The following is a 288,358-nucleotide window of genomic DNA, read 5'->3' as shown; positions in this document are numbered from 1 at the left end:
TATGATGGAAATAACTCTGGTTTTAGAGTCAGAGGGCCTGGGTTCAAGTCCTGTCTCTGCTACTTAGTTTGTGAGACTTTGAGTAAGTCTTAAGTTCCCTGGTCTTCCATTTCCTCATTTATAAATCAAGGGGTTTGGACCAAACGGAGGTCCCTTCTAGCTCCAGATCTATGATCCTCTGTGAGCTGGGAATTAGTGACATGAAAAAGAATGCCTGGCGATCCAAGATCTGGCAAATGTGTTAATAGTGATAGATGCTGATATTGTATCAATTCATGACATTCAGTCAAGCATTATTGTCAGAGTGACTTAAGCAGTCAGGAGGGAGCTGCTTTTTCTTCCTTATGTCCAGAGTCAGTGTTTTGGATACCATGGTTAGTCTGATTTTTTTTTTCTACTATACCATGTCCCTGAAGAATGGCTATTTTGTCATTGATCAGTCCTAGCCATCTGAAAATCTTGAGGCTTTGAAGATTTTGGGAAAACCTCTCACACTGTTCCTGAATTTTACATTTTCTGAAAGGGTAATAACATTCAGAGGAAAGGTAAGGGGTATAAAAAGGAGTATTTCTCTCTCTACTGTTCCCTCTTCATCTCCTTCCCATGATCATTCTGTTACACAAACCCTTGTATCTGCCATAAAATTTGAAGAATCAGGCTGGTAGAAGATTGCTTTTTAACAGAAGTCTAAATATTTTGAGAGTTCACAAGGCCTTGCTCTTGAGTTCATTTGGGGGCAGAACCTGTGAAGTCCTAATTAAAGAAACTTATTTTCCATGTTGATCAGCAGCTGTTCTGCAACTGATAGTCTCTAAGAGTTGCTTAGGTTCTCAAAGGGTTAAATGTCTTGCCTAGAGTCACTCAACTAGTACCAGGACTTGAACCCAGGTTGTCTTGCCTCCAAAACAAGTTCTGTATCCATTATACCACACTGCCTATTTTCACAAAGTTGAATAAAAAAATGAAAAAGAAATTACGTCTTCTCTTTTTGTAAACAGAATTTTTAAAATTACCTCGGAAAGAGAATATTTAAACTAAAAAGTAGCTAGTTCTGGCCCAGTAACAACTAACCATGATGCTTCAGTCTCGAAACTTCCCATTAACATGGAAAAAGAAACCACACACTAGTTTATAACATACATGAATTTATTTCATATGAAGCAATTTGTAAAGTACAGCCAGATCCCATATATTAAGCCAGCATTCATACAGGTGTACAATAGGATAAAATGAACCTCTGCTATGTATATGTATATATATATATATATATATATATATATAGAGAGAGAGAGAGAGAGAGAGAGAGAGAGAGAGAGAGACAGAGAGAGAGAGAGAGAGAGAGACAGAGAGAGAGAGAGAGAGAGAGACAGAGAGAAAGAGAGAGAGAGACAGAGACAGAGAGAGAGAGAGAGAGAGAGAGAGAGAGAGAGAGAGAGAGAAAACTTCTGTATCAACTATAATCTAATTAATTATGGTTTTAAGGTTTTTTAATTCCAAGATCTACCTAGCTACTTTTCATTTTACTTTTGTTCTACTATTGAGAAATTTACATGTTTATTATAGGAAATGTAAATTGTGGTAAATGGGTCCATAGAACCCATAAACAGAAGTTATCAGCCATTGAATCACTCATGGATTTTCCACCACTGCCAGCCAAAAAATAAAGGCTTTCTCTTGTTTAAACAATAGCCTTGGGACTTTGATCCTGCTGAAAGCCCACTTCCTGTTACGTATTTGTGGTACAAAAGTTATTTTATTCCAGTGCTAGAAAAGCTCAAAGTATAAACTATATATATGTAGATATATAGATATATAGATACATAGACAGGTTAAGTCATAAATCCAATTTCTTCATTTATCCTGATTTGGCTTAAGACACATTAAATTGCCATTTACAATAATTCATTATTGTAAATAATTCTTTCCCAAGATCAACTGAGCCTTCCCTTTGGACCTATGTCTACCATTCAGCTCCACTTTCAAAATGCTTTTTCTGTACTTTCCCTAAGTAGTTCTGTCTTTCCCTAGAATTTGTCCAGCATCTCTTCAACAAGTTTCTTTTCTGTTTTTCTCCACCATCACTTATAATTTCACAATAAATGGTAGCAATTTATCTCTTAGTTTCTCAGTCCCTGAGGAATTAATCCTTTCTATCTGATTTCTCCAACCTTTAACCATTGAGTTAAGGCTCAACTACACTCCAGGGAGCATCCTCATCCTCTGAACTCCCACTTACAGTGATTTCTCAGTAGTCTTTCTTTGTCCTGGGCATGTGACCTTCACTGAGCTCTCCCTGAGCTTTTTCTGTTCTTTTCCTACTCTGCTGACTTTTCTTATGGATTGTTTTGTAGTCTTACAATTATAAGCATTTCCTATTCTTTCTCTGATTTCCCAGTTTTTCAAAAACAGGTCCACATACCTACCTGACACTATATCTATCTATCTATCTATCTATATCTATTTATCTATCTATCTATATCTATTTATCTATTTATCTATCTATCTATATGTATATGTACACACACACATATATACATACTACATATAATATATGTGAATGGATGGATTGATGAATGTGTGTGTGTGTGTGTGTGTGTGTGTGCGTATGTGTATGAGTGAGTATTCCTAGAAAGACTTCTTCTTTTCTTTTTTATCCCTCCCTCCGTCTTTTAGAATTAGATGTAAGGATGCCCCATCGGGAGCTTTTTCTACTATTGCCTCTTCTGGATAGCATTCTGATATTAGTATTTCTACGGCCTACTCTTACTCTTGATCATTTTTGTCTTCAGAGAAGAAACTTGTAACTCAACTCATAAAAATTTAAGGAGGAGCATCACCACATATTTATTTCAGTAATTTTTTGGCACCCTTTTAAAATACCTTTTAAAAAAATATTATGACAGTGAATTTATTCTGATGAATTATTGTACAAGTTGTTTTTAATTGACAAGGCTGTGAGTTAGATTTTAAGATCTCAAGAACTTGCACCAGCATATTGAGAAGGATTAATGTACAACTTAATGTTTAATGTTCCTAAGCAACAACAGTCAGACAAATATGCACAACATTTGGTTTCTGGGTTTACAGTCATGTATTTTAGTTATATTGACATTAGAAATGTTTTATAAGTAAGAAATATAAATCTTATCAAATGGAAAACATATATAAAAACTTCATTCAACTTGAAATAGTAAATTATTCTAATTGTATGACATTAATAAACTGAATTTTGAGGATTTCTAGACAACTCAAATTCATTTTAGATGTCAACAGATCATGAGTATCATCAGATGATTTTCCTGGAATCTTTTCAAGACTGATAGTACATACTTCTGTGCTTAGTACATTACAGATGTGCAAAATCTGTGGAATATAATTTTCCTTTCCACATACAGAAGGCAGATTGTCCTAACAATACATTAGCCTTCATCAAACAACTGTGGCTTCCTTCAGCCAAGATGCAGGTTGAAAGAGAAGCTGAGACTGCCTTACGAGTTACCATTGCATAGGGCATGGCACAATAAAGCCTTCTAAGGGCAATTTTCACATCCAGCTGTTATTTACCTTTGCAATCAGTTTATATATATGAGAAGGATACAACTTTTTAATTCCTGGCAACTATATGACCAAAATATATGTTACAAGCTGTCTGTAACAACTCTACTCTCAACCCTTAATTCTCTCTGTTCCTCAGGGACTGAGAAAAGTCTAGTAGAGAAAAGATCAGAAACATATGATTCTTTATGCATGTGAGAGAATGCACATACAAAGATTTTCTGATTCTAAAAGAGAAAGCACTGTATAAATACCCAGGACTGTCTGTGTGGTATGACTTACAGGTGATCAGAAATCATCACAACCCCAATGTATCTTTCCCCATCATTATTTTAAAACTATCATTTTGGGCTCTGTCTCATAACCTAAAATTCCAGCAGTTAAAAATTCATTTTGATTGGCAAGCATTCTGTTTTTAATCAACTGAGAATACTTTTTGAGGCTCTGTTCATTTGCAAAAGACTGTACTAGACACTGTGAGTGAGATGTGATAAAGACATGGTCTCTGCCCTCAACCTTACCACACATTCTAGTCTAACTCATGTGGAAAAGATCCCAGATCATGTCAAATGCACCAATAGTGTGATACTCCTGCTAAAAAGGACAGCTGGTGGCTCAGTGGAGAGAATGTTAGGCCTGCAGTAGGGAAGACTCATCTTCATGAGTTCAAATCTGGCCTCAAACACTTAATAGGTGTGTGACCTGAGCAAGTCACCCTGTTTGCCTCAGTTCCTCATCTGTAAAATGAGCTGGAGAAGGAAATAACAAATCACTCCAGTATGTTTGCCAAGAAAACCCCAAATGGAGCCACAAAGAGTTGACACAACTGAAAAACAACTGAACAATAACTTACTTTAAAAAAAAATAAAAAATAAAACAAAATCAATCAAACAAAGAAAAAAACCCCTGCTAATACAGTCCTAAGCTATACTTAATAGAAGAAGCACATTCAGATAATAGGAACAAGTAGTGCCATTTTATTCTATGCTTCTTAGACTGCATCCAGGGCATTATCTGGAATTTTTGGTGTCATATTGTCAGACTAATCTTGACAAATTAGAATGCACCCAGAAGAGAGCAAAAATGAAGGAAAAGGACTTGGAAACAAGAACATAAAAAGAATGGCCAGAGGAGCTGGGTAAAGAAAAGACTAAGGAATTCAGCTTATTATAATAACTAAGAATCAAAAGATTTGGTTCTGAATTTTGGCTAAATTATTTACTATGTAATCTTCACCTTGTTTTTTTTTATTTTTTGGGGGGGGCAATTGGGGTTAAGTGACTTGCCCAGGGTCACACAGCTAGAAAGTGTCAAGTGTTTGGTCTGAGGCCAGATTTGAACTCAGGTCCTCCTGACTTCAGGATCCACTGCGCCACCTAGCTGCCCCAAGATTGAATTATAGTAATTGGAAAGAAAAATTGTTAAAATAGTGAACAATTAAAGATAATGAAGTTAGAGTATTCCCAGAGGAAGACAAACAGGAGGAAGAGTACAGCAAAGTAATTGGAAAGTCAGCCTCACAGGTAGCACTTAAGTTTCAAGTAAATATTGACTTTGGGACCAGTCACTCAAGCCTCCTAGGGAAGAGGTTATATAGCATTTCCTTTACAGAAGGAAGAGATTCCTTTGATCAATAACATACAAGTTCGACCAAAAATAATAATGATGATGATGATAATTGATGTGAGATGATTTGTATTTATTTGTATTTATAAAACAATGTTTTATAGCAATTTAAGAAAGAAAAGATCAATGAATAATGTCAGTCATTCAATCAGTATTTATTAAGCATCTACTACCTAACAACAAGCACTGTGCTACTAGGGATATAAAGAAAGGCAAAAATAATTCCTCATCTCAAGGGGCTCACAGTCTATTGGAGAAAGCAAATATATTATTCATGTGGAGAAAGTAGGCCTTGAAGGGTCAATCAATGTCAGACAGATGAAGGGGAATTTTTTTCCCCATGTAAATACAAGCACCTTGAAAATAAATATTTGTGCTTCCATTCTTCATGATTTAATATCATTCTGGGGAGACTCTCTATCTACAAAACATGTAAATGGTATGCCCTATTTGTATAGACTGTTTTTTTTTCTTTCCCTGTCTTGGACTTGGCAATCTCCACTGAAGATTGTTTACATTTTGCACATGATGTTAATTATAAAAGCAGAACTAACAGTAGCATGTGTTAGTAAAAGAACACTGAAACAGAAGATGGAAACTGTTTTGCTGCTACTCCATAAATTAGCTGGGTGATATTCAGCATGTCTTACTTCACTAGCTCCTACCCCCAGCCTCTACATATCAAAGTAAGTCAACATATCAGTTAAAAGTGTTTGATTCCAATTAATAACTTTGCAGGGTTGTGCATGGAAGTAGGTCGTACCAGCTCATAGACCTAATTATTAAATTATCAGTGTAATCATTTACACTGCAGAAATTGGCAAAAGATAGAAATCAGGACGTGATTTATGTTTCCTTGACTGTCTTAAGAAAGTGAAGAAGAAAATGTTAATAGTGCAGATTAAACTTCAAAGTGTGTTGTTTACACATTTTACCTCTTTATGCATTTATACATACATATGTGTGTACATGTGTGTGTATCCACACCATCCCCCCAAGAGAGCTAGCTGTTAAACATTTTCCATTATGCTCCTTTAAGACATAGGTGATATGCAGCTAGAGTATTGAGATCCTTAGAATCAGTATTACTTGGATTCCTCTGACCCCTAATATTGTATGATTCTGGTCAAGTCCTTAACTCATGTCTCAGGTAATCCTCTCTAAGATTTATCTACTAATTTCTAAAGGTATTATATTTTTGTCTGAGTTAGAGGGACAGAGTGACCCATATTGAGGAAATCACAGATTTCTTTACTTGTTCCCAAGCAGACACATGCTGAAAAGAAGTAAATAAATTAAACTAAGGAAATTCTTTGTGGAACTTTGATTCCCTGAATCTGACCGTAGACTCTTGGATTTTGTGATCTAGGTACTGACTCGTTTCTGATCTACATTCATCCTTCCCCTTCTGATGACTCTGCTTAGCACCTAAAATCCTTATTTACAAGCTTTTTTCACAAAGCTTCCATTCCTTCCTATAGAGACATCTTAGCCATGTTCTTTCTTCAATTCCCAAATGGGACACTTCAGCCTATGCCATAGAAATCCCTTAGCCTGAGTCTAAGGTAACTTTCCTGAAAACAATGCAATCATTTTAGAATTCAGGCCAATCCTCACCCACTAGCTCTGGGGCAGCTGGCAGCCATGGTGGGTACTTTATGACAGTTGGCTGTCAGAACCACAAGTCCAGAATGCCATACTCCAAAAGGACCAAGGTCAAGCAGAAGCTCAGAACATGACTCATTGAGATAAAGTGGTGACAGTATAGGATGAGACTGCTTAACTTTGAGCCCAGTTGAATATCACACTTGAGGAAGAGTAGCAACTCAGCACCTCCATGAGGTTTTCCAGAAAAATTGTCAGTTTCCCTAGGCTCTTTGACCACGTAAAGCTATTTACCAACCTCTGAATTGTACAGTAATTCCACTCTAAGAACGTCAAAGAAATATCCCCTGTCTCCAAATTGAGAGTAGTCAACTACCCACTGCTCCTTCCTGGCACTTACCTAGGCTACCCCCTGCTATCCGACTTTGTTTTCCTATCAGAACTCTGAGATGATTCAAATTCAATTCAATTCAACAAATATTTATTAAGTGCTAATAATATGCATTCTCAGGAAAGGAAGGAAGGAAGGAAGGAAAGGAAATCTTTGTATTCAAGGAGCTTACATTCCATTAGAGGGAAACAATATGTACACCAATATATAAATTCAAAATACATAAATATAGTCATATAAGATTGTAGGGAAATTCTAGCTATTGGGAGAAATCAGAAAAGGCTTCAAATGAACGGTGAATTAAACTGAATTTGACTTCGAAGGTTTTCTATGAAACCTCTGAGATACTTTCACTATTTCTTGTACAGAATTTGTCAATCAATAAATAATAGCACTTAGCTATAGCAGAGTTTACCTCAATGGGTCAATTTATGGAGGACATGGCTAATCAGGTCTAAGATGAATTGTCTAAAGCAAAACTGACATAACCTAGCAGCTCTCATTAAACAGTCAACCTATCTCAGACCATAGTCAAGTCACCTACAGCCTTCCTATGAACCACATCTAACCCAAACTCGAAATTTTCCTTAGCTGGTTGAACCAGAAGAACCCATGAAGTTATGAGGCCCAGATTTAAGCAAGCACTAACTGAATAGACCTCACTGGGAGGCTTTTTATGCAGTGGTCTTCTAACTCTCTACCCAAGGTTCTATGGTGACAGTACCTCTATTTAAACTCATCATCCCCCTTATTCCAGACAATTCAGATTGGCACTTTACTTGTTCATGCCCCTTAACCAGTAACTCCCAGGAGTTTGGATGTTCTAGGGTCAGGGTTGGATAGACTTAGTATCCTCAATCAATGTTCTGTTCTTGGAATGGAAAAATCCCATTCAAGTCAATAAGTATTTAAAATAAGCCCTCCAATGTGCCAGTTTCTGTGTCAAGCACTGAGAGCACAAAGACAAAAACAAAGAAACAATCCATTCCCTGCCCTCAAGAAACTTTCATTCTACTAGGATTTGGGAATAGTGAGAGGCAAACAACATGTGAAATCTTCTCTCCATAGTCAAACATTACAACCTTTGTTTCCATGTCTGAGATGTGTTCAGTGGCACTGAAGCAAAATGTTGCCTCTGCTTAGACCCTGCACCATGTAATTGATTGATCTCCTGTATGTCAGTTTCTTTGGGTCATCTTTATTCCTGAATTCAAACGAGGAAAGAAACATTCCAGAGTATTCTAGTGAAAAGAAACAAGTATAGAATGTTCCTTCCCTGGCTCCATATGTGGCCTTTGGGCTGCTTGTGGAGAATAGGAAAGGCCTTGTCGTGATTATTGCCCTTCGTGGCACAGCAAATATAAAGTTGGAATCAGGAAGACTCTAGCTCAGATTTGACTTATACACTTAGCAGTTGTGTGACTTGGGTAAGTCATTTAGCTTGTGAGATAAATTATTATTTCTCCCTTGTATTAAAACTAATTATTGAATCACAACCAAGGTTTTCCCCCCTTTTCTACTTCCTCATCCACAAATCAACCAGTGTGGGAAATCTTTGTCAAAGATTTATCCAAGCCAAGAACTAGTCAGACGGTGAAAGACATTTTAGGTTTGGGCTAATGGGATGATTTCTGCTCATTGTGTTTACTCAGGTCTGAGAAAATGTTGATTCTCCCTTTATTCCAACAAGTGATTATGGAAATTGATAAGTCTCTGACCAAGATTTGGGTGAGCCAAATCACGTACCACCAAAACCATCATTGAAATATAGTCTAGCCCCTCATTATAATATTCACTCTCATTAATTGTTAACCAATCAGAGTTGATTGACATCCTCAGGAATACCTATTCTTCCAAGGGCATACAAACTATGAACCCACCACCAGGAGGGGTTTTTGGTATTGAAAAGTATCACTGACCTATTTTTATTAATAAATATGGTAGCCTAATTAATAAAATTATTAAATTACCCAGAAACTGTGTCTCTCAAAATTTTTAAATGCCACACTTCTCTGTGTCTCAGTTTCTTCATCTTTAAAAGACAGATAATAATAGCACCTACCTCTGAGGGTTGTTGTGAGGCTCAAATAAGATAATATTAGAAAAGCATTTTGCACACCCTGAAGCACTGTGTAAATGTTAGCTAATTGTACAGTAGAAGTTTGGTGCCCTCTAGTCTTAGCCCTCAATCAATTATACCCTATTACTTGTAGATCTAGCTCAAATTTGAGTTAGACAGTTACCAGATGTGTGACTTGGGTAAGTCATTTAGCTTGTGAGATAAATTATTATTTCTCCTTTGTATTAAAACAAATTATTGAATCACAACCAAGGTTTGGTGACAACAGAAATTTTCTGCATCTGTTGCAGTCATGAGATGTAAAGGACAATTCTAAGTAAAAGTACAATAAAACTTTAGCTTATCTAGAGCCCTCAGGGTGTAAGTTTCTCAATAGTTTATAGGTTCATCTTATACAGGGCTAAATTTTTGAAATATTTTTTAAAATGTATGCATCTCTTAGTCTTCTTGAGCAGAGGAGAGTACATAATTTTAACCTTTTTTCAAAATGAATTAGCATTATCCTTATAAATGGTTATAGTGTCTATGATTCAATGACACCACAGGGTCCACAAAGATATTTAGGCCTATTTGCTTCTACCATAAATGACCTCAAACAACTTTGTGTGAATTCCTTTGTTTTTATAACTCACTTCTTTCCCTCATTTGCACTTTTGTAAAATGAACCTGTACTTTTTTTTTTCTCAGCAATTTATGAACTCAATCTTTCTAGTGTTTCTTACATAGACGTGGTTTCATATCATGTTTATAGGTTACCTTGATGATATTTTAACCTTTTTTTCTGGGGTCAGGGAGCACATCGCCTTGGTTAAAACACAGTTCCCTACTTCTTTGGTCTGAACCATCTATTTACAAAGTTAAATAAATGCCCAGTGGAAGAGAAAGAGCTAGCACTTTTGAAACATGCAACAGGATACAAGGGAAATGTGGAGGATTCAGTGAAAGGTAGAAGAGGGGGCAGCTAGGTGGTGAAGTGGATAGAGCACTTACCCTGGAGTCAGGAGGACCTGAGTTCAAATATGACCTCTGACACATAACACTCACTAGTTGTGTAACTCTGGGCAAGTCACTTAACCCCCCTTGCCTCACCAAAAAAAAGAAAAAAGAAAAAAGAAAAAAAAGAAAGAAAAGAAAAGAAGGAAATGTAGAGGAGGTCATAGAAGGAATAGAACTCTTAAAAACTAAAGAATTGGGCATCTGTGTCTTATTATCATTTATCCTATATTTTGTGACACTGATAATACTCTTCACAGGGTTTATTCAGGCATCCAAACCTTTGATCATTGCAGGAGAAACTGCCTTTGTGGAACTAAAGGACTGATTCAGTTCTGCTTTTCTGCTAACATATCCAGTTGGATATGTTGGAAACATATTCCTTTAATATGGTACAAGAGCTACTCTATCCAAAGGCAGTATACATCCCAATATATTATAGTTTGGAACTTTTTTTTTCATGAAAAAAATTAAATAACCTAGAAAAAGAGTGATCAGCAATTAAGGTTTTAGACATTTAAATATTGCTGCCATCACTTGAAGAGATCCTTATCATAGTCCTATAGAACCACACAAACTTTAAGTACATCTAGCACAAACACAAAAATGAAGAATTGGCAGGTAGATTATCTTCTGGTATTTTTGTCAGGTTGTTAAACTTTTCCATTGTATGAATCCTAAACTACTGAAATAATTTCCCCAAAACACATATACATGCAAATACTCAAGTATATATGCATACATATACACATATGTATATCTATTGTACATATATGCATATGAGTGTGCACTTGTGTGCATAAACATCTATATGTATATATTATGACCAGAGAATTTTGTAGACAAAATCTCAACTAAGTCTTATAAAACTGCTCTAATAACAGTATGTCCAGAATGACTGCATGCAGACCCAGGTGTTTACCAGACAAGCAATAAGAATCCCACCACAAGACTGAGGGCCAGAGGAAAGGGCAGTGTTGAATAGATTGTTCCATCTTTGATCTAAGATATATGTTTCTCCTAGGGAGGTCTGGTGGATTGTGGTAATACAACGATATCCAAATGGTGAGCACATGGGCTTGTTTAAGGCACTCTACACAATTTCTTATGTTTTTTTTTATTAGTCCTGTTTCTGGCATGAAGTCAGCTGGTATGTGTACCAAAAGGGTCTGCATCAAAGGACCTAAGGGACAAATGCCTTAAACTTTTGAACAACCATCCTAACTCTTCAGTGCTTTGATGATATAGTGATAATGGATTCTATCACACACCTGATAGCATCCTGAAAGTAGAATTATATATAGGTGATTGCAAAGATGTTCACAAATATGGCTGACTACTCTATAGATCAGCTTCCCTACTGTTCCAATAAGTTTAATATTTGTGAAGTGCTTAGCACATGGTAAATGCTATGCAAATGCTTATTACCTTCCCCTTTCCCTTCAATGAACCCAGTAGTGCCTGATTATTGCTCAAGGGGAATCTTTTGGCTGTATAGACCCATCAAGAAATTGTGTTGAATCAGATCACACAATATTTGTCATAGTTTTGGTCTTTGTTCATTGTCACTTTTGAACCAAATTGAACTGAACTGGATTGGATTGATTCAGATCTAACTGTCATTCTGAGAAAATCAACCAGGTATTAAAGTGACCCCTCTGCTTTTACCCCTCTTGTCATCATGTAGAACAATCCACCATTCTGCCAAACACAGAGTTTGGTTATAACACAACCTTGAATATGCCCTTTTACTCAAACCATATTTGGTTTTCTTTTTGTACTCAAACCTACATACATTGTTGGGTTAGTGGGTAAACAATAATTAATTGAGGTATAAGAAACTGGGGCTGGGCAACCAAAAAGAATCACAGCAAAGAGCCAAAGATGGCTATAAATGTCAGGCAGAACAGCCATAGAATCTAAGATTGGTCCTAGAAATGAGCTTCAGCCTAGGCGAAGCTGAGCTTCCCAAATCTTTGTGCAGATAAGAGCTCAAGGAAGCTAACACATCATTTCAAAAGCAGGCTTAGGGCCCTGCTGATTGGAACTCCAATAATTAATTTACCTCATGTACCTACCAACTCCTGCTCCATCACAGATACATAGGTCCAGAGCTTTAAATAGCTGTTTCTTATACATTCCCACTCTCACAACCCTATGTTTCTAGTGCTTTAAAAAGAGTTTCTCAGTAAAGAAATTTTCTATTTGTAAAAATATTGGGGTTGTCTCTGATAATTGGTGGGTTGGGAAAGATGTGGGCAGAAAGAAAGAACCCAGAAGCCATGATATCTTCTTCATGTCCCTGAACTGGTGGATGCCTCTCACTGATGGAATCCCATTAAGTCAAGGCTCTCAGGCCCAAGGAAAGGAGCAGTGCTTTCTTTCTTTGCTTAGATATTTTCAAGGACAGTTATGTCAGTAGGACTATTGGGAACTATTCAGGGATCTCCAGAATCCAGCAGGAGCCAATTGTTGAATGTTCAATGCAAGCACTTACCTCTCAGAAATCAGCTAATTGTACAAACTTTTGCCCAATATGTTGCCTTGTTCATTTTCTAGACTTAAGAAAGTAATGAAGAAAAGTTTAATGATGCAAATTAAATTTAAAAGTGTGTCATGCATAACTTTGCCCCACTACTACCAAAGAGCTAGTATTTAAACATTTGATTGGAACATCACTGGAACAAAGCCAAGAAGGTGGAATAAAGTCAGGTAATCAATCAACTGAGCTCTCTTTCAAAAGAAAAAAGTTCTATTTTGGCTCCATCCCAATTTTGATATGTTGTCTCATTGTATTTTCTTTAATTAAGTTATTGATTGCAAATATGATTTGTTCTTTGATCCACTGGCTTTCTTGGATTTGATTATTTAAATTCTGATTAATTTTAAATCCATGTTTCTATAGCCCTTTACTGAATTTCATTTCATTGCATTATGATCTGAAAAGTATGCCATCAATATCTTTTGCTTTTTAGCACTTGTTGTGAAGTTCTTATGTCTGAATACATGATCAATTTTTGTGTAGGTGCCATGCATCATTGTTAAAAAAGTATATTCCTTTCTATTCCTATTAAATTTCTCTCCCAGTGGTCTATAATAGTTACTTTTTCTAACATTTTATTCATCTCTTCATTTCTGTCTTGTTTGTCTTTTGGTTAGACTTACCTAGTTCTGAGAGGGAGAAGAAAGCCCAGAAGCAAGAGACAGAAAGAGAAATTCCATTTAAAATAGCTGTAAACAATATAAAATATTCGGGACTCTACCTGCCAAGATAAACACAGAAAGGATATGAACACAATTATAAAACCCTTTTCACACAAATAAAGTCAGATCTAAACAGCTAGAAAAATATCAATTGTTCATGGGTAGGCTGAGCCAATATAATAAAAATGACAATTCTGCTGAAACTGATTTATTTATTAGGGGCAGATAGGTGGCGCAGTGGATAGAGCACTGGCCCTGAAGTCAGGAGTACCTGAGTTCAAATCTGGCCTCAGACCAAACACTTGACACTTACTAGCTGTGTAACCCTGGGCAAGTCACTTAACCCCAATTGCCAGAAAAAAAAAAAAAGAAAGAAAGAAAAATAATTTATTTATTCAGTGCCATACCAATCAAACTACCAAAAAAAAAATTTCGTAGAGCTATTAATAAAATAACAAAATTCATCTGGAAATAAAGGTCAAGAATATCAAGGGAATCAGGAGAAAGGGAGAGGTAGAATGGGGTATATTATCTTGCACAAAACAGACAAGAAAAGTTCTTACAGTGGAGGAGAAATAGGGGAAGGTGAGAGGAAATGAGGGAATCTTATTCTCATAGGATTTGGCTTAAGGAGGGAATAGCATACACACTCAGTTGGATATGGAAATCTGTCTTACCCTGCAGGAAAATAGGGGAGGAAGGGGACAAGAGAGCAGGGGGATGATAGAGAGAAGGGCAGATTGGGAAAGGGGTAATCAGAAGGAAGTACTTCTGAGGAGGGACAGGATCAAAAGAAAGAATAGAATAAGTGGGGGGGGCAGGATTAAGGGAAATAGAGTCAGTTTTTTGCAACATGTCTACTATGGAAGTGTTTTGCATAACTGCACATGTATGGCCTGTATTGACTTACTTGCCTTTTCAATGAGGGTGGGTGGGGTGGGAGGAAGGGAGAAAATTTGGAACCCAAAGTTTTAAAAACACGTGTTTAAAAAAGAAGTTTCCACATGTAACTGGGAAATAAGAAATACAGGAAATGAGGTACAGAAATCTATCCTGCCCTACAAGAAAATAGAAGGGGAAGGGGATAAGAGAAGGGGGCAGGGAGAGATAGAAGGGAGGGCAGACTAGGGGAAGGGGTATTCATAATGCATGCATCTTGGGGTGGGGGAGGTGCAAGATGGGGTGAAAGTATGGAATTCAAAATCTTCTGGAAGTAAATGTTGAAAACTAAAAATAAATAAATTATATATATATATATATATATATGAAGGGAATCAATGAAAAAATGCAAAGGAAAGTGGCCTAGCAATATCAGGTTTCAAACTATATTACAAAGGAGTAATCATCAAAACTATCTGGTACTGGCTAAGAAATAGAGTGATGGATCAGTGGAATAGGTTATGTATGCAAAACACAGTAGTCAATGACTGTAGTAATCTACTGTTTGACAAACCCAAAGACCCCAGCCTCTGGGATAAGAACTCACTATTTGAAAAAAAAATTGCTTGGAAAACTGGAAAGTGATTTGGCAAAAAGTAGTTAGAGACCAACATCAATACCATATACACAAGAGAAGGCCAACAATGGGGTACATGGTGTAGACATAAAGTTAGATATCATAAGAAAATTAGAGAAGCATGAAATATTTTATTTGTCTAATCCATGGATAAGGGAAGAATGTATGACCAAACAAGATAGAGAGCATTACAAAATGTAAAATAGATAATTTTGATTATATGGGATTATAAAGGCTTTCCACAAACAAAACCAATGCAGCCAAGATTAGAAGGAAAGCAAGAAACCAGGGTGTTTTTGAGGGGGTATGTGGAATTTACAGCAAGTTTCTCTGATAGAGGCCTCATTTCTCAAATACAGAAAACTGAGCCAAAATGATAAGAATATTAATCATTCCTTACTTGATAAATGGTCAAAGGATATGAACAGGCAGTTTTCAGAAGAAGAATACAAGCTATCTATAATCATGAAGAAGTATTTTAAATTACGATTGATTAGAGAAATACAAATGAAAACAATTCTGAGGAACCACTTCATACTTATCAGATTGGCTAATATGACAGAAAAGGAAAGTGACAAATGGAGGAGATTTGGAAAATTGGAACACTAATGCACTATTGGTGGACTTGTGAACTAAGCCAACCATTCTGGAGAGCAATTTGGAACTATGCCCAAAGGGCAACCAAACTGTGCATATTCTTTGATCCAGCAATATCACTGCTAGATTTGTATCCCAAAGAGATTTTTAAAAAAGGAAAATCATGTGTATGTACAAAAATATTTATAGCAGCTCTTTTTTGTTGTGACAAATAATTGCAAATTGAGGGCATGTCCATCAACTGGGGAATGGCTTAACAAGTTGTGATATACTGATTGTGATGGAATATTGTTGTACTATGAGAAATGACGAGCAGGAGGATGCTTTCAGAAAAACTTGGAAAGACTTACGTGAACTGATGTGAAGTGAAATGAGCAGAACCAGGAGAACATTGTACACAGTGACAGCAATATTGTACCATGATCAACTGCGAATGACTTACCTTATTCTTAGTAATATAACGATCCACCACAATTCTGAAGGACTTAAGATGAACAATCTTACCCAACTCCAGAGAAAGAACTGATGAAATCTGACTATAAATTGAATCATACTTTTTATAAACCTTCTTTCTTTTTCTGTTTTTTTTTGGGGGGGAATGGGTATCGGGGAAAAGGAGTGGTTCTGTGCTTTGCTTCACAACATGGCTAATATGAAAATATGTTTTCCATGATTGTACACCTACTCAAATTGCTTGAGAAGCGGAGAGAGGGAGGAATTTTGAAGTCTGCTTTTAAATGAATGTCAGTTGCTTTACATGAATTGTGGAAAAATTAAATATAATTATTTTGAAGAACATCACTGCCTCTGAGGTCTTTTCTAGATCTAGATCTATGATTCTATGATCCTTCTGCTTCATTTCACTCAAAGTTTCACTCAACAACAGCAACCATTGGTGTCAAAGATGATAAACTTAGAAATAATGTGTCAGTGGAACAAATCACTGGACTTGTAGTCATAAAATGCTGGTGCAAATCCTAATTCACAGTGAGTCTATGGAAAAGTTCATAACTTTGTTCTCAATTTTCTTATCTATAAATGGGGATGCTTTCACTCTTTACCTTAAAGGCATGAGAAAAATGCTTTGTAACTTACAAACCACCTCATAAATATCACCTATAATTATAAAACTTGTCATAAATCACTTAACATATTCATTATCTAATTCTGAAGCATAATAATAATAACTCACAATTGTATAATGCCATAGAGTTTATGAAATACTTTACCCACAAGGACTCTGTAAGTATTTATGATGTTATTAATCTTTTTACAGATAAGGAAATAGAAGCTTCAAGAGGTTCAATATTTTGCCCATGGGTCACATAGCTAATAAGTATCTGAGACAGGATAAAAATCCAACTATCCTAACACCTGGTCCAGCATTCTTTCCATTATGCCATGTTGTTTCTCATAGTAGATGTCATACTATAGATTTTTTTTTTAGGCTTGAGGGAATGTAGAGATCAACTGAGCTAAACCTGTCATTTTTCAGAAAAGGAAAACAGAATCTGAAGAGACAAAGTCATTTATCCAAAGTTACATAGCTAGTTAGGGGCATGTGAAAGATCCATATTCTCAATCCTTTGTGATTTTGCATACAATACTTGTGGCTTTTACGTTTTTATTTTAAAGAAACCAGCTTTTCATGAAAATTATGGAGATCCTTACTCCACCACCACGGGGAAAAAAAAAAGCTGCTAAAAGTCAAACTGGAATTTTCCAACATGGAAAGAAAAATGTTCAGGGGCATTAATTCACTCTCAAAACTTCTGATTGTTCTCCTTTGCTTTTTCAATCTCCCTGCTCATAAAACTCTGAGTTTTATATTTTTATATCTTGGCCAATGTTAATAAGTAAAAAAAGAAAAAACACAGGATTCTCAAAGACTGCTGTTTGTTTGCTCTCTTCTGAAAATCTTAGAAATGTCAATCCACTTCGGTTCAATTCAATGCAATGCATTGTAATATCCCCAAACAGGTTTAGAACAAAAGAAATTATATTTTTTTATTTCATATATATGATAGGTAATAGTTGTATCATTGGCCTATGAAATAATCTTGAAAGATTCAAATCCTATTATAATCCTGTTAACTAGGTGATTATTTTATATTTGTGCTCTTGAATTTTGTATTTTGAATTTGTTTTTGTTTCTCTTACATGCTGGCTTAACTATCAGGGATACAACTGATACTTATTTAATTTCTTGCAGCTCTTGCCCTCCCTCCTACCTAAAGGACAAGGAATTTCATGCTAAAAGAGTGATAAAGGTCTACATCCCAAATGACAAATTCCATCAGTGAGTACAGACCACTTTAGACCAGTGTTGCAGAAATGTTTGGGTTGTTGGCCTAGGGGCCTAACATTGGAATTGCTAGCTGACACTTTTACCTGTGAATCACAATAATAAATCCCATTCTATAAAGATACATCCCTTTTGTGCAGTCATTTCTTGAACCCCATGACCCAAACACAAGTCTTAATGGGCTTGTCCATAAAGCTCATGCATTGTAAAAAAATATAAAAGTTCTGATAGTTCCTAAATAAGCTAAGGTTTCGATTTGCATGCATCCATCTTTAGTATATATGCTAAGAAAGGTTTAGGATTCCCTGGTAGGAAAGGTCTTATTCTCTTGGGAAGGGTGAATGCAATTCAATTCAATCCACAAATTCAATCTTCCCATGACGATACTTTCAAATGTAAATTATCTTAATTTTGGAATACTTCTTTGGTTTTAGTACACAAGGAACAATCCTGTAAGGTATGCAGCACCACATGGCAGCAAATTCCTAGTGAGATGTCAGATGGCTGAAGGACATCTGTTTTCGTCAAGACTAGTAAGTAATCAGTTACACATGCAGACTAAGGAGATGGATTCTAAATTAATACACTATATATGCCACCCATGCCCATCCATGCATACACACACACACACACACACACACACACACACTCATCCCATATTCCACTCTTGCCGCCATATTCTCACTCTTTTCCCAAAGGGTAAAACAGAAAGGAGTGCAGCTAGGAGCTACAGTAGAGTGCTGGTACAGTCTCAGAGAGTTATGTGCTGCCCTAAGAAGAATAAATCAATTGCCTGGGGTCATAGCCCAGAGTCACAAAGCCAATAAGTGTTTTTTTTTTTTAATGAGGCAATCAGGGTTAAGTGACTTGCCCAAGGTCACACAGCTAGTATGTGTCAAGTGTTTGGTCTGAGGCCGAATTTGAACTCAGGTCCTCCTGACTTCAGGGCCGGTGCTCTGTTCACTGGGCCACCTACCTGCCCTCAAAGCCCAATAAGTATTAAAAACAGATCTTGAACCCAGGTCCTTCTAGCTTCAAACCTTATTCACTATCCACTGTGCACACTACCTTTGACTAGATGTAGATAACCAAGTGAATATGACACCATCTATTTATCTACTCTGGGGCAGCTAGGTGGCACAGTGGATAGAGTGCCAGGCCTGGAGATCTTTCTGAGTTCAAATCTGGCTTCAGATACTGACTAGCCATGTGACCCTGGTCAAGTCACTTAACCCTATTTGCCTCAGTTTCCTCATCTATAAACTGAACTGAAGGAGGAAATGGCAAGGTACTCCAGTATCTTTGCCAAGAAAACCCCAAATGGGATCACAAAGAGTTGGAAACAACTGAAAACAACAACAACAACAACAGCAACAACATTTATTCACTCTAGGCATCACAGAGAAGAGAATTAGTTAAGAAAGAAGGGGAATTGGTCTGGTGTAAATAAATTACCAGTCTCTGGTAAGCTAAAAAGCTTCTCCTGCGTGTAATTAAATGGCTGCATGTTCTGACTCTTCTTTACTCTGTTTCCCTTCACAAATACCTTAACTGGCAATCCTAAAGGCCTAGATCTCCCTTGCAACCTAAAGAAACTGTACTCAGCATATTTTTCCTTTTTATCCCTTGAATGGATCCTAGGGAGAGCAGGAAGCAGCTGCCTGGCATCCTTCCACTTTCTAACTTGCTTTCTCTCACCTGAAGTCTGGATTCATCCCAAACTTATAGCTTGGTGAGGAACAGAAATTAAAAAGGTAGAGATCAAACAACTTTCATGATTACTTAAGGCAATTTACAGGGTCATTATTTTTATCCATGGCAATATGTCATGGTCCCACCTAAGTGTTAAAGATTACAGAGCCTGGAGAAATCTTTGAAGGTCAATTTAATTGGAAATGCAACTATTATTCCTATTAGTATTAAAAAAATTATTACAAAACTTAATAATCTATATGATTGCTTTTATTGCCATTATGCTTTCTTTAATTTCACAAAATGATATCAGATATAGGACACATAGAAACAGGTACATTTTATGGGAGGAAATGCAATCACTTCAGGATATTTTGCTTAAAACAAGTAGTCAAATCAAATTGTTGACCTACTTTTTTTCCAAAAAATATTTTCTCTTGTTTCTAGAATAAAATATAAATTTCTTAGCTTTATGATTAGAAATTTTCAGAACATATCCCCAACCAACCTTTAAAATCAATCAATCAAACATTTATTAAGCAACTAGCCTCTATCATCTTTCACAAATCTTCAAATTTTCCCTTTCTACTCACTGATATCAGCCTGCCTACAAACATTCTCGTATATCCTCTATCTTCAAAAAACCTTCACTTTATCCAACTCCACTACCTATTGTCTTACATCTCTTCTCTTTTTTATGGTTAACTTCTTTGAGAAGATTTTCTACAATCAGTGCCTCTACTTCCTTTCCCCTCACTCTCTTCTTAACTTTCTGCTATTGGCTTCTAACAGTATCATTCAACTGAAATCATTCTCTCCAAAGTTACCAGGGGCAGCTAGGTGGTGCAATAGATTAAGCACTGGCCCTGGATTCAGCAGGACCTGAGTTCAAACCTGGCCTCAGACACATAACTTACTAGCTGTGTGACCCTGAGCAAGTCACTTAACCCCATTGCCTAGCCACAAAACAACAACAAAAACAAAGTTACCATGATTTCTTAATTGAAAAATTGAATGGCCTTTTCTCACTCCTCATCCTTCTAGACCTCTATGCAGCCTTTGACACTGCCAAGTACCCTCTTCTCCTTAACATTTTATTTTTGTTAGTTTTCTGTTACTCTACTCTTGCCTGGTTTTCCTCCTACTTCTCTGATCACTCCTTCTTAGGCTGCTCTGCTACCTCTTCCTGCAGGTTGTAACTGATAAAGATGAATATGCCCCAAGTCTCTATCCTGAGCTCTCATCTCTTTTTCCTCTATACAATTTCACTTGGTGATCTTATTAGCTCTCATGGATTTAATTATCATCCCTATTCTAATGATCTATTTATCCAGTATAAACCTCTCTACTGGCCTGTAGGCTTGAATCTCCAAAGGTTCTATTGTATATCTAGATGCTCTTTAGACATCTGAAACTCATTTGGTACAACACTAAATCCATTACCTTTCCTTTAAAATCTTCCCCTCTCCTTAACTCCTTAACTGCTATTACTGTTGTTTACCCAGGCTTGTAACCACTATTCATTCTCAACTTCTAACTCTTCTTTCACCCTCATATCTGATCTGTTGGCAATTTCTATTTTGCCCTCAATATCTCAGCTAAGATGCTACCTTTAGCAAGAAGCTTTTGCCAGACCTCCTTAATTTTAGTGCCTTTCCTCTGTTAAATATCTCCAGTTTATCCAGTATACATCTTGTTTGCACATAGTTGTTAACATTTTCTCTTCCCGTTTAGATAATGAGCTCCTGGAGAGCAAGGACTGCTTTTGCCTTTCTTTGTATCCCCATAACTTTAGCATAGTGTCTGGCACATAGCAGGCATCTAAAAAATGTCTGTTGACTTGACCTATACAGACTTACTCCTCAAATGTTCCAATCAAACTGAACTATCTTCTCCCTAAACTTATCATTCCATTTACTGACTCTGTGACTTTGCACAGGTGTTTTTCATTTTGGTTTATTTATTCATTTATCTATTTATCTATCTATCTGTTTGTTTGTTTTGGCACCAGATACATTCTCTACAATTCATGTCAAATTACTGACACTGGTTTCATATTTATATCTATGAGTTCTTTCTGTATTCTGGAATTTAAAATGCCTAAGCCCTGATATATGAGACAATGTTAAGCGATCAAGTGCTTTCTTACTGTTCTCCACTACTTGGATCAGGAAGTGTCAATGCTATTGGCAAACAAAAAGGCAGAACAACTGAACTATTATTTTTGTTGCATCCTCCATATCGAGGAAAACAACAAATGAAACTGGAAAGGTAGAATGTAAATTATCAAATCAGGACTAAATAAAAGATAAAAGATAAAAGAACTAATAGAACCAAGATAAAAGAACTAATAATAGGAAGAGAGTAAATATGAAACCACTGTCAGTAATTTGACATGAATTGTAGAGAGTATGATTGGTGCCAAAAGACTGAGGACATTCCAATTTTCAAATTAAAAAATAGTCTGGCAAACTCCCAAATAGCTTGAGAGCTGTTAGAAAAGAGAACCATAATTTCTAGAAATCAGCATATAGTCACCAAGAACAATTCAAACCACATTAAAACATTTTCTTTTCTTATAGAATTACATAATTGACAAATAAGAATACTATTGATACAATGCAGCTCAATCCCAAAAGGGTATTTGAAAAAAAATATATGATGACATAATGATGGGCAAGGACAGCACCTGGTTCATAATAAGTGCTTAATATAAGGTTGTTGATTGACAAGATGAAAAAGTATAAATTGGGTGAGGGTAACATTATGCTGTGTGACCCTGGGTCAGTCTCTTAACCCTGTTTCCCTTGGTTTCCTCATCCTTAAAATGAGCTAAGAAGGAATTGGTAAACCAATTCAGTATCTTTGCCAAGAAAACTCAAATCTGGGTCATGAAGAGTCAGACATGACTAAAATGACTAAATAACAACAACACAGTCTATGGGGATCAACATGTGGTTAAACAATAGTACCCCAAGAATTTTAATGTAATGATGTCATGCTGGAGAAAGGTCTCTGTAGTAGGTTATAGAGCTTTCTATTCATCTTTTTACAACTCAACATTTTTATTTTAACAAGCTGAATGAGAAAAAATAAAGAAAGTCTAGCTTATCAAGTTTTCAGAAGACAAAATGTTGGGAACAGTAGCTAATACCTTGGATGACAGAAACAAAATTCAAATAACCTTGATTATATGAAAAATAGGCCAAAACTACTAAGAAGAAATTTAATAGCAGTAACATGAAGTCCTATACCTGAGTGCTTAAAAAAAAAAGAAAACTAACTGCACATGTATGAGACGTGAAGATTTGATTTAGCAGGACTTTATGTGAAAAACTTAGTGATTTTAGTTGACTACAAGATCAAGACTAGTCAACAGTATGATATAGCTGACAAAAAAAAAAGCTAGTGTGATTTAGTAGACTGAATTCATAGAAATATAATGTCCAGAACAAGGGAAGTAATTATCCACACTGTGCTCTGAAGTGGTTAGAACACATCTGGAGTACTGAAAGCTGTTTTCAAACACTAGAAGAACTATTTTCTGGAGGAGGAATGAAACTTATTCTATGTAGCTCAAAGAATAGGCTAGAATCAAAAGGTGGAAGCTACAGAGAGGCATTCATATGCTGATTTTGGGGAGAAAACTTCCTACAAAGTTATCACAAAATTGAATGGGTAGCTACATGAAATAGCAAACAACTTATTACTGAAAGTATCCAAGCATAGGGTGGAAAACAACTTTCACACACAATGGTGAGTATAATGGTGAAGATCAAAAGAGTTAAAAATAGAATGATTACATCATTTACATATTCTAAATCATCTAGATAGAAGAAATAGTTGAGGAGTTTGGGAAATATCATAAGGCTGACACAGAGGTATGATATTATTGTATGGGTAATTTCAGTTATTCAAACATTCGCTACAGTTCTCTTTCTATAGAAAAAATAGGGCTTTTTGATGTGCTTTAGAGAAAAATTTAGGAACCAACAAGAGGAAGTTCTATTCTGGATCTGATTCTCATTAATAGAGAAAAACTGATCACTATTATGGAAATGAGGGGCATCTAAGTGGCACAGTAGATAGAGCCTGAAGTCAGGAAGTCAGGAAGACGTGAGTTCAAATCCAGTCTCAGGCACATACCAGCTGTTACCTTGGGCAAGTTTGGTCCATATAGCAATAACAAAACCCAATAACCCAGTTTGCCTCAGTTTCCTCCTCTGTAAAATGAACTGAAGAAGTGGCAAACCACTCCAGTATCTTTGCCAAGAAACCTTCAAATAGAGTCACAAAGAATCAGAAATGACAAACAAGTGAATAACAAGCAGCAAAATTATGGAAATAATTGGAAACATTCAGCAATCATCAGTAAACACTTGGGAGTTGATGACATCACAAAGAGAGCAGAGGGCCCATGATATATCTGGCAAGATACCCACACTTACAGAGCATGATCTGAATGATAAATTAGAGGAGACTGGGAAGGAATGGCTAGACACGTAGAAGGAGAATCAGGAAAGAGCAGTGTTTTACACACACACACATACACATACAAGTTGAGAACTGAGAAAAAATCATCAGATTTGGCAGTTAAGGGATCACTGGTAATTTTAGTGAGAGTAATTACAGTTGAGTAGTGAAGCCAAATTGTAAAAAGGTGAAGAGTAACACAGCAGCACTAGATGTCTATCTAGGGATTTAGGTCATTCTTTATTTTGTTGAGGAGCATTTTATAAATAAATCTCTACAATTATTGAGTTGTTTTGGTAGACTGACTTCCAAATATTTTATTCATTTTGTGCTTATTTTAGATGGGTCTTCCTTTTCTATTATTATCTCTTGGATTTTGTTATTGATATATGGAAATACTGTTGACTTTCATTGGTTTATTTTGTATCCTGAAACTTACAAAGTCTTAGTGTCTTTACTGAGTCCCCACAATTTTCCAACAGACCAATCATGTCAGCAAATATTATTTTATTATCCTCTTTTGCTTATCTTTATGCCTTTAATTCTTTTAGCTTACCTTAATGCTAGCATTTATATGCATAGTATAAATATATATCATACTATATGTAGTATAGTATAATATATTAGCATAATGTGTTGTAATATTGTATATAGACAACAAGAAGTTAAAGAAATTGGCCTGGCTCAGTCAATCTCTTGTAGTGAAACAATTGAACGCAGTTAGTTCTTCCAAAGTCAGGTCTTTATACAGTACCTATAACATTGTCTTTCATCTATGATGTCAATCAATATATATTATGGTATATAGATATTTGTCAATCAGTATCATAGATGAGATTTTATATGTATATATATTAAATGCACATGTATACATATATTATCTATATTTATTGATCAACTATTATTTGTCTCTATCATCTATATATCCCTTCCTTCTTTGTGGACTGACCCTCAAATTCCATAAGTACAGAATACAACTTTACATGCTAACTTCACTGTTAAGATAGCCACTTCTTAATATATAACAGTATCTGCTGTTGGGGAAGGGATCTGTTACATAAATTGATGAGGTAGATTTCTGTTCTCTCTCCTGGGTGTTCAAGCAAGGCGCTATTAAAAGCAGTCAACTGAGTACTCACCTTTTCTATAACCACAAAATCAGTTCTCTAATTAAACCCACAGCAACTTTGGCTGTAAATTTTACAAAAATTTTACAGGATCACTTATGTCCTCACATTAATACAATAGAGTAGGGGCTGGTTCTTAACCTGGAATCCATAGGTCCTTGAATAGATTTCAAGGGGATCCATGAACTTAGATGGATGAAAAAAATCACATCTTCATTTCAATCTGTTTAGTTTTCTTTGTAATCTATTTCATTCATTTAAAAACATTATTCTGAGAAGGGGTCCATAGCCTTCACCAAACTTCCAAAAGAGTCCATGACACAAAACAGGACAAGAACCACCTCAGTACTTTCTCTGTCAGTGGGATATGCTGCTTCAACTGCTTGGTTACCATTTTAAACTGGTACAAGCTTTTTACCTACACCATCAGGTGTATTCTTCTTAAACCCTTTAGGATGACTTGGAAAGGTAACTTTCATGTGTACAAAGTCAAAACTCAATCTACCATCTTGGCTGAATCAGCAGGATGGAAAGAAGGAACTGGAAAGGACATCTAGACCATTCTTATCTAGTATGAAGCTGTTTACATAAATATGTTCACAATCTGCCTTATGCAAAAAGGTTTCACACATGTTAATGGGCTTTTGTGAAAATTTCTCATGAAATAACTGTTAGTTTGATGTGAATAGCCTTGCAACTTAGGATCCAGCCTTGTAGATCAATGCCAAATTAAGCAGATAATTTCTCTAAACTAATGCCAATTTTTTTTTCTATACTTCTAGGGGAAGAAGAGAAGATGGGCACTTTAAATTTTCTTTTGACTCCTTCACTGAAGGCTTTTTGCATCTTTGTCTAAACAACTACAAACTAGAATGCGATTTTGATAACATATAAGTGTAAGCTTAGAGTTGAATCAAATGTTTCAGATTTTTGTAGGATTTTATACAACTCTGTGTGTGTACAACTGTGTGTGTATGTGTTTTAACTGCCATGACCATGTTCAGAATTAATTTATAGACAACTAGGCAAAACTGCTTCTCCTTTTGGATTAGGTGTCATGCAATGTAAGAACCTTATTGCAATCCAGCATTTTCACATGTGACTGGAATCAAAACATGCCTGAGATCATTTGGCAGATTTTCACTTAGATCATATTTAGGGATTATAGGAAGAGCATAGGAAGCAAATGTCATATTCTTAATTCTTAGCTGAAAATAGGATTTTTTTGCCTTCAATTATCTGATGACACTTCATACAGACCTCTCCTTTTTCCTTATCACATTCAATATTGTATTTATTTTAAACATCTTATTTCCTCTATTACAGTATAAACATCTTGAAAGCAAGTGCTGTGACATTTTTCATCCTGATATCTCTACCCTTCTTGGAATGGTGTCTTGTTACTTAATAAATGTTTGTTAAATTGAATAACAACAACAACAAAACCTTGTTAAATGAGAAAAATGTTCAATTGCAAGAATTTATTAAATTATGTTTATTTATATCTTTTATATGGGCAAATGTGAAGAAATGCATCTTATTTTCATACTTTGATCTGTGGTTTCTCAGGACAGGTAATTCTACCAAGGTCATAGCTCACTTGTGCCTGTTCTCAGTGTTCTATGCAACTCTCTCTAAGACTATAAGTTGCAGAAAAGGTATTGACCTACATAGGTAAAGGAAGCTTCTTCATCTTGGAATTACCTATACTAATGAAATATTTCAGGTCCAGTCTCTGTCAGTAAGGATAGCTACGTATATATCTATTAATACCAGTTTGTAATGACTCACTTATATATAACACATACATACATAAATATGTGTGTGTGTGCATGTATGTATAGAAAGAGAGAGAGATGGAGACAGAGAGTTATATTTAGATTTCTTATCCATGAGATGTACTTGGGAATAAAATGTTCTAAAAAGGTCATATATCCTCTAGATGTTAGAAATGGTTTGGAGCTGGTATCTTTAGATCATTATTGTTGCTTTATTTTTGTAAATTTCTATCAAATCACACTAGAAAAGACCTATGGATATTATGAATCAAGTATATTTCCTTAAAAGGTTCACCTGGAGACAAAGTAAAAAAGTGAGGATCAAAAGACCTAGGTTCTGTCCTTGCCCTTTCGCTTACTTTCTGCTTGAGAATTTCAGTCATTCTGTTTCAGTGAGCCACTTGATATTAGTGAAACTTCATCTTCCTCATCTGTAAAATGAGAGGATTGGACTCAACTATTTCATAGACCTCATCCAGATTTAGGATTCCGTGTGTGATCATGTAATCTAGCCATGTTAAATGCTTCTCAGTCATTTGGGCTGAGAAGATACAAACAGTTCCAGGGGGTTCTTTTACTGAAATACAATGTGGTAATAAGCCCTAGTGGTATATGTGAGTAGTGTCTGGCAATGGAATGTTTCTGTGGGAAATAGCTGCCAAGGCTGAGATGAATTTCCCCATTTCTAATTCTCTATGCGTCCATCTGCCAAGAAAAACTGAACAGCAGCAATGCCAGCTGCTTTTGTTGCACCACAGATTTCAAGCCATGTTTCCTAAATTAACATCTCACCAACACTCATCCATTGAGTTTGGAAGAGACAGGAATTGAGTTAAGCTGTGACAGTCAGGAGGGGAAAGCAACATTCAAGTCTGATCAAAAATTAAGGGATTATCACTGATTTCAAGGAGCTGTCTCTGTAAGGGACTGAACTTCCCAGAAATTACCAAAAGGTCAATTTGTAGAGTCAAAAAGGAAAAGTGGGAGCAGGTGTTGGAGAGACTAAACTCATGTAGTAAAAATAAAATTGTTCACTCTTTGTTTAAATTGCCTACCACCACCAAAAACAAACAGGATTTTAAGTACAATTTACAGTTCCTTCGGTGAATGTTCAATACAAACTGATCGTATGCATTGATATCTACTCATGTTAATATGCATTTAAATTAGCTTGATTAAATGGTGAAATAATCTAAATTATGACTAGGCAATGTTCAGTTACTATTTATATTTTCTCACTTATCTCTGAAATAATAAATTAAATTTCAATTCATGCGCCAAGTTGTACTTTTGTGCAATCATATTGTTTGCGGGGTAATATATTTCAATATATTTGTAATTCATTCTAGCTTAAAGTGGACAATAATAAACTTAACAGCACTCATAAAACTGTATTATGGTGGAAAAAGCCCTGGATTAAGAGCCCAAAAACCTAGGTTCAAGTCCTAGATTGACCACTAACCAGCCCTGTGACCTTGGGCAAGTCACTGTGCATTGAAAGCTCTTTTTAACTTTTACAATCTTCTTACACCTTGTTCTTCAAGAATGAAGGACAAACCCACATCACACCTATCCAACTGGCTCACGTGACAAAACAAAACAATGATAAATGTTGGAGAAGGTGTGGGAAAGTTGGAACACTAATGCATTGTTTTTGGAGTTGTGAAATGATCATACTATTTTGGAGAGCAATTTAGAACTATGCCCAAAGGGCTATAAAACTGTGCATATCCTTTGACCCAGCAATACCACTTCTAGGCCTGTACCTCAAAGAGATCATAAAAATGGGAAAAGGACTCACAAGTACAAAAATATTTATAGCAGCTCTTTTTGTGTTGGCAAAGAATTGGAAATTGAGGGGATGCCAATCAATTAGGGAATGGCTGAACAAGTTGGGGTACATGAATGTAATGGAATACTATTGTGCTATAAGAAATGATGAACAAGTAGACTTAAAAAAACTTGGAAAGACATTTACATAAGGGGCAGCTAGGTGGAGCAGTGGATAAAGCAAAGCCCTGAAGTCAGGAGGACCTGAGTCCAAATCTGTCCTCAGACACTTGGCACTAGCTGTGTGACCCTGGGCAAGTCACTTAACCCCATTGCCTCATCAAAAAAAAAAAGATTTACATGAACTGATGAAGAGTGAAATGAGAGAATCAGGAGAACATTGTACACAGTAACAACACATTATGGGATGACTGACTTTGATAGACTTGGCTCTTCACAACAATGTAAAAATCTAAGACAACTCCAAAAGACTCAGGATGGAAATTGCTATCCATACCCAGAGAAAGAAATATGGAGTCTGAATGCAGAAGGAAGCATATTATTTGATCCCCTTTTCCTTTGTTGTTTTGTTTTATTGCTTCATTCTCAAGGTTCCTCCCTCAGTTCTAATTGTTCTTTACATCATGACTAATGGGAAAATATGCTTAACATGAATGCATATGTAGAGCCTGTATCAGATTGTATGCTGTTTGGGGAGTAGGAAAGAAGTTGGAGGGGGAGAAAAATTTAAATTCAAAATCTGAAGGAAGTGAATGTTGAAAATTAAAAATAAATTAATAATAATAAAAAAAAGAATAAAGGACAAACAACAACACCTACTTTGCTCAGCTCCACATACTTTGCAATCTAGCAACACCAGATTCTTAATTATTTCTTGCTACTCCAAAAGTTGTCACTCAATTTCCCTCATGCCTGCAATTCTCTCCCTCCCCATCTCCACATCCTAGATTCCCTGGTTCTTTCAGGTCTCAGATAAAGTCTCACATTCTGCAACAAACCTTTTTGGATCCTCCTTATTCTTACTCCCTTCCTCTGAGATTATCCCCAATTTACCAGAGGATGTGAGAGAAAGAGACAGAGATACAGAGATAGAGAGACACAAAGGGAGACATCTTGCTTGTACATAGTTATTTTGCACATGTCTCTAATAGCCTGTGACCTCCTTGTCAGTAGGGATTGTTTGTTGTCTTTCTTTGTATCCTCACTGCTCAGCACAATGTCTGGCACATAGTAAGTGCTTAAAAAAATAACAGTTGACTGACTCACTACCTACAAAATAAGGACATTGCACTAAACAATCTCTGAGGTCCAACTTAGTTCTAAAATTTTATGATTCTATTAAAATAAAAACTAACCGAGTCTAGTTACTAAATAAAGGATAATGGGGAAACCAGTTCCATATTTTTCATTCTTGCTATTGTTCAGTCATTTTTCAGTCATGTCTGACTCTTCATGACCCAATCTGGGGTTTTCTTGGCAAAGATACTGTAGAGGTTTGCCATTTCCTTCTCCAGGTCATTTTACAGATGAGAAAACTGATACAAACAAGTTTAAGTGACTTGTCCCAGGTCCCACAACTAGTAAGTGTCTGAAGCTGGATTTGAACTCAGGAAAGATGAGTCTTCCTGACTCCAGGCCCCATACTCTATCCACTTTGCCACCTAGCTGTACAATATTTTCCCTTAGGATCTTAAGATCACAGATCTACAGGTTGAAGAAATTTGAAACACCACATTTTACAAATGAGGAACTGAGAACCAAAAAGGTTAAAAATGACTCATCCATGACCATACAAGCAGCAAGAGGGAGCTTTTAACCAACACCTGTGCCCCAGCTACTATCACAGCCCTGTAGAGATGACCTCACAGGGTATTAGTACAGAGAGTTCCACATTTTCCCTTAAAGCAGAAGTGAAGTTGCCAGGAAAGGAAAGTGTTTCCTATCATACTGTATATCTGGTTAATGTTCAGATTTCTTCTGAAAGCACCTTCTTGGTTATGGATAATAACAGCAGGAGGATCATCCTAATAGCATTTATAAATTATGACCCTGTTACTTCATCCATTACTTTGGCTCAGTGGAGAGGTATACTTACACCACAGTAAAGTACAAATAAAAACTATTAGAAAAATACCCAAATTAACTACAAAGAACATATGATTCTTTTTTTTGTAAGATCCCTCAAAGTCATGTGCAGCCCAGAAAGAGAATCCCTGTTGGTAGTTACCTTCAAAAATGTCTATGAGCTCTCTCACCTCACTTTCATCTGCACCTTATTGGGATCCCATTGCTACTGCCTGACAGTATGTTGATTTTTGGTAACAACACACTTGACAATGGAGGAAAGGCATAAAGAGATGATGTCAAGGATTCATCTTTCACTGGCCTTGGGATACAAACATCATCACCCATCCTTTTGGTGCATCCTGCCTAAGGCAGATATCTACACAGTTAAATGCATCTGATTTTTCTCCAGGACACAAAGGATGAACACAGATATGAAAAGAAAGTCACCTAGGTCATCAGAACCCCCAGAGGCATGTTATTCAACATGAATAAAACATCACTTGGATCTTTCATGACCCCTCCCACTCCTGGAAATGTTTTAAAAATACTATTCTTTTTAAAATTTAATTTAATTTTATTCAATTTTCTTTCTCTCTCCTTCCCACCCCCACCTCACCCCCACACATGTATACACTAAGGGGGAAAAAACACTAAGAACAAACAAGCATGTATAGTCAAACTAAACAAATGCATTCATTGGCCATGTCCTAAAGATAAGTTTTATTCTGCCCCTTGAGTTCATCACCTCTCTGTCAGGTGGTAGGTAGCACGTATCACCATCATTCCTCTTGAACTGTCTTTGGTCATTGCATTGATCTGAGTTCTTAAGAACCCTGACACCATATTCAATCAGGTAGAGCAAACATATATATTACTGGAGTGAGACAGTACATAGAGTGAATACAAATTAAAGTCTTTTATTATTTTCATTATACTGATTATTTCTTCAGCCTCAATCTCACAAATATTAATTGGAGGAGGCAGGGTGGTGTAATAGAAGTCTTTCTGTATCCTGGGACATGAGGTTGGGTCCTATACATTCACCATATGTTTAGAGTAACACCAGTATCTCATTTCTTAACCTATGTCCTGCTCAATCCTCTCTTCCAGAAACCTCCATGACCCAATCAGCCCTCTACTTCTCCATCCATATAGTCCTGAAAGGTATAAACTCCTCCTCAGAGGTCTCCTGAGGTGCTTACTTACTTCCCCTAAACAGAATCTGACTTAAAAACCCTGGTGGTGTGTGTGTGTGTGTGTGTGTGTGTGTGTGTGTGTGTGTGTGTGCATGGGCACGTGCTTGAGTGCACTGATGCACACGAGCGTGTGTGCACAAACCCGCCCACCTATTTTTCTTGTTCCTTGACAATTCCCTACAGCCTCATATTTTAAAAAAACAAGTTAGTGTATTAATTACGGTTACTGACAGCTAGCCTGTCTTGCCTCTAGGTGTTACTGTCAAGACCTATCTCTTATCCACACTGGAAGTGAAGAATGGCTTCAGAGTTTAGAAAATGTTACTCTCTGCTCTTGCTGCTACCCTACTATTCTCAGCAGGATTGCATACTTTTCCAATATGAGAACATCTTTTTTTTCCTTTTTTAAAATTAGATTTAAATTTTTTTCTGATATAAATCAGAATTATAATTGTCTCCTTCTCACCCTCACAGTTACAACTGAACAATAAAAAAAAGAAAGAAAAAAACTCTTATAACACTTATATCACTAAGCAAAACAGATTCCCACATATGTAGAAACTTAGGCAATGTAAAAACAAAAGATAAAAATATAGCTTATTTTTTAAAATATAATGAAATAAAAATATAATAATATATAATATATAAATAAAAATGGAATATACAAACATTATTTATATATAAAACTTTATATGTATATATAGTATATAATAAATATATGATAAAATTTTTTAAAAAAATTTACAATATCATGTAGTTCTCCAGTTCTTTCCTAGAGTTCATTTGGAAGAGAAATAATCAAAATGCTTTTAATTTAATATTTAACAATATTTAATTTTAATTTACTATTTACGTCTACAAGGCATACGTTGCAATAATTAAAAAATCATAAATTTTCTACTTTTAGATTAAGGTGATGTTTGCTTGTGCTTCCTTCAATTCTTCTTCTGCTAATCTTTTCTTCCCCATTGACATTTCTCTGAGACTATGCTGGAGTTAGATACTCATTAACAGCATACACAATCAACTCTTAAACTGATTTCCACATTGGTTGTGTCCAAAAATGTATGTCTTATTTTGAGTGCATTATGTCTCTGGAAAGAGATAAGTAACATGCTTAATCTTCAGTCCTCTAGAATCATGGCTGGTGGTTGCAGTGCTGAAGGTAAATAGCAACTTTTTCCACAACTTTACCTGGTGTTTGTTTCTCTACCCAGGATCAGGTCATCCCAGGGTGCAACTCAGTACTTGCTCTGTGGCCTAAGGTATACATACTCCACCTATTTTGACAGGATGTAAAATTGTAGAGGTGTAGATGCTAGGGGTGCTGAGACTCCGAAATCAGGGCACAGGGATCCTGCCCGAATGAGTTTGCCCCAAGTCTTCTTTCAGCCAAAGAGAAGGTTTTATTAGAGATGAACCACACAGGCCAGACTCTTAAGGAATCTGAACATTAGTGATGCCCAAAAGGATGAACAGGTATGAGAAAATCTAAACATTTAAATGGAGGCAAGGATGGATCTTATATCCAGCCAAGTAATTTGGGATGACTTAGAGGAGTTTAGGGAGAATCCTGATGGGAGTGTCCAGGAGGTTGAATAGGGTCATCTGGGAATAGATAATGGAGGGCTAGGTTCCATTAGGGTAATAAAGAACTGGAAGATAGGGAAGGAGACGTTGAATGGGATCTGGATAAGATCAAAGATGGGAAATACACTAGGTTGCCAGAGGGTAACAAAGGGAGATTGGGCCTAGGAGATAGGGCCAGTAGATAGGAATTAGAATAAGAATAAGAGATAAGGAAAGGCCAGTTGAGTGGATTATAGCCTTAGGCAACTGCTTGAGATCAAGCAAGTGAGTTCAAAGAAAGCTTAAGAGTTTTCTAGGGCCCATAGACAAATTGGGACTCAAATTCTTTTTGGAGTGAGGAGCAAAAGTCTTGCCTTCCGTCCATACTTCATCAAAATCAGTAAAAATCGTTGGAGGACTGTGCATAGTGGCTGCTCTCACTTCATAGGAATTTGGCCAGTCTCATTTGTTAAGAGACAGTGCAATCCTGCCATTTGAATAAAGTTCAAGTGATTTAGTTTAAAAAGCTTGTGCCTTAGTTCATAGGATGTACCATTTCCTCTTTCAGTGACTTCAAGCAAAGTACATTTTCTTATTCTTGCTGTGATTTTCAGTTCTAGATGGAAATGTTCAACTGCTCCAAAATAGGGCCCTGACAGCACACACCTGCCCTAAATCAATAATGCGATTAAAAACAAAGAAATCCTAAATTGCTTTTGTTTGCATAATGGAGATTTATGTCCAAAAATGAAGCAATTGAATTCTCTTTCAAATGTATCCCTTAATTCACCAAACAATTCCTGTTTTTACTAATTAAGTCAATATGTTCTTTTGTGATTATTTTTGTGAGGATTATAAACAAAAGGGATATCTTATCTGTTTTCTATTTTAGGAATTCTCAGGCCCAACCCCACCCTGTTTTTAACAAAGCCAAATAAAGCATATATCACTTACTTTCACCCACATCTAGATTTGGGATTTGCCCAGGAGGCATATGTGATGTTAATTAAAACATTCTAAATTCTCTACTTTTAGATAAAGGTGATACTTGCTTGTGCTGCCTTCAAACCCCTACCAGCCTTCAACTTTTACTCTGCTATTGACATTTTGTTGTCTGAGACTATGTTGACGTTAGAGATACTCATAAACAGGACACACATTCAATTCTAAGAACAAGAACAAGAACAAAAAAACCCTGTAATATTCTCAGCACTTTCTTCTGGAAATTTTCAAGAAAAAGATAACTTCTGAGGCCTGATCAGTGTTCACAGAGAAAATATTAGGATTAAAACTGATTTTCCTTTCTTTCTGTCTTCCTCCTCACATCCACTCCAGTAAAGAAAAAAAAGAATGTTTCCCTTTAACTCATAAACAATAACTAAAAAGCATTTGAGGGGAAGCTTTGTCTAGTTACTCAAGTAAACCTTTCTTAGATTTTTTTTTCTAGTGACTAGTTTCTCATTTTGTTCTACAAATCAGTATCAAAGATTTGCATATTGATTTTCAAAGACTGTTTGCTTGTGGATAGGCAGCAGAGGGAACTAGAGAAAGATGATAAAGTAACTTGAGTTGAATTCACTTGGGAAATGTATATTCATTGTGCCATATTATGCTTTGGAAATTCTTCAAAAGATGATGAGGTCTTTCATCATAAGACAGGGATCTTGTTTTCAAACAAAAACTCAAGCACTAGAACTATTTTATACAAATGCTAGGCCACCAGTGCAAAATGAAGTAATGATTTGCTACAGTTATGCAAGTAATTATTTTCACTTGAAACATCAATGTAGTGCAATAGTGGTCAAGCTAACCCAGGATAGAAGACAGAATTCACCATTGTCATTGACACAGACCTATGATACTCTCTTATTCCTCAAATTGCAATATCTGCAATTCATTAATTGTAATGAGCAAAATTGAAATAAATTTAAATTACTCATCTGTTACTATCATTTTTCTTTTAAATGCTATAGTACTAATGATTTCACATTCATTATATTGAGGTTTAAGGGTGCTAGGGCCCTTGGGTCCTGCCTGAATGAATTCGACCCAAGACTTCTTTCAGCCAAAGACAAGGTTTATTAAGGATCCGCCACATTGGCCAGACTGTTAAGATTTGTGAGCGATTGACTAGATTATAAAAATCTGAGACTTTGGCTAGACTCTTAAGAGTCTGAGTACCTTAATGGAGACAAGATGCACCTTATATACAGGAAGACTATGAGAGGGATTTAAGGGGAATCTTGATGGAAGTGACTAGGAGGTCTAGATGGGAGAATGGGGTCTAGATAAGGTCATGGGTGGGAAATAGCCAAGTGCCATCAGGAGATAATAGACCTTGGAGGTCTGTGCTAGGTTAAGGGTAACAGAGAATTAGGAGATTGGGCATAGGTGATAATGAAAAGCCAGTTGATGGGATTATAACCTCAGTGGAAACCCAGAGATTTGGCCATATGGGAAAGTTTTTCCTATCTGGGGTCCAGATCCCAAAGACATGATATCTTCCTTTTAGGGGTTCAGATCCCATCCCCATCAATTACACACACGTATATACAAATATAGGTGTTTCTCCAATATTCTGTTCTGACATCATGAGTTGGCCTAGGGTCATCAATTGGCCATTCCCTCAGGAATCTATATTAAGTAAATTCAAAGGAAATGGCATTATAATGAGGTTTTATTTCTCTATAATCAAACTTATTTAGGCTCAAAAAAAAATCTAGGTCTTTAATTCTGAAGGAAAAATTGCCACATTATAGCAAGGCTTCAGTGTAAACTGAATCTCAAAGGTAGCAGAAGGTTTTGCGTGAATATTTGGGAAATTGGAAAAGGAGTTTTACAATTAAAACCATTTCAATTATTTCTTCTCCAAAAGAAGTTCTGGTATTAAGATATAGTGAAAGTGTTCCATAAATAGAAAGGAGAATTGGAGAGTTACAAGATAATCTAGGAGGTTTATTTTTTTTAATAAGTTATATTTTTATCTTTTGTTCTTACACTGCTTGTTTCCCCTGTATCCCTCCTCTCTCTCTCTCCTTTTCTTGGTGAGGCATGACTTATAAGAATTTTTTTTAGAGTAAAATAAAAATTTTTAGAGTAAAATAAGAGGGAGAAGAGAAAAAAAAATTAAGTAAAATCAATCAATATATTAAAAATACCTGACATTCATTTTCAATGTTCTGCACCCATGGACTCAGACTCTGACCTATGTAAAGGAGTGGGAGGAGATATATTCTAATATTTGTTTGCTGGATCAAACTTGTTCTTTTTAACTTTCCAACATTCATTTTCCTATTGTGTGTGTGTTTATGGTCATTCTGGCAAATTACATTGCTGTAGTTATTGTATATATTGCTTTTATAGTTCTATTTGCTTAAATTTTTATCAGTACACTGTCTTTCCATGCTTCTTTGTGGTCACATTCATAATTTACCACATTATGTTTACATATTATCCATTGTATGGGCTTTTACTTTGTTTCTAGCTATTAGCACACAAAAAAGTGCTGCTATATGCATATGTTGGTTCATGTGGAGGTCTGCCATTTTTTCAATGATGTAGGTGCTGTATTACAGGGAAAAATATATATTTTTTAGCTATTTGAATTTCAAACTTCATATTTTTATATGAAGTAATTTCATTTGCCATAATTTGCCAAAGGAGTTCAAAACATGAATTCATTTGACCTTATTACCTACTCACTCTTCTACTAAGGGTCTGCATAAATACTCATTGTAATCTGGAGCTGTTGTAAGGTTCTCAAAGTATATGTCAATGTAACACAAACTGTTGCAGGTTGTACCAAAATAGAAATGTCTGTCTTTTGAGAACCACCCTAGCTAATGTAATGGAGACTGCACATTTTTTTTTCTTTTCCACCTTAGCAATGCCAGACAATATGCTTAGCATCCTCTCATTTAATTGTCCTACCTTAAAGCAGGGACAGATGATTTGGATAACTTTATCTAGTTAACTGAGGGGCTCATGGAACCGAAAGTAGCAACAGGAGAAGAGTCAAATGCTTTTTCCAAGTCTGTAGACACATTTGATGAGCTATCCCAGTAGGAAGCTGATCACCTTAGTGATGGGGATAAGAGGATGTAAAACTATGGGGTAACCCTTACTCAAACTGTTACCAGAGGTGCAGGCAACTGGGTGGCACAGTGGATTGATTTAGAGTTAGATTTAGAGTGGATTTAGAGTTAGATAAATCTGAATTGAAATTGTGCCTGAAATATTTAATAATTATGTTATCCTGGGCAAGTAATTTGCTCTTAGCTTTCTCATCTGTAAAATGAGGGCAGTTGGACTCTATATCCTCCAAGGTAAGCTCTATCTGTACATCTATGATCTCATGTTCTATAATCAGCTTAGCCATTTTCAGGGTCAGTATGTTCCTGGCTACTCAATGTATCTCCATGAGTGAAGAAGTCAGTAGATGCATAAGTGGGAAATTCATTTGGAGGAGGTACTTTTTTAAACACTGCTTTAAAGCTTGATGCAAAAAAAGCCAAATAGCACCATATAAAACAAGGACATTCTTGAATATTCCTTAGAGTAACAGGAGAGGCTTCTCTATGACTGGGATGCTGCTGGTTGAAAGCTACAGAAGACAATTAAAACAATTTACTAAAGAAATCTTAACTGTAAATGAGGGAGGAGGATGATGATGATGATGATGATGATGATAGTGATAGTTTCTACCTTAAAAGGCAATGTAGCATAACACATACTGAGTCACAGTCAAAGTCAGGAAGACCTGGATTCTAGCCCCTTTCATTATATACTAGCTGTGAGACTCTGGAAAGACAGCACTCCAAGACTAAGAGTTGCTCAAGAATTGTTAATTTTTATTATTAAAGGGAGTCTCCTTACCAGGAGTTTTCTAATCCAATGAAATGATAGGTCTAAACGAGTCTTCCTCCAAAAAAAAAAAAAGGGAAGTACCTACCTAATAGGGTTATTGGAAGGATATATGTGTATATTGACAGAGATACATGTACATTTGCATATAAATATGCATGTATATGTGAATGTAACATATATACACATGTATGTACATATACAAATTATATATATATATATATATATACACACCCACACACCCACATGTATCCATACATTTTATGTAAAGTTTTTGTAAATCTTAAGTTATTATCTGCATATGAGCCATATTTGGCACTTTGCATAGCGTCACATAGTGAAGTTCCCAAACTGTTAGGAAGGGAACAATGTACTAGAGAAGTGTGAAATCCTCCAAAGTATTCCCAGACCCTTTTATGTCATGTTAGAACATTAGACACAAGGGTTATCCTACATTTCAGAGGTTCAGTAACACCACCAGGGTGACCACTAGATAATGAGTTGCTTGGTATATAATAACTCAGTTTCCTCATCAGTAAAATGAGCTGTGGAAGGAAATGACAAACCACTTTTGCCAAGAAAATTCCAAATGGCATCACGAAGAGTTGGACATGACTAAAAAACAGCTAAACAACAACAAATTCATGAAAACCATCTATTAAGGTGTACAAGGATTACAACTTCTACTAAGGGAAGGAGTGCCCACACAGATAATTCACAGTTTATGGAATGGAATTATATGTCACTTAGTCTATATATGTTCCAAATAACTACAGAATTTGTTCTTATTAAAATGTAATAATTTTTACTTTCAAAATGTCACTGTCACTATTGTTTCACAACTGATTAAATCTCCTCCAAAGAAGGAAACATTTAAAATGGAATGAATGCATTTTTGTTCCTAAAATTAATTTAAGTGTATAGAGAGAGCTTTTTAGCAAGTATTATGTTCCTAGTCCTGCAGCAACTGTTTCAACAGGAAATTTGAACCAGTGGAGGAACCCCTTCTCAAGTATTCATTCTTACATCTGGAATGTGTCATATTTATGCATTCTCTTTCTCTTTTCTTATTTTATGGGTGTTTTGGAGATAAGAATGGGTGGGGATGCTTCTAAAGTGCTGAGAAAATACTTGGAGAGGTCACTAAATGCTATAATGAAATGATTTACTGTTAACATAGTGCTATCTTACACAGCAATAAGGTCTGGAAAGAGCATATTTTGAAAAGCAATAATCCCAGTTTCCAAACACTAGAAAGAAGGGGAAAGAGAATGAATTTTTTTTGTCCACTTGACCACATCAGGCATTCTTCCAATTTCCCACCAATCAGTTTCATTATCTTTACCACTCAAGCATGTTCCATTAAGGTAGAAAGAATTCTCTACTCTGGCTGAGACTCATTTGGGGAATGACTGATACCACCACAAGACTCTTAGTAGCCTCATGACCCAACCTATAGGTCTGTGATTGAAATGTTCTCCTTTTTACAGTGTACTTACTATTCTGTACGCAGGATGGAATTCTGACAAGGCAGCTTTATCTATGATTCTTGTAACTCCTATGAGCTTTTGCCTCCACAGGTTCCCATGTGATGAGTTATCCTACCAAGGTTATGCATTCACAGATTTAAACCATTGATCAGTTGCTGTGATTGGAGATAATGTTAAGTAACTCTATCAAAGGAGACACTACAGCTCTTCTCCCCAGTGCAATTCAATCACTCTCTGTGATTGTTACGCACACAGTGTCAAGATGCCATTTTAACAAAAACTTCTGCATGTTTCATAAGATATATGTTACCTGTTATACCAAACAAGAGAACATGGATCTTGAGCCATTAAGTGAGGCTTAAAAAACTGATGAGAATAGAATAGTCATTAGTATGCTTTAAGACTGATGTTTATGTCTTCAGGGCTACTGAAAAGAATGTCTGCTTTACCATTCCATATTGGGGGGAAAAATCCACTCAAAGGGAAAAGATAGTTATAAATTAGCCTAAAAGAATAAGACCTAAGAATTATTCCTCAACCACCAGAGACCATATTTGGTATTGTGGTGACCTGAAGAAGACTGAACACTAAGAATCTTGCTTAAAAGATCTCCATGCTTTTTCACAGCCAGTCCTCCACAATCAGGATACACTACCTTCTTTACTGTTTTCTTTCATAAAATTCCTGGAAGACTAGACCCTTAACCCCACTCCTCCAAACACACACACACACACACACACACACACACACACACACACACATACACAATTAGTAGTACCTTCTACCTAGAAATTTCTTTGTATCTATAGTTATCCCTTCCACATCATGAGAGTTAGGCCCAAGGCCCTTGCAATTTGGAAAATCTACATAAAACTTTTTGGTCCTCCCTTTGTACCAGAGGAGAAGTCTGAATTTTTTCTCTTTCATGAGGGGTTTACAGTATCTTATTATAATATTTGGTCATAGTATTGTGTCATCTGCTGGCCTTCACAGGTCATCTGCAGCTTCCACAAAACTTCCTCAAAAATTGCCATTTAATATTTTATGTCCACCCTGTGATATATTGAAACCATAATGGGGAAAGTTGTGGTATGGAAGGGGTAACTGTACTGTGAATATAAATTCATATTACATTCTCTTAGAATATGTTTCTCCCCCCTAAAATATAAGCTCTTTGGGGTCAAGGGTTTTTGTTTTGGTTTTTTATGTCCCTGCAGCTAGCATGGTTCCAGTAAATGCTTAGTAAATGAACTGCAAGAAAGTGAATGATCTTCTTTTTTCTGGGCACAAAACAAAAAGGGAAGCAAAGACGACAATGAAAGCCCTGCTGGTTTTCAGGGATTAACTACTTTTGTGCCACACACAAGCAAAATATTTAGGAGAAGCATAGTGGATAGTGTGCTCCAGCTAGAATCAGAAAGAATTGAATTCAAATCCTCCCTCTGATACTTACTACTCGGGTTGCCATAGGCAAATGACTTGCTCACTGAGTCTAAGTTTCCTTATCTGTGAAATGGACATAATAATGAGCCTAATTAGGTTCATTTAGGTTAGGTCCAAAAAGAAATAATGATTGTAAAATGCTTTGAAAACCTTAAACAATATACAAATATCAGGCAATATTATACATGCTATGTGATTTAATTTCTCAGGGCTCTAGGAAACTCTAGACTCTAATTACTTGCATTGATAAGTTTATCTGCACTGGTAGGGAAAGGTTCCTCACCAGGTTTTCCCTATACCAATGAAGTCACAGGTCTGGGCTATGTTTACATATTAACATGCATATGTACATATACTCTAAGTTACATATACCACAAGTACAGTACATGGCATATATGGTATAGGTAGCAAATACACAGCACATGTATGTGTTTATACATATATATACACTATGTATATATTCATATATACCTACATGTATACATATACATCTATATGCACAAATATATAATTCATGCAGCTGATTAATGTAGGGGAGTTTAGAAGCAGATACTTCAAAACCTTTTATTCAAGAAATGAAAGCCTAATGATAAAAATGTATACTTTAGAGAGAATAGTGCAAGAAATCAGATTTAAAAGGCAGCGTTAGAAGATTAAATGAAATGAATGTTACATGAAAGGGACAGACAAAAATGAATCATTGTAGATGTCTGTGGCAAATCATGAATGGACATAATTCTTCAATTCTTTCTTAACTATTAACGCCAGATGCACCAGTCTCTATTTTAATCAGAATGAAATAAGCCTGGGATGCTTATTGCTGCTCTAAGTGTATGGCTTATTGAATTAGAGCATATGAGAAGTCTCTTTAATGTAATAACCGAGACATTCTACAAAGTTGCCCAATTGGTTAAACAGAGCAACTTAGAAAAGATGTGACAGGATGAGTCTGTAGGAGGTAACTCTGAATAGGAGCCTGTGGTTCACTGAGGGTAAGAGTTACCAAGCAAGGAAAAAGGTGGCAAGGTATAAGTAGCCCTTTTAATTTATATTTATGCTGATAGAGCATCAGGTTGTTTTGTCTTTTGATTATTTAATGTTTTCCAAAGTCTTAGTCAGTAACTAGGAGACAATCCCATGAAAATAAAAGATCTGTTTGTGGTGGACTGAGCCAGGTAAACTAGCCTAATCTTTGTCATCTAATAATCAAGGAAAGATTTTTTTTTTTTAAATCAGAACCATACTCTGAAATGTCAGGTAACTCAATGCATCTGATTTACTAATTGTTTGAAGTCATTGCTATGGAAATGGGAGCAGAATTTTTTTCTTCAAACCATAACTAATTGTTATCATTACATTTGTGGGAGTCCTAGGTATATTAACATAGCAAAGATACCATGAAGAATGCAGTATTGTTCATCTGGTTCATTGTTCATTCCCATTCCACTTGGACTCCAAACATAGAAAAAAATTTTTTTTTGTATACTCAGTGGCAATGCTATTGAACATGTCTACTTTTTTTTTAAATAAAATGAATACAATGCTAATGGTAGGAACTCCAGCTCTTACTTCTGCATATTGATGGAGGCTGGGTGGGAAAGATTAGAGCTTTTTGATCATCCAGACCCAATCCCTCTTTGCAATTCTACTTGTAACTTCTTTTCCTCAAAGTATTATGGAAGTAGTAGAGTTTCTAAATTATTTAAAGGATGCAATTTATTTTCCATAGCTTAATTTTTAGAAGTCAAGCACCAAAATTTTTATAGCAATTATTGGATCCTCAAGCATGCACGGAGAGTTACAAGAAATAAAACCTTAGCATTTTGAGGAATTTCCAGAAATCACTTAGTGTAATCAATCCCTTGTCTCCATCCAGAAATAATGTTTCTAAGTAATTGCAAAATACTTTTAGCTTAATAATGCAGACAAAACTCCAGTATGGGAAATGCTGAAAAACCAATAGCAAAGATATACCTTGAAAGATTCCATGACCAGCCCTTCTTTAATACTATTGCATTAAAATTAATTACTTCCCAAGGAAGGTTGTAAGAGCCTGGATGAAGTGGGTGGGAGATGAAGTCTAAGCTAGCTGACAATCAACAAAACACCAAAAAAGGGGAAACAAATCCAGGCTGAATGGGATGAACAATTGTGGTTAGTGCTAAAACCCAGGAAAAAGCAAGTTTACCAGCTGTTGTAGATACCAAGAGGTCTTCTCTACTGAAAGTAACATAAGAGATCCAATGAATCTCAGGGAAAGACATAAACAGAGTAAAATAGAAGAGTACATGCAGATGATCTAAGCTGAATAGAACAGATGAAAGAGAAGGCCAACTGGTCAAGTTGCTTACACTGCCATAGCCACCCAGAAACTCTTTAAGATTATAAGCTGCTGAAAAGGTATAGATGCTCATAGGCAGAGAAAGTTCTTTATTGGGAACTTGCAGGTCAGGTTTACAAAACAAACAGAAAAGGTTGGTGTGGATGGACCAACAAAACCTGTGAGCCTAAAGTGTTTTCTAACATACTGAGATGATCAACTGCAAAAAGGGAGGACTTCAAGGCCAGATCAGGAGGCTAAATATAAGCAAGCTGGAACAGAGGGTCCAGGGTAGCAGACTAGTCAAAACTAATTAATGATGTCAGTGTTTCAAAGATCCCAAGCTATACCCACTTCCCATTGGAGTGCTTAAAAGGGTCCTGAATAGGCTAGACTGGTAAATGTTTAACAAGTAGCTCTCCAAAAATAAAAAAAAAATAAATATTGATGGCACACTTTTAGGTTTAATCCACATTATTAACATTTTATCCATGACACAGAGTCATCAAGCAATCAATGCAGCACTTTCCAAGATATAAACATTCACAATGAAAATTTAATACTCAACTGTCCCAAGCCAGTTCAAGCTGGCAGCAGCATAGCCCTGCTTGCCCATTGTAGCTCTGACCTCCTAAGCTCAAGAGATATGCCATCTTCAGACTCTCTCTCTGTCTCCTACAGAGCTGATAGTGGTGGCATACCCAGATCCAACCTATATTCCAGACTTCACGCTATGCCTCACCATTCATTCTATGTTTTAACCAAACAAGACTACTAGCTGCTCTATCACAGCTTTTGGAACATGGGCCCCTTTGGCAGTCTGGTGAAGCTGATGCACAGAATCGCAGAATAGGTTTTTTTTTTAAATTCATAAAAAATATACATAATATTACAAAGGAAACCAAATACTTTGAAATACAGTTAGTATTTTTTTAAAAGTTCATGGACCCCTAATGAGAATCCCTACTAGTTTATTATTCTTTGTATTCTCTAGCCTCTAACTATGCATTAGGGCAGGTTGTCCCACATGCTGTCAAGAAACTTTTTCTCCTAGGGGCAGCTAGGTGGTGCAGTGGATAGAGCACCAGCCCTGGATTCAGGAGGAACTGAGTTCAAATCCAGGGTCAAACACATAACACTAGCTGTGTGACTCTGAGCAAATCACTTAATCCCATTGCCTAGCCAAAAACAAAAACAAAAGAGAAACCCTTGCTCCTCTCCAACTTTTGAAATATTTCTCTCCCTCAAAGGGGCATCTTATATACCACTTCCTCCAAGACTCCTATGCAACCAAAAGGTGTAATTATCCTTAACTTTTTCTAGAATATTTCATCTAGGATTCTAATTTCTCTTTGTCATATTCTACCACAGAACATATTTATGTAAAACTTCTATCTTCCTATTAGACTGCAAGTTTCTTGAAAGCATGATTGTGTCATTCCTTTTTTTCTTTTTCTTTTTTTTTGTATGCTGAGTATCAAGGACTCATTATATCTTAAAAAATAGCAGTTTCTTAATAAATATCTACTGAATTGTTGATTTTTTAATTTTCTTTAATCCACATATCAGTACTGTCTCAATAACCTAAACAAAAAGTTGGCACAATTGTCTTCAAAGTAACAGGAAAACAAAAGTTAAATTTGAGAAACAAATTTACTTTTTACTCAAAAAAGAAATACTTGACCTGCTAAGAAAATCTTTCTCTGCATGGCTGACCACAAATATTGTTATCATACCATGACTGGCATTTTTCCAAACCAGTGTCATCCTGGATCTCACTTGAATAAAAAAATACTGTCTTCTTGAAATTAAAAACTTGATCGTCACAGATGCTATTAACCATACCCCCTAAAGAGAGAGTGAACACAGATGTCATACACTTCAACAAGTCAAACCTCTCTCTCTCTGTCTCTTTTAAATGCATTTTTTAAATTTTTAACATCATTTCCTTTTTAAATTTTAGATTCCAGTTTTTCTCCCACTGTATCACTCCTTCTTTACACACTGAGAAGGCAAACAGTATATCAGTTATACACATGAAATCATGAAAACCATATTTCTATATTAGCTATGTTGCAAAAAAAAAAGAAAGCAAGAAAATAATATTAAGAAGTTTGTAGAAGTTGGAAAAGAGATGAAAAGTTGGGGCTTAATTGTGTGATAAATAGGAATTCCTGAGGAATTATGAGCATTTCAATTTATCTACCAAAAGGCCCTGGAAGAGCAAATGTTGCCAAGCCAGGGGTATTCTGCCTGCCTTGATGCACTCAAGGAGTCTCACCATTTAATTTATTTTAATTCACTAAGCTATTAGTAAGCATGTACTATGTACTTGACACTATGCTAGGCCTTGTGGGGATAGAAAAACATATATTTTAGTTTGCTATCACACTTTATCAGTTCTCTTTGGTGGTGAATAGCACTGATTCAATCCAAGCTTCTCATGTTGCAGATGAATGCACTGAAGTAGTATAGTGTAGTAGAGAGAGAGCTGGCCTGAAAGTCAGGAAGACCTGGATGAAAGTCTGGTCTCATACACACTGATTCTAAACCTGGGTAAGTCACTTAACCTCAATGACCCAGGCAACTCTCAGACTATAAATTGCAGAACCAATGCTAAGTTGCATTTCTAAAGGAAGTTTCCTCATTGACAGTTCCCTATATCAAAGAAATAAATCACTGGTCTGGATCCAAAAAATTCTACCAGATTTGAAGTTAAGATACACACATGATACACTGTGTGTATACTTGTCGTATCCTGCCCCTATCACTCCCAAAAGATTTTAAATTCCCAGTTCTGTTAATTTCTTCTAAATCTTCTAGATGTGTAATCTTAAGCAAGTTTCAATCTATTTGGGCTTCATTTTCTTCATTTGTAAAACAACTGGCTTAAACTAAATGATCCTCTAATTTTCTTTTCAGTTCTAAGTTTCTGAGTCTTTTAATGTGGAGTCTATACTATATATTCTATTAAATAAGATAAAGAGTTTATCATTGAAGGTATCAGAAAAAAATTTAAGAAGAAGTACTGTTCTCTTCCACCTGGGGAATGTGACACCCCAGTGCCCCACACCATACCTTGAGGATTTCTATGGGGCATCAAATGTCTACCCTATTCAACAAAATTAGATCTCAGGAATTTTGCCAAAGAGTCTTTCCAGAGGTTATGTCATTAACCTTCCCTAGCCCATAATCAGGAAAAAAATAAAGTTGTTTAAGGCTTTTTTTAGACCTTTTCTCCTGATAATCCTTGATAAATTCTCATTTTGCCATAAAATATTGTTGATAAAAGGACCTAGGGAGGCCATCTAGTCCAACTATCTTCCTCTACATAGACATCCATACATTTTACAGATGAAGAAACTGAGGCCCAAAGAAAGGAGTTGACTTGTCCAAGGCCAGAAAGTGATAGAACTTAGACTTGAACTCAGATCTCCTAATTTTCAGTCTAGGGCTCTAAAGAATTGAACAAACAAAGAGCAAGTACAAACAGTCCTACCTGTATTCCTTTATTTATTTGTTCATTCATTCAACAAATGCTTAGAGAGGCAGCTAGAAGGCACTGTGGTTAGCATACTGGACCCAGAGTCAAGAACACCTGTGTTCAAATCCAGCCTCAAACATTTACTAGCTGGATAAATCAGTTAACCTCTTTGTATCTCAGTTTCCTCAACTGCAAAATGAGGATAATAAAAATACCCGCCTCACAGGTGTAGTGAAGGCTATTTCCCATGTATAGCATGGGCATGTCATTGTGTGGCTCAAAGGGAGGAGGAAGAAACATTTCTAGCCTTTTCTTCCCCTACTCTTCTCTAAGAGAGACTTCAATTGCTGCCAGGAGGGGAAATAGAAGGTTGAAGCCAGAAGCTTAGCAACTCTCCTCTCCTCAGAAAGAAGGGATGATACCAAGATTAGAATTATATCTAACTGGTCCCTTAAATACTATTAGTCTAGTGAATGTGGTTTTCAAGTTCAACTGAAGCTTCTGATTACTATTCATTATTGGGGGAAGCAGCATCACAAGCTTTGTATCCAAGGATTGATTACTTTCCCATCAAATACTAGTTTCACAATGAACACACATTAAATAGCAAAGGAACCCATTTATCCAAGTCCACAGTTAAATAGAACTCAGAGAAGGTATACATAGGAGGGCATACACCAGATATCTCTCTTGAGGCTGGAAGCCAGAAGAGTCTGAAGTGACTACAGAATCCAAAGAGACTTGAAGAGACTCTGGAGCAGAGAGAGTGAATCTCTCCTCTCTTCCACTCTCAACAACTCTGCTCCAACACTCATGCCAGTAGGAGGCGTGGATCTGTATTAATAAAAAGAGAATTACATAACACTGGGCTTTAGGACTCATATTACCCAGGGTTGTAGTAAGGATCAAATGAAATGATATTTGTAAAGGGTTGGCAGATGGTAGGTATTTAATAAATGTTTGTTTCCTGACTGCCTGCCTACCAACTCTATATACAATCCTGTGCCAAGCACTCTTGAGTTGTCTATATGCACAAATTAGAAAGGAAAAGACTTTTAAAATTTAAGCTAGTAAGGGAGTTTTAACGCTGAAAAAGGAAAATTTGAATGTACAGTACTCCAGAATCTCATTAAAACAGCAGTAGAGTAACAGAATTCTTTAATAAAAACAAATGGATAGGCTATTCATATGCAGCTTTGAGGAAAACTTCAAAGCAAAAGTTCAATTCTGAAATGCCATTACCCGTTTAAAGAGTCATCCAAAAATCTTATAACTAGCTATTTCTTTGTTGAAGACAAGTCTAATTTTTTTTAAGATTGTGTGATTGGTGCTGCTAACAATCCTTTTCACTTCTTAAAACTATCTTTCATGCAAAATTGTTAAGAGATGTGTGTGTGTGTGTGTGTGTGTGTGTGTGTGTGTCTGTGTTTGTGTGTGTGGTTTAAGGCATTATGTAATCCTGTGAGTCCTGGAGCACATTTATGAAAACAAGCATGATGTGAGAGTCTAAGTATTTGGTCCCACTATTCTGGTAGGAAAACATTTGCCAAAAGAGGTCCTGTTGACTTTCTGGTACAGCTGGAGAAATTATAAACAATAGATTAAAGGAATGAAATGGAATATTTTAAAGGTCAATTTAATTTAATAAATCAATGGAAGAGAAAATAAGAACTAAGATTAGATAGAAAAAAACTGGTAGTAGGGGATCACTCATGACTAGAGCCTAATCAAAAGGCTTTCCTCAAGATCACCTTAGGCTACTACTAGAATGATATCTACAATGTCAATAGAAATGAAATTGCTTTCCTGATCCCCCAGTTGCTAAAGTTCTTCTATCTCCTCCCAAATGATTTGTTTTGTCTTGTGTATATTTCTTATTTATTCATTGTCCATATGATCTCCTCCACTGCCCTCAAAAAGGCAGGGGTTGATTAATTTTTGTTTTGCTACCCCCACAAGGCCTAGCACAGTGTCAAGTAAGTAGTACATGCTTACTAATAACTGAGTGAATTAAAATAAATTAAATGGTGAGACTCTCTGAGTGCATCAAGGCAGGCAGAATACCCCTGGCTTGGCAACATTTGCTCTTCCAGGGCCTTTTGGTAGATAAATTGAAATGTTCATAATTCCTCTGGAATTCCTATTTATCACACAATTAAGCCCCAACTTTGCATCTCTTTTCCAACTTCTACAAACCTCTTAATGCTATTACTCTAGTTCATTCTAGCTCCTGATTTATTTCACAACAGCAGTGGCATCTTAGAATGACAAATCTGGTTCCTTCGGCCCCAGGAAAGCCTAAGACAATATAGATGTATTTCTCCTGTAGGGGAAATCTTCAATTAAGGAAATTCTATAATAATCCTCTATAGCCCCTTCTAATCAGAAAACTTAGTGATTTTTCACATCTAAACCAAATTTTTGTTATTGAATTATAGTCCAAGTCATTTTTATTTAAACCTGAGGGGAAAACATAAGAACAGCCACGGACTTCTTTATGAGAAATCTTAAAATCTCACTTCCAGATTGTTCGTTCCTGCTCCTAGGGCATTCTGCTCTGTGAGTTTTTCATACAGAACAGTGGTATTTCCAAGAGAAGAATCTGATGACTTGAAGGGTAATGTTACCCCCAGGACTGTCCACTCTGGAAAGTAGCATCTTCAGGAAAAGGCATCAATTTTCTGACAGTTTTCAGATTACCATCAAGCCTATTAGGATTGCTCAATGTGACCAATTTCTCATCACATTGACCAAGAGTGTTTGTGTTAAAACTCTAATAGTGATAGTAAAATAGAGATAGTAATGGTACCTCCCTCACAGAGCTGTTTTGATGATCCATTGAGATAACATATATACACTGTATAACAAAACCTTAAAGTACTATGTAAATGCTGGCTTTTATTATCATTACCTTTAATATCTCTCCTGAATCTAATTCTCATCATCTTCCCACTGAACCACTCTGCCTGCCATACTTATATTATTCTCAGGTGAGCTGCAAGCAGAAGTTCAAATATCATGCTGTTGGATATATAAGAATAAAAATACATGACACATCACCACCAGGCTAGGAATAAGTAGACTTAGTTGCTGAAGGTACAGAGCAATTAAGCAGCTTGTCCAGGGTCACACAGCTAATAAGTATCAAAGTCTGTGTTTGAATCCTATACCACTCTGCCTCTATACAATAATGAAAATTTCATTAATGATTTAATTTGAAAACACAACACATCTTGTATTCCCAGTGCTTAGCATAGTGTCTGGTACATAGCAGGTGCTTCATAAATGTTTATTGATTGATTGATTGATCTTCAAATATAAGATTAGCTCCTTTCACATTATGCCCTTCATTCTGGATATTATTTGGTCCTTTATGTAACAAAGAGATAACAATACCAGCTCCCTCTTAAACTGCAAGTGGACATTTTAAAGACCTGACAACTAATCCTCAGGAATTTGAAAGGAAATATCAAGGGAGTGTTACTTATCCACATGTAAGGATTTTGGGGGAAACCAAAGGGAAATTATTGCTGGAAATTCACTTTACTGTTCCTTGTACTTCTCCCCAGTGTCTAGCTCAAATGATTTAGGAGATTATGCTGCCATGTCTTGATTTAGAGCTAAGATCAAAATTGTAACATATTCACTCCCATGGCAGATTTTTCTTGTTATCTTCATGCAGATCTCTGCAATAACATTTTTTCAACCCCTCCTCACTCTGACAGACCCTCCTCACCACTTTCTGTCCTTTTAGAACATAGGTTTCCAGGCCATGAGGAGGTGAGACTTAGGGCTTTGGGGAACAGGTGGTAAAAGGTCCAACTGAAAATGAACTGCAGAGAATGGAAGAACAATGTGAGTTAAAGCAATTAATTTTATCACAGGGCACACTTCCTCCTACTAATCACAGCTGCTGGCTGTGCACTCTGCTTATTAACAGGAAGATCCCCTGCTAAGCAGATATGTGTCACATTATGAAAAATCCGCCTGATCTCCAAGTTGAGTAGAGGGCCCCATTAAGAAGAAAAAAGTGTAAGTAGTTTAAATTGCAGCTCTAGGGACACATTAACATTTTTTTTCTAATACATGTGCTAACAGAGGTCTCCAGGTCAAATTGCATGTCAATTCAACATTTTATATGAGGTAGGAAGCATTTCCTTAACTCTTTTAAGTTTCTGTGAAAATGTATAAATGTGAAAGATGGGGAAATATAAGTAATCACTATTTACACAAAGAAGATAAAATTGGAATTGTCAGTGTCACTAGAAAGCTAGGAGAGGGGACAGGAAACCATTGAGGAATGCATGAAGAAACTATTTGGTATTATTTGGTAAATAATACAACTCATCCTCTATATTTGATGAATGATAATTGCTAATAATAATAGCTAACATTTATAGCACTTTTAAGTTTTCAAAGCACAATGCAAATATTGTCTCATTTTACCTTCACAAAAACATGAAGGTTAAGATGATGAAAAAAGTACTTTACAATTTATTAAGCACCACAGTATTTCTGAAATTAAAGGGAAATCAGGAGAGGTATGTTATATTAGGGGGAAAAAACACATCATTCTCATATTAAGGTGATTTAGAGACAAGAGTAGAAAAAACAACTGAGGAAATCTGAGGTCTAGTCCTAGCTCTGACACTTAGTAGCAACTTTGGACACAATCACCTAATCTCCTTGGGTAACCTCAATTTCTTCATATGCAAAATGAATTAGTTGGCTTATAAGTTTTCTTCTAGTTCTATGTCTATGATCCTATTATTCTTAGTCACTCAACTGTTATAATTCCCAATTTCCTGATGTGTAAAATGGGGCTGATAGAGTATTTGAGATTTAATCAGAGCAGGATAGACTACTGGAAGATTCTAACTTCCCTAATTTTGAATCCTATATCTCTCTTAAAGTAGCCTAAACCCAGAAGCTATCAAGCAAAGCCAAGATGGTGGAGTAAAGGCAAGGACTTCCCTGAATTCCCCCCTCAAACCTCTCCAAATAGCTTCAAAAATTAGTCTAAACAAATTCTAGAGCAGCAGAACCCACAAAAAGATGGAGTGAAACAAATTTCCAGCCCAAGACAACTTGGAAGGTCAGCAGGAAAGGTCTATTACACCAGAGTGAGAGAGAGGTTCAGTCCAGCACAGGCCTCTCCAGCCCAGACCCTGGCCCTCACCAGAAAGCCGAGCATGCCCCCGGGTAACTGAATCATTGGCAGCAGTTGTGCTTTCCAGACCTCTCAGCCCACAGACACCAAAGACAAGTTAGGTCAGCAAGAAAGTTCTGTAACACCTGGGTGAGAGTGGAGCACAGTCCAGCACAGATTTCACCAGCACTGCCTCAGCCCCCAGCAAACTGGGAGCAGACCTTGGGAGTGACTGCATCAGCAGCAGCAGTGGCAGTGGCTGCATCTGGAGCTCTCTGCCCAGACAGTACGGGTGTTAAAAAACTGATCACAAGATTACAGAGGCTTTTTTGCAAGCACTGAGGCAGGACTCTGTTGCTTTGCCCATACTCGGATCCAGATCGCAGTCCTGGGTGGCAGTCCCAGGGTGAGGAGAAGTGCTAGCACAGCAGAACTTGTGGCCACAGTGGAGGGGGAACACTTTGCACAGCTCCAGGGCAGAAAAGAGTGCTTGTGGTCACTCAGACCAGAGAGCAGGCCAGGAAAGGAGTAAACACAGCTCTCCTTACATCATACCACCTAGGAAGAACTGAAAAACTTACAAGTCCCTAGAAGTATGTCTGAAAACATCTGCACAAAACCCCTAAAACTAGGGACAGTGTGCTCTCCACCCTGGAAGCAGAGCCCTTCCATCAACTAATAGGCTTGCAAAATGAGCAAACAAAGGGGAAAAAAAACCTCTGACTATAGAAAGTTACTATGGTAAAAAGGCAGATCAAACATACTCAGAAGAAGACAATAAAGTCAAAGCTCCTACATCCAAAGCCTCCAAGAAAAATACAAATTGGTCTCAGGCCACGGAAGAACTCAAAAAGGATTTTGAAAACCAAGTAACAGAGGTAGAGGAAAACTTGGGGAAAAAAAGTGAAATTGATGCAAGAAAATCATGAAAAACAAGTCAACAGCTTGATAAATAGAGACACACACACAAAAAACAAAATACTGAAGAAAATAACAGCTTACAAAATAGTCTAGGCCAAATGGTAAAAGAAATCCAAAAAGCCAATGAGGAGAAGAATGACTTAAAGAGTAGAATTGGCCAAATGGAAAAGGAGGTCCAAAAGTTCATTGAAGAAAATAATTCCTTAAAAATTAGAATGGAGTAAATGGAAGCTAATGACTTTATGAGAAATCAAGAAACAAACAAAAACAAAAGAATGAAAAAAATAAAAGACAATGTGAAATATCTGATTGGAAAAACTGACCTAGAAAATAGATCCAGGAGAGATAATTTAAAAATTATTGGACTACCTGAAAGCCATAATAAAAAAAAAAAAAGCCTAGACATCATCTTTCAAGAAATTACCAAGGACCTGATATTCTAGAACCAGAGGGTGAAATAGAAATTGAAAGAATCCACTGATAACCTCCTGAAAGATATCCCAAATTGAAAACTGCCAGGAATATTATAGCCAAATTCCAGAGTTACCAGGTCAAGGAGAAAATATTGCAAGCAGCCAGAAAGAAACAATTCAAGTATAGTGGTGCCACAGTCAAGATAACACAAGATTTAGCAGCTTCTACATTAAAGTATTGGAGGGCTTGAAATAGGATACTCTGGAGGACAAGCAGATTACAACCAAGAATCACCTACCCAGCAAAACTGAGCATAATCCTTCGGGGGAAAAAAGGATGTTCAATGACATAGAGGACTTTCAAGCATTCTTGATGAAAAGAACAGAGCTGAATAGAAAATTTGGCTTTCCAACAGAAGATACAAGAGAAACATAAAAAGGTAAACAGGAAAAGGAAATCATAAGGGACTTAATATGGTTTAATTGTTTACATTCCTACATGGGAAGATGATATTTGTAAATCATAAGAACTTTCTCATTATTAGGGCAGTTGGAAGGTGTGTATATAGACAGAGGACATAGGACTGTGTGGAATATGAGGAAGAGATGATATCTAAAAAACAAAATGAAGAGATAAAAGAGAAATGTACTGGGAGAAAGAGAAAGGGGATGTAGAATGGAACAAATTATTTCAGATAAAAGAGGTGAGAAAAACTGTTTACAGTGGAGGGGACAAGGTGGGAGGTGAAGGGGAGTGAGTGATCCTTACTGTCATCAGAATTGGCTCAAAGAAGAAATAACATATACCTGCAATTGGATATAGAAATCTATCTTACCCTACAGGAAACTAGAAGGAGGATAACTTAAGTGAAGGGGGGGGTGGTGATAGAAGGAAGGGCAGATTAAGGGAGGGGGTAGTTAGAAGCAAAATACTTTTGTGAAGGGACAGGGTAAAATGAGAGAGAGAAAAAGAATAAATGGGGGGAATAGGATGAAGGGAAATACAGTTAGCAATAATAACTGTGAAAAAAATTTTTGAAGCAAGTTTCTTTGATAAAGGTCTCATTTCTCAAACTTATAGAGAAACGAGTCAAATTTATGGAAATGATAGTCATTCCTCCATGCCATATTTGTGCTCTGTTTGCACCTCATATATTTCCTCATTCCAGTACATTGGTTTGTAGTATACCTCCATAACAATGTTACTTCAAGTTTTTTCTCCCTTGTTTCTTGCCTAAATTATATGTGCTTCTCTCTTTGGATTCCAGGACCTTCTCACATTCAAATGTCTATTTAGTAAGCAATTCAATACTGCATTTTAATTGTCTGTTTCTTTTGAGTAAGGTTTAGCATTTCCAGAATCAAATTGTACAACTTAAGTCGAAGTGGTACCTATGGAATCAAAATAGCATCTAGTTGCCCTTGTTTATTATCAACTCTAAACATTTGGGTACACATCTAAAGCTGTTGGTTTTGTTGACAATTCACTTTTTACACGCCTTCTTTAAGTTCCTGTTCCTCTAAACTACTATTCTTCCTATGTTGTACCTGCTGCTCTATATAGTATGTAGCTTAGTAGTGTAAAGAAGAGGTTATTTATCCACCCACTTCCCTCTTCCCAGCTCAACTTCTATTAATTACAGGATAATGGGCCAATAATGATGTGTTAAACTAACTATAAAAGTGTAGTTAGGGCTAACGATCATTTTATTAAGTCCAAACAAGTTCTTTGAATAAGAAAGGAAGCTAGAAGCTAGGCCATTAGACAAAAAAAAAAATGAGCCTTTAAATAATTCAATCTGCTAGCCATAGAGTCAGTGAACATAGTTCAATAATTCAATAGAGCCCAGTTAGACAGCACTTATGTGGAGTTCAAGTCCTAAACATGTTGCAAAGGGCAGTGGAAGGCTGAGCGGATTTTTTTCTCATCCTTCTGCCCCCAGTGGTGATGGTATCTAGCAATGGAGCTAAATTTTTAGAAGGAAATGACCTATCCAGCTGTTTGAGAATTTGTGATATGGTCAAGATGCATCCAACAGGGAATGGAAATGCACACTCTCCAGACAAACTTACACCATGAGAGGCAATCACTTAAGAACCACAGCCTTTGGTATCTTAGAAGAGAGAAAATCAGAAATACAAGGAAGAATTACCCTCAGCAATTTAGAGTTGAACTAGGGAAAGAACCAGCCTGTGGAAGCTCAGTGAGTCACACAGCAGATATGCTGCATTTATTACAGGGAGCAGCATGAGAACTCCTTGAGGACAGAAAAGGCATAAGGGGGGCTACAACATGGAGTTATGTGTTCCTATGGACATACATGTTCCCCATGTGCATATCTAAAAATCATTTACACTAACTTCATGCTACTCTTCCTTTAGATATTTTTGGGAGGGAACTCCACAAATTTTGGAGGGAAGTACATTGTAGTCACAGTTACTATACCACCTTAGTAAATTATCTTCCTATGAACTAACTGTGTCTGCTGGCCTGACTTTTAAAGAAAACACAATGGCTGGGGAGAGAGAGGGAGACACTTATGTGCTATATAGTAATAGTGATAGTTTAGGCCCACAGATTAACCATGGAACCCTGGGTTCTCCATTCTAGAGACGAAGCCCATGAATATGAGTAGAAGTTGGGAAGTAACACAGAGGAGGTGCTACAGTAGGTAGACACAGACATAGGCACAAGCTGAGATACAGCTATAGATATAAATGTAGATTCAGTTGTCTTTTTGCCCCTTTCATTTTCAGTTTAAAGCTATCTAAATTAGATTTACAAGACTACAGACAAAAGTACTTTTTATAAACTCTTATCAGATACATTCCATCCCTGGTCAAGAATCCATAATTTTTATATCTTAATCCTTGGTTTAAGAACTCAAAACCACATGCTCAGACACATTCTTTAACCACTGGTTAAATCTCAAATCTACCTTTTCTCTCAAATTACTTATTTTCAATCATCAGTATTATCTTTGTCCTACCCCATATGCAAGGATGTACCTCAAAGCTCTGTTCCAAGCTGCCTTTTTTTCTCTATATATACTCTCCTGGTGATTTCATCAGCCTCCATGTTTCCAACTATTATCTCTGTACAGATTAAGTCTCAGGTTCTCTCCTGGACTACAGTTTCACATCACCAACTGCCTCCTTTACATATCCCATTAATGTCTTATAGGTATCTCAAACTCAGAATGTACAAAATAGAAAGAATTTTCTTTCTTTCTTTTTTTCAAAAACTCTCCTCTCTTCCTAACTTCTCTATTTCCGTTGTGGGCACCACTAACTTTTTATTCACCCAGGCTCACAACCTTAGAGTCATACTTAACTCTTCCCTTTTCCTCATTCTTCACATTTAATTAGACACTAAATTGTAATGATTCTATTGCCTTAATATATTTTGTGCCTTTCCTCTTCTCTCTACTCGCATAGCCACTACCATAGTTCAGACACTCAACATCTTTCACCTAGAATATTACTATTGCCTACCAATTGATCTATTTGTTGTCATTTCCCCCTACTTTAATCTTTCTTCTCTGAATCTGCCAAATTGATAAGCTTAAAGTGTAAGTCTAATCAATGACGGGGCTACAGGTGGCTCTCTAGATGGTTCCAGAGGTATGTACCTTCAAGCTCTAAATCAATGATACAATGATGTTTCTATGATCATATGTCTCAATAAGTTCCAATGGCTTCCTCTTGCTCCTATGATCAAATACAAATACTTCTGTTTGACTTTTAAAGCCTTTCTCTATCTCACCTACTGTTCCAGGATCATTGTGAACTCTTTCACACAATTTATCATCCATCTTTCCTCTCAGTGCCTTTAAGCATACTATTGCTTATACCTGTGATGTACTAACCCCTCTCCATGTGTCTTATACAATTTGTAGCTTCCTACAAGGTCATTTCCTTGTCATCTTCTATAGGAAACCTATTCTGATCTCTATACAACACCCACTAACATCCCCAAGATTACTTTGCATATATTTTACATAATTTTCTATGCACACATAACCTTCTCCTGTCCCTCCTAACATAAAATAAGCCCCTGGAGGATAGGGAATTGTTTGTGTTTGTCCTTGTATCCCAACGGCCTAGAATAACACCAGGTATATAAGAGACAACTAATAAATGCTTGTTGAGCTTAATTGAATTCCTGACTCCAAAGATAGCTCTCTCTATACTATGCTGTGTTGCCTTACTAGCAAGCTTTATATAAAAATAGTATAATTGAAGGCATCAAACAGCTATCTTACAAGGAAACTTCAGATTGATGAAATAATGTTCATATTGAGAGCTGAAAGGCAAATTATAATTAGAAACCATTGATTATTAAAATGTAAAGTATATTATTTTCAAACACAGAAAAAGTTCGCCACCTTCTACGTGTATGCATGTTTCTCAATTAAGAAAAATGTGGACATAACTGGAGATGTGATTTTTTTTAAAAGATGAGGATCATTAGCTCTTAAATTTTTATTCCAGAGTATTTAGTTGACAATGTATTATATAGATGATGCCTTTCATTTTTAAGTAAGACTTAGAGAGTTCAGCTGTTATTTGAGATTCTCAGTATTATAAAATACTTATTAAAATATATAGTTTTGAAATAAAATAAAATATGATTGTCAATTTCTGTGAAATGCCAAGAAATTAAGACACTGGATTTTCCATTTCAACTGATAGGGACAGCAAACTAGGGTTCATAAATCCTGTTCTCACTTTAACAGAATTATTACCTTAACCCCATCCATACTGAAAATATAAAGGTAAAACAAATCTAGGTATGATATAGAGTTTTATAGAAAAATCTATAACACATATAGTCACAAATAATGACAAGTTTCTGCTCATCAAATTATTATTCTATTCTAGGTTCCTTCTAGTGGACACTAGACACTAGAGTGCTTAGCATATTGTCTTGCACTTTGATTAAAAGAAATTTGTTGACATATTTTACAGAACCACAGAATTTCATAGTGGGAAGGATCGTTAGGGGCCATCTAATGCAACCTATACCTGAATCTATCTAACAACTTCTACCATAAGTAGTCATTCAACTTTTACTTAAAGTCCCTAATGAGGGGGAACCTACCATCTACCCCAGCTCATTCCATATTTGGATAAATATAATGCTAGAAATTTCCTCCTCATGTGACCTAAGATCCAGGGAGCTCACCTTTCAGAAATGGAGCTCTAGTTCTGGATTCACATAAACTGAGTCCAGACTTAAGAAATCTTGACCCTGATTATATGGTAAATAGAGTTTTTCTTATACATTCTGGCTCATTACTTCCCCATTTTTTGTGGTCCCAGAGAAAAATATATTAAACAAAGCTCTTGTTAAGGCTTCCCCTAAAATGGATCATTAGGGTCTCTTATAGGAAAAAAAAGTACTCAATGTACAAAGTAGATGTCAGGTACAGAGCAGCTCTTATTTTTCCTTCCAGGAAAAAAATGTTTAAAACCTTAAAAACTCAGAATTACTACTTACCAAAACTTAAAATACAAAATAATAATTCATCACATCTATTCTTTCAAAAAGAAAAGTACTTTGTGTGACAACTAAATAGATAATTGTGTATTTTGTATAATTGTGTATATATATTGAATATTTCACTTTCATCTCACTCTGCACTGTCCAATCAACTCAAAAGGCTAAGATTTATTGTATAGCTCAGGGGTGGGGTACCTGTGGCCTCGAGGCCACATGTGGACTTCTAGGTCCTTGGGTGTGGCCTTTTGACTGAGTCCAAGTTTCACAGAACAGATCCTTTTTTTAAGTGAATTTGTTCTATGAAGTTTGGATTCAGTCAAAGGACGGTACTTGAGGGCCTAAGAGGGTCACATGTGGACTCAAAGCGACAGGTTCCCTACCCCTGGTCTAGCCAAATGTGATTCTTTAGTCCTTTTAGGTTCCAAATAATTCTAATACTAGTCATCGCCAAGAAACAATGTATTTGAAGAAAGCACCTCCACCAGGGCAGCCATCACTAACTCAGCAATTCAGGAACTCTTGAATACATGAGGTAATTTTTCATCCCTCAGGATGATAGTTCAGTAATCTGTGCTACTAAAACAAAACAAAACAAAAGAGAAACATATAGAAAGAAACAAAATTCAGGGACCAACCCAGAGAAACTAATTATGCATGTCCCTCAGTAAGGGGTCAGTCAAGTCACCAAGAATTCATCAAGCACCTTCTACATAACAGATACTGTGCTAAGTGTTGAGGATACAAAAAAGACTCCCAGCTCCTCTTATCATCCTCATTACAGTGTTACTGAACTACTGACAGCCAAAGAACAAATCTTTCACTACCCAAACAATCCACTTGCTCATTCTCATCTTTCTCAACTTTATATCCCCAATGTCTCAGTCCGGATCTGCCCATCCCTCCTATTAGGTCAATCAATCTCCTAGCATTTATTAAGTGTATACTATGTTCCAGGCACTATGCTAAGCACTGGGGACTTGGGAAAACTTAACCTCAATAAGAGATGAATAGAACTTTTCTCACATTCTCTGGCTCATTATTTCCCATTCCCTAAAAACAAAGATAAGAAACAAAGAAAGATTTTTTTAAAAAAGTCACTGCTCTCAAGGAAGTCTACTGTGAGCTCACTATGCATTCTGGAACTTCTGCTTTATAGTTAACACTCTTCATTTAGACTCTTCTTCTTTCTCCCATATACTGTTAGTCACTGATCCCTGGGTCCCCCAGGTTACATTTCTTGACTTGCCATCCTCTCCAGTACTGGTTGTAGTTTTTCTCACACACTATTCTTTACTATTCAATCCCTTGCTCTCTTGTCCTATCACTTTTCATACCTTACTAAACCCCAGGCCTGGATCAATGTCTCCATCTGACCTACACTCTTTGTCCCCTATTGGCTTCCCCCATATCCACCGTATACAAAGGGTAATCATCTATCTCAATGCACGGCTCATGAAAACCTATTTCAACTGATTCTTCCCCCTGACAAAGTCAAGGTAAATAACCACAATATATTAAAGGAAAAGACAATTACTTAAAACCAAATACAAAGAATAAAACCATATTATAAATGCTCTGCCCATCATTTCTCAAGAGTATCAGGTATCAAAGGGACTTGAGGCTGTGATTCTACTCCCTCTGTAATTCCTCACCCTCTTAACTGCCATACATTCACCTGTATCATCAGGAGAGAAATACCAGTGGTTTTACTACCTACCAATTAATCTCTCTCCCATATGAAATGTGAAAGGAAATAGATTAATTTCTAAGGAAGAGGTAGGGAACCTCACTGTAGCTGTTGCAAGTGATGGGCTTTTCAGTACACAATGTAGATGTTCATGGACACTTTGATTGTTCTTTGTGACATTTCCATATAGCTGCTATCCAAATCTCTGCCCATAATACTCAGCTTCTAATCACCCTGATTTTGTTCTACCACTTCCCTAATTATCACTACAGCTAGACTCTAAAAATTCCATTGTTTTGCCAGCCTCCAATTCATGACTTTCTTAACTGGGTGGTCATGACTATGCTATGAAACTGCTGCTGTGCCTTTTAGAGAAGGAAATTTCCAAGAAGAAATGCAAGAAAAATATATACAACGACCACAACAATATTAATAATGTAAATATCAAGAGGCAACCAAACATGGTTTAAATAAAAAGGATAATATTGGTAACAACTTCACAACTATAAGATGAAAGAGGTGTGACTAGTGCCACATGGATGAGGCATGAGTGCTACTCTCTCTCTCTCTCTCTCTCTCTCTGAGCTAGAGTTGGTTTCCCCAGAGGAGTGTGGCCACATGACTCCAACTCACTCTGGTCTTAGGATATTCCTAATGTGAGTCCCTTGTGGGGGCCAAAAATGTGTTTAATATTCACAACTGTGACTCCTGAGCCCTGGCCAGTGTGCTTTCCAATTAAACTAATCAATCAAGGTATCACCATTAACTCTTATTTATTAGTATTACTTTTTAAGGACTGGGCCTCCCTATCTCTCTTAAACAGGAAATACAGGGTGGGTATTCATGGGCCTAATCCTACTAGTAATCAGCTGCTGTTTCCAACCTAGACCAATTCTCCCTTCTTAAAGCAACCTGGTTAGCTGCCCACTCCTAGGCACTCACCATATTGATACTGAATTTAGTGGTGAAACCTGATTGGCTCAGTCCACTGTAGTTCAGAATTTCCAAGTTATCTGCAAGCCTCAGTCTTCCTGGTCATTTTAATTACAGCCAAGTGCCACCATACCTACCTAATATCATTAACTTTTAATCATTAAACATTTATTAATAGAAGGCAAAGTGATAAGAATCATAACAAAATAGTTGACTCAGACACGTGCTTTCACTAATACATACGGTGTTCAATAGTGAAAGTTGCAGAAAGCTAGCAGTGAGGTACAAGAATAGGATATTTATGTGCCATGGGTAATTCATATTTCTGGGCTATGGTCCTTCATGTCATTGGTTTTAAGTCTGTACCACACATAGCCTACTGTACAATTATCACTCCTCTTAAGAGTCTCTCTCCTGATAAACAAATATGCTTCTCTACTCTCAAATCAATGGAGACATGCTAATGCCTATGAATAAATAGCAGCCTTAAGCCTAGTATCTGCAGAATTCTCAGGCTATTTCATTGACTGGACTTGAGGTAGCATTACATTCTTTTTAAAGAGAATCAATGTCCTTAGCCTGAGAACTGAAGATTTTTCTAGGAAGATTTTTCTGTGACTGAGCATTGAGACGTTGCTACCTGCTCAAGGCATAGCACACAGTAAAAGGCAATACACACAAGCCTCTGCAGGATTTCCCTTGTCTCAAACTGAAGGTGGAACTCAGCCTTTCCTCAACCAGCTCTTTAAAAAACAAGAGGATTTTGCTTTCTCCAACATCAGACCTTTACTCCAATCAGATCAGCTCCCTGCATCAGCTGCAGATCTTTTGTCTCAACTCAAAGAAGCTGCAATTATCTTCCTCCCATTTCTCTGCTTCTGTCAAATTCTTTGCTGATTTCTGTATGTAGCTTCTAACCTCAGCTTTTCCCTTCTAATTCCTAGATTCTCATAGACTTCTCATGTCTCGCTGATCTCAAAATCAGGGCTTCAGGAGTGTGGCTCAAATGTCAACACTCTCAGTGCAGGTTAGATATAGGGACAAAATGAAGCACTTAGAAGCCATTGAACATTTAACACAAGGTTTACTTTGCTCTCAATCACCAAGGATATACAGTGACGATATAATGGTACTTAACTTTCCCTTAGAAGGTCCCTTTTTATCTTTATGTGTAAAGACATCTGGTCATCAGGATAGGATAGATTTGCTCACCTGGGCTTCAGAAATCCATCAAGATTGAGGAGCCTACACTCCATATAGCTAAGACTTTGTATGCCCTTAAATGACCAAGAAATTTGCCAAGGAAGCTTGGGTCAAATACATAAGCTAATCGTGTTCCAGGGGCAGCTTTGTGTTCTTTTAGATAAAGCCTCCCCATATTGTGGATGGGAAGAAAGAAACTTCATCAGGGAAATACTGGTCTTATCATACAGGGCCTCCTTGCGTGTAGCAACCTCAAATTTACATTTTGTTGGGTGTGACACAAAATGTCAATATGCAATTGTTCCATTATCCCTAAATAGTTCTTTGATACAGTTTCCCAGACATAAACATCAAAGTATTAAAATAGTCATGTAAATTAGCTGCTGGGAAACCATGCACTGCAGCCATCTTTACCATTAGTCAATATGTTTGCTCTGAGGGGCTGCTTTCACTCAGATAACATCAGAATACCCTGTGTCTCTCTTTAAGCAAGTTTACCTGAGGAATTGCTCTTCCTTCAAGTCCAGTAAGAATTCTCCTTAAGCTAGTTTCTCTGTGTTTCTGACACAAATGTCTTTTTTCTTTCCCTTTGAGTAAATTAAATGTTCATATGATATAAGAGGAGTAATATACAGCAGTCACCAGTTTTCGGGGAGAGGGAAGAATAGGGATTTGGAGGAGAATTAAAGCTCATTATGAATTAATTTTGTGATGTGGCAGGCAAAAAAAAAAGTTAATGTAATATTGGCATGAACTAAGAGATTCATGGTGCCCTAGACTAAGGCATAGTCCTACTGTGCTCTACCCTGGTAAAACCAAACTTAAAGTATTATTTTCAATTCTAGGTGTCACATTTTAGGAAGGATGCTAACAATGTGAAGAATACTGAGGAGATATTCTCAAGAAATTTGGTGAAGAGCCTAAAATTCCACCTTAGGAAGTCAGTTGAGCTTAGGGAAGAATACAATAGCTAATTAATTTCAGGTCACCAGAAAGAGTGACTAGACTTATTCTACCCCACTATTGAGGAGAAAATTTGGAGTTACAGCTGGAAATTGCATAAACAAATTTAGCCTTGATGTAAGGAAGAACTTTTTAACAAGTAGAGCTACCAAAAGTGCAATAGATTGCCTCAGGCTCCCCTTAATACAAGTTTTCATGCAAAGGTTAAATAAATGACTCATCAAATATGTTGTAAAGGGCATTTCCTCCCCATTTTAGGTTTACTAGATGGCCTCTGAAGTCCCTCCCAGCTCTGATTTTCTTATGCCTTGCTACCAAAATGAAAGCACACATCCTTCTTTTATGTAATTAGTATTCACTACAGCTATAACTAGTAAACTACAAAAGTCCACTAGTTGCAATCACTCTCCTAGGCAGTTTTTTTTCTTAACTCTCATCAATGATTGTACATTGTACTGGGAGACAAGTTTGGGTGATTTTCAGGAAATGTCTATTATGCCTAGACAATATGTTTCAAAAAAATTTTTTTCAATTTCTTCTAACATAAACATTTCAGATGATGTTATTTTCAAGTAGGGTAATGCATAATATATTCTAAAATACTGGGCAAAACACAGGAATAGAAAGAGGTATGGACTTTGAATTTAAAAATTAGGTTCAAACTGGATTTGTGATTTACTAGTCTGTAACCTTGAATAAGTTGGTTAATTTCTCAGAGCTTCCCTTTGCTCATTTGTAAAATGGAGACAATAACAATTGTCCTATCTACTTCACAAAGTTGAGACAGCTTTAATGCTAGATTACTGACTTAATAGAAAGTAACTACCACCCAAAATATTTGGCATTTCACAGTAACATTGGATATCATCCTTAGATACTGGCCTCCTTACTGATTTCCTTAATTTGTTCCTAAATGATAGACAACGAATTCCATCTCCCAAAGAGATTCATATGAATTGGGATTGGTCAGACAACAATGTTATTTTTTTTTCAGTAATTTATGCCTAAATTATTCCTTGAGACTAAATCAGATGCTTTGTTAAATATTTTGAGATTCTTTAATATACAGCTATGAAAGAGCTAATATATCTTCCAAGATATCTAACATGAACAAGGAGCATTTGTAACCCTGAATCAGGTTCACTATAGTCTAAATCCTAAAGAAATAGTTTTTTTTAAAATATATGTGTGCATATATATATACATATATATATATGTGTGTGTGTGTGTGTGTGTGTATAATATATGTGTGTATACATATATACAGACACTTAGATACACACATGTGCTAAGTGAATATAATCACACTTATTTCTAGAAATCTATTAAGGTTATTTACAGCTATAAAATGCTTCTCATAAAAATCAACATTATTGTCCATTACAGGCGTCAATTTCAAGTTTTTCCCAGCTCCTTGACAGTACTGGAAACAACCAAATACAGTTTCCAAAAATGAAGAAAAATATTTTTTTTAAAAAAGAGCTCTTTAATTGTCATAAGTGCAGCCTTTCAGACATAATCAGATGGAGAAACAGTGACCTACAGTGGCCGTTTTATTGAAAATATCAAGATAGCATATAGTAATATGACTTCTAGCCAAAGCTACCTTAAATCATCCGGCTAACTAAAGTACTTAACAAAAAAACATTAAGCAATCCCTCTTTCTTTATCTTTGTGTCTATTGTAAAAGAAGTTTGCTTTACAGTTTGGAAGCCTACTGAATTTATAAAGTGAACTAAGTTGAGGTACAATATATTTGTAAATATTTAACAAAATTATATTTATTAAAAACTATTGTAGGACCTATTTCATTAATAGATAGCAAATCTACTTTGGACGAATTCCTTTGAATTGATTCATACGTCCCTTTTGGCTTCATTGGAAATTACCCAGATAAAACTTTGGTAAGAAATAATTTTTCAAATAATCTCACAAAAATGTTAGTCATCCTAAAGGTTGAGTTTCTTACTAAAATAAATCATAATACCTCCATTTTGTATAGTGATATAGCGTCTGCAAAAAACTTTGACAGATACTATGTAATGTTATAATACTATATAGGATAAACCCAAACCAGGAAAAAAAAACAATTTTTTGACTGAATAATAGAGACACAAATTAATATTTCCTTTTGGATCAAAGTGCCATAAACTTGAAAGTACTTACAAAGTGGAAACAGGTGTTGTCAACTGTTTCAGTCCTTTGAAAACTGTTTGACACATTACAATAGTTTGATCCAAAACCGAAACTCAACAGTACTATAAGCAAAGAAGCATCATAAATCACTTTAGACAGCGCACTGTTGTTTTAGTTATTTCACACTGGAAGAATCCTGTGACTGAATATTGTAACATGTTAACAAAGCAATATAATATATGAATCTGGTAAAATAAAATATTTGAGAAAATTTAGTTCAGTACCCAAGTGCACTATAAATCACATGAATAATTTCATATTATTTAAGTACCTAAAGATTTCCTTCTGCCATAAAATATTTCAGTTAATTCATTTAATGTTGGGTGATTTGGATGGATAATGATGAATATGTTTATATTTTCATTTGCTGATCAGGTATTTATATTATGTGATTGTGGTAGGCATTATCAAATTGCAATTACAAAGAAACAGGAAAGCTGATGATTAGCTGACAATGTTTTATAATAAAATTAGTTATATAAATATAAATTAATCACATCACTCAGCCTAAAATGTCAATTTATGTTACTGTAAACTTCTCTTGTTCCTGTCATGTCCAACTCTACAGACAGACAGACAGACAGACAGACAGACAGACACACACACACACACACACACACAGAACCAGAAATGGAGAACCTGGTTCTTCCTTCTGCAATCCTCTGCTCTAGGCATTCTATTCTTTTGTTTCTGCATATGCTCCATTTAAGCCATTACTCTCAATTACAACTTTCTTAAAAGGCTAATATTCACACTGCAATTGCTTGGCCTTGATAGTAGTCTAGAAGCAATTTGTTATTGATATCTGGCATGTAGAATAATAAGAAGAATAGTAAAGTCAGCTCAGATTCTTAGAATCTAACCAATACCTCACAGACTCTCAGATTCCTTAAGAATATGGCTAATATGGCAGATCTTTAATAAACCTTGTCTTTGGCTGAATAAAAAAAAAAGAATAGTAAAGTCCATTTAATTCTATCTGAAGTCAGTATTTTAAAAAATGAATACAAAACCATTTCTTTTTCAGGCACTGGGGCATTTTACAAAGCCATTTGAGCTTGGTTAGCCCAAAGGTTGTCTTTTAAGACTTTAAATTTGGCATACACACAGTATCAAGTCTTCAGGGAGGAATAATGTATGGGTTGTTAACTTATTTCAAAATCTTATTTCCTTTCACAGTGTTCAACTATTGGTTTCTGATTGCAAGCAAAGCACTATTCTTTCAATTTTATTCTCTTCCTCCTTTGCCACCTCCAAGCTGCTATTCTGGGAGACATATATTATATATATACACACACACACACATACATATTAAGGATCAAGAACAGACATTTTACTTTCCATCACACAAAAAAATCTCATGTTCTTTCATCATTCAGTTGTGCTCTCCCAAACAACAGTGATACTTCAGTAATATTTTGAACTGATTTAACTGCTTTTTCCCTTTTCTAAAGAATTCAAAATTCTTAACATTTGTATAGGGAAATTAGCATATTGCATAGATTTATGGTTATGCTGTGAATGTCCTTTTAACAAAAAATATTGGCACATTGTCATTTTTTTATTAAATGCACATATTAATTATTGGGATTTAAAAAAAAAATGGAAGGAGAGACAAAACAAAACAAAAACCATACTATAAATCTTTGCAAGTCTTCTTATTCATAGCTCAGAAAGAATGTTATCCTTTCAAAATCTATCAGATCATGCCAAACATTATACCAAGTTTAATACTCAGGTACTTTGAAGTCACTGCCTTTGAAGTCCGTTTAGGTTTTGGTTTAAGTTGTTCATTCTCTAGAAGGTTGTAACTCCTGTATTGTGTCTGTGTTGCTCTATCTTTCCTTTGGTTCATTAAACTACTTTCTGCTTTAATGTGAAGAAAATTTTAATTCTGTTCTTTGAGGAATAATCTGAAAACTTTAGAATGTTTTGCCTAACAACTACCAAAGGATATATAAGAATTTTCATAGAAGCATTCTTACAGGAGAAAAAAAAGGAACAAAACAGGTGTCCTTTTTTTGATTTCTTAAGTTTAGAATAAAATATTTTTTTAAAAAATCAGAAACTTATTCATCAAATCAAAAGTTTGAAGGCAGAAATAAAGACTTAGTACCAATTTTAAAAAAAGGATGATTCCTGTGAGGAACTTAGAGAAATATTGGAAGACTTGTATAAAGTGTTGCAGGATGAAGAAAAGAGAATCCAAAAAATAGTGTTCACTGGGATTAAATTAATATAAGTGCTAAAAACACTAAAAAGTATTTAGATTGCTGAATTGCACTGGATAATCTTGGTCCTAAAAATTGATTAGGAAATGTACCTTCCTCCTGTCAATAGAGTGAAGACTACAGATGTGAAATATGATAACACCCTGTCAGATGTTCTTCCTGCGTCCACTGATTTTGTTTAAATGTAGTGGTAGTGGTGGTTGTTGCTGCTGTTTTGTTGTCATTGTTTTTATACAGGCAATGCTTCAATATTTTGGGGTGGAAGGTGGAGAAAGTTTCCTTTAAAACTAGCATAAGAAAGTTTCAGATATGTTTAATATGAATGCATATGTATAGCCTATATCAGATTGCACACCATCTTGGGGAGGAGAAGAGGAAGGAGGAGAAAATTTAGAATTCAAAATCTTATGGAGGTGAACTTTGAAAACTAAAACTAGTTGGGGGAAGAAGAGGAAGGAGGAGAAAATTTAGAACTCAAAATTTTACAGAAGTGAACTTTGAAAACTAAAAATAGATAGAGATAAAAAAATAAAAACAGTAAAAAAAATTTCTTGGTAGTATAGTTCACTTTGACTGTAGTGTTTTCATAAGCAAAATCAACTAGTTTATCTTTAGTTCCATGACACATTCTCCTTTTGTTTGTTTTCTGTCCTTTTTGATACCCCTTCCTCAGGTGCCCTCTGTCTTCATGGAATATCAGACTGTCAACAGCCTCCAACTAAAAGCAACCTGAGAAACCATTGAGAAAGATGTTTAGAGAATGAGGAACCTTTCCATAACCCTGCACCTCATGAATATTACCAATACACATGTGAATAAGGCTTGTCCAGTCAATAAACAGTGAAACTCATAGATACTATTTTTATAGAAGACACACTACTATCATATTAATAAGAGTAATCTTAACATAATAATATCCACTCAAAAACTATAGAGTTTTATCTTCCTTTTTTCTCCTTGACACATAGATTTTTGTTACTAATGTAGGAGTCTTAGCTCATATACTTGCCCTATGTACAGAGCATTAACATCTAACTTTGATTGTAGCCATGAATATTTCTACATGCATCACTCACATGGGTACATTTCTATTGTTTAAAGAAAATTATTCTTTCTCAATCTTCAGTGATATTTCTTAAATGTTTTGCAAACCTTAAAGTGCTAGCTATTACTACTACTACTACTACTACTACTATTCCTGCTACAATTACTACCTAATAGGCCACACTACAAATTAATGTAAAGTAAAATTTAGTGCAATGTGTCCTTCTAAAAAAAAAATCACCGCATTTAATCACCTAGACATTGTAAAGAACCCAACTCTGCAACTGCAAAAATTGTTCTAATTCCTGAAAAGGCCATAAAAAGGCTTTGATAGAAGAAGACTACAGGCCAGATGTTAATCAATCATTTTTGAGCTGAACTTTTTCTCTTTGGGGGTGGTGGTAAATAAAATGCCTGAAGCTAGGCTTTATGCTTTGGAAATGTGAAGACAGTAGCTTGCATGCTTCAAAAGGCAAACTTGAGACATTGAACATGCATGCATGCTTAGCACCCACCTGTCAGCAGAATTGACTTAACCACTTGAACTTTCCCAAAAAAGAGCATGATCAAACAATAATGTCATTTTACCACATCAGCAATTAGTACATAACTGGTTTTCATTAGAGTTTTTGAACTATTAATTAACTTTTCAGTTACTATTTAAATGGTTACCTGAAAATCATTCCCACATTTTAAGTTTCTTCATTCAAAGGAAGTTTTCAAACAGTGTTTTTTTATTGTATAATGAGCTTAATGTATGAGAATAATAATGATGCTTTACTTTCAAACAGAACATGAACAAACAGGCAATTTAAGTTATAAATATCTATCGGCCATATAATCATAATATGATTGATATAAAACCACAAGGCACCATAAAGAACGTCAAGTCCAAATTCTCCTTCAGAATTCAGATTTTATAGATTAGGAAAAAGAATCAGGGAGAAGTTAAATGGCTTGGCCAGAGTCACAGTTTCTGTGGCAGGATTTGAACGCAGGCTTTCCTGACTGAGTCCTGCATTTTATCCACTATGGCACTGAGTCAATGATGGAAACAGAGTTAAAGTTAAGACATCTTAATTCTCAGCCAAATGTTATTTCCACTGGATTACACTGATTATAATAAATGGTTCTAGCATCTTACTAAAAAAAGTTCCTGTTATTACATTCAAATGCCTGGCTACACAAAGAAATAAAATAAATACAGACGTAATTGGGTAAAAATTAGTCCCAGAATGTAATTACTGCTTCTAGACATCTTTCTCAAAGTTCTATACCAATGTCTCATCCTGGAATGAAGGTGACCATGACCTCAAACATGCATAAGATCTAGAAGCTTCTACCAGACCAGAAGGACTTCATATGACCTTGACAACAGACTGAATGTGCTTTTGAAGAAACATTTCAGAGTAAGCATGGAGAGGCTCATCACAACACTGGTAGTAGTGGGAAGAGTGGCAGAGAGTACTATGAATCATATAGGTTTTAGGCTATCTAGAAACTTTAATTCCTATTGACACTCTAGACGTGAGATCCTTTGCTACTGTCATAAAAGGGGAAATCATATAAATCTTGATACTCTTGCTATAATTGAATCCAGTAGAAAGAAGAAAGTTGCAACCAAATACAAGCATGGATCACTCCAATCTCCTTCATCTCTATAACTAGAAAGAAAATATCTTCCCCACTCACATACACACATACTTAATACTATTTAATTTTAACTCCATGGGATGGTTCAGGCAACTCCCAATGGCTTACCCACAAGAACTGTCATAGGAGCTTTTGTAAACACCCACTATTCTTCCCTAATTAGCCACTAGAACTTAGACCCAAATAAGGGATTTTCCACCACCTCCTGAGCTTCTTCCTGCAGTAGTTTTCCACTTAAATCCATAATGGAAACCAGGGTAATCCTACTGTGATAGATCTAATATCTACCAGAATTTTCTTGACTCAGTCCTTTTCCCTTTACCTACAAAATGGGATAGACCCAGGCCCCTCCTCTTTCTCTCCTTTATCAAGAATTAGCTTTCTCTAAAATGAAACAAAGCTGTCCCTATGACCTGATTGGTCCTGTCAACTACCTGGTCACTCAAGGGTGTAAAAAACTGCAGCCACATGGATTCTGGGCCCCAATGAGTTAGTAGATTTCTGAAGACTATGCAAGTCACCATAATCTTTACCACACCTTGCCCTGATGACCATGAGTGTTTCTGCATAGAGATAAGGAGTTCCACGATATAGAAGTTAAGTTCCACTGTATACTTGCTGTATATCCTTGTTGTGTTAGGGCAAAGTAAGCCTCATTTTGTAACTATCCAATGACTTGTCAGTACTTCTTTTTGTTCCAAAATCAAACTTGAACTGAGAGTGCTGGCATTGAGCTGCCTCCAATATCTATGGACTCATGCCTTCTGTAACAATCATAACCTGAGTGCTGGTATCTATCAGCCCTTTGTATATTTGGTGCCCTACCACATTTCTAAGCCTTAGTGAACTGATTAAATGGTCTGCAGTTCCCCTGCAGTCCTGTAGCCAAAACAGCCTGAATGTTGGGGACACTTTTGATCTTGCTGTCAGGCAACTCATTCTCTCATATCCTAATACAAAGAGTAGCGGCTAGTAAAGTAGGAACCTTCTGGAATGACCTAACTTTGGGCAGAGTAGAACAATCCTTACTTACCTATTCTGGATTCCCCAATACAATTTTACTAGCATTGTCTAGGCTTCCCATCATTCATCTTTTTGTCCTTCAAAAGGTATACCCAAAGCTCTTTTACAAGAAAGTTTATCTTCATCCTTGACCCATCCTTGCCTAATATGGCAGCAGGCACAGTGCCTCCTCTCACCATCCCCAAAATTGTGTGGACAGCCCTATTTTCCAGAAAAGTTGCTGGAATTGCCCCAATCTTCTACTCAAACTTCATCCAGTCCTATATGGTAGTCTGGTAAGGAAAATTCATAGCTAAAGATGATTTCTTTCAGGTAGAACTTTGCTTAAAAAGGGAAACCTAATTATATCTGAAGCAGGCTGGTCATAGGGAATATGAGAGAAAGCCTGAGAAGTGGGCATAAATCCAATCTACCAAATCCACCTCCTTAAAAAATTTCACTTCTACCTTTGTAGTCCCATATCAGGTAACTATGTAAAAAGGAATTTATCTCTATGGGGCCAAGTATATAGAACCTCACATTTTAGCCACCCAAAAAGAGACAACTGGTTCAACTGGCTTTATAAGAATAAATCTTTGGTAAGGTCTCCAAAGAGCTCTGTAACTAAAAGAAGAAAAAACAAACAAACCTAGGTTTCCTATATTAGAACCCACACTCATTAGCCATTTTTCAAATGATTCAGTAGCTAGCAGTTAAAATAAAAACAAAAACCTTCGATTGCATTATCCTCATTTCCTTAGTGATGAAAGCTCCTTCACTCTCTGACTCCCTTGTAGAGGAAGAAATCATTCTCCAGGAGGTCATTGGAGGGTCAGGAGTAGATGGCAATGGGATAGGCCCAAAGGTTTTCTTCCCACTAGTAGCAGTTCCTAATCCTCATCATCACTTAGTCTCCTTTTTACTTCCCTTATAGCATTAATAGTAGAATTTAACACATTCTCTAAGTGAAACTTCTAGATCAGAGATCATGTTTATCACCAGTAGCCTATCAGTCCTTAGCATTGTTATTAGATCCATAAACTGCTTTTTTACCTTCAAGGCTTAATCTTAAAAGATTAACAACTCCTTCATTTTGACTCTAATGAATAGATGTACAAAGAAAATTAATCTTCATTTTTTGATGCCCATTGGTAACCTACTTTTTAAAAAACTATTAAAATGATCCAAGATTTTGATCTCATTTTGATATCAAGCTCCTTAAGTATCTATTGTGTTAAACCTACAGGGTGAATGCTAGCATCCTCATCATCTCACATGTCACATCTCTTAGCCCCCAATGATACTGTGGTCACAGGACCACTTTGCACCACCTTTCCCCTTTTCAACAACAAATTTAGCAATGAAGTCATTTCAAACACCTGCTAAACACATCAAATATTATAGGTCAGGTCAAATTTTGGCTGGTCTAGTAATTTAGACTAGAGATTAAAACAAAATGGGACACTTGTGAACCATAACATCAAGTTTTAAAAAACCACTTTATTAATAAGAAAAAAAGGATACAATTCCTAAGGTTAAAAAAAAAACATTTCAGGAAAAATAGTGTTTTTGCCTCTGGCAACCAGAAAGAGTAGGTCAGGAAAGCATTCCTATGGGACAACAGGGATTCAGATAAAATATCCCACCCAAATTCCCTTTATGAAGGTCTTTTAATTTTAATACCTGCCAAAGCAACGAAACAAAACAGCCTTCTCACCCTCTTAAAGAACAGGCCAAGCCTAAAAGAATGAGATACCAATGAATTATAAATTACACAGGAGTATATGGGGTATTCCAGGAGAACTAGCACCTTTGGTGTGAAGTCTTGCTGAGCTCTTTTTTTTCCATCTACCTTTCACCCAATTCTCACCTATGGCTCCAAGAAGTTGTAACATGGGCAGTGGCCATAGCTTGGTAAAACTTTCTTGACAGATGGGCTAAATGGACCAAACCAGGTTGAGGGTAACCAACAGGCCTCAAACCCATTGGTGAGATAGGGGATGTCTACCCAAAGCATGTGAAAACTTCCCCCAGTGGAGTGGGCAGGTGAGAACAATTTGTTTCACTGGCCATGAAGGCAGAGGAAGGAGGCACTGTGGAGCACTTTGAGCTTGGTCAGACATCAGAGATGCCAAGGTCATCCACTGCATCCTGGACCATTGCCAGTTGTCTTGACTTTTGACATGCCACTGGACTTCAATGACTCTGGAAGAAAGAGTGAGGCTAATGATTTTGCTTCCCTTAAATCTTATTCACCACTACCACCACCCACCCTGCATCATGATGTCATTGGTGCTCTTTGAAAAATAAAGGACAAACAAGAAGAACTCTTAAGCTTTTATAACATGAATGCTTTCTTGGGAAAATAACTGGTGTTGAACATGGCCAGCATTAAATAATATTTTTAAATGAAATACTACATTTTAAAGGACAAGAAAAGATTTGTTGCTGATAGGGGCACTATATATGTATAATCAGATCCCAGATTTGTTAGAGCAAAGACCAGAATTGGTTAAAAAAAATGAGGAGAAAAGTATAAAAAAATATATTTTAAATAATTCAACTTTGAGCTATTTTAAAAAGTAATTAACAAGGGGAAATGGAAAATGGACCTCAAATAATATCATCACTGATTATAGTAAATTTACACGTAAGTTTAATTACTATTGTCACAACGAGGATGCCAAAAGATCCCAGAAAACACTTTATTTAGCAAACAATTTGCTTACTTGACAAGCAGAGAGAACTAGTGACCAAAGGGGACACTGATTTAGAGGATAAATTTATTGTAAAATCTTACCAAGAAGAATTGTGGACAATTATGGGCAGTATCATCTCATAAAGTAGAGAGAATTAATGGATAACAAAACAAACTTAAAGAAGGCTTGTCAAGACATCCAGCAAATTCATAAAATAAAAATAAAAAGAGGCCAATATAATAATAAGAACAATAATAACAATAATAATAATAATAATAATAGTAATAATAATAATTACAACTCATTTTATCCTTAAGAAAACCCTTTAAAGTATGTGCTATAATTATTCCAATTTTAAGGAAAACAAATACCAAAACAATGGGAAGGAGCTATGATAATAGCCATAATAAACTATTTTTACCATCATGGCAATGTAATCACCAAACTTGACCTTGACATCACAATCCCAGGTGTGTTTATGGGGGGGGAGGGTGTAGAAATGGTCCTAAAGAGCACAGAGATGGGGAAAGAATCCAGATTAGACCAAGTATATAGAAAGAAATCTGTGCTGAAGGAGACACAATTGTGAGAGCACTGAGGGATTTTTATGTAAGCTCTCTGATGAGGGGAAGAAGTCTAAGGCATAAAAAACAAAGACTCCAACATTATTAATACCTCCCCCAAAGGCAATCAACCTATAGGCTTATCCTGCATGGTTATTCTCTCACTATACCAATTGCTTGTGTGTTACACATACACAAGTTGAGGGCATTCTCAACAAGATTAATTAGGAGGGAACAGGCAGGATTGTACAAGTGGTATACAATCATGAAGCACTCTTTACTATTTCAAACTGTCTGAAAGATATGGGGAATATAAGGTCTGACTGTAGTTATTTGTTGATTTTTTTTGGGGGGAGGAATGATTTGGTAGAGCAAAATGCCACCTTATAGGCTTTTTTTCCAACAAGGTGTTTCCTAGATAGATAGATCATTCAAGATTCCTTGAAAGACATAACCTGATCACATATATATATATATATATATATATATATATATATATATATATATATATATATATATATTATATATATATATATATTATATCTGGCAATGAAAACAACAAGGAGATAAATTCATACCAAACATGTTCATCACTGTGATGGAAGAGATCAAGTATAAGCTTTAAGTTGAAGAAGGTTACTCTATGGTTGGTGAGGTCAGTCAGTAGGTCAATAAACATTTATTAAACACCTATCATGCCCCAGGCACTGTGCTACAGGATGCGGATACAAAGGCATGTCTTTGGTAAAAGACATCCTTTGCTCTCAAGGAATTTACAATCTTATGGGATTAACATGCAAATGGCATAATATGCAAATAATAGGTACAAACAAAGCTAACTACAGGATAAATCAGAAATAATTAACAAAAGGAAGACCCTAAGATTAAGAAGGACTGGGGAAAGTTTTCCAGGAAAAGGTGGGATTTTAGATGAGCCTTAAAGGAAACCAAGAGGGAGAAATGAAGAGGGAAAGCATTGGGGGTATGAGTGACAGCCTATGAAAATGCCCAGAGCCAGAGACAAAATCCAGTGCCACTGGATCGGAAGGAGATGGGGGTATAAGAAGACTGGAAAGATAAGAGGGCCTAGGCTTTGAATGCTAGAGGATTTTACATTTGATCCTGGAGGTAATAAGTAATTCCTGGAGTTCACTGAGTAGAGTGGGTAATGCAGATAGTCCTGTGTTTTAGGAAAATAACTTTCGCAACAATACATGTTTCCAAAAAGTTTTAAAATGAACATCACATAAAGTGAGCTGGCCACAAAATCTAGCATGGACTCAAATCCTGAACTCATATAGCCCAAGTAGGTTATTTCCTGATTTTTCAAAACTCATAAGGTCTCAAAATAAAAAAAAAAACACCTCATAAGGTCTCCAAATTAATCTCTTTCATTTAAAATTAAATAAACATCAATGCAAAAAAAAGAAAAGAGTCATATTCCTGGCATCGGAAGGAAAGGACAGCCTAATGCAGCCAGCCCAGTAGAAACTCAGAGAAGATCTGAAATGAGTGCCTTTGGAATACAGTCTCAATCCAAGTTCTCAGGGGGTTGTCAATCAAAGAAGCTACTATTTACTAGTTGGTCCCCAGATCAGCATCAGTTAGAAAATGTGGACACTTGCACCAAATTTCTCCAAGGCACTTCCATTACATATCATCACAACTGTCCCAGAAGCAGGCTCCCCAGCCTCTTCCACCTGGGTCTTTATATCAGCATCTACACATGCTCATAAAGACTGCATTCAGCAGCTATTCCACCATCACACTAAAAGCACATAGCAGATGGGATTAAAACTTATTTGAATTGATTCCCAATCTTCCCACTATAAAATACGCCCTCAAATTGATACAGTCTTTGTCAGAATAAAAGTTTAGTTAAATGGCAATTTATGTATATAGAGGGGATCCCAAGACAATGAAGTGAGAAACAATGTACAGGTTTAGAAATTAAAGTTAGGTTATCTCATTTCACTGATTAGATTCTAAATAGGCTCGATATTATATCTCAAAAAGACAAATGGTGTGGGTTGCCCCAAATGGTATAGCAACCCAACACACTGATGATGGTATGGAGTTACTTCTGGGAATATAGAATTATAGTGAAGGGAATAGACATTCTTATGGGTTATATAAATATAAAATTTTTAGGATGAATTATCCATCTTCCTCAGTGGGAGCTTTTATTCCCAAAATTAAAGATCAACCAGTGAAAACTGCTACAAAGGAAGCAAAATTCTACATCAGCAAATGATGTGGAAAAAATGGCAGATGTCACATCAAGGTTAAGAAAGTTATTTCTCTTTAGGCTGACTTTGCAAATGATTGGTTTCAGAAACTTTATTCTTTCATTTTCAAAAACAAGGACTAAATTCTGTCCAACAAAACATACACAAGAATTGTGTGTGTCTGCAAACAGATTTTAGCCAATGGAATTTAATTTTCTCAAACTGTTTCATAGAATGAAAATCTGAACCATTGTGTTTTGTGTTATTGGCCTTACTTAACCAGCAGAGTAATATAATACTCTCTTATCGAAAGTGAAGATCAGGAAGTTAATAATTCTGTGGGATTTCATTGGTAAATTAATAATTTACTTTCCTACGGATTTTGCTTTCTTCCTCCCTTTGTGACTTCCTTTCCTCAGTTAAATGTCATGGCATATTGAAATATATTAGTATCTAGTAAAAAACTAGACTATTCTTTGGTTAGAGATCTTATTTCTTTGGGAGCTTAAATTTAATGTCTACTTCATTGGTCAAGCACTTTTCATTAGATCACCTATATGAATTGGTAACAAATTTGCATTTGTAACAGGTTTGGAAAGCCATTATTTCAGAAGTGAACACTTATGGAATCTATAAAGATGAAAATTGGGAATTAGAATCCAAATACTTATTTTTGCACATTTTTGTATACAAAATGTTGATCAAATCATTAAGCTTACTGTCTAATATGATAAATAAATTTTCTTAAGAATTTTCTTTCAAATTTTGCTATTTCTACCTTAAGAAAGAGCAATGCTTCTTTTCCTCTTTTACTTTGTTAACTAACTAAAATAGGCAAGTTCTTTACCTCATTATTGTATCAGCATGTTAAATTAACTGTTAGGGAAAAAAGGAACTGTTTTTGACAATTATTCTTTAAATTTCAGAAGCTGACATCTTCAGATACTCTCTTTCATAGCAATATGCATTTTAATTTGAAAAATTCAGCTTCTGTTTGGGGTACTTCAAAGCTTATTTAAATGCAAATCATAACCTTAAATAGTTTTACCCCAAAATACTATTTTCAATTAGGGACCTGAGTATTTTAATAAAACTAAACTGCTGTGCAATTTATTAACTGGGGATTTTTTTCTGAGTTCATGATCTTTCTCAGGATTGTTTTAATTGAAATGCACTTTATTCTATACAAATACATGCTTTTCGTCAAAAAGAAAGTCAAATATGATAGCACACCAAATTGTAAGGTACCTGAAAATAATTTTACTCTCAATATAATGATAGGTACCCATTTGTGACTCTTTTTCAGTGGGCTATCAGTAAAATTCCATGAAGGGAAAAGATAGTAGCAAGGAGACTGGAGCCTGTACACAGTATTTAGAAGGTGCTCAAAAGATTGCTTACTTGCTTCTCTTGAGTAATGACTGTGTCAGGTATGGAGAGATAAGGTCCAGCTCTTTAGTTGACCTGAGACTGCCAATGCCATAAGTCCAATGAATGAAGATATACAACTTCTTTGAATTATACAATTTGGAACTACCTTAGCTCTCCAGGACTTTGGACTGACCCTGGAAGAGACACCTGCATTGTGTTAAAATTTTGAAGAGACATCTAGGATCCTAAGAGTAAATGTTCCTTTGAAGTTTCAGCCCGGGAATGAAGTGATCTATATTTAATTTTGCAGCTACTGACTTACTCTGTGACCTTGGGCAAGTCATTTAAACACATAGGGACTAGATGACCTCTATGCTCCCTTCAAGCAAAGAACATGCTATGAGTCTGATTCTAGTTTAAAATGTTTGTCAGCTTCCCAAGTCTATGTTCTTACCTGTAAACAAAATTTTCTTCTGAAATCTCATGATGAAAATGACAGAAAAAAAAGGCAAATTGGGCTCTAAATTGCATAAGACAATTTCTGTGTTTTGCACCTGTGCCTAGCTTTTGTGGATCCAGCCTACAAATGCTAGGTGGTGGCCTATTGTAAAATAGATAGATAGTATATGTTGCCATTCCAGAAGGACAGTGACTAATAATTCATTTTTTTAATGGAAACCCATAAACTTAGGTCATCTGGTCAGTCTACCCCTGCGGCATTGCAGAGAGTGTGTGCAATTTGTTTTTTAAATTGAATACATGCTCAAAGTGAGAACAAGGTTAGAAAAACAGCCTGCCCTGGAGGACTTTAATATTTCTTCTAGCCAAAAGGGGGGGGAGGCGGGGGGGGGGGGAGGAAAGAAAAGGAAAAGGTGAATAGGACAGGAAACACATTTTTAAAAGGCCTGCCTAGAGGACAAGTTCAGGTATACAAAATTCCAATCTACATTGAAAAAAAGCAGGGATCCAGTGAAAATGTGTTACTTTAGAGCAATCCATTTCAGTAAAGATCATTCAAATAAAGAGTAGATTTACCTTATTCCTAAATAAAATCAATGGTTTCTATTAAAATAGATCTAATATGCATAGTAGCTGGGAGAAGCTGATTCTTAGGATGTAGAATGGAATGGGAAAGTATTTATTAAGCTCTTATTAAGCACCATATACAGTGCTGAGACCTGAGAATACATACAGAAAATTGAAACATTCTCTGCTTTTAAGAAGCTCACATTTTCACCAGAGGAGACAACACATAAGGGAGGACACATAGAAAAGACAGGTAATATTTAGACAAAAAGTCTAAACAAAAGTAACAGAGCAAGTGGAAAGGCCCAGCAGATCTTGGGGAGCATGGTCACGGCAGATGGTTCTCCATCAAGAATCAGTGGATTAAAGTTAGACAGGAGGTAGGCTCCACCAGAGATAGGAATGACAGGGAGGAAGTAGGTGTTCTGTGCCTAGTGAATACTGGGCAGTGGGACAGTAAGTGTGTAAGGGGAAACTGTCCATGGCAATTCTTAGTTGCAACCAAAGTTACACTCTTTTCTTGCTGCTTCCCATTGGTGGGATAGACCAGAGAAAGAGAAGGTCCTTGGTTCCTTGTCCAAGTGGATATAGTTGGTCCTAGTCATCAGTTTCACAGAGACGGTTGTTGGGGTCCACCCTTAGTGGACCAATGTGACTATCGATTTCACAGAGTGCTCCTTATGTCACTCATAAAGATGGCCTCAGGAATTACATACAGATCAGCTGTAGAAGCTACCACTAGGCCCCTTGCTTTGAACCCCTTTTCTCTTATGTAGGAGGAGAAAGAAATTAAAAGCTATTTGAAGACCATCCTGTATAAATTCTGCCTGAAACGTATCATGGGAGGTTCAAGTCTCACTGATGAAGCATGCTAGCTATATGGGTCTGGCTAAGTCCTTTAACCTTTTAGTACTCTATAAATTGCAAGGAAGGTTCTAACCTGCAAAGGTAGAGTTTACTCACTTGAGAGTTCCCTGAACCAATATCTTGAATATACAGATCCAAATGAGCATTACAGTTTGCACTCTGGGAAAACAGATGAACCTTGATAGAAAATATAATCCAATTTACTATGTTTGAAGCTACAGTGAAAACATGTTATGAGGCTAATAATTAGAAAACTAGACTAGAATGGTGAAAAAGGTTCAACCTACTAATGTCACTGTTGGCATTACATATACTGCCAGCTCCCTGGACTGCTGAAGTAGGAAGTATCGTGACCTGAATATTTTCAAATGCCAGACACAAAACATTTTCATTTGGATCTAGAATCCATCATTTAATTTGAGTTTATCTGATCCAGGAAATCAGCAGTTTATACCAGTCGACCAAGTTTAAATTCTGAGGACCCCCAAGCCAAAACAAAACAACCCTAAAGATTGTCTTCTTTCTCCTTGGTAACTAAAAGGTAAACAGATTTTTGGCCTTTCTGGAGAGAAAAGGCCACATGAGTGTTAGCTATATTTCTCATTTTCCTTTCTTTGTTCTCATTTACTTTCTTTGTATTTGGTTTCATCCCATTTTCCATGAGTAGAAGAGAATGATTTCTCATCTTGGTAAGAGATAGCTCTCAGTGTACTGAGCAATATGCTTCTTAATTTTTAGCAAGCTAATCAAACCCCATAAATTTTAAAGTTTTAGGTACATTTGGTATTTTATTCATTACCTATGGTCAGTAACCCTGGACTCCACTCCCAAAATGCTCATGGACCAACGCCCAGTCTGGTAGTGTGATGCAAGATGGCCAGTCCCTACCTGAATTTTTTGAGAAAAATTACTAACTAAATCATCTGTATATCTCATATTTAAATTTCAGCAAATATGACTAAGACATTTCCCTCTTGTAAAGAGATTCAGTGCACAATATAGATATAATATATGAGGGCATTTTTCTTTCTCCACCTCAGGAGATGTTTAAAACACAATGGATTTGTATGTGTGAGCAAATATAGGCAACAGGAAGCACTTAAACATTTAGAGTTATTAGACTTATTCTGGAAGGTAAGGATACTTTGGAGAACAGCTGGACACATATTCTCCAGTCACCTTAGTCCCACACAGTGTGAGCAACTACAGCACAGTTATACAGGATAGCATGATGAAACTTTCCTGTACCACCACAGTCTTCCAGCATTGGTCCTCCAATTATGTATGACAATCTTCCATTCTCCAACAAGCATGTTGTCAAGAAAATGTCCTTTTTGGAGACTAGTACCCAAATCTTGAACTCAGAAACTTCCAAACTCAATGTCTCGAGCTCAAAATTATACAGAAGATAACTCTCAAGGCTGAAAATTTCCATTCTCAGATTTGCTAATCTTCGACATGTGTCATAGAATTGTAATCTACATTGAGCAAGGGAAGATGGAGGCACCGGTACCCACAGGTGGACAAACTTTTCCAGCAACCCTGTACCCACACCCTTTTAAACTCTGAAAGGTTTCAGACTTTGAATGAGGCCCAACTATGCTAAATGCTACTTGACCTTAACCTTGAAATGGTCTTTGTGGGTAAAAGAAGCCAAGCAAGTGACCAAACATGGAAAGTAATGCATGCATGACTAATGACTGAGATCTGGTTGGGGGAGAGATAGAAAATGTCAGTGGTTTTGAGACAGAGCATCCCAGAATCTCAGCTGTAGTCTATACGCTAAATTGCACTGCTGTAGGTTGAGGTGAGTGTCATCAAGCACTGCTGATCCCCAGCGACAAAGCAAGCCCTGAAGAACCAGAGGCAGAATTATAGTCCCATCCAGTAACCAGCTGAGATGCAAAACAAGGTTGGGAAACTGCCTTGGGGGCTGTTTCCCCTATGCTTCCTCAGGAGACAGATCTCATCTGTTATCTTCCTCAGCTGCAACCTTTATTGCCTAGTTCCTTAATGGAGAAATAGATAGATGGCAACATAGCCATACTGGTCTCTTCTGTGTTTTTTTTTAATGATTCATCAATATTCTTCTCTTTTCTCCTTTTTTAAATTTGTCTATAAATAGCCTGCTTTACTACTCCCAACTCCTACCATTATCCCCACAAAAGGCTTTTCACCAACCTTGTTTAGCAAATAGTATGCTTCAATCTGCATTCAAAGTCCGTAATTCTTTCTTTGGATATGGACAGCATGTTCCATCAGGAGACCTTTGAAGATGTCTTACATCCTTGCATTGCTGAGAAGGGTTAAGTATATCAATATTGATCATTGTACAATGTATTTTCTATCTCTGCAGGAAACTGCTGATTGGAACATGGAAAACTTTTCCATTGAATTGAGATGATATGGCAATATTAATCTAATAATTATTAGATTATCTGAGTTTCACAAAAACCAAAAGTTTGTATTCACATTAGTGAATAGTTAATCAAGTTCAGTCTCAGTAAAGTATGCCTGTGCATACTTTACATTTAGTCTATCTTCAAAATATTTAGAGCTATATTGTTGCTTAGTCATTTGTTCAGTCACCTCCAACTCTTCATGACCTGTTTTAAGGTTTACTTGGCAAAGATACTCAAGTGGTTTGCCATTTCCTTCTCAAGCTCATTCTCCAGATGAGGAAATCAAGGTAAACAGGTAAACCTGACTTGCCCAGGGCTATACAGCTAGTAAGTATCTGAGGTTGGATCTGAATTCAGGTCTTCTTGACTTCAAGCTTGGCACTCTATTCATTGCACCACCTAGTTGCCAATTATAAGCATAGCAAATGCTATGGAAGGCTTTTCTGTTGGTCTAGATCAGAGGTTCCCAAACTTATTTGGCCAACTGCTCCTTTAAATAAAAATTACTCAACACCTCCTGAAAATCTAATTTCTTTAACACTTTATTTTTTTAAATTTGCATCATTTCAAAAAAATACTAAAAATTGCATTCTGTGTGTTTATTTGGAAAATAATGCAATTACTATGACTTTAAGTCTGTTACACAACAGATGAAGCATGTATAAACAGTTTTTCCATATTTTCATATCTTCTCTTATTTCCTTATGCTTCTATTGCTGCCTTATTTTTATTCAATGCCTCCCAGTTGCACCTAAGCCTACTACTGCCCCACTTGGACTGTCCTAGTGCCACCTAGGGGCCAGTATTGTGGACTTTTGGAACCTGCGTTCTAGATCTATGATTTCATCAATGTTGTAATCTTCAGATGTGGAAACTACAGCTGCCAATGCACATTAGCATTTCCTCTCCAATTTATAGTCTTAAAGAGTTGGCTGGGGCACTGACAGTTTAAATGATTTGTCTAGGGTCACACAGGTGACACAATGTTGTAATCTTCAGATGTGGAAACTACAGCTGCCAATGCACATTAGCATTTCTTCTGCAATTTATAGTCTTAAAGAGATGGCTGGGGCACTGAGAGTTTAAATGATTTGTCTAGGGTCACACAGGTGACACAGTAGTTCGAGCATCAAGAGTCAGGAAGACCTGAATTTAAATCTAGTCTCAGACACTTACTAGCTGTATGAACCTGGGCAAATCACTTAACTCTGTTTGCCTCAGTTTCCTCATCTAGAAAATAAGCTGAAAAAAAAAATAAGCTGCAGTAGGAAATGGAAAACCACTCAAGAAAACCCCAAATGGTGTCACAAAGAGTCAACACCACTGAAATGACTAAACAAAAACAACAATAAAGGGTTATAGAGCTAGAACAGAATAATTAAGAGATGGGATTGAACCAGCCATCCAGATCCCCAAAGGGAAACTCCTAGGAATATTATAGCCAAAGTTCAAAGCTCCCATGTCAAGGAGAAAAATAGTGGAGGAGCCAGAAAGAAACAATTTAAGTATTGTAGAAACACAATCAGAATAATACAACATTTAGCAGCTTCTGCATTAAGGGACTAAAGGGCTTAGAATATAATAGTGTGGAGGTCAAAGGAGATAAAATTACAACCAAGAATCACCTATCCAACAAAACTGAGTTTAACCTTTAAGGGGGAAAATGGAAATTCAGTGAAATAGAGGACTTTCAAGCATTCTTGATGGAAAAACAAGAGCTGAATAGAAAGTTTGACTTTCAGATACAAGACTCAAGAGAAGCATGAAAAGGTAAACAGGAAAGAGAAATCGTAAGTGACTTATTAAAGTTGAATGGTTTATCTTCCTACAATGAAAAATGATATTCATAACTCATGAGATGTTTGTCAGTATTACGGTAGTTGCAGGGGGAAAAAAATTATATGTATATATAGATAGGTAGATAGATAGAAAACACAGGGTGAGTTGAAGATGAAGGGGTGATACCTAAAAAGTAAAATTAAGGGGTGAGAGAGGATTACACTGGGAGAAGGAGAAAGGGAGAGGTAGAATTGGGTAAATTATTTCACATAAAACAGACAAGAAAAAGTTTGTACAGTGGAGGGGTGATGGAGGAAGGTGAGAGGGAATGAATGAATCTTACTATTATCAGATTTGGCCTAAGCAGGGAATAACATACACACTCAATTGGGTATAGAAATCTATCTTAACCTACAGGAAAATAGGGAGGAAGGGAATAAGAGAGAGGGGGGTTGATAGAAGGGAGGACAAATTACAGTGGGTGTGGTAATCAAAAGCAAACATTTCTGAGGAGGGACAGGGTTAAAAGACAGAACAGAATAAATGGGGGGGTTGGGATAGGATGGAGGAAAATATAATTAGTTCTTCACAACATGACTATTATGGAAATGTTTTATATGACTACACATATATAACATGTATTTAGTTGCTTGCCCCCTCAATGAGGGAGGGAGAAAGGGAGAAAATTTGGAACCCAAAGTTTTAAAAACAAATGATAAAAATTGTTTTCACATGCAACTGGAAAATAAGATATACAGGCCATGGAGTATCGAAACCTATCCTGCCCTACAGGAAAATAGAAGGGGAATGAGATAAGGGGTGGGGGTGTGATAGAAGGGAGGGAAGATTAGGGGAAAAGGTATTCAGAATGCACATTGTCTTGGGGTGGGGAGAGAGGGGAGATGGGGAGAAAATTTGGAACTCAAAATCTTGTGGAAGTGAATGTTTAAAACTAAAAATAAATACATTTAAAAAGATAAAATTAAATAAAAAAAGATAAATTCAAAGACTTTTGGGACAAAGGATTCTGGAATAAGAACTCAGTATTTGCAAAAAATGCTGGAAACACTGAAGAATAGTATGGCAAAAACTAGGCCTAGACCAACTTTTTTTTTTTTGCTTAGGTAATTGGGGTTAAGTGACTTGCCCAGGGTCACACAGCTAGTAAGTGTTTGGTATCTGTGGCTGGATTTGAACTCAGGGCCTCCTGACTCCAAGGCCAGAGCTCTATTCACTGCACCCCCTAGCTGCCCCATACACCAACATTTTACACCATATACCAAGATAAAGACAAAATGGGTACATGATTTGGATATAAAGGTTGATACTATAAGCAAATTAGGAGAGCAAGGAATAGTTTACCTGTCAGATCTATGAATAACAGAAGATTTCATGACCAAACACGAGATGGAGAACATTATTAAATGCAAAATGGATAATTTTGATTACATTAAATTGAAAACATTTTGCACAAAACCAATGCAACCAAGATTAGAAGGGAAGCAGAAAGCTGGGGAACAATTTTAACAACCAGTGTCTCAGATAAAGGCCTCATTTCCAAAACATAGCGAGAATTGAGTTAAATTTATAAGAATATAAATAATTCCCCAATTGATAAATGGTCAAAGGACATGAAAAGGCAATTTTCAAAGAAGAAATCAAAGCCATTTCTTGTCATAGATTTATTGGTGGAGTTGTGAACTGATCCACCCATTCTGGAGAGCTATTTGGAACTATGCCCAAACAACTACAACACTGTATGGGAAAGGCCCCTCTCTCCCTGGGAGGGGGGAGCAGCACAGAACTGGAGTCATCCCAACAAGCTAGCAGAAAACCCCACTTCAGCATACCAGAGGGAGATCCTGAACCCCTGGTAGTGGAACAGGCAAGCACCAGGACCCCAAAGTGCCTCAGTACAGGCAGAGGAACCAGTGAAAACTGACTGAGAAAACTACTATGATCCATGGATGTTCTATGGCAGCCAAGTCTCCCAGTGCCTCAGCAAAACTCTTGAAAGTGCAGCTCCAAGGGGGAAAGCCTCAGGTGGAGAAACATCCATCTGCAAGCAGCCAAAGAGAACAAAAGGAAAGACCCAGTTGAGCAGGCAACCTCCAGGGGCCAGACTACCGAATCCTACCCTGAGAGTTCCAGTGTTGCTGATTTCAGCCCAACACCAGATAAGCTACCAGAATCCTACAGCCTCCACATGCCAGCGTAGGAGGCCCCAGCACACAAAGCTAGTGACCAGGACCTGGATTTCCAGCACAAGAAGCTTGGGTCAGTGCCCCCTGCTCCCCAGCAGGAGAGCTCAAGGACATCCAGGAAATAAGCAAACATCATGAGCAAAAAGAAATGCACCATAGATTCTTATTATGGGAACAGTGAAGATCAAGGCAGGAATTCTGAAGAGGACAACATTGTCAACCAACCCACAACTGAAACCCCAAAAGCAATATGAACTGGTCTGAAGCCCAAAAAGCCTTCTTGGAAGAGCTTGGAAGGATTTTAAAAGTCAAATAAGAGAGGTAAGAGAAAAATTTGGAAAAGAAATAAGAGGTATGCAAGAGAGTCAATAGCTATGAAAAGGAAGGTCAAAAAATAACTGAAAAAAAAACAACTGCTTAAAAATCAGAATTGGCCAAACAGAAAAGGACACACAAAAACTCACTGAGAAGAATTCCTTAAAAAATAAAATAGGCCAAATGGGAAAGGAGGTACAAAATCTAATAGAAGAAAATAAATTGTTAAAAATTAAAATTGGACAAATGGAAGCTAATGACTCTATGAGACTGAGAATGAGTCAAACAGACATAAAAGAATGAAAAAAAATAGATGAAAATGTAAAACACCTCATTGGTAAAACAACTGACCTAGAAAATACATCCTGGAGAGAAAATTTAAAAATTTATTGGTCTACCTGAAAATCATGAGAAAAAAAGAGCCTCGACAACATCTTTCAGGAAATCATCAAGGAAAACTGCCCTGAGGACCTAAAACCAGATGGTGAAATAGCCATAGAAAGAATCTACTGATCATCTCCTGAAAGAGATTCCAAATTGAAAACACCAACGACTATAGTAGCCAAATTCCAAAATTACCAGGTCAAAGAGAAAATACTACAAGCAGCCAGGAAGAAAAAAATTCAGTATCATGGAACCAGTCAGGATTACACAGGAACTTGAAGCTCCTACATTAAAAGATTATAGACCAATTTCCCTAATGAATGTAGATGCAAAAATTTTAAATAAAATGTTAGCAAATAGATTACAGCAACTTATCACAAGAATAATACACTATGACCGTATAGGATTTATACGAGGAATGTGAGGCTGGTTCAATATTAGGAAAACTATCAGCATAATTGATCATATCAGCAAGAAAACTAACAGAAATCACATGATCATCTCAACAGATGCAGAAAATGCTTTTGACAAAACACAATGCTCATTCCTATTAAAAACACTAGACAGCATAGGAATAAACGGAGTGTTCCTTAAAATATAAATAGCATTTACCTAAAACCTTCAGCAAGCATCATATGTAATGGTGACAAGCTAGAAGCATTTCCAATAAGATTGGGGGTGAAATAAGGATGTCCATTATCACCACTGTTGTTCAATATCGTACTGGAAACATTAGCTTCAGAAATAAGAGAAGAAAAAGAAATTGAAGGTATTAGAATAGGCAAAGAAGAAACAAAGCTATCCCTCTTTGCAGATGATATGATGATATACTTAGAGAATCCTAAAGAATCAAGTGAAAAACTACTTCAAATAATAAACAACTTTAGCAAAGTTGCAGGCTATAAAATACACCCACATAAATCATCAGCATTTCTATATATCAGCAAGAGATAGGAAGAGAAATTCCATATAAGTTACTGTAGACATTATAAAATAGTTAGGAGTCTACTTCCTGAAACAAACCCAGGAACTATATGAACACAATTACAAAACATTTTTCACACGAATGAAGTCAGATCTAAATAACTGGAAAAACATCAGTTGCTCATGGGTAGGTCAAGCTAATATAACAAAAATAACAATTCCATCTAAGCTAATTTACTTATTCAGTGCTATACCAATCAAACTACCAAAAAATTGTTTTATAGACAGAAAAAATAATAACAAGATTCACAAGGGAACTAATGAAAAGAAAGGCAGGGGAAGATGGCCTAGCCATTCCAGATCTTAAATTGTATTATAAAGCAGCAATCATCAAAAGTGATTGGTACTGGCTAAGAAATAGAGTGGTGGATGAGTGGAATAGGTTAAGTGTGCAACACAGTAATCAATGACTATAGTAATCTATTATTTGATAAATCCAAAGACCCCAGCTTCTGGGATAAGAACTTACTCTCACAAAAACTGCTGGGAAAACTGGAAGAGTATGAAAGAAACTAGGCATAGATCAAAATCTCATGCCATATACTAAAATAAAGTCAAAATGGGTTCATGATTTAGATATAAAGGGTGACACTATAAGAAAACTGAGAGAGCAAGAACAGTTTACCTATCACATTTATGGAGAACAGAAGAATTCATAACCAAACAGGAGATAGAGAACATTACAAAAAGCAAAATGGATGACTTTGATTACATTAAATTGAAAAGCTTTTGCAGAAAGCCAATGCAAACGAGTTTAGAAGCAACGTGGAAAATTAGGAAAGAATTTTTACAACCAGTCTCCCTGATAAGGGCCTCATTTCTAAAATATATAGGGAAGTAAGTCAAATGTGTAAGAATACAAGCCATTCCACAACTGAAAAATGGCCAAAGGATAAGAACAGGCAGTTCTCAGATGAAGAAATTAAAGCTATCTACAGTGATATGAAAAAATGCTCTAAATCACTATTGATTAGAGAAATGCACATTAAAACAACTCTGAGGTATCACATCACACCTATCAGATTGGCTAACATGACAAAAACAGGAAAATCAGAATGTTGGAGAAGATGTGGGAAAATTGGAACACTGATACATTGTTGGTGGAGTTGTGAAATGATTCAACCGTTTTGGAGAGCAATTTGGAACTATGCCTAAAAGGCTGTAAAAATGTGCATACCCTTTGACCCAGCAATAACAATTCTAGGGCCATATCCAAGAGAGATCATACAAATGTGGAAATAACCCATATGTACAAAAATATTTATAGCAGCTCTTTTTGTGGTGGCAAAGTATTGGAAATTGAGAAGATGCCCATCAATTGGGGAATGGCTGAACAAGTTGTGGTAAGTGAATGTAATGGAATACTGTTGTGCTATAAGAAATGATGAACAGGTTGACTTCAGAAAAACCTGGAAAGACTTGTATGCTCTGATGCTAGGTGAAATCAGCAGAACCAGGAAAACATTGTACACAGTAACAGCCATGTTGTGCAATGACTAATATTGATAGACCTAACACTTCTCAGCAATATAAGGATCTAAAACATCTACAAAGGCCTCATGATGGAAAATGCTATCCACAAAGAAGAAAAAACCATGGAGTTTGATTGCAGATGGAAGCATAGTATTTACTATTTTTTTTTCTTCTGTTGTATTTTATTTCCTCTTTCTGGTGGTTCTTCCTATTGGCTCTAATTCTTACCTACAACATCACTAATGTGAAAATATATTTAATAGGAATATATTTAATAGCCTATATCATATTGCATGCCATGTTGAGGAGGAAGGTTGGGGAGGGAGGGGGAGAAAAATTTAAAACTCAGAAACTTATGAAAGTGTTTGTTGATAATTCAAAATAAATTAACTAAATTTTTTTAAAAAAAGAAATAGCAACTATCTCAAGTATGCAGACAATACTACCCCGATAGCAGAAAGTAAAGAAAAATTAAGAAGCCCCTAGAAGAAGGTGAAAGATAAGAGTCCAAAAGCTGGATTGAAGCTTAACATAAAAAAAAATAAGCAAGATCTTAGCAATTGGTTCCATCACTTCTTGGCAAATTGAGGGAGAAGAAATGGAAGCAATGTCAGATTTCATATTCTTGGAGTCAAAGATCACTGCAGATAGCCATTACAGCACAAAACTAAAAGACACTTGCTCCTTGGAAGGAAAGCTATGGAAAATCTGGACAGCACATTAAAAAGCAGAGATATTACCTTGCTGAGAAAGACCTATGTAGTCAAAGCTGCAGTTTTTCCAATAGTAATGTATGGCTGTGAGAGTTGCATTGTAAGGAAAGCTGAGTACCACAGAACTAACACTTTCAAATTGTGGTACTGTGTGAGAGTCCTTTAGACAGCAAGGAGATCAAATCTGTCCTGACTGTAATATGGCAGAGTAGGTCAGAAATTTCCAGGCTTTGTGGATTTCTTCCACAAACAGAAAATCTCTACAAAATAATGCAGAACAGCAAAAATAAAGGGGGTAAAGCAGTTTTCCTACAAAGACAACTTGAGAGGACCTCAGAAAAAACAGGACTTCCATGCACTGAAGTTTGGTTGAGTGTTAGACTATAGACATCTACAGGCCATCTCCATTGAATCAACAAACAGCAGGCCTTGGAACATCTCTGTCAGGAGGCAAACTAAGCCTCAAAATATTTCACTTCATGAACTTTCACCTCATAAACTTTTAACTCACAAACATCTAAGGATCAGCAGACAGCTGAGTGGGGAAAGACTGAAGCCCCATCCCTGCCCCTTCCCTGTTTCCAAATTAGTCAATAGTTAAAGAAATTAATTTAGGATATTTGCTGGAAGGTCAAATACTGAAGCTAAAGCTTAAATACTTTGGCCACATAATGAGGAGATGGGACTTAAAAAAAAACCCTGATGTTGGGAAAAATTGAAGGAGAAAGGGATAGTAGATGATGAGATGGATAAATAGTGACATGTGAACAATGAACATGAATTTAGACAGACTTCAAGAGATGGTGGAGGATACAAGGTCCTGCTGTGCTATGGTCTACAATTTACCCAACACTCAAGCTAGTTATCCATCCCTACTTCTTAATGGCTTTGCAAGAGATTCAACCAGTTGGATGGCTCAAGAAAATAAAGCATGGAGATCCAATGGTTTACAGAAATTCTCTAGTATAAATTAGCATTATAATAGGATTATAATTTTCAGCCTACTGCTTGACCTATTGAGCTGTGCTAAACCAAATGAACCCTTTATGCCATGCCAAAGAGACCAGAAAAAAAAAATGTTACAAACAGACTATAACCTCAAGTGAGTTACATTATACCCTACAGACTTTGCAACCTTTTGCAGGATATGTAAACATACTATGACTGTTTACTTCCAGTAAGTGAGCATTCATTGTTCAAAGGCATATAACCATACAAGTGAAAGTGTCTGTACTCAGCACTGGTATTTAAAGGACTTATGTTTTAAGGTCATCCATAAAATTATTTATAAAATGTTTATAATTTGGTCCTTTTCCAGAGCTGAAGTTGTTTAAAGTACATTTCATTCTTCTTGGAATGGATAAAAGGAATATGTATTCTGGGACATTTGAGTGTAAAGACCCAGTGGGGACACAGGTCTTAAGAACAGCTGTTTTCTGGGATTGCCTTCTTGTAAATATTAAATCTAATTTTTTCCAATTACAGACCAGCACATATGGATGTAATATAAGTAGGGGCATCTTATTTTAAAATATCAGTATACTTAATATATTGGAGTTCATTTAAAGTTTAGAGTCCTAAAGCATAAGGATGAAGATTCATACTTTGGGAGTCCTCTAGTTGGCAAACAGCCAAGTCAGATAATTCAATTGGTTGCTGTTGTGACCCAAAACAACTCTTGTAACCAAGCTTTTGCTGTTGCTAAACATGAGAGAATAGGGACTTATTCTATAATTGCCACTCTTAAGAACCTATTAAGTGACACAAGAGAACATTTTTACTCATTTTATCCACCAACGTAAAAAGTTCAACCACATGTTACTTTAATTATTTGTATTTTAATTTAAATGCAGTATATTGAGATTCTACCTCCTCCCTTTTTTCCCGTTATATGTAGAGAATTGAAAATCAAGTTATAAAGAAATGAAAATTCTTAAGCCTGGTATCAATTGCGAGTTTGTGGAGTTTGGTTTTTTGTAACAATCACAATGATAATGCTTATTTAAACTGTTGACCTTTTAAAATATGATTCATGAACTATAAAGTAAAAACTATATATCACCAAACTGCATTACATATGTGTGCAATAGCGTTTGTAAGGAAAAACCCATTTGGGTTAACAGGTACCTGTTTTATGAAAGTAATAGTTCAATCACTCCATAATTTTGGAACTGTTGATAGGTAGATCTATTGGTAAGCTTCCCCTTTGGGGGTAAAAAAAAAAAAACAAGGCAAAACTTGCATCAGTCAGATCCACTCATTGTGAAAGTTATTTCCAGGTGAGAAACAAATCACTTCAGGTGTCTTTAGCTCTTCCTAAACACTGGGACATCTTTTAATAATTTTTTTCAAGTCCTTTAAACAATACCCAAGAGATCTAAAAGAGATAACAAAACCCTCAAAATGGAGAGCTTATTAGTTGAGCAATTTATGCAATGAAGAAATTAGTACTGAGCTTGATTATCCCATGGTTAGTATAAGGATTCAAATGGTCACCGGGGGGGGGTAAATATATGTATATAGTTATGTATATGTATATATGTTTAATATACATACATACTACACATATGATTTACACACGTGCATATATCCCATTAGAACATTATACAGATTCATACCTGTTTCTAACACTTTTGGTTTATGGAATTACTCTGAGGTGATTATTCCTCAAAATGTGAGATTAAAACTGAGTATTTCTAAAATATATAACCACGATTCTGAAATTATGGATTGCAAGAATAAACTTGTAGAACCAAGCTACTAAAAAGAAGTTCTCTAAGAGAAAAGGAAAATAAACTTCAGACAGGAAAAGATGTGTATACACTATACTGTCTGCACAGTAACTATCTATGATAGTTGTTGTTGTTGCTGCTGTTGCTGTTGTTGTTATTTCCATTTAATTATTTCATTTTCATTACTGACAATGTCACCCCTCTCCTCAATAGGATCAAATATAAAATCTTTATCTGGCTTTCAAAGTCCTTCATAACCTGGCTCCTTCCTACTTTTCCAGTTTCCTAACTCTATACTTCCTTCTATGTAGCCTACAATCCCACAACACTAATATTCTATTCCTCACACATGACACTCATCTCTCAGCTGCATGCCTAAAATGCTCTGTCTCTTTGCCAACGCATCCTGCATTCTCTGGCTTCCTTACAAGACCCAGCTGAAATCCCACCTCAGGCAAGAGGCCAGTCCTAATTCTTCCCACTCTTGGACATCTCCCCCACCACTGCCTTCCCTTAGAAATTACCTTCTAATGGTCAAAGGATATGAAGAGGCAGTTCTCAGATGAAGAAATTGAAGCCATCTATAGTCATATGAAACAATGCTCTAAATCACTATTGATTAGAGAAATGCAAACCAAAATAACTCTGAGGTACCACAACACACCTATCAGATTGGCTAATATGACAAAATAGGAAAATCAGAAATGTTGGAGAAGATGTGGGAAAATTGGAGCACTATTGCATTGTTGGTGGAGTTGTGAAATGATCCAACCATTTTGGAGAGCAATTTGGAACTATGCCCAAAAGGCTGTAAAAATGCTCATACCCTTTGATCCAGCAATAGTACTTCTAGGGCATATCCAAGAGAGATCATACAAATGGGAAAAGGACCCATACATACAAAGATATTTATAGCAGCTCTTTTTATTGTGCCAAAGAATTGGAAATTGAGAAGATGTCCATCAATTGGGGAATAGCTGAACAGGCTGTGGTACATGAATGTAATGGAATACTATTGTGCTATAAGAAGTGATGAACAGGCTGACTTCCTGCTTTTTGCTCTGAACAAAGCTAGTGAAGGACCAGAAGGAACTGTAGGTCCAGAGGACTATTTTCTTCACCTGGAAGTACCCCAAAGAACTGACTGTTGTCAGCTTCAGCATTCCCTGTACTCCCTATCCATCTGAGTCTCTGGTTAGCTTTAATACATGTCCCTTAATAAATCCTACCCAACAACGCATGTGAATTGTGTGCTGGGTTTTGCTTTCAGCTTTTAGTGGTTTAGGGTTTGCCTCACCCATCATTTACCATATAATAATTCATTTAGAGAACATTAGCCGATGAGGAATGGTCAGGGAAATGAGATCCCCTCTCCAAACTTTGCAATTATCCCTGGAACCTAGGATAGGGCACAGCTCTGAGAAACTCCCAGTCATTTCTTATGAATGTGCACTTCATTTCAGTTGGGCAATATCATAAGTTTGCGCCAGGGCAAGGGGCCACTGTGAAGCAGGGCCCTGTGCTGATGGGAAAGATACTTATCAAGGATCTTCATCTTTCCATGACTACAAGGTTCACTTGCCCCAAAAGAAGGGGGAAAGTCAGGTTTGAAGGGTTGTGAATCACAGAAAAAAAGAGATCATATCTGTCTTTTATTCCAATCAAATTATTCCTAAAATTTCATAGCTTCATCTTTCCTAAAATATCTCTATAAAGTAAAATGCTCCATTTCCCTTAAGCTAACTATGGAATACATTCATGCTCCTTGGACCTATATATATATATATCTCCTCTTACTACCGGAAGGAGAAGGTTGGATAGATCCTCTTACTACCGGAAGGAGAAGGTTGGATTTCTCCCATGGTCCTGAAATCTGCCTCACTTCTTTCCATTGATGAAAACTGGTTTTATGCCTGGAAAATAGTTAATATTTTTTGACAACATTCAATTTTATAATTCTAATCTAAACACAAGTTTGTAAAGGTATTCATTCCCTATAGTTGATCAAATTAAAGTCTATTAAGTTAAGAAAATCTGTGCTCAAATCCTGCCTCAGACTCTGATTAGTTGTGTGATCCTAGGAAATTCAATAATCTCTTTCAACTTGCTTTGTTATCTATTGAAATAGCCTTGATTTCAGGACTACTATGAGGATCAAATGAGATAACTCATGCAAGGAATTTTGAAGACCTTAAAGAGCTATATAAATGCTAGCTATTATTATTATTAATAGCTATCATGTTATTGAGAATTATATCCTTGGAAGCAGTAAAATAATAATGATTACTTGTACCTGTATATGTATCTACAAGACAGGCAGTATGATGTGATGGGTATGCAGCCATCCCTGGAGTCTGTGCCTCTGGAGCAAACTACACATTTTACAATGGACAAATAAGTCATTTGACCTGTAGTTTGCCAGATAAGGCATTTAGACTATATGTATGAAGAGTTTCTATACTAGGAGTTCTCCAGAAAGCATAAAATACAAAATTGCAGTTCTGGATTTTTAAAAATGTAAACAAAAAAATATCCCAATCCCTGGTGGCTTGAAAGACAAGTGTACCCCTAAATTTGATGATGATGTCATTCTTGCTAGGTAGTATCAGAGCTGGCGGAAAAAAAATGCAAATACAAGGAAGTGAGAGGCTGATCTATGATCACACAAGAAATAAATAGTTCAAAGACCTTGTTATTAGAATTCTTATTTACCTCACCCAGGATGAAATAAAACATCTTTGGGATAAATTAATGCAAGATGTATAAACTGAGTGGAGTGTTGAGGTACACTGCACAGTAATTAGAACTAATTTCCTCTCTTTGAATCTTACATTGACATTTATATAAGTTCAATAAGGATCCATTATGAACTAACTGCAACCTTTCACTGAAATCCAAAAAGAACAAGAAACTGTTTCTAAATAGGCATGCAAATTCATAAATGTGACATGGTGTGTTGTAATATTCAGTACTATTCCTAGCAGCATCTCTCAACTGACAAAGTCAGTACAACCAGGAAGGCTACCCTAGGTTCAAGGTACTCTGTGGGCCTACATTCAGTATAACCACTGTTAATATGAACCCCACTGATAGGTTTACCTTTAATAAAGAACAAAATTAGTTCAAAGCAAAAGCATTTAGCAAAATGGAATAACAAAAATGTAGCAATAAAAGATTTACCTGGTAAATCTGGAGCACACAATTACACACACCATTAGTGAGAAGAATGAAAACACATAGAAAATACGTGGAGATGCTCACACAGGAAATATATGTGGCCAGAGCACACACATGGTGGGGCAACTAATGCCACATACCTTATTTCCAGGAGTGTGCTGATAAATGTTTAACTGGATCTCTGGGGAAAAGAACGTAGACACTTTTAAGTTTAATCTGCCTTATAGCTAGGGCACAAATAGTGAGAATAATGAATCCCTTGAAGTGGTTGCATGAATTTAAATTTGCACTATTCAGTTATAACTATGTAAAGTACAGTAAATGGTTCCAGGCCAATGGAAATATGCATTGCAAGTTAAAAATAATACAGACTATTTCATGATATTCATTATTCACCCTCACCAGGATCTAGTATTAACAGTCTCCATTACTATTATAAATCTAGACAATCAACAAAACAATAAATCAAGTTCTACTATGCAACATTTTGCTGATTTCCAGGTAGAAATGCTCACATGAAATTTTAACAATCAGCTCTCAAGAGGTGGCTAAAGCACACCTCTGAGATTTTATGTCTTCCAGAAATGCCATCTCATTGCTTCCACTGCACCTACTCCTTGCTAGTTTCTGTTAGACACAAAGACCTTGCTGGGTACAGTCCACTTTACACATAATCTGCCAGATGGAGTTAGGCATGGTCCCACTGGCCATACTGTTGTGAAAGTTTTCTGTATTTCTACCTTCCGGGTTCCACTAGTTTGTTGTTTTGGGGTTTGTTTTGTTTTTTACCATATTTGCTATTCTCCCAAGTACCATCTCCTACTTGCAGTCTTTGCTGATTCCCCAGCTGCTAATGCTTTCCCCTCATTCCCTGCTTCCCCACTTCTCTACCCCTCCCAAAAAAATTACCTTGTATTTATTTTGTATATATTTGGAGTCGGAGGACTTGGCTTCATACCCTATCTCTGACAGTGCCATAATGGTTGACAAGACACTAAAATTCCCTGAGACTCAGTTTCCTTATCTTTAAAATGAGGAGATTAAGCTGGATGTACTTTGAGTATTCTCATAATTTTTTTTGTATTTTCCTAGGCAAAGGGGTTAAGTGACTTGCCCAGGGTCACACAGCTAGTGAGTGTTAAGTGTCTGAGGTTGGATTTGAACTCAGGTCCTCCTGACTCCAGGGCCAGTGCTCTATCCACTGTGCCACCTAGCTGCCCCGTACTTTGAGTATTCTTCTACCTCCTGATCTATGAAACCAAAATCCTATACTTCTATCTGTTATATCTTCTGATAAAATATAAGCTCCTTGAGGACAAGAGCTATTATTTCAGTTTTTTTTCTTTGTATTCTCACTGTCTGCCACATATTTTTTGACTGGACCTGCAATTTCATTTTCATTCATTCAATTCATGCAGGTCAATGAACACATTGTCTGCCACTGATACTGAGAAGTCAACTGACTTGCCCAGTCACATAGCTATTATGTGGCAGAGACAGGGCCTGAATCTAGGTCCTCCTGACTTCACAGTCAATTCTTTAACCATTGAGGGTTCTTAACCTTGGGGCCATAAACTTTGTTTTTTGTATGTGTATTTTTTATAAATATATTTCAATATGATTGGTGTCCTTTGTATGCAAATTGGCCTATAAAATTAAAAATATTATGCTGAGAAAGGTTCCATAGGCTTCATCAGATTGCCAAAGTTATCCATGACATACAAAGGTTATAAAACTCTGTACTACCCCATATTACCACTCTACACTTGGCACAGAGTTGGTGCTGTTCTGAGTTCATGTGATAGATAATTGCTGCTGAAATTTACCAATCACAACACAGAAAGCATAGAAGTTAAAAACTAGGCTTTCTTAAGCCTAAGCATAGGTTCAGATCTCAAACAAACAAAAAACAATTGAATAAAGATTTGGATTCTAACAAGGCCTCTTACATCAGAGTAACAAAGAAATAATTATTTTACATATTGCAATCTTGTGTACTCTTGGCCATATAAGTTAAAGATCGTTTCAGTCCCATGCTTCCTTCAATGTTATAAAAGTTGAACAAATTTAAACAGTCAATCTTATACATAAACAAGTCTAGTTAAACAGATTTTATAGGTAAATTAAATCAAGTTACAGATTAAACTGCATTTAAAGAGTTCACAACAGGCCAATTAAGGGTAGAGATTTACATGTTACCAAAGAGTCTGGGGCAGTTGAGATTCTTCTGGCTTTTTTTCTAAAAAAAATCTAAGGCCTTAAGTAAATTTTTGTATCTCATGGGACAGGTTTTGTTCAAGTGAGGTTGATATTAACAGAAAACAGGCTTTAAATTAACCAAAAGTTTCAGAAAGAATAGCCTTGAACCCCAAATAATAAAAATTAATAAAAGGGGAAAAAATTTTTAATTACCATTACAATGCTTAACAAATGCTTATGGATTGCTTCCTTATGAGAAAAGAAGGCTCTACCATGATCTTTTAGTTCAAAAGCCATAGGTTCTTTTCATTGTTCTTTTAGAAAAGTAGCTTCTCTTGCCCCAGACATAAGATCAGTTCTTACCTATTCTAAAGGTGGAGAGAAAGGAGGAACCCTTCTAAGCTTTTTTTTTTTCCTTCATAGAGTTCCTATCTTTCTTGTACTTTCCAGTTGGTCTTTCACCTCAGTCAGGAGATATTTTGTCCCAGATATGTTCATATCATACAGAGCACTTAGCCCTCAGGTTTAATTTTTCTTTGAACTGAACAAGGCTTGGTTCTCTATTAGCAACCTCAATCTAGCTTATAGTGACATTCCCTAAACCTCCCCCCACACACATCTTTTTAATTGCTGAAGGCTAGAAAACTGGATATTATACATGTAAAAGCTATTTACACAATCATTAACAGACTTGCCTAAGTATTGGTCTTTTCCATTTTTTTTCAACTTCAAACTCCTTCAATTCCCTCACAAAATGCACAGCAGAGAAAGGCCCTGAGGATAAGATCACTTTTCCCCTCCTACTTGAGCCACATTCTATGTTCTTTGTGGACATATATAGCCATCAAATTCCTAAAGGTACTTTTTAGTCACCTTTAAAATAGGTAAAATGGAGATCTGGGGACCAATGTAAGAAGCTGTCAATCCATGGCATTCCCTTGATGTATATTTGATACATATCATTTGAGCTAGAATCTCATCAAGGTAGCAAAGTCAAACACAAACTAAAGAATTAAAAATTAATCATTTTAAAATATCTCCCCAAAGTAAGCTAGATATGGTTAGTTGTAAGAACATCTCCACCCCCCACCCTTTATTAGAAAACATAAATCTGCCAGCGATAGTCCCCCAATTTGCATGAGAAACCAGATGGTCAATTTGCATAGATAAGACCCAAGCAAATGTGTACCACACAAGGAAAGAGGGGAAGCCTATAAGGTTTCCTGTAAGGATCAGGACAATGCAACATGCTTTTTATCTCTGCTTTGCTATTTCAGACAGCATCTGCATGTATGAACTGGGCCCACATTGTCTCTTTTCTACATTCATTTATGACTATCCAATTGCACCAAATGCACCAGAATGCATTCTAATAAGGAAGAACAGATTCGCGTTCTCCATTAGATTATGTGAAATAAAATAGCAAGAGACTGAGAAAGGCCGAGTTCATAGCTTAACAAGAAATGTGTTCTTGCCTAAACCAAAGCAAATTCTTTCACAGATCAGAAAGAGCATTGGCTTTATTATTCAGGGTAGAAAGGTAGTTCTTGTGCATAAACTTGTTTTGACTATATTTTAAGTGATCTCATATTAAATATGTTAGAAGAACTTGATGATCAGTTGTAAAAGCAATACTCACCTATCTTATTAAAAATTGGTAATGATTTATATGAAAATGATTCAGCTCCTTTTTGACATAGTGGAACATTATTTATAAAGCTGATGCTAAGAGAGAGAGCTGGGAAAGGATTCTGGGAAGATAGCAGGGTAGGTCAGAAAATTCCAAGCTCTCAAGATTTTCTCCCACAAAGGAGGTGAAATAATGTCTCAGGGCAAACACAGAGAGGTAAAAATAAATGAGTAGGAGCAGAACAGGAGTCCTCTTGGGACAATCTGAGAAGATCTGAAGAAAAATACCAGGATGAGGTTTGGCCCTGTGAAGAATAAACACCTCCAGGCTAGGTCCTAGGTCCTCATAAACAACAAATGGCGGCAGCAGCGCGGCCAGTTAGGTGGGTTGGGATGCTGCCCTAGACCCAGTCACAGGAACTTTTACCCCCAAGACAGTAAAGGGAGTTGGGTATCTAAGCTGGGGAAGATTGAGGAAACCTCTGCTGACAAGGAACACCAGACCCCGTTGTGCTGCCATGAGGCAGGGACACCGCTGGCTGTGGGCACTTACAGGAGGCTGGAGATCTTTGTTTTGGTTCCAAGTCAGAGAGAGAACTGAAGGAGGATCTGAGGCCAGAGGCACCATCCTCCATATTCCAGGACTGGAAGTGATTACAAAAACTAAGCTACTAAAAGGAAAAAAATGCACAGGCAGAGAAAAAATCCAACCATAGAGAGTCATTATGGAGTTCATCTTCAGAGCATACTGCAGCAAAGAAACCCTCTTCTATCCCCCAAAGAGTAATGTCAAATGATCACCTGCCCAAAAAGAATACATAGAAGAACTTTAAAAAGACTAAAAATCCAATGAGAGAAATTAAGGAAAGCCTAAGAAGGAGGAGGAGGAGGAAGGGGTATGGAGCAGGAGAAGAAGGAGAAGCAGAAGGAAAAAGAGAAGGAGAACAATCCAAGAAAAACAAGAATATGAAAAGAAAGGCAACCAATTAGAAAAGAAGATCCAGAATCTTAAGGAAGAAAATGACTCCTTCAAAATCAGAATTGGGTAAGAGGAAGCCAGCAAAGTCTGCAGCTTTTTGTATTACTTGCTCTTTGTCACATTGTCACATTATCAAATTGTCACATTCGTGTTACCTTGCAGAGGAACTAAGGTGCAAGAACCCAATTTCTTTTGCTGAGGTGGACCTATCTGTATTATCTTAAAGTCCCCACCTTGAAACTATTGCTGATCTTCAGTGATCAAACTGTCAACATGTTGCTACCTTGATGTACTTATAATAAACTCCTTTTAATTCTTTGTACTGAGTTTTGCTTCATTAATCAAAGTGAAGAGCCCAAATGAAGAATTTTCCTTTCAACAACACACTCAGCCAAGTCCAGCCAAGTTTGCCTTATTGCCATTCCTCACATACCATACTCTACCTCCTCTTTGTGTCTTTACAATTGGTTGTTCCCATTTTTGCAATGCACTTCCTCCTCACTTCTACCTCTTAGGAATAATCTGTTTCCTTCAAAGCCCAATTCAAGTACCACCTTCTGCATGAAGGACCAGACTCAAAGGGTTTATGGTGACTAAAATGGCATTAAGGCAACATATTCTCCAGGAGGGCAAGATAACAGTTTATTAACACTGATGCACATAGCTGTTAATAAAGTGGGGCAGTCAGTCAGTCAGGTCACCCCCTTCAGTTGGATCAGCAACTCCATGAGACTGAAAAGACCATGTCTATGGGGGGGTGCCTGGCTAGTTCAAAAGCCTTATGATTAGCTATAGCTGGGTGCAGAAAGTGGGTAAGTGGGTTGGCCTTCAGGTATGGCTGATTACCCCCTCTCTGAAAATTAAAGAATGATCATTGCTTTATCGGCCTCAGATGCCACTGGTAATTTTTGCCAGAAAATTAGAACCACCCCAATTAGGATCCCCCTCCTCCACCCTTGTTAGCCTTCCCTTTGGAGACCAAATCATCCCTATTTTTGACACCAAGAGGCAGGGACAGGAGAGCCATCCCCTGGGAAGCAGCCCAACCCAAGCAGATTCTTTCTTTACAAGTAAATGAAACAAGGTTCCCAGGCTAAACTGATTAGTAAGCAGATGTCTTGGGGACTAAGAGTCCTCACATGATTCAATTATGCTTTTAGTCTGGACTGGGAGAGACTGTCTTTTAAGCTAGACTGAGAAATGGGGTTCAACAAAATGGGGGATTACATAGTAAGAATGATTATTAAATGATACAGCATAGTATTAATTTTCCTCAGGTAGTTATAAGGATCAAATGAGATAATATTTGTAATGGATTCCTAGCAAATAATAGATACTTAAAGAATGCATACTCCTCAGCTCTCCTACCCCTCAGCTGCAAATGGCTTCTCCTACATCCTCAAAAAAATAATTACCTTGAATTTATTTTGTATATATATTTGCATTTTCCATATGTATGAACATACATGCATATAAATATGAATGTCTATATGCTTCACATTTTGCATGTAACATATAAATATAAATGTGTACATGCATGCATATGCACTCAAATACATAGGTGCACGCATGCATGCACATCCCCCCCACATACACATACTTACACACGTGCACATACACACACACATAAATGCTCTTTCTGGGCTACTCCTCCAAACTCACACTTACAACTTGTGTCTCTACAAGTTTCCTACTTAATGAGGATTAAGTCACTCTGTGGGTCCACACTCTTAAAACTGTAATTTATGAGCCCCTATCAGTGCATTTATCTTTAGTAGTCAACCAGTAGACATATTTACCCAAAGCAAAGGCAATTACTGAGATGGCATCTTAGGAAAAATAATGACAAAACATTTCTCTCATAAACCTGGAGGGCACTCTTCCATAGCATCAAACTTTCACAGAGTTTGTTCTAAGAAAGAGACAAACAAATTATGCTGTGTGTTCACATTCTAATTTCTCTCACAAGCTGGTGACATGCATTGCATGGGAGTTACAGTCCAGAATTGTGTCCTCCTAAGGGGGCCAGTCCAGAACTGGCTTGATTTGGGAATTGGGATGCCCAGTGTATATACCTTTTCAACAGGGGCTGATATCACCCTGCCATCATTTACCTCTGGACAAAGGAAATACCAGTTTTGTCAGACTACCTCCCAACCAAACCAGACCACTCCCAGCCTTGGGCTATCTAGGCAGAAGAATCTGTTTCCACCCAAGCCTGAGCAGACCTTTGATTAAATTAATTCAGGTTAGGGTCAGGTTTGACCAGGATAAGAAGATTCAGTGCAAGCTCATTATCAGTAGTGTCCTTCTGAAGGACTTTGACAGAAGGGGGCTGAGGGCAGAAGTTCTGAGTCTAAAAAACATTTTTCACATTCCTCCATCTTACTCTGAGAAACATAGCCTTCTCAATGAATCACTAACTGATATATGGGAGAGGGGAAAGGGGAAGAAATTGATCTATGCATTGACAAAGCCAAGGGGGTAGTCCCCTTAGAAAATAAACAGACTGTACAGATAAAAAGACCCAAAGGGAAAAGGTAAATAATGAGTAAAACTGTCCATTAGGGCTCAGAAGTCTCATCCCATACAGCTGTCTGGTGGTCGGGACATCATAGATTTCTGGCTGGAGCGTGGTTTAAGCCATCTCCAGCAAACTGTCTTCTTTAAGATTCCTTGTAGAGATCCTCTTTTTGTTAAAATCTCCTACAAAATTGATTTTAACATGATTTTAAATTACTATGCAATAATCAGATCAAATAATGAAAGTTAACTCAACCCTGATGTCTTTATTATTATGAAATCAAGATTGGAACCTTAGCCAATTGTCATTTTTAAGAAACTCAAATAAAAACAGAAAAATTACAACTATTTTTTTTTAATACTTAGCTTTTATGCTTCTTATTATCCATTCCCCCACAGAAAAACTACCAGATTAACTACCATTGTAACAAATGTTCAGGGATGGTATACATAAATACATCGAGTAATCAATTTCAAAACAGCACATATCAAGTAATAAAACAATTTCATGGTCAAATAAATAACCCTTAAAGTAAATGCTTCTTTTAAGGCATTTACAAGACAGACCACATGCTATTCTTCTAAAATTAACTAATCATAGCAGAACTGAGACAGATATATTAACTAAGTAACAGAATAATATCCTGGTTTCACAAGACCTTAAATCTAATTATCCCCATATCATTAGGACCCTAACCTATACAGGAGTATATACTAGTGACAAATGTCAAGGCTACTTAGGCGCCAATCCCAGAACTGTAGGGGAGGAAAGTCCAGTCTCCAAATCCCAGTTCAAATCTCAGTCACGGAATCATTTAAATGTCAAGCTTTCATAGAGTTTGTTCTAAGAAAGAGACAAACGATTTTTCTAACAAGCTGGGAGCTAGTCCAGAACTGGCTCGATTTGAGAGTTGGGGTGCCCAATTTATATACCTTTTCAACAGGGGCTGATATCACCCTGCCATCATTTACCTCTGGACAGAGGAAATATCAGTTTTGTCAGACTACCCCTCAACCATACCAGACCACTCCCAACCTTGGGCTATCTAGGCAGAAGAATCTGTCTCTGATGGGGTGTGGCCCAAGCCACATTGCCCCAAAGGGAATCTGGCTCCCCTTGTCTACAGGCCCCAGCCCCTCATCTCCCTTTGAAAGCCTTAACCTACCTTTTAATCTCATTCAGATGCCTTTCAGTTCCTTCATTATCTAGTCCCATTGTCTATTCAATCTCTTAGACATTCCAATCTCTGGGAATTCACACCCAGACCCTTTTCCCAATCCATTTTCCCAGACTCTTCCCTGGTCACCCAAAGTGTATTAGATCTACTCAGGCTGTCATTCGGGGCTGAGAATCTCAGGCCCACAAGGGTGAGAAACCTCTTATGCCCACCTGTCCTTACAGGTGTCACCTGGCCTATGTGTTTTATCAGTAATAAACTTTTCCTCTGGCTGAAGAAAATTTGAGTTGGAATTCTTTCAGACAGGGCCCAGTACCATGATCTTGGGGTTGTAGCAGCACCCTAAAAGTCCTAGACCTCTTCATATGGTTCCCTGACTGGGAAAATAACTGCCAAATGCTTCTTCAGGCACAACTGGTAAGCCTCCCCCTCTCCAATTCCGCCTGAAGCTCTCAGGCTTTTCAGTCCAGTGCCTCTGCTTGAGCACTTGGACCTGGGTATATACCTTCCTTAGCATAGAGAATGGACTCCCTATCAGGAAGCTTAGGCTCAGACTTCTCAGTTCTCTCGGTGCTAGGGAATTGGGAAACTGTTAGATGTATATATTTTTTTTTTGCTTTTGCTTTTTTTTCTTTTCCCTAAGCCCACAATAGGTCAATCCTTTTCATTTCCCAAGAATTCATCTTTTAACTGTCTTTTACTAAATTGGAAAAATCTTAGCTTCTGTAAAGAACTTAAAAAGAAAAAGCTGGTGCATTTTTTAACAACATTTGTCCTCAGTACCATGGGTAAAGACCCTCTCAGAGTTAGAAAAATATTGTTGCAGAGAAAGAAAATGGGTGGAGATTTCTTACTTAATGGCTTTTGTTGAGCTTTCTAGAGATCCCATTCTCAGAAAAGATTGCAAGATGCTCGGAGCTAGAGGCACCCCACTAGCGGTGAGTGGGGACCAAATGGACCTTTCGGATGATCCTCTTATGGTTCCTAGGGTTATGGCATTCCCCTCTTCACAACCTCCATTGGCACCACCTCCCCAGCACCTATCTCCACCCCATTCTCCCCAGACCCCCTCTTCTGCTCCTCTAGTCCCTCCATTTCCTCCCCAGGCCCCTACTTTAGAGGCCACTTCTACTCAAGCCTTGAGCAAGGGCCTCGCCCCAGCCTCTACTTCCAGAGAGACCTCAGCTCAAGCTCTGGACAAGGTTCTCAACTCGGTGCCTCCTCCCCAGACCTCTACTTCAGATGGGACTCCTCCTCAGGCTCCAGACAAGGGTATTGCCATGGTGTCTTCTCCCCTGATCCCTCCCCCTCCTCCAGTGTCAGTATCAGTGCCAGCCAGATTCCTCGGCCTTGCCAGTTCAGCCAGCACTTTCTAGTCCCTCACTCAGGAGAAGTGGGACTTCCTACCTCCCTCCCCCACAAGCCCCTGCTCCCTCAGGGCCTTCAGGACTTTTTCCTTTAAGGGAAGTACCCGCCTCTCCTAATGGGACACTTAGGGTGCATGATCCATTCTCCATTTCAGACCTCACCCAGATTAAGGAAAGGTTGGGTGATACTCTGAAGATCAAACTAAATTTACTGTGGGCTTCAAGGATGTGTCCCTACAATTTGAACTTTCTTGGGGTGATTTGCATGTCCTCTTCTCCACCTGTTGTACCCCTGAGGAGAGGAAGAGAATCTGGGAACAAGCCCAAAACTTTGGGGATCGTTTTGCTAGCAATGACCCCACAAAATATCCCCCAGGAATAGCTGCTGTTCCTGCTATTGATCCGGGATGGGATTATCAGATGAGTGAGGATAGGGGAAAGAGAGACTACATGATAATTTGCCTCTTAGAAGGCCTGAAAGCAGGTAAACTTTCAAAAGATTAAGGGAATTACTCAGGGAGAAAAGGAAAACCCTGCCCTTTTCCAAGATAGGCTAGTAGAAGGCATTAAAAAGTATTAAATCCTGACTCTACAGAAGGGGCAACAATCCTTAGCATGTATTTCATTAACCAATCTGCTCCAGATATTAGGAGAAAACTACAGAAATTGGCAATGGGACCCCAAACACCACAGGCTCGGTTATTGGAGATTGCCTTTGGAGTCTTTAACAACAGGGACCTAGTTGCAGCAGAGGAGAAAGAACTCAGGCAGAGGGCTAAAGACAAAGAACATGCTCATGCTGTCCACATCCAAAGAAAGAACTATGGAAGTCAAATCGCTCTCACTTATTTTTACCTTCTGTTGAGTTTTGTTTCATCTTTCTGATGGTTCCTTCTATTGGTTTTAATTTTTACTTACAACTTCACTAATGTGAAAATATGTTTAATAGGAATGTAAATGTAAAACCTATATCAGATTGTGGGCTGTCTTGGGGAGGAAGGGAGAGAAAAATTTTCAACTCAAAAGCATATGGAAGTGATTGTTGATAAATCAATAAATTAATAAAATTGGAGGGAAAAAAAAGAACATGCTCGATTCCTGGCTGCTGCCACCATCAGGAAAAGACCCAAGGGTATTCCTGGCAACTTGAGCAATGGGAAAACCTGCTTTCAATGCCACCATGAGGGTCACTGGTCCAAGGAGTGCCTCTCCAGTGCACTCCCTTGGAGGAAGCCCAGCGACTTGGGCAGGGGAGGCCACTGGGAGGCTCACTGGTCCAAGGAGTACCTCTCCAGGGTGCCCCCTTGGAGGAAGCACCCAAGACGGACACCTCCAGGGCCTTGCCCAAGATGTGACCAGGAGGAACATTGGAGGAAGGATTGTTCCTGAGGTAGGAGAAGTGGTAAAGCAGCCCCCCAGTACCCTGTCCTCCAGTCTTCTCAAGACTGGGGAGGACAAAGGAACCTGGGTCTGGGCAACATTCCCACTTTCTCCATCTCTCTCGACAAGCCCCGGGCAGAAATCAAGGCTGAGGGTAAGGTTACCCACTTTGTCATGGCTAAGTTCTTTGCTTTAACCAATTACTCTGGCCCTATTTGCTCCTTGACCCATCTGGTCATGGGCATTGGAGAGGTAACTGAGGGATGTCTCCAGACATACCCCTCCCCCTGCCTATTTGAGAATCTGTTGTTTAAACACTTCTCTCTTATGTATTCTTCTTGCCCTGCCCCCGAGTTGGGAAGGAACCTGATGGTGAAGTTGGGGAGCCAATTTTCTCTAGTTAAGCCTCCCATTTCCCTTTTCCCTCTGTGCCAGACCTCCCCATGTTCCCCTGGAAGTGTGGGAGACAATTTGGGATACTTTTGCCACCCCAGCTGTTGCTCACCTCCAAGACCCTAAAGTATTTTCCCTTTGCCGTACTTGTAGGGGCCCCCCCCCAGGCTTCTTTGTCCACTGCCTCAGGAGTGCTTAATCTCCTGGGAACTCAAGGCTATAGGGTCTCTTTGAACAAAGTCCAGATAGCATGCCAGTCTGTAAAGTTTCTGGGCCACCGACTCCCAGTCCCAGCCACTAAGAAACAATTTTGAACTTTTCTAGGCATGGATAGATTTTGTAGACTCTGGATCTCTGATAATAGTTTGATTGTTAAGCCCCTTTATGACTGTCCTCTGGGCCCTGACTCATTCCCTCAAGAGTGGGGCCCAGACCAGGCTTTTGGGATTTTAAAATCTAAATTGACCTTCACGCCCCTAACTCAGTCCTTAGGAGCCGCTGGAAGGCCTGCAAGCTTCCTGGCAGTGGCTGCTCATCTCCACAAAGCCCCCCTTCCCAATATGACTTTCTCAGAAGTTTATGCCACTCCATTTATGCTTGCCACTTCTCTATGGGCTACTCTTTGTATATTTACACCTTGCTCCTCCACAGGGGAATATTCCCTTACTTGGGAGACAAGCTGTAAGGCCACTAGACAAGTTACCACCCCTGTGGAGGGAGGGCTTGTTTCTGCTAATATTTAGACCTGTACTACCTATGCAGATACCACTAGTGACAAGAATTTTGGGAAAGAGGTGAAACTAAGTGCCAACAGATGGCAAGACCCCAGAACTACTGTTTTGGTCACTCAGTGTTTGACACCCTACAAGGACTGTGGGGTGTGTACCCTCGGATTTTTAGCACTGCCCTTCTCCATTTTCAACACCAAACAGCCCACAGTCTCTAACTTAAAGGCAAAACATAGATTTTGGGGAAATGTCCTCTGGTCTCTTAAAAAGGGAGCACACTATCTTATGTCCTGGTATAATTTACAGCATGAACATATTCTCTCTAAGCTTACAGAGATTATTCACCAGTTGGCAAATGTGACAGCTTATGGTCTCAGGAAAATCCAGCAATCTTTGGATTCCTTAGCAAAAGCAGTTCTAGGTAACAAAATAGCCCTAGACTACTTGCTTGCCTCCAGTGGGAGTGTATGTGCTTTAGCAAACACATTTTGTTCCATGTATAACAATTCCTGCACTGCTCATATTTTGGAGAAAGCTAGTTGGATGCAAGAAATTCACAATAACTTCAGTGCTCCAAAATCTTTTTCATGGGAGTTGTGGCTTCTTTCTATATTGGTTCCTATTCTCATTCCACTACTGATTATATTTTTGTGTTTCTTTGGTCCATGTTTACTAAATATCCTTGCCAGATTCCTTTCCTGTAGGGTAGGAGCCATCAAATTCCAGATGACTTTTCAGGCTATACCTGCTGAACCTGATATTAGCCAGGTTTTGACGTTTGATGCCTCAAACAGGTCCCCAAAAGGCAGGGACAGCTCTATGCCCCTTGCCAGCAGGAAGCAGTTTCAGAAGCCTAGACCTTTGCCCCTTTTTCCAAAAGAATTTGGGTTAAAATTTTTTGAGGGGGGAATGATGGGGTGTGGCCCAAGCCAAGGTCCCCTTGCCCCAAAGGGAATCTGGCTCCCCTAGTCCACAGGCCTCAGTCCTTCATCTCCCTTTGAAAGCCTTAGCCTAACTTTTAATCTCATTCAGATACCTTTCAGTTCCTTCATTATCTATTCCCACTGTGTATTCAATCTCTTAGACATTTCAATCGCTGGGAATTCTCACCCAGACCCTTTTCCCAGACCTTTCCCTGGTCACCAAAAGTACATAAGGTCTACCCTGGCCCTCATTCGGGGCTGAGAATCTCAGGTCCAACAGGCTGAGACCTTCTCATGCCCATCTGTCCTTACAGGTGTCAACTTTTCCTCTGGCTTTAGAAGATTTGAGTTGAATTCTTTCAGGCAGGGCCCAGTACCATGATCTTAGGGTTCCAGCTGCACCCCAAAAGACCTAGACCTCTTTACTAGTGTATTCTATATATGTTGATACTCTTCCTGCTGATATGGTGTATAGCTATTGCAAAAAAAAAAAAATGATTTCCAGAAGCAGAGCTTCAGTCTCCAGCCCCCTTCTGTCAAAGTCCTTTAGAAGGACATTACTGATAATGAGATTACAATGAATATTCTTATCCTGGTCAAACCTGACCCCAACCTGAATTAATTTAATCAAAGTTCTGCTCTGGTTTGAGTGGAGATGAAGAGGTCTAGGACTTTTGGGGTGCTGCTAGAACCCCAAGATGAGGGACTGGGACCTGTAGACAAGGGGAGCCAGATTCCCTTTGGGGCAAGGGGTGAAGACTTCAGCTTGGGCCACACCCCATCACTAGTAGAAAGGCTCATGTATAGGCAATACATGTGACTAAGGCTTTCAGAATTGCAAGGGCCTGTTTCCCTTCTCATACTGGCCTAATGCTACTCTGCTTGGCATAATATTTCTTCTGTCAGGTTGCTCACCTACATTCCTGAGCATTTTCCTCTCCACAATTCAATTCCAAACAACCAGAGGCAGTTCTAATCTCAATTCACAGAGATTAAACTCTTTAAATCTGTTTCCTGCTAAAGAGTGTCTCATTTTTTTGAATGCAAAATGACCTTTGGCCTGTCAATAGTGAGCTGCTTTTTAAGTCCATATATAAATCATATATAACAAAGTATAAAGCCAATTGTATAGCTTTATTTAAGACCTTAACACATAGTCTCTATTATTTGCCCCTTTATTGTCTATTGATTTCATCACTTAGGCAGGGGAATGATGAATTAACAAGGATGTCCTCATAAACTTTTCCCACAAATCCTCATACACATTGCCTTCCTCAATACAATTTGAACTCCTTGAAGGCAGGAACATTTGTCTTCAGATCCCTGGAGCCTAGTCCAACATCTGGCATTAGGTACTTAATAAATGTTTGTTGGTTGTTGGTTGACAGACTTGGTAAACTTAATTAAAAGAATGAAAGGCTTTAAAAAAACATCAAGAAGGAAAATATTTTCTATAAATTCAAAATCAAAATTCAAAAGCCTTAATATTTGCTTTTAAAGTTTTCTTTCACAGTATGTGGATATCTCCCATCATAGAGGTACTTCAGGTTGGGCAAGGATCTCCACTTACTCATGCTTATTCCCAACTCAGTGTGCCAAAAAGCATTCTTAGGAAATACATAGATTTCCATCATTTTCCTTCCAACACATAGGTTTTCATTTTAGCATCTGAAATAAAACAGCACCCAGAGGCTTGTTATATCTATCAGCAAGATAAATAGCCTGGTCTGACCAAGTGTTAAGCTGGTCTTTGAGGGCAATTATTTACCTTTCCTGTTGCTTTTATGTAAAGTAGCTCTTTCTATTCTAGCTCCAAGCTCCAGATATTAAACATCCCCTGCCCTGAATTTACTTGCTTTTACTCCTTGGTTTTGATTCAATCCCAGGTTTACTTAGCACTGACAGTCCTACAACTTGCCTTGTTGTTAATATGATACCAATCATTTACTGTCATATTGTCACTCAGTATATTGGTGTCAGTGTCACTGAGTATAAACTAACATGGCAAGTTAGAAATCATCAAGTGCTAAAGCTAGAAACAGAAAGTGGCACACCAGGCCTTCTTTCTGGAATGTCATTCTAGGACTTTCGTTTAGCATTATTCCAAGTAGGAGGCAGCTAGATGGCACAGTGGATACAGCACCAGCCCTGGATTCAGGAGGACCTGATTTCAAATCTGGCCTCAGACTCATAAAACATACTAGCTGTGTGACCCTGGGCAAGTCACTTAACCCCATTGCATAGCCAAAAGAAAAAAAAAAAACATTATCCCAAGTAACTTTGTCTTTTCTGGGTTTGCTTCTGTTCTTCATCAGATAGATGGGCAACTGAAAGTGTGTCCCTGAAATTAAGCCACCTTTGAAGGCCTTGGCATATATTCAATCATCACCTTGTTAAACAATAAATTAAAGAAACTGACAAGATTTAATTCTTGTTAAAGATAGCTTAATTCCTTTCTTATTGACACAGTGATATAAGGCAGTCCCATCTTGGTCAATAATTCAGCCATTCATTTATTTCAATGAACAAATGTTTATGAAAAACTTATTTGATGAAAGACACTGTGCTAATGTGAAAAAAAATGTATAGTCCCTCTTCTCTCCCCACACTCCCCACCCCTCACCCTCCCACCCCCCTAGAGTTTACAGTCTAGTAGAGGAGATAAGACATAGACAAAATAACAGTAATACAAGCAGAATTTGACAATTCAATGAAAGAAGCTTAAACAAAAGACAGAAAGATGATATCCAGCTAAAGGAATTAAGAAATACTTCACAGAGATGGAAGATGAGATCATTGGTCATCAAAGGTATTTTAAATTACTAACATACACACTTTGCACTTTGTGTTCCCTAGTTTCCTAGTTTGTATAGTCTAAGTTTCTTGAGGGCAGGGACTGTCTTTCCTTTTGCTCATATTTGTATTTTCAGGGCTTACCTAGTAAGTGCTTAATAAATGCTGGCTGACTAACAACAAATCTTTGTTTCTTAGGATTTTGTTTTATAAAATACTTATGATTTTAAAAGTCCATTTAATTAAGATGTTAGTTAACTATTGCATTATTCATCTATATATTTCAGTATTCAAATGCAACTGAGCAAGACAGTAGACATGTAATGGCTGAGAAATAGATTGTTTTATTATATTTATTTACCATGACAATTTTCTCAACCAGAGGCTCAGACATACATGTGAGAGAATTATTGATTCAATTTTACCACTCCCCACTGCAAAGATAGAAATGTAAACTCAGACTTTTTCTGGACAGAAACAGTGAACATTTTTGTTTGAAGGAGGGTTTGTTTGATAAATTAGGAATAGTGTGAGAGATGTTACAAATTAATCCTTCCAATTATCTTCCAGTTTGAAAAGAAATCTATTCCTTAAAAGGGAGTAACTAAAGACAATGTAATAGTCAAGGACAGGGAAAGAGTGGTACCACATATCACTTACTATTATTGACCACTACTGGCCAATAGGAGGTAACCAACTTTTTACCAGGATAGCATCCAACTACCCCAAGAACATGGCTTCATCCAGGAAGTATAGGAATAAAGAGGAAAGGCTACATTTTTTTCCTACCCTCTCAGCTTTGTCTTTATGGCCCAGTTTCCCCTGTGAGCTCCTTAGACAAGTCAGTGGGAGATTAGCTTTAATAAAGAAACTTTGGATCCAAAATTCCCATTAGAATATCTGAATCCCTTAAAGACTTTAGAATAGGTCAAGATTGTCAAAAACGAAGGTGAATCATTCTGAGAGACAAAAGCCAAATTAGAAAACTAAAAGTATTGCACAACTTCCCATGATCTTAATCTTTTCAAGATGATGTTCCAAACAAAAAACACCTACGATAAAGATAAAATATTGCATTTTTTCCCCTCTCATTTAAGCATTTGTCTGTGTGGACATAAATAAAAATAGACTCTGAAGCCAGACTGCACATCTGGGAACATTTTGTAAGCTGGATTAGAGCCTGATGAGGACTCAAAATGTATTATATTATAAGCTTAGTTCAAAATTTCAGCTTAATTAGACCCCTATTTTCCTGCAAGAAGTCATGTTTCAGGATTAGACTGTTATCAGAGGCATATGGCTAACTAAATGTGTGAAGGAAAGAAAAGGTGGCAGAGAAAACAATGAACAGAATATGTGCAATTGATAGTGAAGAGAGAGGGAATAGTGTGTACTCCTGTACATGTGTTTTAACAAGTTGCCAACTCTCCACCATCTCACAGAATCATTTCAGTTTAATGGAGAGGGCCCAACTGTGAAGAGTTTGGGAGTTCAGTGGATGAAACTTTTTATTAGCTGAATGAACAAATCTTGGTACATCAAATATCTAATACTTTGCATGGCAGTGTTCACTCTGGGGGTCAAAGGTACAGCCTCATCTTTCATTCTTTATAAAGGATTTATAGCTGATGTCTTTCTTTTATTATTGGTTTCAGTTGTTGCTGTCAAAGACAAAGCCTGATGTCTAGGCAATATAAGGTATTAGCTAATGTTGAGCAAACAATTCCATATGCTATTCCAAGTCTGTTTAAGTTTAATAGGTGCAAACTCTTACCATCATTGGCTCCAATTAAATCTTAGTTCAAGAACTGAATATTTTAACATTCTTCTTTTGACCTTACATTTAACATAGATTCTAAAGATAGTGGAAATTGGTTGGGAAATTCATACAGAATTCATTCCTAGAATAATTTTGAAAAGAACTCTTGCTTCCAGATGCCCAACTAATCATCTCATTGGACATAGAAACACTTCAAACTGGCTGTTCTGTGCCAGCCTGATAATCCTTGTGTCAAATTGACAAATGTAAGACTTCCAAAAGACCTTTTCTTTAAGAGAATCCTACAACTGACTTTCTAAGGTAGAGAAAGGTAGGTGAGACTAGAAAAGCAGAAGAAATCTTGAAGAATCTCACTTTATGTTGACAGGATGCCCATCAATTGGGGAATGGCTGAGCAAGTTGTGGTATATAAATGTAATGGAATACTATTGTGCTATAAGAAATGATAAACAGGCTGACTTCAGAAAAACCTGGAAAGACTTGTATGGTCTGATGCTGAGTGAAATGAGCAGAACCAAGAGAACATTGTACACAATAACAGCCACATTGTGCAATGACTAATATTGATAAACTTAACCCATCTCAACAATACAAGAATCTAAGACATCTCCAGAGGCCTAGTGATGGAAAATGCTACCCATGTCCAAAGAAAGAACTATGGCAGTTGAATCACTATATATTTTTTTCTCTTCTGATGAGTTTTGTTTCCTCTTTCTGATGGTTCCTCCTATTGGTTTTAATTTTTACTTACAACTTCACAAACGTGAAAATGTTTAATAGGAATGTAAATTTATAGCCTGTATCAGATTGTGCACCATCTTGGGGAGGGTGGTGGGGAGGAAGGGGGAGAAAAATTTTAAACTCAGAAGCAAATGGAAGGTAATTAAACCCTAGAAATAACTAAGATGCCATAACAGAAAAGGATTTGGAGTTGGAAAATTCCTTAGAAATCATCTAGTCCCAGCCTGTCACTTTATAATTGAGACACAGAGAAGTTAAGTGACTTTCCCAAGGTCACATAGATAATAAATGGCAAAGCTAACATTTGAACCTAGACCCCTTGACAAAAAAAAAAAAACCTTTCCATAATACTATGTTGTCACAACATAGCCAAATCTGAAAAATTATTTAGAAATACCCAATGCTTACTTGGAACAAATTTCCCAAATACTGCCTGTTAACAATAAGAGGTTAAAAGTTGTCCAAGTTATAGGCTAAATGTAAATACAATTATAATTACAATTCAGTATTGTTCTTGGATAACTCCAGTTCAAACAATTAAAATTCTAGAAACTAAGGACTTGAGAAGGAGGTAGGGCAAAGAGGTAGAATAGCTTCCCACTGACATGATAACAAGATTTTTTTTCCCCACTACCCTGCTATGATCAGGTAGGTGACACAGTGGATAGAGTGCTAGGCCTGAAGAATCAACTTTCTGAATTCAAATCTGGCCCCAGACACTTAGTTGTGTGACCCTAGGAAGTCACTTCACCCTGTTTACCTCAGTTCCTCATCTGTAAAATGAGATAGAGAAGGAAATAGCAAACCACTCCAGTATCTTTGCCAAGAAAACCCCACATGGGGCCCAAATAACTGAACAACACCATCCTCACTTACACTTTCATGTGTGTATGCTTGTATCAAGCCTTTGGAACTTTAACTCTCTTATTATATTGATCTGTCTTGCTAACCAAATCACTATCCCTATACGATTAGTGATAAAAGAAAGCCCAGATTGTTAGAATGTAATATTAAAGGAACACAGAAACAGGGATCAAGAAGAGACCAGCTAGTCAGGCGATCAGTATCCATGAAAACTACCTATAGGAAACAGTGAACTATTACTACAGACAAGGGAGCATCAGGGGAAAATATGTAATGTTTAAAGAAAAGCATCAAATTTCTAATACAACCTATTGTGAGGGATAGGTGAAATCTACTCAAGGGTTAAGGAACAGGGGGAACAAAGGACTTGAAATTAGCATGACCATCTGCTTGCTAAGCAAATGTTTGCCCCAGGTGGTGCCCCAGCACATACTATTATCTAAGTGACCTTGCTCTGCTTGACCTTTTTCCCCTTTCTCACCCTGACTTTGTAAGCAGTTGTTAAGAGTGTTGTAAAACTCTGTATCTGGACAAAGCAGGCAAAATTCTGTTATTCCTAGACAGATCCTTTAGAATAGATTGTGCACCCTACTTACTGACTAATCAGCAGTGGGGTGAGTGTAGATAAGGGAAAGGGTGCAGGAGTCTCAAAACAGTATATAATCTTTGTTCTCTGTAACTTGCTCGGGCTCCTTTCACTTGCTATTCTGGGTGTCATGGAGGATGCGCCCTTTTTCGAAAAAGAGCAAATAAACTTTCTCTGCCTTTCTAAAACAGTCTCCGATCGCAACTACAGTGGTATTGCACACACTTTGAAAGCAAAGACAAGGTCTCAGCTGAAGAGAATATAGGACAACTACATATGCAAGGTGAAACAAAATAGAGGCCTAATGAGTAGGGTACAAGGTAGAATACTTGCTTTTGTTGAAGGCAAGAGTCCAGTTATGAGAACAGTACAAGATTAGAATGAGACCAACATGATGGTTTCAGAAATGCACTGAATTTAGAGCCACAGGGTGAATGAATTCCAGTACTGATACTACAGTGTGACCTTAGGCAAATCACTACCTCTTTAGACTTCAGGATTTTCACAGGTAAAATGAGGATATTGGACTAATGACTTATAAGCAAACCTGGCATGACACTGAACATTCTGTAATATGGGTTCTTATATCTTCCCTGCCAAACAACTGGATTGGTTCCAGAATTTAGCACAGGCCCCAAAATAATAGTTGGGAATTAAGTGAAAACACAGCTGTCACTACATAAGGAAAATGAGGAGAAAGAGTGTGGATGATAGCAGGCAGGAAACATGTCCTGAAATGGTTTATGCCAACTCAGAATTTGAAGAGCAAATTTAAAGCTGATAAAAAAAAAAAGTAATGTGCTTCTGTCCACTCTCCAACATCAAGTACTTGTCTGAAAGTGATATTCTTCCACTTGGCTTAAAGTACCATTATTATTTTTGCTTCTTGGGTAATATAATTAAAAATGAAAACTCAAGTTAATGATTATTAAATCTTGTATTGGACACCAAAGGACTCAAGTGGTTATGAGGATTTGTAAGTGTTCAAAAAGTGTGTGTACAAATGATAATAATAGAATTCTCTTGGAAAATCTTGCATTGCATATGCATGTACATAATATATAAATCATGTGTTTGTATATATGTTTATATATACTCTACATTGGCTAATCAACATGCCTGCACTGCCTCCCAACTTCTACCTCTTTGAATCTTTAATCTCCAAAATTCAGATCAAGTGCCACCTTCTCAATAAAAGCTTTCCTGATCTCTTCAACTACTATTGTCCCCCCCAAAAAAAAATAACTTGTAGTTGCATATACTGATTTATTTATAGTGTTTGTGTGCATGTTGTATTCCCCCAATAAAATGTATGTTCCCTGATGTTATAAATTATTTCATTTTTGTCTTTGTATTCCTAGAGGTTGGCATAGAACCTGGCATATAGTAGCTACTTAATAGATGCTTGTTGACTGATATGCATACATCATTGAAATATACAATAGAAATATATACTTCATTTGATTAAGCTTAGAACATTTATACATCAAAATGATTGATCATGAATAAAGAAATTTAAACTCTATTTGAAACTATTTCTGATTCATGTCATATGTATGAAACAAGTAGTCTATCTCCCACTCAAATTTAAACAATCCTTTAGCTAGAAGGAAAGTGGCTATTAAAATTTATTTAATTACAGTTTAATGTCATCAAGAATCTGCAATGGTGAACTACATGATGAGAATTATCTTCTGGCTCTATTACCATGTCTGGAACTCTGGCCCCTGATAGCTATCCAACATAATTCTACTCTTTGACAATCCAGACAAGCACAGCTTTATTCACCAAAAATCTACTATTTTCTCATTTGTAGAACTCAGAATAGCTTACCCCAATTGTACTACTCTTATAGAATCACAAGGCCTTTCATACTGATGAAAATACTTGAAGGGAAAACAACAACAATGACACAGTAACAGAAAATCCAGTCATTCCCTTTCATCTTTTCTGTGGGAGCCAGTCTGTGCAACATGACATGCTTCAAACAAAACTCTTCTCTTTATGAAGGAAGAATGGTTCTAGCAAATACTCATCCTTTGATATGATGTGTACTTGACAAAAATCACAGGGAAAATCAAGTGACTGCTTGGAAGAAAAGGTTTATTAGAAATTGGAAGCCCTTAAGTGCACCATGACTTGGAAATGTTGCAGGTGACATCAAACCAAATATGCCCATGGTGTCAAATTGAAGTCATGTCTGAATGTATTGATTTCAAGGTTTCAGCTGACACACAATTCTTTGTTTTGTTGCTTTAATACCTCAAAAAGTTGCTTGATTTCTTTTAATGTGTTTCAAAATTTTCCTCTCTGCTGCTTTTCATTGATTTACTTTGGAGAAAGGGAGTTTGGGCAAGCTTGAACCTGCTTCCTCATCTCACAGTCTCCTAGAGATACAAGTAACCCTGATGGACTGTATGAAACACTTCATTACTACGATATTTCATATTTATTGTGCCATACAGGACAGTACTGTGGACTGTTCTCTCAGCTGAGATCTCAAAATTCTCTAAGGAATGAGGTAGTTTGCATTCTAACTGAGGTACAAACATAAAAATCCTTTAAAACTTCTCCAAACAATGACAATTGGGGTGAGGGGGGAGGGGAACGTTCCTGAGCTACATTAGATGCTTCTATGCCTCTACTACAACTTTATGTTAGAGCACACAGATATTTTGGAATGGTGGAGGCAGAATCATCAATTCTTACCAAAACAAACAAAAACAAAAACAAACACTGTGTGCCATCAAACTCAAATAATCAATCAATCAATTATTCAGTAAGCACTCATCAAGTACCTGCTATGTGCTAAGCAGTATGGTAAGTTCTAGGTATATAAATATCAAGAATTCCTACTGGCAAGGAGCTGACATGATAATGAAGACCATCAAAAAAGAAGTAGGATGTTTACCACATGTCAGAAATGGAACTTTCCCTATACCAAATGGAAATCTGTAAGACTATATTTGAAGGAGCTCCTATATCATCATCCTAATCTGGACACACATTTAGAAGATTACAAATTTTGGACCAAACCTGACTCAGTCTAATGTGGTGGTTCAAGATCAAGAATATAAACAATCTAACATTTAATGAAAAGAAGCTTACCATATAGCATGGAAAAAAATATTCAGTGAAAATATAGAAAGAATTCAGTTTAGCATAACCTCACTGCATCTTTGTGGCAATAATCAGTAAAGGTTTACTAGATTCCTAGTATATGTCAGGTTCTGTCATAAGTGTTGGGTTATAAAGAAAGGCAAAAAAAAAGTCCATGCTGTAAGGGAGTTTATCATCTAATAGGGGAGATGACAGGTAAACCCGATATACCAGTTCAACAGCATTTGTTAAGATTGAGGAACCCCCAACTCATTGTGCCTGAAGCTTTTATACTTAGGAAACTAAGAAATAATGTCAATAGTTCATTCTTAATATCATGGAATGTGGATAATTTTAGGTAAGGGAGGGGGGAGGCACTGACTTGGATTAAAACAAAACAGGAATCTTGGTAGGTATTTCTTTACCACATTCTACCTTTTGGTAACAAGGTCCTTGGTAAGAAGATCTTGGTCTTCTAGAAAAACTTCCAATACTTAAATGTCACTAATCCTCATCATTCCTCACAGATCAGGGTTACTGACAATGTGGTAGTTAAAAAGTCATTACCCTCTCTCATTCATTCTATGCTATCACCCAAGCAGTGTTCCCCCAGCTCACCATTCAGGAGCTTCTCACTCCTTCAGATTTCCCCTCAAGAGGGACAATCTCTACCTCTTTATATAACTCTCATCATGAACTGCTCCCTTTTCCCACAAGAGATGATTAATTATGCAAAAACCAAGAATAAAAAATAAATTTTTAGACATGACTGATGCATGACCAATTTTTATTGTCTTATTTTTGATAGGTAAAAGAAAATGGTAGTGGGAGGGAAGAAAAGAAATACTGGATAATTGAAAAAAGAATAAAAAATTTTAAAAAAGAAAAAGCACCTCCCAATAATTTTATCCATTGGTCCCTAAAGCATTCCTTGGGCAGAAAGAGTCATATCCACAAATTTTCTCACAAAGTTTACAACCTTTTAAAATGTTAACCCTCAGACATATCTTTTGTTTTGGACTCATCTCCTTTGAATTTGTACTCTCTGCATTCAAGCATCTCTAAGTTGTTCTATCAGCTGAAGGATAATTTGAGAATATATATACAAGCATACCTAGGAGATAGTGCAGGTTTGGTTCCAAGACACCACAATAAAGTGAATATCACAATAAAGAAAGTCAAGAAGATTTTTTTTTGCTTCTCAGTGCATATAAAAGTTATGCTTATGCTATACAGTAGCCTATTAAGTGTGTAATAGTATTGTCTTTCAAAAAACAATGCATATACATTAATTAAAAATATATCTTATTGCTAAAAAATGCTAACCATCATCTGGCATCTGATGGCTGCTGACTGATTAGGTTGATGATTGCTGAAAGTTGGGGTGTCTGTGGCAGTTTCTTAAAATAGACAATGATGAAGTTTGCTACATTGATTTCTTTCATTTCAACACTTAGAGGCCATTGTAGGGAAAAAGATGGGGAAATGACCAGTTAGTAAAACCAACACACACAACATTTACTAAGTTTGCCATTTTCAAACCTTCAGTTTTCCCCAGACCTTCACATGCTTCGGCACAGCCCAGGGCAGATGGGCATCTTCCAGCTGCTGCAATTCCCTTTGCTTTGGCATACCCCAGGGAGGTTGGGCATCTTTTGACTGCTTGACCTTGGGTGCTTCAGCACAGCCCAGGAAAAACAAACATCCTCCAGGAGCCAGACCTCCATGTGCTTCAGTGCAGCTCCAGCAAGACACAGAAAAATCCCACCTGGACTCAGCACATGCCAGAAACCACCAGTAGGACACCAGCTCAGCACCAGGTAAGCTGCCAAACCTACAGCCTCCAGCTGCCAGTACCTGAGGCCCAAGTGCACAAAACCAGTGACCAGGACTGTGACCAAGTAACCAAGAAGTGACCAAGAAGCTTGGGACAGTACTCCCTGTGCTCCAGCCAGCGATTGCAACTTTAAAAGCCATAGGTCAAAAAAAAAAACTGAGCAAGAAGAAAAAATGAACATTGACCATAAAAAGTTACTACAATGGCAGAGAAGATCAAAACACAAACTCAAAAGAGGACAACATTGTCAATATACTTATATTAAAAATCTCAAAGGGGAGAGAGGGCAGCTAGGTGGTGAAGTAGACAGAACACTGGCCCTGTAGTCAGGAGGACCTGAGTCCAAATCCAGCTTCATACACTTGACACTTTATTAGCTGTGTGACCCTGGGCAAGTCACTTAACCCCATTGCCTAGCCGAAGAAGAAGAAGAAGAAGAAGAAGAAGAAGAAGAAGAAGAAGAAGAAGAAGAAGAAGAAGAAGAAGAAGAAGAAGAAGAAACCTCAAAGGGGAGTATAAATTGGTTTTAAGCCCAAAAAGTCTTCTTGGAAGAGCTCAAGAAGGATTTTAAAAGTCAAATAAGAGAAGTAGAAGAAAAATTGGGAAAAGAAATAAGTATGTGAGAGAAAGTGAACAGCTTGGAAAAGGAAAGACAAAAAATTGAATGAAAAAAAATTCCTTAAAAGGTACAATTGGCCACATGGGGGAAAAGTCCACTAGAGAAGACAATGCCTTAAAAAAGCAGAATGGACAAATGGAAATGGAGGTACAAAAACTAACTGAAGAAAGTAATTCATTAAAAATTATAATTGAGGCAAGTGGAAGCTAATGAGTCTATGAAACATCAAGAATCAGTCAAACAAAATCAAAAGAATGAAAAAAGATGTAAAATACCTCATTGGAAAAACAACTGACCTGGAAAATAGATCTAGGAGAGATAATTTAAGAATTATTGGTCTACCTGAAAGCCATGATCAAAAAGAGCCTAGATAACATCTGTCAAGGAATTATCAAAGAAAACAGCCTTGATATCCTAGAACTATAAGGTAAAATAATCATCGAAAGAAGTCACTGATCACCTTCTGAAGGAGGTCCCAAAATGAAAACTCCAAGGAATATTGTAGCCAAAATCCAGAATTCTCAGGTCAAGGAGAAAATGCTGCAAGCAGCCAGAAAGAAACAATTTAAATATCATGGAACCACAGTTAGGATAATACAGGATGTAGCATCTTCTACATTAAAGGATTGGAGGGCTTGGATATGATATTCCAGAAGGCAAGTGAGGTTGTATTACAACCAAAAATCAACTATTCAGAAAAATGGAGCATAATCTTTCAGGGGAAAATATGGACATTTCAATGAAATAGGGGACTTCCAAATTTTCCTGATGAAGAAACTTGAGCTGAACAGAAAATTCAATCTTTAAATACAAGACTCAAGAGAAGCATAAAAAGGTAAATGGGGAAGGAAAAAAAATGTTATTCAATAAGGTTAAACTGTGTACATCCCTACACAGGAAGGTGATACTTTTAACTCTTGAGAATTGTATCTTTGTTATGGCATTTAGAAGCAGTATACAAAGACAGAGGGTGTGGATATAAGTTGACTTTGATGTGATGATAAATATAATTAAAGGGTAAAAGAAGGATTGTACTGGGAGAAGAAGAAAAAGTGAGGAAGAATAGGATAAATTACATCACATGAAGAGGCTCAAAGAACTATTGCAGTAGAGGGACAGAAATGGGGGCAGGGGTGGGGAGAGGGCGAGGATTGTTTGAACCTTACTCTCATCAGATTTGGCTAGAAGAGGGAATAACATACACATTCAGTTGGGTATACACTATAGGGAAGTAGGAGGAGGAAGGTGAAAGAAAAGGGAGAAGGATAGAAGGGAAAACAGATTGAGGGAGATGGTGGTCCAAAGAATTGGTGAGGAAGGAAAGGGAGAAATGAGAGAGAAAAGTATATGCAGGTGGGTAAATATGATGAAGAGAAAGACACAGTTAGTAATCATAACTGAATGTGAATGGGATGAACTCTCCCATTAAATGGAAGCAGATAGCAGAGTGGATTAAAAAATAAAATTCTACAGTATGTTGTTTACAAGAAAAACATTTGAAGCAGAGAGATAACATACAAAGTTAAAGGTAAAGGGCTATAGCAGAATGTATTATGCTTTAGTTGAAGTTAAAAAAAAAAAGCAAGGGTAGCAATCCAGAACTCAGACAAAGCAAAATCAAAAACATATCTAATTAAAAGAGATAAGGAAGGAAGCTACATCCTGCTGATACCATAGACAACAAAGTAACATCAATACTAAACAGATATGTGCCTAGTATGGCACCTAAATTCTTAGAGGAGAAGTTAAACAAATTAAAGGAAGAAATAGACAATAAAACTGTACTAGTGGGTGACCTCAACCTTCCACTCTTACAATTAGATAAATCTAGCCATAAAATAAACAAGAAAGAAATTAAGGAGAAGAATAGAATCTCAGAAAAGTTAGATATGGGGTTGACCTCTGGAGAAAACTGAATGGGGATAGAAAGGAATATACCTTTTTCTCAGCAGGACATGGCACCTACACAAAAATTGACCATCTGGTAGGGCATAAGAACCTCATAATCCAATGCAGAAAGGCAGAAATATTACATTCATTCTTTTCAGATCATGATGCAATAAAAATTACATGTAATAAAGGGCCATGGAAAAAATAAACTAAAGATTAATTAGTAACTAAATAATCTAATCCTAAAGAATGAGTGGGTCAAACAACAAATCATGGAAACAATCAATAACTTCATCCAAGAGAATGACAATAATGAGATAACATATGAAATCTTATGGGATGCAGCCAAAGCTGTTCTTAGGGGAAATTTTATATCTCTCAATGCTTACATTAATAAAATAGAGGAGGAGATTAATGAATTGGGCAAACCACTAAAAAAAAGGCTAAAAAAAAGAAGAAATTAAAAATTAAAAATTTCCTATTAAATACCAAATTAGAATTCTGAAAATCAAAGGAGACAATGATAAAATTGAAATTAAGAAAACTATTGACCTAATCAATAAAACTAAGAGCTGCTTTAATTAAAACAATAAACTTTTGTTTAATTCGATTTAAATAAAATAAGAAAACCAAGTTACCAGAATCAAAAATGAAAAGGATGAATTCACTGTCAGTGAAGAGGAAATTAAAACAATAGTTAGAAGCTATTTTGCCCAACTGTATGCCAATAAATCTGACAATCTTAGTCAAATGGATGAATACTTACAAAAATATAAATTGCCCAGATTAAAAGAAGAGGAAATAAATTACTTAAATAACAACCAAAAAAAATGAACAAATCATCAGTGAACTCCCTAAGAAAAAATTACCAGGGCCAGATGGATTCACAATTAAATTTTACCAAACATTTAAAGAACAATTAATTCCAATACTATATAAAGTACTTGGAAAAATAGGCAAAGAAGGAGTCCTACTAAATTCTGCTTATGATACAAATGTGGTGCTGATACCTAAACTGGGAAGAGCCAGAACAAAAGAAGAAAATTATAGATCAACTTCCCTAATTACTGATGCAAAAATTTTAAATAAAATATTATCAAAGGGATTACAGCAACTTATCCTGAGGAGATACACTATGACTAAGTGAATTTATACCAAAAATGCATAGCTAGTTCAATATTAGGAAAACTATCAGCATGATTGACCATATCAATAATAAAATTAACAGAAATGATACGATTAACTCAGTAGCTGCAGAAAAGGCTTTTGACAAAATACAGCACCTATTCCTATTAAAAACATGAGAAAGCATAGGAATAAACAGAGTTTTCCATAACATAGGTAAAATCTACTTAAAACCATCAGCAAACATTAGATGTAGTGGGGATAATCTAGGAGCATTGCCTATAAGATCAGGGATGAAACAAAGATGTCAATTATCACTATTGTTATTCAATATTGTACTATAAATATTAACTTTAGTAATAAGAGAAGAAAAAGAAATTGAAGAAATTAGAATAGGCAATGAGGAAACAAAGCAATCACTCTTTGCAGATGATATGATGGTACACTTAGAAAATCTTAGAGAATCAAATAAAAAGTAGTTGGAATAATTAGCAATTTTAGCAAATTTGCAGGATATAAAATAAACAAATATAAATTTCTCGCATTTCTATATACTATTAACAAAGCCCAGGAGCAAGAGATATAAAGAGAAATTCCATTTACAATCACTGTAAACAATATGAAATATCTGAAAATCTACCTGCCAACACAAACCTAGGACAACTACAAAATACTTTTCACACAAATAAAGTCAGATCTAAATAATTGTGGGAAATGAGTTGCTCATGGGTAGGCAGGCCAAGCTAATATAATAAAAATAATAATTCTACATAAATTAATTTACTTATTCAGTGCCATACCAATCAAACTGCCAAAAAAATTATTTTATAAAGCTAGAAAAAATAATGACAAAATTCATCTGGAAGAACAAAAGTTAATAATATCAAGGAAATTAATGAAGAGAAATGCTAGGGAAGGTGGGCTAGCCATACCAGATCTAAAACTGTATTATAAAGCACCAATCATCAAAACTATTTGGTACTGTCTAAGAAATAGAGTGATGGATAAGTGGAATACGTTAGGTACAGAAGACACAGTGGTTAATGACTATAGTAATCTACTGTTTGATAAACCCAAAGACTCCAGCTTCTGGGATAAGAACTCACTATTTGACAAAAACTTGTTGGAAAACTGAAAAATAGTATGGCAAAAACTAGGCGTAGACCAATACCATACACCATATAACAAGATAAAGTAAAAATGGGAACATGATTTAAATATAAAGGCTTATACTATAAGCAAATTAAGAGAGCAAGGAATAGTTTACCTAACGGATCTATGGAGAATGGAAGATTTTATGGCCAAACAAAAGGTGGAGAACATTAAGCAAAATGAATAATTTTGATTACATTAAGTTGAAAAGTTTTTGCACAAATAAAGCCAATGCAGAAGGAAAGCAGAAAGCTAGGAAACTATTTTTATGGCCAGTGTCTCTGATACATACATATATGTGTATGTATGTATGTGTGTATATATATATATATATATATATATATATATATATATATATATATATAACATATATAGAGAACTAAGCCAAATTTAAAAGACTACGAATCATTCCCCAATTGATAAATGGTCAAAGGATAGGGACAGAGAGTTTTCAAATGAAATCTATCCCTAGTCATATAAGAAAAATGTTTTTAATCACTATTGATTAGAGAAATGCAAATTAAAACAAATCTGAAGCACGACCTCACTCCTATCAGATTGGCTAATATGACAAAACAAGAAAATGATAAATTTCAGAAGATGTGGGAAAATTGGAACACTATTGCATTCATTGTTGGTGAAGTTGTGAACTGATCCAACCATTCTGGAGAGCAATTTGGAACTATGTCTAAATGGTTATAAAACTGTGCATACCCTTTAATCCAGCAATACCACTAAGAGGTCTTTATCTCAAAGAGATCCTTAAAATACATATACATACATATATATATATATATATATATATATATATATATATATATATATATATATATATATATATATATATATTTATAGCAACTCTTTTTATGGTGGCAAAGAATTGGAAATTGCGAGGATGTCCATCAATTGGGGAATGGCTGAACAAGTTGTGGTATATGAATGTAACAGAATACTATTGTGCTATAAGAAATGATGAGCAGGTGGATTTCAGAAAAATCTGGAAAGATTCACATGAACTGATGAACTAGGTAAACATTGTAACAGCATGTAACAGCAACTTTGTGATGACCACCTTTGATGGACTTAACTCTTCTCAACAATACAATGATCTAAAATATTTCCAAAAGACTCATGATGGAAAATGCTATCTATATACAGAGAAAGAACTATGGAGTCTGAATGCAAATTGAAGCGTACTATTTTTGCTTCTTTTGTTGTTGATTTTTCTTTCTCATGGTTTTTCCTTTTGTTCCAATTCTTTTTTCATAACATGACTAATGTGGAAATATGTTTAATATGATTTTATACATATAACGTATATCAGATTGTTTGTTCTCTTAGGAAAGGGAGATGGAAATGGGGGGGAAGGGAAAGGAGGGAGAAAAAAATTTGGAACTCTAAATCTTATAAAAATAAATGTTGAAAACAATTTTTACATGTTATTGGGATAAATAAAAATTGAGTGGGGGAAATTTTTTAAAAAGAAATGCTTAAAAAAAAGATTTTTAAAAAGACCTAAACAATTTGTCTTCAAGTTTCTCAAGATTTTCTGTCAGACAGGCTTCTCAGCTGTCACTAACAAACAATAAAGCATGAAGAGGGCCAAACCTTTGCCAGTATAAGAAGACATTGCCAAAAACTCAGCAGGAGAACTAGTGTTGGTTTGACAAGATAACACACATTCCACCTTTTCATCCTTTGTGTTGTCTGCTAAGGGCTCCCTGTCATCCGAGGTTATAGCTCATGAAATTTGCCTTTGCTTCTGGCCTTCAGTTAGTAACCTTCACTCTTTGATTACACAGTTCTTCATGTAATAGTCAATTCCAATTTGAAAAATCTTTAGTTATTTCAAAGTTCTTCCATTCTAGAAGTTCAGTCCTGAATCTACTTCTCCATAAATTAGTTATCTCAGAGACCCAAATAGAACATCTCTAATTTCCCTTACAAATGACAAACCTTCAAGAATTGAGATAGAAGTTTTGTCTTCCTCTGCCTTCATATTATCTTCTCCATGCTAACGATCCTTAATTCATTCAAACTAATCACAAAATTCAAGCCTCCCTATTTGCTTTTCCTCCTACTATCTGTTTGCTCATCTCTGGATTTATACAGGCTCAGTTGATAAAGTATTCTAGGAAAGAGAATAAGGTGCATGGGCACATAAGTGGTGACACAAAACATGGATTGAATGAGATGTGCTTCCAATTAAATCCTAGACCATTCAAACAGCTAAGAAAACTGGGTATAGCATTGATTGGCAGTCACCCCTGTCCTTGCCACTGACTTCTCATAGAGACCTATGATGCTATTCCTCTCTATAGCAGATAACTTACTACAATGTTCTAGACGTAATCTAACTAGAACAGAGTACAATGACATTCCCATCTCTCTTTTTCTAGGTGATTTATTTCTATTAAAGCATCCTAATATGTGATTGTCATGTATTATTGTTTTGATTGTTTTCTAGTAAAGCGTGCATGTCATTTTTACACATACTAATGCCTAGATATGTTGCTCCATACCAAATTTTGAAATTGATTATTTGGAACTTAAGTTCAATACCTCACATATATTGCTAATTGAATTTCATCTAATTAAATCTGACCCAAACAAAATTGTAACTCATCCTCAGTTGTCACAGAAACTTTTGGATTCTGTCAATTAAAGAATGGGATAAGTTAATAGCAATATGAGAATCTCTGTTCTGAAGACACTTTTAGAAGCACCAGCCATATTATTTTTATCTTCACAATAAGAGACAGTAATTGGGATATATATTTTTTTAATTTCATTGAGTCCTCATCTACATGTTGTTGTTCAGTCATTTCAGTCATGTCTGCTTTTTTGTGACCCCATTTGGGATTTTCTTGGCAAAGATACTACAGCAGTTTTCCATTTCCTTCTCTAGTTCATTTTATAGATGAAGAATCTAAGACAAGCAGTTAAATAAGTTGCCCATGGACACACAGCTGGTATATGTACTCAGGCCAGATTTGAAATCAGGAACATGAGCCTTCCTCACTCAAGGCCCAACACTCTATCTAGTGCATCACCTAAACGCCTTTTATCTACATAAGCTCTGATTTAACGTAAGGTCAATTAGCTGGTTTAAATCCTTTCTAGAATTTAGCCATTGTAAAAGATATACTTGAATCTTAGCAGTTTTTCATATACTTCAATATGGTTAGCCATATAGAGTCATTTAACACCATATGGGTTTTTTCCCCTACTAAAGTAGATATGTGTAGATATGAAAATGAATGCAATGCTAGTTAAGTTCTTTACCTTCACAATTAGATACAGGAATTCTGGAGTATCAAGTATATTTTAAGTCCTTTTCTACATAAGCCTTACCTTAAAGGAAATTTGATCAGTAGTTTAAATCTCTTCTAGAATTAAGCTATTATAAAAGTCATTCTAAAAACTTAAGTGTTCTCTTATGCCTCACTCTGGTTAGTGCCATAGAGATTTTAAGATCAAGCAGGATTTCTTTCTTCTAATAAAATAAGTTAGTGGAGTGATGGTACTTCTCATGTAGATCTTGGACAGCTCTGGATATAAAGTAGCTCCATTCAGATAACTCTCATGAGTTATCTTTAGTCTGTTTATTTTTTTCTGGTGGGGTGGTGGGGCTGCGGCAGGGGAAGACCTTTAATTTCATACTCCATTGGATTTTCAAGAACTGGAAATGTACATATGACAACATTGTCCAGAGAATAGTCCTTTAAAATCAAGGGCTATCTGAATGGCAGGTCCATTTGAGAGGCCTCTGAGTAACTAATAGGGAATAAAAGACATCAGAAGAAGTATTTAAATAAAGGCTGGATATCCACTTGTTGGGGATGGTGGGAAGAGCTTTTTGTCAAGTACAGGTAGTACTGAATAACATCTGTGGTTCCTTCCCATTCTGAAATTTTGAGATTTTCTCATGTTTGGAGCACAAGCTATCCTACCAAGCTGCCCTTTTTATAATTATACTTCCTATATTTCTCCATTCCTAAGGCAGTATAAAAATTGAATAATACCTATTTTAAAATTTTATATAAAATACATAATTTTAAAATTAAGGATATGAATGCAAATAGTAGCCATCAAAACAGAAGGCAAAGATGGGACTTTTTTTTACAAAAAAACAAACCTTTCATTAGCAGATTTTTTTTTCAGATGGTGAAAAACTCAGATTCTTGGATACATTTCAAGGATCTTGGAATAGAAAAGTTATAAGGCAAGTGATTGATCATTGAGCAAGAGTCCTGCCACAGTAGCAATTCTTTGCTGACAGGCTGACTGGTAAATATTAATTTCATTTCTAACCCAATCTCAGAAAAGGAAACATGACCAGTGGTAGAGGATCTACAAAAATATCAATGGTAATGACAACAATAACAATGAATCTTGTGTATATGAGAATTTTATCAGTCTTTTAAAGAATAATTAGCACAAATACTGCAAACACTGCATAACATACATTCAAATATTGAGAAAGAAAGCATCCTACCAGATTCTTTTGTGAGAAAAATATAGTCCTGATACTTAAACCAGGGAAAAATAAAACACAAACAAGAACTATAGGTCAATAATGTTAATGGATATCAATTTTAAAAATTAAATAAAATCCCATTACACATACTACAGTGATTCATCTGAGAAATTGTTCATCATGACAAAGTTGGGTTTATGCCAGAAATGGAATATAATTAACATTCAAAACCACTTAGTTATTTCAATAGATACAGAAAAGGCCTTTGACAAACAACACTCATTTGTGCTTAAAAATAAACCTTACAAAATATATGCATAGAGGAACCTTTTTTTCATTATCATAAAAATTATCTATTTAAAACAAAAGCAAACTTCATGTAAAATACGGATATACTAGAATCTTCCCCACAAATTATAAGGGTAAATCAAGGGTATTCACTCTTCCTACTTCTACTTGATAGTTCTGGAACTGATAGTCAAAGTAATAAAAAAGACAAATTAATGACATGAAGATAAGTAAGGAATTCTTCCCATTTGCTGATTTTATGATGGTTTACTTGGAAAATCCTAGAGAATCAGCAAAGATACTAATCAAGACAATTAATATATTTAGAAAAGTTGTGGGCTACAAAATAAACTCCCCAAAATCAACTTCATTCCTATGTAATAAAAACAAATGCAAGAGACAATAATAGAAAAAGAAATCCCATTACAAATAGCTACAAAAATGTATAAAATATCTATGGACCAATGATCAAATGACACAAAATATTTGTATAGACTCAATTACAAAGTGCTCCTTAAAGAAATAAAACAACTTAAATAGCTGGAGTAATACTCAGTCATAAAAACCATTTGCTGTTAGTTAAAATAAAATAGAGAGGTAAATCAATGGAAGAAACTTGGACCAGAAAGAATCAGAAAGAATGGAAATCAATAGCCCAGTTTCTGATAGAACTTCTAGATTGAACATATTTTCGGATTTTTCAATATAGTGACCACTTATGCTGATTTTTTTTTACTTTTCCCTTTTCTCTCTTTTTTTTGAAGGGGGGCAGTTTAAAAATGCTCTTTGTGAATTGGAATGATTCTCTGGAGGGGGAGAACTACAAAGATGTAAAAAACTACATCAATGAAATTTTTAAAAACAAATCTATGTATAATATAAATGTATAAATGAGATAAAATTTAAGGTCACACTAATATTAGAAATTAATCAAATGATATATGTTTATCAACTACATGCAGAGAAGAACCCATAACCAGACATGGGATAGATAATTTAAAAAATGTTTTAAATTATAGCTAACATTTGCATAGAATTTTAAGGTTTGCAAAGCATTTTAAATGGCATTTGATTTACATAATAGCCCTCTGAGGTATGCACCATCAACAGCCCAGTATTATAGATCAGGAAACTAAGATTGAGAGGTTAAGTGACTTTTTTTAGGCAGAATTTAAACTCAGGCTGTCCTAATTCTACACCTGGCAAAAATAGACACTTAGTTACATATAATGAAATATCTTTTGTATAATATGATCAATGGGATATAGTTGGTTCCCCATCACTGGAAGTCTTCAAGAAATTACTAAATGGCCATTTCACTTGTCCAGGTTATTGGAGAGGAAATTTTTGTTCAAGTACAGATGAAACTATATAGATTCTAAGCTCTAATTCTGAAATGCTTTGATTTTGTAATATGGGAATTTTAGATCATTTAGGGGAAGACAAGCTCCTGTAGTAATATTGATTAAATGCTGCTTTTTGCACAATGGACTGTTTTTGTATATCTGTGTATCAAGGTAGGGATGAACCAAAGTTTAAAGTCACTAAAGATACCCACAACCTCTGGTGTCTACTAAAAAATTTTAGGGTATTTCAGTATATTGATTAAAGATGTTGTCAAGGCATCGAAATTAGAGATAAACTGGTTAGTGACCTTGTGAGGCTGAGGAAACATTGAACAACATTCACAGAAGGCCTCCTACTTCAGTACAGCTTCTATCTTGCATTCATGATCCTTATGGATCCCTACTTACCTATTTATTATATACCTGACAGGAACTCGCCCTTCTCACATTGGTACATTTCTACAGTTTCGGGGCAGCGAGGTGGTGCTCTATCAGCACTGGTCCTGGAGTCAGGAGGGCCTGAGTTTAAATCCCATCTCAGACTAGACACTTGACACAAATAAATAATAAATAAATTAGCTGTGTGACCATGGGCAAGTCACTTAAGCCCCATTGCCTTGCAAAAAAAAAAAACATTCTCCAGTTTGGTAAATAGTTGACTTGACATAGGCACTGGAAGATGACTCAGGACACTTCTTTAGTCAGAGCAAGGTCTTGATTCCCCACCTTTCTTCTTTCTAAAATTTTTTCAATTAGCAAAAAACTAGTTTCCTCCTTCTCACCTCCTCCACTACAATGGAAAAACAAAAACAAAACCCAAACCCTTGTAATAAGTACACATAGTTGAGCAAAACAAATTCCTGCATTGGTTACATTACAAATGGGGGCAGCTAGGTGGTGTAGTGAATAGAGTTCTGGCCTTGGAATCAGGAAGACCTGAGTTCAAATCCAGCCACAGACATTTAACACTTACTAGCTGTGTGACCCTGGGCAAGTCATTTAACCCTGATCACTTCACCAAAAGAAGCAAAAAAAAAAAAAGTCTTATTCTGCATTCTGAATCCATCACCACTCTGTTGGGACATTCTTTAATCACTGGTCCTCTTGAATCATGGTAAATCATCATATTGATCAGAGTTTTTAAATCTTTCAAAGTTATTTATCTTAACAAGGTTGTTTTTGTATAGGCTATTTTTCTGTTTCTGCTTACTTCACTCTGCATTGGTTCATACATGTCTTCCCAGGTTTCTCTTACACTATCCCTTTGATTATTACTTAAGGTACAATAGCATTCCATTACATTCATATACTATAATTTGTTCAATCATTCCCCAATTGATGCCTGGGTACCCCTTTAGTTTTCAGTTTTTGCTACCACAAAAAGAACTGCTATAAATATATTTGTATATCTGGGTCCTTTTCCTTTTTCTCCACTTTTCATCTGAAATATAGTATAAGCAGTAATGTTGGGATTTGTAGGGAATTTAGTGCATCTTTGCAGCAAATAAATAAGAAAGGCCTCCCCAAAATATAGAAAAATATTAATTATAATAACAGAAGGTTAAAATAAACCATCATGTTATTTTTTAACAGAAAAAAAAATAAAGACCAGCTCATTGGTATACTACTTCTAATACTCACATTTCTAGCTCTTAAACTGTGGGTCACAACAAGGAAAATTTGTCAACAGTAAAAGTAAAATTTGACAACAATAAAATTTGGCAATGACCAAAAATTAATTAAAAATTAAACACATAATGAATCTGAGGTGTTTCTGGCAGTACTTGCCCTGTTGCATAACACACCTTCACTATAGCCTTGATTCTGAACACAAAGCATGCATACTTTGCACTGCACATGCCCTCAGGCCATGCAACACCAACTAACACAGACCAAAACTCAAAAAGGGGTCACAGTGTAAAGAAAGTTTAAGAAGTCCTGTTATAGGCCACAGCTCTAGTAACATGGGGTTCCAAGGTCTTCTTGGTGTGGTAGTTTTAGGCACTGGTTTTTAGAGTTAACTCCTTGGCAGTTTGCAAGGAAGCCCGTTTCTTAGGATAGAATGGGATCTGAGAATCAGGACTAATTTCACAGTTTTAGAGAGCAGAAAGGAGACAATTATAAAGATAAATCAAATGAATTTAAGACTGGACATGGTTATAGAAGTAGGAAAGAAACAATGTGACATGGTGTACAGAAATCTGGCCTCCTTGGACTAAAGCCCTATTTCTGACAAATCTTGGCTATGTGACCTTGGGTAAGTCAGTTAACCTCTCACTGCTCAGGCAGCTCTAAGACCATACGTTGCAAAGAAAGTGTTGATCTGAATTGGTAGAGGGAGTTTTCTCTCCCTGAAGTTCCTATATTGATAGAATCATAGGCCTAGTCCTTACTTCTTTGATGGGGATAGGTGGGGAAAAAATAGGCAATCTGGTTAGTATTTAAAAAAAAAAAAACACTTCAGAGACAAAGCAAGAACTTAGAAGTACAAAAGAACACCGGTTCTGGAGTCAGGAGGACCTGAGTTCAAAACCGGCCTGTGTGACTCTAGGCAAGTCACTTAACCCTAATTGTCTTACCAAAACAACAAAAACAAAAAAGAAAAAGAAAAAAGCATAAAAGAGGTTAATAGAAGAAAACACAAACTACAATATAACCTCAATATGAAAGTATTTAATTCTCTAAGAAAAAAATATACTTTATGTAAGACACACATTAAAAATGCAGACATAATGAAAATGAACAAGTAAAACAAAGTCCATTATATTTCATTTGACTCTAAGAATGGGAGCAATTACAATCAAGACTTCAAATAGCACAACAATAAAAAATGATTTTGTCAAGAAAGACACACAGTGGAGGTACGTTATGCCTAAAAGTACCATAGAAAAAAAATTAAGACATTAGTTAATATATATGACTTAAATAACATAGATTCTAAATTCTTAAATGAAAAGTTGGGGAAATTTCCAGAAAGATAATAAGAGAATACCATAATAGTAGAAATTAATATTCCTTTTTCAGAACTAGATAAATCCAATAGAACAAAATAAACAGGGAGGAAATGTAAACATAACAGATTCTTGGAAAAAAATTTATTTGAATGACATGTAGCTATTTCTGAATTAGAATGTTTCTCAGCACCCCACACTACCTTTATAGAAATAAATCATGTGTTAAGGCAAAAAAGAATCATAAATAAATGCAGAATAGTTAAAATAATGATCTGTTATAAATCAGAATACAGTAACAATTAAAATACAGTCCTACATAGAGACAGAGTGACAACATTTTGAGTCTAAAAGCAATAATTATGTTAAAAAAGAATAACAATGAGATAGCATACCAAAACTTATGAGATATAGCTAAAGAAGTACTCAAAAGGAACTTTCTCTTTAAAAACTAATATTAACATGCTAATAGCCATCACTTACAAACTTGTGTGCCAATCCTGAAATGTTTTTATGTTTTCTTTAAAAAATTTTTGGAGAATACATTTATTCATCATAATTATAGCAAGTAACAGTCGTTGTTGTTAATTTTTATTACTCACGTCGGTATAGTTAGTCTACTAGTTGGATTCATGACAAGAAAGACAAAATAAGAGTTTTCCAAATTCCAGTATGATCTTTTTTTTTTCAGCCAATTGGGGTTAAGTGACTTACCCAGGGTCACACAGCTAGTAAGCATTAAGCGTTTGGTCTGAGGCTGGATTTGAACTCAGGTACTCCTGACTTCAGGGCCAGTGCTCTATCCACTATGATCTTATTTTAATCAAGATAATTTTAAGCATTGGTATTGATTCTTTTGATTAATTTCATTATTAGGTAGTTTCTAGAATATGTGTTTAAGTGAAGACTTTCAATGACCTCAAGTTCTCTCATTTTTCATTTTTTTTAGATTTTTTGTAGTTATTTAATTTCAGGTGTTATTTCATCTAACTTGGGCCTAGTGATAAAGTTATTTCTTATAATTGTCTGAATTCGCTATTGCGATGTTTCAATTGAACTGGTCTGAAATACATTGTGACTTGGAGGGTAGGGCATTTTAGTGCTCGTTTTACCTTTACTGAGACTCATCTAAAAATATCAGAATCAAGAATATATGATAATGAATTGGACCCAATAACAACTGCATTAAGCAGATGGATTCCCCATGATATCACCCACAATGAAAACAGGGTGAGCCAGCATAAAAAGACGTTCTTATCAGGTCAGAGCAGTAGTGACTCCTTCTCTTTGTGATTATGTTTATCTTTTGTAAGCACAGAAGTTGATTGGGTGTTTGTCAAAACATGTAACTTAGGACTTCTTGTCTTTCCCACCTCCACTATTTTATGGACTTATTTTTATAATTCTTTATCCCCTTTTCCTTCACACATCTAGTTAAATGTTTACTTAAATGTCTGCCCCGTAGACAAACATACATTAAAAATAAGTTTTTTATGGCTCAATGATTCATCTAGGCAATTTTAGACAACATAAATGTCAATGATAATAAAACAATTCCAACATTATATTTGTAGTGAGAGGATTTATCATCTCTCTGTTCATGAAAAATAATGAGCATCATATACATATTTCTGACCCACCCCAGATCATGTAATATGCTATAAATTTATACCCTGTGGTCATAAGCTAAAATGTGTTACATAGCTTCCACCATTTCCCTGAATAACCTACATTGATCACTAAATCTGGGCTTCTTAAGGACAACCTTTTCCTTTCTTTTCTTTTTTAAGGACGTTTTCATAATTTCTGGTGGCAGTGGCCTGATCTTGAATAGCCATTATAAGTTTTTTTCTCCACAAATAAATCTACATGGCTCAGCAATTTCTAGATATTTCTTTGTCAACTCATTATTGGATGACTTCATGCGGGTGTTACCTATCCATGGCCTTTTGAGTCTACTTTTAGATTTTAGTCATTTATTATGCTCTGTCTGGATGTAAGTTGCTTTATATTACATTTGATAACAATGATATGTACCTATCATCATCCTTAATTATTATATGGTGAAATAACGCCTGCTTATTCCAAAAATATTTCTGAAGGTGTTTAATCTATTTATAATGTGCTCTAAAATGTTCATTAATCCCCCTTTTTTGCAAAGAAGTATGCATGTTTCTATAACTGTTTTATAGAGACTATATTTTAAAATTATGTACTTTTGTTTAGAATACATCTGTTACAGTCTATTTTACAATTCAGAAGGTTTAGATAAAGACTGGTATTGAATAGGTATTAGCATTAATATTTCCTGCTCCAAATTTCTGATCCTAAGGCTTAGTGACCCACACACATCATTAAATCTTTTATAGATGATGACAGTGAGGTTGTGAAGTAAATGATGAAGTAAAGTAATAATTTTGTTGTACCCAACAAAATTTAAAACTTTGGATGAGATATTTTAGACAAACAGAATAAAAATCATTAACCAAAATCAATGGTTTTCTTTGTTGCTTTTCTTCATTTAACTAGTTTGTTTGGGCTTTTCCTATCTATGTTTCCAGCATTGCTATGCTACCATATTGAAGAAAATAAAGATCCCTTCCCCTTAATGGGAATAAAAATCTATTGACATTAACAGGAACAAACATATCTTTGCAGTTATGGGAATAAAAGTTCATTCTCCTGAACTGGTATTCCTTAAACATGGTGGGGAGGGGTAAGAGAGATAGAGAATGAATAGAAAGGGTAGAGAGTAATTATTTTTTCAAATGAAGCACCAATCTCTGCTTCTCTAATGGTAGACATGTTCATAGAAACCATGTTGACTTGTATTACATTTGACAAGCAGGCTTGCCTTGCCATCATTTAATCCTCAGGGGTCTTGTGTCTCAAAGTCTTATCTCACCAGCTCAGGATCAGTGCTTCTGACTCTGGCAAAGACCACTCTTTGAGAATGTCAAAAAGAAAGCCAAAGGGAAAACTGAAAATCCATGAAATGACTTGGTGTCTTGGTTCACTGTGTAACATGTTAGACACCAAATCACAAAAACACCTTATGTCTTCATTACTATCAGCATCTGTTTTAAAAGAAAAAGGAATATGGCCTCCTTACTATAATGATCATCTATCTACAAGAAGGTTAAAGGACACTATGGATTATTTCACTGAACTTGAATTATTAGCTTTTTTTTTCAGTCCAAACTTGTGATTTCATTATTACAATGAACTTGCCATGAAGAAGTTCCCTCTACCAATGCTGACCATCATCTGGTCTGCAATTTATAATCTTAGAGCATCCCTAGTTTAACTGAAAAGTAAAGTGACTTGCCCAAAGTCACATAACAACTATGTGTCAGACATGACTTAAACCCAGATCTTCCTGATCCTGAAGTTGAACCTCTATTTTCTATGCCATGCTACCTTTATAGCTATGATTATATGAATTTGTTTTTGGTTTTCAAGTTTTCTGCTTTAGCTCTAGTTGTTGACACAGTAGGGTCCATTATGCAAGTATTCAGAGCATTCAACCAACTATGAGGTGTGATTTAAGAAATGCCTGGCAGACTCTGCATCCAAATATAATTCCCCCATTTTACTTATGTAATCACTCCCACTCTTATCACAATCATACACAGATGCTCTTGCATACATTTGCAAGTGCCTACTGCCTTCACATACACAATATATACACACATCAGGTGGACTCTTTTTTCATAGTGGAATTTACTGAAAGCTTAGAATTCTGTCATTCAGATGTAGAACATCTGACAAAATTCTTTCCTTATTAATTTGACTTGTTTCATGAAGGAAGGCACTGAGACTCAGCATGCATAAAAATGCAATAGCAAACTTCAGAACCTACTACAGTAATCCTCATTTTCCCCATACTCCCTAAATCAAGATTCATCCTAGAGGCTAGTCCAAACACCACATAATCTACACTGCCCTGCTGGTAGATATTCACTATTTACTCACTGATTGCTATTTTTCTTTATTCTTATTTTTCATGTTGCATTCTTCCTTGCCCACTCTTACCACTGAGTTAACTTTCAATTTCTGTTCTACTTTCTGCACACATTGTGAAAAATAATTTTTCTTAGTAATCATTATCTTGGAAACTCAGAGCTTCCCCATCCCCCTTTCTTTCTAAGTTCAGTCTTTCTTCAGAAGGACATTAAGATGTAATCCAAATGGACCTGTTCTTGCTCATTATGTTGCCTAGACAGGTCTGGAAGAATGTTGATTCCTCCCTATTGTCAAGACAGGTGATATGGAAATTAATGTCTCTTTGGCTAGGATTGAATGACGGTGTTACATACTGAAAGATCCTCATTTCAATATGGGCCACCTCCAGAATTGATTGGCATCCCTTGGGAACTCCTACTCTTCGAAGTGCATATAAAGCTGTACGCCTCAAATCCAACGTGAGCCAGTTTTGAACTGGCCCCCTTAGGGGGAGCACAGTTTTGGACTGAACTCTTATGCAATGCATGTCAAGCCAGCTTGAGAGAAATTAAACTGTGAATATACGCACCCAATTTCATTTGTCTCTTTCTTAGAGCATAATGTTCAAAATTGGGGTTTGATTGGGGTAGGGGGAGTGGCCCACACTCTCCATTTCACTTCAAAACAGCAAGAGTAGGACTTCTTATTGGGACATTAATTGAAAAAAAAAAGAATGTTTTAATGCCTTTTAAGTAGCCAGGGAACTTGAAGATATAATTAACAGGCATGGCAACTGCATATCTATTTTACCTTCTCTGTATAATTTCCACTTTTTGATTCAGGTGTTACTGTCACTCATATTACATTGAAGAGTCATCTAAGGCCTTTAGCAAAATGCCCCCAAACTACTTCTTGAATTCTATTATCCATTACTACTCAACATGAAACACTATAATAGTCAAACAGACCTATGTTTTAAAAAAAATTTATATATGTATATGAGACAGACAGACAGACAGAGAGAGAGAAAATACAATATAGAGTGGGAATATGCATCATTCTTTATACCTTTGCTCATGCTGTTCTCCCTCCTCTTTCTGCTCCAGTTATATGAATCTTAGCTATCTTTCAAAATCCATCTCATCTTCTACTTCTGTGAAGTCTTTGCTGTTCATCACATCTGACAATGAACTCTGTCTCCTACATTACCATTGAAATTATTCTGTGTAATTTACTTGACACTTTACAAATGGGACATTTCTTTCCACACATCCTTAGAAATGTTAACCCAGATTAGAGTCACTGGGTTAGTCACTGCCTAATCAAAATGATAATTCATTATTCCTCCCTGCCTCAACTTTTGCAAGCCAGTCAGAAGGCACATTAGAACAAAGCAAAACATGTAATCAAACAACATAACAAATAAAGGGATTTTTGAAAATCTCACTGTCACATATGGGGCATAGTCTCCCATAATTTACCATACCACCAATAAAGAAGGATGCATATAGAAAGCACATATGACCAAGAAAGCACACATGGAGGACATTCAGGAAAGGGATATATGTATGTTTAAATGTATGTGAGTATATATACACACATATACACATCCATCCATCCATATATACTGTAACATACGTGAAAGGGCGCAATGGCAAGTACCCATGTGGGCAGGAGGTAGTAGTGTACACATAAAAGGCACATATGCAAGGTACATATGGAGAAAGCAACTCACCTCTGCCACTTAGGAGTGCCAATATTTTCCAGTGATTTCTGTTCTCTGCTATTTACAAAGTCTCTGTTGGGAGCAGCATCTCTATGCTGGTGTAATATTTCTGCTGGGCATCATACTATCTACTGGAGATCTCTGGCTATTGGTCTGTTTGCTGTTGTCTTCCACAGGGCTTCAGCTTTTCAGAGTTTTCTGCTGGCTTTTTACTCCTACCTACTAAGGTGTAGTATCCAGAAAGTCCTTACATGATAAACACTGCATGATTGTTCTTTAGGTAGAGGTAAAAGTTATCCTACAAAGCTAAGAGCAATCAGACAAAAGCCAGCCAGATTACCCCTGGCTAGGATTAAGTCTAATCCTTTCACTGCTCCAGTTTGCAGTTGAATCAAAGTCCTAGATACTTCTCTCACTTAGCATAAGACCTCTGAATGGGATTCTTTGGCCCTGAGTCCCAACACATCAAGTCCAAGATAATAGTATCACACAAGATGAAATGTATTTCACTCCTAAAATTCTCTTTGACTGATATACAGATGAATTTCAACTCATTGCCTTCCACCATCTTGCCCTATATTCTTCAATTTATTATGCATAACTGTCACTAACAATCAAAAAAAAAAGTAAAGGGAGAAAAAAGTATAAAATCCAAGAAAACAGTCAGTATTAAAACCCTGCCCAAAGTAATCAAAAAGGAAGGGGGATAAGAGATCCTAATACCAGGAGACAAATTTGACTAAGTGAAATAAAATTTATGACTGGAATATGGCTCTGAATGCTATACATCATTCAGAAAAAACAGTATAAGTTAAAAAAAATGGCAGAATAACACTGTATACTAAAAAGGCCCACTCATGTGAGGAAATCCAGGAACCAGAGGAAAGAAGCATAGTATTTGAAGAATTTGAGGTAGCTAGGCAATGCAGTAGATAGATTCTTCACCTGGAGTCAATGATGGGGTATGGGCCAAACCAAGACCTTTGTCCCTTACCCCAAAAATAATTTGGGTCCCATTTTTCTAAGGGCTCCAGAAAACCTTTTTTTTTTAGGCAATTGGGGTTAAGTGACTTGCCCAGGGTCACACAGCTAGTAAGTGTCAAGTGTTTAGTCTCATGGATTTGAACTCGGGTCCTCCTGACTTCAGGACCAGTGCTCTACCACTGGGCCACCTAGTTGCCCCTCCAGAAAACTCTTGAACCCTATTTGAACCTTTATCTGCTCAAGAAAGTCTAGAAGTCCCCTGAAGTTATTCTTATTCTTATTCCTACCAACTGGCTCTGCCTTATCCCTAGGCCCTATCTCTCAATTCTGTTACCCTAATTAAGCCTAGCCCCACATGGTCTATTACTAGCCTAACAGCCCTAGGTTATACTTCCCGTCCTTGATCTTATCCAGACCCCATTCAACCTTTCAGACACTCCCATCAGGATTCTCCCAGGACCCTTGCCCCAGTCACCCCAGGTTCAAGATCCTCCCTAAACTCTTTCCCTAGTCACCCCAGCTTCAAGATCTTCCTCCCACTCCCTCCTCAGGTCACCCCAAACTAAGATCCATCCTGGCTGCCATTCAGGGACTGAGACTTCCTCATGCCTGCTCATCCTTAAGGGCATCACAAATGGTCAGATTCCTTAAGAGTCTGGCCTATATGGTTGATCTTTAATAAACCTTGTCTTTGGCTGAAAGAAGAGTTGTTCAGATTCTTTTGGACAGGACTCCAGTGTTGGGATTTTGAGGTCCCAGAATCCCTAGCATCTAAACCTCAACATCAAGAAGATCTGAGTTCAAATTTGAGCTCAGACATTTAATAGCTGTGTGACCCTTAACCACTTTCTACCTCAGTTTCCTCATCTCTAAATAGGGATAATAACACCTACCTTACTTGTTTTTTGTTTTTTTGTGAGAATTAGATATTTTATTTGTAAAGCAAACCTCAAAGTGCTATATAAATGGTGTTTCATTTATTATTCTTGATAGTATTATTATTATTTGTATGAAAGTAAGAAACAGCTAGATGGCTCAGTGGATAAAGGGTTGGCCCTGGAGTAAGGAAAACCTGAGTTCAAATCCAGCTTCAGACATTTACTAGCTATGTGACCCCTGGCAAATCACTTAACCTTCATTTGCCTAAATGACTGCAGCAAGAAATGACAAACCACTCCAGTGTCTTTGCCAAGAAAACCCCGTCTCGGGTCACAGAGAGTCAGACATGATTGAACAACTGAGCAGCAACATGTGAAAGTCAAAGAATGGAGAAACAGAAGTGAATTTGCTATCAGAGTATATCATAGACTACCTAAATAGAAATAGGAAATGAATGAATCATTTGAGAAAGAGATCACAAGCCTCTCTCAAAGGCACATTGAACATTCATTAAATCAACAAGTACTTATTAATTGCCTTCTATCCGCCAAGTTACTTTGCTGATGATGATACAGTAATAAATAGGCAATTCAATTATCTGCTACAACTGTCTGCCAAAAGCAGAGCAGATACTAACTTCTTAACTATTTGTAATGATAAATTCATCCTTCAAAAGGTGGAAGAAACAAAAAGGGGAAATTCTGTTCTGGATCTGATTCTCACTAAAAGAAAAAACTAGTTGCTGGATATCCTTGGGGAAAACAAAAAACAAAAACAAAAACAAAAACAAAAAAAACCCATTCTTTCCTATTTCCCTAACATCTCCAACCAATGTTGCTTCTATTTTACTCTAATGGGGTAGGAGCCCAAGACGGCCCCTAAGAAAACCCCTCCTTGAGCTTTCTTTGAACTCTCTTACTTGATCAAGGAAGTCTCCAGTGATTGCCTGAGGCTACAATGCTACTAACTGGCCTCTGTTTATCTCCCACACCCAGTCTCCCAGTTCTTTGTTACCCTTAATTTCGACCATCTCTCTACAGTCTGTTACCTCTGGATGACCCCTGTCCACTTTCCACCCTTTAATCCTATCTAGACCCCATTCTACCTCCCAGTCACTCCCATCAAGATCCTCCCTAGACCCCTCTTCCCATCACCCCAGCTTACTATCCACTCCAATCAAGATACTCTTTCTCCCAGATCCCTCTTCCAGTTACCCTAAACTACTTGGCCACTCCTAGATCCCTCCCACAGTCTTCCTGCATTGAAGGTCCATTTTGTCTCCATTAAGATGCTGAGAGTCTTGAAGTCTAGCCCATAGCTCACAAATGTTCAGATTCCTTAAGAGTCCGACCAATATGGCACATCTTTAATAAATGTTGTCACCTTGTCTTTGGCTGAAAAAAGATTTGGGTCGAATTCATTCAGGCAGGACCTGCATGTCATGATTTTTTTGGTCCTAGCACCCCTAAGCCTCTAAACTTCGACATCTCCACTGGGACTTTCATCTCCACCCCATCCCCATTATTTTTTTTTTGGCTAAGCAATGGGATTAAGTGACTTGCCCAAGGTCACACAGCTAGTAAGTGTCAATTATCTGAGGCTGGAATTGAATTCAGGTCTTCCTGACTCCAGGGTCAATGCTCTATCCACTGTGCCACCTAGGTGCCCCTTGATTTTTTATTTTTTTAAGAGAGTATTTTAGTATTGCCTAAACAAGACCCAAATCTGAATTCAGAAGCATACGGAAATTCCTAGTTAATTCTATCATTTACATTCAAGATAGAGAACATGCAAGTTTTCTTGTCCTGAGAAAAAATAGAACATTGTAGTGCAGAGATCTGGACTCTGACATAATTCAATTCAATGAACATTTGCATATAAAGTTATATAGGGTAAGTCACTTTACCCTTCAGGGACTTGGTTTCCTTAATTGTAAAATAGATAATATTAATCATTCAAAAGAATTTATAAAATGTGGATGATATTCCCAGTACTTCTAGTTAATATCCATATAGAATAATTTTTTTCAGTCTAGAAACTATTTTAATTCTTCCTTTTTGCCCCCACCACCTAGAAAGTGGCTGGCACCAGTCTGGTTTTTTCATAGGCCAGGTTTGGCTAAATCTTGTTAAATTCTAGAATTCCACAATACCTCCTAGATAACTCTAGCCATGTTACCATGCATGTACCCATCCCTTTTCTAGTTCCCTTTTATTTTCACTCCTCTCCCATTAGAATGTAGGCTCCTTGAAGTTTATTTACACTCTTAGCATTTAACACAGAGCCTGGCACATAACAACTGCTTAATAAGCTCTTTATCTATCTATCTACCTGTGAGAAATGAAAGAGTTAAGTTTCCACATAAGTAGATAAGAAATCAGCACAGACAAGCTAACTTCTCTGTCCAGGGTGGGGGAGTGATAACACAATTCTAGGCACATAATGTATGTTAGGGGTGGGTTACATAAGGAAGATGGTAAACCAGAAGGATTAGGACCAATCCTGATCCAAAACGGAGGAGTTAGGCAATTACTAACTATAAAGCTTTTCCTGGATTCTTTTACCAGGAGCATTTTCTCCCCTTCTAAGGAGGTGTGCCCACTTCTCTCAAGAATCTAAATGACTCTAAATGATGCACTTCCCAGTCTTAATGAGTCTGGGGTCATCTTTATAACATTATCTTTATTTGTCTGTCCATCTATCTAATCTATCTATCTTTCTGCTAGAGTTTGTGACAGAGGAGAAGAAATTCAAGCATAATCTGACATGCATCTTAGGTTTGGGAAAAATATGTTTTTAAACGGTTCAAGGTAGGATAGATAGACTTCAATGAACTAAAACTCTATGGGGAGGTCAAAAAGCAATGAAAGATGCACAAGAATGAAATACTGAAAAAAAAAGGAAAACTATTTCATCAAGAAGGAAAGATTAAAGTTGTCTCAAGAGATGAATATGGATACATAAGAACTCACCAGTCAGCTTGATTTTTTTTTCAGCCAAAGACAAGCTTTATTAGTTTGAGTGACTGGAAGTAGGGTCTGGGAGAAGGGGTATCTTGATGGGAGTGGATAGTAAACTGGGGTGACTGGAGGAGGGATCTAGGGAGGATCTTGATGGGAGTGACTGGGAGGTAGAATGGGGTCTAGATAGGATCAAGTGTGAGAAGTGGTCTGGGGCCATCTGGAGGAACAGACAATAGAGGGATAGGCTCAATTAAGGGTAACAAAGAATTGGGAGATTGGGCATAGTCAAAAGGAAAGGCCAGTTGATAGGATTATAGCCTCAGGCTAACTCTAGAGACTTCCTTGATCAAATAGAATTTTTAGACAAATGGGACCCGAATTCTTTTTGGTGTGAGGGGCAAAGGTCTTAGCTTGGGCCCATACCCTATCATTCCCCCTCAAACATATGGGACTCATTCTTTTGGGGTAAGGGGATAAGGTTTTGACTTCTGAAACTGCTTCCTGCTGGCAAGGGGCCTAGAGCTGTCCCTGCCTCACTGGGTTCCGTTCAAGGGGCTAGAAATCTTGGACTCAGTTGGAGGTTAGTATATAGCCTGAGCAATGAGAAGCTGATGCAAAGACCCTGGAGGAGACAAACCTGGCAAGGAGGTTAAACAACCAAGAACCAAACAGCCACAAAAGGAATATAGAGAAAAGACAATTTCCCTGGAGAGAATTAAAAATGACCATGGCAAGGTAAAAACATAAAACAAAAAAGGCATGTATGATTTTGCCTTTTTTTACCCACCTGTCCTATGTAGGAGGCTGGGACCTTTCCAAACAGCAGTTGAGGTCCTTCAAGGATTTATAGCTATATTCTAGAGTCTCTGGGTACAAGTTGGGTAAGCCCAACAGACTTGGGGAGGGGGTGACTTTCTCCTAGCTCACTGCCAGTGGGATGGCTTTTGAACAGAATGTTCAAAAACCTCACTGCCTAGAGGCATGAAGGCCGTACAGTAGGCAGCCACTGAGTCTTAATTATTTTGGAAAATAAGCAACTGGCCTGGGGTCAGGTCCTAAGGATTGGGTTAGGACCCTTAAAGCCTATCTCTTCTTTTATCAACAGAGTGAAAGGTTTTTCTAGATTGGGTAGAGCTAATGCTGGCATGGTGGTCAAGTTAGTATTTAAAATCTCAAATGTTTTAGCTTGGTCAGGGCCCCACTCTAGAGGGAGTGAGTCAGGGTCTTGGGTAGAGTCATAAAGGGGCTTAGCAATAAGACCAAAATTAGGGATCCAGAGTGTACAAAATCCAGCCATGCCTATAAAAGTTCGAAGCTGTCTCTTAGTGGCTGGGACAGGGATAGATAGGATTGCCTTTTTCCTCTCTGAAGTTGAAGAGCAAGAGGTGGGTGTTAGTTTATGGCTCAGATACTTTACAGACTGGCATGCTATCTGGACTTCATTCAAAGGACCATATAGCCTTGAGTGCCCAAGAAATGAGGATCTTCCCTGGCAACTGGCAGAAAAGCCTCCCACATGGGGCTACAAATAAGAATATCATCCACACACTGAATTAACCCTAACCCTACGTGGGAAGATATTTGTAAGTCATAAGACCTTTCTTATTAGAGTAATTAGAAGGAGCATATATAGACAGAGGACACAGGTATGAGTTGAACATAAAGGGATCGTATCTAAATAACAAAATTAAGGGGTGAGAGAGGAATGTACTGGGAGAAAGAGAAAAGGGGAGGTAGAATGGGACAAATTATTTCAGATAAAAAAGGAAGAAAAAGCTTTTTCCAATTAATGTTAACAGGATTTTAGTGAGCCAGTCTCTAGGGATCCCCCCTGGGACTGGAGCATTCCTTGGCAACAGCCTGGAGTTCTCTGAGATGCCAGTGCTTGAAACCACAGATCCTGATCAAACCACTCTTCTCAGGGTTTTCTCCAGGGAGGACTTTGGCTTGCATCTTGTAAGCGAACATAGAAACTGGAGAGCTGATGGAGTCTTTTGGTAAAAGTGGGTATAGTTTAGGTAGTTGGATAGTTTGGGGATTAAGGAGATTTTCAAATGATTTAATCCTTTCTTTCACTGATTCTAACTTAGACTTACCTATGCTCTCTTTTTCTTGCCTCTGAGTACCATTTATTATAGCTGTCCCACTCAAGAAGCTGAGTTTCCTTATTCACCAGTTTCTGCCTTAAACACTTTAATTTGGTCTTATCAAAGCTGCAAGGCCAAAAAAGTTTAAGGTCAACACTGGTCAAATCAACTCAATCCTGGCAATAGGAAGGACAGTCAGGACCATATTTCTTATACATTTGAAAGACACATGTTTGTTCTGTGGGTTATCTTCCTCCATGCCTTTACAACACAGCTGCCCCATTTTAAAGATGTACCACTCAAAGATAATAACATCAATTAACTAACAAGTATACACAATACACAAATACACTATAAGGGGATATAACAACACAAATATACAAAATATAAGTACACAATTACAAGGATTCCACACTATGCTAGCAATTCACTTGAATTATAGAATAAACATTCCACAATTCTAATCAAGTGTGCAAGTAAGATGTTAATTTCAACCAGTTTAACTGCACACAAAACCAATGCCACAAGCAACTCTTATACAAAAATTTTATCACGTGCAGAAATAAAACCCCTCAGTCCATAGCTCAGCTGCATTTATAAAGGAGAGAAAAGAAAAACCACAGGCCACAGCTGGCCTTGCATTATAAGAGAAAAGGCACATGGAAAGCCAAATCTGTGTGCAATAGGCCTTAGCAGAGTAAACTGGGCCAAGAAAAGGTCCCGAGAACATTCCTGAAAATGAAAAGAGGTCTTGATCAAAAGGCTGAGCTCTCAGTGGAGCAAAAGTTGGAGCTCTGAATTTGTCAGACCAGGTGTGAAGTGGGACTCTGGAAAAAGATCCAGTGGCACCAGTCTCTTCTCCCCCATACTGGAGAGCTCAAAGGTTTCATTCTACATCTACCCTTTAAAAACTTCTGACATCAGTTAATGAGGGGATGAGGGTGGAGGTGAGGGGGGGTAAATGAACCTTACTCTCATCAGAATTGGCTCAAAGAGGGAATAACATACAGACTCAATTGGGTAGAGACATCTATCTTACTTACCCTACAGGAAAGTAGGAAGGGAAGGGGTTGGGGGGTGAAAGAAGACATGATAGAAGAAAAGTTTGGGGGAGGGGTAATCAGAAGCAAAACATTTTTTTAGGAGGGAGAGGGTAAAAGGAGAGAGAAAATGCAATAAATCAAAGGGAGGGAATAGGATGGAGGGAAATACAGTTAGCAATAATAACTGTGAAAAAAATTTTGAAGCAAGTTTCTCTGATAAAGGCCTCATTTCTCAAACTTATAAAGAACTGAGTGAAATTTATAAAAATAAGAGACATTCCCCAAGTGATAAACAATCAAAAGATATGATCAGTTTTCAGATGAAGTAATCAAAGCTATCTATAGCCATATGGAAAAATACTCTAACTCCCCATTGATTGGAGAAATGCAAATTAAAATGATTCTGAAGTACTACCTCATACCTAATAGATTGCCTGATACAGAAAAGGTAAATGACAAATTTTGGAGGGAATGAGGGAAAAATGAGACTTCAATGCATTGTTGGTGGAGTTGGTGGAATTAATTCAACCATTCTGTAGAGCAATCTGGAACTATGCCCAAAGGTCTATAGAACCATGCAAACCCTTTGATCTAGCAATACCATTACCAGGTGTGTATCCCAAAAGGAGTTTAAAAAAAAAAAAGGAAAAGGACCCATATGTACAAAAATATTTATAGCAGCTCTCTTCTGGGGCTAAAGAATTAGAAGTTAACAGGATGCCCATTAACTGGTGAATGGCTGATCAAGTTGTGATATGTGATTGTGATGGAATACTATTATTCTATAAGAAATGATGAGCAAGGGGGCAGCTAGGTGGCACAGTGGATAGAGCTGTGGCCCTGGAGTGAGGAGGACCTGAGTTCAAATCTGCCCTCAGACACAAAACACTCACTAGCTGTGTGACCCTGGGCAAGCCACTTAACCCCAATTGCCTCACACACACACACACACACACACACACAAAAGAAATGATGAGCAAGATGCTCTCAGAAAAACTCGGGAAGACTTGCATGAGCTGTTGCAAAGTGAAACGTACTACATACTTTGTACTACGTACTTTGTACTACATACAAAGTAACAGCAATATTGTAAAATGATAGCAGTACTGTACGATGATCAGGTGTGAATAACTGGAGCTATTCTCAGCAATACAACAATCCAAGACAACTGTTAAGGACTTATGATGAAAAATGGTACCCTTAACCAGAGAAAGAACTGATGGTGTCTGAATGCAGATTGAAGCATACTTTTTTTTACTTTCGTATTTTTCTTCAGATTTTTTTTCTTGTTTTGTTTTCTTTTACAACATGACTTTTATGAATATGGTTTGTATTACTATACATGTATAACCTATGTGGAACTGCTTGCCTTTTCAATAGGTTGGGGAGGGGGAGTTGGGAGTGTGGAAGAAAGGGAATTTGGAACTCAAAGTTTTAAAAATGAATGTTAAAAATTGTTTTTACATGCAACTGGGGAAAAATGAAATACTAAATAGAAACTTAAAAATAAAAATAAAAAAAGAAATATATAGTAGATGGAAGAATGGCCAGATAACACAAGATATATATAAGAACATATTGAAGTTCTATAAAAATAATGTCAGGACCACCAAAGCTCAGAGGTATGCCTGCTCAATGTTTTATAAATAAATAACACAGTTCTGAGCCCCCAGTAATCTCACCACAGAAAATGGACAGAAAGGGAAGGTAAGGACAACAAAACTAGTTTTCCTTTTTTTTTAAAGCTTTTTAGAAGAAAAGGAAGTCCTAATCTATAAAGGGCTTAAAGGGTTATCAATTGGAAGGTGAATTAGAATTGATTATTTAATCCTAGAGGGCAGAACCAGAAATAGTAGATGAAAGTTGCAACAATGTAAAGCTAGACTGGATAACAGGAAAACTTTCCTAATGATCAAGACTATCCCAAAATGGAATGGGACAACAATAGAGGGTTCCAGGTTACAATAGAGGGTTCCAGCTTATGAACACTAAATGACTGGGGAAATCAGTTACCTTTACAAACTCTCTCTCTTTTACTATTGCTAAGATAAATATAGTCAGAATTGTTTTGGTGTGTAGGTTAAACTAAAGGGCCCATGGTGTCTCTTTGAACTTTTAATTCTATGACTCTCTGATTCTATGTATAACATGTTTTCTCAACCTCACTGTAACGATCATGCCTATTACATTTTCCCCCCTCAGCCAAACCTTCTCCCCTCTTCTAAAGTACTCTTTTTGGGGGGAGAGGGGGAGACATTTTCCTTTTATACTATTAGCTTGAGTGCCCACCAGTTGTCTAGCCTCATTTTAGGGGCTAGTGAGTAGCACTTCATTCCATTTAACCATTTAACATTAGATTAATTTTTAGAAGGGAATATTTATTTCAAAAGTAAAGCAAGAACAAGCATACAAAAATTTTCCCAACACCTCAGTGACATAATCCACATCCCTCTTCCTCCATATCTCCTCAGTCTCTGGGATCACAGAGAGGGGTTAGATTCACCAGTTAATTTAGTCCCTACCAAGTTAAAGTCAAAAGCCTCACTGGCCTAGTATCCAGAACCACCGATCTCAGGATTTCTTCACTTGGCTGGCTACAACATCCAAGCTTCCAAGATGCCTATAGCTAGAGTTTCTAGGTTGGGAACCCCACTCCATGCATCAAGACCTGAAAAGGACAAGTCTGTTTCTCATATTCATGTGAATTAAAACCCTCATATCATATCATTTTCTCCCTTACCACATTTTGTCATTTATTATGAGTGAAAGAATCCTTATTTCATACATATGAATACTGGAAAAGAAAGCAATTGTGCTTGAATCAGATAAATTTTAAAGATACAATCCGTTCTGGTTATGGAGCCAATGAAAAAAGTGTGCTTCCAAGTAGGGCGACACAGAATGTACACATACATACCAGCTCTTCTGTCTCCCAAGACCAGATCCCAAGTGTCCTCCACAGGTATGATGTGATTTTAGGTGATTTGGGTGTGCACCAAATCCTATTAAATTGCAAGGGGGGGTCCGCTCTGAAATTACCTTTTAAGCAGAATCTTAGACAGTTAAAAAATTCAGTTTCTTTTATGCTTAAGTACTTTGTACCTAGTCTACCTCCCTCTCCTACTAATAAGGAAAATGAGGTGCAAAGAGATCAATGACTCCATAACATGAAGATTTAGAAAGCCACTATAGCTCCACTTTGTATCTCTTGCCTTTTTTTTTTTTGGTGAGGCAATTGGGGTTAAGTGACTTGCCCAGGGTCACACAGCTAGGTAAGTGTCAGGTGTCTGAGGCCAGATTTGAACTCAGGTCCTCCTGACTCCAAGGCTGGAGCTCTGTCCTCTGCGCCACCTAGCTGCCCCACACTTTGTATCTCTTACACCACCCAGTGCAGTGCTTTGCAGATCACAGTCACTCAAGAAAAGTATGCTATTTATTCATTCCAGAGGACTAGTAATATGCAAATATCTAAGTTCTTATCAGGTAATTATTAAAGGGATTAGTTGGCAGCTAGCTTGGTTGTGTATGTGTGCAGCCAGAAGGGGAAGACTCAGAAGGGACACAGAAAAAGGAAGAAACACTGAAAGGGAAAAAGTAAAATAACTGAAGTCAAATGTTACTTAAGGCTTGGCCTTAAATGACTTGAGGCTGGCTGAAACTGAATCCTAGGCACAGAGGCAAAAATCTTCCCCCTTCTTCCACTATATGTAGCTAGCTGAACTTCCTTTCCTTTTTTAAAATTTTATTCTTTAAATTTTTTTGGTTTTTTGAGCTGTAATTGTTGAACTGAGAATTACATTGTAGGTGAGAAATATCCTACAAGCAGTTTCTGCTATTTGCAATGGAAAGAGTATTTGATCTGTAGTCCAGACACCTAAGTTTTTCCTCCTTAAGTTTCCCATTACTCTTCTGCTGAAGTTATGGTGTGTGTGTGTGTGTGTGTGTGTGTGTGTATGTGTGTGTGTGTGCGTGTGTGTGTGTATACACACAGACACACGCACACACACACATATATATACATACATGTATATATATAATATTATGTTACATTATATCCTATCCTATCATATATCATTATAGTATTGTTTATTATACATTACATTATATAATGTTATATACTATGTATCACCAGCTTCCAAACCTGACTGCCAATGGATAGAGGGCTGGATTTGGAATCTAATACCTGCTAATTCCCAGCTATGTATCTCTCTGAAACTCAGTTCCCTCACCTATAACAAGGAGAATTTTTCTGTTGTATGAGACCTGTGATTTCATCAGTGTATGAAATTAATTATGAAGAAACTCCTACCAATGAATACTGAGCAACTGCTCTCCAACTTTATATAGTAGTTTTCAAGAGTTACCTATGGTTATGAAAGCTAAAGTGATTTGCCCAGCATTGCATGTCAAGGACCCCTTTGGCGGTCTGGTTAAAAACTAAAATATAAACCCCCTCTCAAAATAATGTTCTAAAATGTATAAAAGAAAATATATAAGATAACAAAGGAAATCAATCATTGAAATAATTATCAAAGTGTATTTTGATAGATACAGTTATCAAAATATATTTTGATAGATCCCAGGTCAAGAACCATATTTAGACAGTGTGTGTTAAGAGGTTGGATTTGTTCATACTGATTCAAGTCAAATCTCTATCCATTATAGTATCATACTACCTCACAATGAGAACTTATCAGTCATAAAACAAAGTCATTATCTATGTTCCATATAGTTTTTCATTTGTTTTGTTCTTTACTAAACAGAAGAAGGCCACTATCCTTACCCAGGACAAGTACTGACTAAATAATATTCTCAAGCCACTCCCAAAGAATCCTAAATCATGCTTTTCTATTCTTCCTTCCTTATTGATATATATATATTCATAGTAACAAATATGTTGCTGATCTTTGGCCAATGTTTTGTAGGAGATTCCATTACACTGGAAATAGTCTTTTCATGGTAAGAACAGCCATGTAGGAGGTCTAATTGACATGCTAGCATTCACTAAGAGGTCCACGAATTAGTTCAGTGCAAAAAGCTCTTAGACTGGCAACTCAATAATAGCAAGTGAACAATTAGTAAATGTGTTGATTGTCATAGAGTCACTACTGCACCTTTAGTCATACCCTTAGTTGATTTCTTTAGCAAACAAATCATCATCTGTCAATCCCCATTTATAAGGACTTGGGGAAGATCTGTTCTGTTGTTGTTAACTTCTTTCTTGTTCCTGCATATTAAATTAGATGAAGTTTTTGAACGGACAGAAGACGGAAGAATAGCAGAGCTTCTAAGAGAAAAGAACAGTTAAACTATATCCAGAAGCCCTTACAGAGCTACACTGTCAAGGCTGCAACAAGAAAATTCATACTATGTGAAGTGTATATGTTAGTTTCTAAGTATCCAAGGAGACACTATCGCCCAGATGAAAAACAGTACAAAGAGATGAAATGTTAAGACTATCCTTAAATTAGATGTCTCTGTGGCAAACGACCTCCGCTCTTGTTGGTGTAAAAGTCTGACCCCTAGTGGCTTTGACTGATAACTGCAATGAGTGATCTCAGAGGAGGGAAGAGCAGTCAGATTGAAATTGGAGTCTCATGTACTGCTGGGTTGATGGACACCCTATGAAAGACACATGGCCCAACTCCTCCATAAATTCTAACTAATTATGTAAAGATGAGCTAGATTAATTCAGGATGAGAGGGGAAATAATTTAACCATGTACAGGCTTAGATCTCACAAGAATATCTAATTTATAGGAAACTGAGTATTATCTATACCCAGAGATCAGAGTTGTCACCATTTCGGTTCTCCTTAAGACTGGATTTTTTTAGTCAATTGTATCTGATTTCAACAGTCATAAAATTCAAATATCTTTCCATTTGCCAAAGTTGTCTCAGTGAATTCTTCCATGTCATAAGGTAGTCCAGCCTATAAATGAGGTGGAATTTCACCAAGAAACCACTGAAGAGATTTATGAAAATATAAATCCAACAATTAATGATACAATATTTCATGAAATATAGAATGAATTAGTGAATGAAAAAGTATGTCAAGTGAAAAGCACTATGCTTAAGTGCTAGGGATAAAAATAGAAGAGAAAGACAAAGAAGCATCTCATCCCATCTAGAAGGGATTTGTCCTTCCTACAAACTCTCATCTGTTATTCACAAGTTTTTTGTTCTTACCACATTCTATTTTGTATTCCAATTATTTGTGTGCATGCTTTATTTCTCTCACTACTGGCAAAGCCATGTCTAAAAGCCCATTAACTACCTCATTCTGCTTTTGGAGATCTGGTTGGTAGCAATTATTCTGCACATCCAGCCTAAATTTGCCTAATTGCAACTTCTACTGATTGCCCTTTGGAGGGGGCAAATAAAAAAAAAATCTAATTCACTTCTACATTAGAGGCAGCATCATTATTGTCCCTGTCCCTTCACTTTCCCTGCCATCTTGTCTCCTACCTAATCTCTCCATTTTCATCTCCCTCATTGTATAGTAGGTGCTTAATAGATCTTTTTTTTTTTCAGCCAAAGACTAGGTTCATTAGAATATCCATCATATTGCACAGACTAACAGAGAATCTCAGCATCTTAATGGAGACAAGATGGACCTGGACCATATGGCCAAAGGTGAATGGAGCCTAGATGTGTAGCCATAATGAAAGGCCAGTTGATGGGATTATAGCCTCAGGCAAATGCCAATTGGGCCATGTGGGAAAGTCCAGAGTTTTTCCTTTTTGGGGTCTAGATCCCATCCTCATCATTCCCCATTCAATGGGTAGAGTTGTCCCAAAGAAGAGATTGACTGGAACCAAACACAGGCTGCATCCAAGGAATAATGGGGGGACATTGACTGGTACTTGCTGTTTGCTACCAACTGTAGGTGAATGGCCTGTTGGAAAGACACAAATCTGACAGAAAAGACTGCAGGGCCCAGATATAAAGTAGAGACTGGATTTAGGGCCCAAATATGAGAAGATAAAACATCCTTAGCTCTGTTTGGATTCAGATATTAATAGATGTTTTTAAATGAATTAGTTACATTATTGCCTTAATTCTTTCTAAAATATAACATAAGCAAAAGCAATGTTTAGATTTAGGGATGAAAAGAGAAAAGCAAAGTCATCCAGTGGAGCAAACAAACAAGGTCTTATATTTATTGAGTTCTTCCAGATGTTTTTACATCCATTTCTTTGCAGGCTTTTCAAAAGAAAATTATTAACATCCTTACATTTCCAAACAGCCATTTCTTTTTTATTCTTCCTAAGAAAGGAAATTTTCTCTTTTTCTTCTGTTTGCCTCTTACAGTAGATAAGGCTGAAGTTCATCTGCATGTGGGGGGAAAGGGAAAGGTATCACAAGTAAATAATCCAAAAAACAACACAACTATTATATTTTCCCCCTACTTTCTTTTATAAAGGGTTCTTCCTCATCCCATGTAAGACAAGGTAGCATTTTAGCAAAACACAACACGTAAGGCCATCTGGAAATTGTTCCTTGAGAAGAACACATGCTATAAAGACCCATATTCTATGTTAGGCATCACGGAACCTAATTTGCGACCTATATAAAATCCATGCAATTGTAGTTGAAAATCAAAAGAAATGGAGTCAATGTATGTAAGTCATTTATAGCTTAGTAGACAGAACATGAAATGGTTCTATGGACTCAGGAATTCCTTGGGGTGACCTCATCAAGAAATTCCTAAGTGATGCGGCATTTTCTGAGTTGTGGATATCCTGGCAGGGGACTATTTCTCTGAATAGATCCTGCATCTCTCACCCCACCCACACCCTCTCACCTCCCCCCACCCTAAAAAAAAGGAAAAGAAAAAAATCTCTTGAAGAAAAAAAGGGAGTTTAGTCAATAGTAGAGAAATTTATGAATTCAGAGATTCCAGTCAATCCAGTGATAGGAGGCAAGAAAGAGGGGGTATATATTTCAGCAATATTCTATCTTCAAGGTAGTTCAGCAACTCAGAAAGTGTAGCTTCATTATAACCTTGAAGCAGGGACTAAGAATTAATGGCAATTAATTCTGGAAGGGCTTAGTAGTATGAATATAAAGGTTAAAAATTGTTTTTATTTGTTTGTTTTTAAAGGCAATCCAGACTCAGTGCCCTGGTTTCTTTTTAAATTCCCAGAGGATAGTCTGTAACCAGACTGAACTTTCCAGACCCTCTCATGCTAGAACACCTCTATAAGAGCAGGAACAATGGTACCCCCCATGTACAGTCTGGGGTCAACTATATTTGTATCTATTCTCCTTTTAGTTTTAGAAACTAATTTAAATATTCCCATTCTTCAGTGGTCCTGAATTTTTCAGTCTCTAGCTTACTAAAATACAAATAGGAGGGCTTCTAATGTCTTCCCAGAATATGTGTCAGCTCCTCCTCTAGCTATAAGCTGAGGACTCAATCATCAAGAAACAGAAATGGATATTCAAAGCTCACCCTTTCTGTTCATCAGAGATTGCTTCATGATAGCACCATCCACTCACCAAAGGAATGGCTAGCCTACATGTTCTGCTCTTCCTCCTTCACACCAATATTTTTAAATCAATGTTTGGTTGAGTCTTATAGATCTCAGCACATCCATAGTCTTGCAGCTGCAAAATTCACTTATAATAATTCTTAGACTCAAGACTGTCAATCAATAGAGTATTTCTCACAAAAGCATATCTGAATTCACAGGTCAGCACAGGGGGGAAATCTGGCAGATGCAAAAAGAGAGAATTAGAAACAAGGGGAAAACCTACTCCACATGTCCTAATCTCAAGCCCCACTGCAACCTTAAACGTATGTAGCAAATTGGGATTTTTAATATTCCTTCCCTACACAAAAGTCAGGTCAGTGAACCATCACAGCAAACAGATCCAGATGCAACAACAGGAAAAATGTTCTCCAATTCACACTACAACATGGACAAGAAGGGCTTAAGCTTAATGCACACATGCACAAATTAGTCTCCTAGGCATGCTTATATTCTCCACTTAAAACAATTTTTACTTTCAACATGTGGAAGATTCATCCACGTTGGAGTACTATTCATAAAAACCTCAGTCTCCTCCTGTCTTCAAAACTGTATAGAATGATGAGCAAAAGCTATTCCCTCTCGTAATTAAAGAGTTCAGAAATTAAATCTGTCCATCCAGGAGTAGATAAGCAAAGCTTTACATTATGAAAATCTTCCAGATGTCTTTGCTTCCACTTCTTTCCCTGAAGACTCCTTTTATGACAAATGTAGAGAATCCCAATATTCTAAATAATCATTACTTCCTGGTAGTATGATGTCAAACCTGCATAGGCCAGTATAGCTAGGTCACTCTTAGTGTAAATAATTAATCTAGTGAAGTGACCACATTATGTTAATTCACAATGCATATTTCCATTGGAATGGAACCAATTACCATTTTTTATACAATTATAACTCTGCATAGTATGAATTCAAATACATAACAACCATTTCACAGGGATTCATTATTCCTACTAATCTGGACCTAGCTATATAACACCAGAGAGCAAAAGTCCACCATACAGACTAGTTTTCTCCTCATCAACAACAAAAGGAAACTTGATTGGTCTGAGTTGAAAAGGAGCAGAGAAATTTCTATTAAGAAGTTATTTTTAAAAAATCTTTCTTAAAGGTTCCATTTCCTTCACTCAGGTAAATATGTCCATCATTTTATGGTGTCAAATTGTCAACACACATAAATATCTGGAATGGTCAAAGTGCTTTGGAAAGTTGTATGATCTAACAATAGTAATATCTTGTAGGTAGACAGCTTATTTCTAGGGAGTTCAAAGTTCAAAATGGTATACATTGTACTACTCTTATTCACAAGTAGGCAGAGATCAGATGATATCACTGTAATTCAAATATAGTTGGACATGCCCAGTGTACCTATCATGGAGGTGCCCCATGAAGGACCTCTTGAATATTGAGTCATCAGCTTACAAGTACAGGAGGAGCTGACACATATTCTGGGAAGATATTAGAAGCCCTTCCATTTGGTATTTTAGTGAGGCAAAGACTGAAAAATTCAGAATCACTGAAGACAGAATCACTAAAACAAAAGGAGAATGGATCCAAATACAGTTGACCCCAGACTGTACATGGGAGGTACCACTGTTCCTGTTCTTATGCAAGTGTTCTAGCATGAGAGGGTCTGGAAAGTTTCGTCTGGTTATGGACTATATTCTGGGAATATAGAAAGAAACCAGGGCACTAAGTCTGGATTGCCTTTAAAAACAAACGAACAGAAGCAACTTTTAACCCTTATATTTACCTCTAGATGGCCTATCATGGAGGCCTCTAAATCCCCTATTACATGGGATGCAGCCTTTTTTTTTTGGTTGTTTTGTTTTTTTGCTTTTTGGTGAGGCAATGGGGTGAAGTGACTTGCCCAGGGTCACACAGCTAGTAAGTGTTATGTGTCTGAGGCTGCATTTGATCTCAGGTCCTCTTGAATCCAGAGCCAGTGCTCTATCCACTGCGCCACCTAGCTGCCTCAATGGGAATGATTTTATTTTTTTGTCTAGGCAATGGGGTGAAGTGACTTGCCCATGGTCATACAGCTAGTAAGTATTATGTGTCTGAGGCCGAATTTGAACTCAGGTCCTCCTGAATCCAGGGGCGGTGCTCAATCCATTGCACCACCTAGCTGCCTCTGTAGCCTTATTTCTAAGCACCTTTTTTGGATTTGGGTTTTTTTTTTTGCATCTTTAAAATTGGCAAAACTGAATTGTTTGCTTTCTTTATCACTTTATTAATTTCACTAATTTTTTTTTCCCTTGCTTTTTAAGCAACTGAAGTTAAGCAACTTGCCCAGGATCGCACAGCTAGCAAGTGTCAAGTGTTTGGTCTGAGGCCAAATTTGAACTCAAGTCCGCCTGACTTCAGGGCTGGTGTTCTATCCACTGTACAACCTAGCTGCCCCTCATTAATTCTTATCTACTGTGTCCAAAAGGTGAAGATTCCAGTTTACCCAGAACAAGGATGCCATGAACTGACAAGAGAGGAAAGATTTTCCTTCTCTTCTTCCCTCTCTTTTGTCCTTGGCTCACAGAAATGGGTCTGATGGTGTTGGTTTCTGTTCTGTGCCATTTGTCCTCCTCAGTTTCAGGTGCTAGAAGCGATTTCCGCAGTAACCCTGGAGTTAGAGATATGGCATATTTGGAGTCAGAGTTGCAGGCAAGATGGTGCCTGTGTTACACCACTTTATTGCAAAGTCATGATAGGATTATAAGTTAAAGACTTAAAAATAGAAAAGTCCAACTCCTAGTTAAATTATTAAAGGGTCATTCAGTAGCAGTATTTGTCCAGAGGTAGCTATTTTTAGATAACTTTAGTTATTAGCTTCACAGAGCATTGACATGTTGACATTTAATTAGTACAAAGTTTGCTAAATAATGAGCCAATATCTGCCTCTCTGTAACTTCAACTCATTGATCCTAGTTCCATACTCTGGAAAATATCTGATCCCTTTTTTCCACATAGAAATCCTTTAAATATTTGAAGGCTGTATCTCCTGAAAACATGTCTTTTTCTGCTTAAGCATACTTTGTTCCTTTTTTAAAAAAACTAATTTATTTTGATTTATCAGCAATCACTTCCATATGCTTTTAAGTTTAAAATTTTTCTCTCCCCCTCCCTCCCTACTACCTTCCCCAATATGATCCACAATCTGATATAGGCTATACATACATATACATACACACACACACTCTTATTAAACTTTCAGATTAGTAATGTTGTAAGTAAAAATTAGATCCAATAGGAGTAACTACCAGAAAGAAGTAACAAAACTCAACAGAAGAGAAAAAAAAATAGCAAATATTATGTTTCGATCTGCATTCAAATTTCATAGTTCTTTCTTTGAATGTGGATAGCATTTTCCATCATGAGGCCTTTGGAGATGTCTTAGATCCTTGTATTGCTGGGAAGGGGTAAGTTTATCAATATTAGTCATTGCACAATGTGGCTGTTATTGTGTACAATGTTCTCTTGGTTCTGCTCACTTCACTCAGCATCAGACCATAGAAGTCTTTTCAGGTTTTTCTGAAGTCAGCCTGTTCATCGTTTCTTATAGCACAATAGTATTCCATTACATTCATATACCACAACTTGCTCAGCCATTCCCCAATTGATGGGCATCCTCTCAATTTCCAATTCTTTGCCACCACAAAAAGAGCTGCTATGAATATTTTTGTACATGTGGGTCCTTTTCCCAATTTGTGTGATCTCTTTGGGATATAGCCCAGAAGTGCTATTGCTGGGTCAAAGGGTATGCACATTTTGATAGTCCTTTGGGCATAAAAACTTTTTAACTTAATGTAATCAAAATAATCCATTTTCATTTCATAATGTTCTCTATTCCCCGTTTGGTCATACATTTAGAAGTCTTCCCTTCTACAAAGCAAACATCTGTTCCTTCATCTGATCCTCATGTGGCATTATCTTGAGGCCTTTCAACCTACTGTCCCTCCTCTGGACTCTCTCTGTTGATCAGTGAAGTACCCCGAACTTCAAAACAAAACAAAACAAAATAAACAAATAAAACCAGTACCCCAGATGTGATTGGACCAAGGCACAGTACACTGATACTATTATTTTCCTCATTATCAATACTGTACTTCCTTTTGGATATAATTCAACTTGAGATTTCATTAGTTGTTTTGGCTGCCATGTCACACTATAAACCTTTCTTTAGCTTGGAGTCCATGAAGGGCCCCAGATCTCTGCAACTTTCACGTTAATTTGTTGCTGGCTGGGTTTCATTATTTCAACTTAGTGCCAGATATGGGGTTAGAAAGACCCACCTTTAGTTCTAGCTTTAGAGATAACTCTTCTGAGTCTAAGTTTGATTATGCTTACTCACTTCTATGGAAGGGAAGCATTTTGGGGGTGTCTAGGTGATGCAGTGGATATAACATCAGCCCTGGAGTCAGAAGCATCTGAGTTCAAATGTGGCCTCAGACACATAACACTCATTAGCTGTGTGACTTTGGGCAATTCATTTAACCCCAATTAGCTCACCAAAAAGCAAAAAAAAAAAATTAAAAAGGGGAAGCACTTTGTAAACCCCAAAGTTCTATATAAATGGAAGATATTTTTAAAGCAGTTCAAAAGTTATAATGATGACTTTGTATGTTGGAGCTTAAATTAAAACCTCAAACTTCTAACTCTAAGTTCAGAAATACACCTTTTCTGTTAGCATTAGAGTTATCCTGAGGTTAAACACTTGTTTAACCTGGTCTCTTGTTACCATAGAAAACAGCAAAATCCCTAACCTGACGGAGCAAGAGTCATTATAAAGAAGACTAGTAACCAGATGGGGAAGTAATTTGGTCTCCCCAAACTTAAGAGAGCCAAGTTCACCAAAAAATGTAGATTTGGTGAACTACAGAGAAAAAGGAAAGGAAACTGAAATATGATACGAAAGGGGCAAGATAAAGGCACTACTTAGAATCTAAGTAAATATGACTCACGAGACAATGAAAGCAGCTAAATGGGCAACTGAAAAGGGAAACCAGTAAATAAATGTTGCCTATATCAGAATCACCAAAGGTAGGAGTGTGTAGATAAGAACTGCAAAGATGGGTCACTACTGAGATAAATTGTGCAGGAGCAGGGTTGAGTGTTGTATGGATTCTTTCTGATAAGGTGAGCCTCCATGAAGGTCCTGCCTTCAAGGATTTTAAGCAACCTGTGGTTTCTTAACACCGAATTCTAATATTCTTCATTCTTAGGTACAATCAGCTCTCTTAAGGTACACAGAAAATTAGCACCTAGTCTTACAAGTTAAAAACTTTCTCGCTGAAGCTTTTTATTAAAAGGAAGGTGACTACTTACTGGTTTATGTTATTATGCAGCATATTGAAAACAAAATCCATGAGTTTCAACTGACAAGGTCTGAGTAACACCCAGCATAAACCAAGTATAGAACCTTTTTTTCAGAGTTACTGTTTCATTGTTGGATTATAGGAGTTCCTTAGTAAAATTTTTTCAATAGAGGCTTAATCAAATTTCAACAACCATTCTAAAATTGTTGTCTTCTTCTTAAACCTTTATTGAAAACTTTAAGCTGTATGTATTTTCTAGCTAGGAGTGTTTGGCTTTGCAATGATCTTGAGCTTACAAATCACATTTAGTATTTGTGACTCTCAAATGCAGTTATGTAAAATTGATTTTGCTATGAAACTTGGAGTAGGTGTGTCCATCAAATGATCTTAGTGTACATTCTTCTGGGGAGAATATAGTTGTGATATTGCTACATATTATGTGTGCCCTGTGACAATTTTATTAGAGCTTTTGGGGACTTGAAATTTATGATGAACCACCTCAGAGAGGGTAGAAAAACAACAAAACTGGATGTACTTTTTACTACTCTGTAAAATCAGGCTCTGGGAAATACACAATATTTTCTAAAAGCATTCTTTACTCCTACTGATAGGGCATTTTTGGAGGAAACAAACTTAGGGAGAACTGTTTCAGTAGATGATGATAAATATGGTTTAGTTGCATTAGATATGATCTGAAAATGACTGTAGTGAATGGTTAGCAAAAGCAATAATCATTTGATAGTATTTCTATCCATAAATCTAACTGAACATATGTTAAGCATCACTAGTCAGATGCATCCAGGCTCTAGCCATGTTAGTTGTCCCTTTCTTAGCAGGGAAGGGAAGGGAACTTATTTCATGCTTACCATGTGCCAAGTACTATGCTTGTGCTGTACTATGTGCTGGGGATAGAAATGGAAAAGGGATGCACTCCCTACTCTCGAAGAGCTTACTTAGTCTCTCTGAGCCTCACTTTCATCATCTGCAAAATAAGAAGAATACTACTTATGCGATAGGTTGTTGTGAGGAAAAAATGTAATGACATGTAATGGACTTTGAAAACTTTAAAGAAACACACACACATATATACACACACATGTAAGCTATTATTATTGGAGCGAAAGGTTTGGTTATGTGATACAGAGATGGAGGCTGGTTGCCAGAATAACGTATAAGATTAGAGCAGAACTAGTATTGATGGGGTGCTTGGGTGCTTGTGCTTGTACTTGGACCCCAATTTCTTCCTAGTCCCAGAAACGCTGTCTCTGAAACCACTCCCTAGCCCAAGGACACTGTGCCTAGCAGTTATTCATGCATGGGCTGCAGCACGACCCTTATTTCTCTCCCTGGTGCAGCTACACAAAGCTGGGTAAGGGAGTGCTGGGCTGCTCAGGCCCATGTCTCTGGAAGCCTCCCAATTCCTTAGTAAGTTCTTGTCTTGTAAGAAAGCTTTCCTTTGTTGCAGAGCATTCTCTCATCAAGACAGAGGGAGAGGGGTACCTTACCCAGCCCAAGGAGTTTTGTCCTTGGCCAACCCAAGGACTCTTCCTTCTTCCAGACTCCAAAGATCCATACCTCTGTCATCTCCCTCCCTGTCTGGTATACTCCCTGCACTTTTCCATCACTAGCCCCCAAAGACACCTGCACCTTTGGATTACCTCATCAATGTCCCTGGCATTCCTCTCCCATGCCCTTTCCCATATAAACCCTAGCTCCATCCTCAGTCTCTCACAGGTTCCTTAAGAATCCTTGCCAGCTGAAAAGCATAACAATAAATCTTTGCCACCTTGACTTGAAGAATGCTTGAGTCTGTGAATTCATTCCAGACAACCCGACATTTGGGTCCTCTTTGAGGAGTCTCAATCTCTCAGACTGCAACAGTATCAAAGTGAATTTCATGCTAAAATCACTAGATCATGGATCTGAGGGCCTTATATTTCCCCTACTAAGTGACCAAATTGACTATAGCCAAAAATGATGTTGATTCTATGTACAAGTTTTAAGCAATCATATCTGAAGAAACAGGAGACTGAGAGGGGAGAGGGGTGAGCCAGACCAGTCATTTCATGGATGAAATTGGGGGGAGGGGATGGCAAATCATGGGAAATGGGATAGATGACTGTCAAGTTTTACCCTTTGAAAACTTCAGTGTGTAAAATTTAAGGCCTAGATAAACAATTGAACATTGATGAAGGTTATGACAAATTAATTTGTAGATATGGACAATGTAAACAATGCAAAAAGAATTGTTTTTCTTTTTTTTTCCTTCATTCTGACAGATTATTGGGATATGAATTTTCATTTAAGTGTATAGCTACATACAGATAGAGAGTATAGCCTTGTGTGTTGTTTGGGTATAGGTGTGGAGGTAGAAAGTAAAGGACTCCTTGGAAAAGAAGTCCTCCGTCCTCCACCTCTAGCTCCCACCTTTGGAACTTGTGAATTTGGTTAGGTCTAGCCACACTCTTTCACCTCCCACTAGTCAGTTCCTACCCCCTAGTCACCACTCTCCATTCCACTTCAGCAAATAGCTTGTATGAGGGAACTAGGAACAGATGAATGAATCGGTTCACATTGAAATAATTCAGCCTTGGCCTAGACAGTAAAAATGGTGCTTTTTCTCATTTTAACCTAGAGCAAAGGAAGCAAAACCTTGATCCAGTTTAGTTCTATTTGGGGGAAGTTAATCCTCAAAATCAATAAATTATAACCATAACATTCTCTCTAAATTTGGCAGAGGAAGGGGAAAAAAAGGAGATTTGCATTTCACAGTCCCATACCTATTCTCCCTAATAGAAATTCAGCTATCACTGTGCCAATCTAGAGATATAGAAGGAAGGAAGCTGCCAGGGGCTCAGTGCCAGGGACTCAGGGATTGAACTCTTGAGCTTCTGTCCTTTTGTTCCTCCTTCACTGACTGAAATCTCTCAATTTGTATATTTCAATTATTCAACTGATTAATAAAAGATTTTTGTTTCTTTGGAAAAAAAAAGAAAAAAGAAAGAACAGCTAGTGGCACAGTGGATATAGCTCCAGGCCTGGAGTCAGGAGGACCTGAGTTCAAATCTGACCTCAGACACTAGCTGTGTGACCTTGGACAAGTCATTTAACCCAAATTTCGTAAAAATAAAAACAAACAAAAAAACCCCCTCAGGTTTGGCTCCCTGGTCTCTAGTTTCTTGTTCCAGCAACTATTCCATTTCCATATTCCAATTACTCCTCATCACTGCTCCCACACTTGGTACAATCAGCTGCCCTTTTTTCTACTTCCATGCCTAATTCCCAAAATCCAGCTTTAGGCAGTCCATCCCACAGATCTGCTCCTGCAGTTATACACACTCGAATCTTATTCTACCCAGTGTGGGATGAAAATCACTATCTCTACTATATCTTTCACCTATATAACCAGGCTTCAAACTCTTCTCTTTTCCTGAAGGAGAAATAATTCATGATAATAAGAACAACTAGCATTTATGTAGCATTTTAAGATTTGGAAAGTGTTAGGGCTATATCCCAAAGAGATCAAACAAATGGGAAAAGGGCCCACATGTACAAAAATATACATAGCAGCTCTTTTTGTGGTGGCAAAGAATTGGAAATTGAGAGGATGCCTATCAATTGGGGAATGGCTGAGCAAGCTGTGGTATATGAATGTAATGGAATATTATTGTGCTATAAGAAATGATGAACAGGCTGACTTCAGAAAAACCTGAAAAGACTTATATGGTCTGATGCTGAGTGAAGTGAGCAGAACCAAGAGGACTTTGTACACAATAACAGCCACGTTATGCAATGACTAAGATTGTTAAACTGAACCTTTTTCAGCATTATGAGGATCTAAGACATTTCCAGAGGCCTCAGGATGGATAATGCTGCCCACATCGAAAGAAAGAACTATGGAAGTCGAATCGCTCTCACTTATTTTTACCTTCTGTTGAGTTTTGTTTCATCTTTCTGATGGTTCCTTCTATTGGTTTTAATTTTTACTTATAACTTCACTAATGTGAAAATATGTTTAATGGGTATGTAAATGTAAAGCCTATATCAGATTGTGCACTGTCTTGGGGAGGGTGGGGGGGGAGGAAAAGGGAGAAAAATTTTCAACTCAAAAACATATGGAAAAAAAATTAAATTTAAAAAAAAGATTTGGAAAGTGTTTCACCTACCATTTTCTCATTTGGTTCTCAAAACTATCTTATCCATGAAAGATAAGAATGATCCTTGCTCAATTTGCTTTAAACAGTATTTTTTTTTAATTACTTAATTAATTTTTAGTTTTCAACATTCACTTTCACAAGATTTTGAGTTCCAAATTTTCTCCCCATCTCTCCTCTACACCCACCCCAAGATGATGGATATTCTGAATACCCCTACCCTTAATCCATTCTCCCTTCTATCACCCCTGCCTTCTCTTATTCTCTTCCCCTTCTATTTTCTTGACGGCAAGGATAGATTTCTATACCCCATTACCTGTATGTCTTATTTCCCAGTTGCATGTAAAAACAATTTGTAACACTTGTTTTTAAAGCTTTGAGTTTCAAATTCTCTCCCTTCCTCCCTTCCCAACTACCTTCACAGAGAAGGCAAGCAACTCAATACAGGTTATTCATACGTAGTCATGCAAAACACTTCTGTAATAGTCATGTTGTAAAAAACTAACTATATTTCCCTTCCTCCTATCCCACCCCCCTCTTTATTCTATTCTCTCCTTTAACCTTGTTCCTCTTCAAAAGTGTGTCTTCTGATGACTCCTTCACCCAATTTGCCCTCACTTCTACCATTCCCCTTCTCTCTTATCCCCTTTCTCTCTATTTTCCTGTAGGGTAAGATAGATTTTCATACCCAATTGAGTGTGTATGTTATTCCCTCCTTAATCCAAATCCAATGTGAGTAAGATTCACTCATTCCTTCTCACTTTCCCCCACTTTTCCTCCACTGCAAAAGCTTTTTCTTACCTCTTTAATGTGAGATAATTTACCCCATTCTACCTCTCCCTTTCTCCTTCTCCCAGTATAATCCTCTCTCTCACTCCTTAATTTTATTTTTTAGACATCACCCCTTCATCTTCAACTTACCATGTGCCATCTATTTATCCATCTATATATCTATCTACATATTTTTTCTCTCCAACTACCCTAATACTGAGAAGGGTCCCATGAGTTACAAATATAATCTTTCCATGTAGGAACATATACAATTCAACTTTAATAAATTCCTTATGACTTTTCTTTCCTGTTTACTTTTTCATGCTTCTCTTGAGTCTTGTATTTGAAAGTCAAATTTTCTACTCAGCTCTGGCTTTTTCATCCAGAATGTTGAAAAGTCGTCTATTTCACTGAATATCCATTTTTTCCCCCTGAAAGTTTATGCTCAGTTTTGCTGGGTAGGTGATTCTTGCTTTTAATCCTATCTCCTTTGACCTCCACAATATCATATTCCAAACCTTCTGGTTCCTTAATGTAGAAGCTGCTAAATGTTGTATTATCCTGATTGTCTTTCCACAATACTGAATTATTTCTTTCTGGCTGCTTGCAATATTTTCTCCTTGATGCGGGAACTCTGGAATGTGGCTACAGTATTCCTAGGAGTTTTCCTTTTGGGATCTCTTTCAGGAGGTGATTGGTGGATTCTTTCCATTTCTATTTTGCCCTCTGGTTCTAGAATATCAGGGCAGTTTTCCTTGATAATTTCTTGAAAGACGAGGTCTAGGCTCTTTTTTTGATCATGGCTTTCAGATAGTTCAATTATTTTTAAATGATCTCTCCTGGATCTATTTTCTAGGTCAGTTGTTTTTCCAATGAGATATTTCACATTGTCTTCTTTTTTATCAGTCTTTTGGTTTTCTTTTATAATTTCTTGATTTATCATAGAGTCATTAGCTTCCATTTGCTCCATTCTAATTTTTAAGGAATTATTTTTTTTTTTTTCTTCTTCTTTTTTTTTTGGTAGGCCATAATAAGTTAAGTGACATGCCCAGGGGTCACACAGCTAGTAAGTGTCAAGTGAGGAATTGTTTTCTTCAGTGAGGTTTTGGACTTCCTTTTCCATCTGGCTGATTCTGCTTTTTAAGGCATTCTTCTCCTCTTTGGTTTTTTGGACCTCTTTTGCCATTTGGGTTAGTCTGTTTTTTAAGGTGTTATTTTCTTCAGTATTTTTTTGGGGGGTTCTCCTTTACCAAGCTGTTGGCTTATTTTTCATGATTTTCTGGTATTACTCTCATTGATCTTCCCAGTTTTTCCTCTACTTTGCTTATTTGCTTTTCAAAATGCTTTTTGAGCTCTTTCCTGGCCTGGGACTGATTCATATTTTTCTTGGAGGCTTTGTATTGTAGGAGTTTTGACTTTGTTCTCTTCTTCTGGCTATATGTTTTGATCTTCTTTGTCAACAAAGTAAAATTCTATGGCATGACTTTTTTTCTTTTGCACTGTTTGCTCATGTTCCCAGCCAGTTCCTCGACTTTTAAGCTCTTTGTTAAGGTTGGGATCTGCTTCCAGTGTGGAGAATGTACTGTCCCCAGTTTTGGGGGTTTTGTGCAGCTGTTTTCAGAGATACTTCTAGGGACCTGTGAATTTTCAGTTCTTTCAAGATGGTATGATCAAAGGTGAGATATTTACTCCTTTCCTTGCCTATTCTCTAGTCTATGAGTGGCCACAAGCACTCTTTTCTGCCTGGGACCTGTAAGGAGAATTCTCTCTGCACTGCCTCCATAAGCTCCACCATACCAGTGCTCCTCCTTGCCCCAGGACCACCATACAGAACTGTGACCCAGATCCAAGTGCAGGCAAAGCAAGAGAATACTGCCTCAGCACCAGCAAAGAGATCCCTGCAATTCCCCTCCATCTGTGGGCCAAGAGCTCCAGAAGCAGCTGTTGCCTCGAGGCTGTGCTGGGACTGGGGCCAGACCACATTCCTCTCTCACCAAGGTCCAACAGTCCTTTCCTACTGACTTTCTAAGTTTTTTTTGGCATTTGTGGATTGAGAAGTCTGGAAACCAGACTGTTGTCTATGATTTAGTTCCCTGAGGCTTGCTCTAAGTTCACTAAGGTCTAGTCTTTGCTTGCGCGGCCTATGCTGAAATGTGTTTCTGTCCCAGCCCAATGCAGTAGACCTTTCTAATCAACTATCCAGGTTGTCTTAGGCTAGAGATTTGTTCCACTCTGTCTTTTTGTGGGTTCTGCTGCTCTAGAATTTGTTTAGAGACATTTTTTATATTTGGAGAGCTCAAGAAAGTCACTGCTTTTACTCTGCCATCTTGGCTCTGCCCACACACACACCACCCCCTAAACAGTATACTTACTGAACTCAAATAAGTTTCAGATTCTGACACAGAGAAGAAGTAGATAGAACCCTGGCCCTGGGTATCAGGAAGACTGGACTTCAAATCTAGACTCAGACACTTACTAGCTGTGTGACCTTGGGCTAGTCACTTAACTTGTTTGACTCTGTTTTCTTTTCTGTAAAATGGTACTAATAATATCATCTGCCCCACAGGGTTGTTGTGAGGATCAAATGTGATAATAAGTGTAAAGTACTTGGTATAGTTCCTGGTTCAAAGTAAGTGCTATAAAAATGTTAGTCATTATTACCTAGCCTCTAACACTTAGTAGTTACATTGTTGAGGTCTAAGGGTGCTGAGAACTCCAAAATTCAAGGGTAAACAATGCACATCATGCCTTGAATGGATTTGACCCAAGCCTTCCTTCAGCCAAAGACAAGGTTTATAGAACACCTATTGGGGTGAGTGAGATTCCTAGTGAGTCTGTGCTATTGGCCAAATTTTAAGAATTGGCCAGATTTTAAGAATCTGAGCACTTTAATGGAGGCAAGATGGATCTTTTATATATAAGACTGTGGGAACAGAGAAAGGGTCTAGATGGAATTAATGGTGGGAAGTGGCCAGGGATGATCAGGAGGGAACAGACAATGAAGGACTGGGCTATTTTAGAAGTAATAGAGAATCGGAGGTTTGGGTGTGGGGCTGCAATGAAAGGACAGTTGAAAGGATTATAGCCTCAGGTGAACACCAGGACCATGTGACAGAGCTCAGGGAAATTTGAGGGGGGTTGTTTTCAGGGCCCATCCCCATTGAAGACACTTACTACCTGTGTGACCTTGGGCAAGTCACTTAACCCCAATTGCCTAAAAAAAAAATGTGGTCAAGTCACTTAACTCTTTTTACCTCACAAGGTTGTTTTGAAAGTGAAATTATGAAATATTTGTAAAAAGTTTTATAAATTTTAATGTATAAATTAATAATAAATTAATAAAATAATAATAGTAATAACATTACTATTATTAATTAATTGTTGTCTTCTACTATCCATATGTTTCTAGTATTTGTGAAATAAGGGGTGAGGATGTGGGGTGAGGAGCTCCTGCCTGTGATTTCATCATCATGACAGAACTTCCAGTGTGGAACCTCCCTCCACCAAGAATAATAAATACTTTTCCTGTTATTTATCATACTAGAGAGCTGTCTGGGGTAATTGAGAAATAAAGTGAGTTGACCATGGGCAAACAATGTAAGAGATAGGAATTGAAGTCAGATCTTTTGACTACAAAGGTAACCCTGTGTCTCTTAACCCACACTGCTTCTCCTCTGAGCAAATAATAATAATTAGAATGTGTGATATTTATATAATACATTTACATAACGCTTTAAAGTTTGCAAGGCACTTTATAAACATCCACTCTAGATAGGATCCTCTGCCCTATTTCAACTTACTCAATTACCCTCCCTTACCCTGCCCCCCCAAAAAAAACCACCCTGTCTGAACTTATAGCAGGTGTAGCCACCAATCAGAAATGATGGTTTGGTGCTTGCCAACATGTTCTCACACGAATATCATTGTCATTTGAAGTCAGAAAGTGATTTCAAATGCAGAATTACTTTAGCACCTCTCCCTCTATGCTAAGTGGCAAGACTTTGGTTTTCCAGTGGAGAATGAGAGATTTTGAGTATATAGGCAGAGATGACAAGATCCTGAGTATATCACAATTACCTGATGTACCACAGTAGGGAACAAGGTCATTGGATTTGGATGGACAGATAGACGTGACATACCTCTCAGACACAGGAAACTTGAACTGAAGGACTCAAAGTTAGAGAGGGCAAGGCAAGCACCTTCTTGGAGGACCTTCCATTGAATCCATTTCCATGCATTTTATATTTCAAGATGCAGACTGAGGTTCCTACCAGTAACAAGAATCTTCTTGGAACAAAAGCAACTCCTATGACCAAACAGAAAAATACCCTTTCTCAAGTCTATACTCAGGGCCTTGACGGGGAACTAAGAATAGGATCCGGAATTCCTCTGTCTGTACTTAGCAACCATCCTGGATGGTATGAGTCAAATATTAAGCAGGAAGTATGCTAGGGTTTTTATACTCCTTTGCTAGTTTGTAATACGAGCAGCCATTGGAGGAAGGGAGTCAGTGATAAGCCAAAAGAACTCTGCCTTTCCTGGAAATCTTGGGTTTGGAGAGTCCTATATATTCTCTGGAGGCTCACTGGTCAAAGAGAGGCTGTGAGCATGTAGTGGAGCAGTATATGTTTTATTATGCATTGATTTATTGTTTTTATTGATTCTATGTAAAAGAGTAAAGTACAGTACATTTAAGCATATTCTATCTGCTCTTGTGGAAACAGAATCCATTTTTTCAAGGTCATATGAATAAGGTTCATTGTGAATTAGAGTCAGTTAAGGGAAAAGAGATAGTATAAGGCTACTTGAGGGGATAAATCTGTACTGATCACACTCCCTAGACTGAAGAAATTGTATAGCCACCCAGAAAGAGGGAGGCTTGATATGATAGGAGCAACTTCCCTGGGCTCTCGTGTCCCTGACAGACTCAACTTCCCTGATACAGCTTCATGGTCTGTGGGCACAAAAGGTCCAACCCCCCTGTTATGGTCTCTCAGATTTAGACATCACATAAATCACCAGACCCTGATGACTGACTGATGGAGACAAGAAGGGGCACATCCAGAGCCACTGTATCCTTATATATTGTTTCAGTGTTGGGGCAAAGTAAACCTCCTATGTTAAATGCTCAGTTATTTGCAAGTGCCTCATTTTGTTCCCAAATTGCTGTTTGTCCTTTATTCTTGAAGAAGACCATGACATCAGGGAGGTAATGCCATGACATGCAACTGAATTGGATTTGAGTGAGGGAGGGCTGTGCAAAGTCACCAGCCTCACTTTCACCTCCAGAGCCGTTTGGGTCCAGCGGCCAGATATAGATCAGGACAACTGGAGTGACCCAGGATGCAGTGGGGAACCTAGGCCTTTTTTTTAAAAAAAATTAATTAATTAATTAATTTTTAGTTTTCAACCTTCACTTTCGTAAGATTTTGAGCTCCAAATTTTTTTCTCACTCCCTCTCTCCCCTCCCCACTTCCCAAGACAGCTGATATATCTGATACAATCTCATATAGGCTATACGTGTAAGATCACATTAAACATATTGCCACATTAGTTGTGTTATGAAAGAAGAATCAGAACAAAAGGGAAAAACCATGAGAAAGAAAAAGAAAACAAAAGAAAGAGAAAATATTATGCTTTAATGTGCATTCAGACTCCATAGTTCTTTCTCTGGATGTGGACTCATTTTTCCATCATGAGTCTTTTGGAATTGTCTTAGATCATAGCATTGTTCAGAAGAGCTAAGTTTGACAAAGCCAGTCATCACGCAATGTTGCTGTTACTGTGTACAGTGTTCTCTTGGCTCTGTTCACTTTACTCAGCATCAGTTCATGCAAGTCTTTCCAGGTTTTTGTGAAATTCTCCTGCTCAGTATTTCTTTCTTTCTTTTCTTTTTTCTTTGGTTAGGTAATGGGGTTAAGTGATTTGCCCAGGGTCACACAGCCAGTAAGTGTTATTTGTCTGAGGTAGAATTTGAACTCAGGTCCTCCAGAATCCAGAGCCGGTGCTTCATCCACTGCACCACCTAGCTGCCCCCTGCTCAGCATTTCTTAAGGAACAATATTATTGCAGTACATTCATTTTTTTATTTTTTTATTTTTTTAATTTTTTTCCATATGCTTTTGAGTTGAAATTTTTTTCTCCCTTTTTCTCCCCCTCCACCCTCCCCAAGATGGCGCACAATCTGACATAGTATTTACATTTACATAGCCATTAAACATATTTTCACATTAGTGAAGTTATAAGTAAAAATTAAAACCAATAAGAGGAACCATCAGAAAGATGAAACAAAACTCAACTGAAGGTAAAAATAAGTGAGAGCGATTCGACTTCCATAGTTCTTTCTTTCGATGTGGACAGCATTTTCCACCCCGAGGCCTCTGGAGATGTCTTAGATCCTCATAATGCTGAGAAGGGTTCAGTTTAACATTCTTAGTCATTGCATAACATGGCTGCTATTATATACAAAGTCCTCTTGGTTCTATTGCAGTACATTCGTATACCACAACTTGTTCAGCCATTCCCCAGTTGATGGGCATCCCCTCAAGTTCCAATTCTTTGCCACTACAAAAACAGCTGCTATTAATATTTTTGTACATGTGGGTCCTTTTCCCATTTGTTTGGTCTCTTTGGGATATAGCCCTAGAAGTGCTATTGCTGGATCAAAGGGTATGCACATTTTTGTAGCCCTTTGGGCATAGTTCCAAATTGTTCTCCAAAATGGTTGGATCATTTCACAACTTCACCAACAATGTGTTAGTGTTCCCATTTTCCCACAACTTCTCCAACATTTAAGATTTCCCTGTTTTGTAATGTTAGGTGTGTTTTTAATCTGATAGGTGTGATATGATACCTCAGAGTTGTTTTGATTTGCATTTGTCTAATCAATAGTGATTTAGAGTGATTTTTTCATATGACTATAGAGCGCTTTAGTTTCTTCACCCAAAAACTACCTGTTCATATCCTTTAACCATTTGCCAATTGGGGAATGCCTTGTATTATTCTTATAGATTTGACTCAGTTCTCTATATATTTTAGAAATGATATCTTTATCAGAGGCAAGAGCTGTAAAAATTGTTTCCCAGCTTTCTGCTTCCCTCCTAATCTTGGTTGCATTGGCTTTGTTTGTGCAAAAACCTTTTGGTTTAATATAATCAAGAACCTTGGCCTTTTCAAGGTAAAGTCTTTAATAGGTCTCAGTTTGACTGAAGCAAAGCCTCTTTCAAAGCCTTTTTTGCCTCCCTTTCATCTCCATCAAACTTACATATATAGGACAGATACAAGGAAATTTGATTTAAGAAGTCCTAGATAATCACTCTCCTTACTTATCAGGAACATTTGAACAAAATACCAATGAATGCCTATACATGAGTAACTGAAAGAACAAAAAGGAGAAAAAAAAATTTTAGAGATACTTAGAGTAAAATCTTTATTATTTTACAAGATAAAGAAACACAAGGAGAATAAAACTTCATTGCATGTGTGCAAATTTAAGTTATCTAGTTATAATATGTGAATCAATCCTAGCACATTGTTTGGTTAGAGTACTTTGAATAAGTGACAAAAATTAATTCGTTTTTAATTGATACAAAACCAAATTTCATCCACTTTTAAATACTGCTATGTCTTGTCATGTCATTCTTTTAAACTTGTATAAAACTTTAATGCTTGAAATTTTCTTTAAAGATAATAAGGTGGGAAAACTATAAGAACTGCACTAAAAATGTTAAAGAAAAATAAATACAAAAGAAAAAATCAGATGTATTCACTGTGAACTGCAGCCAATTCTGGTTGGAGAAAACCTTTCTTACCACATTTTCCCCCCAAATTAATTCAATTATCTTAATCCCAGCATAGCACTTGCCTTTTTCTCAGATGGTTAAAGTACTTTCAAAGTTAAGTTTTTATGAAACCAATTTAAATATTTAGTTTTTGGAAGTTCCTTTTCCACTGAGTTCATATAATTACATTTTTCTTGCTTAAATGTGAAAAATACTGTGCCTTGAGCTCACTAATGAGAATTAAACTACCTTTTAAAAACCAGAACCCAAATGTCAAGAAAATATGCCTAATAACTTCAAAGTTATTCAAAGAAAAATTGCAAGGAAAGAGAAAAATTAGAGCTCTAGCATAAGGTCCTTGAAGAGTAACTGAAAATCCTTTTTCATTTGTCTCCCAGAGGTGATTGTTAATGGGATTTTGTTTCCATTTAATTCACCCTTTGCAAGGTCTTGAGTGGTACCATTTGCAATTGGATGTTCATTGCTTTCTGATGGCAATGATGGTGGTATATATTGAATAAATGAATGGAATAATATCTTGTGTTTTATGTTACTTTACAATTTTCAAAGCACTTTCATATGCATTATCATATTTGATCCTCACTCTAGTTTATGAGGGAATCTGGGCAGATATCTTCACTGCTATTTTATAAATAATGAATGTTAACTGAGAACAAAACCCAAAACTGAAATAATTTATTATTTTTTAATTTTTTCTTCAATATTTCTAAATTACATGTAAAAAAAATTAACAATCTTTTTTTTAACTTTGAGTTCCAAATTCTCTCCCTTCCTCCTCCCACTACTCTCTGAAAATGCAAATAATTTGATGTCAATTATACATGTGAAGTCATGCAAAACATATTTCTATATTATCTATATTGCAAAAGAAAACAAATAAAATAAAACAACAAAAGTAAAGTTTTTTAAGTATGTTTGAGTCTGCATTTAGAGTTCATAAGTTCTCTCTCTCTGGAAGCTGATAGCATTTTTTATCATGGTTCCTTTGGCATTGTTTTGGATCATTGTTTTGATCAAAGTAGCTAAGTCTTGCACAGTTTATTTTTCTTTTCTTTCTTTTTTTTTTTTGGCTAGGCAACAGGGTTAAGTGACTTTCCCAGGGTCACACAGCTAGTAAGTGTTATGTATCTGAGGCCAGATTTGAACTCAGGTCCTCCAGACTCCAAGGCTGGAGCTCTATCCACTGAGCCACCTAACTGTCCCCACAGTTCGTTTTTCTTACAGTATTGCTGTTACTGTGTACAATGTTCTCTTGGTTCTAATCATTTCACTTTGCATGAGTTTATATGTCTTCCCAAGTTTTTTCTGAAACCATCCTTTTCGCCATTTCTTATAGCACAATACTATTCCATCAAAATCATGTTCTACAGCTTATTCAGCTATTCATCAATTGATGAGCATCTCCCTAATTTCCAATTCTTTGCCACCACAAAAAGAGCTGCTAGAAATATTTTTGTACAAATAAGTTTTTTTCACTTCATTTTGATCTCTTTGGGATACAGACCTAGTAGTGGTACTGCTAGGTCAAAGAGTATGCACAATTCTATAGTCCTTTGGGAGGAGTTCCAAACTTTTCCAGAATGGCTGGAATACTTCACAACTCTATCAGCAATGTATTAAGTGTCCCAATTTTTGCATATCCTTTTCAGCATTTTACATTTTCCTTTTCTGTCATGCTAGCCAATCTTATACCTCAGAGTTGTTTTTATTTGCATTTCTCTAATCAGTAGTGATTTAGAGGATTTTTTCACTTAACTATTGATAGTTTTGATTTTTTGTTCTGAAAACTGCCTAGTCATATCTACTGACTACTTATCAAAAGAGAAATGGCTCTTATTTTTTATAAATTTGGGCCAGTTCTATTTATATTTGAGAAATAAGGTCTTGATCAAAGAAACCTGATGTAATTTTTCCCCCAGTTTCCTATTTTCCTTCTAATTTTGGATGCATTACTTTTGTTTGTGCAAAAGCCTTTTAATTTCATCTAATCAAAATTATTTATTTTACTTCTAATAGTCCTCTTTAATTCTTCTTTGGTTATGAACTCTTCCCTTATCCATAGATCTAATAAGTACATTTTCCCATGCTTCCCTGATTTATTTATGATATCAACCTTTATGGCTGAATCATTTATTCATTTTGACCTTTTCTTGGTGTACAATGTGAGATGCTAGTCTATACTGAGTTTCTGCCAAATTGCTTTCTAGTTTTTGCAGTAATTTTTATAAAATTTTGAGTTCTTGCTCCAAAATTTGGATTTGGGGGTTTATCAACCACTATATTACCATGGTCATTTACTACTCTGTATTGAGTACCTAATCCATTCCACTGATCCCCACTCTATTTCTTAGCCAGTACCAGATTTTTTTGAAGACTATCACTTCGTAATAAAGTTTTCAAAATCTGGAACTTCTAGGCTACCCTCTTTAACTTTTTTTAAAAATAGATTCCCTTGATATTCTTGATCTTTTGTTCTTTCAGATGAATTTTGTTACTATTTTTTCTATCACTATAAAATAATTCTTCAATAGTTTGGTATAGTAATAAATAAGCAAATTAACTGGGGTAGAATTCTAATTTTTATTATATTGGTTCAGCCTGTCCATGAACAATGAGTATTTCTCCAATTGTTTAGATCTGCTTTAATTTGTGTGGAAAGTGTTCATATAATCCCTGGGTTTCTCTTGGCAGGTAGATTCCCAAGTATTAGTTATTTTAAATGAAATTTCTCTTTCTGTCTTTTCCTGCTGGGTTTTGGTGGTAGTGATGAGGATGGGATCTAGACCCCAGAAAGGAAAAACCCTGGACTTTTCCACAAGGCCAAATCTCTGGCATGAGGCTATAATCCCATCAACTGGCCTTTCATTGTGGCTACACCAAAACCTCATGGACTACTTGGCCACTCCTAGATCCCTCCCACAGGCTTTCTGTATATAAGGCCCATGTTGTCTCCATTAAGATGCTCAGATTCCTAAAATCTAGCCACTGCTTAGATTCTTATAATGTAGCTACTGCTTATCCATGTTCAGACTCCTTAAGAGTCTGCCCAATGTGATGGATGTTTTAATAAACCTTGTCTTTGGCTGAAAGAAGTGTTGGGTCGAATTCTTTCGGGCAGGGCCCCCTTGTTGTGATATTGGGGTCCCAGGACCCCTGAACCCCTAAACCGCATCAGTAGCATATAGAAATCCTGGTGATTTATGTAGGTTCTCATATTCTGCACACTTGCTAAAGTTGTTAATTATTTCAGCTAGTTTTTTTAGTTGGTTCTCTAGGGTTCTCTAAGCATACCATTATATCATCTGCAAAGAGTGATAGGTTTGTTTCTTCATTATCTGTTTTTATTCCTTCAATTCCTTTTTCTTTTCTTAGTGCTATAGCTAGCATTTCTAGTACAATGTTTGAATAATAATAGTGATAATGGAAATCCTTGCCTCACTATTGATCTTATTAAGAAAGCTTCAAGTTTATCCTCATTGCAGATGATGTTTGCTCTTGATTTTAGATAGATGCTACTTATTTTAAGAAAAGCTTCATTGACGCTTTTGCTTTCTGATGTTTTTAATGTGTTGTGTTTTGTAAACGTTTTTTATATCTATTTATATAATTTTTATTTGTTGTTACTATTATTGAGATGGTCATTTACACTGACAATTTTCCTAATATTGAGCCAGCCTTGCCTTCCTGGTATAAATATCACCTGGTCATAGTTTGTGACCTTTGTGATATTTTGCTGTAATCTCTTTGCTAACATATTTTTTTAAAAATTTGCATTTATGTTCATTGAGGAAATTAGTCTATAATATTCTTTCTCTTTTTTTCTTATTCTCCCTGGTTAAGGTGCTAAAACTATATTTGCTTCATAAAAGGAATTTGATAGGACTCTTTCTTTACCTATTTTTTCAAATAGTTTATATAGTATTGGGATTAATTGTTCTTAAAATGTAAAACTGAAACAATTTAGAAAGTATATTAAGTTGTCTACAGAGAGGACAGGCAAAAAAGGGGTAACCCATTCCCCCTGAGATTAACTAAGTTACACATCACGCAGAATTCAAATAAAGGAGGTTGGCCAGCATGGAGGCAGTTTCCAGATAAGAAGCGGGCAACTAGAGATGTATAGTCAAAAAAAATTCCTCGCATTCCTTGCATCAATCTTTGGATCTAACTGGGCTTCTTGTCAGCATAACCTAGGTCCTAGTTAAGCAAGAAGCAAATCTGATCTCTAAGCAATTGGTCTGGTGTCTTAACCATTCATGGCTAAGTTCAAACAAGACAATTAAGTTTTCCTATAGGTGCATCAAGTGACGTACCCACATTCACAGGGCTAGTAAGAAGTATATTTAGAATGTCTGATTGCCAGCCTGGATACATGCTACCTGGGTTGATATTTTTAGGAGAAATTAGTCTTCTGCTGAAGACTGTAGTGCTATGATGCTCTATAGTGGTGTAATTTTATTTTTATAAGCATAGCCTCCTTATTTGTACTATAACACAAATATATTTGTATATATTATCTTATTGTATACAATATATTTGTGTGTATTATCTCACTAGAGGGATATTTATATGATGGTATATGTTTATGACTCCTGAGGAGATTAGTACAAAGGGTATTCAGTATTTTCATAATTGTATTTGAAGTGTATATGTGATAAAAAAAAATTAGAGTACGTATCCATTTTTATATCATACTTTTTAATCAATGCTCTTGTGCAAATTTAACAAGAGTGAATAAATTGTCAGTCACACTTGCTATGGCCCATCTTCTGATTTCAAAAGCAGGAAGTAGCTAGAAATCAAATTCCTTGGCATTTAGAATCATCTTAACAATCAAAACACTTAATATGTTGCTTTTGTTCAAATTAACTGTGTGCCTAGACCTTTGGCAATTTTTTTAAAGTCTAGTAAGAAGATTCAGTCTCTTCAAAATACAGCATCAAAAACTTACTTATTATTACTGTGTCATAAAGAATAACAAATGTGAAGAATTCAGAAAAATTTAGGAAGATTAGTATAGTGTTGGAGGGTGAAGAAAGTGAGTTTAAAAAAAACAAAATAAATAATGACTATAACAAATAAATACTTTTAGCTAATATTTATATAGCACTTTAAGCACTTTACAAAAATTATTTCAGTTTTATCCTCACAACTCTGGAAGGTGGGTGCTATTATTATTCCCATTTGATGAATGAAGAGACTGATATACACAGAGATTAATGACTTGCCATGGTCACACAGCTAGTGTCTGAGGTCAGACTTGAAATCAGGTTTGTCAATATTTCGATTTTGAAATAGCTGCTAGTAGGCCAGCCTGCCTTGTCTCTCCTCACTCCAAAGCATTCAGCCACTAAAATGAATTTCCTAAAATGCAGGTCTGATATTATCACCTACCCCCCACCCCCACTCAATAAACTTTAGTGGCTTCCTATTGCCTCCAGGAGCAAATACAATATACTCTTTTTAGCATTCAAGCTCTTCATAACCTAGCCTCCTCCCACCTTTCAAGTCTTCTTTTCTTATCTCTGGCCTACCAGGAATGGATAAAGAAAACAGATAAGACAGATAAGATGAAACTTCTTCCTTATCATGATTACTATGATGCAATGAAATCTTATGATTTCTATGAATTCTATGAAGATTTTGCATGGTGTCGTACAGTGTTTTTTAAAAATAATATTTCCTGTACTAACTGGATAGGTCAAAAGTAAAAGGCTTGATCTAACTTAATTTCTGAGAAATTGAATTTAACTCAATGTGAAAAGTAGGAAGAAGATTCTTAGGAGACGATTGTCAGTTTTTGCAGTGATATAGTAATTAACATAAGACAAGTGAAGAGAATCATCTACTGTTAAGGTAAGGATTTGAGGTGATTCAGGCTGTTAACATTTTTCCTAGACAAAACATCATAAATAGTTGTTTACCATATGCCTTTTTGTTGTTTGAGCTTGTTCATACTTTACATACCTTCAACAAACTCAAAATTAATGTAGTTACAGAGGAATAAGTATAAATTATTGAGAATAAAAATTTCTACAGTTAAATGATTGATAGTTAAATTTAAATATTAAATTAATAGTTAATAAACTAAGAGATATTTCAGCCAATTGATTAATTAATATAAAAGAGAAGGAGAATTATTAAAGAGAAATAAATTATCCATATATAAACTTCAATCACTCTACTACTCAAAAGAATAAAGACAAATAAGAGAAGAACATGGACAAAAACCACTTGGAAAGACAGTACATATTACCTGCAACTTGCCCTAGTGGAAGGTGTACCAATATTTATGAAATTAACAAATCCATTGGAAATAATTATTTCCCTTAAAAATATAGGAGGCAGCTAGGTGGCACAGTGATAGAGCACTGGCCCTGAAGTTAGGGGGACCTGAATTCAAATCTGGCCTCAGACAAAACACTTGACACTCACTAGCTGTGTGACCCTGGTCAAGTCACTTAACCCCAATTGCCTAAATACATATATATATATATATATATATATATATATATATATATATATATATATATATATATGTAGACTATATTATGAGCTTGCTTGACTTCTTAAACAAATTGTACTTAACCTATTATGGAAGAATAAGGTCATCAATATCAGTATCAATTTTTATAGTCTACACTCAACTTTTTCATTATATGGTACTGTCCTCTGGGTTCATTGAGGTATGTGTGGGATTAATTATTTCTTAACAGGTTATATAAACATCATCTATTATTATAATTATTGTAATGTTCTATACCAAATGGCTCCTGACAAGTGTTCTTTTTTAAAAAAGATAAATAATTCTTTTTATAATTTTTCTAACTCTATCTTGTAGTTAGCTGTCATTTTTTTCCAAATGAAGATTTTATTCATTTCAAAATTACTTCTATTATTTCACTAAATATTTCTCAACTACGTGTAAAACATTTTTAACAACCATTTTTAAAAATTTTGAGGTCCAAATTCTCTCCCTCCCTCCCAACTCTCTGCCCTCTTTCAGAAGGCAAGCAATTTGATTTTGATTATACATGTGAGATCATGCAAAACATTTACAAATTAACCATGTTAAGAAAAGAGACCAAAACAAAATAAAACAATAAAAATACAGAAAGTTTAAAAAAAGTATGGTTCAGGCACAGTAAAAGCAGTGACTTGCTTGAGCTCTTCCCCAAACCCCTCCAAATATCTGTAAAAAATGACTCTAAACAAATCCTAGAGCAGCAGAACCCACAAAAAGACAGAGCAAAACAAATTTCCAGCCCAAGACTACCTGGATGGTTGATGAGGAAGATCTGTTGTGCCAGGCTAGGAGAAGAGCACAGTTCAGCCTGGGACACACAGGCAAAGACAGGGTGCCAGCAAACCTGGAGCAGGCCTCAGGAGATAAAATTACTGGCAGCTGTGGTGGTTTCCAAACTTCTTAACCCATAAATGCCAAAGACAACTTAAAATATCAGTAGGAAAGGTCTGTCAGAGCTGGGTGAGAAAGGAGCTCAGTCTGGCCCCAGGACTGGCATAGCCCCAGGGAAGAGGTGGTGGCAGCTGCTTCCAGAGCTCTTGCACCACAGATAGTGGGGGTGATTGAGCAGCTGATCTGGGGGGATTGCAGGGATCTCTTTACTGTCACTGAATTCCCTTGTTTTGCCCATGCCTAGATCTGGATCTCAGTCTTGGGTTGCAGTCCTGGGGTGAGGATGAGCACTGGCATGCTGGAGCTTCTGGCAGCAGTGAAGAGAGAATCCTCCTCACAGTTCTAAGGCAGAAAAGAGTGCTTGTGGCCACTCATAGACCAGAGCATTGGAAGAACTGAAAATTTAAAGGTCCCTAGAAGTGTCTCTGGAAACAGCTGCATAAAACCCCCAAAACTGGGAACAGTACATGCTCCACACTGCAACCAGAGCCCTAACTTAACAAAGAGTTAAAAAGTCAAGTAATTGGTTGGAAATGTGAGTAAACAGTAGGAAAAAAGTTAGGCTATAGAATCTTACTTTGGTGACAAAGAAGATCAAAATATAAAATGAGAATAAGACAACAAAGTCAAAGCTCCTACTTTCAAAGCCACCAATAAAAATATTAATTGGGCTTAAGCCAAGGAGGAGCTCAAAAAGGATTTTCAAAAGCAAGTAAGAGAAGTAGAGGAGAAATTGGGAAGAGAAATGAGAGTGATGCAAGAAAATTATGAAAAACAAATCAGAGCTGAATAGAAAATCTGACTTTCAAATATAAGACTCAAGAGAAGCATGAAAAGGTAAACAGGAAACAGGAAAGGACTTATTAAAGTTGAACTGTTTACATTCCTACATGGAAAGATGATATTTGTAACTGATGAGACTTTTCTCAGTATTAGGGTAGTTGGAGGGATATATATATACATATATATATATATATATATATATATATATGTATATATATATGTGTGTGTGTGTGTGAGAGAGAGAGAGAGAGAGAGAGAGAGAGAGAGAGAGAGAGGAGAGAGAGAGAGAGAGGGCACAGGGTGTGTTGAAAATGAAGGGGTGATATCTAAAAAATAAAATTAAAGGGTGAGAGAGGATTTTACTGGCAGAAGGAGGAGGGGTAGAATGGCATAAATTATCTCACATAAAATGTAAGAAAAAAATTTACAGTGGAGGGGAAGTGGGGGAAGGTGAGAGGGAGTGAATGAGTCTTACTCTCACCATATTTGGCTTAAGGAGGGAATAACATACACACTCAATTGGACATGGAAATCTATCTTACCCTACAGGACAATAAGGAGAAAGGGGATAAGAGAGAGGGGGATGATAGAAGGGAGGGAAGCTTGAGTGGGGGGGAATCAGAAGCAAACACTTTTGAGAAGGGACAGGGTCAAAGGAGAGAACAGTATAAACAGGGGGCTGGATAGAATAGAGGGAAATATAGTTAGTCTTTTACAACATGACTATTATGGAAGTGTTTTGTATGACTACACATGTATAACCTATATCGAATTGTTTGCCTTCTCAATAAGGGTGGGTGGAGAAGGAGGAAGGGAGAGAATTAGGAAGTCAAACTTTTAAAAACAAATGCTAAAAATTGTGTTTACATGCAACAGGGAAATAAGATGTACAGGCAAAGGGGTATAGAAATCTATCCTGCCCTATAGGAAAGTAAAAGAGGAAGAGGATAAGAGAAGGGGAGGAGGTGATAAGAAGGGAGGGCAGATTGAGGAAAAGGATATTCAGAATGCACACTGTCTTGGGGTGGAGGAGGAGAGAGATGGAGAGAAAATTTGGAAATCAAAACCTTGTGGAAGTGAATGAAAAATAAATAAATTAGTAAAAAAATAAATAGAGCATCAATTTAAAAAGAAAAAAAATACACTTCAATCTGCATTCAGAGTTTATCAGTTTTTTCTCTGGAGGTGGATAGCATTTTTCATCATAGGTCCTTTGGAATTGTCATGAATTGTCTTAGAGTAGCAAAGTCTTTCACAACTGATCATCCTCACAAATATAGCTATTATTATGTACAATGTTCTGGTTCTGCTCACTTCACTTCACATCAGTTCATGTAAGTCTTCCCAGCTTTTTCTGAAGTCATTATGCTCATCATTTTTTACAGCATAATAGTATTCTATCAAAATCATAAACCATAACTTGTTCAGCCATTGATGGGTATCCCTTCAATTTCCAGTTCTTTTCCACTATAAAAAGAGCTGATATATATATATATATATAAATGTATGCATATATATACATATATACACACACATAAATATATATATATATATATACATAAATATGTATATATATATTTGTACCAAATAGGTTGTCACTTTTTTAAATTAATTTTTTATTGTGAACTTAATAATCAACAAACATTTCAAGCTACAAAAAAGAACAGGAAAAAAGAGTGGAAGAAACAACTTGTAGTTTTTTTAAAAAAGAACACATGTATATATACATATATATATATAAACATTTATGCATGCATATATATATTTATGTCAGTGTGTATCTGTGTGTTTATACATACAAACACATATGCAGATAATATTTTAGTGCACTTTTGAGCTATTAAAATTTAAATATTTACTAAGACTTTTGGGACATCCTGTATAAAAGTTAAACAAAGAATTATGAAAATTCCTGTGCATGTTCCCTTCTACATATTTTTCTCCTCAATCCCTTTCAATTGATTCATTCAAAATGTTTTATTGATACAGGGATCTAGGACATCTCCAAAGGTCTCATGATGGAAAATGATGCCCACATCCAAGGAAAGAACCGTGGAGTCTGAGTGCAGAACAAAGAATACTATTTACTATTTTTTTTTCTTCTGTTGTGTTTTATTTCCTCTTTCTGGTGGCTCCTGCTTTGGTTCTAATTCTTACTTACAACATCACTAATGCGAAAATATGTTTGATAGGAGGGTATATGTATAGCCTATATTGGATTGTGCACCATCTTGGGGAGGGAGGGAGAGAAAAATTTAGAACTCAAAAGCTTATGGAAGTGATTTTTGATAATTCAAAATAAATTAATTAAAAAATATTTTATTGCTGTTCTCCTCTTCATGTCTATCACTACGCATTAAATTTCTTCCTTTTAGTGGCAGCCTTTCCTTAGTGAATAACTTTGTAGAGTCAATCAAAAGGAATCAACACATTGTCTGTGACTGCACATTTGATTCTATACCTCTGGTCTATCATCTCCCTTTAAGAGGTGGGACTTATTTTTCACCATCAGTCTTCTGAAGTCATATCCAATCTCTTCTTTGGTCAGACTACTGAAGTCTTTTAAAGATGTTTCTCCTCATATTATTGTTGTGGTCATAATTTAAATTGTTTTGCTTATGTTTATTTTATTCTGCATCAGTTGATATGGCTTTCAACAAGATGCTGGGTAGGTGAGGTTCAGTGAACTACAGAATTATAAAGTGTTACAGAGGGAAGGTATCTTAGGAATAATCTTGTCCAAGCCTTTTTTCTCACAGGTGAAGAAACCAAAGGCCAGAAGATAAAGATGAAGCAATTTCCCTAAAGTCATATGTGATAAATTTGGAAGTAGAATCCAGCTCTCCACACTTTAAGTCTAGAGAATTTCCCCTATAACATGATTCTATAGTTTTGAGAAGTATACATAAATGTCTCCTTTGTGTCTTTCTAGCACTCTGCTTCCTTTTTTCTCTCAATTCCCTATTCAATGACAAAAAACAAATATATAAACTCATTCCTTTACAGGGATTTAGGTGCAAAATCACCTTCAAATGGTATATGGGTGGCTGGATTACCTGTATATTGGCTACTAGCACTCACTTTTTAACAGCAGGAGGTAGCAGAAAGCAAGAGATGCAATGAAAATAAAGGCAAGCCAGAAACATTGTAGAAGGTAGCAATTTAAATACAAATGTATGTATGTTCATTTTTTTTTCTTTTTCTCTTGGCCAACACTCAATGTACATAGTGCAAGCACAGAGTGTCACATAAATTTTCTCAAATAAGTGTATTGGATTCATTTACCAGCCTGAAATTAATAGCTCAGCAAACTGCTAAAAGTCAAGTTGATTTATGCGTGGTTTCCTCTGTTATCAGTGTTCTATGAAAATGTGTTAATTTTACATAACTCTGACTTTATGGATGCTACATTTTATGATGTACTCTCTTCCAAGATTTAATTAGTATTCCGTATCAAAAAATGTAATGTAGATTATTTTCACCTCATTTTTTTCTCTGCTTAGTCCCTATTCTCCTCTTCCCTCCCCCAACAGTCTACAAGAGTATTTCCTTGTTGAAATTACTTAAAACAGCAAGGAATGCATGATTAACTTGTTGCTCTTGTGGCTATCACTGGTTAAATGCTTTTTAACCTGTGGTGGTTATAGGGAAACCCAAACTGTGCCCACAAAGGGTTTATCTCTGTGGGTTTATCTTCATTTTGACTGGCGCCAGACTAAGATGAGAAACAAACTCGTGATGAACCACATAATGTTCCTGAAGGCCATTACATTTTAAGACTGTCAAGTAAGAGGATAAATGTGTAGGCTAGAATATTCTTATTCTGTTGAGGATGAGGTGAAAGAAGAAAACAGGCCACGTAGTATTTTTATGTGAGACATTAAAGCTTATAGAATAAGACTATGTAGTGCAACATTTATTTGTAGATAACCCACAGTTACATACATAATTCAGGCAAGTTGCACTCTGACAGAGAAGAGAAAGGGCATGGCTGAGTTCTCGAAATTATTAGAGGAAATGAAGCAAGCTAAAGTTATATAGGTATGGAAAATAGTAATATAGCTTAGCAAAAAATCTTTGAAATAAGTAGAAGCCATCAATGGGACAAAGAAACTTAATGATATGACATTTAAGAGATAGCTATTTAGGTTCTGCAGGAACCCATCATTAGTCAAAGGGATGCTCCTTCTAAGTTTTCTTCCCATAATAAGATGACTGGAATTCTTTAAGGAGCAAATCAGTTGCATGCTACCCAGACACAAAGATGTATATAATATGTAACTGGAGAGGTTTTTAGTCACCACTGCCTTGTTCTTGAACCAAAAAAAAAAAACAAACTCCAGGTTACAAAGGCAATTTAATTTAGAACAGCTCATCTTCTGGAGTATTTGTCAATTAAGGACCCCAATATGAATCCTGTTTATCTTATTGCAATTAAGTCATGAGTGGACATTTTCCACACTATCCCTTAAGAAATAAACAATAAAATAAGTAACTTGCTATACTATTTGTTTTCCCAAAGTGAAACTAATTAGTGAGCTCATTTTTTAACAGCTGTCCTGTTGTTCAACATTTTCTTACCAAGATCAGGCCCTGTAGGTGGAAAAGAGACAGAACACTAAAATCTAATAATAATAATAATGACGAACTTGCAAAGCAGGTCTGAGGAAATAAAATGGAAAATAAGTAAGTTATTTAATAAGAAATTGGTAATCTTAAACTTCCTATCCCACATTGAAGTTGCATTGGTTGGTGTTGATAGGAATATATTGTACAATGGAAAAAATTTAGCAGTCACCCTCAGAGGATTCAGAATGACTCTGACTAAGTATTCCAAGGTCAGATTTCTATATGGAGCTTAGCTGAATGCCTACAATCTAATAAAGTTGACCAGACACTTGGAGAAAGCTGATTTTTTTCATTTACTTCTTTAGCATTCTTAATTTCTCTCAGAAGCTCAGCCTGAGAAAGCCCACACCCTCAGTGTAGTCTCCACTCCTTGTCAGTGGATTCTTTTTCTTTTTCTTTTTTATAACATCTTTTTAAAATAGAGATTTGTACAGATAGAAAATATGCAGTGGTTGAAGGCGGTTGAGATCAAGTGACAAAGTACAGACTTTTGCCCAAAATCATAGACCTTCTGGTTCAAGGTACAATGAGAAGAAATTTTAAAATATTTATACTTTTCTGAGTCTTAAGAAAGTTTTATAGTAAGTGCAAAAGTAGAGTTGTATGTAGCTAAAGTTCTGGACTTATAGTCCTGAGTTTGAATCCTACCTCAGATTTTGACTAACTCTTTGGTTAGAAGCAATTCATTCTTAGACCCTTGGCTTCCTCACTTGAGTATAATCATGCTTGTATGACCTGCCTTTCAGGGTATAGTTTATGTCTCAGACCAAAGTTTACTATGTGGAACCTCAGCTTATAGCTTATGGCTAAGTGTAGATGTTAGGCAAAGGGTATTCCCAGATTCACTAAAAATATTCAGAGTTGTAACGTATATGTTGCCACTGATCAACAAGGGGACCAACAGAAGTGTAATTATCCCAGACAGAAGAGAATGAAGGATCATGAGATTCAGAAACTATGCTGGATGAAGTAAGCCCCAAAACTTCTGAGTGTTAGTTTCAGAGAAGAGAGGTGTCCCAAGCAAAATGGACATTTGTCAGTGCCAGCAGCCAGTTGGTAGCAAGTGGCTGCTTCCCTGAATGAAATATAATTATCAGCAGTAGGAGAATTATCTGATTCATTGACCTGCTTAAGGAGTGATCCATCTGGACAGAATTGTGTGGTTTTCCTGACTATAACTACTTTTGGAGCTAATGAGTTTATCCCCTCTCCAGCCTGGTGAATCAGCATCACTTACTCTTGGGAATTTCTTGCTCTCTAAAACTTTATTCGCTGTATGTATTTTTATTATGGGTTTTGTCTCCAGACATAATGAGCAAAAATAGAATTCATGGGCTTTTCCTAAAGCTTATAATCTCTCTCTCTCTGTCTCAATACAAAGAGCAGTTTCACATATCCTGGATACTGGGCAAAGAATTTACAGTAGCCTGTGATGTAGAAAACATTAAAAGTCCCATGCTGCTGCTCTTCTTAGCACCAGCAGTTATATTCTTCCCACTCAAAAAAAGCACTTGGTTCAAGAAATTCTTTCTCTTGATAGAAGGCTAGATCCCAAACTGTCCAACTAGGAGCTATTAAAAAGACAGCCTATAAGAACTCTCAGAAACTCACCCAATCACCTTAAATGGGTGTATGAATGTAAGAGATTTTTTTTTTTATATAGCTCATGCCACCAGTGGAATTTGTGCATGATCAGCTCATCATCCTAAAATATTCTAAAAATTGCTGGCCAGAAGTTCAGATATGGTGGTGTTCACAACTACAGAACATCATCATTACAATGAACATTCTTTCGGCTTTCCCTTCACCCCAGAAAAGACTCCTTTTCATTCTAGGTTGTACTCTATAGTGGCTAATGAAGGACTACCCTTCTCCCTAGGCAGGACTCTTTGTGATGATGTCCCTGCTCCTACCCCAGTTCACCCCTAGCCACCAGCTCTAGCAGGATGGAGAGTCTTTCCTGGTTCCCAGAAAATTACTAGAAACACATATGGGAACTGGAATTTACTATATTCACTATATTTGTACTTCTTGCCCATTTTGCTTCTACTCCTGGTTCTGAGTGTGACCAAAGTGTCATGTCCCCTTCCTATCTCAGTCCATACACTATCAGTAATCAACTTTCCTGCCTAATGATATCAAGTTAAAAAAGGGAAAAACTGGAGAAAAGAGCTGATGCTGATTCCTACATTCTGATTTCCAAAGTCATTACAATATAAAACTGTTTATCTTGGAGGAGAGGACACAGAATGAGCATCTATATAACATCTATTATGTGCCAGGCACTGTGTAAAGCAGTTTTTAACAAAATACCAACTTATCTGATCCTCACAACAACCCTGAGAATTAGATGTTATTATTATCTCCATTATCTCCATTTTACAGAAAAGGAAGCTAAAGGAAATAGAGTTTGCTTCCCATTGCTGGGCAATGACTTGCCCAGAGTAACACATTTAGTGTCTGAGAACACATTTGAACTCAGGACCTGACTCCAGGTCCAGTGTGCCCACTCTATCTATTCACTGTGCCCATCACCAGCTAACTAAAGGATCTAAGCCCACCATTTTTTGACTACCCTGGGTGACTTCTAGAACCTAGAGAAACTTGGGCACGTGTCTACCAAGCATCTTGTATCATATCTTTCTGCTCCCCTAGTTCACAAAGCATCCTTTTCTTGCTGGGTACTAATAGTTGTTTAAACACATACCTGTTACTTATTTACAGGACTGAAGGAATGACAACCTGAGGGAGTCATTGGCTTGATTTTCAGAAAAGTGGAGAAAGGGAAGTTGGTGAGATCTGGAAGTTTCCCATAGGGAAAAAAAAAGCTAAATATTCAGCTATGGAATTAAATTCAGGGATTGGTTCTGTTTTTAAAAGAAACAAATAAAAAACTAGAATATTCTCCTGAGTATTTATTTCCTGAGTCAGCAACCACCAGAACACATGTAGATTTTTTTTCTTAGCTAATTCTTGAAAAGTTAAGACACTAGACTAATCTTAGGAAACATGGAAAAATTGATTTTCCCCCCCTATATCACTGTTATCCTTATTAACTGTACTCAATGGCACATAGATACTGGCTCTTTGGGGTATTTAATCATGTGACTGGGTAGCACAGGGCAAGAAATTTTATTAACTAGAGGAAGGGATGAGAGAAAAAAAAACAGATACTGTTTTGATACATTCACATTCTCTGTATCTGTGAGCTAAATTAGAAGACCAAATTGCTATTCTCACAGGAGGTTCCCACAAATCTTTAAAACAAAAGCAAGTCCAAATTAGTTACTTCCTTGATAATATTTTGTATGAATATATTTAAACACCTTTTAAAAACAAGAACATATTGTCTTCAGGACTTGTGTCTGGAAGACAATTTTCATTTTAATTTATTTTGATAATCTCTTGCCAGAACACACACAAGCAGATAGCCTATCCTGTTCAGTGTGCTCTTGGGGTAGCTGAGGGAAAGAATTGCTTGCCCCAGTGATTTCCGACTGAGCTCCAGATGGATGAAGAGCCCAAAAAGACTGTCAGTGATGCCTAAGATAATAACCAGGTCACTTCAGAAATAATTTTAAAAGGAATTGTGTTTGATTCAATGTTGCAAGGCTATTCAACAACTGAAGTCAATCAATATAAAACAGTGGCAGCTCTTCCATAGATATATGTACTTTCAGAGAGTGCATTTAAGTTACTGGTGTGAGCAAGTAGGCCTTTATCTGTGTCCCTAAACAGATTCAGAGGCATATAATGTTCAATCTGGAAAAGGCTTTAGAAATCAACCATAATATTCCTCTCCCTCATCATTTTATAAACAAAGCACGTTGCTAATGATAATGTTCATATGATCAGATCTAGTGCATCTACAGGATCAGCCAAGATCCATAACTATCAGTTGCCTTGATTACACTTCCAAATAAGTAAACACAGCTTGAACATTTCATTAGCAAGTTAAATTTGGAGCACACAGGCAGGAAACAGAAAGCCAACTTCAGAGAACAGCTAGTAGATCAGTTTTTATAGAATGTCTGGATTATAGTTGCATGTCTGGTCCTCATTTGTGACCTTGGCTGGTAACCTTTCTTTTAGCTTCTCATCTGCCATAATATTAGGGAATTAATATTGTTTGTTCCATAAAATGCACAAACTCTTTCATTGTAGCTCCCATATATTGTAGCATATATCAGAATTACTGAATGTCAGTCACAGAGAAAGTGCTTAATGAATGCTTGTTTGCTGGATTGATAAGAATATTTACAAGTACCTGCTTGGCTATAGAAACCAAAATAGAGATAAGTCTAATTGGACTGAATGGTCTGGAAACTCCAAGGGCAACATTAGGTATAATACCATGGGAAGTACCATGCCATTGCTTTGGTAACTGCCCACATCACAACTTCAGTAGCAGAAGCTGTGGAAATTGGGGTAAGAAAAGGTGTAAAAGGCAGCATAATATGCAATAATCAACTATGAATGACTTAGCTATTCTCAAAAATACAATGATCCAAGAGAATTCCAAAGGATATTTGATGAAAAATGTCATCCACCTCCAGAGAAAAAACTGATGGTGTCTGAATGCAGATCGAAACATACTATTTTTCACTTCGTTGGGTTATTTTTTGGTCTATTTTCTTTCACAACATGACTAATATAGAAAAATGTTTTTCATGATTGCACATGTATAACCTTTATCAAATTGCTTGCTGGCAAGAAGGGAGGAGGTTGGGAGGGAGTGAATTTGGAACTCAAATTTTTTTTTAAAAAATGAATGTTAAAAAATTGTTTTTACATGAAATTGGGAAAATATAAAATATATTTGTAAAGGTAGCATAATGATAAAAATTCAGATATTTGAAGGGTTTAACAGTTACAGCATGCTTAGCCAACATGATTTCATTTGCTCCTGTAAGGCAGGTATACTTGCACTTTATAGATGAGGAAACTGAGGCTCAAAGAAGTCTTATGATTGATTTACATCATAATATTAATTAACAGTGAAGTGAAGACTTTGGATTTAAGTCTTTGAGCAAGTCTTTGGACTCAAAGTTAAGGGTACTTTCCACTAACCCACACAGACCACCACCACCACCATTTCTAGTAATTCCCAGCTATAGTTACTATTTCAAGAAGAGAGATCTGAGGACCCTATTAATTTCACCCTTTCTCTTTCCTTCTGGCTAGATAAGTAACATGCTAAAGTGAACTTATTATAATATGTATTAGTTAGAATGTATTGAGCTCTGTAAAATGCAAAAGAAAGGGGAAAAAAACATTTACTGCTATTACCCCCAGCAGAAAGTAAGTTTGAGGGAAGAGATCAGTTTTCATTTTGCCTTTGATCCACAACTTCTAGCATAGGGCCTTAAACTTAAAAGGGGCTTTAACAAAATGCTTGAATTAGCCTTAGAAACATTTTCTCTCCTATATTTCATTCAACATTATTTTGCAGTATTCATACAGCATTATTATAAAGTTCCAGCCCTAAAACTCCTGTTTCCTTTTCACGTTTCACCCTAGTGCTTAACAGTGCCTGACACATTGTAAGTGCTTAATAGGTGCCTGTTTATTGATTGATTAACTCCCATTCATCTTTTAAAAATATCAAAAACCAAAGATGGCAGAGAAAAGTCAGGAACTCACCTGAGCTCTCTCCCAAACACCTCCAAACAATTTTAAATAATGCCTCAGAGCAAATTCTGCAGTGGCAGAACCTGCAAAAGGATGGGTGAAACAATTTGCCAGCCCAACACAACTTAGAAGGTTGGAAGGAAAGGTCTATTACCCTGGGTTGAGAGTGGAGCTCAGCCCAGTGCAGGCTGTGACCCAGTCGTCTTGGGGGCAACTGAATCAGTGGCAGAGCTTTTACAGTGGGGGGGGTGGAATTTGGGGAGAGGGCAGATGGGGGGAGATGTGAACCTTATACTCATTGGAATTGACTCAAAGAGGTAATTACACTTTCATTTGGGTGTAGAAATCTATCTTACCATACAGGTAAGCAGGAGGGGAAGGGGATAAAAAAAATGGGCAGAGGAACAGAGCTAATAGGAAGAAGTCTGACTGGGGGAAGTAAAATTCAGGAGCAAACTACTTTTGAGAATTTACTGGGTGAAAAGAGAGAGAGTAGGATAAAAAGGGGAAAATAGAATGGAGGGAAATACACAGTAATCATAACTGTGAAAAAAATTTCTCTCATAAAGACCTCATTTCTCATAGATATAGAGAAATGAATCAAATTTGTAGAAATAAGATCTATCCCTCAACTGATGAATGGTCAAAGAATATGAATAGGGAGTTTTCAGATGAAGTTATCAAAGCTATCATATCTAGTTATATGAAAAAATGCTCTAAATCACTATTGATTACAGAAATGCAAATCTGAGCTACCACTGTATGCCTATCAGATTGGCTAATGTGACAGAAAAGGAAAGTGACAAATGTTGGAGGGGATGTAGGAAAATTGAGGCTTATGCACTGTTGGTTAAATTGTATACTGATTCAACCATTCTGTAGTTTGAAACTATGCCTAAAGGGCTATAAAATCATGCATACCCTTTTACTAAGCAATACCACTATCAGTTCTATATCCCAAAGAGATAAAAAACAAAAAGGAAAAGGACCTACATGGATAAAAAATATTTATAGCAGCTCTTCTAGTCGTGGTAAAGAATTGGAAATCGAGAGGATAGCTATCAATCGGGGAATGGCTGAACAAGTTGCTGTATATGGTCATGATGGAATACTGTTGTGCTATAAAAAATGACAAAGAGGATGCTCTCAGAGAAACCTGGACAGACTTACATGAACTGTTGCAAAAAGGAATGAGCAAAACCAGGAGAACATCATATACAGTAACAACAATATTATATGATGATCAACTGTGAATGACTTAGCTATTCTCAGCAATATAATAATCCAAGACAAATCTGAAGGACTTATGATGAAAAATGCTATATATCTCTAGAGAAGGAACTCTTGGAGTCTGAATGCAGATTGAAGCATTCTTTTTCTTTATTTTTTTTTTATTTTTTTGGTCCATTTTCCTTCATAGCATAACTAACATAGAAATATGTTTTGCATGTCTACACATGTATAACCTATATAAAATTGCTTACCTTCTCAAGGAGGGGAGAGAGGGACAGAGAGAATTTGGAACTCAAAAAAATTGTTTTAAAGAATGTTAAAATTGGGGCAGGTAGGTGGTGCAGTGGATAGAGCACCAGCCGTGGATTCAGGAGGACCTGAGTTCAAATTCAGCCTCAGACACATAACATTTTACTAGCTGTGTGAGCCTGGGCAAGTCACTTAACCCCATTGCCTAGCTAAAAAAAGAAGTCAAAATTGCTTTTATGTATAATTGGGAGAAAAATAAAATACTAAAGAAAAAAAAGAAAAAAATACCAAAAACTTATAAATCTTTATTTTTGCTAACATGTAGAATAGAGGTATCAAAAACCTTATACATGGCCCACAACACTCCCTCACTTACAGGAGCAGATTAAAATGTAATTAGGAAATAGTTAGCAAAATAAATAAAAATACAATAAAATTTATCATGTTAATATATGGTTTTTCTAAGTCAATATGTGGCCCACAGGGATACTTATGTACAGTTCAGTGGTCCCTATTTCTTTTTGAGTGTGACACTACTAATATAGAACAAAATTTGAGGATGGGGGGGAACAGTAGAAAGGAGGGCAGATAGAGAATGTCCCTTTGATTAGTTACCATAACATACTATACTTTCTACTATTTGCACCATAGGAAATTAATGTGCCATCTGTCAATGAGACATAAGCTGAGAGAACAGACAAACTTCAATTCCAATGTTTTTCTTTGCTTAAGAAGGAAAGAGGTGTGTGTGTGTGTGTGTGTGTGTGTGTGTGTGTGTGTGTGTGTGTGTGTTGTGTGAGTATATATAAGTATGTCTACTGTTAAAATTTTTCTCTTTGTAATCTGTGTACTGGAGACTCAGAACTGCCTCCTGTCCCCCCCTCCACCCTCCCACCCCTGCCCCTATCCTTCTGACCAAAGTTCTTCAGAAGGACATCTCTGATAATGAGATTGCATTCAATCTTCTTATTTTGGTCAAACTCCACCCCAGGCCTGAATTGATTTTATTCTACTCAGGTTTGGATGGAGACAGACTTCCAAGACTTCCAAGACTGGGGGTGGTATTTCCTCTGATGGTTGGCAATATTGGCTGTGGACTGTGATCTAAAACACGTACTAAAAATCTCATTTTAATATCACCTGTCTCTAGCATGAGGACCAATCACGGTTGATTGGCACCCCTTGGGGACACCTACTCTTCAAAGAACATATAAGGCTGTATCTCAAAATCCCAAACCAAGGCAGTTCTGAACTGGCCCCCTTAGAGGGCCCACTTTTGGACCAAACTCACACAATCCATGTCAAGCCATTTTGAGAAATTAAACTGTGGACACACTTACTCCAATTTTGTTTATCTCTTTCTTAGAGCAGAGTCTGTTTGAAATTTGAAATGTTCATGGGTTTGAGGTTCCCACTACACACATATTCACACACATATGAGTATAGATATATGTTTATTATTACCTATATATTATATCCATTGTTATATTGTTACCTAATATGTGTGCATATGACAGAAAAGCCTGACATGTTATGGTTCAGGAGGTCATGAAGAGTTGGACATGACTGAATAACTGAACAACATATATACACATGTGTGTGTGTATACTCATATATGTGGGTGTGTATGAGACAGGAGTATATATGCGAGGGGAGTTATGAGGGAAGTGTGAGAGAAGGTTAGAAAGGAGTCTTTGGACTATATTCTACAGTGGATAAGGATAGAGAGTGTTAACAAACACAGTGTTCAATTTACAAGATTAAACAAGTTCAGTGCAATACACATTTATTAATCACCTACCATGTGCAAGACAGAGTAGCCTCCAGAGCCAGGAAGATCTAAGAGTCCTGCTTCAGAGGAATACTGGCTGTGTGATTGTGGGCAAGCCACTTAACCTGTTAGTGTTCTAGAACAAGTCTCTAAGACTATAAAGTATAGAAAAGACATTAACTTGCATTAGTAAAGGGAATTTCCTCATCTGAGAGTTCCCCATATCATTGAAATAACAAGTCTCTTCTTATCTCTACTGCTATTGCTAGGCAATGCACTAATAGGGAATTTAAGGAGGAAAAGAAAAATGATCTCAGCTCTCAGGTAGCTTAAATCAGAGGGTGGGAATAGGAATGAAGAGAAGAAGAATAAGACCCACACACAGAAAAGCAAATAGAAGATAATTTGCACACTAACTCCTGGAGGCATCCAATGATGCCTTTACGTAGACTTTATTTAGAAGGTGGCCCAGAATTAAGCTTTGAAAATAGAGATAAGGAATCTGAAAGGCCAGAGCTTAAGAGGTAGGCAATCCAGGCTTAGGGCAGCTAGATGGAACAGTGGATAGCATATTGGGCCTGATGTCAGGAAGACTCATCTTCTTGAGTTCAAATCTGGCTTCAGCCACTTAATAGCTGTGTGACCCTGAACAAGTCACTTAACCTTGTTTGCTTCAGTTTCCTCGTCTGTAAAATGAACTGAAGAAGGAAATGGCAAACTCCAGTAACTTTGCCAAGAAAACTCCAAATGAAGTCATGAAGAGTTAGACACGACTGAAAAACAACAAAATTCCAGACTTGGAGGAATTGTACCTTTGTACAAGAGGTGGAATGTCAAGTTTGGCAAACAGCTATAAGGCAGGAGTTATGTTGAAATGAGCCTGGAAAGAGATAAAGAGGGAATGATTGATGGCATGAGCCCCATTCTTATTCCAGGATAGAGGGACCTGATGCACATACAAAACACTAAGCATATGTAATATGTATTTAGCTTTTGGTCAGGCTAGTTTCCCGGGCCTTGGTCCAGGGCGTGTTCATGTAGCCAAGGATGGCATTGCTCTACAGGCACTGTAAAATGATATAACCCTATTTATCTCTGTTTTGAACAAGGTAGATGATGGAATTAACCAATTAACTCATGAGTACCATGTATCTCACAGAATACAGCCAGTAAAAAGATAGGTGGTCCTTATTTTTTCCTTATTTCTACACAGAAGTTACTTTCCTCTTAATTTCTGATGCTTAAGGCAATGTTTCATGTATTTATTTTTCTTTTTACAGTATAAATGAAAGCCTGTTTAGACATATTATTTCATTCCCATCTACATTTCTTCAGAAAAAAAAATTATCATGAAGATGATTCTATTTTCTACTCCCTAAAACTTTTCTCCATAAGTAGAAAAGAATATTTGTTAAGGACATTTGCTCATAGTGAACATGGAATACTATAGAATCACAGTAGAATTTGTCTAAAGAGGAAGCTAGCATAGTAGAAAGAAATCCATCTTTGAAATTTGGAATCTGGATTAAAATATTGACACTTAGATATATTTGATTCTGATCAAGTTGTCGCAATTTCTCAGTGAAACTCCCTAAGAATGTAAATTATAGATAAATTACCAATCTGTACTTAGTGTGAGTTTCTACACTCTACCTTGATGAAATGCAAGTCAACATAAAAGGGGATGGGTTGTTGCTGCAGCAAATGACAAAGAGGTTGTGGTTAGTGGTAAAAAAAGAAGGAAAAGACAGAAATTGAAGATCAGCTACAGAAATTAAAGACCAGCTACTGACATGGCAAATTCAGAAACATAGAGGGGACACAAATATGGTCTATACTGCAAACCTGGACTGGAGCTAATTTGTGTGAATTTTTATGGCTGGTGTTTATTTCTCTTGTCAACATGATACATAATTATAAACTTAGCTTCCTTACTTCTTACTGTTTGATTTTAAAATGTTGGAACATAAATTTCATTATATTTATTTGTTTCAGTATGCACAATGACAGAACATTTTGAGGAATTATTTCAATTGATGTTTCATATTTAAGTCAATCAGCAAGGTCCAAGTCCATTGCAACCTGACAATATATAAATTGAGGGTATCCATCAATCGAACTTCAGTGTTAACTAAAATATGGCTGTTATTTCCTAAGTCCTTTGCTCAAAAATCTATTGTGGCTTCATGTTCCCAGTGTGTCAAACTCAATCTCTTCTGCCTGACTTCCAAGCATCTTAATAACTTGACTACATGGTATCATAGTCTAGTGAAGAGTGCTGGACTGATAAATTAGAAAGATGTCACTTCAAATTCCAGTTCTGATACTAGCTATTTAACCCTAGACAAATCACTTAGCATCTCTGACCGTGCTTCCTAGCCTATAAAATAGGAATAAAAATAATTGCACTACCTACCTCATAGGGCTGTTGTGAGGAAAGCACTCACAAATCTTAAAATTACATTTTTAAGAGTGAGTTATTATTATTTTTTGTCCAGACCTGCAAGTGCTTTCATGGAAGGACTCCCAATACGGAAACTCTCTTCACCAATGCAGATCAGTGACTACTAGTAATAGTACTTTAAGTTTCATAAAGAACTTTATATATATCATCTCCTTTAATCCTCACAACGATTCATTGAGGCATATGCTATTATTATCTTTATTTTATAGTTAAGGAAACTGAGTTTGAGAGAGGTTAAGTGACTTGTCCAAGGGTCACATTTGTAATTTCTTTTCTTAGAGGGTTGCCTGGCCTACTGAGAGATTATTTAACTTGCCCATAGTTACCCATGTGGTACTTTTTTTTTCTTTTAATTTTAGGCAATTGGGGTTAAGTGACTTGCCTAGGGCCACATGGCTAGTAAGTGTCAAGTGTTTTGGTCTGAGGTCGGATTTGAACTCAGGTCCATGCTGACTTCAGGGCCGGTGCTGTATCCGCTGAACCACCTAACTGCCCCACCACCCATCTGGTACTCTCTAGAAACAGATCTTGAATCCACACTTCATGACTCCAAAGGCCAACCTTCCTCTAGCATGCCATGATTCTTCTCAAGTTATTAGTAGTGTCATGGGAAAGAGTATTTCCTATTACTTTCCAATATGGACCATCTACACTAGCCTTTGAGCAGACTGGCCTCCATGTTTGGAATGCACTCCATCCACAACTGTGCCTCCTCCTCCAAGGTATGTCTTAAGCAACACCTTTGACAGGATACCTTTCTGATTCCTTCCAACTATGTAGCCTTCCTCCCAAACTACATAGTATTTACTCAGTCTCCGCCATTGGAATGTAAGCCCTTTGCAAGTAAAGATTGTTTCATTCATGTTAACATCATCAACACCTATCAATGTCTAGCACCCATTAACTACATAACAATTGCTTATGTTGATAGCTGGGCTGGTCTTTCCACTTTCTAGAGGATAACTTGTGCTCATTCTCTCCCTTTGTTCCTGCTATTCACTCACATACAACATCTACCCCATTCTCTGTGCCTAACCAATTTGAATGAATATGGCATTTTTTAAGCACTTATGTGTGAAGCATCATGTAAGTGCCAGTATACAAAAAGAAAAGACAGACCCTGATCTCAAAGAGCTAACATTCCAATAGAGGAGATAACACACATGGAAGGTTTCAGCTGTGAATCAGATGGAGAGGTCCTATGGTCTTCAGGGTGCAGAGGTAAAATAGATAGTAATGAAAGTCCTTTCTTTAATGCCATTTCCACTAGGAAAAAAATCATATCAGTTTCTGATATATATCATAAAGTACCAAAATTCTTGTTGATACTTTTCTGAGTTTTCAATAGATACAGCATAGCACCTCTAGGAAAATAACCAAACTGCATCTCCATAGGGTAGAGAAGAATGTCCCAGGATGACATCAGAAGTATTGCTATTCTCAAAATTCTTGAGTTCCAGGAGCTGAGCTGTCTTCATAATGTCTGAAGTGACATTGTAGTCAAAGTGGTGGCGTTGGTGGTAGTGGCAGTGGTTTGATTTGCCTGGTACATGCTGCTTCCTTTCTTTTCCTCAGGGTGCCTTTTAAAAAAAAAAAAGATCTATACATCATTTATCACCTGGCTCTTACTTCATCTACTCTATAAAGTTAAAAGGTACTCATTGATATCTCCCTTCCCTAAACTCTTAGTCCATTTGTATAGCAAGATTTGATACTCAATCATATGAAAGTGTGACTGATTTCTGAATCCCTTACAAAACTGGCCTCAAAAATTTAGCCATACCTTGTGCATTGCTTTGTATTGTTCACTAATGATTTCAGTGAGCTTGCCAGACTTTACCCCCTTTTAAATTACCCTTAACACAGTGTATGTCAAATTGTAACTTCTCAAAAAACAACTGTCAATTGATTATAAGACCCTGTGCTCATGGATTTGATGAAATTGTGTCATTAGAATAGTTCTTGCTTGTTTGGTCACTAGGTAGGCAGCCATGTGGCACAGTGGATAGAGCGCTAGTCTGGAGTCAGGAAGACTCATTGTCCTGAATTCAAATCTGGTCTCAGACACTTACTAGCTTTGTGACCCTGGGCAAATCAATTAACCCTGTTTGCTTCAGTTTCCTCATCAGCAAAATGAGCTGGAGAAGGAAATGGCAAACTACTCCAGAACCTTTACCAAGAAAACCTAAAATGGGATCATGAAGAGTTAGACACAACTAAAACGACTCAACAAGAACAAGAAAGCAGGCATAGCCTACAGCTCTCTCTTAGTCTCTTTTACTTGCCTTCATAAGTATATAAAGTATATGGGCATATCTCATTTTATTGCACTTCACAGATATTATGAGTTTTTGGTTTTTGTTTTGTCTTGTTTTACAAATTAAAGTTTTGTGGCAACCTTGCATTAAGCAAGTCTATCAGCACCATTTCCCCAAAAGTATGTGCTCACATCATGTCTCTGTGACACATTTTGATAATTCTCACACTATTCAAAACCTTTTCATTATTATTATAACTGTTATGGTGATCTGTGATCAATGATCTTTGATGTTATTATTGTAATTGTTTTGAGACACCATGATCTGTGCCCATGTAAGATGGCAAATGTAATGAATAAATGTGTGTGTTCTGACTGATCTATCTACCCATTCTAGTCTGTCTTGCTCTCTTTGGGCCTCCCTATTCCCTGAATCACCACAATATTGAAATTAGGCCAATCAATAACACTATAATGGTCTCTAAGTGTTCAGTGAAAGAAAGAGTCTACTGATATGGCAAACTTCATTACTGTTTTATTTTAAGAAATTGCCACAGCTACCCCAATCGTAAGCAACCATCCCCTTGATCAGTCAGTACCCATCAACATTAAGGCAAGACTCTCAGCAAAAAAGATTACAACTCATTGAAGGCTCAGATCTGGTTAGCATTTTTTTTTTAGCAATAAAGTATTTTTAATTAAAGTATGTACATTTTTTTAGACATAATACTATTGATCACTTAATAGACTGTAACATAACTTTTATATATACTGGGAAATCAAAAAATTCATATGATTCACTTTACTGTGATATTTGCTTTGTTGTGGGGCTCTGGAACCAAACCCACAACATCTCTGAGGTACACATGTATCTTAAAAGTGTAAGTATATATAAGCCTTAGTATCTCCTACTTTCCTTGATAAGTATGTAAAACTATTCAGAAAAGTCTTTAAGATTGCTCTGGTATATTGTAGGCAAAACACAATGAGGATAATATCTACTATCTTTAGAATGTAAGCTCCTTTAAGGCCATGTAATTTTGTCTTTCATTGTAACTCTAGCACTTAGCACAGTGCCTGACACATTGTGAGTACCTAATCAATGCTTATTGACTGACTGACTGACTTTTTTATGACTATTTCTAATATAAATTGTCACAAAAATATGTATACAATCTATGTGTACATTTTCATTTGCCAGGGTTTTTGTTTTTCACTGAGAATATGAGTAACTATAGTAGGTAAAGTTGGGGTAAGTCTCAGGGTGTTACTTAGCAACAGCAAAATCATTATCACCTGAATAAAATGGAAGAGACTTAAGGAAAAATATAAGCACTCACTACCCGCTGGGCTCTCTTATTCTCAATCAGAGTTGCCTTCATTTCACCTGACTCTTTTTCCTACCTATCCATCTGTAACACTACCATAAGCAAACAGAGATGATAATCAATTTCTATCTGAGGCAGAAGGAATAGATGTGGCTCATGTCATATCTTTTCCTCTGCAACCTGGCAACACTCAGTACTCCAATCTGGATTGTTTCCATAATCAATTCATGCTATCATTGTTAGAAGCTAGGACTTGCTAATGGGTGAATGTAACAACAAATGTGAAATACAATTCAATGTTTTAGCTGAGTGTCTGATGAAAAGTGAGCCCTTGTGCAAACAATCTGCCATCATTTTCACAATAACTATTATTCTGACTCATCAGGGGAAACCAGGGACAGAATAAGTCTTAGTACTTAGTACTCGATGTGACTTTTCCTAGGGTGTGATTATCAAAGTAGGGGTTAATGCAGTTTGCTGAATCTGATGGAGGCAAAGTCTCAGAGCCACTGGCCTGTTAACCCTTGGAACAAATCATGGATTCCAGTCTTTGGAATTGTCAAACTGATGCCACTCATCAGCACTGAACTGACTTGAAAAATAAATAAAATTCAACTAAAACCCTTCTGCAGAAACCTATAATGAAAGTGACTTGCCCCTGAAGCTCATCTTGGTTTTCAGATTGATAAAGAAAGACTCCAAGTCCTGTTAATACTCCAAAGACTGCACCTCATTCCAAAGTTAGAAAATCCCAAGGAGTTACTGAACTTAGTATTGATTGCAAACACTAGAGGTGTTTGTTCTCTGATTTTTCAATTTTCAAGAAGGGAGGTTGAAATCCACATCTCTCCTAAAGAGCACAGATTCTGGTTCTGCAGGCCAGAACTTACGTGACTGGGGTCCATTTTGAGGAGAATAATTTATATTGACATGAATAACTAAGAGCAAGGAGTTCTAACTGTCCAAATCATGATACTCTGGGAAAGAAAAACAAGTCTCCCCCATTGTAATGACTGATTACTTTCTTTTAGCTTGCAAGCAACTGCAACAACTAAATCATTTGAAAATAACTGACATTCAGGTTTGTTCAAGCAACATTTGTCAAATTGCATCTTTGAATCAGATTGAGATATGAGTGCAGCTTACTGTCATAATCAGTGGTGTCATTTGCCCTAAACTTTCATGGGGAACCTGAAAGTGGATGATTTACAATGAACTCTAGGGTGATATTCAACCTTTTTATCAATATTCTCCTCATGTAAAAGGAGTAAGGAGGCAGTTAAAAACCTATTGAATTTTGGCAAACTCTTAGCTGGGGTAAAGGAGAGAATTCTGCACTTTTAATTTCATTTGTGGCTAGAAAACCTCTCCAGCTGTCCTAAATTAGGACTCACTCACTGCTCCTGCTAGATGTATCTCTAACAAGGTCATTTGGGGGTTTTCTCTCTTGTTCCCATTAAATATTGACTGAAACAGCCCCATTTAATTTACCAATAGTGGAGTGGTACACTGTATTTCCCATATCAACCTTTGGCTATTTAAAATATGTGTGTGTACATATACATATTATACATATACATATACATATACATATACATATACATCTATACAGATAAACATTCATTAAAATTGTTAACCTGGAAATTATGAAATTACCCACATGGATGTACTAAGTTCTGTAAAACTTGAATTCAAGGACAGCTAAAATAAATTTTGTAATTCTACAGGCACCACACAAATGAGGTGTAAAGTAGTGTGATGGAAAGAATGCCAAAGGGAAATAAGCATTAACTAAGTACCTACTACATACCAGACACCTGTTAAGTGCTTTACAAATATTATTTAATTTGATCCTCATAACAACTCTTGAATATAGATACTATTATTATCACCATTTGACCGTTGAGGAAACTGAAGGAGGCAGAAGTTAAGTGAGTTGCTGAGGGTTACACAGCTAGTAAGTGTCTGAGTCCAAATCTGAGCTCAGCTTTTCTTGGCTCCAGGCCTAGCACTGTATCCACTCTGCCATCAGCTTCCTGGAAGTCAAGAAACCTGTATTCAAGTCCTGGCTGTGACATTCATTAGTTTTATGATAAGGAAAAGTCACAAGTTCTAAAATGCTCATTCTCCTTGACATCTCTGTAATACTTGACTCCATTGACTGCCCTTCCTTTTGAATATGTTCTCAACCCTTAGCTTCCTGAGTACTACCTGCTCTGAGTTTTCCAACTATTCCTTCTCTGTCCATTTCATTCTGCTTGCTTTACTAGCTCCTTATAGTCTTCTCATCCCTTTAGGTTACAGATGTCCCCTAAGGCTTAGCACTGGGTCCTCTTTTCACTTTGCGCTATCTCCCTTGGCAATCTAATTCCCTCTCCCACAGCTTCAGCCAAACCACCTATGCAGATGACAAACAAATCAACATATCTGGAGCTGACACTTTTCTCCACTTCTAGATCCACATTTCCACTTGACTATAGAATGCTTCCACATAGACATCTAAGTGGTACAGAGGATAAAGCACTGGCCTTAAAGTTAAGAAGGCCTCAGTTCAAATCTGGCCTCAGACACCTACTAGCTGAGTGCCCCTGAGTGAGTCACTTAACCACTGTTTGCCTCCATTTCCTCCACTGTAAAATGGGGATAATAATAGCATCTACCCCCCCACCCCAGGATTATTGTGAGGATCAAATGAAATGGTATTTGTAAAGGGCTTAGCACAATGGCACATAGCAGATACTTAATAAATGCATGTTCCTTTCCCCCTGCCTGAATGTCCTTCAAACTCATTGTCCCAGACCAAGCTTATCATCTTTTCCAAAAAATCTTTTCTTCCTTCTGATTTTACTATTTTTGTCAGTGGCAATACCATCTACTTTGTCTCCCAAGTTCTCAGCTTTTTGTTTTCTCCTGTCTCCCTCATCTCATATATATCCAGTCAGTCACCATCAATTTTACCTCCACAATATCTCTTATATACAACTTTTTCTTTTTATCTCCATGATTCATTTATTAGTATCTTGTTACCACTTGGCTATCCTGTTGCTAAAACCTCCTAAGAGGTTTTCCTGTCCCCATTCTCTTTCTCTGTTTCATCCTCTATACCCTTGAAACTTTAATTGTCCTTGTGGATACATATGGCAATGTCAACCTCTAATCTGTTAACATCCTTCTGTCTCCCTATATCCTTCCCTTTCCTCTGAACTCCTTATGTTGGTATTCAATATGGTCCACTATTTTGTATTAGCCTATATTTTTAGCCTCATCTAATCTTTTTTTTTATATAAAATTTTATTAATTTATTTTAATTTATCAACAATCACTTCCATATGCTTTCGAGTTGAAATTTTTTTCCCCCTTCCTTCCCCCCACCCTCCCCAAGATGGCACACAATCTGATATAGGCTTTACATTTACCTACCCATTAAACATATTTTCACATTAGTGAAGTTGTAAGTAAAAATTAAAAATAATAGGAGGAAGCATCAGAAAGATGAAACAAAACTCAATAGAAGGTAAAAATAAGTGATAGCGATTAGACTTCCATAGTTCTTTCTTTGGATGTGGACAGCACTTTCCATCCTGGCACACCTCTGGATATGTCTTAGATCCTTGTAATGCTGAGAAGGGTTCAGTTTAACAATCTTAGTCATTGCATAACATGGCTGTTATTGTGTACAAAGTCCTCTTGGTTCTGCTCACTTCACTCAGCATCAGACCATATAAGTCTTTCCAGGTTTTTCTGAAGTCAGCCTGTTCATCATTTCTTATAGCACAATAGTATTCCATTACATTCATATACCACAACTTGCTCAGCCATTCCCCAATTGATGGGCGTCCTCTCAATTTCCAATTCTTTGCCACCACAAAAAGAGCTGCTATGAATATTTTTGTACATGTGGGTCCTTTTCCCATTTGTTTGATCTCTTTGGGATGTAGCCCTAGAAGTGCTATTGCTGGATCAAAGGGTATGCACATTTTTGTAGCCCTTTGGGCATAGTTCCAAATTGTTCTCCAAAATGCTTGGATCATTTCACAACACCACCAACAATGTATTAGTGTTCCAATTTTCCCACGTCTTCTCCAACATTTATCATTTTCCTGTTTTGTCATGTTGGCCAATCTGATAGGTGTGATGTGGTACCTCAGAGTTGTGTTGATTTGCATTTCTCTAATCAATAATGATTTAGAGCATTTTTTCATATGACTATAGATGGCTTTAATTTGTTCATCTGAGAACTGTCTGTTCATATCCTTTGACCATTTATCAATTGGGGAATGACTTGTGTTCTTATAAATTTGTCTTAGCTCTCTATCTTTTTTAGAAGTGAGCCTCATCTAATCTTACTCCTTTTCATGTATTTATATTCTAGCCACACACAACTACTCCCATACTCTGTACATTCTCTAACACTCACAATCTCTATGTCATCGCTCAGACTTTTCATTGAAGTAATTTCTTTACTATATTGCTCTTATATAAATTCCTTTCTTTTTCTGTATTAGTTCATATAAGACTTCCCAGGTTTGTCTGAAGCCTTCTCCTTTATCATTTATTATAGTATAACAATACTCAATCACATTTATATACCATAACTTGTTTAGTCATTCCTCAATTTATGGGCACCCCCTCAGATTCTTATTATTTGCTACTTCAAAAAGACCTATAAATATTTTTGTATATCCTTAAAGTTTGTTTTGTTTAGGACTAATTCCTCCCTTAACTTACTTTCCTTCTAATTCCCTCTCACTTTCCCCCTTTCCCTCATGTGTCCCTGCTGAGTGAAATGTATTTCTGTACCCACCTATGTGTGTATTCTTCCCTCTTTTGCCTAGTTGAAATGAGAGTAAAGTTCAAGTATCAGCTTCTTTCCCTGCTCCCTCCTTTTTGTTTGTATGGCTATCTACTTATGCACCCTGTTTATGTGAGATAATTTTACCTATACTTTCTTTCCCTCCCACTCAACCCTATTGCATTCCTCTTCCTCTTTCTTTCCATGCCTCTCTTAACATCATCAAGACATACATTCCCCAATTGATAAACGGTCAAAGGATATGATCAGGTGGTTTTCAGATGAAGAAATTAAAGCTATCTATAGTTATATGAAAAAATGTTTTAAATCACTATTGATTAGAGAAATTCACATCAAAACAACTCTGAGGTACTACATCACATCTATCAGATTGGCCAACATGACAAAACAGGAAAATGATAAATGTTGGAGAAGATGTGGGAAAATTGGAACACTAATGTATTGTTGGTGGAATTGTGAACTGATCCAACCATTCTGGACAGTAATTTGGAACTATGCCCAAAGGGTTATAAAACTATGCATACCCTTTGACTCAGCGATACCACTTCTAGGTCTGTATTCCAAATAACTCGTAATCATTAAATGGGAAAAGGTCCCAAATATTCAAAAGTATTTACAGTAGCTGTTTTTGTGGTGGCCAGGAATTGGAAATTGAGGGGATGCATATCAATTGGGGAATAGCTGAACAAGTTGTGGTATATGAATGTAATGGAACATTGTACACAGTAACAGTAACATTGTGTGATGACTAACTTTGATAAACTTTGCTCTTCTTAGAAATGCAAGGCTCTAAGACAACTCCAAAAGACTCATGATGGAAAACTCTCTCCATATCCAGAAAAAGAACTGTGGAGTCTGAATGCAAATGGAAGCATATTTTGTTTTACTTTGTTTCTTCTTTCTTGTGCTTCCTCCCATTGGTTTTAATTCTTTACCACATGACTAACGTGAAAATGTTTAATATGAATGCATATGTAGAGTCTATATCAGATTGCACACTGTCTTGGGATGGGAGGAGGGGAGAAAGGAGAAGAAAATTTGGAACTCAAAATCTTATGGAAGTGAATGTTGAAAACTAAAAACAAACAAACAAATAAATGAATAAACAAACAAACAAATAAATAAATAAATAAGCAAACAAATAAATAAATGAAAGGTTATCAAGACATAACTGAACCACTCACAGGCCTTTTGTCTAATAAAACATTAGGTTCATTTCATTTTTCTTTTATACAGCTATATTTAATTTTGCTAGGTAAATTATTTTTTGTCAAAAGCTTTAACTGGGGCAGCTAGATGGCACAGTGGATAGAGTACTGGCCTTAAAGTCAGGAGGACCTGAGTTCAAATATGACCTTACACACATAATACTTACTAGCTGTGTGACCCCGGGCAACCCCATTGCCTAGCCCCCCTAAAAAAAGCTTTTACCTTCCGGCATATCATAATTCAAGCACTCTATTCTTTTATACTGGTGACTACTAAATTATATAAAGGTGTATGGGGTGTTCAAGGGGGGCTAGCACCTCTGGTGTAAGGGCTTGCTGAGTTTTTTTCATGCACTTAACCTGGCATTCAACTCTCACCTCTGGCTCCAAGAAGCTATAGCATGGGCAGTGGCCACACACCACTAAACCATCTTTTTAATAAGAATGGATATATTTTGTCAAAGACTTTTTTTCTGAATCTATTTGTATAATCATATGATTTTTGATGTTTTTGTAACAGATATAGTTAATTATCCTGGTAGTTTTTCTAATATTGATGCAGCATTGCATTCCATCCTACCTGGTCGTAGTGCATTTGTGATATATTGCTATAATCTCCTTGCTGTATTTTATTTAGAATTTTTGCATCAACATATATTAAGGAAATTGGTCTACAGTTTTCTGTCCTGTTTTTTCTTTCCCTGGTGTAGGCATCAAAATCATATTGTGAAGAGGAGTTTGATAGGACTCCTTCTTTACCTGTTTTTCCAAATACTTTATGTAGTATCAGGATTAATTGTTCCTTAAATGTTTGGTGGAACATACTTGTAAAATCCATCTAGTTTGGGGGATTTTTTTTTCTTTTTTAAAGCTCTCATTGGTGCCTTATTCAATTTCTTTTTCTAATGATGGGTCATTTAAGTATTTCTACTTCCTCTTCTGTTGATCTGCATAGTTCACATTTTTATAATTCCTTTCATTGAAAATGTCAGTTTTCCTGGCATATAATTGGGTAAAAGAACTCCTAATAATTATTTTAATTTCATCTTCATTGGTGATGCATACAGCCTTTTCATTTTTGATACTAGTAATTTGTTTTTCTTCTTTCTATTTCTTTAATCAAATTAACCAATGACAATTATTTTATTGTTTTTTTTTTCATAAAACCAACTCCTAATTTTATTTATTGGTTCTTTTTTTTAAACTTTCAGTTTTATTAATCTCTCCTTTAATTTTCAGGATTTCCATTTTGTTGTTTAATTGGGGGTTTTAATTTGTTCTTTTTCTAGTTTTTTTTAGCTGTATGTCCAATTCATTTATCTGTTATTTTTCTCTTTTACTGATGTATACATTTAAAGACATAAATTCTCCCCTAAGTACTATTTTGGCTGCATCCCTCAAATTTTAGAATGTTGTCTCATTGTTGTCATTCTCTTTACTGCTTCTATGACTGGTTCTTTGACCCACTCATTCATTTTAATTACATTATTTAGTTTCCCATTAACTTTTAATCTGTGCTTCCACACATTTTTATTTAATGTAATTTTTTTTATTGAATTATGATCTGAAAAGGGTGCTTTTAATATTTCTGCTTTTCTATCTTTGGTTGTGAGGTTTTAGCCATCCTAATGAATATCTGGCCACTGGACCAAGGTGGCTCTGGAGGAGAAAGTGAGGCTGGTAACCTTGCACACCTCTTCTTCACTCAAATCAAAGTCAATTGCAAGTCATGTTGTCATCTCTCTGATGTCATGTTCCTTTTCAAGAACAAAGGGCAAACACAATCTATGAGTAGTCTGAGCTGCCTGAATAGTGACCCAGCTGGACAGTTCCAATTGTGTAACTCAGCTTGTCATCCCCTCCCTCTCTCCCTCTCTCTCTCCCTCTCCTCTCTGGGGTTTGTTTACTAGCTAGATTTCTTTCTCAAAGCCCAAGCCTTAAACTTAATTCATTCTAGAGCTCATAGATTGGATAATAGCATTGTTGGTGGAGTTGTGAACTGATCCAACCATTTTGGAGAGTAATTTGGAACTATGCCCAAAGGGCTATAAAACTGTGCATACCCTTTGACCCAGCAATACCACTTCTAGGGCTGTATCCCAAAGAGATCATAAAATTGGAAAAGGACCCACATGTACAAACATATTTGTAGCAGCTCTTTTTGTGGTGACCAAGAATTGGAAATTCAGGGGATTGTGGTATATGAATATAATGGAATACTATTGTGCTGTAAGAAATGATGAGCAAGTGGACTTCAGAAAAACCTGGAAGGGCTTGTATAGATTGATGCTGAGTGAAGTGAGCAGAACCAGGAGGACATTGTACACAGTAACAGCCACATTGTGCAATGACTTTGATAGACTTAGGTCTTCTCAGCAATGCAAGGATCTAAGATATCTCCAAAAGTCTCGTGCTGGAAAATGCTATCCACATCCAGAGAAAGAACTGTGGAGTCTGAATACACATGGAAGCATGCTATTTGCTCTTTTTTTTTCTTCTGTTTTGTTTTGTTTCCTCTTTCTGGTGGTTCCTCTTATTGGGTCTAATTCTTTTTTACAACACGACTAATGTGAAAATATGTTTAACAGGAATGTATATGTAGAGCCTATATCAGATTGCACGCTGTCTTGGGGAGGAAGATGGGGAGCAAGGGAAAGAAAATTTAAAACTCAACAGCTTATGGAAGTGAATGTTTAATACTAAAAATAAATCAACCAATTAAAAAAAAACCAAACAGGGTCACAAAGAGTCAGACACAACTAAAAAAACGACAAAACAACAAAAAATAGTAGATAAAATCTATTGGACTGAATCATAAACTGCTTAAAAAGAAAGACATTTATCTCTCCTCTGAGGCCTAATACAGTTCTTTGCAGGCATAGGCATTTAAATGTTTGTGGAACTAAATTGAATTGCTGAATAGAATTAGAACTCTTAGCTTTAATTTGTGTTCCTAGATATAAATTTTAATTACTTCTAAAAAATATTTCAAATACTGCAGCACAATGAATTGAATTTCCTATTTTTACTTCATTTATTCTAATAGAAAAAAATCCAAGCCACATCCAACTCTTTATTAGAAGATACACTGAAAAAGTTATGCAGTTATGGATTATCTTATTTCTCTGAGGCTTCCACTGTTTTTTTGTAGAATGGTTCCTTTTCAGATAGGTCCTTAATATATTTGTTGAATGTATGTTCAACAAAGTTAGAAATTCTCTTAAAACTTTAAAATATGCAATTCTCCTAGATCAACACTAAGTAGTAAATTTCACAAGAAGAGATTATCTTAGACTTTTCCAAAAGTTTTACTTCTAAAATTTGACATATGCAAAGAAAACATACATAAGTCTCCCTCATTTTTATTCTATTTTTAAAATTCATATTTACTTTATTTTTAATTTATGAAGTAAAACAAGCACTTCCATAACACAGTATAATTAAAAAAATTATTGCACATGAAACTGCAAATCTATTATGTACAACTTGCTATTCTTTTTAAATATGTAATAAAGTTGTCATATAAATTTCTTTTTTCTTTCTTTCCTTCAACTCTATTTTTAATTTGAAAGAAGAAACCCAAGCTATTGACAAAAGAATTCAGTTTATTTTTTCACTCAAATTACTTTTAAAAGTTATCTGGATTTTTTTTTAAAGGCAATTGGGGTTAAGTGACTTTCCCAGGGTCACACAGCCAGTATGTGTCAAATGTTTGGTCTGAGGCCGGATTTGAAATCAGGTCCTCCTGACTTCAGGGCCAGTGCTCTATCTACTGCACCATCTAGCTGTCCCAAGTTATCTGGATTTTGGAAGTAAAATATGATATCTTCAATGCAAAAAATGATTATTCTTTGTAATCAGTATCTTGGAGACTCAGAGCTTCCCCCTCCCCCTGCCCTAGGCCCTTTACCCCAAAGTACAGTCTCTCCTTTAGAAGGACATTACTGATAATGAGATTGCATTGAATCTCCTTATCCTAATCCAACCCCAAACCAAGCCTGAACTGATTTTATCAAAGGTACTGAAGCCCCTATGTTCTACTCAGGCTTGGGTGGAGACAGGTTCTTCGGCCTAGATATCCCAAAGCTGGGAGTGGTCTGGTATGGTTGGGGAATGATCCGATAGAAGTATTTCCTCTGTCCAGAGGTGAGGTGATAACAGCCCCTGTTGAAAAAGTATATAAACTGGTCACCCCAATGTCTAAATCAAGCCAGTTCAGGACTGGACCCTTTGGGGGGCCCAGTTCTGGACTGTAACTCCCATGCAATGCATGTCAATAGCTTGAGAGAAATCAAAACATGGATGCACAACCTAATTCATTTGTGTCTCTCTTAGAACAAACAATGAAAAGTTGACATTGGTTATGGAATGTTTCCTGCAGTGTTTTAGTTTTTGTCACGTCACTGTTAAGTTTCACAAAATAGCTAATCACACTTACCATAAATTTTCCAGTTCTTTATCAAAGAATACCAATGATAGTGGTCCATAGCAAACTATTACATTTTTCAAACTACTTGGAAACTGATCTCTGAAGAAGTTTCATATGATGAAAAGAATACAGTACTGAAATTCAGGAAACCTGGAGGAAGTGGCACCTGGGAGGGACCTTGGTCATTGCCCACAGATAATTGGGGGAGGAGTTAATCATTAGCAGAGGTGTTCTCAATAGGATGACTGAGGCCCCTAGGTTGCTGTCAGAAAATTCTGGGCTACTGATTTCTGGGGTTAGTTGGTGAGTCCGGAAATGGTAGTTGACAGAGGCCCTGGGCCACAGCTCAGAAATTCTATGGTAAAATGTGAGCAGGGACTTTTTTTTTCCAATCATATCTTTATGTCCTAAAATCTAACACAATGCCTAGCATATTATTTGTCACTTAGTAAATGTTTGTTAGATTTTGAGTTCTGATCCTTTTGCTATATTCAACTAAATTGATTTTTAAAAAATACTAAGCTCTTGGTATATTCAGGGCATTGTGCTATGCACTGTGAATATAAAGGCAACAGATAACATTATCTGCCCTCAACAAACTTACTCGGCTAGGTGGTAGTGGAGATAAGTGGATTCAAAACTGGCTGAAACCCCAGAACCAAAGAATAGTCATTAATGGTTTTGTTGAGGTTTAGAGGTTTAGGGGTACGGAGATCCCCAAATTATGACACATGGCTCTTGCCTGAATGAATTAGACCCACACCTTCTATCAATCAATCAAACAATGTCTATTAGAACATTGACTGAGTGGATGAGATTTAAAGAATACGCCATATTGGCCAGACTCTCAAGGAATGTAATCATTTGTATTGCTGATGCAAATGGGCCAGATCTTAAGAATCTGCAGCACCTTAATGGAGGCCAGATGGACCTTATATACAGAAAGACTGTGGGAGGGATCTAGGAGTAGTGTGGGGTGACTGAGGTAAAAGAATGCCAGGGACCAGGACCTTGTGGCCAAGAGACAATGGATCCTAGATAGCATTAAGGGTGGGAAGTGGGGGAGGGAAAGAGGGTCCATTGAGAAGTAAGACAATGGAGGGCTGGATAGGTTAAGGGTAATAGAGGATTGGGAGATTGGGTGTATGCAGTAATGAAAGGCCAGTTGATAGGATTACAGCCTAAGGTGAATGCCAGAGATTTGGCTTGGTGGGAAGTCCAGGGCTTTTCCTTTTAGGGGTTCAGATCTCATCCCCATCATTTTGATATCATTTTAATAAGATGCCTCTAATGAAGTGCTGCAGGGATCTGTGCTTATTCCTGTAATGTGTAACATTTTTATCAATGACCTAGATAAAAGCATAGATTGCAAGCTTATCAAGTTTGAAGGCTACACAAATGTAAGACCAGATGTTCTGTGAATATCAGCTAAGCCAATCTTTTTGTTTCTCTCTATGGGGATTTCAGAACAACTAATTATCAATCACCCTTAGCCCTGCCCCTTCATGGATTGTGCCAAGTTTGTTGAATAGGTATCTGAGGGAATTTTTCTGTGTATGGATGCATCTATCTACTAATTATATCACTCTTCCAGTGTAATCTTCTCCCCCTTCCCACCACACACAAACAAGCTCCTTACATTACTTGAATATGCTTCTTTGAGTCACTTCTCTGAATTTCTTAATTCTAGAAAAGCACCTAATCAAAGTGGTATTTTTAATTTTAATTTTAGATCTTCCCATTCCTCTATACATGTTCTAAACTTGGACAAGTCTGTCTCTAACATTGAATGAGGATTCAATCTTGCTCCAACCTCCCCACAAGCAGCAGAGTGGATAACTATTTGGAAGGTCAATTTTTGGCTCAGATCCTAACCAAAATCTGAACAAAATAGTTTTCACTCATAAAGTGAGTGACCTCTGGCACTACACAATTAATGAAGGATCCATAGGGCCTCTGGTGTTTCCTTCAAGATTGCATGTGTTAGTTCCAATAGCATCAATTTCACTTTCCCCTACTTAATTAACAGCATCTTCACCTTCTCAAGTTGCACATCAGTAATCCTCTCTCTCTCTCTCTCTCTCTCTCTCTCTCTCTCTCTCTCTCTCTCTCTCTCACTCTCTCTCTCCCTTTCTCTCTTTCTCTCTCTGTAGGTATGGGGGGAGAGTCTCTCTCTGTCCCACTTTCTGGGTCTTTGTGTATGTGTGTTTTGGGTGGGGGAGGATATCTCTTTTTCTCGCTGTCTGCATCTGTATCTAAATCTCTCTCTCTCTGGTCCATTGCTAAAGTACTACTGTGTATTGGAAGCTCCACTTTCTTGGGAGAAGTTCAATACAGAAAGACATCTATAATACTAGCTTAGAGCTTGATGGCAGGAAGATCAATGAAGCTATTTCCATTTCTCCGCTTTCTCCACATTCAAAAATTTCCATGAAGGACCATCTCCTCATATCACCATTGCTCTGCAAGTCCAGTATAGCCATATATTCTCTTCTTCCCAAACCCCCGAACCCAAATTTACACACATACAAACAACTATACAAAATTAGGAGAGATAACACATTGGAGGAAACAAAGAGGGTGCAAAGAAAACTTGACATTGGGGTGTATGCTTGAGCTAGTGATTTTTCTTACCCAGCTTCTGTGATTTCCTTGACTTTTCCAATACAACTTCCTTCCTGCATCCACTTCCACTCCTCCAACCCTAACCTCCTCCTTTATTAAATGTTCAGTGACTTGTAGTGCCTCAGTTCATTCTAACATCAAACCTACATTAAGAGGGGCTGGAGTTAGCCAATAGGGTGACTCTAACAAGATGGTATTTAATAGAGTCAAATGTGAAGTCACATATGTTGGTTCCAAAAATCATGACATGCCCAAATAGAAGTTTGCCTGAATGATATCTGGTGGCTTTGGTGGGCTCAAGATGAGTTAGTAGTGTGGTTATGAAACTTCAAAGAGTCATTATGATCTCAGACCACATTTAGAAGAAAGATAGCGATATGTGTCTTTATATAGTAGTTTTGTTACTACCATGTTAAACATGTATAAGTATGTGCATATATGTATATATACATATGTATTTATTTTAAAAACTGTAACTTCAGTTTACAATTTCTTATATAAGCCTTTTCCTTGCTCTTCGTATTTTGAAATGTTTTTGTTCACTAATGATTGTCAAGTTTAAAATAAAAATGGAAATTTAGCTTTTAAAAAAAGAGGAAAAACAAATGGCATCAGTAACTAAGGATCACCTACCCTAATCAGACCACATTTAGGAGTACTGCGTTCAGTTCTGGGTTGCTTTTAGGAAGTAGACTGATCATCCAGAAAGCATCCAGGGAAAGATGACCTGGTAAAGGCCCTTGATATCTTTGCTACTGAAACTGAAGATGTTTGACCACGTAGAAAGATGATTTAGAGAGCATATGAGAGCTGGCTTTTGTGCCCAGAGGACAGAACTAGAAACAGTGGATTTAAGTTGCAAAGATGTGAATTTAGATTTGATATAAGGAAAAGCTATCCCAGAATAGAATGGTCTGCCTCAAAAGGCAGAGATTCAAGAGTGTAGACCTCTTAGCCGACATACAAAGGGCATCTTCTGTGGGAGGGCAAGTGCTGACCAACACCACACTGATAGACTCCAGAGTTTGGGACTGTCTTTTGATAACTGTTAGACTGAGGCTCAGGACCCTTATTGGAGTGGCTATCTCCTCTTCAGCCAATAAAACAAGATGTGAAATAGACTCTCTTTCCTTTTTTTCCCCTGCACTCTTTCACTCTTGGACTGCCAGAATACAGTGCAAATCTCCATCCTCCAGCAGAAAATGGCAATTTGCAGCTGATGTGGCAAGTGACCTGTGCTAGCCCAAACAAACCTGAGAGATGGAGTTCCTCCTTCATTCTGCCTTTTCTGAGCATTGGTGTGAAACTACCTTTCCTGAGAATGGATATTTTCAATTTTGAGGGTTACATAAAATTAAGAGTTCCCAAATTCTAGTGGTCCCTGATTTAAAGTATTCCAGCACTGATCTCAGAAAAGAAGAGCATTCTAAGTGCCATGAGTCTAAAAGAATGAAACCATACCACAAAGAGCTAAGAGATCTGGACATTACCACCCCTCTATGATATTACTGTGAGCTGTTCAGATGGTACAATTCCAACATGAATGAAGCTTATATGTTATTCCCCTAAATAGGGGGATGCTAATAATCTATTTGAGTGCTCTAAGTTTCTTGTTTATGGATTATGATGAGCCCTAAGGATTTAAAGCATTTTTATAATGGAGGAAATAAAGTTATCCTGTACTTGATACCCATATTGAACATTGAGCACCAAAGCAAGAACTTAGGATCTTGTTGTTTATCTTAGGAGAAATCTAGGCATGATTATAAATATTCAGATTTCCCAGGAGTCTTAGACCAAGATAGGAGTGACTTGCCAAAATAATCTTTGAATCACCCCCCGAAATCAAACCTAGTCCAAGTGACATTAGGCCATGCCACATTCCTGTTCTCTGACAAGGATTCTGGCCATGACATCAGGAAGCACCTTTGGCACACATGTCACTAGGTTTTATTCATCACTTTCTATTAATAATCAGAGGACAATTTAAGAAATTTACTTCTTAGAGAAACACTGATGAAATAAAGTCTTTAAGGCTGAATTTGGCTCTGATGGATTGATAAAAATAGAATTAATGTGATTTAGAACACAGGTGTCCAAACACATGGCCCACAGGCCACGTATAATCAACAATACTCCCAAGTGAAGCCAACCCAGATTAAAATTTAATTGGGAGATATTTAACAAAATAAATATAATGCAATAAAATATAATATTAATGTGAGTTTTTTTAAAAGAGGATCTTTCTGTGTGGTTTAGCACGCCATTTCTATTTGAGTTTACACCACTGATCTAGAGATAGCGCTACATTCTTCAAAGGTAAGCAACAAAGAACCAATTACAGGGTATAAAGTGATTTTACACCTATATTGAGGACCATACCATGAAGCATATAGAGTTTTCCTTATTGATTTCAGTCAACTATTTAGGAGCTTTGGGACCTGCTTCCATGTGTAACTCTAGGCTAAAGGATTTGTATTTTAAGATGACAAAGAGTTTTCTTATTTGCTAAAGAAATAGAAGAGCATATAATTAAAATAGATGTTTAAAAGGGAGTGATTCCACTCTCAGCCTGATCTTCCTTTCTAGTTTCAAGTTAAGTCAGGACTGTTTCAAGTCACTTCCCAACAGAGGGGTAGGGAAAGGGCCAGTTTACCCTGTCCTAGACTCCAGCCTTTATGTGACTATGGCAATTCCTCCCTAGGGCAATCTTGATCCTGAGTCTGGTTTACCTGTTTTGTTTACCTGTTTGTTCTTTGCTAATCTTAGGAGTATGGAAAGGGAGTGAAAAGAAAGTAAACATTTATAAAGTGCCTATTATGTGCTAAGTGCATTGTGCTAAACCCTTTCCAAATATTATCTCATTTGATCCTTATAACAGCCCAGAGAAGTAGGTGCTATTATTATCCCATTTTACAGTTGAGGAAACTGAGGCAAAGTTAAGTGACTTACACAAGGTCACATAGCTAATAAGTACCTGAGCTCAAATTTGAACTCAGGTCTTCCTGACTCCAGGCTCAGCACTCAATCCACTATATACTACCAGCTGCCTCTAATAGGTATCTATGATGTACATAACTTGGAAGCTGACCTTCTTTTCAAGAGGATCAGAGGCTGTAGGTCTAATTGGGTCAGAGATGAATGGCAGCAAGAGAAAGAGTTCCCAGCAGCTACTTCAATGTTCTTAGTGAAGACAACCATCACCAAGAGAATTGACCCAAACTCTTTTTTTAAAATTTTTATACCATTTTATACTTTTTTTTTAACCATTTTATTTTGCCAGGAATTGCTTCAAAAGTACAGAGCCAAGATGAAATGTAAAATGCCTTAATCAGCAGTCCTGTAAACTGCTCCTACCAAAAGACTGTTATGGTAGTTATAGTAAGTTAACTTACTGAATCTTGCTTTAAGTTGTTCTATAATGCACAGTGTGTATCTTTGATCTTTAGCATTCCTTTTGTGTACAGGAAAAAAATTACTGTTTCATATCTAGTTCATATTGTACATTTGGAGTACCCTTTTACTTTCCCTCCCTGCTTTCAGGATAGCCCTTGATATGAGTCACAAGCTAGAAATATTTTTTCCCCCTGGGGCACAGGTTTGAGGCAAGAGATGTGATTTAACAAGCTGAGGTATATGAAGACAGGGAGGATGGTTCACCCTCTCTGTCTAGAAGCCAGGGTCCCCTAGGACGGAACATAGTTCAAACCATATGCCTGTGAGCAAACAGCATGCTGGTCATGCCCCAATCCCTGTGGATGCAGCAGAACAGTTTCTTGATCAATGAAAACAAACTGGCTTTCTTTGCGGAACAGTAAAGACTCCAAAATTGTTGCTTAGAAATACCGAATGCATAGAAAATATTAAAATCTTTCTTTCCCCTTGAGCCAATGTTTAAGATAGTTTCCTGACCACTAATACATAAACATCTTGAGGTGCCCTATGAAAAACTTCCCTTGTTTAGTTATTTGGCTGTCAAAACTGAATAACATTTCCAACTTGTAACAATACAGTATTACTATACCAAATTAGAAAATATATTTATTTTTTAAGTAACCTTAGAGGAAGCCAATATAAAATCACATCATATTTTTAAGATAAATGTTTCCCCTATGCTACTGTGGTATTTTCCCCAAAACATGATCTCCTAGCACAGTACCAGAAAAAGAATAAAAAGAGCCCTTGGAATGAAGAAATAATATACTTTAAGAAATGTATCTCACTACCTCTTGGAATTACAAAAATACTAAAAGTGGATATTCAAATGAATAGGTGAGCTTCTTTATTGTCCTTCACAAAAGTCTGACTTTGATTCTTCAGTAGCACCAACATGACCCTACAGGACAATGGGTTTCTAAGCTGGAAGGAGTTTTAAAGATCATCTTGGTCAATCATTTTCGTTTTGTGGATGAGGAAATAGAGGCCCTGAGACATAAAATAACTTTCTGAATTAACTTGTTATTAATTAGCATAATTTATATTTAAAACCTGTGACTCTAAAATTAATGCTCTTCTCACTTTGTTCACATTGAAACTCCCTGTATGGTTGGTTCGATATCAAAAAATCAAAGAGGTCAAAGGTGTTGACTATTCAGAAGCCTCATGACTATAGCTAATGAATATTTTCTTCAGGAAGAGGGTTGGAAGGTACTGGATATAGTGAGCACTAAAGGACACCATAAAATAAAAGAAATTGACTACATCTTGACAGGAAATTGTAATTTCCATACTTAGCAAGCTTTTCAGGATTGAAACTACATCTTGTATGTAGTTTAATCATCAACTTGGTAGAGGAAAGGATATTATAAATATTAAATTGGAAAAATGTATAATTTTACATCAATCTAACATACCAAATACGTATAATTTTAATTCAATCTAAAATTTTAATTTGGATTAAAAAAAAAGTATAGTCATACCTTTATATATAATCATACCTAGCCATGTATGATTATAATAGCTCCAACAACATGTATAAGTTAATTGTCAGTCCCTTCAAGTGGGAAATGGTCAAAAGTAAAGACCTCAGCTATGCTCATAATCATTTCTTTTTTTTTTCCTTTTGGCAAGGCAATCAGAGTTAAGTGACTTGCCCAGGGTCACACAGCTAGTGAGTATCATGTGTCTGAGGTCAAATTTGAACTCAGGTCCTACTGACTCCAGGGCCAGTGCTCTATCCACTGTGCCACCTATCTGCTCAATAATCATTTCTTAAGATTCACCAATGCAACATAGTTGATACAATCAGAAATCCAAAAGAGTCCAGGAGTTGCCTCATCCAACAATCTCTGCCATGATGAGAAACATGACAGGCAAACAGTTTGACTCTATTGCCAAGGAATCTCAGAGACACCTGCCACTTTTCAACAACTTAAGGAGGAAGTTGGAAATATAAAACACCTGTTGATATACCTTGGTGACCTCGTTATTTTTGGGAAGATGTTAGAAGAGCATGAGAAAAAGTCTAATCAAAGTGTTAGATAAACTGGAAGATCTTGGTCGGAAGCTATCAGTTAACAGGTGCCAGTTCAATGAATCTCTGTCAAATATGCAGTCACATAATATCTAAACAGGAAATGAGCACTAATCCAGAAAATACAGAAGTGTTTGTTAGAGGTAACATCAAAAAGAATATTCGAGAAATAAATATTCCTAGGATTTCTCTAGAAAATTTGTTGAGAATTATGCTATTATTCTTTTTTTTTCTTTTCAGTTGGGCAATGGGGGTTAAGTGACTTGCCCAGGGTCACACAGCTAGTAAGTGTTATGTGTCTGAGGTCGGCTTTGAACTCAGGTCCTCCTGAATCCAGGGCTGGTGTCTCTGTCTCTCTCTCTGTCTCTCCCTCCCTCCATGCCTAATATATAATCATTTCCATATCCTATAGATTCTTCCTCACAACATTTCTCGTATCTTTTCCCTTCTATTCATGCATATAGTGAATACCCAAAATGCCCTCATCATTTCTCAGCTGTATATTATCCTCTAAATTGGTCTTCTTGCTGCCAATCTCTCCATCTCCAATTTATCCTTTACACAGCCACCAAAATACTCTTCCTGAAGCAGAAGTTTTACTATTTCATTACCCTAACATTATATTCTCCTAAATATAAAAATATTTAGTGGCTCCCTATTGCTTCTAGAATAAAATACAAACTCTTCTTCTGGCTTTTAAAATCCACCATAGTATAGCTCCAATCGACCTCTCAAGCCTTATTTCATACTAATGAAGCTACTTGCTGTTTTCTGAAAGTGATGTTCCATTTCCCATTTCCAAGCAATATTATAGGCCATTTCTCACGCCTACAATGTAATCCTTTCTCTCAATTTTTTTTATTCTTATTTTCCTTTAAAACTTGGTTGAAGTGCCACCTATACTTTGAAATCTCTTTTGAGAACCCTTCAGTTAGGGCTCTCTGAACTCAAGCTTTTCTTGGAGCTTTTTGGTAACTTCTTTGCAAACCATACCTTCTACTCCCACTTATCCAATTCCCAGCCCTGTATCATGTTTCTTTGAATTCATCCCCCTAGAGAATTAAGGGCAAAGATTTTTGTGTATGTATGTGTGTGTGTGTGTGTGTGTGTGTGTGTGTGTGTGACTTGTGCCAAGTCAATTCTCCCTCTGACTTATATTAACTCTGTTAACCATTAGTAAGTTAATTAAATTATCAATGACTCAGTCAATATGTATTTATTAAGTACCTACTATATGCCAGGAGCTGTGTTAAACACTAGGGATAAAAAAGAAAAGCAAAAAACATGATCTCTGTCCTCAAAGAGGACATTATAATGATAGAGGTAACATGCAAATAACATTTTCTATCTAAGCTATACATAGATATCTATGTGTCTGTGTTTAAATGGAAGGTAATTAATCAATCAACAAGTAATTAACTACTTACTATGTTCTAGATAATATGTATTTTGTTGTTTAGTCATTTCAGTTGTGTCTAATTCTTTGTGAACTTATTTGGGGTTTTCTTGGCAAAGATACTGGAATTGTTTGCCATTTCCTTTTCAAGCTCATTTTACAGATGAGGAAACTAAGGCAAACAGAAATAAATGACTCACTCAGGGTCACACAGCTAGTAAGTGTCTGAGGACAGATTTGACCTCAGGAAGATGAGTCTTCCTGACTCCAGGCCTGACACTTTATCCATTGCGCCACCTATCTGCCTGTGATAATGTATATACTGTGCTATATTCTGGGATTACAAATGCAAAGAATGAAACAATCCCTACTTACAAAAAGCTCACATTCTAATAAGAAACTTAACAAGTACATATAATAATATATGTAAACTGTGTGTAACTACAAGCAAATTACTTTAAGTCTCAGTGCGAAAAGCATCTCTCTAAGTTTACAAGTTACGTACAAATTACTGCCCAACATTGATAAAGGGAGTTTCCCTTCAGAGACCAGAAAACAGGAGTCCCTTATAGAAATTTAATCACAGACCCAAGGTCCCATACTCCTCCCTGAAAGAAAAACAAGTATGGTGTTATGCATAATAATAATGTTGTTTGTTCTTCATTTTCCAAGAAGACCAAAGACATCATGAAGTTGGGGTCAAGGTACAGTGCATTTGGCTGTGGTGTATCGATCTAATACTAGTTCAGAAGGACCTACTGTAGGTCAGGCTCAAGTTTTTAGTGGATGATGGGTGATGTCTTGACTTGTAAGTGAACTAGATTTAAGTGTAGCAGAATTGCACAGCTGTCAGCCTCACTCTCTTCTCCAAAGTCATCAAAGTGTAGTGGCAAGACAAAGTCAAGGAGTGGAAATGGTCCAGAACACAGTGGCTAAATCAGACTGAGGGTAACCAACAGGCCTCAAACCGGTCAATGAATTAGGGGGATGTCTACTTCAAATGTAGGAAGACTTCACCTCCCCCCCATCATCATTATCATCATCATCATCATCATCATTACCACCATATTCATAACTAACAAGTAGTAAGAGAAGTGCTAAAGCTTAGAATTAACTCATGATGGTAACAGATAGGAAAGATAGCAAAAATTTTATTATCATTCACTATACTAGAAAAAAAGAAAGCTCAAAGAACAGGTGGATAAGATGATAAGTGACAGCAGCAACAAGACAGACTTCTTTTGTTTCTGTTTTCTCTGCAGAGGAGAATGGTCTTTGAACTGGAAATGACAGAACAAAAGTAACTAATAGGGTGTTGATACTTTAGATAAGTATTGAGAGACTAAGAGAACACCTTGTTATTCTTGATGAATTCAAGCCATTTGACTCAGAAGAACTTTATCATGGGGCACTGAAAGAACCAGCAAGTCTTTAAGTTATTCACTGCTTTGCTTTGGAAGAGAAAAAGAATTACAAAAGATATCTGGATAACTGAAAAATCTTATCATTATTACTAAATCATGTCTCTGTGCTGTGATCTGTTTCCCAAACTTATCTATTTCCTTTTTCTGCCCAGGTGGTATGTAAATATAGTGCAGTATCATAATCACTTCTGTATCTTCCTCATTAACCTTTACCCAGGTACTCTCAATCATGCTTCATTAGTTAGGCACCTGTATTACCTCATATAAATATATCTTCTTTTTTGTTTGTTTTTGGTGAGTTTGACCCTCACTTGGAAGCAACAACTTTTTTTAAAAAATTATTATTTATGTTTAACATTCTTTTCTTTTTAAATTTTGATTTCCAAATTCTCATCCATGGAAAAGACAAGGAATTTGATATCAATTACACATATGAAATCATGCAAAATATATTTCTGTATGGGCCATATTACTACTCAAAAGCAAAAAAATAAAATAAATAAATGAGAAAATTATACTTCAATTTGGATTCAGAGTTCATCAGTTCTCTCTCTGGAAGTCGGTAGCATTTTCTCATCATGACTTCTTTGGAATTGTCTTGGATCATTGTATTTAACAGAGAAGTTAAATCTTTGATCACAGTTGATCAATATTACAACATTGCTGTTAACTGTGCACAATGATCTTCTGATTCTGCTCACTTCATTTTGCATCAGTTCATACAGATATTACCATGCAGTATTCCTTGACTGATGAGCATCCCATCAATATCTAATTCTTTGCTGCCACAAAAAGAGGTGCTACAAATATTTCTGCACATATAGGCCCTTTTCCTTTTTCTTTGATCTCTTTAGGAAACAGACCTAGTAAGGGTATTGCTGGGTCTAAGGGTATATATGCACAGTTTTATAGCCCTTTGAGAGCAGTTCCAAACTGTTTTCCAAAATGGTTGGACTAGTTCATAATTCACTCAACGGCACGTGTCACATTTTTTCGATATTTACTCCAATATTTGTCATTTATCTTTTCTGTCATGTTAACCAATCTGATAGGTGTGAGGTAGTATATCAAAACTGTTTTAATTTGCCTTTCTCTGATCACTAGAGATTTCAACATTTTCATTTGACTATAGATAGCTTTAATTTCTTTTTCTGAAAACTTCCTGTTCACTTTCAGTTCTCTATATATTTGAGAAATGAGGCTTTTATCAGAGAAACTTGCTATAAATTTTTTGATATTACTTCTCTCTCTATGGTATCTTTTAGGAAAATGTAGTTTCCCTGATTATCTTTTAAATTAGATCTATTTTTGTTTTTTCCTTTGTCAAAGATCATGATTGCTACTCCTTTTTTTTTTACTTCAGTTGAAGCATAATAGATTCTGTGCCAGCCCTTTATTTTAACTCTATGTGTGTCTTTCTATTTCAAGTGTTTCTTTCAATTTAAAAAAAAATTATTAATTTATTTTGATTTGTCAATAATCACTTCCATATGCTTTTGAGTTTAAAATTTTTCTCCCCCTTCCTCCCCACCACCCTCCCCAGGATGGCACACAATCTGATATAGGCTATACATTTACATTCCTATTAAACATATTTTCACATTAGTGATGTTGTAAGTAAAAATTAAAACCAATAGGAGGAACCATAAAAAAGAGGAAACAAAACTCAACAGAAAAGAAAAAAATAGCAATTCAACTTCCATAGCTCTTTCTTTGGATGTGGATAGCATTTTCTATCATGAGGCCTTTCGAGAGGTCTTAGAACCTTGTATTGCTGGGAAGGGTTAACTTTATCTATATCAGTCATCGCACAATGTGGCTGTTATTGTGTACAACGTTCTCTTGGTTCTGCTCACTTCACTCAGCATCAGACAATACAAGTCTTTCCAAGTTTTTCTGAAGTCAGCGTGTTCATCATTTCTTATAGCACAATAGTATTCCATTGCATTCATATACCACAACTTGCTCAGCCATTCCGCAATTGATGAGCATCCTCTCAATTTCCAATTCTTTGCCACCACAAAAAGAGCTGCTATGAATATTTTTGTACATGTGGGTCCTTTTCCCATTTTTATGATCTCTTTGGGATATAGCCCTAGAAGTGCTATTGCTGGATCAAAAGGTATGCACATTTTATACTCCTTTGGGCATAGTTCCAAATTGTTTTCCAAAATAATTGAATCATTTCACAACTCCACCAACAATGCATTAGGGTACCAGTTTTCCAACATCTTCTCCAACATTAATCATTTTCCTATTTTGTCATGTTGGCCAATCTGACAGGTGTGATGTGGTACCTCAGAGTTGTTTTGATTTGCATTTCTCTAATCAATAATGATTTCTCTAATGAATTTCTCTAATCAATTTTTTCATATAACTATAGATGGCTTTAATTTCTTCATCTGAAAACTGTCCGTTCATATCCTTTGTCCATTTATCAATTGGAGAATGGCTTGTATTCTCATAAATTTGAATTAATTCTCTATATATTTTAGAAATGAGGCCCTTATCAGAGAGACTGGTTGTAAAAATTCTTTCCCAATTTTCTACCTTCCTTCTAATCTTAGTTGCATTGGCTTTGTTTGTGCAAAAACTTTTCAATTTAATGTAATCAAAATTATCCATTTTGCTTTTCATAATGTTCTCTATCTCCTGTTTGGTCATGAATTCTTCTCCATAGATCTGATAGGTAAACTATTCCTTGTTCTCCCAGTTTATTTATGATATCAGCCTTTATATCTAAATCATGAACCCATTTTGACTTTATTTGGTGTGAGATTTTGGTCTATGCCTAGTTTCTGCCATACTCTTTTCCAGTTTTCCCAGCAGTTTTTTTCAAAGAGTGGGTTCTTATCCCAGAAGCTGGGGTCTTTGGGTTTATCAAATAATAGATTACTATAGTCATTGACTACTGTGTCTTGCATATTTAACCTATTCCACTGATCTACCACTCTATTTCTTAGCCAGTACCAAGCAGTTTTGATGATTGATGCTTTATAATACAATTTAAGATCTGGAATTGGTAGGCCACCTTCTCCTGCATTTCTTTTCATTAATTCCCTTCATATTCTGGACCTTTTGTTTTCCAAATGAATCTTGTTATTTTTTTTCTAACTCTATAAAATATTTTTGGTAGTTTGATTGGTATGGACTGAATAAGTAAATTAGCTTAGGTAGGATTGTCATTTTTATTATATTAGCTCAGCCTACCCATGAGCAACCGATGTTTTTTCAATTATTTAGATCTGACTTTATTTGTGTGAAAAGTGTTTTGTAATTGTGTTCATAGAGTTCCTAGATTTATTTAGGGAAGTAGACTCCTAAATATTTTATAATATCTACAGTAAGTTTAAATGGAATTTCTCTGTCTATCTCTTGCTGTTGGGCTTTGTTGGTAATATATAGAAGTGCTGATGATTTATGTGGGTTTATTTTATAGCCTGCAACTTTGCTAAAGTAGTTTATTACCTCAAGTAGTTTTTTACTTGATTCTCTAGGATTCTCTAAGTATATCATCATGTCATTTGCAAAGAGAAATAGCTTTGTTTCTTCTTTGCCTATTCTAATACCTTCAATTTCTTTTTCTTCTCTTATTGCTAAAGCCAATGTTTCCAAATGTTTCTTTTTAAAACAGCATATTGTTGGATTCTGGTTTCTTTCTTTCTTTCTTTCTTTTTTTTTTTAGTGAGGCAGTTGGGGTTAAGTAACTTGCCCAGAGTCACACAGCAACTAAGTGTTATGTATCTGAGGCCAGATTTGAATTCAGGTACCCCTGACTTCAGGGCCGGTGCTCTATCCACTGCACCACCCAGCTGCCCCTGGATTTTGGTTTCTAAACCATTCTGCTATCTGCTTCCATTTCATGGGTTAGCTCATCCCATTCATATTCACACTTATGATTACTGTATGCTTCCCTCTATTCTATTTTCTTCTGTTTATCCTTCCCTCTTTTTATCTTGACCCTCCTTAAAAGTCTGTTTGGTTCTGACCACTTTCTCCCTTAATCCACCCTCCTTTTTATCATGCCCCTCCTCCCATATTTCTTATCCTTTCATATTTCCTGATTGGGTAAGATAGATTTCTGCACCCAACTATATACATAAATACATATGCACACATGCATACACACATATGTGTACATATATTCTCTCTTTGAACCAATTCTGATAAGAGTAAGGTTTAAGCATTTCCTACCATCCCATTTCCTCTCACTATAAAAGCTTATGTGGAAAATTTTTCCCCATGCTAACTCTCCCTCCCCCTTATTTCAGGGCATCCCTCTTTTGTCATCCCTTCATTTTTTTTTAAGACCATCACAATATAATCAACTCACACCCATGTTTTCTGTTTATGTCAACTATCCTAATAACGATGAAGTTCTTAGGAGTTGCATGAATAATCTTCCCAACAGGAATGTTTAATCTTATTGAGTCCCTTATGATTTCTCTACAAGTTTATGTTTTTATGCTTCTCCTGAGTGTTGTGTTTGAATGTCAGATTTTCTATTCAGTTCCGGTCTTTTCATCAGGAATGCTTGAAAGTCCTTTATTTCATTAAATACCTATTTTTCCCCCTGAAGGATCTTACTCAGTTTTACTGGGTTATTCTTGGTTGTAATCTCAGCTCCTTTGCCTTCCAGGATATCATATTCTATGCCCTCCACTCCTTTAATTTGGAAACTGCTAAACCTTGTATGATTCTGACTGTGGTTCCGTGATATTTAAATTGTTTCTTTCTGGCTGCTTGCAATCTCCTTGACTTGGGAGATCTGAAATTTAGCTATCATGTTCCTGGAAATTTTCATTTTGAGATCTCTTTCAAAAGGTGACTGGTGGATTCTTTCAATATCTATTTTATCCTCTGGTTGTAGAATATCAGTGCAGTTTTCCTTAATAATTTCTTCAAAAAGATGTTTAGGCTCTTTTTTGGATCATGGCTGTTAGGTAGTTCAATAATTTTAAAATTATCTCTCCTAGATCTATTTTTTAGGTCAGTTGATTTCTAATGAGCTATTTCACATTTTCTTCTACTTTTTCCTTCTTTTGTATTTGTTGTGTTGTTTCTTGATACCTCATGGAGTCATTAACTTTTACCTGCCCATTTCTAATTTTTAAGGAATTATTTTCCTTAGTGACTATTTGTGCCTCTTTTTCCACTAAGCTAATTCTGTTTTTTAAGGTGTTATTTTCTTCATATTTTTGTACCTCTTTTATCAAATTATGAATTCTCTTCTCATAGTTTTCTTGCATCACTCTCATTATTCTTCCATTTTTATTCTACTACTTTTATCTCTTTCTTTAACTCTTCCAGGAATCCTTGCTGGTCTTTTGTCCAATTATTATTTTTTCTTTGAGGCTTTGCTTATAGATGGTTTTTCATTAATGTCTTCTTCTGAATCTGTGTCTTCCCCACCACCATAGTAGCTTTTTCAGATCAAGTTTTGTTGTTGTTTGTTCATTTTTTTTTCAGCCCATTTCTTGACTTTGAACTTTATGTTGAAGTTGGGCTCTGCTCACCTGGGGGTGGAGAGGTACTGTGCCAAGCTTCAAGCTTTTTCATGCAGCTGTTTTCAGAGCTAGTTCTGGAGGTTACAAGTTTTCAGTGCTTCCAAGGTGGAATCTGATCTATCTCTAGTTTTTACCCAGGAAAGACCCCTTCTCCCCTGTAACTGCAAGCACTAGCACTCCTCCTAACCCTGGAACTGCAATCAGAGCCCTTGTTCCCTTGTGACTGATGACAAGGGCTCCTCTTTCCCCTAGCACTGCAACCCAGAACTGCATATGGGCAATACAGTTACCAATCCCTGCCAGCTGTACCCAGTGCTACAGTGGGTCCCCCATAATCTCTTTCTGATCGGTTTTCTGACTCACATCTCTGCACTGAGAGCTTCTGGACCTGCGGCTGCTGCCACTATTGTAGATGACAGTGCCATATATATGAGCTCTAGATAGGCCATCTCAGAATCACAGAGCTCCCCTGCCAACCTTCTACGTTTTTTTGGGCCAAAAAAAAAAATCTCACTCTGACCTTTTGTTGGCTCTGCCATTTGAAACTTTTGATTTCAGGTATTATTTTAAAGTTGTTTGTAGAAATTAAAGCCACCTATAGTCATGCAAAAAAAGGCTTTAAATCATTATTGATTAGGGAAATGCAAATCAAAACAACTCTGAGGTACCACATCACACCTATCAGATTGGCCAACATGACAAAATAGGAAAATGATAAATGTTGGAGAAGATGTTGGAAAATTGGAACACTAATGCATTGTTGGTGGAGTTGTGAAATGATCCAACCATTTTGGAGAACAATTTGGAATTATGCCCAAAGGGCTATGAAAATGTACATACCCTTTGACCCAGCAATAGCACTTCTAGGGTTATATCCCAAAGAGGTCATAAAAATGGGAAAAGGACCCACATGTACAAAAATATTCATAGCAGCTCTTTTTGTGGTGACAAAGAATTGGAAATTGAAGAGATGTCCCATTAATTGGGGAACGGCTGAGCTAGTTATGGTGTATGAATGTAATGGCATACTATTGTGCTATAAGAAATGATGAGCAGGTGCACTTCAGAAAAACCTGGAGAGACTTATATGAACTGATGCTGAGTGAAGTGAGCAAAACCAGGAGAACATTGTACACAATAACAGCCACTTTGTGCGATGACTAATATAGATACCCTTAACCCTTTCCAGCAGTACAAGGATCTAAGACCTCTCCAGAGGCCTCATGATGGAAAATGCTATCCACATCCAAAGAAAGAACTATGGAAGTTGAATTGCTATTTTTTTCTCTTCTGTTGAGTTTTGTTTCCTTTTTTTTAATGGTTCCTCCTATTGGTTTTAATTTTTACTTACAACATCACTAATGTGAAAATATGTTTAATAGAAATGTAAATGTATAGCCTATATCAGATTGTGTGTTGTCTTGGGGAGGGTGGTGGGGAGGAAGGGGGAGAAAAGTTTTAAACTCAAAAGCATATGGAAGTGATTATTGATAAATCAAAATAAATTAATAAAAAAATAAAGTTGTTTGTAGAGGAATGTTGAGAGAGTGTATCTGGGTTGCTTCCTTTAATGTGTCTTCTCAAGCATATCTTCTAAAAATACAACCCCACCCTCTTTTTACCTTTCGTAGATTTAGATATTTAAAGAATCTAAGAAGCCATCCAGCCAAACCCTTTCACTTTATGGATGGGGAAATTGAGGCCCAGGAAATTTAGATGCCTTTCCTAATATCACACAGGTAATAGCAGAGGCATGATTTAAACCCAGGTCCTTTGAGTCCAGAGTCAGCACTTCTACTGCTGGATCATCACTCTATCCAGGGCTCTAATCCAAGCCTTCAGGATAATGCCATAATGCTAGGGAGTTATTTATAAGTCCCTGGATTGTAGGCAGAATTCATCAGAGAGAGGAGAGACTGGTTCTGATTACTTATGAACTACCATGTTTTGTGTTTTCTTCATTTTCTGTAGAGTGAAAGAAAAGCTGTTTTATGCCTGATAAGCAGTTGGTTTGAGCACTCGAACAAGTGGTAAAAACCAACATGACTGACCTTGACAGCAGGAAGACCTGACACACTTGCTGTGCATGTGACACTTGACAAGTCACTTAACTTCTTATTGCTCTAAACAACTTTCTAAGACTTTATATGTATGTATGTGTGTGTGTGTATATATATATACATATATACACACACAAATATATATGTATACATATACACATATATACACTATATATGTATACACATATATCTACTATATATATGTATGTATGTATGTATTACATACACATATATGTTGCAGAGGAATGCACATCTGTATTAGTAGAGGGAGTTTCTTCACCTGGGAGTTCCATATACCAATGAAATTTCTCATTTTATCTTGAGAAGACCTAAGTATAAATGATATACTCAGATTCTCTGGGTGATATTTTTATAAGTTTTAAAGAAGTTCACCCTGTCCAAGACTGAACTCAATCTGTGTAAACTGGGCCACATCCCTGCTTGTAGATATAAAGAAGTAAGTTTTTAGTGCAGATTTAAAATTGCTGCATTATGCTACATTATGTATCTTGTTAAAGAACTGTTGATTTTACCCATTTGGTCTGAGTTGTAATTTAACTACTCATTAACATAGAGTGACAATATTCTTAAATTTGCTTCTTATTGTGAAGTGCTTATCAGATGGGTAAGAAATTACAATTGTAATTTCTTTGACATATTACAATGACAAAAATACTACTAAACCTTGTCATTCTATTCAAAAGTGAAATATTCAAAGTTCTTATGCCCTTGATATTTCTAATTTCTAACCAAGTTTCCTCCTGTATCTTTAGAGAGGAAAAACAAGATTTATTTGCTGGTAGAGCCTGAAATTACCATCAAATCAGTTATTCTAAAGGAGATGAGAATGAAAGAGAAAGCAAAGGAAGAATCAGTGTGCAGTAACAAATGGAAGATACTAATCTCTTAACCTATTACTTTCCCATTTGGTAACAATATGAAAAAAACTTCTGAGGCTGAAAATAAAACAAATGAATCCTTAAGTGACACTGTATTATTTAAACAGCTCCCAGTACAGTGTATATTTCCAGCCAACAAGCACATCAAATTGTGTTAGGATGACTTCTGAAATCACATATAGCTGCACATGGACAGCTCATATATAAAGATTTGCTCACATATAAAGATATGTATACAAATAGAAGACACATTCTACCATTTAATCTATATATAAAATTGTCTATATTTATTCCTCCCCAGCCTCCCCACACACGTCATATTAAAATGATCATCTTTATTATTTTCTTTAATGCATCATAACTCCATACTGAATCCCTACACTAATCCAGCTTCTCAGAATGGAGTACCATTCATTATTCCTCCTCCCGTAAAGTAGGAGTTAAGTGCTCTCTTCTTCATGCAGTATTTAGAACCAGTTTGCATTGCAAGATCTGTCTATTTAACTCATATTCAAATGTTAGCTAGATAATAAGTACAAAATGTAAGCTAACAGGACAGCACTAATCATTTTTCTATGAAAAAGCCAAGAGGATTAATAAGTTAATGTTTATAAAAGCACTCTGGGAACTCAAAGATAGGTTTCAGCAGTGTACAAGGGTGGATAATGAAGAGAAAGATCTATCAGAGAAAGCAATACAAAGAAAAGCATTTTTTATTTGGAGTTAAGTAATTATAGGTAATTAATGGGAAGAGAAGGATAATTTATGAGTACAAAGTACTTAAGCAATGTTCAGTGAATGCTTTAAAAATAATTAACCCTCCTAATGACCATTTTACACAGAATTAATGTAACTGGGATGAGCAGTAGATGACAACAAAAATTCTGATAGTTCTTTATTTGGAAATTTTCGAAGGAATGGAATGGACAAAATGAATCTATACTATCATTGTTTCTCATTAACACACATCTTTGCTCATGGCATTTTCCCTGAAAATAATAATTTGTCCTCATAAAATTGATCTCTGGTAAGGTGCAAAAGAAAACAAAAACTGTTCTTTAGTCACCTCTAAGCATCATCTCCTTTCAAGATATTTTAAAACTACCCCTGCCAATTTTAAGTCATCTCTTTCCTTACCCCCCCTGCCATGTCCACTTAGTCACAAACTCTTCGTTGTTTTTCCTTCATAATCTCTCTCACGTCTCTCCCTTTTTTTTCCTATGTGGCTCACCCAAGGTTAAGAGTCAGGATATAAATATAGAAATATTTAGTAGGTGGTATGGTAGAAAGAGTACTGGATTTGATCTCAGGAGACCTGGGTTCAGCTTCTAACTCTACTATCTGCTACACAAGTGAACCTTGATAAGTCATTTAACCACTCTGAGATTCAGTTTTTCTCCTCCATAAAATTATGGAATTGAATGAAATGATCTCTAAAGTCTCTTCTAATTCTACATCCAATATCTGATATCCTATGTATGACCATTGCTTCACTTTGGTCTTTGTATTCCCAGTGCTTAGCAGAGGATTTTTCACACAGTAGTTGCCTAATAAGTGTGTGTGGAGAATTAAGTTGAATTACGACAAAGTTATAATCTAGGGTCCCCTTGTGAAAAACTTCTATGATTTCCCATTGTCTATAGATATCCAAACTACTTTGTCATCCTCTATATGTCCCCCCACCAAATTGCTTGAGATTTCATGTTGACACCTGAAGGGCCCCAGCCAGAACCAGTATCCAGCAGGGTCCCCATTTCACCCTCTCCTTGCCAAATTCAACTTCCAATCTTCCTTTGACCATTTCTCCCTTTCACCTTTTGGCTGGACATTGAATATCTGGCTCCTTCTTATGTCAGAGGGAGCCCAGAATTCCTTCACCTCACTAACTCTGAGACATAAAGAACTACCAGGCCTTACCATCATCCTTGATATTTATACCCTGAGGATTTCTGAGTCTCCATAAGCCCTGTCCCTGAACGATCCTACATATATTGTCTTCCTCAATTAGACCGAGAGTGCTTTGAAAGCAGGGACTATATCCTTTTTCTATTTGTATAGTCAGCACTTAGTACAGTGTGTCATATAGCAAGTGGTTCATAAAAGAGTTTCATTCATTCATTTCTTGTCTTATATCATACTATTTGCTTACATGAATTCTATAGCCAATGTGATATGTTTCCTATCCCTTAAATGCACCCTATGTTTTCCCACCTCAGTACCTCTTCAGTTCCTGTTCTCTTCTCTATCTTCCCAGAATGCCTTTCCCCAATTTCCCCAATCCTCCAAAAATCCTGTCTATTCTTCCAGTTCTATGCCCAGTACATACAATGAAAAGATGGCTCACGGAAACTGAAGACCTTAATAAACTTGAAGGCTAGGGTGTTTGAGGGAACATACACACATAGCAGTCAACCCAGTGCATTTCACATTGTGAATACATACTATGTATTTATATAAGGTATTATATATTGCATGCATATGTTATATTTTATTCATTATATTTGTACTGTTTAAGGAGGAAGGGGAAAAAAGGTTATCATATGAAAGAGTTATACAATTTGTTCTACTTGGCCCCAGAAGGCATAGCCAAGAATAATTGGGTAAATTGCAAAGAGGAAAATTTTAAATATACGTAACAAAAATCTTCCTAACAATTAGAGCTATCCCAAAAGTGTCATCCTCAGGGAGTAGTAGGTACTCTGGCATTGGAAATCTTCAAACTAAGTATAATCCTTCGGGGGGGGGGGAAATGAATATTTAATGAAAAGGAGGACTTTCAAACATTTCTAATGAAAAGACCAGAGCTGAATAGAAAATCTGACTTTCAAATACAGGACTCAAGAAAAGCATAAACATAAAAACAGGAAAAAGAAATCATGAGTCAATAAGATTAAAGTGTTTGCATTCCTACCTGGGAAGATAATACTTACAACTCTTAAGAACTTCATCATTATTAGAGAAGTTAGAAGGAGTATACACAGAGGGCATGAGTGTGAGTTGACTGTTGTGAGAAAGAGCTAGCTTTCATTTCGACAAAAGTCACCTGAAACCTAAAATGCAATCTAAGGGTTAGGTGGAAGTTGAACAAAGGAAGCCACAAATTAGAATAAGAAAATACTATTGGTAGGTGAATACTAGCTGATCAAAAACCAGTTCTGAGGTTAGGTATAGACTAACATCTAAAGGGGTGTTCCCAAATAAAGGCAAAAGTGGATGTGGACCTGGATCCCCAAATTTTGGGGAGTGGGAGATGTAATTAGGGGCAGAGACTCATGTGGGGAAATTAGACACTTCGAATAGGCTGTAACCTCTATAGCACCCAGCCAATGGGGAAACATGAAATGGGGAACAGGGAATAAAAAGGTGTATATCTGTCTGACATGTATGTGTTCACATGTAGAACATCCAATCTGGCCAAGTACAATCAGGTCATTAATAAAACTTCTTCCCTGTTCAAACAATGGCTTCATGGAAATTATGGTATGGCTTTTGCTGCTTACACTATGATGGGATGAAATCTACAAAAGTAAAATTAAAGAGTGAGAAAGAAGGTTGCACTGGGGGAAGGGGGAAAGGAGAGGTAGAATGGGGTAAATTATCTGAAATAAAATAGGCACAAAAGAGCTTTTACAGTGGAGGGTGAAGATGAGGAAGTGGTCAACAATGTTTGAACCTTACTCTCATCTGAAATGGCTCAAAGAGGTAACGGATAGAAATCTATCTTACTCTATAAGAAAACAGGAGGTGAAGGAGATAAGAAAAGGAGGGGACTGATAGAAGGAAGGGCAAATGGCAAAGGTAGTGGTCAGCAGCAAAACACTTTTGAGGAGAGACAGGCTGAAAAGAAAGAGAAGGGATAAACCAGGGAAAATAGAATTAAGGAAAATAAACAGTTTGCAATCATAATTGGGAAAAAAATTATAGCAAAGTTCTCTGATAAAGACCTCATTTTTTCAAATCTATAGAGAACAGCATCAAATTTATAAGAATACAAGTCATTCCCCAACTGATAAATGGCCAAAGGATATGAACAGGCAGTTGTCAGATGAAGGAATCAAAGTTACCTATACCATATGAAAAAATGCTCTAAATCTCTATTGATTTTAAAAATACAAATTAAAATAACCATGAGTTACCACCTCACACCTATCAGATTAGCTAATGTGACAGAAAAGGAAAATGACAAATGTTGGAGGGGATGTGGGAAAATTGGGACACTAATACCCTGTTGGTAGAGTTATGAATAATTCTGGAGAGCTGTATGGAGCTATGCCCAAAGGGCTATAAAACCATGCATTCCCTTCTATCGAGTAATAAAGTCATTACGTTTGTATTCCAAAGAGATAAAAAAAAAAAGGAAAAGGATCTATATGTACAAAAATGTTTATAGCAGATCTTTTTTTGATGGCAAAGAACTAAAAATTGTGGGGATTCCCATCAATAGGAGAATGGCTGAACAAGTTGTGGTATATGATTATGGTGGAATGCTATTGTTCTATAAGAAATGACAAGCAAGATGCATTTAGAAAAATGTGGAAAGATTTATATAGACTGAGACAAAGTGAAGTGAGCAGAACTGGAAGAACATTGAACACTGTAACAGCAATATTGCACAATGATCAACTGTGAATGACTTAGCTATTCTTAGCAATACAATGATCTAAGATAATTCCAAAGGACTTATGGTGAAAAATGCTATCCATCCCCAGAGAAAGAGCAGATCAAAGCACGCATTTTTTTTTACATTCTTTATTTTTTTTGTCCTTTTTTTGGTCTTATTTTCTTTCACAAGATGATTAATATAGAAATGTATTTTGGATGCCTGCATATATTTAAGACATTTCAAATTGCTTAACTTCTCAGTGAGGTAGGAAGGAAAGGAAAGAGGATTTGGAACTCAGAAATTAAAAAAGTGAATGTTAAAAATTGTTTTTACATGTAATTAAAAAAATTTTTTTAAGTCTTCAAGCAAAGCTGGATTTTTTTTACAATGAAATGAAACAATGAAAGTGAATATATAGGATGCCCCAAAACTCAAGCTTTAATAGCTCATAACTAAACTAAGATTTTTTGGATACCTTGTATTTTATAAAGTTGACAAATACTGGTGGCAAAAAAGCCCAAAGTTCATATCATAGCTGTATCTCACACCTATGGAATAAAGAGTGGCAATTTTTTAATTTACACTAATGAAAGTACATAAGCAGGAAGCTTCTCTAACTTCACAATCAAAATTTAAAATTTCGATTTCATTAATTTCTCATGTAAAAAATGGAGAACATAAAGCCTCTAAATTTTATATTTTATAACATGAGCTCTATCAACTTCCTCCTTCTTCAAACTCCAGTCCTCAAGGGAAAATATTGCAAGAGGAAAGATTACATATTTAAAGCCCTTAGAAATAATTTAGCCTAACCCTTTCATTTTACTGATAAGGAAGCCAAAACCCAGAGAGTCCAAGTGAGTTTCCTGAGGCCACCCAAGAAGTAAGTAAACAGAAGTGTGATGTGAACCTAGGTCTTCTAAATCCAAGTCTTGTGTCTTTCAACTAAGCCATGTGTTCCCTTTGGAGAGAAACTTGGAAAACAGAGATCATGGCCAATTAAATTAGATTTAAAGTACTATATTTACCACACTGTAGTTTCCTTAGCTTTCTCCCATCCACACCAAATTCTATGATTAATTCACATAAGACATATGGTATTGATGATCAAGATAATACGTACACAGATTCTTCCATGGTGTCTTTTTTCGCCACTAATAAGGACATTCTTAAGTTTTCTCAAAACTCGTCATTCACAAAAGTACAAATTTTTAGTATGTTCCTCTCAATGAATTCTTAATTGTACTCCTTGTGGGAAATATTTTCCCAGACAGAAAATTATATTATCATTGCTAGAGCTTCATATTCATTTTTATGAGTGAATTCAACAATTCATGATAGAATAAAATATTATATTTGTAATACATAATATTTCTATCTTATGACCTTGCATAATTCATTTATCCTCTCTGGCCCTCAGTTTCTTCCTCTGTAAAAGGTGAGGATTAGGTTAGATAACATCTAGGATCCTTTCTTGTTTTAAATCTCTATTCAGTTGCTGTTTGCCTTCTTGCAACTAGGAATATAGGAAAAAGAATCACAGGGTACAGAAGACAGATAAATAAATCTTAAAATTATCTGGAAAAATAATTGTAATTGAAAAAAAATTTGAGGTAAACAGCAGACCTAGCAGCATTCAGATACCTTACAGTATATGTGTAGTTGGTTTAGTTTCAAAATTGTTGAATCTTACAAGTGCTGAATGCAAAATAAGAAACTTACCAATTACACATCTCTACATATCGCCAGGTGACAAAGATTTTTGGCCATATTTACCTATGAAACAAACAAATTGAAACAGGGAATCTTGAGGAAATGAGAAATTGAGCAAGAGATAAACTATATCCTAATTCTTCCTACTATCAATAAAAAGCCTCAAAATCCAAAATCAACAATACAAAAAAGATTAAAAGAACTCCTATGAGTAATTCTTATCCTCCTCTCCCCATTTAAAAAAAAAACTGAAGGCTGGTTTACCAGCTCATGATTCCTTGTTCTTAGTCTCTCAGCTCCTCTCAGTCTCCCATAGCCCAGTGCCACATTGTTTGGAGATGATCTTGGCTGCTATAGTTTCAAGCATCTGATTCTGGAGTCTCCCCATTGGCAATGTCCAAGTGGCAAAACCATTCCTTCTTAAAGTGTGTTGAATCCAAGAATCAGACTATTCAAATAATAACAAAATGAGAGTTAGCATGACACAGTAGAAAGAACACTGGCTCTAGAGCTAGAGTATCTAACTCCAAATATCACCTCATATGCTTACCACCTATATAGTCTTGGGCAAATTATTTAATTTCTTCATTTGTAAAATGAAGGCTTTGCCTTAGATCTTTCTAAGTTCCCTTCCAGCTCTGTATCTATGATCCAGTATAGCATCTTGGAGATAACCTCTCAAGACATATGTAACATTTATTTAAATAAATACTTTACAAAACACAGAAATAAAGAAAGAACAATCATTACAGAAATATTCAGTATGAGTGCATTGCCAATAAGACAAAATTGTGTTACTAAAAGTTAATATATAGATTTAATACCATACCAATCAAATAATCAAGAAGATTCTTTCTAGGATTTTTTGTTTTGTCTAAAAACAACTTTTTAAAATGCATTTGAAAGAACAAAAGTTCTAGAATCTTCATAAAAATAATAAGAAAAAAGTATAAATGAAGGAACATAAGAGTCACCAGACTTCAACTGTATCATAAAGCTCTAGTAAATTGAAACATTTTAATACTGTTTAGAACACATAAAAGTAGATAAGTAGAATAGACAACATATGCAATAAAAGAATGTAAACGGGCATAATAACCCAGCACTTGACAAACACAAGAATATACATTACTTAAGGGAGAAGAACTATCTTTTTATAAAACCTCTAGGAAATTTGGAAAGCAATTTGGCAGAAATAAGGTTTAGACCAATATCTTAAAACATGTACTATAATAATGTACAAATGGATATACGCCCTGTATACAAAAAGTTGCAAATAATTTTAAATAAAATAGAAGAGAATGAAAAAGATAAATTTAACAATTTTGGTTATAGGTGAGTGGGTAAGTGCAGGAAATATCAATCAAGCAAGGGACAGAAGTGATGATAAAAACAAAATAGACAATTTCAATTGCATACAATTTAAAAGCTTTTGTGGAAGTAAAATCAATGAAGAAAGAATTTTAATATAAAATTAAAATATATGTTATATAAACTGAAGACTTGGAAAATAGTATCAATACTACTGCAAATCTCTAATAACTAACGTATATAGATAATTGACACACCCATACTGACATGCCTATACCATGCCCCCAAAGATAAATTGTCAAAAGAAAGGAATAATTTTCAAAAAAAATTACAAACTATAAATGACCACATGAAAACATTCTTCAAAATCACTAATTAAAATATAAATTAAAGCAATTCTGTGCTTTCACCTCACACTCTATAATAGATAACAAAAAATGGGAAGTCAGTGTTGAGAGTGTGATAACATAATATGTTGTTGAGGTAGATGCAAAGTGGCTATTTGATGCCTGAATATGTTGAGTATCAATGTGGATTCTGAAAGAAAAATAAGAAAATTGCTCATGCCCTTTGTTTTTCATGATTTTCTTGCATCACTCTCATTTCTCTTCCCAGTTTTTCCTCTACTTCCCTTACTAGCTTCTCAAAATCCCTTTTGAGCTCCTCCAAGGCCTGGGACTGTTTCATATTTTTCTTGGAGGCTTTGGATGTAGGAACTTTGACTTTGTTGTCTTCTTCTGGTTGTATGTTTTGATCTTCTTTGTCACCAAAGTAAGATAATATAGTCTGACTCTTTTTGTGCTGCTTGCTCATGATCCTGGCCAATTACTTGAGCTTTAAACTCTTTGTTAAGGTACAAATCTGCTTCCAATGTGGAGAATGTACTGTCCCAAGCTTTGGGTGTTTGTACAGCTGTTTTCAGAGATACTTGTAGGGACCTGTAAATTTTCAGTTCTTCCAAGGTGGTATGATAAGGGGCGAGGTGTTTACTCCTTTCCTGGCCTGTGACCACAAGTATCCTTTCTGTCCTGTAACTGTAAGGAAGGGTTCCTCTCCACAGCTAGTCCAAGCTCCACCATGCCAGCATCCCTCCTCACCCCAGCAATGCCACCCAGAACTGTGGCCCAGATGCAAGCATGGGCAAAGCAAGAGATTCCTGCCTCAGCACTGGCAAACAGATCCCTGCAATCCCTCACTGATCAGCCACTGGATTCCCCCTCAGTCTGTGGGCCAGAAGCTTGGGAAGCAGCTGCCCCTCTCCCCGCAGGGCCACGCTCTTGGGGAATGGAGCTGAAACCCTGCCTTCCTCTCTGAGCACCAACAGAAACAGACTTTTCCCACTGACCTTCTAAGTTGTCTTTGGCATTCATGGATTGAGGAGTCTGGAAACCTCCACAGCTGCCCGAGATTCAGTCCTCTGAGGCCTGATCCAGGTTTGCTGTGGCTTACGTGCCCACGATGCACTGCGCTGCACTCCCAGGCCGGCGCGATACACCTTTCTGATCAATCATCCAGGTTGTCTTGGCCTGGAAATTTGTTTCACTCTGTCTTTTTGTGGGTTCTGCTGCTTCAGAATTTGTTTAGAGCCATTTTTTATGATTATTTGGAGGGGTTTGGGGGAGAGCTCAAGCAAGTCACTGCTTTCACTCTGCCATCTTGGCTCCACCCCCTGCTCATGCCCTTTGACCTCACTACTAAGTTTATACCAAAAAGAAGTTAATAAATAGTAACAAGTCCAATATATACCAAAATGATAGCAGCACCCTTTATTATAGAAAAGAACTGGAAACAAGGAGGGTATTCATTGATTGCAGAATGTCTATAAGAACTAGTGCTACAGTGGAGAGGACACCAGGCATAGAGTCAGGAAGAGTCATCTTTCTGAGTTCAAATCCAGCTTCAGATACTATGTGACCCTGAATACATCACTTAATACTGTTTGCCTCACTTTCCTCATCTGTAAAATGAATTGGAGAAGAAAATGGCAAACCACTCCACTGTCTTTGCCAAAAAAAAATCCTTCAAATGGAGCCACAAAGAGTCAGACATAACTGAAAACAACTGAACAACAAAATAAAAACTATAATATACAAATGCCATAGAAAAGTATTATGTAGGAAGGAATTATGAATATGAGGAACTCAAAGAAAATTGGGAACTTTTTTTAATGAATTGACCCAAAGCGAAATAAGTAGAATCAAAAGAACAATATACAAAGACTTCAACAACGTAAATGAAGAGGTTATTTAAAAGAAGCCAAATTCTAAGTAAATGGAAAACAAACAAACAAAAAAAACTACTGAAGGTCCTGGAAAACACATAGTACCTTCTTTTTTATAGCAGAAAAATGAGGGACTACTAGAACTACTAGACTGCTTACTAGACTAGCAAAACAGAATATTTTATATATTTTATATATTTTATATATTAACAGTATGGTGATTAGCAGTATCTGGTGATTTTCCTTAATTTTTTTTGTTATAAGGAAACTCAGTGTGGTAGGAGCAAGAGAGGGATTTTTCTTTTCCACAGATGATTTAATATAAAAAAAAGTAAATTAAATGTATTCAAAAAGTAAATTTTCCCTGAAATACTCATACAAGCTTTGGAGACTCCTTCCATTTTCATGGTGAATGTGGCAGAAAGAGAGGCAGACGGTCCTAAGTACCATAAAGTTATTGAATCATCTATAATCACTAATTTAATTATTGGTATCCCTAACATGTAACTTTTGTGCAACAAATAATGAATTGATACAGAGCTTTTGACAAAATTTAACTGAACCACAGTCATTTAAACATTTTTGTAGGCATGAAATGGAAAAAAAAACTTAAGGAAGTTGTAGCTAAATGGATATATAAAAGCAGTAGTTGGGAAGATCTGTAGAATTGGTAGAGTTGGTTTCATCGTATGCCTGAAGGCCACAAGAAATATAATTATTTCTTATGAAACTTGCTCTTCTCATCATGTTCTACTCACAATGAGCAAAATAATGATTCTTATTTACTTTGTATAATTCTTTAAGGCTTACAAAGAATTTGCCTGCTATTTCAATAAGGAGACCAAATAAGTTGCTCATTTGGAAAACACTTAAGGGTATCCAAAAGAGGGTAAACTTGGCATTGAGAATCCTCAAGTTCATACCACATATGGTAAAAAGAAAAGACTTAGGATATATGTTATAGCTGTCTTGAATTATTTGTAAGACTGTCAAACAGAAAAGGGATTCAACTTGTTTGTCTTGGCCCTAGAAGACAGAACAAAGATCAATGGGTGAAAGTTACAGAGAAACGCAATGAAGATTGAAATAAGGACGAAACTTCTTAACAGAGAGAGCTGATGCAAAGTAGAATAGACTTCTCAAGATGGCTCTCTCCCCCCTCTCTTGAGCTTTTTAAGCAAAAGCTTAAAACCCAAGACCTTCATGCTTTATTCATTTATTTATTTTTTGCTAGCAGTGCTGTTAAGTAATTTGCCTATGGTCCCCCAAACCCCTCCAAATACCTATAAAAAAATGGCTCTAAACAAATTCTAAAGCAGCAGAACCCACAAAAAGACAGAGTAACACAATTTTCCAGCCCAAGACAGCCTGGATGGTTTATCAGAAAGGCATATCACTCCAGGTGGGTAGAGGAGTACAGTACAGTGTAGGCGTGCAGGCCACAGTGAACCTAGAGCAGGCCTCAGAGGACTGAATCATGGGCAACTGTGGCAGCTTACAGACTCCAATGAATGTCTATTTATTGGATGAGTTTTAGAGGAAATTATTATTTTGGTATTAAAACTAAACTAAAAATACAATACAACATTGAATTTAATGACTTCTAAGAGCCTTTAGAACTCTTAGATTCTGTGATTATGAATTAATAAAAGTGAAATCTCCATATTAAATGATATTACAGGTAAGGGTATTGCATGAGTGGAGTGCAAGATTATTTGAAAAACACGAAGGACAAGAATTAATTTTTTTTAAATCTATAAGCAATACAACCTCCTAAAAAAGAGAAAAGCATTTAAGAAAAAAAAATTAGCTTATAGGAAGCTTGGTATGATAACCAATCCAAATAATGCCATTGGTGACAGTCTTGGGACCTGTTTTGTTCAGCACTTTTTGTCCATCAACAAAGTCAAGCTCATCAACTTTTCAGATGACCCAACTAACACAGTGAACAAAAGTCAGAACACAAAAAGAACACTGACCAGCTGAAATGACTGATCTAATTAGATTAAATTTAATAGGCATATTAAATGCAAAGTCCTATGTGTGGTCTTTATAAAATCATCTGTACAAGTATATGGTGATAGATTTATAATTGGACAAAAGATCACAATAAAAAAAATAAAGGGGGCAGCTAGGGGGCAGTGGATAGAGTACCAGCCTTGGAGTCAGGAGAACCTGAGTTCAAATCCAGCCTCAGACTCATAACACTCACTAGCTGAGTGACCATAGGCAAATTACTTAACACCATTGCTAGCAATAAATAAATACATGAATAAAGCATGAAGGTCTTAGTGTCCCACAATCTCTAGGACAATAAATAGTTTGATATGGCATCCACAAAACACCTAATATGAATTTATGTCACATAATTAAAGAAAAAATATCCAAAACAAGAAAGGTGGTACTTGCATTGGAGGAAGGAAGGAAAGAAGGAAACATTTCTTAAGCATTTATTATATGCAAAGCACTGTGCTAAGTTCTGAGGATACATATACAAACAAAAAAGATAGCCCAAGCAACTTCAAGCAGCTTACACTCTAATGAAGGAAGATGACATACAAAAGGGAGCTGAAGGTAGAGCAAGGATGGTACCTGTTAAAAAGGTATAGTTTGAAAGTTTGAAAGTCAGAAAAAAAGACAGGTGGGCAGAGACAAGATGGTGGTGTGAAAGCAGTGACTTGCTTGAGCTCTCCCCCAAACCCCTGCAAATACCCATAAAAAAAATGGCTCTAAACAAATTCTAAAGCAGCAGAACCCACAAAAAGACAGAGTAACACAAATTTCCAGCCCAAGACAGCCTGGATGGTTTATCAGAAAGGCATATCGCACCGGGTGGGTAGAGGAGTACAGTACAGTGTGGGCGTGCAGGCCACAGTGAACCTAGAGCAGGCCTCAGAGGACTGAATCAGGGGCAACTGTGGCAGCTTCCAGACTCCTCAATCCACAAACGCCAAAGACAACTTAGAAGGTCAGTGGGGAAATTCTGTTTCTGTCGGTGCTGAGAAAGGAAGGTGGGGTTTCAGCTCCATTCCCCAAGAGCGTGGCCCTGCGGGGAGAGGGGCAGCTGCTTCCCGAGCTTCTGGCCCACAGACTGAGGGGGAATCCAGTGGCTGATCAGTGAGGGATTGCAGGGATCTGTTTGCCAGTGCTGAGGCAGGAATCTCTTGCTTTGCCCACGCTTGGATCTGGGCCACAGTTCTGGGTGGCATTGCTGGGGTGAAGAGGGATGCTGGCATGGTGGAGCTTGTAGTGGTGGTGGAGAGAAAATCCTCCTCACAGTTCCAAGAGAGAAAAAACAGCTTGTGGCTGGTCACTCAAAGACCAGAGTTCAGCCAGGAAAAGAGTAAACACCTCGACCCTTATCATACCACCTTGGAAGAACTGAAAATTTACAGGTCCCTACAAGTATCTCTGAAAACAACTACTCAAACCCCTGAAGCTTGGGACAGTACATTCTCCACATTGGAAGCAGACTCTTACGTTAACAAAGAGTTTAAAACTCAAGTAGTTGGCTGGGATCATGAGCAAACCTTGTAAAAAGAGTCAGACTATATTATCTTACTTTGGTGACAAAGAAGATCAAAACATACAACCAGAAGAAGACAACAAAGTCAAGGTTCCCACATCCAAAGCCTCCAAGAAAAATACGAATCCACCCCAGGCTTTGGAAGAGCTCACAAGGGATTTTGAGAAGCAAGTAAGAGAAGTAGAGGAAAAACTGGGAAGAGAAATGAAAGTGATGCAAGAAAATCATGAAAAACAAGTCAACAGCTTGCTGAAGGAGACCAAAAAAAAAATACTGAAGAAAATAACACCTTAAAAAACAGCCTAACCCAAAAGGCAAAAGAGGTCCAAAAAGCCAATGAGGAGAAGAATGCCCTAAAAAGCAAAATTGGCCAAATGGAAAAGGAAGTCCAAAAGATTACTGAAGAAGATACTTCCTTAAAAATTAGAATAGAACCACTGCTATTCAGTATTGTACTAGAAACCTTAGCTTTAGCAATAAGAGAAGAAAAAGAAATTGAAGGCATTAGAATAGGCAAAGAAGAAACAAAGCTATTACTCTTTGCAGATGAAATGATGATATACTTAGAGAATCCTAGAGAATCAAAAAAGTACTTGAAATAATAAACAACTTTAGCAAAGTTGCAGGCTATAAAATAAACCCACATAAATCATCAGCATTTCTATATATTACCAACAAAGCCCAACAGCAACAGACAAAAAGAGAAATCCCATTTAAACTTACTGTAGACATTATAAAATATTTAGGAGTCTACCTCCCTAAACAAACCCAGGAACTCTATGAACACAATTACAAAACAATTTTCACACAAATAAAATCAGATCTAAATAATTTGAAAAACATCAGTTGCTCATGGGTAGGCTGAGCTAATATAATAAAAATGACAATCCTACCTAAGCTAATTTACTTATTCAGTTCCATACCAATCAAACTACCAAAAAATGATTTTATGGAGTTAGAAAAAAAATAATAATAACAGGATTTATTTGGAAAAACAAAAGGTCCAGAATATCAAAGGAACTAATGAAAAGAAATGCAGGGGAAGGTGGCCTAGCAATTCCATATCTTAAATTGTATTATAAAGTATCATCAAAACTGCTTGGTACTGGCTAAGAAATACGGAGGTGGATCAGTGGAATAGGTTAAATATGCAAGACACAGTAATCAATGACTATAGTAATCTGTTATTTGATAAACCCAAAGACCCCAGCTTCTGTGACAAGTACCCACTCTTTGAAAAAGACTGCTGGGAAAACTGGAAAAGAGTATGGTAGAAACTAGGCGTAGACCAAAATCTCACACCATATACCAAAATAAAGTCAAAATGGGTTCAATGACTTAGATATAAAGGCTGATACCATAAGTAAACTGGGAAAATAAGGAATAGTTTACCTATCAGATCTATGGAAAACAGAAGAATTCATGATCAAAGAGGAGATAGAGAACATTATGAAAAGCAAAATGGATAATTTTGATTACATTAAATTGAAAAGTTTTTGCACAAACAAAGCCAATGCAACTAAGATTAGAAGGAAGGTAGAAAATTGGGAAAGAATTTTTACAATCAGTCTCTGTGATAAAGGCCTCATTTCTAAAATATATAGAGAATTAAGACAAATTTATAAGAACACAAGCTATTCCCCAATTGATAAATGGTCAAAGGATATGAACAGACAGTTTTCAGATGAACAAATTAAAGCCATCTATAGTCATATGAAAAAATGCTCTAAATCATTATTGATTAGAGAAATGCAAATCAACACAACTCTGAGGTACCACATCACACCTATCAGATTGGCCAACATGACAAAGCAGGAAAATGATAAATGTTGGAGAAAATGTAGGAAAATTGGAACACTAATACATTGTTGGTGGAGTTGTGAAATGATCCAACCATTTTGGAGAACAATTTGGAACTATGCCCAAAGGGCTACAAAAATTATGCATACCCTTTGATCCAGCAATAGCACTTCTAGGGCTATATTCCAAAGAGACCAAACAAATGGGAAAAGGACCCACATGTACAAAAATATTCATAGCAGCTCTTTTTGTGGTGGCAAAGAATTGGAAATTGAGAGGATGATCATCAATTGCGGAATGGCTGAGCAAGTTGTGGTATATGAATGTAATGGAATACTATTGTGCTATAAGAAATGATGAACAGGCTGACTTCAGAAAAACCTGGAAAGACTTATATGGTCTGATGCCGAGTGAAGTGAGCAGAACCAAGAGGACTTTGTACACAATAACAGCCACGTTATGCAATGACTAAGATTGTTAAACTGAACCCTTCTCAGTATTACGAGGATCTAAGACATCTCCAGAGGCCTTGGGATGGAAAATTCTGTCCACATCCAAAGAAAGAACTATGGAAATTGAATCACTATCAGTTATTTTTACCTTCTGTTGAGTTTTGTTTCATCTTTCTGATGGTTCCTCCTATTGGTTTTAACTTTTATTTACAACTTCACTAATGTGAAAATATGTTTAAATGGGTGTTAAAACCTATATCAGATTGTGCGCCGTCTTGGGGAGGGTGGTGGGGAGGAAGGGGGAGAAAAATTTTCAACTCAAAAGTGTATGGAAGTGATTGTTAATAAATCAAAATAAATTAATAAGAAAAAATGGGAAAAAAATGATGAGCAGGCAGACTTCAGAAAAACCTGGAAACAGTTGTATGGACTAATATTGAGTGAAGTGAACAGAACCAGGAGAATGTACTACACAGTAACTGCCACATTGTGCCATAGCTAACTTTGATAGAGTTAGCCCATCTCAGCAATGCAAGGATCTAAGACTTCTCCAAAGGCCTCCTGCTGGAAAATGCCACCCACATCCAAGGAAAGAACTATGGAGTTTGAATGCAGATTGCAGCGCCGTATTTGCTATTTTTTTCTTTTGTTGCATTTTATTTCCTCTTTCTGGTGGTTCCTCCTATTAGTTCTAATTCTTCCTTACGATATGACTAATCTGAAAATATGTCAATAGGAATGTATAAGTAAAGCCTATATTAGATTGTGCACTATCTTGGGGAGGGAGGGGGGTAGGGAAGGGGGCAAAAATGGAAAACTATATGGAAGTAATTGTTGATAAATTAAAAGAAATTAATAAAAAAAAAGAAAGAAAAGAAAAAAAGTGTGAACAAAAAAAATTAGAATAGAGCAATTAGAAGCTAGTGACTTTATGAGAAATCAAGACACTGTAAAACAAATCCAAAAGAATGAAAAAATAGAAGACAACAAATATCTCATTGGAAAAACAACTGACCTGGAAAATAGATCTAGGAGAGATAATTTAAAAATTGTTGGACTATCTGAAAGCCATGATCAAAAAAAGAGCCTAGACGTCATCTTTCAAGAAATTATCAAGGAAAACTGCCCTGACATTTTAGAACCAGAGGGCAAAATAGAAATTGAAAGAATCCACCGATCTCCTCCTGAAAGACATTCTCAAAGGAAAACTCCTAGGAATATTGTAGCCAAATTCCAGAGTTCCCAGGTCAAGGAGAAAATATTGCAAGCAGCCAAAAAGAATAATTATGTGTATAGATAGATAGATAGATAGATAGATAGATAGATAGATAGAGGGTTAGATAGATAGATAGATAGACAGACAGACAGACAGACAGACAGACAGACAGACAGACAGATAGATAGATAGATAGATAGATAGATAGATAGATAGATAGAGGGCAAAGGGTGAGTTGAAGATGAAGGAGTCATATCTGGAGAATAAAATTAGGGGGTGAGAGAGGATTATACTATAAGAAGGAGAAAAGGAGAGGTAGAATGGGGTACATTATCTTGCACAAAACAGACAAGAAAAGGTTCTTACAGCGGAGGGGAAACAGGGGAAGGTGAGAGGAAATGAGGGAATCTTATTCTCATAGGATTTGGCTTAAGGAGGGAATAACATACACACTCAATTAGGTATGGAAATCTGTCTTACCCTACAGGAAAATAGGGGAGGAAGGGAACAAGAGAACAGGAGGATGATAGATAGAAGGGCAGATTGGGAGAGGGGTAATCAGAAGGAAGTACTTCTGAGAAGAGACAGGGTCAAAAGAAAGACTAGAATAAATGGGGGGGGCAGGATAGGATTAAGGGAAATAGATTTAGTTTTTCACAACATCTCTACTATGGAAGTGTTTTGCATAACTGCACATGTATGGCCTGTATTGACTTGCCTGCCTTTTCAATGAGGGTGGGTGGGGTGGGAGGAAGGGAGAACATTTGGAACCCAAAGTTTTAAAATCATATGTTCAAAAAAAAAGTTTCCACATGCAACTGGGAAATAAGAAATACAGGAAATGAGGTACAGAAATCTATCCTGCCCTACAAGAAAATAGAAGGGGAAGGGGATAAGAGAAGTGGGGGAGAGATAGAAGGGAGGGCAGACTAGGGGAAGGGGTATTCAGAATGCATGCCATCTTGGGGTAGGGGTAGGGGCAAGATGGGGTGCAAATATGGAATTCAAAATCTTCTGGAAGTAAATGTTGAAAACTAAAAATAAATAAATTTATATATATTTAAAAAAAAAGAGACAGGAAGAGAATGAAGACCAATTTTGTCTCTCCCCTACTCCCATCTCTACCCCAACACATACAAAATGATGGCTCCAGGGAGAATTCACCAGTAGGAGAAAGGTATAGGTCTTACAGAGAGATGTTCCAGGTTGAGAAGGCCACAGGGTGGCTGGATGTTACAGGGTGAGAAGGCCTCAGGCACTGATGCAAGTCCCGAGATAAGATAGTATGACATGGCCTAATGGAGGCCACTGCTCTGAGCTAGTCAAACCATATGTGCAGCATAGCAGCTTGGTGCATCAAATTTTACAAAAGTCATTGACAAACAAGAACACATCCATAAAAGGACAATGAGAATAGCAAGGGTTATTGAAGGAACCATGGAGTTTTAGAATAGATTTAGGAGACAATGTAATAGCTATCTCTATATACCTTAAGGAGTGACCTATAAAGAGGGATTGGATTTTTCTTGCTTATCCCTAGAGGGCAGAAATAGAAGCAGTATAAATGAAAGCCACAGAGACACCATCCCAAAGTGGAATAAGTTGCTGAAGATGGTTGTAGGTGTCCTATTCAAAGTGATATAGAGGAGTCTTATTCAAGTATTGGATGGATTAGATGAGCTATGTAGTTCCTTCCAACTCTGAGTTTCTGGGTGATTTGGTGCTACACTTTCTATTCTGATCTAAACTCACTGGCAGCTGTAGTGGAATAGCTAGCATTTATACAGAACTTTAAGATTTATGAAGAATTTTACAAATATTATCTCATTTTATTCTTATAATAACCCTGGAAGCTTGGTGGTATTATTATCAATCACCATTTTACAGATGAAAAAACTGAGGCCAACAGAAGTTAAGTGACTTGTCCAAGGGTCACATAGTCACTAAGGACTTCTTAATTTCAAGTCCAGGGACCCATCCATTGTACCACTAAGCTGCCTTCTCTTTTTCCACCAAGCTGCCCTATTCTGGACATCATGCCTTATGAACCACTTCTTCCTAAAAGATCACTTCAGGCCTACAACTCACAACTTAGAAATATCCCTGTCCTTGGAGATACCTCTATCTTCTTCCTCTTATTTGAAAGCAGAGGATTCCTCCCAGAATCTGTATTTGTGGGGGGCACTCGGGCCAGCCATTTCTTCATTTTCCATAAAGCTCCCCTCTGGACTCCTCTATCATGCCCCACACTAGGTATTTTCACCTTCCCCCCCCTCCTTTTCAGCTTCCTTTAAATGTATTGTCTTCTCCAAGTAAGCTCCTTGAGAGCAGGATCTATCTTTCTTTTTGCTTATATTTATATCCCTAGCATTTAGCACAGTGCTTGACACATGGCAAACACTTAAAGAAAAATACTAATTATCCGAATGAAGTACCCCTACAGATGGATTTTCCTATGTTGGCACCCATTATTTGATGTGAGGATGTAGTAATAGCACTAAAGAAGCCAAAATCAGCTTTACATTAACAAATGTGTATAGAAAAAAACCAATGTATACTGGAGGCACGTGAATTTTAAAGTCATTCACTGGTGAATTTTCATAATGTCTCAAAAAAGGGAAGATTCCAAAAGAACAGAGAACATTACAGATGGCACTTTTATTAGGAAAAATAAAGGCCATTGAGAACAAAGATATCAGCAACTACCAATCCATATGCCCTTTTTCTTATCTTTATAAAATCTTTATGAGATCAGTTTATATAGGCATCAAAGCTATCCACCATAGATACATGAGAAGGGAACAAGCTGGCTCTCATCAGTGATTTCAAGCAGACTACATCTTTACAATCATGTCAGTAACTCCAAGGTGCAGAAAATACATAAGATACTGCTGCATCTAGTGTTTGTTCCTTTTTTAAAGCAGTTGGCTTGGTAGAACAAAATGCTATTTTAAAGACTCTTCATATATACAGTCTTCTATGACTATGTAAAAATAGTACAGTGTTCTTGGTGAGATTTAACTCTGGAGATAACTTTGTTCAATAACTTACAGAGCTTTAACAGGATGAGGCACAAAACAGAAACATATGGTTACCAAAGGTGTCTGCCACTGTCATGAAGGATGTCTCACACAGTAAGGAAACACTATTGAGTAGGAGGTTTTCCAAATCTTAGCATTTACAGATCACAAGACCCAAAAGCTTTGAACCCTGGAACACCACAGAGCTGCATTTCACAAAATCTACAAATTTTTTTTAACGGAAATTGCTTACCACTCATATTGAAAAACTAAAGTGGATGAAAAATATATATTGTCCAAATTGTAACAAGTAGCTACAGAGAAAATCCACTTGCAAGAGCCCTTAGATAAAATACTGGGCCTAAAACTAAATAAGAAGAGAAGAAATGTCTAGCTACCCCCCAACCTCCCAAGTACAGAAATAGAAGCAGTAATTGGAAGCCACAGAGATATTACTCAAAAATGGAATAGGCTTCTACAGGTGATTGTGGGTTTCCTATTCAAGATGATGCAGGGGAATCTTATTTAAGTATAGGTGCGACCAAATGACCTATGAAGTCCCTTTCAATTCTGCTTCTAGGTGATTTGGTGCTAGACTTTCTATACTGATCTAACCTCATTGGACCTACAGTGTAACAGTGAGCACTTATATAGAACTTTAAAGTTAGCAAATCACTTTACAAGTAGTATCTCTTGTGTAATTTGTACAGTGCTTTCAATCAGTTTTCTAATAAAGTCTTACTACTATAAAAGATATTCTTATCGTCTAATAAGACTTTTAAAAAAATTAGTAGTTTATTTTGTATCAACAATCATTTCCATATGCTTTTTGAGTTTAAAATTTTTCTCCCCCTTCCTCCCCACCACCCTCCCCAGGATGGCACACAATCTGATATAGGCTATACATTTACATTCCTACTAAACATATTTTCACATTAGTGAAGTTGTAAGTAAAAATTAAAACCAAGAGGAGGAACCATCAGAAAGGGGAAACAAAACTCAACAGAAGAAAAAAAAATGATGCGATTCAACTTCCATAGTTCTTCCTTTGGATGTGGATAGCATTTTCCATCACAAGGCCTCTGGAGATGTCTTAGATCCTCATAATGCTGAGAAGGGTTAAGTTTATCAATATTAGCCATTGCACAATGTGGCTGTTATTGTGTACAAAGTTCTCTTGGTTCTGCTCACTTCACTCAGCATCAGACCATACAAGTCTTTCCAGGTTTTTCTGAAGTCAACTAATAAGACTTTGAATCATGATCTTGAGAGGATCAAAATCACATTGACAAAGAATGTTAGGTGTAAATACTTTATAGCATATTAATTACCAATCGTGCACTAAAAATGATGTATGAAATGTCACCGGGGGTATGTGTAAATAGAAAAGGAATTACATAGGTCATCTAGTGAGAATGACAGACAATAGATGGATAGCCAGAATGCTACATCACTATCCAGAGAGATCAAATAAACAGTCAAGTAAGCATAAGGAAAGCCTCTAACATGGTAATAACTAGCATTTATGTAACAATTGAAGGTTTGCAAAAAGTTTTACAAATATCATCTCATTTTATCCTCACAACAACCCTGTGAGGTAGGTGCTATTGTTATCCCCATTTTACAGATGAGGGAATTGTGGCTGACAGAATGCCTGGCTCAGGGTCACATTGCTACTAAGTGCCTAAACTGGATTTTAACTCAAGTCTTCCTGATTTCGTCTCTAGTGCTCTACTATATCACCTATTTGCCTAGGCATAATGAGTAGATTTGTCTATGGAGACATTTATGGAAAGACTTAGACAAGAATCAAACAAGATAAGAAGGCCTGATGTAATCTGCAAGAGTATCCATCCTGATGAGATCCATCATAGCATTCAAATAAAATACAATACAATAGAAAGCCCTCATAATTATTCATTGCCTCCTGAAGGCTTCATCATAATGGGTATGTGTTTGGTCTAAGAACTAGGCAAGATCTCACAGTATTCTTCAGTTACCACATTAGTACTACTAGATTGATCACATTGTCTAATTATAAACCTGAAAGGCAGGGTAAACTTGATCTTGAGGGATGTTGTACCTGACAAGAAGAGGGGTGTGGCAAAGGAAAGGAATTAAAGCAAGCCCTCCCCACCCCCTGCCAACCCTGGTGACAAGAAAATGGAAACAACAGCTATGGAAAGGAAACTAATATGAAGCACTTCAGTGAGAGCTCTGGGCTTTGAACTATATGGGTCTGAGTTCTATTCCCCTCCTAAACATAAATTGTGATAAAATTATATTAAATGTTCGCAATATGTTACAGCATGTCAACATACCGGGACAGACCCAAATGTTTACTTTTGCAAAAAGGGTAGCACATACTTAACTAACAAGACATATGCAGGTGAGTTGCCCATTCACATGTAGGCCCCAGTTTCCAAAAGGATGTGGTTTTGGAAGATCTAGCTATGAGAACTATTTTGAGGTTCATAACTCAATACTCAGACATGTCAAGAATGCCTTTTAAGAAATCCAATTACTTTCCTGAGTACTACTTAATGTGATATTACCAAAATGGCAGAATAAAGAAAAGCTTTTATGCATGAACATTTTCTTTCTCTCTCACTTACTATCACACATTTAGAATAGAAAGGTCTATAATTGGACCCAAAACATTTTGGTAATATTGCAAATCCCCAGCTCCTTTTCCCCATTGTAGTGTCTAGCATAAGTTATTGGAACAAATGGATAGCAATATGAACATGACCAGTGATTTCATATGTAGGGGACTCCAGTGTGAAGAAACTCCCTCTACTAATACAAATTACCATTTTTGCTGCAACTTATAGTCTGGGACACAAAGAAAATAAAAGAGTTGCCTCAAGGTCACACAGATAATATGTGGATCTCACCAGGATGTATACTCCCCCTACCATTGCAGATTACAACCTAATTTCTTCTCATCTTGTTTGATTCTTATTTAAGTCTTTCTATAAATTTTCCATAGACAAATTTATTCATATACTTAGGGAGAACTTAAACCTAGGTCTTCCTGTTTTAGAGGTCAGCTTTCTAGCCACTACATCATGCTGCCTCGTACTACAGAGTACACAGACCAGTACATAGCGGGTGCTGAATAAATGTTATAACTTTATCTTCAACTTTACTGATGTTGCAAAAACAAAGATCCCACAATAACACACACTTAGGAGTGTATAGTATAAAGTCATAAGATCTTATTTTGAATCTTTATTTTGAATATCAATCACTTATTCAGAACCAGAATGACTAGCTCATTCTTAGTCGTGGTTCACTTCACTTTTGGCTGGGCATCAATCATCCCTTCTTACTTCTTGCTTCCTCAGTGTGAAGTCAAAATTTGTGGTGAGGTGGAGATAACACAAATGTCTATACTATACAATTCTCATGGTAGAGGTTGGAACCTGAAGTTTTTATACCAAAAAGTCAGAGTGACCTAAAAGTTGGGTTTACTTATGCCTAACACTGGACTATTAATCCTGGTTTGCCTGATTTTTTTTTTGACCCTAGGGGCTTATGAGTATGGTGGGAACCAGGATCCAGGAGCATCTGTAGCACCAGAAAACCAGATGTGTGGAATAGTTCTTCCTCCAGACCCAGACCAGTCCTGGTCCCAATACTCCAGAGATTTGAGTGAGCTTAATCAGATTGAAGACAGATGAACTCATAGGTAGCAGGCTGGAAATGTGCAGAGAACATAGCCTCTCTGAGCTAGCCTAAATTATGTCCACTCAATGCTCTCAGTAATACATGTTTACCCCAAAATGGAAGTGAGCTTTAGCACCTATGGTGTCATCTCTAGACACAAATCTACTGAGATTAAAAATGTCATATCTGCTCCCCCTAAAAGTCAAAAGACAACTGAATTATTTTTTCATTACCTAAGAATAGTAAAGCAAATTACTGTGGTCTGGACTAGACAGAAAAACAGTCTCTGACCTGGAAGAGAACTCAAAGTTTATCTAGTCTAACCAATACCTCCTATGAAGGAGAAACAACTTACTAGGAAGGCCCATTCCACTTTTAATATCTCTGTAATTATTAGATAGAGTTTTGTTTTGGGGTGTTTTTCCCCCCTCACAGCAGGCATAAATTTCTGTAATTTCCAGTTGTCACTTCTAATTCTAACCTCTAGAGTTAATCAGAACGAATTTTTATTTCTCTTTCATAGGACAGACCCTCTAATATTTGAGTGTAATATGTCCCTCCTAAATCTTCTTTTTTTCTTTTTTTAAAGTTTTATTGAAATTCAGAAACATTTTCAGATTATACCTATGAAAGCTCTCATAAAAACATAAAACAATTAGACAAACCTAACAATACTTTGACCTGAAAATGAATGTAAGTCTACACCTGTAGCACCCTTTAGCTTCTCTATTTTGTGTTGGGTTTTTTTTAATAACAGAAATTTATTTTCTCTTCTTTCCTCCATCCCCCCTGGGGGAAAAAAGAAAAATGAAAAACAAATGTGGACAGTTAAGCGAAACAAATTCCCTCAGTAGCTGCATATATACATACATACATACATACATACATACAAACAAACACAAATAAATAAATAAATAAATGAATATATACACATATATATATACACACACATACATACATACATAAGTATACATTATGTAGATATAATACACATAATAATATGTTTGTGTATCTATCTATCTATCTATCTATCTATCTATCTATCTATCTATATCTCTAGACTCTTTAGATATACTATCATATTCTTCCCCAATTCCAGAGTACTTATGATGAAATTTAGAGATACCATTTGCACACTCAATCTATCACTCTCTGTCAAGAAATGGATTATATATTTCATCATTAGTCCTCTGGAACTGGGGATAAATATGATAGTGTAGCTAAAGAATCTTAAAGAATCAACTAAAAAAATTGAGACAATAGCCAGCAAACTTGCAAGATATAAAATAAATCCACACAAATTATCAGCATTTCTATATGCTACCAGTAAAACTTAGATGGAAGAGATAAGAAGAAAAATTCTATTTGAAGTAATTGTAGATTGTACAAAATATTTGGATGACAGCCTACTATGATATATACAATAAACATGTTAATATAACTATAAATTTCTGTTTATACAAATAAAAATAGACCTAAATAATTGGGAAAATATTAATTGCTCATGGGTAGGATGATCCAGTGTAATAAAAATGACATTACAATCTAATTTATTTATCCAATGTCATATCAAATCTTCTCTTTCTCAGGCAAAACATCTCCATTTCCTTCATCTGATCCTTATTATGGAATGGTTTCCATTATTGTTCAGCCTTCTCTATACACTCCAGCTCATTGATACACTTTATTTTTTACTTTAAATATTATTTTTTTTCTCATAATCACAAATAAGGAAAACGCTTAGCATTCATTTTTACAAGATTTTGAATACCAAATTTTTCTTCTTCCCACCCTTCCTTTCTTCCCTCCCCCTTCTTCTGAAAATGGTAGGCAGTTTGAAATAGTTTATATATATGCTATCATGTAAAACATATTTCCATATTCATTACGATTGTGAAAGAAGAAATAGATCAAAAGTTTAAAAAAATGAGAAAGAATAAAGTAAGTAAAAAAAAACATACTTCAATATGCAGTTGGAGTCCATCAGCTCTTTATTTGGATATGGATAGCATTTTCCTTCCTGAGTCCTTTGTCCTTCTCTCTAGGATCATTGTGCTGCTGGGAAAAGCTGAGTCATTCATAGTTCATCATCACATGATGTTGCTGATACTGTGTATGTACAGTGTTTTCCTGGTTCTGCCCATTTCATTTTGCATCAGTTCATACAAGTTTTTGCAGGTTTTCCTTTACTCTTTGTGCGTCTCTCTGCTTCAAGTGTGTTTTTTGTAAGCAACATATTGTTGGGTGCTGGTTTTTGATCCACTCTGCTATCTGCTTCTGTTTTATGGGAGAATTCATCCCATTCACATTCACTATTATGATTACTACCTATATTTCCCTCCATCCTATTCTTCCTCCTGTTTTTCCTCTCTCTCCTTTCACCCCTTCTCACATCACCAATGTTTTGCTTCTGTCTACCACTTCCCCTAATCTGCCCTCCCTTTTGTCAGTCCCAACCCTTCCTCTTTATTTAATCTGCTCCTTTCCTACTTCCCTGTAAGGTTAGGTAGATTTCTATATTCATCTAATTGTGTATATTATTCCCTCTCTAAGCCAATACTGATGAGAGTAAGGTTCAAGTGATGCCCATCACACCCCACCCTTGCCATCTTCTCCATTGTAATAGGTCTTCCTTGCCTCTTCATGTGGGATAATTTACCCCCATTCTACCTCTCCCTTCCTTCTGAACCCATATTATTTCTCTTTTTCATCCCCCTTTTTTCATTATTCCCTCAAATACACATTATACCCATACCCTCTGTCTATGTTTATTCTTTCTATCTGTACTGTTCATGATACAGTTTTTAAGAGTGACGAGTATCATCTTCCCATGTAGGGATTTAAACACTTTAGCTCTATTGAATCCCTTATGTTTTCTTTTCCGTTTATACATGTATATGCTTTTCTTGGGTCTTGACATTGGAGGTCAAATTTTTGGTTTAGTTCTGGTCTTCTCCTCATAAAGTCTTCAAATCCTTCCATTTTTTAAAATACAAATTCATTTATTTTTAGTTCTCAACATTCACTTCCACAAGTTTTTGAGTTCCAAATTTTCACCCCATCTCCTCCCTCCCCCCACCCCAAGATGGCATGCATTCTGAATATCCCTTCCCCTAGTCTGTCTTCTCTTCTATCTCTTCCCCTTCTCTTATCCCCTTCCCTTTCTATTTTCCTGTAGGGCAAGATAGACTTCTGTACTTCATTTCCTGTATTTCTTATTTCCCAGTAGCATGTGAAAACTTTTTTTTAAACTTATGTTTTTAAAACTTTAAGTTTCAAATTTTCTCTCTTCCTCCTCCCCACCCACCTTCACTGAAAAGGCAAGCAACTCAATATAAGTTGTACATGTGCAGTTATGCAAAACACGTCCATAGTAGACATGTTGTGAACAACTAACTCTATTTCCCTTAATCTTATCCTGCCCTCCTATTTATTCTATTCTTTCTTTTGACCCTGTCCTTCCTCAGAAGTACTTACTTCTGATTACCCCCTTTCCCAATCTGCCCTCCTCTCTATCATCCCCCTGCTCTCTTGTCCCCTTCTCCCCCTATATTTTGTAGGGTAAGACAGATTTCCATATCCAATTGAATGTGTATGGTATTTCCTCTTAAAGCCAAATGCTATGAGGTAAGATTCACTCATTCCCTCTCACCTTTCCCCGTTTCCCCTCCACTGTAAGAGACTTTTCTTTTCTGTTTTTTTTTTGTGAGATAATTTACCCCATTCTACCTCTCCCTTTCTTCTTCTCCGAGTATAATCCTCTCTTAATTTTATTCTCCAGATATGACTCCTTCATCTTCAACTCACCCTGCGCCCTCTATCTATCTACATGTGCATACATATAATTTTTTTCCTCCAACTACCCTAATACTGACAAAGGTCTCATGAGTTATAAATATCATCTTTCCATGCAGGAATGTAAACAGTTCAATCTTAATAAGTCTCTTATGATTTCTCTTTCCTGTTTACCTCTTCATGTTCCACTTGAGTCCTGTATTTGAAAGTCAAATTTTCTGTTCAGCCCTGCTGTTTTCATCAAGAATGCTTGAAAGTCCTCTATTTCACTGAATGACCATTTTCTCCCCTGAAGGATTATACTCAGTTTTGCTGGGTAGGTGATTCTTGGTTGTAATCCTATCTCCTTTGCCCTCCAGAATATTATATTCCATGCCCTGCGGCCTTTAATGTAGAAGCTGCTAAATCTTGTGTTATCCTGATTGTGTTTCCACAGTACTTGAATGTTTCCTTCTGGCAGCTTGTAATATTTTCTCCTTGACCTGGGAACTCTGGAATTTGGCTACAATATTCCTAGGAGTTTTCCTTTGGGGATCTCTTTCAGGAGGAGATCTGTGGATTCTTTCAATTTCTATTTTGCCCTCTGGTTCTAATATATCAGGGCAGTTTTCCTTGATAATTTCTTGAAAGATGATGTCTAGGCTCTTTTTTTTATCATGGCTTTCAGATAGTCCAATAATTTTTAAATTCTCTCTCCTGGATCTATTTTCCAGGTCAGTTGTTTTTCCAATGAGATATTTCACATTGTTTTCTAATTTTTCATTCTTTTGGATTTGTTCTACAGTGTCGTGATTTCTCATAAAGTCACTATCTTCCAATTGCTCTATTCTAATTTTTAAGGAAGTATTTTCTTCAGTAAGCTTTTGGACTTCCTTTTCCATGTGGCCAATTTTTGCTTTTTAGGGCATTCTTCTCCTCATTTGCTTTTTGGACCTCTTTTGCCATTTGGGTTAGGCTATTTTTTAAGGTGTTATTTTCTTCAGTATTTTTTTGGGTCTCCTTTAGCAAGCTGTTGACTTGTTTTTCATGATTTTCTTGCATCACTCTCAGTTTTTCCTCTACTTCCCTTACTTGCTTCTCAAAATCCCTTTTGAGCTCTTGCAAGGCCTGGGACTGATTCATATTTTTCTTGGAGGCTTTGGATGTAGGAGCTTTGACTTTGTTGTCTTCTTCTGGTTGTATATTTTGATCTTCTTTGTCACCAAAGTAAGATAATATAGTCTGACTCTTTTTGCGCTGCTTGCTCATGATCCCGGCCAATTACTTGAGTTTTAAACTCTTTGTTAAGGTACAAATCTGCTTCCAATGTGGAGAATGTACTATCCCAAGCTTTGGGGGCTTGTACAGCTGTTTTCAGAGGTACTTGTAGGGACCTGTAAATTTTCAGTTCTTCCAAGGTGGTATGATAAAGGGTGAGGTGTTTACTCCTTTCCTGGCCTGTGACTACAAATACTACTTTCTGTCTTGTAACTGTGAGGAGGGGTTCCTCTTCACAGCCACTACAAGCTCCACCATGCTAGTGCTCCTCGTCACCCCAGCACCGCTGCCCAGAACTGTGACCCAGATCCAATCATGGGAAAAACAAGAGATTCCTGCCTCAGCACTGGCAAAGAAATCCCTGCAATCCCTCTCTGATCAGCCACTGGATTCCCCCTCAGTCTGTGGGCCAGAAGCTTGGGAAGCAGCTGCCCCCCACCCAGGGCCACGCTCTTGGGGAATGAAGGTGAGACCCCGCTTTCCTTTCTCAGCACTGACAGAAACAGACTTTTCCCACTGACCTTCTAAGTTGTCTTTGGTATTGGTGGATTGAGGAGTCTGGAAACCTCCACAGCTGCCCGAGATTCAGTCCTCTAAGGCCTGATCCAGGTTCGCTGAGGCCTACGTGCCCATGCCATGCTGGGCTCCCAGCCCTGCGCGATACACCTTTCTGATCAATCATCCAGGTTGTCTTGGGCTAGAAATTTGTTTCGCTCTGTCTTTTCGTGGGTTCTGCTGCTTCAGAATTTGTTTAGAGGCATTTTTTATGAGTATTTGAAGGGGTTTGGAAGAGAGTTCAAGCAAATCACTGCTTTCACTCTGCCATCTTGGCTCCCAAATCCTTCCATTTTGTTGAATGGCCCTTTTTTCTCCTTGATGTGTTAATGCTTAATTTTGTCAGGTAAGTGATTCTTGGTTTAGCTCCTTCGCCTTCTCGAATATCATGTTCCATGACCTCCAATATTTTAATGTTGCAGCTGCCAAGTCCTGTGTGATCTTGATTGTGACTACTTGATGTTTGAATTATTCCATTTGCAGCATTTTTTCCTTGACCTGACAGTTTTGAAATTTGGCTATAATATTCACTGGAGTTTTTATTTTGGAATTTCTTTCCTGAGGTGATCAGTGGATTCTTTCAATGGCTATTTTGCCTTCTGGTTCAAGGACATCAGGGCAGTTTTCCTTGATAATTTCTTGAATGATGCTGATGAATAATCCTTTTGATATTGGCTTTCAAGTAGTCTAATTATTCTGATATTGTCTCTCCTGGATCTATTTTCCAAGTTAGTTGTTTTTGCCATAATGTATTTTAGATTATCTTCCATTTTTTTTCACTCTTTTCAATTTGTTTTATTGATTCATTATGTCTTATAGAGTGATTAGCTTTTACTTGCCCAATACTAACATTTAAGGTATTGTTTTCCTCAATTACTTTTTCTACTTTCTTTTTCATTTGGCCAATTATACTCTTGAAGGAGTTGTTTTCTTCAGTGGATTTTGTATCCCTTTTCCATCTGGCCAATTCTACTTTTTAAGCAGTTTTCCAAGCTGTTGAGTCTTTTCATAATTCTCTTGCATCATTTTCATTTCTTTTGCCTATTTTTCTCCTACTTCTTTTATATGATTTTTAAGCTCCTTTTAAAGCTTTTTCATGAGTTCTTTCTGGGCTTGAGAATACTTCCCACTTTAATTTGAGGTTTTGCCGCTAGGTGTTTTGACATTGTTGTCTTCTTCTGAGTTCGTGTCTTGGTTTTCCTTGTAACCATAATAACTTTCTATGATCAGATTCTTTTTGTTTTCTGCTCATCTCCTCCTATTTTATTTTTTTACATTTTTCTTTTTTCCTTTCTTTTAAATTTGAGCTCTGCTGTCAGGGTGAAAGGGGCACTGTCTTAGGCTTCTGGTGCTAGTGGCTATAGGCTCTGTCTGCTTACCTGGTGCTGTGCTAATCTTGCCCCGAGGACCCTTGAGTCAGGTGCTGTGCTGCAGGGATTGGATGGGAGTTGGCTGGTGCTGCTGGAGGCCATAGGGGTCTGACAGCTTACTTGGTGCTGAGCTGGGGTTCTAGTGGTGGTGTCTGACATATGCTGAGACCCAATGGGGTTTTTCTGTATTTCCCTGGGGCTACACTGAAGCATGTGGAGGTCTGGTCACCAGGGGATACTCATTTGCCCGGGGCTGTGCTGAATCATGTGGTGGTTGAAGCTGGTGCTGAGGCACACATGAGTCCTGGTGTTGGTATTTACCTGCACTGAGGCTCAGGATATGCCACTGGTTTGCTGAGGTGGAGCTTGCTGCTGGCTTGCTGGCATATTTCTTGTCCTATACTGTGCTCCTCTTTTACCCAAGTGAGATAGACCTTTCTTGCCAATCCTCCAAGTCTCCCAGGCTAAAAGGCCATTCTAGCCAGTCCTTCTGCTGGCTCCACTGTTCCAGCATTTGTTCTGAGGTGATATTTTTATGTTTGGTTGGTCATTTGGAGGTGAATATGGGAAGAGCTACAGCAATTTACTGCTTACTCCACCATCTTGGCTCCTGGAAATCTGTTTCACTGATATACTTTTAAAAACTTATCCACATCCTGAAGTGGCTTGAAGATGATAGGTTCCAGAAGGACTGTCACTTCCCTGACCCTGGACACTGTGGTTCTTGGAAGATAACTGTGGAATACATGAAATTAGTTGGCTGCTTTGTCACATTGTTGACCCATATTGACCTCAAAGTCCCCTCACTCTCAGTTCTTTATTTACCTAAACCCCAAGCTAGCCACACTTCCTACCCCCATATGTGCAAAGTTTAATTTTGGAATCCAAGTATAGAATTTTAACCCTTTCCAATTAGATTTAGCCTATTGTTCAAGTCCAAAACTCAAAAGAAGGGTTTTGATGTCCTTATCCCATGTTAGTTATCTCTTCTAACTTCATGTCACTGTCAAATTGGATAGGCATGCCTTTTATGCCTTGATTAATGCCATTAATTTTAAAAAGTTGGAAAAACTAAGACTGTATCCCAGGAGCACTCCCATAAGCACACTGACTCTCAAAGCTGACACTGACCTGTTATCCAAATAGCTATGAATCCACCTAATAGCACAGTGAGCAAGATTTTACCATTATAACTTGTCTAGGGAAATAGAATGAGAGACAGTTCAAATCTGGCCTCAGACACTTAGTAATTATGTGACCCTAGGCAAGTCACTTAACCCTGTTTGCCTCAGTTCCTCATCTATAAAATGAGCAAGAGAAGGAAATGCAAACCATTCTAGTATCCTTGCCAAGAAAAACCCAAAATGAAGTCACAAAGAACAACAGCAATGAAAACATTCCGAACACTGTATTAAACACAGGGGATACAGAGAAAGACAAAAAGTAGTGGGAGGAAAAAAAGGGAAATGAGATTAGTCATGAGATCATAGATTTAGATTTAGAGCTGGTAGCTATGGACCATAGAGACCATCTAGTCTAATCTCACTCCACCCTCATTTCATATATGAGGAAAGTGAATCTCAGAGAGGTTTTATGACTTGCCCAAGGTCCTCTGCCATTAAGGCTAATTCTTTTCACTGCACCACATTGCCTCTGGTCTGGGTGAACCTACTGTTGATGAAGCCAACTGGTTCTTAATGATCATCATTCACTTTTCCAAATGCTCAGAAACTACTTTCTTAATAATATAGCCTATAGTTTTGCCAGAAGTTAAATCAAGTTCACTGGCCTATAGTTCATAGAATTTACACCCTTGAAAAACTAGGATAACATTTGCCCAAATTCAATGTTATGGTAACACTGCTCGGTAATTTTTAAATGATCTCCAGCACTGGATCTCCAATAGCAATCACATCTGACAATTCTTTCAGTACCCTGGGACCTGATTTGTCCATACCTGACAGCCTAAATTCATTGAGTGCATCTAGATGCCTTCTTACTATGTCCTCATATGTCTTGGGTTTCTACTTCCCATTAATTGCTTTTTCCTCAATCTATCCCAGTCTAAAGTTCATTTTCCTTGGCAGAGAAAACAGAAGCAAGGCAAGATTTAATTAATTCTGCTTTGTTTCCATTGTTTCTTATTATTATCTCCTCCATAAGCAGCAGGCCTTCTACTATTTTGATCTCTTCCCTAACATAACTAAAACACCTCTTTTCATTTGCCTTAATATCCATGTTCAGTTTCAGCTCATTTTTATTTTTAGCACTCTCAATACCATTCTTACAAAGCCATACCATTCTTGTATTTGTCAATCATTATTCATCCTTGCTTCCATCTTCTATACATTTCTTTTAAAAATCTAAGTTAATAAAGTTTTTCATCCATTATTCAACCATCTGTTATGCAAAGGGATGTGGCCTAGATCCCTACCAGCTTTCTATCCTGGGTTCACTGTAACAATGCATCAGTCAGAGGGCCCATGCAGCTATTATATATGATCGGGACAATTTTTCACATCACTATACATGAACTGACAAACATGGCAATGAAGAATTATCAATAAGATTGTGGACCTGACCTATCATTTGACCTGCCACTCTTTCTGCATGAAAATTGTCAAAGAAGCTCTCCATTGAAAGCAAAAGGCATTATAATCTGAGATTCATGAGGCATGAAAAAATGAGGAAATTGAACTCATAAATTGCTCCTCTGAAGTACAAAGCTCAGGATAAACTGGATAGTCATTAAACTAGTGTGAAAATTAATCAAGGTGAGGAGTTAGTCATTCTGATTCAAAAGTCTAAGCTATTCTTTATTACAAGACAAAAATCACAAAAGAATAAGTAGCCAGTTCTGGTTTAGATTGTTTTTAGGTATAGGCATGTGTACTATATAGCTAAGGTCAATATTCATAGAAATTCTAAAATTTTATTCACTCTTTATTATAGAATTGTGAAAAGATGTTTGTCTAGAAATATCATTTTATACTGTAAAGAAAACTAGACAAAGGATCAGAAGACCTGGGATCCAAACCTCTCTCTTCTAAGAACTAACTTTGGATGAGTCTTAAACTCTCTGAGTCTGTTTCTTTAATTATAGAATGAACACAGTGCAATGCCAGCCTCAAAGTTCATAAAAGAATCAAATGAGACAATGAAAATATTTTGGAAAATGAGAAGTGATATAAAAACATCATCTACCATTTATATGGGTATTAAGTGTTTTAAAGGTAGTATGAGATAGAGGGTAGAGTTTGACAGGAGTAAAAGAGTTTAAGGCACACCTCTGACATACATTAGCTCTATGGACCATGAACAAGTTGCTTAATCTCTTAGTGCCCAAGGCATACTTTTAAGACCACAGGTGGTTGATCTGCATGGGAAGGGAATTTCCACACTGAGTGTCCCATCAGTAATGAAATCACAGGTTCAGACAAAGGGGAAAAAATTGCCTTACCAAAAGTCACATAGTACTAGAGACAAAACTAAAATCCATATCTGCTGACTCTCAGTCCAATACTTTTTCCATGATGTCAATTAATGAATAATATTATAAAACTTTAGTCTCACTAGTATTTCCATTCATCTTGTTCTTAAAAACTCTAAAGTAGCTCTGCACCTCATCCTGCTCTCTAGAAAACTTCTTTGAATGGAATTTTTCAGCAGTTCCTATTGGATCATCACTTTTTTTCTTCTATTCTTGTTCTCTCTCTGAGAGTAAGAGAAACACTGAATTATTGAGGGGGAAGGGGCATTTGATGTACAATTTTTATATATCACCTTTTTTTGTATATCACCCTTTTTGATATTAGCAAATGTATGATTTCAGCATTTCTGAACTTGTCTTACAAAGAATACTCTGTTCAGATGGAAATTTCATTGCTTAGCCTAATTATAAAGAAAATAAATTGTTTTTCAGAATGATTTGATAAGCACATAAATAAATAATAATATTTAAGCAGAAAGAAGTTTGAAGTTTGATATATAAATGAAAATTTCTGACTCTTCACTTACCTCTTCCTAAAGGACTAGTTTTAATGCAAACACTGGATAATTTTAAATGGGATACATAAATTTTTGGTGAGTGAAAAAAATAAATTATTTCTTGAGGATATGACGTCTTAACAAGGAATGTAGCAAGCTCCTTGAGGGCAAGGACTATTTTTCATATTTGTTTCTGTATTCTTAGTCTTTAAGGACAGTATTGTCTATATATCAGTCAAGTAATCAATAGAAGTTTGACAAGAAGCATATAACAGCCTTACTATGTGCCAGGGGCTGTGCTAACTGGGAATACAAAAACTCATTAGATCGCCCCTTTAGGACAGGGATTGTCTTTTGTCTTTTTTTGTATCCCTAGCACTTAGCATAGTGCCTAGCTCATAACAAGCATTTTATAAATGCTTATTGACTGACTGAAACCCTAAAAATGAAAGAATCTCTACCCTCAAAGAGCTTACATTCCATCAGGGGAGATGACATATATGTATATACAGAATACAAGAATAAATACAGTTAAATATGAGGCAATTAGGCAGAGCATTTGTAATTGGGAGGATCTGGAAAGGCATTTTGTAATAGTCAGTGCTTGAATGTAGAGGTCAAGTTGAAATACATTCTATTCATAGAGGATGCCCAGTGTCAAAGTACAGAGATGCATGAGGCATAAAGAGAAAGGCAGTCTGGCTACACTATAAGGCATGGAAAGGGGAGTAATCCGTAATAAGAAAGATAGCCTGGAGTTAACTTACAAAGGTCTTTGAAGGTTCTAAGGAGTTTACCTTTTATCCTAAAGCCAATAGGAAGCCACTGGAGTTTATTGACTAGGAGAGTAACATGTTCAGATTGGCACTTCAAAAAAAAAATTTGTCAACTGTGTGGAGAAGAGATTAGAGGCTCATAGTAGTAGTAGTAGGCACTTAATAAACACTTGTTTAACTGAATTGATGTAAGCCATTTCAGACTTAAGGAAGGGCATATCAGAATTGTAACTGAACTTGAGTAACTAAAGTCTTCTGCCTTGGTGCATTGGCCCCTGAACCTGAAATTCATTTCTTATATCTGCTTAGTCTTTAAGTCTTTAAATTCTATTCATTCTCTAGAGGCCAGCTGAAATGTCACTTCTTCATATAGTCTTCCCTGATCTTCTAGATGGAAGTATTCTCTCACTTTTGTCAAACCCTGATTTTAAAAAAAGAGTCTGTTCTAAGAAACAAAAAAAATTAGAGTGCATATGTCCACTCTTTAATTTCTCTCATGCTGGCTTGACATGCATCACACTGGCCCCACTAAAAGGGCAGTTCAGAACTGCCTCAACTTGGGATTTGGAGGTGCAGAAACATATACCTTTTTAACAGGGCCAATATCAACCCGCCATCATTTTAGACCACTCACAGCCTTGGTCTATCTAGGCAGAAGAATCTGTCTCCACCCAAGCCTGAGTAGGACAAAATCAATTCAGGCTTGGGTGGGGTTTAATCAGGATTTATTCAATGCAATCTCATTATCAGTAATGTCCTTCAGGAAGAATTTTGGAGCAGAAGGCTGAGAGGTGGAGTTCTGAGTCTCCAAGATAGAAAAAAAATCATTTTTCACATTCCCCCATCTGATTAAAATGAGAGGCATAGCCTTCTCAGTGAACTGATATGGTCAACACTTCATCAAGGGTTTTGGGAATAATATGGAAAGGGGGGAAAAGGGAAGAAATTGATCAATGCATTGACAAAATCAAGAAGGCAGTCACAAAGGGAAAGGATAAAACTCCATTCAAGGCTTGGAAGTCCCATCCCACACAGCCGTCCAGTGCTTGGGACACCATCTGATGAAATCCTTTGGTTGGAGTGCTGTTCAAGCAGGCTTCAGCAGACCACCCTGTCAAGATGCCTCATAGTTTTCCTTTGTTACAATGTCCCACAAAATTGATCTTAACACAATTTTAAATTACTTTGCCAATAACTAGCTCAAATAATGAAAGTTAACTCAACCTTTATGTCTGTATTATTATAAAATCAAAATTGGAACCTTGACTAACTCTCATGTTTAAGAAATTCGAAAAGAAAGAAAAAAGAAACAGAAAAATTAGAACCTAGTTTTTATACTTTGTATTAATTTATTACTCATTCTCCTATCAGGAGAATGAGATTCCACTAAGGAACACTTTTTATAAAAAGATGGACTCCAATACTTACATAATACATTAAGAAACCAATTTTAAAACAGTATATATCAAGTAATAAAACAATTCCAACTTCTGGACATGTTCAAATAAATAACCCCTAATTAAAGTGGATGCTTCTTTTAAGGCATTTAATAGATAGACCACAAGCCGTTCTTTTAACATTAACTAATCGTAACAAAACTAAGGCAGGTATGATAAAAGAATAATATTCTGGTTTCACAAGCCCTTGGCCTAATTATTCCCATACTATTATAAGGAATTAAAGAACCCTAACTTATATAGGAATATATAGTAGTAACAGATGTCAAGGCTAAATAGTTAGTTGTTTGGGCTAAAATTCTAGGCCAAATACCTCAGTCTTATACTTGAATCTTACTATAATAACCTCAGATGTTCCAGCATCCATTTATTATTTAATAGAGTTAATATTGTGCTTACAACACTTTTGATTACAGAAATTTGCCATAAAAAAATAGGGACAGAACTAAAGTAAGGGAACAATGTTTCCCTAACTACATGTCAATTCCAGGCAAAAGTGATGCAGGTGGCCAATAGCATTGCGCAAGGCTTGAAGTCTGCCAGTTGGGATATTCATATTGGGAAACTGAGTCAGAAGAACCCTACCTCAGTTTATCAGAATAGTCATTTTCCCAACCTTTCCCATGAGAATATCCTCTGCCATTCATAGATGTTGTTCATAGGCCCCACAGGGCTGCTGGCATCATGAATCAGTGACTCAATAGCATTCCTTGATAACCATACCTGCAGTCAGACTCAGAATAACATCAGTTAACAGTCCCATAAGGTCTTGAATAGCAAGTTCCAGCAATCAGAGTTTCAGATATGTGAATACAATATCACATTGACTGGGAATATCTTTAAGGTGAGTCTAAAGTAGTTTGCATATATTAATGAATTCAGATCTAAACAGCAAGATCTTTCCCACTTACAGCTCTTCATAGTAATTGCTTTAATATTAATCACTAGCCTTAGACCTCTGATTCTGCTCCCATTGGAATTCTGACTCTGACTCTTTCTCAGAAAGAACCTATTTAAGGCCAGTCCAAGGACACAACAAAGCTAGGAATGAAACTCAATATTCACAGTAGGTTTGGACATAATTGTCATCAATATCAAATTATAGCTGCAACAAATTAACTTGCAAATGGAAATTTAGTAGGCTTTCTAAAAATCACACAAATGGTTTTGTAAAACATTTCTTCATCAAAATACTTCATTCTCTTAAAACAGCTTACAATTTATCCTGAGGTTACTATAACAAACAAAATTAATTACAAGGATATTTTACCAGGTCCTTTCTTTGCATAATTACCAAGTTTCCTTTTACAAAAATACTTTTGTAAATACTTGATTTAAACATTAACTCCACATAGCTTAGTTAATACTCTTAATTTTCATAAGTGAGAGCCAAATAATTTTAGCTGAAACTTCCTTTTAAATACAGACAAAACTTGAAAGTTTATGGTTTCATAAACTACAGTACTTCAAAATATTATAACACATGATTAGATAGAATGACCTAACAGCTTCCTGACCCATCTATTTTTTTATTTTTTTCTAACAGTACAATTCTTAATCTAACAACATACAGATTATAAGGGAAATTGCTTTTCTAACAACATATGTGATACAATTGTTATCAAATTACAATATAAAGAAATTTGGAAATATAATAATACCCTAAACAATTACTATGCATTTAGACTTGAACAAAACCAATTAATTACTAATCAGGCAACCTTAATTTAAACAATTATATTTAAACGGTTAATATTCAGACAGCATTTGTCCTATGCCAAGTAGTGTGCCAAGCACTTTACAATCATGTGATCCTCACAACATCACTGGAAAATGGGTTTCATTATTATCCCCTTATAGAACAGTAAACTGAGGCAAATAGAACTTTTTCGGGGCCATACATTTAATTAATTTCTTAATGCCAAATAACAATTTTTTTTGTACTTAATCCTGATAGGAAGAACACTCAGATGCTGTTCCTATTCATTCAGTACAGATTTTTTATTTAAATCAAATCAAATCTGGATTTATAATCACTGATGATAAACATTTTAAATTTTTAAAAAGTTCAATACTCTTGGCCCTTTGAAATTCATACATTCCTTTAAAAAGACATGTGGACTAGGAAAAACATATAAAGTTTTATAAACAGTTTGAAATCACCTGTTATCATCAGGTTAGCGAAAGGGTTTGGCCCAGGCAAAGACACCTAAGGAATTTGAATTAATGCTGACAATGTGGTCAGTCTCCCCAAGCAGGAATCTTTAGAGCCTCCAGAGCCAAACCAATAATTAATTGAACAGTAGAAGGAAACATTTTAAGATTTTATGTAATAATCTCAAATCACAATAACCAATATCTTTACCATAGCAAATATTAATATAATGTTATATTTAATAAGGCCTTCCTATAGATTTACCTTGAAAGGTAGATGGACATAGTTCCTTCTGATCTTCTATAACTTTATCTATTGGTTTTCAAATCAAGCTACAAAATTTTAATTTTCAATCTTTCTACTTAAAACAAAATTTAACTTCTTTACACCCTCTCAACATGCTTAAACCATCTGAAGCCGGCACAAAGACACCCAGAACAGCCATCCAAGGACGGAGTGGGTAGATCTGCCCACCCCACCCCTATATATCCTCAAGCCAATTTTTTCTACCCTTCAGATTTTCACTCAAATCTTTATTTCTCTTTCCTAATCTTTAAAGCCCATTACTCACACTACCTCCGCTTTCCTTTCCATTCCAAATTAAAATTTATACGCACCCCAATTTTGTCCTGCTTCTCTGCACCTGTTAGAATTTAGAGAGAGTTAATGTTGAACAATTTACAAATCAAGAGAGTTGTATTTCTCCCACACCCTTTACAAACAGCTTTTACAATGTTAATATACATTCTAAGCAAATCACTAAAATCCTAAAGTAATCTCTTAAAAGGAAGAAAAACCCTCATTGTTTTTGCTGCAGTTTTAAACACATGGCTTTGATATCAGATATATTGGCAGGAGGGGTGCAAAGACAGTTCTTTAAATTTGATTTAAACATAAAGTACAAACTTTAGCTTTGGGATCTAATTAAACTTGACTTCAAACTCTCAGCTTTTTTCCCTCTCAGGCCTTGCCTGGTTTAGATTCTTAGCATTCTAAAAGGCTGCTTGCTTTTCTGATTTCACCTTTCACTAACTTCTTGGAGAGTCTCACCCTGCTTTTTAATGCCATTACTGATTTTCAAACTTTATTCTTGTATCCCAATTTGGCCAGTGTTGTGACCCCTCCCCCCCAAAAAAAGAGTCAAACTTTCAGTGAAAGTCTAAGGTGAGAGTTCTTTTCCAATGTTCTCTCTAATTACAGACCTTAGGAGTTCCTTAGAAATTTTTCTGCCTGCATTTTAAATCTTTCACCACAAACATGAAACATTTTACAAACACATAGAGACACAAGCAGTTTACAAGATAAAGTACGCACTAATCTAATTTTCTTGTTGTATTTTAAGCTTAGTTTGTTTTTAAGATGAATCAGTTTAGAATTAGAATTAAGACTGGTCAAAATTCAAAGTCATCCTTTACTCTGATTAACTCATAGCCAAATTACAGAAGATATCCTTTCCTTCCAGGAGACCTGTTTTAAGGTCTACTGACCCTTAAGGTCTCAGAGCCCCTTGGAGAGAAAGAACGACTGCAACAAACTAGTGGAGTCCATTACGCAAGGATCAGAGATTTTCGGGATAAGACTCATTCACCCTTCAGGGCTGGTACTTCAGAAGAAAGTCCTGTGGGCACTCAAACCCAACAGTGTTGAGGGGAAAAGCACCCCCCAAAAAAAGAATCCCAGTCCAAATCCAAGTCAAAGCACTATTTAATGTCAAACCCAAGTTTAAAAAAATGGTCTGTTCTAAGAAAGAGACAAACGAAATTAAGGTGTGTCCACTCTATAATTTCTCTTGAGCTGGCTTGACATGCTTTGCACGGGAGTTCAGTTCAAAACAGGGCCCCACTAAAGGAGCAATTTAGAACTGGCTCAACTTGGGATTTGAGGGTATAGAGATATATACCTTTTTAACAGGGCTGATATCAACCCACCATCATTTTAGACCACTCACAGCCTTGGTCTACCTAGGCAGAAGAAACTGTCTCCACCCAAGCCTAAGTAGGATAAAATCAATTCAGGCTCTGGTTAGGTTTGACCAAGATAAGAAGGTTCAATGAAATCTCTTCAGTAGTGCCCTTCTGAAGAAATTTAGAGCAGAAGGCTGGGAGGTGGAGCTCTGAGTCTCCAAGATAGAAAAAAAATCATTTTTCATACTTTTCAGCTCTTTCTCTCATGGGACTCTGCTTTTTTTATGAGGGGTACATGAAAAGACTAGTAGTTAGCTTTGAATATTCAGAAGAGTTCAAGTCAGCTCTTTTGTTCATTTTCAATAATGACTAATATCAATCACTCTTAGACCTTGTATGTGGTCCCTCCTCCTATGCAGCCAACTGAGCACTGAACTAAATGACCTTACATGGTTTGTGCATACAGTAGTGTATAAATTGCACTTTAGAATTTGCACAGCTGGTTGTATGGTTAACTGTAGTCAATTCCCTAAGTCCTCATTTGATTTTGGAATGTATCTGTTCACTTAAAGCAAACTGTAATATACTTTCTTGGATTATGTATATGTGTCAAGGGAATTTGCTTAGCAAAACTAGGCTCACACAAACAAAACAGTTCCTCCTGGAGAGATTGTAGGAGGCATTTGGGTTTCATTGGACTACAATCTTAAATGCACATGATGTTATAATGGCTATTTTAAAAGTGCAGAAGAGAAACTTAACCTGATGAGCAGAAGAACAGGAAAAATAAAGAAAATATCAGGCTGGCAAAAGGAAGCCCAAAGCTAAAATATTCATTCATGATGAAAAGTGAACTCAATCAGTGTAACTTGAATTGCTCTAAAATTATAATCCAACTAACTCCCTTAAGAGAATTAGGTCACAAAATACAGGAATACACACACATACACATGTGCATAAAGTATAAAATCAAGTAATAAAATAATACATTTGGATAAAAAATGAAGAAAGCTATAAGCAAATGTTTTATAATAGCAATTCAAGTCAAACAAAGGAAATTCATGTTGTTATTATTTATGTTCTTATTATCTTGTTATATTACTTTCACAGACTGCATTCTTCATTTTTACTATTTGGGAATAGTTTTCTGACTACCTTCTTGGAGGTATGTGTCAGGGGTGGAAAGAGTGTGGGAAATCCTTCCTTCCTTTTAAGAAAAGGAAAAGAACCTGTGATTAATGAATAAAATAAATCTATCCAGGATCTCATAGTCCCTGCCTCCAGGAGGACTCAAAGCTACTGCTGCTGTTTTCATAACTCTGTGTTCCAATAGAAAACTATCCATTTTAGCTCATTTTCATCTGTGAGTCTGAGCTCCTCTTACTTCCCTCCAGCTTCCAAGGTTTTGATTTTAAAGAAAGTACTGTGCTTCACTACATTTATTTATTTACTTCTTGGGGCATCCATAACTTGACGAAGCTTAATAGGAAAATAGTTTAGTAGCAAAAATAGACAACATTAAGTGAAGAAATAAATCTCTAATTCAGAAAACACTGACAATCCTTTGTTTAAGCATGGCATGCATAAACCAGGAAAACTTCTTCCAAGAAGAAACAAAATCGACTTCTGAGCCAGACTGACTTATATGTGAAAATTGACTTCTCAATACTTTTTAAAAATAAATACTAATCAAATCTATATCCATGAGCAGGACTGGCCTTTAAAAAAAAAGGCCAAGTCAATATTCTAGGCACTGGAGATTGCTTCCCTAACCTAACCCAAAATATCTAGCTCATTCTCTTATCATAGTTCACATTTTATCATTAGTGATTTATTTCTTTGGGTCTAAAATGAAGGAGACATTTTGGTCTCCTCGTAGAGAGATCTGGGCCTGGACTCAGGCTGATGTAAATTCAAATCTGACCTCAGGCACTTACTAGCTGCATAAGCCTGGGTTGAGACTTTTCTTAACCTGTCAGCCAATTTCCCTTTCTGTTAAATGGGGATACTAATAGCACTTATCTTCCAGGGTTGTTATGAGGATCAAATCAAATTATATTTGTAAAGTACAACTTCATACAGTACCTGGCACATAGTCACTTGGTAAAATGCAAATATTCTTAGGAGGTATTTATTTTGTTAGATTACATATGGATTAAAGTGTAAATCCTAAAAACCTATCACGGTTCAGTGGAAAGATAGCTGGCTTTGGAAAGAGAGAATCTGTGTTCAAATTTCTATTCTATGACCTTGAGCAAGTCATTTAACCCCTTTGAGCCTCTATTTCACCTCTGCAAAATGGGAGCATTGGACAAGATCACCTCTAACATCCTTTTTAGCTCAAAATCTATGATATTATGATAAGAAATTGTAAACAACAAGACAAGAACCTAGGAGAGAGGAAGAAAAAGGAGACAGAAGAGAAGTATGGAAAGAGATAGAAGAGTAACAAAGACAAACCATATGTACTTCACAGTTTTACATTGTCCCATAATCCCTAGACATCTGTGTCACTTTTTGGCTATGTCTCTGTAATTGGTCATGACTTTTTTTTTTTTACACAAGGACTAAATAGAGTTTTAAAAAAGATATTTGGATGGAAACAAGAACACTTATTCTTAGTACAGTCTTCTGCACACAGTAGACATTTAACAAATGTTGGATTAAACTGAGCTATTAGTCTTCCATTAAACAGACTGTCTAGCTCAAAAAAAGGAGATACTATTAGAATAATACAACAAAAAGTCATCCCTTCTATCTATGATAGAGATCACAGTAAGATATGAATAAATGGCAGAATGAAAACCTCTGTGTGCTCTGAATTCTTAAAAGCCACTAGAAAGTCTTAATAGGAAGTGGAGCTGGGATTGGGATAAGATTTTGGCACGGTCCTTGATAGGCCATTGGAAATCAAGCCATAATACACAAAGCAACTGCTGGAATATTCAGTAATTAACAGAGTAGCTTACTAGATAAAGCACTGGATTTGGAGTAAAAAAATGTGGGTTCAACTTCTAGCTCTGCTGCTTACTGCCAATGTAATATTTCTCTTAAGCTTCTCATCTGTAAAATGAAAATATCTGCAAGGCTTACTTAGAGAGTTATTGAAAAGACTAAATGAAATAGTGTATACAAAGTATTGTGGAAACCTTAAAGTACTACATAAAAGGCAATTGTTATGAAGAGGGTGTATTGTTCCATAGAAAGAATGTGAGATCTGAAGTCAGAGGAATTGTGTTCAAATTCTGCTTGCTAAATTATGTGACACCAATAATGTCACTTAATCCTTCTGGGCTTCTGTGTCTTTATTGTTAAATGAAGTGGGTGGATTAAATTAGGTTTCTGCCAATTATAAAGCTACAATCTTATGCATGAAGAAAAAATATCAATGAGATGTTACCAAATAACTAACCTCCTTGATTCTAGAAATGAAGGATATTATTTGTTCATTTTCCCAGGAAGATTCCAGTTTGGTACTAGAGTTTCTCTGCAGAGGTGAAATGAAGACTGCAGGGAAGTGAGAACAGTCACTAAAGGGTTAATGAGGGTGGATGAGATGGAAAGAAGAAATGGCTAGGTAGCTGATACAGCTGGGGATCATTAATAGCAATCAAGGGCCACTATAAACAAGGCAGCAGGAAATAAAGAGGTTCTCTGTTTTTCTGACTTGGTAGGACATCTGGACAGAGAGAATTTGGCTTAAACTCTGATAAAGAAACTTAGCTTCTTTTTTTTTCCTTTCCCCACCTCCAACATAGTCAGTTCCTGCTATGAACAACTTGCATACTAAAGAACTTGGGTCTGTTTATGCTATTGTAGACAATGTTATTATCACTGAATAGCAAGTTCATGAGGAAATTAAAACTGTAACAGAGTATATAACTATTTATAGAGTAAGCAGAATTAAGAGGGGGGAAACAGAAATTTAAAAAAAAACTCTCAATTGCTATACTGGAGAAGGTTTCTTGAAAAATAGAACACCTTTAGAAGAAGTTTCTGAATTCCAAATAAAAGCTGGTGTTTGCCTCATATATTTGAAAGGACATAAAGGAAACTAATTTTGCGCTATAGGCCAGGTACTGGAGAGAGTGAACATAAAGGAATGTCTAAAAATACAGTTTGAATGATTTAGGAAGTCTAATTTGCCTCGTTGCTAGTCAATTTCCCTTATTCTTATATCACTTATCCCTCAAGTAAAAGAATATCAAACAGATCACATTTTTATAGTGGTCAATCTGTTTCTATTTCTAGGAAAATAGTGGCATGGTTGACAGAATGGATCAGGTCATATATTGGAAAGGGGATCAGGGATGAAGAGGGTGTCTCCCTTATCTATAAATCAGTCTGGCTAATTTGATTGTTAATTAGTTAATTAGCTCTTCTAACTTTCTTTCCTTTTTTTCAGTTCTCTAGTTGCAGTCACTCGTAAAGCATCTATTGTTTCTCTAGCCATCTCCCTAGCCTACTGGTTTTGAAACTTAAACACTAAACAAATGTTTTAAAGGGTTTTGTTTTTAAGAACTGAAACAACATCAACTTGCTTTGGGTATTCTCAAACTTTGAGTATTGTAGTAAAGGATTTACATACAGAATAAAAAATGTTCTTATGCGAGAAGCAATGAGGCACTTGGAAGTAGGAAGAACTGAATTCAAATTTGACCTCAGCTACTTACTAACTGTGGGACCCTGGACAAGTCACTTAATATCAGTCTGCTTCAGTTTCCTCATCTGTAAAATAGAGATGAGTAATAACACCTACCAATTACTAGGGGCAGCTAAATAATAATAATAATAATAATAATAATAATAGTAGTGATAGTGATAATAATAGTAATAATGACCAAAAAGGTCTTTTCAAATTCTTAGTTGTGGAATGCCTTCTATAGTGTTCTGAGAAATTAAGTGGTTCAGTGGATAGTGAATTCAAGAAGACCTAACTTCAAATCCAGCCTTAGACAATTACTAGTTATGTGAATCTGAGCAAATCACTTAACCTGTGTTCACCTCAGTTTCCTCATCTGTAAAATGAGCACAATAATAGCACCTATATCTCAGGATTTTGGTGAAGATTCGATGAGATAATAATTATAACACATTTCTTAAACCCTTTCCAACTCTAAACCCATGATCTTGTAAAATAAGGAGAGTGAACTAAATGGTCTCTGAGGCCTCTTTCCAGCTCTGCTTCCTATAAGCTATGAGTCAACAAATTAGAGTCAAGTTTAAATAACCAAAAAGTAGACTTTACTAATCTGAGAAGTCCTAGAGACTACTATGATAGGGGATAATCACCAGGATGTGGTTCTACTGCATGCCTGCCTTTTTCTTTCTGTAAAATCATAAACCTGTTGGTATGACTTGATATAATTCTTAATTCTTTTGTTATTTTTAATCAGGTGCACTATGCACACTCAATTCCTGCAAACAGAGGAGAAAACAATTTCTTCTCTCTCCTGAACAGCAATTATAATTTGCCTGGAATATAGTTTATTATAATTCATCAAATATATTTCCCTATGGTGCTATTGCATAACACCTATCTAAATATTTTATGTGCCATTTTAAAAAAATAATTTTTAAAAAGTTGCATGATGAGATATGTCATCTCATTTGCCCAAGGTCCTTCAAGAAAAGGGGCTCACAACTAAAGTCTTGACCTGCTGTTCTTCATGTTCAAAGTGTCTCTGGGGGAGGTTTAACTGATTCTATGACTGCATTAATTTCCCAAATAACTCCCTAAGAATTAACTGGCCTTAATACACTGAGGGAGGAATGTAAGCTAGTGTAATGTAACTACCCTTGAGAATGGGGGGAAAAAATGAAATTCCAATGCTCTTCTAACATCACTGTTTCTTGAATATTGTATTATCAAAAACAAATATTTGTTAGAAAATTATAGATGAAGCATTATCATGCTATAAACTGTCCATCCCAGATTGAGACGCTTACAGCAGGATATTGTTAAGGGAAAATTGCTTAATATGGATGTATCCTTCAAAAAAAAAAGAAAAGAGAAGAAATGAAAATCCTTTACATGAGGAAAAATCTAAAATAAACTGTGGGTTACATGAGACTGAGGCAACTAGATAGCGCAGTAGATGTTGTTGTTGTTGTTCATCCTTCATTTTCTTTTTTCTTTCTTCCTTTCTTTTTTTTTTTTTTGCTTTTTGGTGAGGCAGTCAGGGTTAAGTGACTTGCCCAGAGTCACACAGCTAGTAAGTATTTAAGTGTCTGAGGCTGGATTTGAACTCAAGTCTTCCTGCCTCCAAGGCCAGAGCTCTATTCACTGCGCCACCTAGCTGCCCCTTCTGCCTTCATTTTCAAAGAAGACCTGAGTTCTAATCCAGCCTCAGATCTTTACTAGCTTTCTGACTTTGGGCAAGTCATCTAACCTTTGTTTGCCTTAATCCATTGGAGAAGGAAATGGCAAACTCACTTCAGCATCTTTGCCAAGAAAACCTCATGGACATAATTGGCATGCTGTGGTGCTGGGGTCATGAAGAGTAAAACACTACTAAATGATTGAATAATAGCAACATGAGAGTAAGGCTGAACTGATGCATCAAAGAAAATGGTTAATGAATCTTCTTTCATGTCCTCAAGTCATCTTCCTCTGCATCTCTTGCACAACCAGAAGTGGAACACATTTTCATTGTGTTCTTTCATTTCTTATTTTTACTATTGGCTTCTTTGAATAGTGGTGTCAAAAGATATACAAAATACATTGATGCTATTTTTACTTCAGAATATGTTACTTTGATCAATATACACACCATCATCATCCTTGCTGATGTTATAGACCATAAATCCATTCTTACAAAGCCCCAACATCACTTCCTATAGCCAGGATCCCATTGCTTCACATATAAGTCCAAAAGAAAACACTATCCTTCAACATAGTATAGTGGAAAATGTAGACATTTGATAAAGATGTTGATATGAAAGTTCATCCAACTAAAACTGCAGTAAAGATTTTAAAAAACATCAGCTAAAACAATGTGATCACCAAGACCATGCTACAAATATTACAAAGGAGAAGAAATATTAGAATAATCTACTCAAAAGGGAAGAGAAACAGGATTACAACAATAAATACAGGTATATACCCTGTTTTATTGCACTTCACTTTATTGTGCTTCACAAATAATTTTTACAAATTGAAGGTTTGTGGCAACTCTGTGTCAAGCAAGATGATCAGCACTGTTTTTCTCTCTTGTCTTTCTTTCTTTTTTTTTTGGTGAGGCAACTGGGGGTTAAGTGACTTTCCCAGGGTCACACAGCTAGTAAGTGTCAAGTGTCTGAGGCCAGATTTAAACTCAGGTCCTCCTGATTCCAAGGACAGAGCTCTATCCACTGAGTCACCTACCTGCTCGCCACTGTTTTTCTAAAAGCATGTGCTCATGTCATGTCTCTGTGTCACATTTTGATAATTCTCACAATATTTCATATTTTTCAGCTTTATCATAATATCTGTTATAGTTATTTGTGATCAGTGATTTTTGATGTTACTGTTATAATTGTCACGGGGTGCCACAAACCATGCATTGGCATAAGACTGTGAACATAAGTACTAAATGTTGTATGTGTTCTAATTGCTGCAGTCATTTTCTGATCTCTCTCTCTCTCTCTCTCCTTGGGCCCCCCATTCCCTGAGATATAATTATATTGAAATTAAGCTAATTAATAATCCTACAATGGCTTCTCAATATTCAAGTGAAAGGAAGAGTCAATTAAGTGAGGGAAACTTCATTAAAGTCTTACTTTAAGAAATTGCTACAGCCACCCTAATCTTCAGCAACCACACCCTGATCAGTTATCAGCCAGTAACATCAAGGCAACCACCAACAAAAAGATTATAACTTACTGAAAGCTCAGAGGATGGTTAGCATTTTTTAGCAATCAAGTTTCTTTTTAATTAAGGCATGTACATTGATTTTTTTTAGACTTAATACACTTAATAGAGTACAGTATAATATAAACATAACTTTTATAAGCACTGGGAAACAAAAAAAATTTGTTTGACCTGCTTTATTGTGATGTTCATTTTATTGTGTGGCCTAGAACCAAACCCCCAATATCTCCAAGGTATGCCCATAATATCTTTAAGAAAAAGTTCTACTGCTTAACCCCATTGCCTAGCCCAAAAAAAACCCAACCAACAAAACAAACAAAAGTTCTACTTTCAAACATTCCAGAGGAAAACATCAAATCTGGGAAGAATCATTTAAATGGAAACAAAATAAACCTAGACAGGTAAATACTTTAGAACAATTGGAAGAGGCCAGAGGATTTGTTGATATTGTTCAGTCGCAGCTAACTCTTCATGTCCCCATAGACCACAGCATCTCAGGGCTTTCTATCCTCCATTATCTCTCCAAATCTGCCCAAGTTCATGTTTGTTGTTTCCATGATGCTATCCATCTCAGTCTCTCCTGTCCCCTTTTCCTTTTGCCTTCAATCTTTCCCAACATCAGGGGCTTTTCCAGTGAGTCCTGTCTTCTCATTAGGTGGCCAAAGTATTTAAGTTTCAGCTTCAGTATTTGACGTTCCAGTGAATAGCTTGAATTAATTTCTCTAAGTATTGACTGATTTAATCTCCTTGTTGTCCTTTGGACTCTCAAAAGTTTTCTCCAGCACCACAATTCAAAAGCATCAATTCTGAAGCACTCAGCTTTCCTTTTAGTCCAACTCTCACAGTCATACATTGCTACTGGAAAAACCATAGCTTTGACTATATGGAGAATGTCAAAGCTGTTTGAAGCTTAGCATCAAAAAAACTAAGATCATAAGTTCTGGTCTGTCACCTCTAGGTAAATAGAGGGAGAAGAAGTGAAAGAAGCGTCAGATTTTATATTCTTGCACTAATGGTTCACTACAGATAGCAGCTACAACCATGAAATTAAAAGACACTTGTTCCTGGACAAGCATACTAAGTCTGGACAGCATACTGAAAAACAGAGATGTCACCTTGCTGACAAAAGTTCATGCAGTCAAATCTAATAATATGTAACAAAACTTGGTTGAAAAGGCAAGGAAAATTCCAGTCTGCATTGGAGAAAGGATTACCCACAAGAAAGACATCATGGATAATTCTAAGTATTCTTCCTATGGGAAACTGATGTAACCTGAAGACTAACTTGCCAATCTCTGTACCCCACAGGACATATAAGCAGAAAGACAAGGCAGGGGGGATGTACATGTGTGTATGTGTTTATGTGTGTATGTACATGTATATATATAGAGGAAAATACACACACACATATATATGTATTATATATATGAAATCACTATGGATTCATTGTGTGTGTGTGTGAATGTGTGTGTGTGTGTGTGTGTGTGTGTGTGTGTGTGTGTGTGTGTGTAAATATATATGTTACCCAGGTAGAAACTTACCCATAGTCACACAACTAATGAGTATCTAAGGGCAAGTTTGAACTCAATTTTTTCTGACTCCAGGCCCAGGGCTTTATCCACAATTCTACTGATCCACCTAATTCCTCAGAACAATACAGAAGTTTTCCCATGTATAACAAGGGAATTAATTGCCTCCTTTCAAGGATGAATATTGCTTCAAACTATCGCCAAAGGATTGTGTTTGTGCATGTTATTCCTTACATACTGAATTGGTCTTAATGGAGGCTTTAGGGCTTGATTTCTGGCATCTAAAATAATCTCTCCACTTTGGGATAACATAAACATTAATTTCATGGAAAACATTTTGCTTTTTTTATAATTAATTTATTTTTAGCTTTCAACATTCACTTCCATAAGATTTTGAGATTTAAATTTTCTCCCCTTCCCTTACTTCCCCCCTCCTCAAGACGACATGCAACCTGATAATATAGCCTCTACTTATATGTTCATATTAAACAAATTTTCACATTAGTCATGATGTGAAGAAGAATTAGAACTAATGCGTGGAACCACGAGAAAGAAGAAACAAAATAAAACGACAAAAGAAAAGGAGATCAAATAGTATGCTTCCATCTGCATCCTGACTCTTAAGTTCTTTCTCTGAATGAGGATAGCATTTTCTATCATGAGTCTTTTGGAGCTGTTTTATATCCTGGCATTGCTAAGAAGAGTTCAATCTATCAAAGTCAGTCATCACACAATGTGGCTGTTACTGTGCACAATATTCTCCTGGTACTTCTCATTTCACTCCGCATCAGTTCATATAAGTCTTTCCCGATTTTTCTGAAGTCTGATTGCTCATCATTTCTTATAGCACAATAGTATTCCATTACATTCATATACAACTTGTTCAGCCATTCCCCAATTGATGATCATGCCCTCAATTTCCAATTCTTTGCCACCACAAAAAGAGCTGCTATAAATATTTTCATACATGTGGGTCTTTTTTCCCTTTTTTATGATCTCTTTGATATATAGAGCTAGAGTGGTATTGCTGGGTCAAAGGGCATGCACAGTTTTATAACCCTTTGGCATCGTTCCAAATTGCTCCTCAGAATGGTTGGATCAGTTCACAACTCTACCAACAATGCATAAGTGTTCCAATTTTCCCACATCTTCTCCAACATTTATCATTTTCCTCTTTTGTCATGTTGGGTAATCTGACAGGTGTGATGTTGTTTTGATTTGCATTTCTCTAATCAATATTGATTTAGAGGATTTTTTCATGACTATAGATAGCTTTAATTTCTTCCTTTGAAAACTGCCTGTTATATCTTTTGACCATTTATCAATTGGGGAACAACTTGTATTCTTATAAATTTGACTGAGTTCTCTACAGATTTTAGAAATGAGGCCCTTATCAGAGACAATGACTGAAAAAATTGTTTCCCAGCTTTCTGCATCCCTTCTAATCTTAGTTACATTGGCTTTGTTTGGGCAAAAACTTTTCAATTTAATGTAATCACAACCACCCATTTTGCATTTCATAATGTTCTCTACCTTTTGTCTGGTCATAAATTCCCTTCTTCATGGATCTGACAGGTAAACTATTCCTTGCTCTCCAAGTTTGCCTATAGTATCAGCCTTTATATCTAAATCTTTGTACCCATCTTGACTTTATCTTGGTACAAGATGTGAGATGTTGGTCTATGGCTAGTTTCTATCATACTCTTTTCCAGTTTTCTGAGCAGTTTTTGTTAAATAGTGAGTTCTTATCCCAGAAGTTGAATTTATCAAACAGTAGATTACTACAGTCATTAACTGTTGTGTCTTGCATACATAACCCATTCCACTCTTCCACCACTCTATTTCTTAGCCAGTATCAGTTATTTTTGAATATTGCTGCTTTATAATACAATCTAATATCTGGTATAGGTAGGCCACCTTGCCTTGCATTTATTTTCATTAGTTTCCATAATATTCTGGAAACTTTTTTCTTCCAGATGAATTTTGTTGTTATTTTTTCTAGCTCTATAAAATAATTTTTGGTAGTTTGATAGGTATGACACTAAATAAGAAAATTAAGCTAGGTAGTAAGTCATTTTTATTATATTAGCGCGGCCTACCCATGAGCAACTGATATTTTTCCAATTATTTATCTGACTTTATTTGTGTGAAAAGTATTTTGTAATTGTGTTCACATAGTTCATATAGTTTGTTTTGGCCGGTAGACTCCCAAATATTTTATAATGTCTCCAGAGATTTTAAATGGAATTTCTCTTTCTATCTCTTGCTGTTGGGCTTTGTTAGTAATATATAGAAATACCAGTGATTTATATAAGTTTATTTTATATCCTGCAACTTTGTTAAATTTGTTTATTATTTCAAGTAACTTTTCACTTAATTCTGCAGAATTCTCTAAGTATACCACAATATCATCTGCAAAGAGTGATAGCTTTGTTTCTTCTTTTTCTATTCTAAGTCCTTTAATTTCTTTTTCTTCTCTTATTGCTAAAGCTAACATTGCTAGTACAATATCAAATAACAGTGGTGTAATGGACATCTTTATTTCACCCTTGATTTCACTGAAAATTCTTCTAGCTTATCCCTATTACATATAATGCTTTCTGATGGTTTTAGACAGATGATAACTTATCATTTTAAGGAAGACTCCAATTATTCCTATGCACTCAAATGTTTTTAATAGGAATGGGTGTTGTCTTTTGTCAAATGATTTTTTTTTGCATCTATTCAGATAATTATATGATTTCCAATAGTTTTGTTGTTGATATGGTCAATTATGCTGATAGTTTTAGTAATATTGAATCAGCCCTGCATTCCTGGTATAAATCCTACCTGGTCATCATGTATTATCCTTGAGATAAGTTGTTGTAATCTCTTTGCTAATATTTTATTTAAAATGTTTGCATCTATATTCATTAGGGAAATTAGTCTATAATTTTCTTTCTCTGTTTTGGCTTTTCTCAGTTTAGGTATCAGCATCATATTTGTACCATAAAAATAATTGGTAAGACTCCTTCTTTGCCTATTTTTCCAAATAATTGATATAATATTGGAATTAATTGTTCTTTAAAGCTAGTAAGTGTGAAGTTTTTGGTCTGAGGCCAGATTTTAACTAAGGTCCTCCTGACTTCAGGGCTGGTGCTCTATCTACTGCGCCACCGAGCTGCCCCAGGACTTGTTTTCTAAGTCCCCCAGGACTTGTTTTCTAAGTCAATTTTTGTTCTTTTCCAAGCTATTGACTCTCTTTTGCATACATCTCATTTCTTTTCCCAATTTTTTTCTACCTCTCTTATTCGACTTTTAAAATCCTTCTTGAGCTCTTCCAAGAAGAAGACTTTTTGGACTTCAGACCAGTTCATATTCCCCTTGGATGTCTTGGATGTGGGCATATTGACAACATTGTCCTCTTCTGCATTAATGCCTTGATCTTTCCTGTCCCCATAATAAGAATTCATGGTCATTATCTGTTTCTGCTTCTCATGGTGTTTGCCTATTTCCTGGCTTTTAAAGTTAAGATCTCCTGGAGTGTAGGGGGCACTGACTCAAGCTTCTTGGGCTGGGAGTCTAGGACCTGGTCACTGACTTCATGTGCTGGAGCCTCAGGCGCTGGCAGCTCAAGGCTGTAAGGGTCTGGCAGCTTACCTGGGGTCAGTAACACTGTAGTTCTCAGGGTAGGCGGGCATGGAGTCTGGCCCCTTGAGGACTCCTGCTCAGTCAGACTCCTTTAAAGTATTCTAATATTTGGCCATTGGAGTATGTCTCCCAGCCTGGAGCTGTGCCTCTTAGAGTTGCACTTCCTAGAGTTGTGCTGAAGCCCTAGGAGATTCTGCTGCAGGAGAACATGGATGCACATGGTAGTTTGCCAAGCTGATGTCTACAGGTTCGCCTGCCTGTGCTGAGGCACTTGGGGCAGGGTGGCGAGATCCTTGTGTTGGCACTTGCCTGCTCTACCACCTTACAGGGTCTTCCCCTGGTGTGCTGAGGTGGGGCTTACTGTTGGCTTGCTGGGACACCTCCTGTCTTGTACTGCTCCTCCTTCTCCTAGAGCAAGAGGGACTTTTCCCGTTAATCCCCCAAGCTTCCTGGGCTACAAGAATGCTACACCCCATCTTTCTACTGGCTTGGCTATTCTAGGTTTTTTCCTGGGTTGATGTCTTCTGGGCTTTCAGAGGTCAATAAGAGAGGATAAGAGTGACTTAGTTTACGGGGCAGCTAGGTGGCACAGTAGATAGAGCTCTGGCTTTGGAGTTAGGAGGACCTGGATTCAAATTCTGCCTCAGACACATGACACTTACTAGTTGTGTGACTCTGGGCAAGTCACTTAACCCCGACTGCCTCATCAAAAAGAAAAAAAAAAAGAGAGTGACTTAGCTCTTAATCCATCATCTTGACTCCCAGAAGTCCTGGAAAACATTTTTCTGTTTCAAATGAAATCTGTTTTCTGAAATGCAATTCAATTCAACAAACATGTATTAAGTGCTTATTAAGTCAAGATAGTGACCTCAAGGAGTTTTCATTAGTTTTAAGGGGGAAAGGAATATAACAAATAGAAAGTTTAT

This window comes from Phascolarctos cinereus, unplaced genomic scaffold (assembly GCF_003287225.1).
Source record: "Phascolarctos cinereus isolate Bilbo 61053 unplaced genomic scaffold, phaCin_HiC Scaffold_7;HRSCAF=346, whole genome shotgun sequence".
Classification (NCBI taxonomy): domain Eukaryota; kingdom Metazoa; phylum Chordata; class Mammalia; order Diprotodontia; family Phascolarctidae; genus Phascolarctos; species Phascolarctos cinereus.
This window is presented reverse-complemented; position numbering follows the sequence as displayed.